We start from the raw sequence: 255544 nt of genomic DNA on the forward strand, positions 1-255544 counted from the left end.
ATGAAGCACCTGGCCAGATCCTCATGTGTTCAGCACATGGGTTATAAATATTCCATTTTGTATATTGGGGACCTCTGGCTTAGTTTTAGTTTGTTGAGGTCAGTAGGAATTGGATTTGTTCCTGAGTTTTCTATGCCTGGTCATGTCAGGTCTCAGATGCAAAGTATGGATGCTATGATAGTACAGTACCAGGTTAAGTTAAATAAGTCTGATTAATTATGTCAGTCCCTCTGTAATTCTATACTATACTTAAGGCACAGTCTTTGTCAATTATCTTATTTAAACAAGAGCTCTCAAGATCTCCCTCCTCTCATGTCCTTAACTATGTAAGTGTCTACAATCGGTTATTTCACCAGAGATTATCATTGGCCAGCAATGAATATACTTAAAGATAAAGACAAAAATGCAAGTATTATTAAGAAATAAATTCCTTGGCTTTACGTTAATATTTCTACTTTCCTCCTGTGTTTCTGCTCTACCTTGAATTTCATCTCAAGCTCACTGTTTTATTTTCCATAGGAATCAATCAAATTTATATACTATTGGTTTGTAAAAAAAATTAACAAGCAAATAATATAAAATGCTAGGTTCGTGAGATCCAAGTCTAGAACTGGCATTGGCCAGCAACACCATCCCACCCTTAATAGAATATGTTTCTGTGGAGATTCACACACCTCTAGTTGCCGGACTCACTATGGGTTTATATTAGCTCTGCCACCATCTAGATATTAGCACCATTTTTCAATAGCACCATTCTGCTGAACAGATAGGTAACTGAAAGGAGATATGGGACGCTGTGATCTAAAGCGAAGATGAAGTATATAGGTACATGAGTTTAAAATTACATTGCCCATCACATGAAGGCATGTGTTAGCTTCAACCCAATCAAGCCTTGTTCTGAGTCTTTTTCCTCTTGAGGCTTTTCTCCCCTTCCCCACCTATGCTCTCTATCTGGGTTCATTTTGTTTGAAATAAGTTTACTGGAAATTTGCTCTGAATTTGAGACCGCATTCTATTTGGGCAGTAGGGACATAGCAAATAAGTATGCTAAACTATTTCAGTGTTTTGGACTCTCTTGACATGCTGGTTTCCCCACGGTAACTTACTCCATAGCTTCATCATCATCATCATCATCATCATCAACATCATCATTTAGTGCTGGAGATCAAATTCAGCTCAGCATGGGCTCTACCACAGAAATACATCTCCAATAGCTGACGAGTATGCAGAGTAGATAATTCTCATCTCCCTCCCTCTCTCTGTCTCTCTCTGTCTCTCCCTCTCCTCTCTCTCTACCTCTGTCTCTATCTCTGTCTCTGTCTCTCCCTCTCCCTCTTTTTATTATTGTCAGTTGTGGGGCTTGAACTCAGGGCCTGGGCATTGTCCCTGAGCTTTTGGGCTCAAGACTAGAGCACTATCACTTTGAGCCACAGCACCATTTCTGGTTTTCTGGTGGTTAATTGGAGATAAGAGTCTTGTGGCCTTTCTTGCCTGAACTGGCTTTGAACTGCAATCTCAGATCTCAGCCTCCTCAGTAGCTAGGATTATAGGCATGAGCTATCGGTGCCTAGTGACTCATCTTACATTTTAGAGTTTTTATTTTTCTCTCTTTCTAGACTATACATTTACTCTAAATTCTTATATTTAATATAATTTGATTTTTAATTGGCTTAATCTATAGCCTCATTTTCCTCCCTAAGAGAGATGAAGGCAAGTGACAGCTGGGTTCTGGTGAAGTGGGTCTTTGTGTATAAACAGCCTACACCCAAGTTGAGAGTGAGACCTGAGGTCATGACTCAGGTGGGGACTGAGTGTGAGAGAGAATGATAAACATTTGCTCTTTTCGCCTGCCAGTGCCAGGGAAGTGGAAGAATAAAGGCCCACATTTCCTTTCTGTAGTAGGAAGAAATTGACTTCTATTCATTTGATTTTGAAGAATTTTCCAAGAAATTACTCTCAAATCAGAGGTGTGTGTGTGTGTGTGTGTGTGTGTGTGTGTGTGTGTGTGTGTGTGTGTGTGTGTGTAACTGATCTCAACCCCTTTGGATTGAAGCTGATATTTGCACCTTATTAATCTTACATTGATCCAGGACTCTGAGAAAGCCAGCTGTAGAAAACTGAAGGGATTAAAGGTGAGATTGAATCTGGTTGCTGGTGGCTCACACCCGTAATGCTAGCTACTCAGGAGGCTGAGATCTGAGAATCATGGTTTGAGGCCAGCCCAGGTAAGAAAGGCCAGGAGACTCTTATCTCCAATTAACCACTTAAACCCTGGAAGGGGGGCTGTGACTCAAAGTGGTAGAGTGCTAGCCTTGCACAAAAAAGCTCAGGGACAGATTACAGGCCTTGTGTTCAAGCCCCACAACTGACGGAAAAATAAAAATAAAAAAGGAAGATAGTTTAAGGGACATAGCCAGCTGTGTCATCCTACCCTCAATGAACAGGAGGTGAAGAACAGATGCATATTCCTAACTCATCTCCATATCTTAAACAGCACCTTATCTCAGGTCAATGGGGAGGATCTACTCAAAAGATGATTTGTTCCCTGGGTAAACGTGGCTGTGTTTCCTGCTTCTCCTGAGGTAGTCTCGAGAAAATCTGGTCTCTTGTTTTTAGCTTTAAGAGGGGAAAATACATCATTACACAGACTTGTCTAATCTGTCACCTTTCCCGATTGCTGATTCCAGCTAATGGAGAATACTCCTGGACACTTCACCTTCCTGTGAGGAGCAGCAAGGGTGGGAGTCCCGGACCTCCTGCTTGGGATGTTTTGTGGCTAGAGGGACACAGTGTATTTAACTCTGCTATAATCCAAAGCTAAACCTGAAAAAAGTAGAAAACCTCAGTGGAGCAGCCTCCGGGCTAACACATGTCACAATCAGCAGGCTATGGCAGTCTATGGTGGAGGGTGGCTTTCTTCCAGACTTAGGGAAGTTTGGGTTTTTTGAGCAGTTGCTGTTTTCTTGGCCGTTGCATGTGGATGCTGTGTGTCTGGGAACATGAGGAGCAGCACTGGTCCCTCACCGTGGGCACAGAACATTTCTTCATGGATTTGAGTGTCTGGCAGAAACTGGCCGACAACCTGTCCTTGGTACAATGTATATCTGTAGGAAGAGAAAAAGAGACATAAACCCAAAGAGTACTTTTTGTAGGTGAACCAATCACACTTATATTACTGTAAGACTATATAAATCTACAATGAAATAAGCCATAGCACTTCTGAATCACGATGGCCAATAGGCAATTATTCTATATGAGACACTGAAAAATATTTGTGTTAAGCTGACTTACCAGTCAAAATTCTTAATTGCTGTGTGCTCATGTAAGACATTCCCACTCTGCATAGCTGCATGGTGGGTGAAGAATATCGCCCCACTCTTTGATTTTGCGTTCATGTCTATGGCTTGCTTTGGACAAAAGGCTCTTAGTAGATACAATCCCTGCAGGTCCTTGGAAAGTGCTAGAGGATGTGCTAAGGTGATGATCTTCCATCACCATAAAGAACCTAGTTTCTGAAACCACGGGATAAAGGGAGGGGAACATGTGGAGCAGACCTAGACCCAACAGCTTGGAGCTAAGCCAGCCGAAAGCCATTCTAGAACAGCTGAGCTAAGTATTAGTGGACCTATACATTTTGAGTAAAGACTGCATGGTTACAGTTAAAGACTCCCAGTGTCGGGGTGTTTAGCTAGATTGTTTTGGCAATAGACAAATGCAGCCTGCTCCAGGCTTCCCTTCCCTTTGTCTTCATAGATTTATTAGCAGGTCAACACTCTTCCCCTGTTTCACAAATGAGAAAAGTATGATTTAGAGTAGCTAATAAATTGCATGATGTTATCTAGCTGGTGTGTGGCATGGCCAGTTTTGAACTTAGGCAGATTCTACTCTAGGTCTAATGCTTTTATCCATCACTCTATTCAGAGTGCCAAGCCATTGACCAATCATCCAGTTAACCCAAGCATTTCTCAGCACGGTGCAAAGGATACAGATACATAAATGATGGTGTCTACTGTCTAGACTATACCATGTAGCTGAATGCATGAGGCAGGAGCAAGCAATTCCCATCCTCAAAATATAACTCAATTACTTGAATTCAAATTCTCATTTTTCTTTAGCTCTAGGCAAAAATACCCCCATTTTCATGGCCTTCTCTTTAACATAGGTGAATCAGGGAGTTAACATAGATTGCTCAGAGGCCATTCACTCATGCTTTCTATAAATGCTGCTACAAATGCACCAGCCCATAGAGTACTTGCCTACAGGGAGTTCAGTTAGGTTTAAATCACAGATTTTTCCTCCTTTCAGAATGTGAAATTGTTTCAAACTTTGAGTGCCTCTTGGAGCTGTGGTTGCTTTCTTTTTGCTTTACAGAGAATATATTTTAATAGTCCCAGATAAACCCCTTTTTCACAAATCAGCTACTGTACTTTGCAAACAGAAGTCAGTAAAGTAGAAATTGACCCCAAACCTGTGATTTTTGCTTCTGTGCTCTTTTCACCGTTAGATTGGGAAGACAAAAAATGCTTTTATATCTCCTTAGAAGTCATCATTTTCTTGACTGTCCTGTTTTTTTGTTTTTGTTTTTGTGAAGAAATAAGTGTCATCTGTTATATTTCCATTTTGTGTGCAAGATTCAAGTGTACTTAGGAACTGGTAATGAAAAATGAGGCTAGAATGCCAAACCTAAGTGGTTCTCATGGATTCTTTTCTTTAGGATTCTTCTTTAAGTCCTTCATTTTAAACATCCATTTTTCTAAAATTCTGCAGGAAGTTTTCTCTCATGCTTTGTTTTCAGTAGGAATACGTTTTGGCCATCCTTCCTATCGAGAAATGTCCTTTTGAGCTTTTTGTCCCTAGTGTCCCTATCAGAGCAGCAGAAATTCTCCATGGGTCCTTGGCCATGCGTCATGTGAATAGGGTTCAGAACAAGGTTTCTTCCCCAAGCTTCTGGCTTAGGACCAGGGCCTGGCATGAAAACCTAGGTGTCACATATGGTCCTGTTTCTCACCAACGTTTCCCCAATCCCTTGTAAATGGTAGATGGAGAAAGTGTACACATAGAGTAGGTCTTTGGTCTACATTCTCCCTCCTGTGACAATAGGAGTTCTCAGGGGTTGCTGTAAGGAAAGGGGAAATCAGAGGAAACATGAAGGTTTCCCACTTCTCCACAGAGCTTCTTTGGGTGATGCTGACTTGCATAGATCTGTCTCAATATCTAAATCTGTCTTATTTTTGCACCACTTGCTGAAACATGGCACCATACTCTTTCTTGGACTGTAAAGGTTGGGAGAATATTTTCTGCTCAGCATTAAAAGTCGATCTGTTATTTGAGAGGTGTTTGTCATTGTAAGAAAAGCCTGTAGGAACTCCCTAAAGCCTTTAACCCTGTGTGAGTTGGACTATATCCTCTGAAATTTAAGTAATCCCACAGTTGGAATCCTAACCCTTGGTACCTTGAATATAAACTGATTTAGAAATACAGTTTTGGTAGATGTAATTATTATATAAATGGAGATTAAGTTATTTTGGAGTAGTGGACCCATAATCCTACATGACTGGTGCTGTCCCTAGAGGAAGAGGAGAAGAGACACATATACTTGCACATGTACAGTCAGCCAGGATATAGAAGAAAGATGGCTATATCATAATGATACATAGATTGGAATTAAATGGCTCTAAGCCAAGAAAAGCCAAGAATTGCTGGCAGGCACTATGAGACAAAGCATGGATCTGACGATCCTTACTCTTAGAATTCTAGACTACAAAACTATGATAGAATAGGTTTATGTTGTACTAAGCCACCCAGTTTATGGTACTTTGTTTGGGTAATTCTAGAAAAAATGAATCAATTAATGTGTTCCTTTGGCCATGACAATAATTCCATGACAATGACTCATTAAGCATTTCCCATGGACGAGGAAATGTGTTTGATATATACCATACCAATTGACCCTCAGATAACTCTGTTTTCATGTATATTTATTTTCTTCTTTTATAAAGCAGGGTTCCAGAGAAGCTTAGGAACTGGCCTGGCACCACATAGCCGGTATATAGTTGATGCTACTGGAATTGAATGTTGTCTAGGTGTCTTTAGAGCTTTAGAGCTTTGGTGTCAGGATGCTGATTCTCCTACACTGGTTATGAAGAAGAAGAAGGTCACACAAACAGGTCTTCCCTGCCCCAAATAGTTGCATTTGCTCAACACAGTGGCTCCACTTTTCAGAATAGATGAACATCTAAGGGACTAAAAGAGGCACAACCAAGTCTGTCTGTTGGCAGATCTCCATGAGATCATGAATACTGCTTTTCAAAGGTTCTCAGGGCCCTGGAAACCCGTTGGGTCTGGGCATCTTACACAGAAGCAAGCCTGAAAGGTGGTGGTGGCCTGTATTGATAGTTTGTGATCCAGGCCTATGTTTAGCAGCTCATTTAGACAATGATTACAAGTTCAGCATCATGCTGGTACTTAATTCTACCAGTTCTCCTTAGTATTGTAAAATAATGAAGGCTTGTAGTGCCCAGCCAGTGGATCCCAGCCCTGAAGTATGATTAGGGACAACTTGAGGAGCAGATCCCAATTTCCCCCTGACTGTTCAATTCAAACCATACTTGGAAATTTAAAGGGATGGCTATATACTTGTTTGTTTGTATACGCCTGGGTCTAGATTGAAAGCATATTTTGCTTATGAAAGAAAGTTAAAAAAAAGTTTCCATAAGACTTAGAGCTCCTTGAGACCAGAAATGGTATCTTACCCATAATATATTTAGCCCTTACCACTGACCTAAGATATATTAAGTTATTATAATTGTTGCTGCATTAATGTATGAATGCAGTTGTACATAAGTATTAGTAATTGTTTCTGCATTAATGCATGAATGCAATTGTACTTATGTACAACAATTCTTCAGTAGAAAATTTATAACAAGACTCTGATGGAAGCAGAGAATTCCATTGTGTATGTGGTATCATTTGTAAGGAAATGGAAAGACTCAGAAAAAATTATATTAAGCAAATTAAGTCAGACTAAGAGAAACACAGGTTGCATGGTTTCCCTCATTTGTGGAACTAGAAAATGCCTTTAAATCCATAAATAAAACATGCTGGATATTAAAAGGCAAAAAATATACTTTGACACATGGTATTATATAGTACTCTAGACATTCATATAGTGAGACTACAGGAGGATATTCTTAGGAGAGGATCACAAAGGCTCAATAGCTATGGGCATATAAAATGATGTTTATGGAAATGAATTTTAAGAAATGGAAGCAGGAGGTCTTATGTTATTTTGATTCTTAGTTTTTAATTTTCATTTTTTCTCTTTTGTCGCCGTTTTTTATTTCTGTACCTTTTGTCTTGTAGGTAAGTTAATCCAGGGTAACAGGGAGCACAGAAAGGGTTGGACAAAAAGTGAACAAATGCATTAGTGAAATTCACGAGACACTATGTTGCACTATATAACTTGTGTGTGAGGGGGGTAGAGAGGGAAAACCTGTGAGAAAATGAGGAGGAGGTGAGATTATTCAAAAAGAAACGTGCTCATTACCTGACTTATATAACTGTAACACCTCTGTATATCACCCATGCAATGACAATAAAATAAAAAAAATTTAAAAGCCTGGGTGCTGGTGGCTCACACCTGTAAAATCCTAGCTACTCAGGAGGCTGAGATCTGAGGATCACAGTTCATAGGCAACCTGGGCGGAAAAGTCAATCAGACCATTATATCTCCAATAAACTACTTAGAAAAAGTCAGAAATGGCCCTGTGGCTCAAGTGGTAGAGTGCTAGCCCTTGAGCACAAAGCAGCTCAGGGATAGCGCCCAGGCTCTGTGTTCAACTCCCAAGACTAGCAAAAAAAAAAAAATCCATAGACTCAAAATATTCCTTTGTATCAAAATTGAATCAAAGTTCTTATCCTCCCTATTTTTCTTGTCTTCCCACTCCCATTCCTAAATAAACAAACAAGACAAAGAAAAGGAATCAGGAATGATGTGTATATAGGAGTTTTGCTCTGCTTCTGCTTTTTACTCAAGACACTTGCAAAGGATTCTATAACATCTACTATGGAAATGGTAGTTATGATTTAGACTTTAGGTTATTAAATATTTGGCTGGTAACTAAAAGAAGGAAAATGATTATTAGGAAAGCAATGTGTCTTGAAGTCATACCGATCTTACATGATGGAAATAGGGGTATTTCTTGTGACGGCTAGCTGACAACAATGTTACCATTGGATGATTCATTTTCAAAGCATTTTTGAGGGTGCATGGTCAGGGTGAATAGTTGGCTTCCCAAATCAAAGAATTTCTTGCAGCTCTTTCATCTAGCTTTGTCTGAAGGCTTTGCCTTCAAGGGAAGCTAGTAATTAACTTTGTTGCCCTGATAATTGTCATAATGTAATTCATTGTTATTTATATCAATCACCTGCCAAATGTGAGTACTTATTCAGAGATTTCAAGATGAAAACTATCTTTGCTTTTACCCAATTTTGATTACTGAAGTTAATTGTCCAGCAATAGGACAATTATTGGAGACAATCTACATATAATTTAAAGTAAAAACCCTTAACACCTAAGCATGATCAACTAAAACCAGGTAGTTGCTTTGGTTATGTGAAAAACATAACATAGAAGGCATTCAATAGTCTTAAGTTTTTATAAATTTGGTGCCATAGAAGGTGATAAGATGAAATGAAAGACAAAGGTGTTAGGTTGGCTCCTTGGTCTACAACAAGTGCTATTCATATTTAGAGAACACCTGAATGACTAGGAGATTTTGTTTAAATGTCGATCCCAATGCAGTGGGTCTAGAGGGAGATCTGAGATCTGGCATTTTTAGCAAGCTCCCAGCAGATACCAATTCATCTGGTCCAGGGACTACACTTTGAGTAGCAAGAGTTTGGAAGACTAAACACTAACAGCACTTTTTTCTTTTTTTGTAGGTCATGGGGCCTGAACTCTGGGCCTGGGCACTGTCCCTCAGCTCTTCAGCTCAAGGCTAGTGCTCTACCACTTGAGCCACAGCGCTACTTCCGGCTTTTTCTGCTTATGTGATGCTGAGGAATCGAACCCAGGGCCTCATGCATGCAAGGCAAGTACTCTACCACTGAGTCATCTTCCCAGCCCCTAATAGCACTTTTGAGACAATGAAAGCAATCCTCAAGTACACAGGATGCTTAACAGAGTAGCTACACGTGGTACCACATTTAAAGTATTTTCACTCCCTGTACATTACAATCAAGATTTCCAAGACAGAACTCTTTCCTGGCTTCATAACTTGTATAGCAAACCAATCACGAATACTCTGCTGTGGACGATTCATATATCTCTCAACAAATAATGCCCTAGCTAGAATTCTCTCCCCAAAACAATCCTTAGATCTTTCTTTATATCATTTTCTCAGCTGTTCAAGTCAGAAATGGAGGCTGAGCTTTCTTCTCCTTATTTTTATGTAGTTTCTGAATCTACTATTAAGTCGATTCATTTGCCTAGTTGATGCCATATAATGCATATATTTTGCACAGGGTATAGTTGTCTGCTAACTGGTCTTTCTCTCTCATATCTGGTCTTCTTTGCTTATATATAATAGTTTTGTTAGGATATTTCCTCACACCTTATGTGGTTTTGGCCTATATAATCTTGGTGCTAATTGAATTCATGGTTGCTGGTCTTTGAGATAAGAGTCTGCCAGCAGTCCACTGGCTCTCTAATAAAGACTCCCAATTAGGTTTCTTAAGTGGTGGTTTCTCCTGTTTCTCACACCTGAGTTCCTTTACAACAACTGCAGCCAGAATGACTTTTTAATCTTCACTTTCTTAATTGGAATATTTCATTCTTCCTTTCCACTTTAACAAGTCCATCAGTATGCTTCCCATGGTTCGTTGTCCTCTAACTCCAGCTTGCTTCTTTTACCATATCATTTCCTAACTCTTCTTGTGTGTTTTGTGCTTGTACCTGTATTTATATGACAGACCATCCAGTCTTCTTCCTGGCTACTCTGGAAGATAAAAACTTCTCTTCCTGGAATCTTTTGCTGGACTTTTCTGCTCAGCTTTGACCTCCTCTGGAGCTTTAGGTTTAATACCTTTCATAATACTCTCATACACCTGCTCTGCCTTACTGCTTTCTCATACTGCCTGACACTAGTTCGTAGTTTTGTTTCTTGTTTCATAGTGTCTAGTATTCAGCAAGTGTCCAATAATTATATGTTGCATGAATTCATGATTTGAAAATAAACAACCCCTCGGAGAAAACTCAGGATTAACTTCAGGGGAAGTCGCTGTTGGATGTCTTTAGTGTACTGAAGTAAGTAAGCACACTTCTCACTACTTATCATTAGGAATCTTTTGAAAGATATTACCATTGCATGCTGCCAACGAACTATGTTTTCAGGAACAACATGATCCTCAGTTGCTGCCCCACAGTGTAATTACTAAACTAACTTCTCCATGAAGTATTCCTTACTTTATAAATGCTGTAAATAAACTACCAAAAAACATCTCATTCTTTCTGAAAAATTTTCCCCCAGGTGTTCAATTTGATTTAGAAACTCATTGTGGATTAATAGAGCCAAAGATACATTGGAATGGTTGGCCTATGGTTAAGCCAACTCATTTATGGACAAGAGAAGTGCAATCAATAGAGCAAATTACCCAAGGCAGGAAGATCACATAAATATTTTATGAAACATTTGTCCTTCTTTGTTTGATCCTGATACCTTTGCCCCAGAAGTTGCTTTTGTAAAATTCAGTTTAAAACAATAAATTTAGATTTATTGACCACCCTACATTTAGCTGTTTCCCAAGAAAAGCTGGAACATCTCTCAGATATCTCTAAAAACAATGGAATTAATTCTCCTCTGTGTGAGACGACATCAGTGCAAACATGTTCTGAGATAGGAAAGTGGTTGAAATAATTCCTTAAGGAATTAGTTAAACTTCAGCAAACAGACTTGTTCTCTAAGTCACGGGCTAGCCTTAGGAGCACTTAGATTTTCTCTTCAGCAAAAGGGACATGAACCTATACAGGTTCAGCTATACAGAATGGCTACCACTCTTCTCCCCAGCTAAACAAACGCATTCACCTACCAGCACTCTTTCTGCAGGCTTGCTGGTTGCATTTTTGGAATTCTGGAGGTCTGGGTTCATGATCACACAGGCACTGGTCTGACTCTTCAGTTGTATTGTCCTCTGAAGGGACACAATGGACGGTCCTCTTTTGAAATCCACCTCCACAAGAAGTGTTGCACTGTAAGAGGGAGATACACAGAATTGGAATTCTCCTCCAGAAACACAAAGGGTTGGAAGTCTTCCCCCAGGATCACCAGCAAAGATTTTCCATGTTTGACTAGGGTAGAGTTAGATAGAAGTCTAACTCTACCCTAGTCAAACATGGAAAATCTCAATTACCAAGAAATCTGTTTAATGAGCCATAGAATAAAGAGGCACCAATAACTTGGAAACGTGAGTATAGAGTCTTATATTTTAGGTTGTTAGATTGAATTCAATTTAGGCTAGTGTAGGATTCTTTGAGGAACACCCTTCTCCTTTTCTCATGTGAGAATGGCCTGTTTGCTTATGACATGGTTTCAATATTGGGATACCACCCATGCTTCCATACATGAGGGATCCAGAATGGGCCTCTGACTCTAGTTGTTCAGTTGGTACCTTCCTTGGGAATCTACAATTCAGACACTGCAAGAAATTCCATCTGAAGGTGAATCGTACAAACTTAAATATCATTGGTGGTTATAGTTCCTACCAAGCAGGAGAAGTAGAGAAAAAATCAGATTATAGAAGATGTGAGTGGAATGAAACAAGAGCTTAGAAAGGAATAGGAATGAAATGGTTAACAGCCTTGATTGTAACTAAAATTTCCAAGCTGGCCCTCATCTTCATATCCTGAATATAGGAATGAAGTACAATATATGGAGATTGAAAGGAAAACAGAAGAAAATTACATTTCCTGGGCCCTAGTACTCTCCAGTTTCCCTGGACTGGTATTTTTGTTTTTGTTTTTGTTTTTTTTTTTGGTTGTGGGGCTTGAACTCTGGGCCTGAGCACTGTCCCTCAGCTCTTCAGCTCGAGGTGAGCGCTCTACCACTTGAGCTACAGCACCACTTCCGGTTTTCTAGTGGTTTATTGGAGATAAGAGTTTCACGGACTTTCCTGCCGGGGCTGGCTTTGAACCAGGATCCTCAGATCTCAGCCTCCTGAGTAGCTAGGATTACAGGCGTGAGCCACCAGCACCTAGCTCATGGACTGGTTTTTATTTGGGGATCAGAAGTAAGTAAAAGGAAGAGAGCAATAAGAATGCTATTGAAGGACAGCTCACCATCTATATTCCCAATCCCATCCTTGGAAACCAGCATTGCAGTTTTTTCTCTTTAAATTTGATGGTACCCCATAGAGATGGAATCATATAGTATTTGTCCATTTTTGGCTGACATTTTGACTAGCATAATGAATTTGAGCTACATCCATATTGTAGAATGTGTTGAAATTTTCTTTGTAAGATGGTGTAATTTTCTATTAATGTCTCTTTTATGATAGTTTTGTCCATTCATCCACTGATGAATTTCCAGATTTCTGCTTCTAAGGGACTGGTGAGACAGTCTGGGCTTATTTCGGGTGTTTGTCCTTCTTGTCCTCTTGGGCATGAAGATTAGAAACAAAGTTAATTCCAAGGCAACACAAAAAATAAGAGAGAAATGAACTGCTTATGAGTTTATCAGCCAATAAAAGAACTTGAATTTAATTGAGAGATTAAACAGGAAAAGTAGTGGCTGATTTTTTTCTTATCTTTAAGTAGTTGTACAAAGTTGCCATTCAATACAGCAATGTAGGAGTAGAATGTATCTTGATTAATGTCACCCCATTCATCATTCTCCCCATCCCTCCTAACCCTCATTTTTCTTAGTTCTGTAGTATATGCATTGAATTATGACTTCATTCTCCCCGCTCCTCTCTAACTCACTCTCCTTGACTTCCTTCCAAATGTGAGTGCTTATTTCTTTGTGTTCATTTTGTTGGACTGTTAGTTAGCCTTTCTAAGGAATTACACTGAGTTCTCCCTTGAATCTACTGTATTTTAGCTAATACATTTATATATACTTGCATATCACCCCATGTATTTACTTATATATTCACAATCTAGTTATAACTTCCACATATTGGAGAAAACATGGAAATTTTATCTTTCTGGGCCTGACTTCACTTAACATTAAATTTTCATGTCCTTCCATTTCTTTGCAAATGATGCAGTATTATTCTTTCTAACAAATAAGTAAAATTCCATTATGTATTTATACCACGTTTTCTTGATCTATTTGTCCATTGAGGGGCATCTGGATTGATTCCATACCTTGGCTATGATGATTATTTCTGCAATGAACACGGTTATGCTGGTGGCTTTACTGTATCACAGTTTGTAATCTTTTGGATAAATGCCAAAGAGTGGAATTTCTGGATCATAGGATAGGTCTATGTTTAGATTTGAAGGAATCTCCATACTGTTTTCTAGAGCGGTTGAACAAATTTACATTCCCACCAATGGTGTATTAGGGTTCCTTTTTGCCAATACCCACACTAGTATCTGTATTGTTTGTATTCTTGATAATGGCAATTCTAAATGGGTTTTTTTTTTCTTTGCACTTTCTTCATGGCCAGAGATGTGGTATTTCTTCACATCAATCAGCTATTTTTATTTCTTCTGAGAATGCTCTATTTAGCTTGTTTACCCATTGATTGATTTTTTTTTGTTTTTAATCCTTGCACTGTTGTAAGACTGAAGGTTTAGAGGCTTAAGATTTACATGATATATATCTCATAAGTGCATCTATCTCATATATATACATCTCATATATACACATATATGTGTACATATATTGTATATATCATACACACATATGTATATACCTAGCACATCTAGAACTCACTATGTAACCCATGCTAATCTTGAATTTGTAATCTTCCTGTTTCTGGATCCTAAGAGCTTATATTGCAGACATACACAACAGTGCCAGGTATATGACATTTTATCAAATGTCTGGCAATCCTGGTGACCTCAGGCTCTTTCTTTTATAGCTTAGAATGAAGTGCCTGATATATATATATATATATATATATGATATATGTCATATAAATATAATATACTATGATATTTCTATATCAATCAATACAACCATTTATATCTCAGAGCTCATATGATAACTATATATCAGTTAATCTATTCATCTACTCCTTTGAAACCAACAAAAGCCTCGCAGAACTTATACCTCAAATAGGAGTATTCAGGGATCTAAATCTGATTGTGAACTAGCTAGGACTACTGACTTACAGAATTGCTGTCACTCTAAATTGAACCCTACAGTGGCTTTGATGTTTTGTTTGTAAAAACTACACCACGATAGATTTGGGAAGGATGGGAGAGAATGATGAAAGAAGTGACATTGATCAAGATGTATTGTGCTTTACAAATTGATGTGTTGAGTGATGACCCCTCCGTACCACTACTTTAAAGATAATGAAAATTAAAAATCCCACAAGGATTCTCTCCAGCTTAATCTGCCTTATTTGGAAACACTGATCCTCACAAAACATTTGCAGTGGGAGAAGCTGCAAAAGAAGCATCTGAAGACCACTCAATCACAGATCAAATGGAGACATATAAAGAAGAGAAATGATTTGATGTTTTATAAATGAATGCCAACATGTTCATTGAACAATTTTCTTTCACTTATCATTAATACATGGCAGATCATGTTTTATGCACACAGGAAATATTCTTAATTCAATCCTACAATAATCATGCATGAAATAAGGTTACTTTTCTGGTTCCTAATCCTTTTACTTTTTTTAACTTTTGCTATTTAGAAGTTTATCTAAGGTCTCTTTCCATTCTTTAGCATTCTTTTTCCTTAGCTTCTTGTTCTCACATAATGAATATAGTTACTTGTTTCTCTGAAGAGACTAGTTTCTTGGGAGGAATTCATCTACTTACTACATGATCTCCATCTCCTCTGGGTCCCTTTACAATTTATTTTATTTAGTTTTTGTGTGCTATTTTCATTTTTTGTTTGTTTTCTTGAGATGTAGTCTTACTATGTAACTCCAGCTCACCTTGAACTCACTATGTAACCCATGCTAATCTTGAATCTGTAATCTTCCTGTTTCACACTTTTGAAAGCTCATATTGCAGGGATTTACAACCATTCCAGGTATGTGAGGACTTTATCAAATACCTCTTTCTTTATAGTTTAGAATGAGGTACCTGGGATTTTATTGGAGACACTGGATGGCAGCTATTAAGACGTGTCTTCATTGAGGGAATTAGGACGAGATCTATTCTAAACCAGCCTACCTTTGTGGAGCTCTCTGAAGGAAGAAAACCATTACCCTGATGGTTAGAAGATGTTTTAAGCTTAATTATCCAAGAGATGAGCCTTTGTTCCATCAACTGTGCTTGATTTTTAGGGTCTCTTTCGATTAACCTCTTCACAGATTATACCTGCTGGCTGTTGTTGGAATACACCAGAGAATCTAAAGATCTACTGGTTCTCTAAAAAGTTCTATCAAAATGCCTACCCTTACTCACTCCTGCCCCCAGGAGTATGAGGGAAATCTGACTACTCTGGAGCATCCTGAGACAGGCAGCTTTTAGCTGTTAGCTAAAAGCTAGAAAGTTTTACCGATCTCTCTCTCTCTCTCTCTCTCTCTCTCTCTCTCTCTCTCTCTCTCTCTCTCTCTCTCTCTCTCCTCTTATCTTCTCTCATCTTTGTCATTTTCAGTTTTGTTCCTTCTCCCTGTTTAGGGAGTTCGGGAATAGAGGCAGAGAGGCAAATGTGTATGTATATGTATATTCTCAGTTTGATTTCCAAGTCTGGTTTGCTTGATGTTAGCCACATTCCATTCCCCTACCCTGCAATGTACACAATTATTAATATCTACCACATGGCTGTATAAAGAAAACGGCAACACGTGTCCACCTTCTGTGTTGCAGACAGCACTTCTAGCTTGTTTAGGGAATTGAAACTAAGCCTTCATTTGTAGATTTTAATCTTCCATGAGATTTTCTTCTCCCATGAAGGGCTCAGACTTGCAGCATTTTTATTTATTTATTATTTTGCCAGTCTGGATGCTGTCCCTTAGCTTCTTTTGCTCAAGGAGAGTGCTCAACTACTCGAATCACACGCGACTTCTGGCTTTCTTGAGTAGTTTGTTAGAGATAAGAATCTCACAGAGTTTCCTGCTGGGGCTGGCTTCAAACCAGGATCCTCAGATCTTAGCCTCTTGAGTAGCTAGGATTACAGGGGTGAGTCACTAATGTCCAGCTACCTACAGCATTTTTATGATTCTTCACATTATACAGAATTTTCTTGCCTAGTGTTCTTATTTGATTCTATTACTGATGAAATACATTACTGTTGGATGGGATTCCAAAGTATTTAATGAAGAGTCCAGGCAGTGGGATCCAAGGCCTGTCTGGAGTGATCAGCGCCTCCTCCTGCTAGGGTCTTGATGTGAAGAAGGCCCTTGCTTCCTTGGAGCTGTGAGCTACTCTTAGGTTAGTAACTACTTTTTTGTTATTGTTGTTGTTGTCGTGGGCACTGTTCCTGAGCTCTTCAGGTCAAGGCTAATGCTCTACCGTTTGAGCCACCACACCACTTCTGGCTTTTTTTTTTCTGTTTATGTGGTGCTGAGGAATCGAACCAGGGCCTCATACACGCAAGACAAGCACTCTACCACTGAGCCATTCTCAGCCTCTAGTAACTACTTTTTGAAGCTGATACATGGACTATAGCACTCAAACTTTGCTGGAAATGGTGAATATTAATTAGATGACTATTTAACAGGTACCTGAAGATAGACATAAAAAAGGGGCTGTGGTTAAGCAAGTCATTATCAATTAGCCTGATGAAATTTGATGAATGAAGTGTCCAAAATTAGGCCTGGTTCATCCTATTTGGGATGGAGGTGAACTTGAAGTATGGATTGCTGAAAAACTACAGAGTTAAGGTAAATTCAGGAAGTTCTGATTATTTCATTTAATGGGCAATTTCTCATACTGGGGCAGTCTTATATTAGAGGCCTGTAAGTTCACATGTGACCTTTAAAATATTGGCAGAAAACTGACCCTAAGTATTCTTTGTGTAATCAAGTAATCTTGGTTCTAATTTCTTGCTGATGAAACATACCCTGTACCAGTCAAGAAGAAAATGTGTTGCTGGATAGGGTACAATGTATGCATGTATGAAAATATTTCAGAGTATCTCCCATTCTATTAAGACATACTATTAAAAGTATTTTTAAATTCCTATATATCCTAAGAACACCAAAAACAAAATTTATATATACACGCATGCATTCACTTCACTTGATACCTTTCATTACTTTGTTTATAACAACAAAAATGTATGCTGTTCTCATATCCATGGAGCACACCGACAGGCAATTAGGTACTTAAAAGGAAACCCGAAGAAAATGCTGTAAGTTTTTGCTCAAAATAAACATACTCATACAGAATGGATTATTAGGTTAAAAAAGCATTCATTGTTAAGGGGTAGTGTATTAAATTCTTGTGGTTCCTGTTTCCTAGCTCCGAGTCCTATTATTTGTGCCAGCTAATGTGGCACCCAACTTCATAGAAGCACAATGCAGTGGTCAGACCCTCAGGCTACACCACATTCCTCGTACCTCCTGACTCTGGACTTTCTTGTTACCAGTTATACCCAAGATATGGTGCAGCCTGTTCAGGGCCCACTCATATGCACACAAATGTAGACATGCACAGAAGGATATGAATACTGCTCCTTCAAGGAGAGAGATTTTTTTTCAGCCATGAGGCTTGAACTCTGGGGCCTGGGCGCTGCCCCTGGCTCTTCAGCCCAAGGCTAGCACTCTACCACTTGAGCCACAGCACCACTTCTGGTTTTCTGGTGGTTTATTGGAGATAAGATCTCAAGATCTTTCCTCCCCAGGCTGGCTTTGAACTGTGATCCTCAGATCTCAGCCTCCTGAGTAGCTAGGATTACAGACATGAGCCACTGCACCCCACAAGGAGAGACTCTTTACACAAAAGGTGTTCAGGACAAGATAATGAGTACATTTCTTATCAAGCATTGTAGCCTCCTCCTTTGTTTACCCTTCCCATTCCATCCTCCCCTGCCCCCCCCCTCACTATCTTGCCCATGTAATTATAACCCCTCTGTACAGTATTTTCACAATAAAAAAAAAAGGTGTTCAGGAGCTAGTGGATGTCTGGTATCTCTTCCCATCCCTAGATAACTGCTAGAAAAGGTAGTAGTTCATATAGCTTATAGAAAACCTGCCTTTGGAAGCTAGCAATCAGTTCCCCTAACACCATAATTATGCTAAAATACCACTTGAAAGCTGACTCCTCTTCCTCTTTTTTTTAAGTTTTTCTGCTTCCCTAGCATTATCTTTTCTAATGAAGGGTTGAGTTTCTCCTGGAAAACTAAGACACAAATTAAAAGGATGGCTGAATCTAGCTTTCTAGCTTTTTGTTTTCAGTGCCACCAACGCAGCAGTGTCTCTTATGCAGTAAACAAACTTTGATCTTCATCATTTAGGCTGGCCATCTAACAAACTGCTGTGGATAGACAAGAAACCTAACATTCACTAAGTGCAAATAAGCCTAAAGTTTGAGGTTATTCCTCCTGGCTCTAGGAAAAACCCAAAAAGCCAAGAGGTAGGCTCCAAATGAACTCATCCTTAGAGTTTTGCCTATGGAGTATCGTATTTGATATGTTCTTATTTGAAAGCATTTGATCTTTTCTCTTCTGAACTTGAGGCAGTGAGCACTGACCTTCAGCAGCTATGAGGCAACTATCAGCAGGTCTAGAAGATCTGGGAGAAAGGATGAAAATAGAAGTACATGGAAGCACACTGGACATCAGTTGAGTATATGAACATTTGCAGTAAATGCATGCAACTTTTATAACTTAAAGCCATGGATGTGACTTTCTCTTCTAAAGCTAAAAAATAAACCAAGGTGTCTAGAGCCAATGCTTACCAAGTTCCAGTTCCCAGTGGCCCAGTGACAACAAAGGTGACTATTGCAGGGGACAGTGGACAGTGGCCTTTTGGTCCAGTCACAGAGGCTTCCTGGACAAGACACCTTCCTCTCCTGAATCCCACCTCCACAGGACCTGGAACACTGATACACAATGAGATTAGGAGGAAATCAGGTGATGCATGCCCAATGACACAGATGGAATTTTTTTGCAAAATAAATGTATTAGTATCAATGAGTTGGACAAAGGAGCTTCCTTCTTATATCTACAACATACACGACATACATATGATGGACCTTTTTTCTGAACTTCAAAAGGTTGTATGGGGGGGTTATAATGTAATATGTTCATCTAAGTGCTATCAATTTTGTTGTGTATTAGCAGAAAAATCAATATCTGTATTGGCACCTGAAGCATTTTTAGAGATTTCCTACAACGACAACACGAGTTGTTTACAGAATAAAAGTGAAACAAGAATTAAAGAGTGGGAGAGAGGCTGGCCATGGAAATCCCGAGGACAAAAGGAAGAGAAAAATCAAAAGTTGCCTAACAGCTCACTGTACAATAACATGTTCAAGGAAAGAATTCTGGCTAAAAACTCAATGAGTTGTTTTTATTTTCCAGAAGGGACTCATTTTACCTGCATTTTGCCTCCTGGAAGAAGCATCTAGAATCCCAAATGCAAAAATTTTGATGTATTTATAATGATTTAAAATATGATTTCACAATATGATTCTGTTAGATATCTATTAAAAATGTGTTTTGGCATGAAACCTATCTACTTTAGGAAGAGTGAACCTGTTGGAATTTCTCAGACTTTTGATGAAGAGGTTGCAAATGTCACAAAAGAAACGCAAGATGGAAAACTTTTTCTTCAGGGATCTATTGCCAAAGCATGTTAACATTTTTCTAACTAGAATAATTTGATAAGCTATATTATGTCATGTATGAGTAGAACTTAAATAATTCATGAAGAATTTTTTAAAGTGTGTGTATGTGTATGTGTGTGTGTGTGTGTGTGTGTGTGTGTGAGAGAGAGAGAGAGAGAGAGAGAGAATACTAGTCCTGGGGCTTGAACCGATGGCTTGGATGCTGGCCTTGAGCTTTTTAGCTCAAGGTTAGTACTCTACCACTTGAGCCACAATTCCTCTCCTGCCTTTTTGGTGATTACTTGGACTTTTGTGCCTGAGCTGGCTTCGAATCATAATCCTCTGATCTCAGTTTCCTGAGATTAAAGGCATGAGCCACTGGTGCTCAGCTTGAAAACTATTTTGGATTCTTGGACAATTCTTTGAAAATTTTTACTTATGGCATGGTTACAACAATAAGGACAATAAAATATCATGGATGTCTTGTTAATTCTATGCCTGTCACATCAGGCACTGAGGTCTGCTGGCACAATAGAAAACATGGAAATTCTATACAGTTAGTCTTGTTATAGTCAGTAAAAGAATGAAAATATTGCCCTCACAGTCTTCCAGCTTTGAGTAACAATGTGCATTTTCCCCCACTTATTCGATGTGTTTTATAACTGTGCACTTACATATGTACACACATATTTTGTAACACCTAGGAAATACGGTAAAGCACTGCTCAAAGTAGGGCAGGGGAAAGAAGGAAGAGGGACAATGGTGGCAGTTGCTTCAGAAAACACCAAGTAGGCTGGGTGCCTGTAGTTTACGCCTGTAATCCCAGCTACTCAGGAGGCGGAGATCTGAGAATCACAGTTCTCTTATCTCCAGTTAACCACCAGAAAGCCAGAAGTGGTGCTGTGGCTCAAAGTGGTAGAACACTAGCCTTGAGCAAAAAGAGCTTGGGGACAGAGACCAGGCTCTGAGTTCAAGCCCCATGACTGACCAATAAAAGAAAGAAAACACCAAGTAGTGGCCTAGAGACACCCCAGGAATCCAATGGGTGCTTGACCTAGTAAGTGGTTCAAGGAGACTCAGTTTTCCACAGCCTCTGACATAACTCTGTATCCTCTGTAGCCACCCCTTCCTGGCACATGGTAGGTGACCCTGGGGTACTATCAGTTCATCTTTCTCCTCACTTTGCTCTTTAAGCCCCATTGGGCTAAGATCTGTAGTGGAAAGGGCATAGACCTTGGAGTCTATTTGGTGTTTGAATTCATACTTCATCATTTATCTTCCAGTTGCGTAACCTCAAATAACTTTCTCAGCCTCTCTTAGTCTTAATTTCTTCTTCTATAATGGAATTGATAAGCCTACTATTCAGTTCATTAAATCAAATATTAGATTAAATCAAATATTAAATTAGATATTGTACATAAAGTGTCTACCTTTTGGGTACATTCAAATATGGTATAGTATTTTGTTTTCTCATATTTCTGTGACACATAGATATTGTTGAGATATTTTCTAGCCAGTGATGCATTTATCTATTGCAAAATGAAATCAGCATACTTTTCCAAAGAATAATAACCTTGTTTTCATGTGCCAAAATGAAATCAAGGCCAGCAAAGTGAGAGGCTTCACAAAAGAGAGACATACATACTTCTTTTTTACTTGGGCAAATGATGAACTGGACATTTAATTCAGAGATGAAACTAAAACTATACTGCGTGGAAAGGACCTGACTATTATCCCTGACCAACTATAGACTCCTCGGACAGGCAGATTCTCATCATTGTGGTCTTTGTTCAAACCTTTCCGTTGTTTTCATTCCCTCAGCAGGACCCCAATTACCCAGTATATCCACTATGAGACTAGTCTGTGTCAAAACATTTCCTTGTGAAAGTCAAAACCACACCATACAAACCATCATCTCAATGGAACTCTTGAAGCTCCTAATGTGTTTCACTTGAGCAGCTTCCTCCATATGTGACGAGGTCACTGAATGGAGGCAAATCACTGGCAGGATGCAGGTATGGTCATCCCTGACTTGTACACTTACAAGGCACCGCGCAATTCAGTCTGCCGTCTTGCCTGGTAAGGTTAGTCTATTCCCAGGGACTATACCTGACTCCAGGGCTCCACCTGCCACTCTTCACAGGGCTCCAGGTTGCAGCTCATACTCAGTGGGGGAGGAATGCCGGCCAGGAACTGGCAGTGGAACGGCCTCAGGTTCCGGTGGTCTCGGCTGTCCATGCACTGAATCTCTCGGATCTTGAAGCCTCCACTGCAGTTTCGAGAGCACTACATAGAGACCAAAAGCAAAGGGGTCATCTGAGTCCTTGTCACTGGACCTCCACACCCTTCCCCTCTTCACCGTGATGCCAGGCTCTCAGGAGTCAGGTCTCATGAACCTTGCTTTCTTCTCCATGCCAGAGAAAGGGAGTCAGTCACACAAGGAACCCTCCCAGTGGGTGTTTTTGGTGTCAGAAAATCTGTGTACGGAGGTGTGAGGAATTGAAGTTTCATTGCACCTGTGAGACTTGGATGAGTCACAGAAACTCTGAGCCTCAGGAAACACATCTGTAGGCTGGGATAATGCATAAATAATAAATGTTACCTCGCAAGCTGTTGCAGATGTTGGGGCAGAGTGGAAGAGAGCCTGCTGGCACAATCTGTCTCGGTGGTGGCCATTCCCACAGGGTATCTGTATTGATTCAGGCAAAGCAATGGCCTGGCTTCCTGGAATGGGGCATCTTGGATCCCCGTGGAGGGCGCTCTCTGACAAGCCACCTCTCTCTCTCCCTCAGAATCTGGCTAAAAATAGGAGTTCTCCATGCCTCTGAACACAACAGAGTTTACCATGTCTCTTAGGAAGGATTTACATTTGGGAAATAGTCTGAATAACTAATTGCTCAGTTGTTTGACTCATGGGGGTGAGCAAAGCCCATTCCTGTTCTCACCATCATCCCTCCTATACCTGCCTTCACCTAATTCTATTACTGAGAACGCTCTAGCTCATGCCTGTAAGAAGCCATCAAACAGGTCCTACCAATCCTCCTTTCTCCTCATCTCCAGCCTCGGTAGCACAAAACATCCTGCTTCACCTCAGGAAATTGCACAGCTAACCTACAGGCTGTGGATGTACTTTGGTTGAGAATGAACATTGGTGAGCCTACTCTACCTAAGAAAAGAAAGAAAATCAGGACTTTGCTTACAACTCTAGTGTCTTCAGATAGATCTCTCCAGCTTTTGCACTGGGAACTGTCATGTTGCTGTCCATGGGACACAAAGCAGAGACCAGAGGGACAGAGGGATGTGCTCATCAATCTTGATTCTGCTTGGGTCACTAATACATATGCATTAACATTCCTTTCTCTACTCCTGTGTTCCTTGCCATTGCCCTTTCTTTAAGTCTCAGCTTAAAGAAGATCTCCTTGAGTTTGCTATTCTCCTTTAGATGAAGTCTTCTTCCTTGAGTACTTTAAAATATTTTTTCAACTAGAAATGTAAAATATTTCATTTATTCTCTTCTTCTATCTTTCTAGTCTTTCTTTTGATCTCATCTCATTCTTTCTATTGGATTGTTTCTGCCATGAAGGCAGGACCACCCCTCCTCCCCCCCCAGCCCCCAGCCCTGTTCAGCATGATACCCAGAGCACCTAGCATATAGCCAGGTCCAGTGTAAGTGAGCCTTAATGGATCTGTTGAATAAAGAATTGGATTCTGACAAATGATCACAAACAAGACCATACTAAAGCTATCAGCACAACCATGTTTATCACAGCATTATTCACCATAGCTAAAATATGAAATCAACCCATATGCCCCTCAGTAGATAAATGGATCAAGAAAATGTGAAATTAGTATATATGTATATGTATATATATATATATATATATAATTCACATACACATATGAATTCTATGCCTCCATCAGAAAGAATGACACCGCTTTATTTATTTGGAAATGGAAAGACTTGGAAAAAATTATGTTAAGTGAAGTAAGCCAGACCCAAAGAAACATAGGTCCCATGGTTTCCCTTACTTGCAGTAACAAGTATATGTCTAGGATAATCTTACCAAACAAGCAGAAAAGGTCAAAAGCCATGTACATATGACCATATAAGATGATGCTAAGCGAAATGAACTCTAAGATAGGGACATAGAGATTTTTTCTTTGTTTTTAATGTACTATGTGATTTTTTTTTTTTTTGCTTCTTTTGCACATTCTTCCCCCATGGTATAAACCCTGCTTTCACTGTATTTGGATTCTGGTGCCCTGCATCTTGTATATACATTTTTCTAATTTGGAGAGGGGAAGGGAAACAACAAAATGCTGAAACAATGGTAATAATGAGATGTCCAAGACACTTTGTTGAAAACAAACTTTACAACTTCGGTAGTGGGGGGAGGGAGGTGGAAAGGTGGAAAGGAATGGGATAGCAGTGAAAAAAAACAAAGGAGGGGGTAATAAGGCTTGATAGGAAAGGTACTTTACCTAACTCATGTAATCACTGTGTACAGTATCTTTACAATTAAAAAAATTAGGTTCTGAGAAAATGTTTACTCGGAGGATTTCGAATAGGCAAAACAGATCTCTGGTTGCCACAGGATGAACAGTATCTTTCTTCACCTCCTCTCTTTGCATCTGTCTCACTGGGCCAGCAGGAAAGGGCATATGTTTTCCTGTGGCCTTCCTCCTCAAATGATTCCTTATGGCTGTGGTAGTCATAATTAACGGCTTGTGGCTGAGGAAAGAAAACACTTCAAGAACTTTCAGTAGATGTAGACTTCCAAATACTGCTCCCCTTCTTCTATTAACGAGGAGGCTGCTCCAAGTCACCTGACTTGAAATCTTAGTCTCTATGACGTGGAAAGGAATGTGTGATAAAGCAATAGAGAATATTCCAATGCTCCCATAAATCAAGTGTTTAGCTTCTCAGAAGTAATTGACACTTGCTGGGAAGCTCCCCCAAATACAAATTAAAATGTTCCTGTCTTGGAGAAACACAAAAAAAAACATAGCAGACAACATAAAATTAGCTGAAAAATAGGGGAAAGAATACTAGTAATATGTACACAAAGCAGCCATTTTACAAAATGAATTTCTAGAAAGCAGTGCACAAATCCAAACAAGATGGCTTTTTAGTAGGAAAAGGAAGTAAAAACACAGTAAGACAGAAGGTAAAATGGTGTTTTATTTTCTATTTGTAGTGACAATCTGCTGTTCCAAAACAATTTTTCAAATGATCGTTTTTCTGCTAGAACATGTCTCCATGGAACAGGAAATGAGCTTTCCAATGCTCTGCAGTTGTACCAAGGGAAGCCACGATGCTTTCTCTAGCCTATTTTCCAAAGGGCTTCAGAATCAGTGAGCAAGAGGGAAGTGTCAGCGAGTGAATCACTCTTAATGCTGTTTGGCTTTTGTGGGCTGAATGCCAATTGTCACATTCATTTCCTTTTTCCCTCAAAGGTCATTTGTATTCCTGTTTTCTTAACCTGGAGCCTGCAGACCAGAATTAGGACAGGAGCCAGGCCAATAGGGACAGAAAGATGGGCTTAAGGCCCTCTTGAAGTCAGATAGGTTTCCAGTTATAGTATGAGTTGTTGACCTGATGTGATTTGCAAACCAAATTATGTTGGAAAGAAAAACACCTTTAACTTACAGAGCCATTGACAGAAAGTTAGAAAATCCTAGCCATTTTCTCCCCCGATATTTTTGATTTAAAAACACCTTTAACTTACAGAGCCATTGACAGAAAGTTAGAAAATCCTAGCCATTTTCTCCCCCGATATTTTTGATTTATAGGCCATTCTATTACATTTTCTGCATTGGATTCATAGAGAGTGTTCAGGCAGGAATAATCGAGTTAATGAACAGAGTCAGAAGGCCAGCAGCTGACATTCAGCTATGACCTGGGCTCTAAATGGTTTCATGCCTGTGGATTCCTCTCTTCATTTCTCTAATGCCTCATTTCTCCATTGGTGTTAAAAGGAGGATAAAGTGATTAAATGAGACTAGCATTCTTAGGTATTATAGGTGTGCAAGACTGATGGCTTGTATCCTGTTGTGATTTCTTGTTTTCAGAGTTATGTGCCCGATGCTAAACCAGCATGCTGAAAACAATTACTGTCTCTTATGCTGAAGAACCTCAGAAGACCCTTAGAATCAAATGGTATATCCCAAACGCTCTAAGGAGAACAGCAGTGAAATTCAAATGTGCATTCATCCTCTCTTCCTACTTCCTTTCTTCCTGGTTACAGAGCACTGTGTTCCAAGTACTGTAACTCTACTGAAAGGGGTTTGCAGGTGGGGTATGGTTAGAGTCACATGAATAAGCAGAAGCAACAGAGATAATATATCATAAGCTGCTCATCATCTCATGAGCATAGAAAGGAGGGACTAGTCAGGTTCAGCTGGGCTGAATCTTGAGTAGATTCTGACTTACGGCAAAATGGCGTCGGGGGACATTTGAGGTGGAGGGAAGGGTATGCGCAGAGAGCCAGCACTGTGAAACAACACAGATCTGTCAAGGAACAGCAAGTTGGTCCAAATGTGAGACAGACAATGGAGAAAGAGGATGAACACACGTCACCACGGCGGGCACCATCAACGGGACGCCAGTGGTCTGGGTGTCATATTTCTTGTGGTCCTCGGTGTTGTGGGATCACTGAATTTGTTTTCCATTGCATCCATTTCATTGCTGTGTCTCTCATCATTTCTTTCTTCTTAAGCATCCCTTGACTTAACACACTCAGGAGTGTCATGGGAGTATAACGATTTAAACAATGAACAAATGGTATCAAGGGTAAAATAAATGCATGGGTTTTTCAGTGTATGACCCACCTCCTTGCTAATTCAATTTTGCCTCCTGTGTAACATGCAATTCTATGCTTTGATCTGTATACATTCGATTTTAATATAAACTGCTAGCGATGTGTTGTGTATGAAAGTTGGGGCCTGCCTGTATTAAGCAAGACAAAGGCTACCTTTTCCCTTTATTCCTTTGGAAAACTAAGACCTACCAATGCAGCACGACCACAGACAATCTGCAAATCCAATAGACAGGAAAGCAAAGACTAGGATAAGCCAGGTTAGTTAGCAAATGAGGATGCTGGATGTTAAAAGGAAAAACTATTGCTTCCTCTCATTTTTCAGCAAAGCTACAAATAATAAAACCAACAACTGTTAAGAGTAAAATTGCAAAGCTGTCTATGTGGGAAGACAGGCTGAAGAAAAGAGTGTAAAAATCTTTCTGAAGCAGTTTATCAAATCAGTAGTTTCAAGAACTTAAAAAACACAAAATGCTCAGGCAAGAAATATGTGAGGCTGCGGCAGATACAGTTTTCAAACTCATCATTTTCAGTTATTGTATTTCTCTCCTTTCTGTTTGCTTTTTTCTTGGGGGAAGCAGTATTGGGATTTGAATTCAGAGCTTCTCACTTATTAGGCAGGCACGCTGCCATTTGAGTCACAACTCCAACTTTTTTTTCCTCTTCCATCATAAAAACCTCTCCTTCCCAAATCCTATTGCTCTGAAATTGGCATGTGGAATATGACTGAAGTACACAGTTATTATGCAGTTATTGTATAGTGCTTCCTTTCTTCCTGAAAAGGTGTAATAAAAATGACAATGGCTGGTTGGTCTTAGAGTTGGGATTATGTATTGTGAGATTCCTGACTGTGTGTTAGAAACTGAAACACCCTAAGGTTTAGTTCCCACAGTGGCTATTATAAAATCCTGTATCAGGGTAATAATGAAGTCACTTGTCTAAAGCATCTTTACTAGGCAAATAGGTGCCCAGGAAGTGCTGGCATCCACAGGTAGATCAAGTCCTTCAAACTTCACAGACATTTTGAGTACCCTATCTGCTTAGTGCTAAAGAGTAAACTCCTCTGCCAAGTACCCCTTGGTAGGACTTAACTCTATTATGACTTGTTCACCAGCCTGTGGTCCAAAGACTGGGTTGCCAGAGGTTAGCCTAATAGCTAGCTCTAACTTTTGCTTAGAGATCAAAGGTTATCAAAAGCTTTGTTGGAACAGTCTTTTATCCTTTGTAAAGTTTTTTTTTTAAGTTAATGAATTTATTTATTTTTGCACACTGATGGATCTAGCAGGCCTCATATTAAAGGTTTGTTTCTTAGCCTGGCACTATTGGGAGGTGGTAGAATCTTAAAGGGTAGAGCCTAGGGGGAGGTCTTCCTGATATTGCAGGCATGTTTGCTCTGCCACGTACTTACCACCACGTAATGTGCTGCCACAGGCCCCAAACAAAGAGACTAAATGTATTATGGATGGAAACCTCTAAAACGGTGAGCCAAAACAAATCTTTCATTTACAAGTTAATTATCTCAGGTATTTATTCCAGTGATGGAAAGCTGATTAAAACGTTTCTTTGATCCTTACAACAACTCTGTAGAGTAATTAGAGGCAACATTTCTACTTCATTTCTGAGGTGAGAAGACTAATGCTCCTAAAAGGTTAGATGAGTGGGTGACTGTACATGCTAATTAACAGTAAGGCAAATCGCTATCTCACATGGGTCTGATACTTAAGTCTACCACTGCCTCTAGGATTTAATTCCTCAGAGCTACATTTTCTTTCTTTCTTTCTTTCTTTTTTGGGGTCCGGTAGTGGGGCCTGAACTCTGGGCCTGGGCGCTGTCTCTCAGCTCTTCAGCTCAAGGCTAGTGCTCTACCACTTGAGCCACAGCACCACTTCCGGCTTTTTTCTTTTTGCTTATGTGGTGCTGAGGAATCGAACCCAGGGCCTCATGCATGCAAGGCAAGCGCTCTACCACTGAGCCACCTTCCCAGCCCACAGAGCTACATTTTCTAAAGTCTACCTCTGGGACAAATCTAGGACAACAACCTTGATTTTGTTGCAGATGTCTTCATTCATGAAAGGGAAGAAGCAAGTCACAGTCTGAATGTGCAGTCCTGTTCTCCTGCCAGATACAAGGAGCTCTCATGCCAGTGAATCAGCCTTCATTAAGGAGAAGAGTAGTATGGAGTCTGTAATCTAGATATCACCTTGGAGGAGAATTTCCAGCGAGGAACCAGGACACTTCAGGTGTGGTGTCATGGGTTCAGGAAAGATTGCAGCATACCCTACCCTCCTAGAATTCAAGTGCTTCTGGCTTTGACTGGTGAAATAATGTAAAAGAGTCAAGATAAAATTAAAATTCTTAAGTCGGGCACCCTTGGCTTACTCTTACAATCCTAGCTATTCAGGAGGCTAAGATCAGAGGGCTGAGGTTCAAAACCAGCCTGAATTTCTCTCACATTTTCATTGTTCGCAGATATATTGATTATCCCCAAGTGGGGATTATCTCTAACTACCAGAAAACCAGAAATGGAACTGTGGCTCAAAGGGCTAGAGTGCTACCCTTGAGTGAAAATCCTACAACTGACAAAAAATTAAAACAAATTAAAATTCTTTAAATGTCTGGATAAACCTTTCAATGGTTAGATATATCTTTACAAGTTTTGATATCTATCCATTTTATATGTCCTCTTTTCTTTTTTGGGGGGTGGTCCAGTTGTAGGGCCTGAACTCTAGGCCTGGGCACTATCCCTCAGCTCTTCAGCTCAAGACATGTGCTCTACCACTTGAGCCATAGCACCAATTCCGGCTTTCCCTCCCCTGCTTATGTGGTGCTGAGGAATTGAACCCAGGGCCTCATGCATGCAAGGCAAGCACTCTACCACTGAGCCATCTTCCCAGCCTTAAATGTCCTCTTTGTCTAGTGTTATTGTTTTACACCAGTACTGGGTCTTGAACTCAGGGCCTGGGCATCATTCTGTGGCTCTTTTTTTTCTCCCTTCGGTCATGGGGGTTGAACTCTGGGCGCTGTCCTTGCACTCTTCAGCTCAAGGCAAATGCTCTACCTCTTGAGCCACAGCGCCACTTCTGGAGATAAGAGTCTCATGGACTTTCCTGCCCTGGCTGGCTTTGAACTGTGGTTCTCACATCTCAGCCTCCTGAGTAGCTAGGATTATAGGCGTGAGCCACCAGTGCCCAGCTCTTCCGTGGCTCTTTACTCAAAGTAGGCCTTTGTATCTTCTTGAGCCACAGTTTCACTCATAGCCCTTTTTTAAAAATGGCTAGCCAGAAATAACAATCTCATGGACTTTCATGCCAGGGGTCACTGCAAACTACACTTCTCAGATCTCAGCCTCTTGAGTGGCTAGGGATTACAGGTGTGATCCACAGGTGCCAGCTGCCCAGTGCTTGTTGATCAGAATCACCCGTCCATCCTCTGTCCCTCCTCTCCCCCAGTATCATGCCACATTGCACATTGCCTTTATCACATGTTAGATTGAGTATTATGTCTCCACTTGTTTCCCGTTTGCTTTTTCATTTATCCACTCCCTTCTCATATTAGAATTCTTACTTCTGCAAAAGGTATCTGAATAAAGGCAAAAATGTCAACTTAGTAGAATCTATAACTCTCTGAGGGCAAAACCAGAAGTCAATTTGCCCATTTTAGAGGTTTCTCTCCCAGTGAGCTTCGATGGAAGGAACAACCCCATTAAAGCTGAGAAAGAAGGCTTAAATCTTTCCTGATACATATTTTGGACTCCAGATACCCATATGAACGGGTAAGTAACATGGTAATAAGAAGGAGCTTCCTTTGCTCACCAAAATTTAAGATAAGGTCTAAATGAACATTCCTAGGAAAGATACCATAACAGTGAGAAAAAAATCAGCCATTGACTTTGATGATTAAAATAATATCCTTAATGTAAGATTTATTTATTGCCCTATAAAGGAGATGGAATGAAGCGATCAGACTTTAGGTGTAGTAGTCACTACCTTCTGGAAAAAAAAACTGATGATATGACAGAGATAAAGCTTAGGAAGCGGTTTGGGGAAAATCAATATATCTGAAAACAGTAAAAGGGAGAGAGAAACAGGGCTTTCTTTAGGAGACCTGGCTGTACATGAGTTCTCTAATTTCTTGCTGATGGTCTTATATCAAATAGAATTCCTCAGGCTGGAATTTTCAAAATTCCAAGCTACTTCATGTACATGTCCTTCTGTAAGCCACTCAGTTTCCAAGGAACTGATTAGTCCCAGCGAGGGGACAGTGTAACTTTAGGATTAGCACAGCATTTGGCAAAATCGGGGATTTAAAAAAACATCCCAAACACTCTTGAGATGTTTTTGGATAAGAAAGATAATTTGTAGCTAAAATTCAGGCCTTGCTGGATTCTGAGTTTGTTATGAGTTGGAAGAGAAAAAGAACCAGCATTCATTAATGGTGACAAAGAATGAGTGAACTTTTTCTGAAGGAGCAGTGTCACTTCCTTTTCTCCTGAAGATTAGAGCCTTACTTTGGGGAAGGGCCTAAGGCGTATCAGTGGTACTTTATGCTCTTGTCTGAAGGTATGTCTGCCAGAAGAATCAGAGATTTCTACACTGTGGTTCTATTTGTCTGGGGGGATGAACTCTTCACATTGACAGAATCTCAATCTTCCTCACACTTCTGCTCTTTGTTTTCTCTTTGCCTGTGGCTCAGCTGTCAGGAAAACTGGTTCTCTGACAAAGGGACAGAAACATACAGGGAACATTAGAGTTCCAGTGGATCCCCAAAGACTACATAGCTCTGCTGCAGGATGATAAGTAGATTGGGCCTGGTGAGTGTGCCCAAAGCACCAATTCATGACATCTTTTTTTACAAGAGACTATACAGGACGTGACAGTAAAGCGAGTAATCGTGGCCCAATTAAAAGGGCATTAAAAAGATCACCTCAATGTCACCTCAATACATACATTTTTTTTCTTGATAGTACAGAGGTTTGAACTCAGGCCTACTCACTTGTTAGACAGCTGCTCTACCTCTTGAGTTGCATTTTTGCATTGGTAGGTTTTGAAGTAGGGTCTCACTTTATGCTCTGCCAGCCTGAGCTGGGATCTTCTTACTTTGTTCCATTCTCTGGGGCTAAAAGGTACATGCCCTTGTACCAGCTTCTTCTGTAGTTGGGATAGCAGGCATGTGTCACTGAGCCCAGCCATTGAGTGAGGAGTCTCATGAACTTATTTTATGCCCAGGCTAGTCATGAATCATGATCCTCTGGGGGATCATTACCTTCCAAGTAGCTAGGATTATAGGCTCAACTACCATGCCGCATTGAAAAATGTACTTTTAATAACCAAATTATTCTTTATATCCCAGTTTTCTTTTCATTGTAAGTCTGGGAGATTAAACTGTGTATTTGTTTTGTGAAGAGCTGCTAAGCCATGATTTAATTATATATGTGACAATATATAATTATTTATTATTATGCTAACTTTAAATAACTTACAAATTGCATTGCATGCTGAACAAAGCAATCAATTATGCAGACTTAACTTTTTGTTCCAGTTTATCCAGAAGAGAAAGGGCAGGCGGGTGAAATGTAGGTGAGTTAATAAAAACTCTAAACTTCTGAGATTTTATGTAACTTGAGCGAGGCCTATGGTATCACCCATGATTTGTTTATCCATGGTTTTTTAAGAGGCAGTAGAAGGGAGAAGAGAAAATGCCATTAACAAGGAGCTACAAAAGACTCCTTCCTCTCTAGCCTGAGAGCTTACCTTGCTCCAGTTTCCTACTCTCCAGCCAGCACAGGGACGAAGGTGGCATCTCTTAGCCGGGTCGGGCTTCTGAATGGACTCACAGTCGGCATCCATCTGGGTGCTACACTCCACGTTCCTCCAGTAGGCCCCCAATCCACAGGTGGTGGAGCACTGCAGCAAGGAGGAGGAGGAAGAAGAAAGAGGTGGAGACAGACATGCTTGTCGGTGAACTCGGCCAGGACTTGGTGCTAGCTTCTAAGACTGTTCCAGAGATATTAGATGATACCGACACTACAGTTCCTACCAACACAACATCTGAATCTCTGAGTATTTAAATTTTTACCATTGCTAGCTTTAATAAAAGTGTAGTAGCTCAAGCCTGTAATCCTAGCTACTTGGGCATCATGGTCTTAGCCTGAGCAGATAAGACGTTTATGGACATTCATCTCAGTGGTTGAGCTTGGTGTGTACACCTGTTATCCCAACTACAGGGCAAGCACAATGGCTGGATGTAGCATCCAGCATCTCTCAGCCACAGTAGCATGGAGAACTGCAGAGCATAAAGTGAGAGCCTACCTTGAAAATAACCAATGCAAAAAGGGACTGGAGTATGGCTCAAGTGGTAGAGCATCTGCCTTGCAAGAGCAAAGCCTGGAGTTCAGTCCCAACAAACAAACACACACAGCAGAGTCAAGGATCTCTGGCTTACAAGCAGGGGGAAAACCCAATGCACACGTAAATATGTAAATAAACCATATTTACATTTACCTCCTGCCTAGGAGGTAGAGGGTGCACTGCCATGCCTCAAACCAATGCTCTTCAGAGTGGCGCAGCATCTGAGATCTCCATGCTTCTTTCCTCATCTCCATCTAATGCTGCAATGACACTCGCTAATTCCTTTCTCTAGCAAATTCTGGAATGCAGGCAGATATTTTTACAGTGTAAATAAAAACACTGAAGCTTAGAGAATTGGCTTGCCCTAAGAGTAAGATAAAGTTTCCTATAGCCACAATGTAGTTTGATGTCTGCCACAGCGGTGCGACTCTAGTTCCTAGAGGAAGAACCTGGGACCTTGTTCATTACAGACTCTGATCCAGGAGGTCTGCAGTGCTGCCAAGATTCTATACCATTGATGCTGAAGCTGCTAGCCCACATACCATACTTAGAGTTAGACAAATGTCACAACATGATGCTTTTCTCTACTTCATGCACCAGTGGTGAATTAATCAGTCACTTTTTCTTATATGTAAAGCTCATCTCTCTCAAGGTGTTTGCATTTATTTGTAATTCTTAAATATCCCATGTTTAGCTTGAACATAATATTTTCTGCTCTTGCTTTTGGACCCCTGAGTTTGCCACAAGACTAGCCCCAGGCTGCCTGATGAATGATTAGACCTCACAAGAAACAAAACCAGGAAACTCAGTGGACCAGACTTTGGGTGGTGATTATAGTCAGTCAATGATCTTTGGAAGTCATTATAGTCTACGTTTGGCTGACCTTCAACAGCTACCTAACAAGCCAATCTGATCTAAGTAGAATCTCTTGGTGCAAGGTACAATTGTTAATGTACAATTCAATTCTGCAGTTGGCTAATTTTGTGACCAGGCTGTGTGATTCTCTAACTCCTCTAGCTTGTAAAACTAGTAATAACCAAGACCTCCACTATTGGGTTGTTGTCAGGACTAATGAAAATCACTCATGCATACTGCCTTGGACATCCTCAGTGTTTTATAACTGTTTCCTATCAAACATAACACAGCCACCGAGTCAGGGACATAGTATCACTTTCCAGACCTGGGGGCCAACAGAGTCTAGGGGCCATGAACAAAGCCACATAGATAGTATACTACTAATTTCAAGTGCTTATGTAGAGCAAAAAGAAAATAGTTAACCTAACTAGGAGTTTTGAAAGTACTGCTAGGGATCAAATGCAAGGCCTTGCTCTGAGCTATATTCTCAGTCCCCAAGATAATTTTTAATTAGTCTAAATTCCCAGATCAGGGATGATCCTTCTAAATCTCAAGTGAAGGCTATAGTTTTTTGTGCACTATTTATGTTGCAAAATAGCGCACATTGTCTCTGGGGGGAGTCTGAATCTAGTTCTACTCACGAATAAATATTTCTGTATTTCTTCCTAAGAATTTCTACTTAGCTACCCAGTGATACTCAAAAGATTAAACTGAAAAGAGTAAACCCATGGAATAAAAGTGAAAATAGGGTTCTGTTGTTTAGAGTTTTGCTAATTTAAGTCTCAAACAAGGACTTGAGGATGAGGAAGAAAAGAAGACCCTGAAGATGTTATCCTATGAACAATTTTAGTGATTTTAATGACCATTCAATCAGGTCAAGAACAGGAGTCAGGTGCTCAGAACTGGAACTGATGTTGAAGATCATGTCAGCCTTGTGTGAAAGGCTGTGGAAAATCATGCTGTCACTTTTATTCACATGACACAGCCTACATTTAATTGACTGGCCAAGTGATCTAACTGAATGAGATAGTTCACTGAGGTGAATTTCTGTCAAAATAAGAACCATACCTGGCACATTGCATAGCATGAAACTTCTAGTGTTGTAAACATGGATCTTAACAAACACATCCTGCATGCCTCCTATGTGCCTAATACTCTTCTATAACTAAGTGACTCATAGTTACTTCTGGGATGGTAGAACAGTCTTATGAGTCAAGAGTTAACTTCATATTACAGACGGAAGGTGAGGACATACAGGTAGTAAGTGAGCCATGATTCAAATTTGGGAAGTCCAGTTCAAGTCTTAGATCTACAATTTAGTTTTTGTCAATTACCTAATTTTCAAAACTATACTAAAAGAACAATAGGGCCCCTATTGTTAATGGTCTTTTAATTTTATGGGACAAAAATTGGGAGCACAAAGTAAGAGAGATATCACATTAAACATTAAGGAATTTTAGGAATTACTTCTTGCCTTTATGAAAGAAGCTCAAAACTTGCTCTTGGAGAATGGGTACGATTGGAAAGGGCAGAGGAGGAGAAAAAGGAAATTCCAGGCAGAGGAAATAACTTGAATGAAAGCATTTGTTGGGATAGGCAGACATTAAGGATTTTAGCAATTTGAATTTGTTGAAGCATAAGATGGATGAAGAAAAGTAGAAGACAGTAAGGTTAGAAAACCATATTAGTGAGGTTAATGGTATTAGTAGACCTGATCTGGTATGTTAGTAAGGAAACTAAAAATTTGTGAGCAGGACTTTGGAAGAATTAGACAAATCTTTTTTTTTTTTTTTTTGTCCATCATGGGGCTTGAACTCTGGGCTTGGGCACTATCCCTCAGCTCTTCAGCTCAAGGAGAGCCTCTATAGCTTGTGCCACAGCACAACTTCCGATTTTCTAGTGATTTATTGGAGATAAGAGTCTCACAGACTTTCCTGCCAGGGCTGGCTTTGAACCATGATCCTCAGATATCAGTCTCCTGAGTAGCTAGGATTACAGACATGAGCCACCAGCACCCAGCTTAGAAAAATCTTTTGGAGGACAAAAATGATACTGTTGTCAGGCTTGCAAGAGTTAGTAGAAAAGACTGGAAAAGGGAGAGAATGAAGGCACACAGGCCAAACAGGAAACAAAAGTAGAAGTCCCAGGCAAGAGTTAGAACCACAGATCCTGCATTCTCAGCTATGGAACCACTGTCTTCTTGTACTGGACAATTCTCCCTTAAAAGAGAAGAGTATTACTTCAACATTGCAGGGCTTTTTAATCATTCTTGGCTCTCAGACAAGCAGCCCTCTCTCAGTCTTCCCTGCGGCCTCCATCATTGTAACAAACAAAAACAAGCCCACTGACTCTCCTACTACATCTACCATTAGAAACCATTAATCCTTACAGTAAGAGGAATAGAGTAGATAGAAGAATAGTGAAGTGGTACTGAGTTGAACTGGTAGGGATTTTTAGTAGGTAAGAGATAGATTGACATCAGTGGTGATGTTAGAGTTGGGGAACAGTGCTTAAGAAGTATGTGACCTTTCTGACTATGGAAAGAGGCTGTTCCAAAGAAATAGCTTCAGGAATGAGCAGCACAAAAATCAGAGACAAATGAGAAACTCAAAACTGATAGCTTCTACTCTGAGCCCTGACCGGTGATAATCTCATACAAAAAATAATGTAATCCTAAAACATACGTAGAGAGAGAAGACATCAAGGCCTCATTATGAACTGGACTCCCACTCAATGTGGAGCTCTAATTTCATAATACCCATGTGATTATAAATATTTCAATGTGTCAATTCCTCTTTTTGAGTCAAACTGCCTAGAACTAGCAGATATCAATGGCTCAGTTTTGATTAGCTGTGATGTATTGAATAAAACAGCTTATTTTTGTCAAAGTCAAATGACATTTGAGTCAAAATTAATTCTTGGGTCTTGATTTGCTATAATCTGAGTTCAAACAGTCATCATGGCTGATGTGCAATTTATTTTGCATATTTTACTTGGTTGTAACAATTTCTTATTGAAGCAACATGTCAGTTAATTAACATATATTAAATATCCACAGGGCAAAATCATGACATTTTTTTTTGCCTGTCCTGGGGCTTGAACTCAGGGTCTGGGCACTGTCCTGAGCTTCTTTTGCTCAAGGCTAGCACTCTGCCACTTGAGCCACAGCGCCACTTCCAGCTTTTTCTGTTTATGTGGTACTGAGGAATCGAACCCAGGGCTTCATGCATGCTAGGCAAGCATTTTACCACTAAGCCACATTCCCATCCTGACAACACACTTAAATACAATAATTTCACAAATTCTCTGGGATTTGAGGATGAATGAAAAGATAAGAGTATGGGAAAAAAACCTCAAACTCTGTGTGTGTGTGTGTGTGTGTGTGTGTGTGTGTGTGTGTGTGTGTGTGTGTGTGTGTGTGTGTGTGTGTGTGTGTGTGTGTGTGTGTGTGTGTGTGTGTGTGTGTATGTGAATCCTGGGGTTTGAACCCAGAACCTGGCTGCTGTATCTGAGAATTTTTGCTCAAGGCTAATGCTCTAGCACTTGATCACACATTTGGTTTTTGGTGGTTAACTGGAGATAAGAATGTCATGAACTTTGCTTGAACCATGATCCTCAGATCTTATCCTCCTGAGTAGCAAGGATTACAGGTGTGAGCAATTGGGGCCCAGCTCAGAGCCTGAACTCTGGGCCTGGGCACTGTCCCTCAGCTCTTCAGCTCAAGGCTAACACTCTATCACTTGAGCCACAGCGCCATTTCCAGCTTTTTTCTGCTTATGTGGTGCTGAGGAATCAAAGCCAGGGCCTCATGCATGCAAGGCAAGCATTCTACCACTGAGCCACATTCCCATTCCCCTCAGAGCTACTTTTTAATGAGACTTTTGTATTAACTTGTGGACCAAGAAGGACTTGTCTCTCCTTATTAGTAGTCCTAATGTAGGACACTATTTATTACTGAGATAGTCCCTTAAGGGACTCCCCCTTCTTTTTACCCAAATTCATATCTTCTTCCATTCAAAACTGAAATTGTACGCCCCAGTGTCACCAATGACCTGCTAATTGTCAAATTCAATAGGCCTACTCTTTTGTTCTTAGACCTTAACAGTACCACCTAGCTGGTACCAAGGGTCTAATAGTCTTAAGTATTGCTTTATTGCTAATTAGTTTTTCTGTCAGGATTCTTTCTGTGAGGAAGACTCTTGAAATGTTATGTTTTCCCTGGTCTCATCTCCCCATCCACTGACTTTTGCAGGTATTTTGGGGTAATCTCAGTCACTTTGAACACTCTAATATCCCCCATCAGCCATGACTACCAGATCTTATCTTGAGTTCTGTTCTCTCCCAAGAACTTCAGATCCAGACACACAACAATCCCCAAGTCATCAGTTGGATACCCCAGAGTCACCGGCAATTAAATCCAGTAAGCTTAAAGAAGCTTATTGTCCAAACTGCTTTGACTAAGAGAAGACAGTAGCCTGGTTATCTGATTTTTAAAGAGGGCAGATTTTTTTTTGGAAGGAAAGAGAAAATTTGAGAGTACTGTTTTGATATGTTTTAGATCATTCTAAAAATACCTAAACAGATGAATTTTATGTCAGAATAAATACACTGAATTCACTGTAGTGATGCCCTACGGACCATTTGCCATGTGAATCAAAAGTGTGAATCAGTGTTAGTGTAAAATACTTTCTTGTGAACTACATGATTTTCTCATGTGTCCATCCAGGGTCACCACAAAATTAGTGTTGTTTTATGTAATATGACCAAAGGAGCAATAAAATAAACCAACAGGACAGGGGAGGGCCATGTTTTCTGATGTGTAAAGCAAAGAATAATGAGCTCTGAAGTCTGTCTGCCTGAGATCATATCCCTGCCCATCCCTCACAGGATTTTGGCTACAAATTTAACCTTCCTCAGCTTCAGTTTCCACATCTGTAAAACAGAAAAAAGTATTATCAATATCCTTGGGCTGTGGTAAGGTTAAATGACCAAGGTCATGCTAATTAGCTTAAAATCATGCCTTTAATGCATCCTGTAAGCTTTATCACTATTATTGACAATGTATTCCCATTATTAGGAAAGAAATGTGATCAAAATGCTTGGATTATGAGGCCTAGTTCTTACTTCATCTTTCTTTCAATAAATTAGATTTCTGTGAACATGAAAATATATATATCCCTGAAGCAGGATTCTTATGAATGGAGATAATAAGATGCTGAATCATAAAAGTAATCCAAAGGCAAATACTGATAACATTTGATTCAAAATAAAGCTTTGAATTTAGATACTTATTTATGATATAACAGTTCCATGACCAAAGAGACTGATTAAATTCTACAAAAGAATCCTATAGTTGTAAATTGTCAATTTGTGCTAAAAGCCATGAGAAGATATAGCAGGTCAGAGTGGAAAGAGAAAGTTCATTATCCAGTTGCAATGGGGTCTTTAGGCAAGTCACTCAACAATTAAACATCTTAAGATTTCTAATTGTAAATTAATATAAATAATATAATATTCTCCAGGATTACCCCTCTTATAAGAAAGGACAGGTGACAGTAGGTTGAAAATTAGCATGCTCTATGTCTGGTTATAATTGCATTGTTTTCTTACATGACATACTAATATCTCCCCTCTCTTTACCAAAGGAAATATGATATGAAATGTCACAAATGCTGGATGATGATTATTTTGCCTCACATTCTCTTTATGGATATCACATTATTATTTTTTTTTGGCAGTCCTGGGTCTTGAACTCAGGGTCTGGGCACTGTCCCTAAACTTCTTTTGCTCAAGGCTAGCACTTGAACAACATGCCACTTCTGGCTTTTTCTGTGTATGTGGTACTGAGGAATCAAACCCAAAGGTCAATGCATGCTAAGTAAGCACTCTGCCACTAAGCCACGTTCCCAGCCCCAGGATCACATTATTTTTAACAAGTTCACACATTGTACATTCAAAATTCAAATAGGCGAGAAATGATTTTATTGCCTCAAAAGATTTCATTAATTCTAGAAATGGAAAAACAAGTATCTGGAGACCGAAAATAAAGGCCAATGATTTCCATCACATTTACTTTCTCCTTCTTCTAAATTCTAACTTTTACAATGAGTTTAAATGAATTTTCTTTGAGACAGAATCTTGCTACGAGGCTCTGGCTGGCTTAGAACTCAAGATCCTCTTGTCAGTTTCCTAAGTGCTGGAATTACAGTCATGTACCATCCTGCCCAACTTTAAGGTGAATTTTTAAATGTCTTGAGACTAGGAAAAAGAAATCAACTAGGTATAGCTCACCAATAAAAGGAGTTATAATCTATACTAGCCCTATCATCCTGTAGACAGAAAGCAGGCACCCAAAGATAAATTCTCTGAATTTCCCATGATCACATAGCTGACTGTCCTAGGTATCCTGACTTTCTCAGCTTCTTTCCATTGAACATCACATGCTCTCTTTCCTTTGATACACATAGCCTGAGCTGACTTCAAACTCACTATATAGCCTCAACTCTAGAACTTCCTGTCTCAATTTCCTGAGTACCAGAATTATAGACAGGACCCATCATTCCAGACTCAGATACTTTGTTTGTTTGTTTATTTTTTAATTATTTTGAACTCTGGGTCTCACACTTGCTAGATAGTCATTGTACCATTTGAGCCACTCTGCCAACCCTGTTGATTGTATTTTAAAATAGGATCTCATTTTATGCCCAAACGGATTGAACTGAGATCTTCCTATCTGTGGTTTTGGAATGAAATTTACACGTTGCTGTGCCCAGCAACTATTTGAGATGGAGTCTTGTGAATTCTTTTTTTTTTTTTTTTTTTTTTTGCCTGGGTTGGCTAGGAACTGAGATCCCCAAATCTCTACTTTCCCAATAGCTAGGATTAGAGGCTTGAGTCTCTGAGCTCAATCCTTAGACTATATTTTAATGCAAGTTCATTTTTAAAATTACACGGGAAGAGTACACCCTTAGGTATAGGACTGGGGTAAGAAACAGAACCTCTTACTTCACTCCAGTTTCCAACAATCCAGTATGCAGGTCTGTGGCCTTTGGAGAACTGCTTATAATCAGAAGCGTTCAGCAAAAACCCCTCCGCAATGAGACTGGATGCATCTTCCTCGGTCAGGACTGGTCTAGAACCTTGTGTAACAGGTCCAGCGCCTTGTGTAACACTCGTGTAGTTTGCTGACTTCTCTGAAGGTACTGTCTGGTGGTCTCCTTCAAGAGGGAATGGGCTGTGACTCGGCTTTTCAGTGACCAAACTCTCAGCTCTGAGGGTCCCATTTTTAAAGGTAATGGGTCTTGGGCTAGGTAGGAGTCCTTCCCTCTCAGTGCTGAAAGGACTCAAGAAATGATCCTCAAGATAAGGTGTTGGTGGAGGTCCAAGTGGTATCTCTGTACCTCTTTCTGCTGAATCATCCTTTTCAGGTTCTATGATCTTACTCCATGTTACCGAGTTACTGTCATCTTTGTTCTCATGCTGTTCACTACCCTCCCCTGAACCACTCTGAATCTCCATGTCTGGATCTCTGGTCAAGGTATTACAGAAAGTAGTTATCTGCCAGGTCACAGCATAGCTAGATGATGCCAAGTCAGAACCACTTGTTGCTGTGGATGTACTGTCTTCCTGGGAGGCAGCAGTGGTATCTGAATTGGAAACATTTCCTTCATTGGGCTGAGTGCCCAAAGACCAGGAAGTGAGAGCCGGCTGAGAAGTGCTTCCAGGGGAAATGAGATGGTGGGTGTCTAGCTCAGCTTGGGTTGAACTCTGTTGCCAGTTTTTTCCCTCCAGGTCTCCTTTGGAGGCTGTGGTGGAGCTAGTGCTGTTGATGGCTGGAGTGCTTAGGCTCACAGACTCAGTCACCATTGGTGTGGTCAGCACCGTGGGCCTGAGGGTAGGTGGAGGGATGGGCTTGGAGGGATCAGATGTTGGTAGATTTTTCTCATTGGAAATTGTGCCTTTGTTGGGTTTCAGAATTCTCCGGCTAGACGGACATTGCTGGAGGCCACATAGAGCTCGGCTGTTGGGTTTCCTTGTCCTGTCACAAGGTTCATCATGGTTCTTGGCACATGTGACACTGCGAATCCGCACTCCACCACCACAAGAAACAGAGCACTGGAAAAGAGAGACAGCTATTACTCACATGGGAAAAGAAGCTTTTTCATATTAATAAAATTCTAGATTGTGGCTTCTCTTACAATAGCAGATGATCAACATTCACTGGTCCTATTCCCAAGTGACAACTCAAAAAATCATTAATGAAGACCTAAGGTATGGCTGGAGTATGTATTTTCTAGTCACAGCTACCTTCTGTTCACATTCCATTTCCTTACCTAGGAGACAATGACTCTTTCAGATAGCTTGTGGGTGCTATTTTGTGGTGTCGGGACATGTTGTACTCAACAAGCCAGAGCACACTGGGCCCAAACATTTGATTGTTTTCCCCTCATAGTTATTCCAGAAGAAGCAGTGCTGCTTTGTATTCAATCCTATACTTCTTCCAGTGCATTTATCTCCTTAGGAGCTGTCAAGCCCTTCAGATGAGAAAAATGTAGTACATGACACCACACTTGGAACTTTCTCAATTGGTGGTTTTAGAATTCTCACAGCTACTTTTAGCTATGATTATCATATGCTCTCACCTTATAATTTTGAACCCTGTACCAGGCAAGCAGTTTGCCAATCTGTTTTTGTCCCCTTCCCAGTTATCACTCCTGAATTAAACTGTCTCTGGGGCAAGGAAGCCTGCTTAAAAATGGTTCTGCTGCTTAATTGGTCTCCTTCCCTCACCAGAGATACACAGCAGGAAAGAAGCAGGTGGGGCTTAACAGAGCCCTGGCACTGAGAGAATTTATTCGAAGACAAAGTTGGAGTTTCTCAGGGGGTTCGGGCTAACAGGCCAAGTAAAGAAATAGCTAATACTTTAAAACATTTGGTGTGTAGAGTCACGAATGACTACAGCTCCTACAGAAATCAGGTTTGTAAGTAAGTCAAAGCCCTTAGGCCCCACCAAAAACAAACTACCTAAGGTATGTTAGAGTCCTAATATCCCAACCACAGAATGAAGCCTTCCTTGAACACAGGAAATTACAGAGGTAATCAAGAGGAGGTCAGTATCATGTGTCTAAGCCAACGTGATTTGGGAATGTGGGCACAGAGACACATATACAGGGAAGATAACATGGCAAGATGAAGGGAGAACGTAGTGATCCATTTTCTATCCAAGGAATATCAAAGAATGCCAGGACATTACCAGAAAATAAGAACTAGTCATGAAATTATTTTCCTTCATAGCCTTTGGAAGGAAGAAAGTTAACCCTGCTGGGACTTTTATCTCAGGTTTCTAGCCTCTAAAACCGTGAGACAAGAATTTTTCTGTCTTGTAAGCCTGCTAGTTTGTAGTTCCTTGTTGGGATGGTCCTAGAACAGTAATGGAATATGCTAGACAATTAAAAAAAATCAGACATGATTAAAGAGCAACAATATGGCCTCCAAGTGGTTTTCTCTGAGTAGGTGTTTTAAACAAACAAAAGTGTTCATGTTTCCCCCTGGAAACCTGGCAGAGCACAGGCTGCTGATGTCAAGAAGGAACTGGAATGGTGACACTTATAGATAACTCATGCCAAAGCAGAGAGGATTAAAGGTCAGATCACCAGGGATCAATGTCTGGGAACCTTAACTGAACCTAAGGAATACCAGAGGGCAAGTGGCTCTTAGAAATATATCCTATCTCTCCCTATTACTTCTTCTTCCTCTATATAGGAATTCTTGTGGCTTAATGTGTGTCTTGTTTTGCTTCTCATTTAGCAATAAAAATGCCATTGGTTTTTGTGGCCCTGGTGGATCATGCCTATCATCCTAGCAAATCAGGAAACTAAGAGCTGAGGACTGCAGTTTGAAGCCAGCTCAGGCAGGAAAGAGACTCTTCTTTCCAGTTAACCACCAAAAAGCTGGAAGTAGAATTGGGACTCAAGTGATAGAGGGCTATTAGCTTTGAACGCAAAAGCTCAGGGACAATGCTTAGGCCCTGAGTTCAAACCCTAGGACCAACATAAAAAGCAACACAAAACCTCACAAAAAAACCCCAAACTCCCCCAAAGCAAAATAAAAAACTAAAACAAGAACAAAAATAATCCCCTCCTTTACAATCAACACTTGGTCTATTTTAGTGACCCTATATTTATTACAGCGTGGCCATGAAGTGGCCTCCTCAGAAGGCTCATGTATTAAAGATGTGGTCTCTAGCTCTGGCACCAGAGAGGGATCATAGTGGGTCTGACCTCACGGGGATTTAGCCTAATCCCTTGATGGCTTTGTTTGGAGGTGGTAGGAAGAGATAAGGCCTGTTGAAGAAAGTAGGCCTCTGGGGATGTGTCTTTGAAGGAGATATCTGGCCTTGCAGCTTCCCATTACTCTGTTTCCTGATTGCCATGAGGTGAGCAGCTTTCCTCCTCCACCATTCATTCCCTTCCTCCGTGATGCTTCTGCCTTTCCATGGACCAGAAAGTAATAGAGACAGATAACCTTGTACTGAGACCTCAAGCTTGAGCCAAACGAATCCTTACACCTTTAACCTAGCTCTTACAAATCCTTGTTATAGTGCTAAGAAACTGATTAATGTAACACTCCCATACCTTAAAAACTTAGCAACTTGGCTGATTGACTGCTTTGTTCTTTTGTTTGTATGTTTTTGTCAGCCATAGAAAGGATAGATTAAAAACAATATTTGTAGGAGTCTTTAATTCCCCTTTCCTACATAGAGATCAGGACCCCCCTTTCTCTCTCTTCACCATTTCTCCATACTTAATCCTGTTATAGTAAAATAAATGTTTGCCAAAATTTAAAAATAAAAGATCTTGTAGATCCTGAGGACATCTGGTTTTGGAGGGTTCACTTAATGTCCCATCAAATACATTCAAATGCATCTCTACTGTCAGTGAAATACAACATGTTGCTGTAAAAATAATTTGAAAGGCCCTTTTCTCTTTTCCTTTTGAAATTATGTGGTGAGATTAGTTTTTGAGAGGCTCTGAGATCTCAGCCATCATCATGCAGTCTGGAATTCCATCAAAGTGACAAACAATGATGGTAAATTATTTCCAAACATAATTCATTTCTTATGATTTCCAAGAACTGCTGTATTGCTATATTTCGAGACATCTGAAATGCAGTGTGGCACAGGGCTCAGTGTGGAAATTCTGCTGTGGGCATCAGATCTTGGCTCCATCACTTGATAGCTAGGTGACCTGGAACAACTTTCTAAACATCTCTGTGCTTCACTTTCTCTGCCTACAAAATGGAACTAAGACAGTAGTGAGAATTAAATGTATTAATATTCATAAAGGTGTTGAATATGCATACTGCATGTTTGATAAATACATGCATGAATATGTAATGGACTAATGCTTGATGATTTTATATGCTTTTTTGTTTGTTATGGAAGCAAGGACGATCCATTTGGTGAATTTTTGGATGCTGATTTAACTAAAAGCATTTCTCCAGGTAACATCTCCTGAATGAAGACATCAGCCTTCTGCTCAGCTCTGTCAACTGGAAGCGAGACAGTGGATTACTTGCAGTGGTATATTATTTGGAACCACAGACATACACCAGTTCTTGTCATATAGTGACAGCTCTTTGGATCCCTGCTTTCCAGTTCAGACAGGTTATTATGCTCTCTAAACATGTGAACATAAGTAAAAGAACTTCTCAACCAAATCTATAATTGCAGTCTTGTTAGAAACCATTAAGATCTTGCAGTTAGTAAATTCTACATGACAAAATTATTAGTTGTTTTGAATGCAGCCAACACCATTGTGGCAAACAGATTTAATGGGCCAATCACAGTGGCCCATTCAGCCTTATTTTGACAACACTGCAATTTGTAGCAATCTAGATTGGCAGTGGACTAAAATGCCAGGCCAACCACACCCCGTGGCTTTGCCTCCTAGAGGAAGCAGAGTAAATATTCTGTTTATCAGTTCTGTGTCCATAATACACCTGTCTCTATTGGTGGGTATATTTCTTTTATACTTTTTTTCTTCTTCTTCTTTCTTTTCTCATTTAATAGGAAGTTCTTGCTATCTAGTACCCATCCTTTCTATTTTTTGATTTTCATTTGATGTCTTACAAAGTATCTTGCACAGAAATAGAAAACTAAATAAGCCTGATAGTGATTATTAGCTTATGAACAGCGTTTTGGAAATGTTTTCCAAAAAGGTAGGTAGCTTTGCTGATATAAATGTTAGAATTGTTTTGATAATGTTTTCAGAACATTTCCATAATCTATACAAGAAAATTAATCTCATTTTTATAATAAAACATTATTTTTGAAATTCAACAGCCTAATCTCATTTGATTACATTACTCATTAATCAGTTATCAGATATTTTCCATTTTTCTTGAAGGTAAGTCCTTAGAGGAGTGCCAGCAATATCTTAGTCAATGATAATATTATAGAAAGCTTGTAGCTTCTCTGGGAAGCTCATCAATGAGCATTCTGTCTCAAAATTCCATCCTTTTGGTTTAAAAAATCATATACACACTCCTTAGATCAGTGTCTAAAATACCCACCAGGAGACAGAAGCCCTTGGAGACTGGAAAGGAGGAGGCTTACTTCCCCAATCATTGCTGGAGTACCAGGCTGACAGAATCAGGTTCCACAGTGACCCATGGAAAATTAAAGCTTAGGAGATTTTCACAACCTTCCAGCCTTCTGACTTCTAATTACACTCAGAGAATTAAAGCAAATTAATTTTGGAAAAATGCAATGCTTACTCAAATTTATGTGACTAATAATAGATGTCCTAAACACAACCTGAACAGATGGATAACTTGAGGGGGCTTTTCTAAGTGTTAAATATATTCCCCATTATCCTACCATTAGGCAGCATTCGCTTGGTTTTAGCTAACAACAAAGTACTGAAAAGTATTCAACAAGTGGCATTTGGAGTAAGTGGGGAGCTTTGATTTATTACCAATGGCTGAACAATGAGTTAGCAAAAACCTCAATATCAGTTCTCATGAGCCTGTACTGCTAGGGATCCACCAGCAGTGCATAGTTGACCACTGGAGTAGTAAGAGCAACTTGTAAGGATGGGAAACAGAAAATGGGGTAGTAGGAAATGCAGAAACAGGCCAGAGACCATAGATGGCATCCATTATACAATTTTACCTACGGTCACTTTGGATTGGTTAATGAGAAAGAATGGGTGGAGAGCTGATGAAGCACTAGTAATGTGAGCTTCCCCTTTAGCCTCTGAGCTTACCTCACTCCAGTTGCCCACTGTCCAGTCTGATGGACACAAGATATCTCTGTTACAGGAAATGAGGGCCTTGGGCTTCAGCAGGTGCTGGCAGTCTGTAGCTGGGAGAACTTGCTCATCAGAGCCCATGGTCTGGATGCACAGCACCGTTCGCTTCTTTTCTCCATAGGGGCCACACGTCGCTGAACAGGCTTCCCACTCCCCTGCCCACCACCTGTAGGCAGACAAGGAAGTGTGAGATCACCAAAGGAACACGTACATTCATACAAGCACTGGACAGAGAAAACAAGGGCAGATGTACTGGAATTACAGAGCTGGGAAATTCTTGGAAATGCCCTATCCTGCTAGAGGACCAGTTCTGCAGAATTGCAGATGTAGCTATGATGACTTGTTCAGTTGCTAAATAAGCATGTTTTTAAATGAAAAAAAAAACAAGATAAAATAAAACATATAGGTCTTCTCTTTTCAGTTGAGAAAACTAGGATTCTAGTTTTTGCTATGTAAAGTCAAACAATTTCAGTGCTGGGAATTGATCTCAGGACAAACATATACCAGGCAAACACTTTAGCCCTGAGGTGTACCCTCAGCCCTTTCTCAACTATTAAATGAGTGCAGCAATATCTACTATGTGAGTGTTGTAGGTGAATGAAATACCAGTTCATATAGAGTGTGTAATACAGAGCCTGGCATAGAAGAGCTCAATTACTTGTTATGATTCGTTGGTATTTTGACTATTGGTATTGACTATAAGGGTCCAATTATTCTTTAAGCTTTGTGATTTCTCCTGAATGTTTTTTTTCTATACAACAGGAAGGAAACACCAATTTTTATTTACTTGGTAGGTGATAAATTGGGCACCTTGTTTTTATCTTCATTCAAGTATTTCCTGAAGTCCATTCATTTATGTTTTCACTGGTCTCTTTGATAAGGAAAGAATAAGGAAAAGAGTAATTTAAGTAAGATAATTTCTTGTTAGCTATTATTAATATGTAATTCTCAACAAATGAAACTATTGGTTATAATAATGTTCTATATTCTCTGGGGACAAATTAGTGTGTGGCCTCATTCTTTATGAACAATTGGTTCAAGGGTTCCAGGATGCAGGTTAACAAGTTACATGAAATGCTACTTAAGACGGCAGTGGACCTTTCTGGAAGCTCTCTTCTTTCTCCCTCATCCATCCTAATGTGAATGTTTCCAGCTTTGAAGCTAGAACAATTGTCTTCCCTCTGAAGTTTTGTTCCACCACTATTCCTGTGAACGGCAGTTTCTTTATTCCTCCAAAGAATAATAAAAGACCTTCTTATTTTTTATGGAAAAACAGGACTTTATGCAAGTCTTTCATTTCTTAACATAGCCTTCTGACCTTGAGATAATATTGAATTCTGATAATTTTGAAGAAAACAAAACTTGGCACTATCATTCTTGTTTACTAAATACTGAGTATGACTAGGAATTGGCCTCATTTCTGTAATCCTAGCTACTCATGAGGATGAGATCTGAAGGTTGTGGTTCCAAGTCAGTCCAGGTAGAAAAGTCCACGAGACTTAATCTCCAAATAACCACCAATAAGCCAGAAGTAGAAATATGACTCAAGTGGTAGTGTGCCAACCTTGAATTGTAAAAGCTAAAGTATGACATCCAGACCCTGAGTTCAAGCCCCAGTACTGGTACAAAAAATATTGTATTTATTTGTATAGACGGTCTTTTGATTTTTGTTCTTTTAATTTTTGGAGCATTATCTTCTTTTCTCTTCTTCCCTTAATTCTCCTATTTTTAATCTCAAATTTACAATTATAGAAGAAAGTCTTTGCTAAATTCTATTAATTTCTTCAGCGAATACATAACTAAGATTACTTACTTATTCTTCGGTGTTTAATTTGGTGTTTCCTTGTATGACTAAAGAGGTAATGCTTGACAGTATTATGTGAAACCTAGTTAATGTCCACTATATTAATCTAATTACTCGGTCCTATCTTAACATTTTTATAGACGAGGTCAGATGCACTACTGAATATGTAAAATGTCTTTCTGGAATGACCTTTGTCTGATCTGTCTAAAAACCTAATATATCTAATTACTTGCTGCAGTGTTGTATCATAACAAAAGGATGGTGGAAACTTTCTTGGTATATTATCTTCACCAAGTTTCCTGTTCTTCCCACATTTGCCTTCATAGTTTCTGGGGGCAGAATGCCACGTTCTATTCAATCTAAAGCATAAGGTTCATTAGCAATTTAACTCTCAATACAACATGTCAGGAGCTGGAGCCTAATGGGACTTATTTAGTATACAAGAGCTCTCACCTCCTGAATGGGCTAATACTGCTGGAAGCAGGACTTGTGGGAAAAGCTTAGCTCTCTCTCATTCTCCTGCTGGGTGAAGACACAGCTTTATTCTCTCTTGCCCTTTTGACTTCCACCTTGTAAGGACATAGCAAGAAGACTGTGTCACCAGACCAAACACTAGTAACTTGATCTTGGATTTCTAACCTGTGAAACTCTGAAAAGTATTTTTTCTCTTCTTTATAAATTGCTTTTTCTATGGTAGTCTGATATAGCTGCATAAACTGGATTAAGAAAGCTGGCCCCTAATTTAAAGTGGAAACCTGCACCATTTGTTTTTCCTGCCAAGGTCTCTGAAACTCATGTCTCAGAGCCATCGTCAAGTTGTTCTCTGTTGTCTCTCTCATGTCCCTCTGCCATGATCCTCCCTCTTCTAGGAGATTAATAGAAGAACACTGTCTTCACATTTATAGGAGGTTTTATGTCTACAGAAGACATAGAATGTCAGAATGATGTTGAAAAGGGCAATACACTATGCAAAAATACTCTCCATCAATATATCAATTTTCTCGGTATAATTGACATAGAAATTAACAGTGACTTAACTTGGACTGTATATGTTTGGGCCACATGTTTCTCTAACCAGAATACCAACAGTACTAAGAGTCTCTGCTGTACCTGTACTAAAACTTCAGTCAAGCTCCTGAACTTTCTCCTTAATCTGTGTATTGCCTTGTAAAACCCAATTTTAACATAGAACTCTGCTATGCTCAGCCTGGATATCTGACCATCCTTAATGTCTGATTGGCTCTTAGCCTCCATCATACTCAGTGATATCTGATCACGTTGGCCTGTCTTCAACAGGAATCCTGTTAGGTCAGGTTAGCCCAAATCTTCTCTTTGATCTGATGTTTCCTTCTAGTAATTTCTCATCCAGTTCACATCCAGCTTGCCCCTTAGGAGAAAATTCCCACTTGCCTATGCTGTATGTGGAGCAGAGGCCAATCTCTTCCCATTGTAAACTTCAATGGTGGTAGTCCCTATATCTACCATGATAATCTCAAGTAACCTTTTTGTTATTGTGCTTTAACTGTTTAACAGCAATCATTAGACAATTTAGTGAAGTATTGTCTATATATTTCTCTAATCACTCAATATTAGTTTATTTCTTCTTAAAAGTCTAGATCTATGTCTTAAAAGGACTAGATCTATGTCACTGATTCTCACTGCACTAATATGAGAGGTTTTTTTTTTTAATAGCAACAAATGAAGGTAACCATGCAACCTATGTTTCTTTGGGTCTGGCTTATTTTGCTTAATATACCTTTTTCCAAATCTTTCCATTTCCTTATAAATAGTGCAATATCATTATTTCTGATGGAAGCATAGAATTCCATTGTACATATATACCACATTTTCTTGATCCATTCATTCACTGAGGGGCATGTGGATTGATTCCATATCTCAGCTATGCTAAACAATGTTGCAATGAACATGGATGTCCTGGTAGCTTTAGTGTGGCCTTGTTTTGTTCTATTGGATAAAGACCCAGAAATGGGATTGCTGCATAATTGCAAAGTTCTATATTTAGTCTTTTGAGGAACCTCCACACTTTTTCAGAATGGTTGAACAAATTTATATTCCCTTTTGGCCAAATCCCCATCAGCATCTATCAATGTTAGTTTTCTTGAAACGGCCATTCTAACTGGGGAATCACAGCGTTGTTTTGATTTGCATCTCTTTTATGCCCAGAGATACTCAACATCTTCTTCTTTTTCTGAGAAATCTCTCTTTAAATCTTTAACCCATTTATTAATTGGGTTGTTGTTTATAGAAATAAACTCCAAGTAATGGAAACAAGAGGTTTATGTTTTCCTTTTCTTTTTTTGTAGGGGGGAGTCCGATTGTGGAGCCTGAACTCTGGGCCTGGGCACTGTCCCTCAGCTCTTCAGCTCAAGGCTAGCACTCTACCACTTGAGCCACAGTGCCACTTCTGGCTTTTTTCTTTTTGCTTATGTGGAGCTGAGGAATCGAACTCAGGGCCTCATGAATGCAAGGTAAGCACTCTACCACTGAGCCACCTTCCCAGCCCCTATGTTTTCCTTTTCTTTCTTTTTTTCTCCTTTGTCATTGTTTTTGTTTTCTGTATCTTTATATGTAAATTTATCTGTTTGGAGTAGGGCAAAAGGGAGCACAAAAATGATGGGACAAAGAGTGAACAAAATGCAGCAGTGACACTCACTAGACACTGTGGAAAATGAACTATGCAACTTTTTGGAAGTGTCAGGAGGGATAAACTGGGAGAAAATGAGAGAAAAGGTAACTTTGTTTAAAAAGAAATGTGCTCTTTGCCTAACTTAGGTGATTGTAACCCCTCTGTACATCACCTTTACTGTAACAGTAAAAATAATAACAATAAAAACTAAAAATATAGGAGCTGGGAAGGTGGCTCAGTGGTAGAGTGCTTGCCTTGCATGCCTGAGGCCCTGGGTTCAATTCCTCAGCACCACATAAGCAAAAAGAAAAAAGCCGGAAGTGACACTGTGGCTCAAGTGGTAGAGAGCTAGCCTTGAGCTGAAGAGCTGAGGGACAGTGCCCAGGCCCAGAGTTCAGGCCCCACCACCAGACTTCCCCCCCAAAAAAAAAACCCTAAAAATATATTAATATTCTGAGTCCAATTGAAGACTCAGAATGTGTTGAGAAGAGGGCCAAAGTATCAGTACAAGGTGCCTGATGACTTTTATTGTGAAGTCAGTGTTTGTTTTTTGGTTCAAGATAAATAGTGCTCTTGGTTTCAAAGAAGCAGACTTGTCTGTCTTGAAATTTATCTTCACACAGTGGAGTTGAGCCAGGTGTGGTAGTGCATAACTGTAATCCTAGCCCTTGGGAAGCTCTGAGACAGGTGCCTTCCAGGCTGGCCTGAGTTATGGGGTCTCAAAACATTAAAGAAACTCAATGGCTTGAGCCTGATTTTATGGACTCTGCTGTTGGAATCTGCTTTATACATCATACATGAGTGTGCGCCTGTGTATCTATGAATAGTCATCCTGGGAAGTTCCCTCCCTTAGATGAATTTGGAGTAACAGGAGAATCTTTGAGCCTCTCTTTTATCTGTCGCTTCCACCAATTTTTGTGGCTGTGCTTGCTGGGGTATCTCTGGGTATAGCACCCCAGGTCTCTTCACTTTTCCTAACCTTCAATACTCAGTTAACTAAAAAATTGGAACTCTTTCTCAGAACAGTCATTTCTTTTTAAAAATCAATTTCTGTCATTTCTATCTTCCTTTCCACTAATCTTTGCCCTAATAGCAGTTACAGTCCAAATTCTAGCCATCAGTATAACATAAATTGGCCTCCTTCCTTGCTCTGTATGAACCATGTCTTTAGAGTTTAACTTCAGCATGGTCGCTATGAATCAACTTTCTTATTGTCTCCTACACATGTCATTATGTCTTTTCTCCCTTTCCATGGGCTTTTCACAAACTTGGCAATGCTAAACATTGCTTCTCACTAGTCCTCAGGGACTTCTGAGATTGTCTGAAGACATTTTTCATTGTCACCAGTGAAGAGAAAGTGCAGGCATCTATTGCTAGAAGTTAGAGAAGACGATGCTGTTAAAGTTCCTACAATATTCAGAGAGCCTCAACCTGCCTCCCCCCAAAGAATAATGCAGTCCAATGTAATAGTGCTGAGGTTAGAAAACCTTGAATGAAATCATCTGCCATTCTTCCATGTACTGGAAGAATGACACAGCTGCCAGAGTGGAATGAATTGCTATCAGATGTTTACTGAGTACTTTGGATATGGCCATGTACTCTCACATCTGTAGGCTCACAGAGCATTGCTTTGCTAAAAAACCAAAGTTCAGAGAGAAGTCAACAGGAAGAAGAAACTCAGATGACCTCTGTCTGGAGTCAAATGGATTTCAGTTCCAAAGAATTTCTTTGACATTGACGGGACACTTTCTCCTGGAACATGCTTTGGTCTTGAAAGCCTCTGGCTGTGTCACACATATTTGTTAGGTTGAGATAATCTTTTAAAAAGATTATTTTTTTATTAAATCTTTAAAAGTGTCTGTCTCGAATTCTCTTTTAGGAAAGAGTACAGAATGTCAAAATTGGATGTAAAAACAAGATGTGACTAAGGACAAATGATTGAAAAATTAAGATTAAACCTTGCCGAGGAAATCTTTTGGGAGGGGAAGTGAGAGTTATAAATGTAAAGTTTACAGATGTCATGGAAATAAAGTGATAGAAGAAAACGTTGGAACTTGAAATTCATATCCAAGAGAAACTGATTACTAGGATAAGCATAGAAAAATAAATAATGTGGATAGACCCATCTTCACTTATTACTTTATTCTTTATAAACAAATTAGGTTACTTTTTAAGAAATAAATTCCTTTGTTGATCTGCACACCTAATAATTTTGAAGTTAGAGTTTTATCCATTCATATATTTTCATTACTTTTTTGTATTTGTACATTTGTTTGTTTCAGACATCACTTTTCCATAGAGCCCAGATTGGCCTTGAACTATATTCCTGACTCCCAAATCCTGGGATTATAGGCATATACCACCATGCCAGTTTCTTTGTATTTTAGAATATCTTCTTTTTTAAAAAAAATTATTTGGTTTCTGAGACTGGGTCTCCTGTCTCAAGGCTGGCATTAAACTCATGATCATTTATCTCAGCGTACTGATTGCTGGGATTATAGGTGTGGGCCGCCACATTTGGCTCTCTAAGAGAGGCATCTTTTAAGTTTTAGGGGTCATCCTGAACATTGCTTATTCTGATCATTGTAGTAGCATGGTGTGGTGGAACAAGCCAAAGCCTCTTAGAAGACAGGTATGAGTTTAAATCCAGATTTGGAAATCTGTGGAAGCTTTAATGTCCCCATCTACACAATAATATAAAATATCTATCACTCAGGGAGATGGTAGTTTCTGGGGTTGCTACTAGGTTTAAATGGTATGATGGTATGGGACTTGGAATATAGTAAGTACTTTTGAACTGCTATTTTCCTCTCCAACCGTTTTCTCCAGAATATGCATCAACTTTCTCTGAATCTCATTTCCTTCTATACTTTGTGGGAGTAATATTTACCCCCATCTATTGACTACTTTATAAATATTTGTGCAAGCTGAATTGTGGTGATAAGTAAGGATTTCTGAAAACTAACTACTGTACCTGAATATCTCATGAATTCTACTTCAATTTTTATATTCTACATTAGAATGGCATTTCTAGAAATTTTGTATTTAGGTAACATTTTCAGGAGTCGAAAATCTCTGACTCAGTTTGACAGGCTTATCTCTTTGAACAAAGATGTACTGCTTAATAAAAAAAAAAAACTCCATATGTGACTTTCTTTTGTTTAGTCTTTCTTTTCTGAGATAGGGTATTGTTATGGAGTCTAGGCTAACATTGAACTTGAGAGTCTTTTACCTCAGACTCCCAAATTGGTGGAATTATAAACGTGTGGCCTATATGTGACTTCTTAATCACTGCTTTAAAAAAATGTTACTGCATAGTTGATATACAGAGGGGTTACAGGTACGTGAATCAGGTGATGAGTAATGAGTACAATGCTTTTTGAACCATGTCTCCCCTTCCATGGCTCTCTCCCAGTCTTCCCCTGCATTGGTACCCTTAAGATAGCCAGTTCATTTTCCACATAGTGTCTAGTGAGTGTCACTGTTGTATTTGTTCATCCTTGCTCCACCTTTTTATGTGCCCTGCCTTAGCCTACCAAATACAAAAACTAACAAACAAGCAAAGGGAAAGAAAAGAAAAACAGCAACAATTGCAACTAAAGAATGTCTCTTATTTCCTTTCCTTGGAGTTTATCTCATAGGATATTATTCTATGTGATCATCTATACATAGATATTGAGCCTTGTCCTCCATTCCTATGTATAGCCTCCTTTGACCTCTGTATGCTAATGACTAGAGTCCTATATAGTTTATCATGTCCTAGCATTATTTATTTCAGTTATTCAGTGTGTTTACTTGTAGATTTATAGATGCCAGAAATGAAGGAAAACATGCAACCTATGTTTCTTTGGTTCTGGCTTACTTTACTTAATATAATTTAGTCCAGATGAATTAAATAAGCAAACTAAGGATACAGGAAAGGTACTGTGTATATACAACAAAAGAAAAGAAATTTCAAAAAACGAGGTAGCTGGAATCAAATTATCCCCTCAATACAGATATCATTGATTTTCAACATAAATGTGTGTCTGTATGCGAAATATATACATATTATAGACATGTGCATAATGTGTGTATGAATGCTATATACATTTACATACACATACATAAACATACATGTAGGTTTTTCCATTTCCTTGGGTACCCAAATGAAACAAGGATATTTTATTTCTGGAATTCAGAAGTGCCACTGTTGGGATCACTAAACTCTCCCTCTGAAGGCAATGCTATTAGCTTGAGGTTTGAACTGAGTCAGTTCAGGCTTGATCTGCTAATTTTATTGATCTTTAATGGGGCCTTGGTCTTAATCCTGTACAGAAATAGCATCAAAGGGACTCAGACTTAGGAGTCAGATGCCAGCAAAAGGAAAAGTAGCTTATATCGTAGCAAAAACTGCTAGCACGTAATTTTTTAGATTTGTTGAATTATTTTTTGCTTGCTCTTAGTCCTTAAATATAATGTTCAAACTGTTCTGAGTGATTGGGGAAATTGTGTTTCCAACATAGCAGCAGAAGCTGGGGAATAAGATGAGCTGTCCTCTTCCCTGAAGTGTGACAATAGAGAAGGCAGAGGCCACTGCTGGAGAAGGATCATCCGCTCAGCAAGAAAAGCCAGCACAGGGCATCACATTTTCTCTGACGGGGATGCATAGTAACTATCTGGCTGCCAGACTCCTGTGTGTGCATCAGATATTACATGCTGTCAAGCTTTCATGGGAGGGGGCTGATCCACTGTCCCCTGGATCAACAAGCTGTGTCCGTGTGCACAGCTGAAAAAGCATGTGGATACATTCACCCTGTTCTAACTGCAGCATTTACAGCCTAAAGATGAAGAGAGGGGTTCTGTGGACAATGGCCAGGCGGCAGAACTCTGGACCAAACATTCGTGGCCCCAGCCCTGACAACAGCTTCATCTTTCCAGTGCACATGGGTACCATATTGCCTTTTGGATTGTAAGCTTATTAAGGGAGTGTAATGTTTGTACTATTCCCCAAATCCCTGTCATATACCCCAAGGAAACGATTTTGGAACATCTATGGTTTGGTGGAAGGACTGATTGCCTTTGTCCTTACTAGGTTTGAGAATACATTTGCATTGAACAGCCTTAGTGCCCTGTGGCTATCATGATAAATTACCACAAACTTGGTAGCTTACTGCAACAGAAATTTCATCTTTTACAGTTCTGGAAGCCAGATGTCCAAAGTCAGAGTTACTATGCTGAAATCTGGTGCCAGCAGGGCTGCACTCCTTGCAGGAGAAAATTCTCCCTTTGTTTCTTCATAGTGTGGTGACCATCAGCATTCTTTGGCTTGTAGCTACATCACTCCAATATTTAAGTATTTAAATATCTGCTCAACTCAGCCTATACCCTCTTGCTATCACCTTTTCCTTTGTATGTGCTTTTTTTCTCTGCTCTCCCCCTCCAACCCCAGGCCTGCTCCTCCTAAAGACACCTGTGATATTATTTAGAGCTTTCTTTGATCATTGGGAGACTGACTTCAAAAATGAAATGCTATGGTTTTAAGAGGATAGCCAGCCCAACAGAGGCGGAGTTTTGAAGAATGAGGTGGCACCAGGCATCAGTGCAGTGGCTGCTGTCTAACCACAGAGACTCATTAGCTCTGAAACAGCACGTGGAAGCCCAAGAACTCTGTAGAAGAGTAACTAGAGACTCTCTTTCCTGGCTTGTCTTCCCTGAGAAGGCCACATAACTAAAATTATATACAAAAGCAACTGCAATTCTAAGTTTCCTTTAATGCTTCTCAGAAAAAGAGGTATAGGAAGAGCTGTAGTAAGGTGAAGTAACTGTGGCAGTTCTGTCCTGCTTCAATGGGGGTGGAGTCCATTTGGACCTTACCCCCCATATGTGTGTGCATGCGCGCACGCACACACACACACACACACACACACACACACACACACACACACACACCTTCTTGCTCAGAAGAAACCATGGAATAAGATAGTCCAAATCTTTGAACTCAGATGAGAATAGCCTAGCCTTTAATGTTCTCATGAACATCACCCTGGGACATAGTCTTAGCATAGAAGCATACACACCATCTTTGTGAGAAGTACTCCTCTGTGAGAAGCAACTGTCCTCAAAGTTCAACACAGATTCTGATAACGTAGCTGCAGAACTTTCTTGTGGTTTTCTGGGTATTTACGCTAATAACAAAGCCCACTGTCCTCCATTATCACTGAGCTCTGGGCTCCTATTAAATTAAGGCATCAGGGTTGGTTCCAGATCTTAGCTATGGTAAATAATGCTGCAATAAACATAGTTGTGCTGCTAGCTTTAGTATGGTCTTGTTTGTGATCATTTGGGTAAATGGCCAAAAGTGGGATTGCTGAGTCATAGGGGACTCTATGTGGAGTCTTTTGATGAACCTCCATACTGCTTTCCAAAGTGGTTGCACAAGTTTACACTCCCACTAACAATGAAGTAAGGTTCCCTTCTGCCCACATCCCCTCCAGCATCTGTTGTTATTAGAGTTCTTGATTACAGCCATTCTAACTGGGGTGAGGTGGTATCTCAACATTGTTTTGATTTGCATTTCTTTTATGGCTAGAGAGGTTGAGCATTCCGAACTTTACAACTTTGGTGTGTGTGTGGTGGGGAGGACCGGGTAGAGGGAGAGGGGGAGTATGGGAAGGGATGGGAATGGGAAACAAAGAGGAGGCAACAATGCTTGATAAGAAATGTACTCATTATATTGCCCATTTAATTGTAACTCCTCTGTACTGTAGTCTCACAATATAAAAATAAAATAAAAAAATTAAGGTATCACTTTAGGCGGCATACATGCTGTTAGTGCTTACCTGGGTGGACAGTCTTTTTCATAGCACTTCTTCTGTCTCCCATTGGGCTGTGTTTCTGGGTCACAGAATGTAGCCTTCACCAAGCCATGACCCTTCTTCACACATTGGGCTGTCTGGCGGCGGATCCCTGCGGTCAGACAGAAAGATCCACATGCATTAAATCCTAAACCACATACTCATTATTAGGAAAGACCCCTGATCATGTCATGCAAACATTCTTATAACTTAAAGGACAGTTTAGTGAGTGAGTAGAGGAAGTAGACAACTTTATATTAGCTGGGGTTGGCAAACTCTGAATGGTTGTGTGGAAAAGCATTCAGAACAATGGTGCAAGGCTTGAGATGTAATGAGCAGCAGGAATGAATAACCCTATTGTCTTTGGAGACAAAATAAATAAAATGAGAGAAGCATAGAGCAAACAAAGTTTGTCCTAGAAACAGTTCTATGCAGTGTGCACATTGATATATAATCTAAATAGCATAGTCTGTTATTTATTACTATGTACAATAACCCAAATCTCACAACAGATGCAGAAATTTGATAGATGAAGCAACTCAAACACTGTTACGTTATATAGAGTGAAAAGGCGAAAGAACCAATGGCCATCATTTAAAATGGACATCATTTGAAAGAGAACATATAGGGCACTCAGAATGTTGCAGACTGCAAGATAAGGGAACAGAAAGGGCTGTCAAATGACTTGGATGTCAAATGTGAAGTGGTGGGTTGGAACGTGAAAGACTGAGATGGTTGGAGGAGCAGAGCCTTAGCAGTACAAAGGCTGACAGCCTGAACTGTAAATGCATTTGGACCTCCATGCAGTGCTGGACATCAAACCCAGGACCTGGCACATGCTAGGCAAATAGCTCTACCACTGAGTTTACGTGCTCAGCCCCCATTTCCAGATATTGAGAGGACTTGCTAGTGTAAATTATTTCACAACTGGAAAAGTCCCAAGAATCCCAGTAAGATGTCCCTCACTTTACTGCCAAGCACTCTGAGGAGCTTTTCTACATAGCTGCTAGGACCTTTCTGGAGCCATATCCTCCTATCTCCCATCACCTCCCACTGCCTCAGAACCATCTTGCTCAGTCCAATCTTCCCAGGGCAAGCCTTCCTCCTATCTAGACCAGCTAGAGCTGGTCTCTGGCTACTCTTAAAGATGCTGTGTGTAGGTGCTTGAGTTCATAGTTCCAGATGAGACCAGCTCAAGTGCTTATCCATGTGAAGAAACCCACCTCCAGATGGCTCCAGACCCCAGGCTTTTGATTCATTCCTATTGAAGTCACTCAGCCATCCTAGCTGAGGTGTTAAGCCTAGTGGACCGGCATCACGCCCCCTTAGTGACCCTCTCTGAATTTCTGACTCACAACATCTGTGAGCATGAAAAAGTGACAATTGTTTTACTGTTACTAAATTTGGCTAGTTTATCATTCATAGAGAAGGAATATCACTCAGTGAATGTTAGTTTTCTTCCTTTCCTTGTCCAAGACCTAGACCTGCCATTCACCTTGGCTTGCAATAGTTTACCCAGTACTGATTGCAGTTCTTTATTCCCTCCAAACCTATTCTGCCCTATTTTCCCTACTCTGTGTTCAAGCTTTGGCCGGACTCCTGTGAGTTGCTCTGGTTTCTGGATAGGTTTGGGAAGTGGAACACTACCTCTTTGTTTAATGTTTCTTCTCATTATTATTTCTATTATTATTATTATTAGATCTTGCAGATTTTTAGATTGTTATTATAAAAGTGATGCACTCCCCTTAATTCTTTAGGCTGAGAGCTGGTGGGCCTTGTTCTCTTGTTAGTGGACAGGACCTTTCTTGGTTTCCTAAACCCCACACATTCCTGTGAAATTAGCCAAAATAGTCAGTTTGGGTATGTACCTGTTTTGTTGGTGGGGCCCCCCTTTGAGTGATAATACTTCCTTTGAAGTTTTTTTTTAATCTCTCTTAGCTATTAATCTTCAGTGATATACTTACTGAAAGCCAGTTGTTTGAACAACAGAATTTTCCTTTAATGTAGGTTATTGGAACATCTCTAATAGGGGTTCCTTTTAAGAGCAGCTATGATTATGGAACACTGCAAAATGAAGACATATACAAGACTGAGCTAAAATGATGTGACTTTGATCTTTCACTGGAAGTTAAAAAAAGAACATTGATATTGATTTTTTTCTTTTGGCCTGCAATTTGTCTCCATTTTTGTGAAAACTGGACACACCCCCCAAAGAAATTCTAGTTAATTTAGGATGCGAGTCAATCAATATATTGTCCTAAAAACGAAGCTAACTTGCTCATCTGAAAAAGCTTACTTGAGAAATGCTACTTCTAAATCAGAAATCAGTCACAGAAACTATATGGGAATCAAATTCAAAATGCTACTTCTGTGTGTGTGCTTGTGTGTGTGTGTGTGTGTACACTTGGGCTTGAACACAGGGTCTTGGATTCTCACTTACATTCTGAAAGACTAGTTACTTCCATGAGGTTCTGAATACCTTTCTCTAAGTGCTGGTGAGAATATCATTTTGTGGCTGTAAGGATTTGATAAATCTTATTGAATATCAGCAGTGAAAGGCTGACCAATTTCCCTGACATAGAAAAATGCACAAATGCTCCAAACCTGGTCATCGTCAGTGGAAATTGCCCCTTAACAGTAGAAACAAGTAAAGCTCCTCATGTGAAAAAGCACACAAACAATGGCATAGATCATCATATTCCCAGTTCAATACTGAGATTATAAAGTAGGGGGCATCTTTTATATTGTTCATTTTGTTCATGAAAGATGGTTCTTATTTCAAAAGTTCAGTTAAGGAAGGCATATATACATAAAACAATGAAAACCTTAGCTTATTATAATTATTTATGGCAAAAGCACAGTGTTTGGATTGTATCTAAACGAGACAAAGACATTCAAGCCATCAATTAAATGACTATTTAATTGCATTATTTGAAGAGTTGTCTATGTAGGTTTTAAATACTAAGATCTCTTGTTTGCATACATCTAAGTGACAATTATATCTGTACAAGATAAATTTCACATTAACATATCCATTATAATTCCTCTAAAACTGGACATCACATTGATTTTAATAATGTAAAATGTCAACAGTTTTGTGAATCAATAACTTGCTACTAGCTACACATAAATACACAGAATTGCCATTCACTTCACAGGACAAACAATGGAGTGGGAGTTGTATAGCCATCATATTGTACGTGATATACCCTAAGTCTTGACACAATGCTCAATATGAAGCAGGCCTTTCCAAATCTGAAGCCTCTTTGTAATTAATTCATTCACTCACAGGGTATTAACTCCATACATGTTGTGCAATCAGGGTTGACTTCACATTTTTAAAGTGTGAAGAGAGAAAATTCAATGTACCTAGTCCACCATAACCTTTGTTTTCCTACTGATGTGATGTGACATCCTTCCCTTAAAATGCAGTTTCCTGTAAAACTCACAGTTCCACAATTCATTTTTTCCAGGCTCAGAAACACTTCTCTGAATTCACATTGAGTTTAGAGATGACAAGTATTGATCCAACAGGAGTTAATATAGTTTGATTTTATCATTAGTCACTGCTAAACACATACATCTCACAAGCTCACAAAAACTCAAAGCCAATAGTATATTTTCCCCAAATGCCAATGAAATGATTACATAAATTCATAAATTGATTGCTATGGTAGAGGTAACATAAGGTATTATATTAAAAATGCTTGAACAATGCTGTTGCTTTTGTTGAAAGGATACTCAATAATACTAAAGGAAAATGGTCCTGCCTCAGGACCATTGCTCATGTAGCATTCTGAAACTTTATCACAGTGAAGCAGGTCTCCATCCTTATTATGCTTCTCCTTGTGCAATCGCTGTGTACAAGTCAGGAAAGGCACACAATTAATGAAACCCAGAGGCCTGGAAGCTTCTCTTAACATTCCGGGATAATGGGAAAAACAGTCAGCATTCACAGAATATATTGAGCCAAGAAAATCGTCCTGAAATTCAACTGAGAAATTCCAAGAGCCATTAGATAACTAAACTAAGAACCTATGAATAAGAAAGGGCTAATCTCTGCTGGCTGCATAGGGTAAAAATAGGGTGGTATGTAGAAGACCAACAGAATTAGACCATTAGACTATCCAATGTGTAGCCTACAAAATTAAGAAGAGTGAGGGAAGGTGGGGGAAGAGGAAGCATGGGTGACAATGCTGAAAGGGATGACATTGTTGGTCAAGATATAGTGTATTCATAAACTGCTTTGTTCTGCAGCAACTCCTATGTGCAATTACTTAAATATAATGATAAAATCAATAAAACATTGAAAAAAAAGACTATTAGACCAGCCACCTTGCTAACAGTTCCCTGTTCAATAGTAAAGTACAGCTGAATATTGTGTATTGCTTTTAGCTTATTTTATGTTTTATGTGTACTGTAAACTATATAGCCTTCATTTTATGGCTTACATCATATGTCATACTCCTATTATCTTTTTGATACTCCTATTATCTTTAACATTAAAAGTATATTCTATTTTTTGCTACAGATAAATATCTGTTGGTCTTACCAGACCGTAAATTTTGACAAAGTCAAATGGCTTGGGACCAACATGCGAGCAATTTGAGAAAGTCAGGGAAGTACTTTATTCTGATTTTCCAAGAAGGGGATTCTATCCTATATGGTCATCCATCAAGGGTAGCATAGAATATGTTGGCCTATTTACATTCTCACAGTTGGTCAGGGCTAACTGTACCTATCTCACACATGCTTACACTCAGCTTTATGTAAACTCTGTATCTAGTAGTTTCAGAAAATACAACTGTTGCTTTGGGCTTTTTCCAATTAAGCAACCTATTTTAAATGTCAGCTTTAAAGAACAATCTGAACTATCCGCAGGAATATTTATGGTCATGGAGTTTTCAGTATTTGCTCCTTCCTATCAGAACATGACATTCTTGGAACAAAGGGATCATGACTAATCTCTGGAGAGAATTCAGCCAAATGGGGTAGAGGGAAAGCTGAATCCCAGGGCAGGGCAGGGAAGGGGAAAGTCTTCTCCCTTTTCCATTGGGTACTGTAAGACCAACAGGCCCTCAAATGCCAAACTGAGCAAAGGTCATGTTCAGAAGAAATGAGCTGTTTTTTTAAACAATGATGCCATTGCTAGGACTTTTCCAGGATACAGGAAATTTTGACTAGGATGCTGCAACACTAACGCTGCAAGAAGCAGCTTTTATATTACTGTGAAATAAATATCAGTACTTATTATACCTAAAATAACCAGCATTGGATATATCATCAACACCACAAAAGAAAAGTCTAGAACAGCTCCATACCTATACACAAATTAGGTACGTGCTAATGAAGAGGGGCTGTCCTAGTCATTGGTATGGTTGGAATAACTGAATATTCATAAAAGAATGATGAATGATCATAATATATTACACCACACACAACAGTAAATTTCAGTGGCCTAAACGTCCTATGTGAAACTAAAAATTTTATCACTTTTAGAAGAAAACACAAGTCCTACCTTTATACACTAGCCATAAGAATTTTTTGTCAACATTAAGACAAATATCAAAAACAAAAAACAAAAAGAATTTTTTTTTTTTTTTGGGTCCGGTCGTGGGGCCTGAACTCTGGGCCTGGGCGCTGTCCCTCAGCTTTTCAGCTCAAGGCTAGCGCTCTACCACTTGAGCCACAGCACCACTTCCGGCTTTTTTCTTTTTGCTTATATGGTGCTGAGGAATCGAACCCAGGGCCTCGAGCATGCAAGGCAAGCGCTCTACCACTGAGCCACCTTCCCAGCCCCAGCAAAAAGAAATTTTGATTTTAAAGTTCATTACATTAAAATTTAAGAGTTCTATTTATCATGGGTTCAGCTTAATAAAAAGAAGACAATGTAAACAAAGTTAAAGACAGTGCACAGGATTATGATTTTTTTGTTTAAAGTAACCTGAAGTTGTTTCTAATTTTCATAGTGTCTCTAGACCAAATAAGTCATCTCACAAAAGTATTTTACTGTTCCATTTATTAAACAGTTTGATCCTAAGTTAATAAGCACTCATGGCTTAACAACTTAGTAGCAAATCTGGAAAAAAGAAATAAAGACAGAAATTAAAGACAAGCTACTGTTTTAATTCCATTTTAAACTAACTTATTAGTGAAATATGTGTAGCTACTGGAAACCAAACTTACCAAACTTTCCAAGCTTTGGAATGAGATGAGAAGCTAATGTATTTCCCGTTCTGCACTGATTTTTCAGGTAGCATTTAATTTTTAAATAGTAACTGCCATTGAAAACTCAGTATCACAAAGTAGAATGTGATGGGCCTACTCTTGAAACTATGAAGTACACTGAGCCACTAGCCCATATCCCCAAGATGTTACCCTCCCGCTGCCCCCTCCAGATATTTAAAATATTCCACAGCATCCCCAGGAGTTCCTAGATTCATTTATACAATATGTACAGACTATTTGACCCAGCAATTCTATTGTAGGTAGACTGCTAAGGAAGCTTAATAATTGTGTTACTATGACACCATTATAAACAAAATTAAAATTCATTCAATTTTCAAAATTTCATGCAGAAATGTTTATAACTCAAAAAGGACAGAATGTATAGATAAATTGTGATATATTCATATAAGGTAATAGTATGCAATCCTTAAAATGAATGTATTAGTGCTACTTTCTTTTGTGTGCCAATCCTGTGGTTGAGCTCAGAGCCTACACACTATCCCTGAGCTTTTATTCTCAAAGCTAGTGTTCTAACACTTAAACCACAGCCTCACTCCACTCCTGTTTTTTTTTGAGGGTTTTTTTTGGAGGTTTTTTGGTGGTTAATTGGAGATATGCATCTCATGGACTTTCCTTCCCAAGTTGGCTTTGAACTGTGATCCTCAGAAATCAACCACCTGAGTAGCTATGATTACACATGTGAGCCACTGGCACCTGATATTAGAGCTACTTTTATCAGTGTAGGTTTGTCCTAAAAGCATAATATTGGGTAAACAAAGCAAGAATAATGCTTTATTATGATACAACTTATATAATGGCTGAATGCTTAAGTATTATAAAACGCCTGTGGCTATAGACATGTATGGTGCTGGGGATGTAGCTCAGTGATAGAGTGTTTGCCTAGCATGTGTGAGGCCCTGGGTTCGAGCCCCAGCACTGAAGAAAAGAAACAAACAGAATGGTTGAATTGGCATATTTTTGTACCATCATAATAGACATGGTGGTACATTCCTGTTATCCCAGCATGAGGCGGGGTGGGGTGGGAGAATTAGAAAACTATTCTAAGTAGGAGAAAACATGTACATCTATTAATTTTTTTAAAAGCACATTGAAAAAATAAGGAACCTATCAAAGTGCATGTGTAAAGGTACCAATTTTCTCTCTCTCTGTCTCTCTGTCTCTCTGTCTCTCTTTTGTCAGTTGTGGGGCTTGGGCACTGTCTCTGAGCTCTTCAGCTCAAAGCGAGTGCTCTACCACTTGAGTCACAGTACCACTTCCAGTGTTTTGGTGGTTAACTGGAGATAAGAGTCTCACAAACTTTCCTGAGCAAGCTGGCTTTGAAATGTGATCCTCAGGTCTCAGCCTCCTGAGTAGCTAGGATTACAGGCGGGAGCCACCAGCACCTGGCTCTTTCTCATTTTTTAAAAGTGTTTAGATAAAACTTACTTTTATAATAATGTAGGAAGTTTTCTATATTATGTGCTAAGCAATCTTCCATCTTTATATTTAGCAATGTGTGTCCTGAGTAAATATTAGCATGTATTCATCCTTTATGTTTGGAAGTATTAAAGTAGGCTTGCTGTCCTTTTCTCTGCCAGTGCAAGAGAACTCACTCCAACTCCAACAGGGTGAGGTTGAGGAGCTAATGCCAACCCTCCAATTATTCATTCCCATTCAGGACTAATAAGCAGAAAAACATTTACCCAGGCTGTAACAAAACCAAATGCATCATTCACATTGGTTAATGATGTTCAGTCTCTCTTTCGAGACCCAGCTACGAATATCTTTAGTACAGTGTTCTTGCATTTTACACATGATCACAGAGTTGATCCTATCTTCAAATAGAAAAGGTGAGGAAATGCTTCCTGGTTTCTGTGAGGAGTCCCTGCCTAGTTAGCATTGCTTAAGTATCTTCACTCCTGGATTGCACCTTCAACTTGACTTAACCCTAAATATGCACTTTGCTTCAAGATGAGAAAAAAGGGTGGGGTCATCAATGGAAAACACTATTTTAACTACATTCACAATGACTTCATTTTCCTCATAACTGCTTTTCAGGGAAGTTTTTACCTTTGCTTCTCTGGGAGCCCAGACCTTCTGGCAATGGACCAGGCTAAGGGGTGGGGAGGCTGTACATTCCTGGCTAGCATGGCTAGGAATCACAGGGCCAACTCTCCATTCAATGCCACTTACAACCAGAGTGTGTACACCTTTGACCTAGATAGATTTCTAGGAGTTTAGCATTGTCTTTTCCTAAGGTACAGACTCAAACTCAGTACCAGACATTTTCATTCATTGGCTGGTGCTCTACCCCCTGAAACGTGCCCAGTCACATTTTTGGGTTTTTTGTCAGTTGTGGGACTTGAACTCTAGGCCTGAGCACTGTCCCTGAGCTCTTCAGCTCAAAGCGAGCACTCTACCACTTGAGCCACAGTGCCACTTCCACTTTTGTGTTAGTTAATTGAAGACAAGAGTCCTACAGACATTCCTGCCTGGGCTGGCTTTGAACTGGGACCCTCAGATCTCAGCCCCTGAGTAGCTAGGATTGAGTAGTAGGCTTGAGCCACTGGCACCTAGCTCCCAGTCATGTTTTAAAATGGATATTTTAGTTGGAGGAATTCTACAAGCAAAACTTTGTTTTCTTTGCTGAATTGGGGGACAAAGGAAGCTAACGATATAAAAATGGTTTACCAAGGTCACTGGACTTTGTCCAGGACTCTCTCCTGAGGTGGAGAAGCTCATGCAAGGGAGAGGGAACCCCCAGAGGAGCGGCTGAGCGTCTGGCCTGTTCATCCTTCACTTTTCTTCTTTTGCTGAGCCACACATTCTAGTTCTCCACTCTCTGCTTAGTTTTGCAGACAGGAGATGAAACAGAATCAAGCCTGGTCAAAGGGAAGAACAGAGGCAGAAGCCTCCACATACAATTATTGTTAAAGTCCCTCATGTGAGTGAATGCCTTCAGCACCCACTAGGCCTGATCTCCACTTCACAGGCCTTGGGAAAGGTCATCCAGCACTGCACAGAGCCAGCCTGCATTAGCCAAATTTCTTCAAGCTCCTCCATCATCCCCAGACTCTTTGCTATGCAATGGTGCCCCAGTGACTAAGGCCAACCAATGAGATGCAAGCAGAAATGCCTTTCCCCTTAAGCCACACTCCCAGGCCATCTCTGTGAGACACCATACATCCGTAGGCACAGGGAGTAAACCACTCGCCCACTCTGCGCTGGTATGGTAACTACAGGTGGTTCTCACCTGTCCCACAGGTAACACTGCATTCTGTCCAGCGGCCGAACTGCCAGAAGTACATCAACTTCTCCACATCATTGTCGAGGCCATCTTTTCGGATTGTGTATTCATATTTGATGCCAGGGTTTGTTACCTGGAATAACAGCTAAGAAAGCAAGAGAGGGGTCATGTCCACATCTGTCATGGGTTTAGGTTAAACCATACTCATTGTGTCATAGGCATGATATCATACTTATCATCTAAAATGATTTGAGGAGCATTCATCAGAATAAATACCATTAGGTGCATCAGCATCTGTCTAAATTTATGCTTCTATCTCTCTCACTACTCAGGAGGTGTAAAATCTCAGGACTGTGGGTTGAAGCCAGCCAGGAGGAAAGTCTGTGAGAGGTTTTTAAAAAATTGATTTGGACCAGGCACTGGTGGCTCACACCTGTAATCCTCATTACTCAGGAGGCCAAGATCTGAGACTCATGGTTCAAAGCCAGTCCAATTAACTGCTCAAAAACTGTAAGTGGTGCTGTGGCTCACGTAGAGCACTAGCCTTGAGCACAAAGAAGTTCAGGGACAGAGCCCAGATCCCAAGTTCAAGCCACACACACACACACACACACACACACACACACACACACACACACACACACACACCACACCCCACCCCACACACATTATTTGTTCTTTGTGTGGTAATGAGGACTTGAATCCAGGGTTTAATGCATAGCTAGGCATGCATTCTACCATGAAACCACATTCCCAGCCTTACTAAGCCACATTCCCAGCCCTCCTATCTCTCCATATAGCTGCGGTGTTATTGCTTGGCTTATTTCCCATGTGAATTTCCATTCCTATAAATAGGGAGGTCAAGTTATATGAATATTTCTCTGAGGGGCTGGCAAAGAGTGTGTCCTTTCTAACAACTAGCAGGCAGGACATTCTGGTCCTTTCTGCACTACCTCTTTGAATACAGGTATGTGCACTTGTTTTACCATGGACAGAATGAGGATAAAGAAGACTTTTCTATTGGGGTGCTTGTGAGAGCTAAAGGAGTAAGTACATAAAGTGATTGGAATGTGACATGAGGTTCACAATCAACATTAACTTACTTCACGTTTGTTGTTGTCTTACGATAACCTTTCTCTAGTTCTCAAGCTGTTAGTTTCTTTCACACATAGTAGTTCTGATATAAAAATGGTCTTGAGTTGTAGCTAAAGGGTGCCATTCCTGGGATCTTCCATTATCTTCCTTCTCCTATAGGCCATCTACTTTCCAGTGTTTAAAATGGATTCGTTGCAAGTGTAGAGATGGTGGTTGGCTGCTTCCTCCTGTCTAACGATATTTATAGACCATAGCTGCTGCCTTTGTCCTGACCTCCCCTCCCCCACCAGCTTCCATGAGCACTCTGACCTCCGGCCCTGAAATAACCTTGCTCTGATTTTGAATGCAGGTGTATGTGACTCCTGCTACCTGTCTTTCCCAACTCATCTTATGTCTACCAAAATATAACTATTCCATCCTTTTCTGAAGTTCTATGCCTAATGTGAATGACAATGCCCTTGTGCCTTTGAAAAGCACATACTGTACCCTAAATCTTCCTTCCGAGGGGTTTTACAAAGGCAAATCCCCTTTGCTGAGGATAATTATGGAGGGGAGGCATGTTAGTTTATCTCCACTGCTGGGAAGCTACTGGAAAACATACCACACTGACAATTGGCTGAGTGAACTCTTTGTACACCTGAGGAATCATGACCGTGAAATAAATGAGTCTGGAAATGAAACTCAAACCTCCCAATGGGTGGTTTTGGAGGCTTTGGCATTTTGTTTCAGGAGTTTCAACTGTTTCTGGACAATTAATGGTAAACAAGAGCAATATCTCACTCCATTCCTATTCTTTGCTGAAAGAAGTTTTCATGATTCTTACTGAATATCTCTGAGAAAATGCCTTGAAGTGGAAATGAGGAAGATTCAAAGTAGGGTATTTTTCTCTCATGTCCTTTCTTTAGCCATTACCTGGATCCAAACTGACTCATTGGTGGGGCCGGGGGCCATCAGTTTCTCCAGGTCTCCTTTCCTGTCATACTGGAAGACCGTCCCTGCCAGCTTATAGTTCCCATTCCATTGGATGATAAATCCGCCATTGAGATAATGTTTTTCTGGGTCTTCACTTCTGATGGCCAGGAAGTTTCCAGCTGCCTTGATTTCCATTATCCTGATGTCTCTTGCTCCTTTGGGAATGAGCCCAATGTCGACGTAACCTAAGAACAGAAGAGACAAATGAAGAAAGGTCCTCTAGCTTCTCAGCTGAGCACAGTTTCTGAGCCATGACTGCATCTCATCCTTTAGATGTCCATGATGGTCACTGGGATTGGCAAATGCTCTTAATTAGGGGAAATCTAAAAAGAGATTTGGTTGAGGGCAGAGTTCTCAGGAACTTCCTAACTCAGTGTGTGAACAGTTTTGTGAGGAGAGGGGAAACAAAACCACATGAGACTCTGAAGTATGTGCGGTTGATCCAGAATTTTTGTTCCTGTGATTTTATGTTAACAGTTAGAAAGGTTAGAGCTCCCAGCTTGCTTCCTGATACCATTCTCCCTCCCTAATTTGCTGTTGCTATGGTTAGTTTTTCTAAGCATTGTACCGGATGCATATTTTTCCTCCTCCCCATCACCAATGGATTGAAAACGGATTCTTAGAGGGAATTCAATCCTGGCATACATTTATTAAGAAAATTCTGGGGAGAACCTTGGGTTGATTGCCACCTGGCTTGCTTGAATAGAGTCCATGATGAGAAACTCAATTCTGAGCACAGCCTTTGGATAGTTGGAAAAGTCTATTCATTTAAAAGGATGTTTTCTCCCTTTGTTTTCCCCCTTTGTGATTTGCTACAATATGAATTTGTAATTTGTTTTCCTCTGTTCTCATCTAGCCTTCTGGGGAAAAAAGCATGTGTGGATATCCATTTTACAGCAACGATCAGCTCTGGCTACAGTCATGGCCTTGCTTACGGCTTGTCACTGTCGGAGGCAAACTGGTGAAAATGAATTAACACTTAAGGCTTGTGTCTGTCAGGTTGTATGCGAGAAATTTTATGCTCTTATGGTATGAATACTTGTGAAAAACAAGGCTTCATAGATTGGACTTTGAGTGGCCTTCTGAAAGAAGCTCTGGGCAGAAGAATCAGACTTGAACTATGCTTTCAGTATTGCCAGGAACTAGTTCTGTAACTGTCATGGATTCATTGGGTTCCTTTGAATGTCATCTGCAAAGTATGGAGACTAGAATGATGTCTTTTGAGGGAGCATTGAAGCAATTTTGTCTCTTTTGGGCTCTGCTACTCAGAAGTTTTAATCTTTTCTTTTCCATTTTTAATTAACTAATTAATTTAGCAGTGCTAGGGATAGAACCCATGGCTTAATGCCTGCTAGGTAAGTGCTCTCTACCACTGAGGTACATATTGCAGCCCAATAAACAAGACTTAGCACGGTCCAAACCTATACAATTTGACACACATTGTGGCGTGGGGTTGTTTGTTTTGTTTTTATGTGGTGGTTTTTGAGACTGTCTCACTTGTAGTTAGGCTGACCTTGAAGGGTGATCATCTTGCCTCCATCTCCCATGGGCTGCTATTACAATGATAAGTTTTGTTGTTGTTTTCTTTCTCTTTGTCTCTCTTTTCTTTCTCCATGTCTTTATTCTTTTTCCTTCTTCCTTTTTCTTTTGAGACAGGGTCTTACTATGCTGCTTTTGTTGCTCAAGCTGGCCTCCAAGTACTGCACTACCTCCAAGACTACCTACCTCACTCAGTGTCTTGAAGAGATGGGATCATAGGAATGTGCACATGCCCAGATTCAATTGGACATATTTTAGTGAAATTCAATGTTTGTGAATTATGAATTAATTTAACTCTTGTTTTAGCATAAATGGTGCAAACCATAAAAGCTTAAAACACAAAGAACAACAATTGTCAGAATTAGCAGGAGAAACAGTTTAACAATAACAGCTGGAGATTTTACTATCTCCTCTTCTTCCTCCCACTCATCCCCTTCTTCATCCTTATTAATACCCTCCTCCTCCTCCTCCTCCTCTTTGAGATTGTTTTCTTGCCTCAAGAAGACGATCAAGGCTGGCCTCAAATTCTTGATCCTCCTGTCTCAACCTCCCAAGTGTTAGGATTATACATACCATATCTAGTTTAAAATTTTGCTCTCCACAAGCTAATCATTCTTTTATTCCTTTAATGTTTTTCACACAAAATATGGTCTTTATTTCCTACTGGAAATGCGTTCATTTTTTTCTTATAAGAAAGACACTTGTTAAGCTTTGGAATATGAAACGTCCTCACAGGCTCGTGTATGGGGGGACTTGGTTGTTTTGGAGAAGTAACTGGATCCTAACAGCTGGGACCTAATCAGTAGGTGGACCCCTTTAGTGACTCATACTATACAGCACTTTTGGTATGTGGTGAAAAGTATAAGTGGGCTGCTAGAAGTAAGTCCTTGGGGGTTTGCCCTGGAATCATGCCCCTTGTCCCTTGTCCCTCTTCTTTCCCTGAATTCTGGTGGTTAGGAGGTAAGTAACCTTTTCCAACTCATTCAATTTTCACAGAGAAACAATTGAGCAAAGACATAATCTTACACTGATTTCTTTCGGGTGTTTGCCATTGCTATGCAGAAGTCCTACTAACTCAAATCTCATCTCTCATCTCTAAAAGTTCCATTTTTCCTGTCACCAAGCAGTACAGATCCTGAAAGTCAAAATCAGGTTTTGCCAACAAGAATGACTTGCTCAGAAACTCCAACCAGTCCATAATCTCAGCTTCAGTCTTTAAACATGACAGCACCTATCCAGAGGTACCAAAGGTAAGTCTTTTTAGCATTCAACTAAATTTTATTTGGCTCTCATATGCTTTGGTCAAAACAGCTGCCACAAATATAGAACTCAGGAAAAATATCTATCTCACTCAATTAAAGAACACGCAATTTAAAAATACCTTTGAGGTATTGCTATCTGAAAACATTTTCTGACTTAGAAGGTTGCAAGCCTTATGGCAGGACTCATGCTGGGAAATAAAATGATATTAAATATTGTGCCTACCAACCTACTCTTTGCTTTGAAGAACAAGAAAATTGAGGAAAAAAAGGTTCACTTTTATGTTTACATGTGAGAGAGAAAATTACAAGTTGTAAATATTTATCATGGGTGGATTGAAAGAGAAGCGCATTAAATTTAAAATAGAACTTTTATTTCCTTTATGGGCAGAGGTGTTGAGTATTTATATGTATATTGGCCATTTATACTTCTACTTTTCAGAAGTCTCTATTTAGCCATTTATTAATTTTATTATTTTCTCTTATTTCTTCTTATTTGCCAATGTATTGAGTTATTGATTCTTTGGAAGTTATTAATCTTTTTCTTGAACTCCTTGTATATTCTAGATATTAAGCATTGCCCAACATAAAGCTGCTCTAAAGATTTTCTCCCATTCTTCAGAATGTCTTTTTAACTTACCTTTTTTTGTATGGTTTTTTATTGTTAAAATGCTGTACAGAGGGGTTACAGTTATATGAACAAGGTAATAAGTACATTTCATATTGAGCATTGTTGCCTCCTCCTTTGTTTAAACTTAACTTTTTATCTATGTCCTTTACTATTCAGAAACTTTTTAGATTGATGAACTCCCATTTGTCAACTCTCTTCCTTTTTTATTTTTGCCAGTCCTGAGTCTTGAGCTCTGGGCCAGGGCACTACCCCTGAGCTTTTGCTCAAGGCTAGCACTCTACCACTTTAGTGACAGTTCCACTTCCAGATTTTGGTAGTTAATTGGAGATAAGTCTCAGGGACCCTCCTGCCTGCATTGTCTTTGAACTACAATCCTTAGATCTCAGCCTCCTTAGTAGCTAGGATGATAGGTGTAAGCCACCAGTGCTCAGCTTTTCTCTCCTATTTGCTAAGCCCCAGAATTCTACTCAGGAAATTCCTTCTTATGCCAGTAAAAAGAAAAAAAGAGAAAATAACAAAAAACAAGCAAATAAAAATAAAACTTTCAGTAAGTATACATTCTGCCTCAAAATAGGGTATACATTGAAAAGAAGATTGGCAAGGATAGCTTCAAGGTATTAAGAGAATAAAGGATATAGTCATCCAGCCAAGTTAACTTCTTTTGCTTTTCTCCCAGAGTAAACATTCAACATGTGCCACTATTGAGAGGAGGAGGAGGAAAACAATCTTGATATCAAAGGAGGCATCTCTGGGGCCATGGAGGCTACATAGAGACAGAGGCCCATCACTTTCACAGTCCTGAGTGAATTTAACATCTTTGAGGATGAGGCAGAAGATTCATTTAATTTCTGAGACATTATCTTAAGAGATGCCATGGACTAATTGGGCTAATTCACACCATAAGCAAGTTAATTCACACCTTAACTAACTTCTTTTCCATTCACAGAGAAGACTTGACCCACTGGTATATTTTGCCTGTAGTCTATCACTTCCAAGAAAAATTTGCTCATCAAGAGGTTATGTATTAACTCTGGGCAATTTACCTGTAGTTTCCAGCTTGTCTTTTAATACAAATGCCAGCTATGAGCCAAAAAAAAAAAAAAAAACGCCCAGCAAGAACAAGAGGCCCTGGGTTCAAGCCTCAGTGCTCATATCTGGAAATAATTTGAAATGTTGAATTATTCTTTTCCATGTGGAATATTTTAGCTTCAAATGTTTCAAAGGAAAGCTGCAAGAGTGAGAATCTTGTATTTGCATGATGAGCAACCACAACCATCTTTCTAGAAACTGATAAAAAGGAAGGATTGGGAGAGAGAAGAGAGCTGGTGATGGTGAATTCTTGTCTCTAAATGCTTCTGGAACAAAATATTGGAGCCCTAAACCTCTGGAGCCTAACAGTGCTTCTCAGGAGCTTCTGTCTACCAAATAATTACACATTCCTGAACTCTCATTTCAGGCTAATGTGGGGAATCCCAAATTAAGATACCCTGAGCTCTCTTCACACCCCTAGGCCCCACCATCTATACTCATTCCTGATTTAAAGAAGCCTTATAAATGATCTTAACTGAAGACAAGTCTGCATTTGGAGCAAGGCCAGACTCTCTTCCCTGTTAGAATTCCAAATAGCCCAAATCTGCACAAGGGGTAATGATAAGAAAAAACTAAGAAAGCACGGGCAAAAGGGGGGCGTTAGGTCATAAAGCACTATTGGGTGGGATCCTATGGCATGGAGAAATAAATAAGGGAGCATTGAAGCAATTCTGTCTTTCTTCTTCTTTGTCCTGAAAGGTGCCTTCAGTCTTCCTGCCTTCAAGCGCAATGTTGGATGCTCTACTCCCCTTACGTACCTGCCCTTTATCTGCATCCTTTGAAACCAGCTTTTAGCCTCTTCTCTTTCCCACTCTTGATCTGTTGCAACCCCTTTTTCTTTAGCCAAAAAAGCTCTTGTGATGTCTCTATACAATGAGGAAGCCCTCATAGGGATCACACTGTATCATTTCAGATTCTACATTAATATGATACCTCTTGTAGTTGCTTAGTGATCAGCCTCTCTCCTGAAACTTCCATGGAACTGACTCATTCCTCATGAGAATTAAATTCCACTTTGAATTCTCTGAAAACAGGCTGTCTGTTTTTTTTAAACAACAACTAGGAATCAATTATTTTTCTGGCCCATCCTTTTAAGTCTCTTGCAACTTCAATTATTTGTTTATTACCAGATCCTTCTTTCTGTTTAAACATCTTCCTCACAGTCTGGCAGGCAGAACCATCTCCGAGGCACACCCCACAGCGGTCCTCTGTGGCATTGGAACCGATCTCATAGTCGCAGCCCACCACCTGTGTGGAAGACAGCATCTGGATGAATGACGTAGGGAGGAGTGGCCATGTCTACTTCAACCTGTGACTCCTTCCTTCTTTCACAAGCAAGGCCACTAGGATGAACATTTGTTCCCTGTCTTGTGGAGACCAGAAGAATAAACCAAAAGAATAAAATAAAAGAACAAAGCACTTGCCGGTGGTTAAGGAAACAGTCATCTCTCGATAGCCACAGGGAAATGGTTCCAGGTGAAATGAGATAATCAAATCCCTTACATGAAATGGTACAGCATTTGCAAATATCTACACACAATCTTCCTTACTTTAATTTTGTGTGTGTGAGCTAGTCCTGGGTCCTGGGTGCTGTCTCTGAGCTTCTGTGCTCAAGTTAGTGCTCTACTACTTGAGTCACTGCTCCACTTCTGACTTTTTTGATGGTTAATTGGAGATAAGTCTCAATATTTTCTGCTCAGGTTGGTCTGGCTTTGAACCATGATCCTCGGATCTCAGCTTCCTGAGTAGCTAGGCTTATAGGTGTGAGCCATGGGCACCTGACAACCTCCTTACTTTTAAATCCTTTCTAGATTGTTATAGTACCAAATATAATGGAAATGCCAAGAGTAGTTGCTATATTTTATAGTTGCAGGATTAATAACAAGAAAAACAAGTCTGTGTATGTCTGCTAGAGATAAATTTGTTATAATCCAGTATGGTTAAGTATATAAATAGGAAGCAGAAATGGAGAGGTGAATATACTTTGTGAGAAGGAAGAAAGACACAGTGAGTGAGGTCTTCACTTTTCCTTGGGTCAGTGGCGGAATTTCAAAAAACCTAATGACACAAATGCTTTTGAACTGGAGTTGGTGACACATCAACTCTCTTCACTTATACAACCCTCACACTCCCTTCTCTACTGAGAATTTCCAGGGATGATATGACTACTGTACCTGTGATTTGGTTATCTGGTGTCTGTACCTACCTCCCTGAAGTTACGCTTCTGAGTGTCTGTCTTAAGACAGTGGATAAGCCAGCAACCACTGGAGGAAACCTGTTTAATGGTGAGCTGATAAGGGTCCTAGCAAGGACCTACCATCAGACCCTTTAGAGTTTTCTATAATCCCATCTCCAGAGCACTTCACATGCAGCTACATCCCAGTCATCCTGACCTCCTTCTCTTCAACTATAGTGAAAACCTGGTATTGCTTCTCTGAACCCAAACTAAATTTGTTCCTATGCTATGGACCGAATCCATTCCCAGTGTTCTGTCTGTGGGGCCTCCTGAATCATCTTCCTCTGAACTTTCTCTTTTCTCTTGTCTGTCTGGATAATTACTTCCCATTCTTAAATCCCCAGCTTGAAAAAAAATTCAGTGTGTTGAAACATAGGACTTCCTGTAACAGATGCCAAAGAATCTTGACACTTAACATTGAAAGTTATGAAATGCATGTTAGCTTTAGTTAAATACTTCAGTGGCTTGCTTTCTAGTTCAAAAGACACCTGAAATCTACTGAAAGGAAAATGGATTTAACCTAATATTCCAGCCATCTAAGCAGAGAATCAATGCCTACTGACATAAAATTTCTTAATTCCACAGGCTTACCATCTCCAATTTTCCTCAGTTGGTGAAAAACTTGCTAAAATGACTTAATTATATAATCACAATGAAAACAGAAATGTCTTAAGATAAATGCTTGTAGTGGCTTGCAATAAAATGCCAAGCTTTCACACAAGTGATATGTTTATGTCAAGCTTGAACATCCTCTAATAAGCTGACCTTTTGAATCATATTTCCGCTGACCTTAATTCTTCCACTGATTTGGAGCAAGTCATGGAAACTTATTCTGAGACATATTAATTATAAGGAGTTCTTTAATTTTTATCAAGAGAGAAACAGATTACAAAGATGAAGGAAAATCCTGGACTATGAATCTCTGGAGTCTAGTCTTTTCTTCCTGAATGAGTGATCCTATTTCTACAGTAATATTAGCCCAGGTAATTGAGGGTCCAGGGTTGGAAGAGGTAGAGACACACAAGCTCCCAATGTGCTATTCAATTTAATTACATGGATTCTTTTGAGACCTCACCCATTTTACTGTATGCACTCCATCTTCTGTGCACAGCACAATAAAGACTGAATTTAATATTTTTAATAGAAAGTCTAGGAATAAAGCCACTAATACAACCATGTTTACTGTAGCACTAATCACCATAGTCAAAGTACTAAATCAAGCCAGATGTCCCTCAACAGATGAATGTGGTACATCTTTGGTACATATACACAATGGAGTTTTACTCATTCATTAGAAATATTAATACTGTATCTTTTGCAGAGAAATGGAAGGACTTGGAAAAAATTATGCTAAGTGAAGTCAGGCCCAGAAAGACAACTGTTGCATGTTTTCTCTTATATGTGGAAACTGGAGTTAGTTTATAAACATGTAAGTAAATACAGTGGGTGGTATGCAGTGCATACAAATGTAGTAAATGAAATATATTGGATTCAAAGGAGAACTAAAATAGTGTAATTCCTTAGGAAGGCAAAGCCAAAGTTCCACAAAATAAATGCCATAAAAGGGATATTTGAAAGGGATGGGGTGGAGTCAAGGAGAGAGGGTTACATGAATAAAGCAGTGGGGGAGGATGCAGTCAAGAATCCAATGCATATCTCACAAAATTTAGAAAAAGGAAGGGTTAGGTTGGGAGGGATGGGTGTGAGGGTGAAAGGATGACTTTGTGATCAGTAACTGGCTGAAGGCCTCCAGCCCATCTTCCTGGCCCCTTGCTAGCATTTCTAACCAAACTCTGATTCTCTGCTGCTGGACAGCCAATCTGGTCTCCATATCTGAAGAGACTGGATTGAACCTAGGATTCCCGGCTATTTGACCTTGTTTTGTAGTGATGGCGGGTGGTTTGTTTTCTTCCCCACAGAAAGTAAGGACTTACTTTTTATATCTGTAACCTTTGACTTTCTGCTAATACAGACACTCAAATAAATGAAGGAGATTAAAAAGGCTGAAAATAACTATAGTCAGGATCTTGGAAAGATAACGTAGATAAGCTATCCGATATATTTAATTGACATCATTGTTTGAGCTTTAAAACAGTGTATTATAGACAGAAAATGGGAAATTACAGCTTCTAAAATTTTTAAAAAATTTTTTATTTTTCTTACCTTTAAATAGCTGTATAACGGAATGTCAGTTCAACATGTTCACTGCATCTAGCTCAACAACATTCCTTCCAGAATTCTTCTGCTATTTATCCCAACCCCACCCAACCCACCAAGTTACATAGTTTTATTTTCATATATGTACTTTGAGTATTATGACTGTATTTGCTTACCATTCCTTTCTCCATTTGTTTGCCTCTCTCCTTTTAAGTTCCACCTGCCTCTCAAACAAAACTTGTTTTATCTTCCTGGTATTGAGTTAGTTTAAAAAAATAGTAAATTGTTCGTAGTAGTTCTACCATGGGAATCCATGTTTCTGTATGCCATACTTTAGTCAGCTTGATTTTGTATACATGCACGTGGCCCTGCATGTTTGTACTTTAGATCCAGCTCCCACATATGAGAGAAAACATGAACCCTTTGTTCCTCTGAGACTTATTTCACTTAACATGATTTTTCCAGGTCCATGGATCAAGAAAATGTGGTATATATGTACACACACACACACACACACACACACACACACACACAATGAACCTGGTCCTGAAAGGTCCTAACTGTCCCAGACAGAGGAAAGCCACTGCGAGAATCTTCTTTATTCTGTTATGCCCATTTAATTGATTTCAGTAGTGACAGCCAAAGCTCCTTACATTTTGTTCCAAACACTGCTCTTCATAGGCAAACTAAAAATGTCCTGTCTACACATGCAAACTAATTTCAGCCTAAAGAATAATGTTATCATCACATTAATTTCTAGATAACTACAGTTCTCAGCAGTAGTTACATATATTAATAACTTGAAATATTTCAAAATATCAGTGCTGCTGCTCTTGTTAAATCCCTGAAATAATTTATGCTGCATTTTCCTAATAATGCCCCTTTTCACTTAGCTCGTCAATTTGACTCTTCTCTATGCCTAAAACAATATCATCACCAACAAATCTATATGTGAAAACATTAGCAAGAAGAACAACACTCTTCAGGTCAAAACTCTGACTCTAATGAACTCTGAGATGTGTGGGCTCATCTCCCAGACCCCAGTGAATTCCAGGAAAGCAAAGCTGAGAGTGTCTAACTTCCTAAACTAACAAAAGCCAAGATTTTATAAAGTTATAGATGAAGGAAACATACCCAATACCTTACATATGCCATTAATACAGACATTTCTGCTGTTGCCACCTTCGAAGCAAGGGGTACCATCAATGACCGCGTCCAGCATTTTCTCTGAGAACCGGCCATCTATGGGTCGGCAGTAGAGCTCACAAGGGCGTGCTGAAGTGAGAAAAACACAAGTCCTTGTAAGTTAGCTTTTCAGTTCAGGTCCCCTACTCCATGATCTTTTTACATTCATGGCCCATCGGTGCTCTTTGACCTATATGGATATCTGGGTATCCAGGCTTTTGCCCTTCTGAGACCCATGCTAAAATAACTGACTTCTTCCTTCCCTCTTCCCTCCCTCCCACTCTCTTTCTCTTTCTCCTCCTTCTTTCCTTCCTTCCTTCGTTCCTTCCTCCTTCTCTCTCTTCTTCCCTCTTCCCTTCCTCCCTCTTCCCCCCTCCCTTCTTCCTTCCTTCTCTCTTTTCTTCCTGCCTTCTTTCCTTTCAGGTAAGAATTTTATAACTTAAATTTCAAAACTCTGTATGCCATTTGCTCTAAATGCGGACATCTTTTCATCTAACATCTAGTGTTAACCAAGAAAATAATACCAGTGATGCAGGATTTAGGCAAACCTGAGGCCTGCTCATTGTTAGAAGTAAAGTAAGTAAATGTCCAGTGTAAAAAGTGGAAGCCAGCCTGTGGCTTATTAGAGTAGTCCTTCCTATTACCTTGGGTCCTACATGGAGCTGTTTAAGGTTCAGTTTTCTACTCCCTTTATGAATAAACACAGAATGATAGACTGCATAGGAACTGTTAATAGACACGCATACATATGTATGTGGAATAGCCAGAAAGATTCAGAACTTTTAAAGCATAAATTACTGTACATGTTTTAATCGATTACACATGTATATAAGAATTCAAATGGCACTGGGCACCGGTGGCTCACACCTGTAATCCTAGCTACTCAGGAGGCTGAGATCTGAGGACCACGGTTCAAAGCCAGCCAGGGCAAGAAAGACCGTGAGACGCCTATTTCCAATAAACCACTAGAAAACCAGAAGTGGCACTGTGGCTCAAATGGTAGAGCACTTGCCTTGAGCTGAAGAGCTGAGGGACAGCGCCCAGGCCTAGAGTTCAAGCCCCATGACTGACACACACAAAAAAAGAATTCAAATAGCACTTTTCTTTTTAATGTTTTATTTTTCTTTAAGTGAAAAACTTCAGAATTACCCCTTTAGGCAAGTCTTTTTGGGGGTCTGTTTATTTAGGGTAGGGGTATTAGATTCTAGGTGCTGTGACCAGCTGAGGGTTCAGTGATACTAGCTAAAAGAAGAAAGGTAGCTGGGTGCTGGTGGTGCGTGCTTGGTATCCTAGCTATTCAGAAGCCTGAGATCTGAAGATCATAGTTTGAAGTCAGCCTGGGAAGAAAAATCCCCGACTATTATCTCCAGCTAAAAGCAAAAGCTAGAAGTGGAGATGTGGCTCAAGTAGTAGAGCACCACCTTTGACTGAAAAGCTAAGCACAAGTGTGAGGACTTGAGTTTAAGCCCCAGTACTGGCATTACAAAAAGAAAGGAAGAAAGAAAAAATGAAGGAAGGAAGAAAGGAAGGAAGGAAAGAAAGAAGGAAAGAAGGAAGGAAAGAAGGAGAAAGAAAAGCAAAAAAGAAGGAAGAAAAGAAAAAAAAGCAAAGCAAAATAAGCCAGACTCAGAAAGACAAAAAACACATATTTTCACTCATAAGCAGAATCTTGATTTTTTTAAAGACACAAAAGTAGCAAAGGGATAATTTGGGAAGTAGAAGGTGAACAGAAGGAAGGGGAAAGGGGGCAAGAGGGAGAATATGACAAAAGTACACTATATTCATATATGAAAATGCCATCATGAGCCGGGCACCGGTGGCTCACACCACCAGTGTGATGCTAGCTACTCAGGAGGCTGAGATCTGAGGTTCAAAGCCAGCCTGGGCAGGAAAGTCCGTGAGACTCTTATCTCCAATTGACAACTAGAAAACTGGAAGTGGAACTGTGGTTCAAGTGGTGGAGTACTCGCCTTGAGCTGAAGAGCTCAAGGATAGCATCCAGGCCCAGAGTTCAAGCATCACGACTACACACACACACACACACACACACACACACACACACACACACACACACACACACACACACACACTCACACACACGAGAAGAAAATGTCATCATAAAACCGATTGTAATAAACATATACTAATAATTTTTTAAGGCAAAAAACCACATTGACTTTTTGTAAGATACACTAGCTATGTTGCCTAGGAAGACAAAGTCAAAATGAGTTGAAGAGATAATCAGACAAAATGCCAGTGGAAAAGGACCAAAGACTGATGATAAAGCACAGCTTGGGTTAATTGTAAATCTCCTTTCACTGCAGTGTAATTAGCCTAATCACTGCCCAAATCTGAATAGATGTACTGAGAGAAAGCCACCTGGGAGCAATTCTGTTCTTCCAGGGATGAGAACATCCACATAGGTACTGAATCGAGAGAATCATTCATTAAGACTGATGTGAGCTTTGGAATTCAGATTTAGTATTTTGTATTTGGACACAGAAGCAAAAAAGGAAAGCATCTCTGGATAATTCTAGAACTTTCCTTAAAGAAAAGATCTTCATCAAAGCTGCTGTAAAGGTCTGAGACTGGGACTGGGCAAACCAAGAATGAAAAAAATGGAGGGAGATACTTGCTTTGAGGGTTATACAAGTGTCCTCATGGCCCATAGTCCTCCAGCCAATAGCAATACTGCACCGAATTCCAGAATGCTCAGGTTCTAGTGTTTGTCTTGCTTTTGATTTTTTGACAGATATAACAGATTTTTTGAAAGATATAACTATTCGGAGAGGCTTTTGGTAGTCTTGTTTATATAGTGAATTAAAAGGAATATGGTTTGGGGGCTGGAAGGGTGGCTCAGTGGTAGAGTGCTTGCCTCTCATGCATGAGGCCCTGGGTTCGTTTCCTCAGCACCACATAAAATAGAAAAGGCTGAAGTGGTGCTGTGGCTCGAGAGAGCTAGCCTTGAGCTGAAGAACTCAGGAACAGTACCTAGGCCCAGAGTTCAATCCCCACCACTGACAAAAGAAAAAAAAGAAAGAAAAGAATAAAGGCATATGGTTTGTTAAGAATAGTAGCTAGCATATTCTTCAAGCATTAGTTTCCAATGGTTGTTTTGCTCTATGATAGTTCGTTTGGACAATCACAACCCTACTATACATTTAATTCTTTTATTACTTGTTTCATAGATGAGAAAATTAAGCATGGGATATGAAGTCTCTCAGTATAAACTGCAGAGCTAATCCGTTAGAGTCTCATTTCAGAGCTCAGGCACTATATTTTAGTAAAAGACAGATATCTTTGATGAGATCTTTAAAGTGATCATTCTTTGTATTATTTGTTAATGCTTTTTTTAATAGATCATGGCATGACTATATCAAGCAAATTTGGTGTCAAACCAGATGGACCACATTTTAATTCAAAGCTTATTCTCTATGGGGCCTGAGTATAGGGAAAAGGCTAAATCTGGGATGAGTGACTTTTACAGTGGGCAGATTGAAAAGTTTTAGTTCAGACAGGTACAGTTGGTTCACACCTATAATCCTAGCTACGCTGGAGGTTGAGATCTGAGGATTGTGGTTAGAAGCCAGCACAGGGTGATAAATGAGATTCTTTTATTATTATTATTATTATTGTGAGAATACGGTACAGAGGAGTTACAATTACATGGGCATGATAACGAGTACATTTCTTATCAAGCATTGTTGCCTCCTCTTTGTTTCCCCTTCCCATCCCTTCCCATACTCCACCCCTCCCACCTACCCGGACCTCCCCTCCCCCTCTCCCACCTTCCACCAAAGTTGTAAAGTTCATTTTTCCACATAAAGACTTGTACATCTTATTGTTGCAATGGGTCCACCTGTATCCCTAGTTAAATGATTTGTTTTTTCCCTTCCCCTCCACAAATTATACCAACATCAAATACAGTGAAAGCATAGGTTATACCGTGGGGGAGGGACATACAAAGCATCAAAGAAATCATCTTATAAATACGTTAGAAACAATTGCATGAAAGGAAACAAAAAACAAAAAAACATTTGATAAGTGAGACTCTTATCTTCAATTAGCACCAAAAAAGCTGGAAGTGAAGCTGTGACTCAAGTGGTAGACTGGTAGCATTGAGCAAAAAGCTCAGGGACAGTGCCTAAGCCCCGCCTTTAAGCTCCAGGCCTGGCACACACAAAAAAGTTTTAGTTCATGAAAATCTAATAGTACCTTGGGAAAGTGACACAATCTTTCTATGACCCTATTTCTTTATCTAAGAAACAGGAATAGTAACAAAGGGCTGTGAGAATTAAGGCAGAGATCAATCATATGTCAAGCATCTTGCGCTGTGATGTATATACAGTTAGTGTTTAACAAATGACAGCTATTAATTTCACCTCAGTATGAACTTTAGGAATTCTAAAGGTCCCTGTATACTTGACATCTTATAAATCTATCACTCCAATCTTCTCAAATAGTTAAAAGACTAATCCTGGCTTAGTTCTCATTTCAGTCAAAACAACAACCACAAACATCCTGAAATAACTCTTTCCATCCAATTGATGACATTTCCATGCAAATTATGGCACAATACCATTACTAAACAACTCAGAACTAAACTGATACTTTGTTTTACTGCTTTCTAATGAACTGGTGTTTTGTCAGTTTAGCGTAAAGAATCCAGATCCTGCTCAGATAGCGGGTAGTTCCATAGCTTTCTTTTATCACTGCAAGATACTCCAATTATACAGTAACTACTGAGCTCTTCTCAGGCTTGCAGTTCTGAGACTCTGGATTTTACAGGTTCCTCAATCAGATTGCAATGTCCTCAAGGGTGATCAAGTCCTTTGCTGGTCAGTCAGTGACTATCAACAACAGAGTCTGGGAAAGAAGAGTCAAAATATACTCAGAAGCTCAATGCAACAGTAGTCAAACAAGGTATCAACTGAGATGTCCAACAACAGAAAAATGGATAAAGAAAATGTCCTCTTTTCCTCTTTTGTGTTTTTGGATCAGTGGACATAGCTCTGAGTGAGACAAGCCAAGCTCAAAAAGCAAATATATATTTTCTCATGTGTGAAAGGTAGACAGATCTAAAAGGGGTACATATTCATGGATATACATGTACATATGTATACAGGTACACATACATAATTACTTAGATGAATAAACGTGTCAATGTTTAAAAAAAGCTCAGTATAGGCAAAAAGAAGCATAGGACTGGGATTAGATGTATGGGATTCAAATTCCAATTTCAGTTGTTAAATCTTACCTAAGGCTTCCCAGACAGATGTCTTGAAAGGATAGCATGATTGTTACCATTAACCTCTCCCAGTGGTTCAGTGGTTACTAACTCAACATTACACCTAGAAAATAGATTTTATTTTTATTTTTATTTTTTGGGTCCGGTCGCGAGGCCTGAACTCTGGGCCTGGGCGCTGTCCCTCAGCTCTTCAGCTCAAGGCTAGCACTCTACCACTTGAGCCACAGTGCCACTTCCGGCTTTTTTTCTTTTTGCTTATGTGGTGCTGAGGAATCGAACCCAGGGCCTCATGCATGTAAGGCAAGCGCTCTACCACTGAGCCACCTTCCCAGCCCGAAAATAGATTTTTTTGTGTGTATCAATACTAGGATTTGAAGTCAAGGTCCGAGCTCTGCCCATTAGCTTTTTTTCTCAAGGCTAGCACTCTACTACTTCCTGCCTTTTGGTGGTTAACTGGAAATAAAAATCTCAATTAGACTTTCCTGTCTGGTTTTGAACCTCTATCCTCATCTCAGCTTCCTTAGTAGCAGATTAAAAAAAGGTGTGAGCCATTGACCCCTTGATTTAGAAAAAAACTTTTATCTCATCTTTGCCAATGAACCAATATGCCAGTAACACTGTTGAAAAGGACAAATTAGCTATGATGCATTTACATAATGGATGTGAAGCAGTAACTGATAGGAATCATATAAATCTCAATGTCATAATCTACTGCTCAGTGAATCAAGAAAGTTACTCGGTGCTTTGAGAGGACTCAGCAGAAGTCATTAGGTTGACCTGTGACACAGGGATCTTCAAAAAGAGGCAAGGGTGGCGATCAAGGTCTTAATTCTCAATAGTCATCTCCATAGATGGCAGATGCTGTGTCACAAATGTCAGCCTTACAGACTGTCACGTCCATACTTTTGAGTGCTTTCATTATCTCAGTTATTTAACTGCCCAGTGCATCCTTTGTCTGGGATATGTGATGATATTATCGCTGTAGCTTTCAAACCCATTTATAATTTAGTTAAATGAAAGCATTCAGACTAATTTACAAGTGAACTCTTACCCTTAAACTGTCTAAGTAATGTTTTCAGAGAATGTGTAGGAACAGGAAATAATTTTTGGAACCAAAGGTTGCATTTTTAATTCTACTAAAAGTGCTAGATCAGTATTTTTGGATAATGACCTTAAAGAGTAACCATTACAGGCAAAAATAATCCAACTTGCTCAGGATTAAGGTATTTAAGTCAAGGAAGTCTTTGGATGTATTTCGTGTATATTGGCCAAGGTGGTAGTTACACAGGTTAACAGGTAAGGCACTGTCAAAGTCACTGTGGCCAAATAGTCACATGGGAGCTGTAAGGAACCATCATAGAAGAAAAAGATGCTTACACCCCAGGTAAGCAGTAAGCTCAGATGGCAGCAAATGTAATTCCAGTCAGTGATGCACATAAATTTCTGCAAAGTGAGTGGAATTTATATCTATTTCTATTACTGTCATTTCTTTTGTACCTGTATCTATGCCGGACTATAAACAAAAATCAGTATATGACAAGTGTTCACAGATAAATGAAGGGCAAAGTTAAGTCAAGTCTTTTCTAGTCTAAGTCCAGCTACTTGTACCACCAGAATTCAGTATGCACAAATCAGATTCTACAAGTGAGGGGAGGGAAGCCCAAACTACACTTGTTATATCTGTGGAACAGTTATGCTGTCTTAGTTCTGGAAAGCTTGCTCACGGACCCAAACAGCATTAACAAAGTAAAGCATGTGGAGATCATGGTTATCAGTGGTATAAGTTGTCTCTTTCATCATCCTCCTTCACTAACTATTCTGAGAGACCATGTGAGTATTTACATGTCTTTTCCTGGCTCGGTTGTACCAAATGATGCTAAACATCGGAGGCCAAGGAGTGATTGTTACCCTTGACAACAGAGAGCCACCAGGGCACCTGGGAGACCCAAAGTGAGCAAAGCCCTGCAGAATCTTCTTTTCAAAATACTGATCTTTACACAAAAGATACCCACACACTGTTGTTTATCATGGCACTATTCAAAGAAGCCAACTTGTACCATCAGCCTAGGTACTCATCATAGATGAATGGATAAAGAAACTGCGTTTTGTATACCCAATGTGATATATTCTGCAATAAAAAACAAATTCGTATCATTTAGATACCAACAAGCACACTCAGAATAAGTCAAACTCAGAATGATGAGTATCACATTTTTACACCCAGAAGCTAGAATCTGTTTTTAAAGGACATGAAGAAGAGACTATTTAGGACAAGTGAGGAGAAGGCTCATGTGGGAGTAAAAGGGGTGGTTATGATCAACGTACATTCATGTATACATAAAAATGTCATGATGAGACCCACCAAAATGTATAAAAAGGGAAGTGAAAACATAAAAGACAGCTACTGACTATATCATTGACAGCCCTGAATGTGTGATTCTTCTTGGTTCTTATCACACTGGAATTTCAGGAACCTAAAAATTATGAAATTTTTTATTATCTTTTTTTTTTAATTTTATTTTATTTTATTTGAGAACATACTGTACAGAGGGGTTACAATTACATGGTCAGGATAATGCATACATTTCTTACCAAGCATTGCAGCCTCCTCCTTTGTTTACCCTTCACCTCCCTTCCCAGCGTCCCCCCTCCCCCCCACCCAATCATACCCCCCTCCCCCCCTCCGACATTGTAAAGCTGGTTTTGACATGACATTTTGTACTTCTCATTGTTGCAACAGGTCCACCTGAATCCTTAAACGACTTGTTTGTCCCCATCTCCTCCACATGTTATACTGACATCAAATATAGTGAAAGCAGGGGTTACACTGTGGGGGAGGGACATACAAAGCAACCAAGAAATAATCTTATAAATGCGTTAGAAACACATGCATGAAAGAAACAAAAACATTAAAATACATATTTGAGGGTTTGTTTTCCTAACATCACATTCTCTGACTTTTTCCGCTTGACTCATACCTATACTAGATATTGCAAATAAGGGAAACCATGGGACCTATGTTTCTTTGGGCCTGGCTTACTTCACTTAATATAATTTTTTCCAAGCCTTTCCATTTCCTAACAAATGGGACAATGTCATTCTTTCTGATGGAGGCATAGAATTCCATTGTGTATATATACCACATTTTCTTGATCCATTCATCTATTGAGGGGCATCTGGGTTGGTTCCATATCTTAGCTATGGTAAATAATGCTGAATAAACATAGTTGTGCTGGTAGCTGTAGTGTGGTCTTTTTTGTAAACATTAGGGTAAATGCCCAAAAGTGGGATTGCTGGGTCATAGGGGAGTTCTATGTGAAGTCTTTTGAGGAACCTCCATACTGCTTTCCAAAGTGGTTGAACAAGTTTACATTCCCACCAACAATGAAGTAAGGTTCCTTTCTGTCCACATCCCCTCCAGCATCTGTTGTTGTTAGAGTTCTTGATTTTTGCTGTTGTAACTGGAGTGAGGTGATATCTCAATGTTGTTTTGATTTGCATTTCTTTTATGGCTAGGGATGTTGAACATTTCTTCATGTGTCTATTGGCCATCCTTCTTTCTTCTTCAGAGAAGCTTCTCTTTAAGTCTTTCGCCCACTTACTTATTGGGCAGTTGTTTCTTTGAGGTTTTGTTGTTGGGTGGTTTAATTTTTTGAGTTCCAAGTATATTTTAGATATGAGACCCTTGTCCGTTGTATGGCTAGTAAAGATCTTCTCCCAGTCCGTGGGCTTTCTATTGATCTTGCTAGCTATGTCATTTGCCCTGCAGAAGCTCTGCAACCTTATACAATCCCATTTGTCCAACCTTTCTTTGATTTGTTGTGTTTCCGGGTCTCTATTCAGAAAATTTCGGCCTGAGCCAAGGAGACCCAGGGTTTCTCCTATTCCATCCTGTAATGTTTTCAGAGTGTCTGCTTTGAGTTCAAGGTCTTTGATCCATTTGGAGTTGATTCTGGTGCAGGGTGATATATAAGGATCTAGCTTTAGTTTTCTACATGTAGTTAACCAGTTTTGCCAGCACCATTTACTGAAGAGGCTGTCTGTCTTCCATTCTATTGTTTTAGCTCCCTTATCGAAGATTAGATGGCTATAGGTCTGTAGGTTCATTTCTGGGTTTTCAATTCTATTCCATTGGTCCTGAGGTCTGTTCTTATGCCAATACCAAGCTGTTTTGATTACTATGGCTTTATAGTAGAGTTTGAAATTTGGTATTGATATTCCTCCAGCCGTGTTCTTTCCGTTGAGGAGCGTTTTTGCTATTCGGGGTCTTTTATTGTTTCATATGAATTTTTGGGTTGCCTCTTCTATTTCCTTGAAGAATGAGGGTGGAATTTTGATAGGTATTGCGTTGAATTTGTAGATAGCCTTGGGAAGTATTGCCATCTTCACGATGTTAATCTTTCCAATCCAGGAGCATGGGAGGTTTTGCCATTTTTTAAGTTCTGTGTTGATTTCCTTTTTCAAGATTTTAAAGTTTTCATCATAGAGGTCCTTCACTTCTTTAGTTAAGTTAATTCCTAGGTATTTTATTTTTTGTGGGGCTATTACAAATGGAGTTGCTTTCCTAATTTCAGCCACACTTTTCTCATTGTTGGCATACAGAAAAGCCATTGATTTTGGGGGGTTAATTTTATAACCTGCTACTTTGCCAAAGTTTTGAATCAGCTTGAGTAATTTGGGAGTGGAGTCTATGGGATTCTTTAAATACAAGATCATGTCATCTGCAAAGAGGGAGAGTTTTATTTCTTCTTTCCCTATTTGGATCCCCTTTATGTCTGCATCTTGTCTTATTGCTGTAGCTAGGCATTCTAATACTAGATTGAAGAGAAGTGGAGAGAGTGGGCATCCTTGTCTTGTTCCTGAGTTAAGAGGAAATGGCTTTAGTTTTTCACCATTGAGTATAATGCTGGCTGTAGGTTTGTCATATACAGCCTTTATTGTATTGAGGAATGTTCCATGGATTCCTAATTTTTCCAAAACCTTCATCATAAAGGGGTGTTGGATCTTGTCGAATGCTTTTTCTGCATCTATTGAGATAACCATGTGGTTCTTATTCTTGCTCCTGTTGATGTGATGAATAAAATTAATTGATTTGCGTATATTGAACCAGCTTTGCATCCCTGAAATGAATCCTGTTTGATCGTGGTGTATGATTTTTTGGATGAATTGTTGAAGTCGATTGGCCAAAATTTTGTTGAGAAGTTTTGCATCAATGTTCATCAAAGAAATGGGTCTATAGTTCTCTTTCTTTGATGAGTCCCTGCCTGGTTTTGGGATGAGGGTTATGATGGCTTCATAGAATGTGTTCGGTAGTGAGCTTTCTCTTCCAATTTCATTGAAGAGTTGGAGGAGAATTGGTGTGAGCTCTGCTTTGAAGGCCTTGTAAAATTCCGCTGTAAAACCATCTGGTCCTGGACTTTTCTTAGTTGGGAGGTCTCTTATTGCTGTTTCTATTTCAATGCTTGATATGGGCCTGTTAAGATAGTTTAACTCATCTTGGTTTAGTTTTGGCATGTCAATATTTGCTAGGAAGAGGTCCATTTCTGTCAAGTTCTCAAACTTATTAGCATAAAGTTTTGAGAAGTATTCCCTTATAATGTTCTGAATCTTGGTTGTTTCCGTGGTGATGTTTCCATTCTCATTTCTGAGTTTATTAATTTGGGTGTGTTCTCTTCTTTTTCTGATAAGATTTGCTAAGGGTCTGTCAATTTTGTTAAGTTTTTCGAAGAACCAACTCTTTGTTTTGTTGATTCTTTCTATAGTTTTTTTGGATTCTAATTCATTTAATTCTGATTTAATTTTGATTATTTCTTTCCGTCTACTGGATTGGGGTTTATCTTGCTGCTCTTTTTCAAGGAGGTTTAGATGTGTCATTAAATTGTTAGTTTCAGATCTCTCCAATTTGTTGATGTAGGAGCTCAGAGCTATAAACTTGCCTCTGAGTACTGCCTTTGCTGTGTCCCAGAGGAGCTGGTATTTTGTGTGTTCATTTTTGTTGAATAGCATGAACATTTGAATTTCCTTTCTAATCTCTTCCATGACCCACTCATGATTCAGCAGTGTGTTGTTCAGCCTCCATGTGATACCGGACTTTCTTTGGTGGCTTTTGGTGTTGAGTTCTAATTTTATTCCCTTGTGGTCAGAGAGAATGCAAGGTATAACTTCAATGTTTCTGAATTTAGACAAGTTTGCTTTGTGGCCTAAAATGTGGTCTATTTTAGAAAACGTTCCATGTGCTGCTGAGAAAAACGTGTATTCCGATGCTGCTGGGTGAAATGTTCGGTAGGTGTCTGTTAAGTCTAGTTGATCTATGCAGCTGTTTAGATCTGCGGTTTCTCTGTTGAGTTTTTGCCGAGTTGATCTATCTAGTGGGGAGAGTGGTGTGTTAAAATTCCCAACAATTAATGTCTTTGGATCTATATGGGATTTGAGGGAAAGTAGTGTTTCTTTGATAAATTTGGGTGCTCCATTGTTTGGCGAATAGATATTTAGAATTGTAATATCCTCCTGAAGGAGAGATCCTTTAATTAGTATGTAGCGACCTTCTTTATCTCTTTTCACGAATTTTAATTTGAAGTCTATTTTATCTGATATTAGGATTGCAACTCCCGCCTGTTTATGCGGTCCGTTTGCTTGGTAGATTTTGTTCCAGCCTTTAACATTGAGAATGTGTTTGTTTTTACGGGCAAGATGTGACTCCTGCAGGCAGCAGATAGAAGGGTCTTGTTTTTTAATCCAACTAGACAGTCTATGTCGCTTAATTGGAGAGTTCAGTCCGTTAACATTAAGAGATAGGACTGAGAGGTATTTGGGAGTTCCTGCCATGTTATCTACCTTCTTGGGGGCTGCAAAAACTGGGTTCTTCCTATGGTTCTTGGATTCTCAGTTTGGGTGCAGTTTCTTGGCCTTTATTGCGGTCTTGTTGGTTTTCTATGTGTAGGACATCTTTAAGAATCTTTTGTAGGGCTGGTTTGGTGGAGATGTATTGTTTCAATTTTTCTTTGCTATGGAAGGTTTTTATTTGGCCTTCAGTTATGAAGGAGAGTTTAGCTGGGTACAGTATTCTTGGTTGATAGTTGTTTGTTTTTAGGGCATGGCATACATCATTCCAGGCTCTTCTTGCTTTGATTGTCTCTGCTGAGAAATCTGAGGTGATTCTAATTGGTTTCCCTTTATAAGTGATTACCCTTTTCTCTCTGACAGCTTTAAGGATCTTTTCCTTGTTCTGAGTTGATCCTGTGTGGATTATAATGTGGCGGTGGGATGTCCTATTCTGGTCTGGTCTATTTGGGGTTCTAAAGGCTTCTTGTATCTGGACAGGCCTATCTTTTTGCATGTTTGGGAAGTTCTCTGCTAGGATCCTGTTAAACAAATTTCCTAGACCATTAACTTCTGTTTCTAGGTGCTCCTCTACACCCATTATCCTTAGATTAGGCCTTCTGATGGTGTCTTCCAGGTGTTGGATAGATCTATCATATTTCTTGGACTTGTCTTGGATGGTTGTATGTTCTTTCTCTATAATATCTAGGCTGTCTTCAATCCCTGAGATTCGATCTTCTGCATGGTCTAACCTGCTGTCAAGACTCTCTACTTTGTTTTTTATCTCTTTTCCTTCTAGTTGGTCAGCTTTGATGGCTTCAAGTTCTTTGTTGAAGCTCTGTTTTAGGTCTTGTATGAATTTCTTTACTTCCTTAATTTGGTGTTCAGTGTTTGTCCTCAAATCGCTTAGTTGATTGGTTATGGTTTCTTTGGGCTCCCATTCCTTCTGTTGGGTTCCATTCAGCATTCCCTTTGTGGTCTCCCTGACTTCCTTCAGCTCTTTGTTAATGGATTCCATGAATGCCTTTAGTGATCTTTGTGTGTTCTCTACCTGGTCTCTCAATTCCTGTATTACTCTTTGATTAGCTTCCTCCCGTTCGTGGGATTCCTGCAGATCTCTTTGAGTGTTCTCAGCCTGCTCACGCCATTCCTCCCTTTCTGTTTGAGTATTCTCAAGTTGTTCATGCAAATCCTGTATCAGTTTTTGAATAGCTTCCTCACGCTTATGATATTCCTGTATAAACTTCTGGGATGCCTCCTCTCTCTCCCTATCACGCTCATACAGAGTCCTTTGCACGTTGTCAAACTTTTCATTTATCATGTTTGGCACCAGTGTTTGTAGAGCTGTTTGGGAACTCTCTTCTGGATTATTCATTATCTCTTCTAACCCCTGATTATCAAGATTGGGAATTGAGATACCCGAATTTGCCATTTTTCTTGTGTTTTTCCGGCTTACTCTGCCCATTTGAGATGAAGATAGCACCAGTTTTGTGCTAGAACACTATCTTAAGGCAACCATCAACCAAAGTTTGCATTTGTACAGTCAATAGTCTACAGATACAATCTAGTTCAACAGATACATCTATTCGACATCAAACAACTATATGTTAAAGGGCTTCGAACCGCAGAGAAGAATTTGGAAAACCAGAAATTATTGGGGTTAGGGAGAGATGTGGGTAAAAAATAGGAATAGATTGGTGTGGGGAGGCACAGGGAGAGTTAACTATGTCCTAATCACAATGCAGGAAATAGGTTGGGTAGGATGCAAGTAGAGAGAGAAAAAGAAGAAAGGGAAAGGGGAATGAAAAGAGACCAGAAAAAAAAAGAAACATAAAAATTAATGTTATTTTAGAGATTAATGGGCCATCTATTTATAGAGGAATATGAATATGTTGAGAGAAAGGGAGGGACATAGAGGAGATGTGAAAAACTTTAAAAAAATGCTCAAAATATTATATAGGTATAAAGAGGTAGTACTGCTATTAATGAATTTAAGTCTCAGAGGTTTTGAATTGAGTAATAAGTTTGTGGATTAAGTGTGTACACAATGGGGGATAGGGTCTACTGGTTAACTACGGGTTTATCTGAGGATGTGCAGGACAAGAGTTAAGTCATATAAAGAAGAACAAAGAGGAAAAGATGGAAAGGATAGGAGAGTGAGAAGAAAAGATCAGAAATTCAGTAGAGCAAGACAAAAAACAAAAAGATAATTAAGAATGAAAGAAAAAGAGAAAGAAGACAAGAAAAGAAAGGAAAACACACATTCACGTATTCCTAAAATAAAAATTATAAGAGGAGAAAGAAAAAAAAAAAGTTAATGGAAAACAATTATTTTTTCAGAAGAGGCAAAAATTAAAGATTAATAAAAGTTTTAGAAAAGCAAAAAAAAAATTTTTTATATATATAAGGTAACATAAGACGAAAAAAAAAAACAAAACAAAAAAAGAAAAAAGAAAAGAAGAAGAAGAAGAAAAAAAAAAAGTTCTTTGATTTTTTTTTTTTTTTTGGGAGGGGTGGGAAGAGTCCTGTATCTCCCTTTTGTCTGTAACCAGAGTCTGGTTGGAGTCTCTGGTCAGCTTGAGGTCCTGTGGCTTGATTGGTTTCTTAAGTCAGTTTGTTGGAACAGGCAGAAAAATGCTCTGCTTTACCCAAGATTTTGAGATCCCCCTCCCAGGTTAGTTTACTGGGAGGGTGATCTGCTTTGAGAATCACAAAAGAGGGGGATGCAGTGATGAGGCTAGGTTCTGAGTAGAGTTGAGGCCTTTCTACAAACAGTAGCTTTTCCCTAGGGCTATTTTGTGAAAAAAACTCACAGAGCCCAGCCTGGAGCCATTCTCAGGGTTTCTGTTTTTCAATTGATTGTGGTGGCTGCTAGAGGGAGGGGCAGCCTCTGGCTCTGGTTACCCGGTGAGGAGAGCCACTCCAATGGCTGGCGCCTGAGCTGGGTGACTTTTCCCTGGATGGAACTGAGTCTGTGAGGTCACTTCGCCATTAAGTTCTTGTGACCTGCTAAATGACTCGTTTTATTCCAAGGCCTGAGCTGGAGCTAGCCGCTCCTCCGAGCTTTGTCGGTATCCAAGATGGAGATCACCGGTGCTGGGGGGGGAGGGGTGGCCTTCCCTCCTCTGCTCCCAGAGAAGGAGTGAGGAAGTGGGGCTTCTACTCACGCTGAGTCTTGGATCCTGGGTCGTCTCTGGTCTGCAAAGTGCAGGATGAAGTTGTTGGCTCCTTGTCGGTTCTTGCTGGTGTTGAGTAGAATCCGCTCGTCCGCTGCGTCTGGCTCCTTCTTCCCGGACTGTGTCTCAGGTGTGCCCCCGCGGCGGCGGTGGTCGCTGCCGCGACCCTGCCCCCGCAGCAGCAGCTGCTGGCAGGCGCTCAGATGTGTCTGCTTGGCTTCCCCTCTCTTGACTAACTCTCTGTCCTGTGATGGCACACTTGGTGTGATTCTCTGGCTTGGGACTGTTCACTGGAACTCTGAAACTGTTTTCTATGCAAGAGCTTGTTCAGATTCCAGCTTCTCCTCCGCCATCTTCCCGGAACCGCTCTTTTTATTATCTTTTAAGAATTATTTTTCTTGCATTTCCTTCACTTAAGAAAATCTTTCTTGTTTCATTCCTCGCTGAGATAATAACAAATAGCACAGATGATTTTTTATGTCACTTCCCAACTAATGATCACTACTCTTCATGTTCAGGACAAAATATGTAACTGGTTCTGACAAGGGAATATTGCCTGAGGTGTTACTATCTTCTCTAAGTTATGTCCCATACCCTGACATGCATCCTTCAGATTGTATTGTTTATATCTTTCTAGCTTTCTTTCTTTTCTTTCTTCCTCTCTCTATCCTTCCTTCCTTTCCTTCCCTCCCTTCCTTCCTTCCTTCCTTCCTTTCTTTCTTTCTTTCCTTTCTCTTTTGTACTGGTCCTGGGCCTTGAACTCTGGGCCTGGGTTCTGTCTCTATGTTCCTTTTGCTCAAGGCTAGCACTCTACCACTTGAGCTATAGCACCACTTTTGGCTTTTCTGTGATTAATTTGATAAGAATCTCATGGACTTGCCTCCCCCGCCTGGCTTTGATACTCAGATCTCAACCTTCTGAGTAGCTAGGATTACACACATGAGCCACCGGCGCCTGGCTTATTCATTTCCTTTTTGAATGTTTTTATTATCTTTAAGAAGTGTTGGAAAGAGTTACCATTTGCTGAAGCGGTTTATGAATACAGTGTACCTTGATCAATGTCACTCCTTTCAACACTCTCACCCACCCCTCCCAACCCACCCTTCCCTCACTTACCTTAATTTTAGGCTACATAGTGAACTTTTTGCAATTTAACAGAGCCGTTTATGTATACAATGCATTTTGATTTGTGTTATTACTTCAACATCTTCACCCCTCCCCCCTTTTTAACCAAATCCTTCCCTTATAATTCTCAATTCTGTGGTATATACAATGCATTCTTGCCTATATTCTTCCCCCTTCCCCCTTTATACTTCTAATCTTCTACCTTGCTTCCATCTTCCCCTCTTGAAAGAACCTATTTTCTGGTACTTATTTTGTTGTGCTTTGATTTAGGCTTTTTAAAGAATTACAATATTTGCTCTCTTCATAGAGTCTATTGCATTTTAGTTAATTCATTTGTAATCCCTTGCTTACCACCCAGGGTGTTTACTTGTAGATTTATAGGCACATTTTAGACTCTTGAATTCTTTCTGTTGTCTTCTTTTACAGAAAGGCTACTCATACTTAAGAATCATCAGCTGCTTTCTTTGAGTCCAAACACACCATGACCATCTGCTCTGAATTTCTACTGAAATCAGCCAGTTCCATGTGTCCCTGAACTAGGCAGAAAGTATGAATTCTGACCAGCCAACCAGCTCATCTGTCAGGAAATGAGTCACCTTGTTTGGCCCACGTTGTCCTCAAGGAAGAACTGGACACATTTAGTCTTCAACATTTACTTATCACCTAGACCAAGTCAGCATTCTGTCTAAAATGTGTAAAATTCTTTCTGTGGACCTTTGAAAGGACAGCACAGATACACTGGCATAAACACACACACACACACACACACACACACACACACACACTCACACACACACACACAAATATGGCTCTAGATCAGAGATATCCTTTTTCAGCTCCTTACCTGAATTAAAAACAGGAAACCAACGATAGAATTCATTCTTGTAGGGAACAGTGTCAAATTCACTGCACTGCATCTGCCGAAATGTTGGTGAATCTGTGCGACAGGGGTGGACATTGCACAGGCGATAGCGTTTTCTTTCTCCAGTACAGTATTTCCCTCCAAACTTTGGTCTGCAAAGGAAACAGAGAGGGTGTTCTTTTAGTTTCCTGAAAAGCCAACACCTTGCCTAAGCCAGTGTTGGTGGCTCACGTCTATAATTATAGTTACTCAGAAAGGTGAGATCTGAGGATCAGGGTTCAAAGCCAGCCATAACACTATCTTTGATAAGCCAACAAAAGGCAGAAGTGGAGGTGTGGATCAAGTAGTGGAGTGCCAGCTTTGAGCAAGAAGCTGAGGGAGAGCAAGCCAAAGTACCAGCGTACGTGCGTGCGCACACACACACACACACACACACACACACACACACACACACACACACACACACAGAGGAAATCTGCCACATTTGGCCAAGCTTGTTTCTTACCAAACCATGTCTCTTACCATTTATGGTGAATGCCTATAATTCTTAAACTTGAGCAACTGAAGTAGAAGGATTATGAGTTCAAGGCCAGTTTTGCCTACATGATGAAATGCTGTTTCAACACACTCCCACAAATTAAAAAAAATCACCTTTTAAAGAAATTCTTCCAATTTCATACATTTTAGTTCTATGTATAGTTTCCTTTGTATGTGTGTGTATGCATGCATGTGTGTGTATATGCATGCATGTGTGTGTGTGTGTGTGTGAGAGAGAGAGAGAGAGAGAGAAATAGAGACAGAGACAGAGACAGAGAGAGAGAGAGACAGAGAGACAGAGAGAAAGAATTCTGGGGCTTGAATTTTTCTATAAAGGCTAGTGATCTACCACTTAAGCCACACCTCCGTTTCTGGCTTTTTGGGTTTTATTTTTTCCTGATTAAAGAGACAAGAGTCTCATAAACTTTTCTGCCCAGGGTGGTTTCAAACCCTGGTCCTCACCTGGTCTGAGTCTCCTAAGTAGCTAGGATTATGGTATGACCCACCAGTTCCTTGGTAGTTGCTTGTTTTTTGATAGCTTGTGCATCTTTTTCATCTTCAATCTTCCAGAAAATGATGAAAATAATTATATAATTTTCCTTCTCAAATCTATTCACTACTTGAGAAGTAATTTCTACAGGATCTCATATTTTACTGTGAAATTCGAAGGTTAAAAATCTTTTTGTTAAGACTTTTTAAAACCTAAGAAATTTTTTTCTAGACATTAAGAATAATTACCTTTAAAAACTGTGCTTAGATTTTTATTAAACTAGTGACCTAAGGGAAGAATACTATTTTTATAGAATTGTACGTTCATTATGATTGAAAAATGACTACCATCTAATCAACAAAATTGGATGCAATTAATCTCTTTCTGATAGAGTGGAGTTATCTAGAAGAATTGAACCATAGAATTCCCCTGAGACTTGCACATTTAAAAGAAATGTTCAGTGTTTCCCCAAAACAATAGAGTCAGCTTACTTATCTAAGTGTTATTAAGAATTCATTGCACAGCCCAAATGTACAATGTAAAACCCCAAAAGATGCACATTTTTTTTCACCCTCTGTGAACTTTCTGGTCCTTTTTTTTTCTTGAGAATACACACACACACACACACACACACACACACACACACACACACACACACACACAGAGGAAATTATATACATAGAACAGAACTGTGTGAAATTGGAAGGGTTTCTTTAAAGCTTTTTCTTAATTTCTCTCTGAAGGCTTGGAGTCACAGGTTGTGCTCCTCAACATGTCCCCTCATCACCTGGAGGAAGGGAAGGCAACGTTCAGGGCTGGGCTTACTCAGGGTTGTTGCAGAGCCGCTCTGCACTCTGGGCTCCGGCCCCACAGGTCCTGGAGCAGTGGGACCAGGCACTCCAGCGGCCCCAGCCTCCAGGGATGCTTTCTGGCTTCTTTCCCACCGTAATGCACTTGCCAGCCATACACCACTGCAAAGGGAAGAGGTGGGAGACACACGGGTCAGGTTCCCCCCGGCAAGCAGAGCCAAGAACCTGGGAAGTCTAAACCCATCCAAGCAGACTCCCTTCAGTCCCCTGTCAGATGCAGGATAATGGAGGACTCATACAAAGTTTTCCCTAAGAATTTTGAATTTCAGAATCAAGAGGGTTTCAGGAATGGGAGAAAACGTTATAGTGCCTAGTAACCGATTGCACAAGGGCTATCTAAACTTTGTGGCAGCATTTTTGCTAGAATATAGATCAACCCACCACTTTGCTCAAGAAAATGTTACTATGGAAATCAGAGCAACTGATTTACTCAGTAACATTGTTGTCTTGTTGATTTACTTTCTGATACAAAATCCTTATCTTGAGAACTATAAGAGCTCAGGACTGGCTCTGAGTTGTTCTTTATAGCTTCTATAGGAATATAATATTTGTAATGAGAACACTCATTCAAAAGTACACTTCATTTCCAAAAGCATTAGTAGTTAAGAAGTTCTCATATCAAAAAAAAATTTTTTTTCTCTTTCAGTTCTAGTTTTTCAAGTTATTTGAAAAAAATCTACTCTCTTTTTCTTCAAGAGACCTCTCTACAATGATTAGTTTAGGCGGGTTTATGCACAAACACAAAAACAAAAGAATATGCAAGTTGTTTGTTAGAAATGGCCACGTTTCCTGGAGAAATGGGACAAATTTTTGTCTGCTGGATTCATATTTTCTCATTATTTCAGGTCATTGTGTATGTTAATCATTTTCTATCATTTCAGGGATGGGGCAAATCACACTCTGGTTACATAAAGATGCCCATTAAACTCCTAAGCCCATGTCCTATCCAAATGGCATAGTTGATCAGCATGCATTACTCTACTTCAGGAAGTCTGGAGATAGCTAACATCCTGAATAAAGTGGGCAAAACTTCAAGAAATCGAGCCCTGTCCAATAGTGGAAAAGATTGTGAAGTGGCTCAAAGCTGACATTTTGGGAAAGAAATAGACATGGGCTTGTCATTTCCCAATCTTCACTATGTTGGGGAAATGTCAGGTAAGGGTTGATAACAGGCCTAGCAGAAGTTGTTCATCAGAAACCTAGCTGAGGTTCATTAGGAAGCAGTGGGGGAAGCAGCTCTGCTGGTGAGGTGTGCAAACTGGGCTCTGCCTCTCTCGCTGACTATGGGCTGATGAGGCAGAGTGGAATCAGAAACCTTCCCTGTGACTGATCTGACTCCACTCAGCTCAGTTCCTCCGCCTGCTCTCTTCTCCCCTCCCCTCCCCAAGCCAACTCCAGGCCCACACCCTCCCACCTTTCTCCTTCAGCCTGATAGGCCATCACCTTCTTCTCACCGCACCGTGTTCCGTCTGCAGTAGCATCCAGTTTGGATCGACAAAAGCCCTTCACTGAGCACCACAGTGTTTGGCAAACATTCTGGGGAAAAAATAGAGATTGTACATACATGCCCAAAGGCATGTGTGGTACAATACACATGCTCACTCACACACTCAGTAAAAGCTACTGTTATTGGTGAAGATCAGACACAGAACTCTCAGATCTACTTCATCATTGTTACCATTCATACACAAATGTCAATAGGTCATTGAGATCTTATGAATATGAGATAAAATCCATTTCTTAAGAGTTGAGAGTGTCATTTCCATGCACATGAGACAATAATCAGTACTCATTACCCTTGGTTATGTAACTGACAGGGCTGTCAAAGGCAAATGAAAACTTTGGCTGGAAGACAACCTGATTACAAACAGTGGGGGTAATTATAATGTGAGCCTGCTCGCTGAAAAAAACAGAATCTATTCCATCAGAAATCGGCAGATTCCGCTGGCTGCCGGTGGCTCATGCCGTGAGACTCTTATCTCCAATTCACCACCAAGGAAACTGAAAGTGGTACTGTGGCTCAAGTGGTAGAGTGCTAGTCTTGAGCACAAAAGCTTAGGGACAGTGCTCAAGTCCTGTCAAGTCCAACTAACCAAAAAGAATGTCAGATTATTTGCTTATTACTCAAACTCATCAGCTTGTTTTGGTTGCTAGAGACTGAGCTTTATATTCTGTTATTTCTATCCTTATTGGAACAGGAGAAGATCAACAGATTCTTAGATGTCACCTTTGATTACTTCCATCAGTTTTTAGTCTTTTTCTTTTTGTCTACTCATCTTCTCTCATTCTATTCTTGTATTGTAATAAGTAATATTGTAATATAACATTGAATATGTCATTTCCATTGTAAGATTTCAAATAATTTTTGAAAATTCTGTGTCTTAATGTTTGCCTTTCAATTCTTTCTTCGTGGAACCTGCAATTATTGGTGAGAGCCATCCTATCCAGTCCTTCAGTTCTCAACTTCATTTTATATCTCTAGCTCTCAATTTTTTCAAGTGGAGTTTGAAATCTTTTCCTCCTCCATTGCATACATACCTAAAGATTTTCCAGTGAGATGAATAACAAACTCTAGTTAATTGAATTTCTCTTCAGGATGTGTCAAGTGTGCTCTATCTATTCAAGTTACTGACTTTTAAAGTAAATCACTGTATTTTTCATTTCTAGAAGTTGTATTTGTTCTTCTTGTCTGTTTACGTATATGTTATAATGTTCTCTGCCTTTTTATATACAATTGTTCTAGCCTGTGTTTATTATTACCATCTAAAAGTCAACTATCAAAATGTCTTGAGAGACTATTGTCTCTCCTCATTTAGTCAAAAAAATGAACTTAGTCTTGACATGAACTCAATTGAATGGTAGCTTTATCTGTTGAAATTTTGTGCATCTGTGTATGAGTGTTAGGAGGTTTTACCTTTCTTCTCAGACATCCATGAAATTACCAAGCCAAACATTCTTAATACTATGACTTTTTTAAAATCCAAACTACACAGGGTAGAAGTTTGAACTCAACACAAACTCTTGAAAAATAAAGAATTTTCAGGTGAAAAACAATCTACCAGCATTCTACATTGAGGATAAATGTTATTCCTACTTTGGGATTTGGTGGTATTCTTTAGCCATATGGGAATTTAGGGAAGAGAACAATTGAAAGCATCAGCATGGTGCTATTTCAAACCTCCAGTTAGCAGCAAAGGATTGCAACAAGAGAACTCCCAGGCAGGTGAAGAACTGTGAATGATTCCACTTTAATCCTTCTTCCTACCATAACGTGTGCATTTATATCTTGATATAAAGCTCCCATTCCTATCTCTAGATCTCCAGATTTCCAAATATTTCTCTGTCCGTTCCTTCAAAATGTTAGCCACGGTAAGCCTCTTGCACAGACTCACCAAAAGCACCAAGATACCCAGCACTTACTTCTACTTCCTGGCAGAAGGTAGCATTGGGGCCATATTGGAGCTGGCATTGGTGATGAACATCATAGATCACTCCAGGAGCAATGACCTTGGACTTCAAGCCTTTCTTTTTTGGGATGTCATCGAGACAAAACCCCCAGCCTCGGCTGCAAACAAGGTCATAGAAATGAGAATGGTTGATTAGTTCCCTCAGATGCATTGCATTCAATAAAAACTTCCATTCCTCTGGTTTATTCTTTGTTCTTTAAGATGCCTCTATTTTTATAGGCCAGAGAAATTTCTGGGCCCAAAAGGGGAGTTAAAAAAAAATGTAAGCTGGGTGCTGGTAGCTCACACCTGTAATCCTAGCTACTCAGGAGGCTGAGGTGTGAGGATCATGGTTCAAAGCCAGCCCAGGCAGGAAAGTACATGAGACTCTTATATCCAATAAACCACCAGAAAACTGGAAGTGGCACTGTGGCTCAAGAGGTAGAGCTTTGAGCTGAAGAGCTGAGGGACAGTGCCCAGGCCCAGCGTTCAAGCCCCATGACCAAGAACAACAACAAAAAAATGCAAATCCCATTCTATGCCATAAGCTTCATTGCTGTGCAGGAGATATAAGCAGTGGGGAAATTAGAAAATTCACATGACCCTCAATAAGGTTTAAATGAATGTTTTTGAGTTAACCTAGGCTTTTCTCTTAGTCTCTGAGAACTTCATTTGCAGTCAGGGAAGGGCAGGGGAGTCACTTAGTGGTGGCTGGAGGGCAGAGCCTCCTAAATGTTATGGCCATAAAACAGAACGGGGATCCAACCCTCCTTGGACAGCACCCCCATACTGTGACCTGGAGAGACGAAATCAAATCTTTTCCAGACATTATCAGCCTCCCGATGTAAAGTGAACGTAACTCCTGATCTAGAAAGATCCAAATAAGCTGGGCACTTGGAATCCTAGCTACTCAGGAGGCTAAGATCTGAGGATAGCAGTTTGAAGCCAGCCTGGGTAAGTAAGTTCATGAGATTTAAGCACCAAAAAGCCAGAAGAATAGCAATGGCTCAAGTGGTAGAGTGCTAGCCTTAATCAATCAATCAATCAATCAATACATAAATAAATACATAAATAAATAAATAATTAATCTGAAGGTCAGCACCCAAACCCTGAATTCAAGCTCTAGTACCGTCACACACACAAACAACCCAAATGTGGTTGTCATGAAACACAGTGCCACCTACTCCAAAAATCGAGTGATGTAGTCCTTGCTGCATTTGGACCATGTCAGCGGGGTGGGGTCGTACTGGAGCTGGTGGGACATGATGTACGGGTGCCTTCCCACAGGTTCGCAGTCATTGTCTTTCCCATCATGTTGGATGCCAAAGCTGACAAGAAAACACAAAAATATCAAGCAGACAGGGATTAAACAGAGAGACAAATTGTGTCTACAGGTTACAATAACCCCCAGGGAATCTGTTTCATATAGAAAGAGCTGTTTACTGAGTGCAATTTTTTGAGTTGAATAGGCATAGCTAGTTTTGAACTCAAAAATGAAAGGAAATATTGGAAATATTCTTTTACCTCAAAGTTGCAACCATATGACTAATTCCAAAAACATCTAATGGCTGAGAACCGAGACCTCTCAATCTGGCTCTAAGCCATAAGAGCAAATCCTGGCTCATGACATCTGTTTTGTCTTTCTACAGTGTCCACAGCTTAAAGAACAAAACCTCCCTCTTCTCTTTCAAGCAGGAGAAGCAGAAGCTAAGGGAGACTTTGTCGAAGGCCTCAAGCTTTGAGAGGATGGATTTCTTCTTGCTACAAGTCTCTAAGAGCTGAATTGTTGGGAGACCTTAGAGTTCAGTGGCTGAGAGCGGCATTTTTGAGGATGATGGTATGGATTTGAATTCCAGTGACACACAGGCCATTGACTAGCAGGACTGCTTTCCTCTCCTAAAAGTGTCGAAGATGTCAAGGTACTTAGGATGAGGTCCGAATGCAAGAATATTTGAAAGCCGTTAAGTGAGAGGTGCCTACTATATCATCAGCAAGGGCTTCACAAATGACAGATCCTTTCAGTTGCTTCAAAATAATTTTCTAGGTTATTCTTCCTATTGGGATAAGGAATCTCTGAGTATCTAAAGTCAGACATCTTATTAGCAGCAAAAGTGCCTTCCTCCTTGTGTAACTCTGTGCCCTAGCAGTAGGAGGCTGGACTAAGCTAGCAACCCTTCAGACCCTGAAGAGTTTAACCTTCGGCCATGGCTAGGGGTTCCCTAGGAAAGAAGCTGACCCAGAATCCCTCCATGATGCCCTCCGAGGCTCCTGTAAGATCTCTCTTACAACATGGTAACATTGGCTCAGATGTTCAAATCTCAGCATAAGAAAGCATAACTTCTTGTTCTTCATGGTGAGTTCAATACCTCTGACTAGGAGCTTACATTTAACTTTAATGAAATCCGATCAGCATTAAGAACTCTTACAGAGAACAGTCGTGGAGGAGATTTAGAGAATTTCTTGTATTTTCTCCATTATAGTATTATCAACTTGCTTTCAAATTCTAATCATGTTGCACCATGAATGCAAAATTCACCAAAGTGTCAGAGAATTAATCTACAAGGCTCTATCTACCCACCCGCAAAGAAAATAATTCAGTGAAAGCCTCCTTCTGAGCAAGCTTGCCCTAGCTCTGCAAATCTACCCCTCCGGGTTCATGAAGGACTCCACAAAATCACTTCTTTAGTAGTTAGTCAAACCTTACTTTCAAAAAAAATTCTACATGAATAATAGTTTTCTTTTAGTGGTGGCTACTCCTACCCCCCCCCCCCCCGTGTCATATACTGAATGGTTTTTAAATCTACACTTAAAATATATCAGGTTGGTTTTGTTTCATGTCAAGTTTTTAATTCGCAAAAATTTTCCCTCTAGCTGTACTCTCTTTTAAAAAGATGCATATGAGCTTGGCACCAGTGGGTCATACATGTAATCCTAGCTATTCAGGAATTGAGACCCAGAGAAGCCAGTTGGCGAAGAAAAACCAACCAGGTTCAATCTTCAGTTAACCAGCACAAAGGCTGGACTGGGGTTGTGGTTCAAGTGATAGAGCACCAGCTGTGAGTGCAAAAGCCAAGACCTCAAGGATCTGAATTCAAGCTCTAGAACTGGCATAGGCACACATGCATGTGTGTGAGCACTCGTGCACACACGCATGCACACACACACAAGATGCATACACTAATGAGGTAGTTCACTGTAATAATTCCATAGATGTATACAGTAGCAATCTCATTTTATGAGACAGAAGCAGGGTTATTAAACCTATGTTCCTTTGATCTATGACCACTGACATAGGGTACAGTAGACACAGGGGAACATTTTGGCACTAAGGGTGAGGGATAAGGAAAGCATACGGGTCATAGGGATGGGAAACTTTCTTCCATTAAGTTTGGGAAGGAACCCAAAGAACAGTTGGGAGTTACTTCTCACCCACCATATATGATGAGGAATAATGCACAGGGTTGCTGGATTAACCTGCTTTACTTGATCTCCATTGGTTCGATCCTTTGAATGCCTTTGGCAAATTATACACTGAAATAGTGAGCTAAATAATTAAGCAGGTTTCAGTATCACTGAGCAGGTCTTTGAGAGGATTAAGTTAGGGATTTCTGTGTTGCTTGCATATTTCTGGCTACATCAACTCCAAGTATGGCATGTATGAAACAGAGAGAGAGACAGAGAGACAGAGACAGAGAGAGACACAGAAAGAGACACAGAGAGAAAAAGAGAGAGACAGACACACAGAAAGAGACAGAGACAGAGAGGCAGAGATAGAGAGACAGAGACAGAGAAGAGAGAGAGGCTAGGAATTCGCCACCATGTCATTCTTTACAACCTGTGTTCTTCAGCCTCTGTTTTTCCCTCCAGCTTTCAGACTCGCCTTGATTTTTTTAATATGTTTAGAAGTCTTCACTATATTAAGGAGGACTAAGAAAAATTATGTATTATTCTGTCTTCCCTGAGGCTAAATTTTTTTTTTTTGGTCAGTCGTGGGGCTTAAACTCTGGGCTTGGGCACTGTCCCTGCACTCTTCAGCTCAAGGCGAGCACACTACTGCTTGAGCCACAGCACCACTTCCAGTTTTCGAGTGGTTTATTGGAGATGAGTCTCATGGACTTTCCTGCCTGGGCTGGCTTTGAACCGCGATCCTCAGATCTCAGCCTTCTGAGTAGCTAGGATTACAGGCATGAGCCACCAGCGCCTGGCTCCTGAGGCTAAATTTTATAAGGGGTGCAGTTAAGGCTAGTAAGTACTAGCAGATGCCATGGGTACCTGCCAACATGCTTACACCAGATGACTTCCAAATGCTGATATCAGAATCTCTTTGCTGGTGGACTTTCTGTGAAACCAAGTTGGCTCTGCCTTTGCTTACCAATCTGGTTGAGAGAAGGAATAAATAACAGGCTCTGGCAACCGTCTATGACAAATGACTTAATGGTATTGTTACATAAAATAACTCAGGTCTTCTTCCTTGTGTGAGATAACTCAGAAACAAGTTTTGATCAGAGTTTGCCCATCAGATTAAGGTCCACTGGCAAACAGTGGAAGCTGAGGTAATAAACTGATTATTGCGTTCCTTTCCTTCAATGTCTCCTCTACCTTCCTTTCCTATTAATGTTCAATTTGTCTTCCCAATAAACTAACTGCTTTCAAATTCTTATCTTAGGGTCTGCTTCTAAAGCGACTAATAAAAATAGACATTCTAGTTTTGCCTGAAGTATTCTTTTACTTAATAACTCAGTTCTTTTACTTGAAAGGAAGTTTTAAACAAAGGGCTTAGAGCCTCACTTTTCCCCCCCTGCATAATACTAAACTGAATAGCACCCACAATACCAAAACACAGGACAGGGGATCCTTACTGTAGTTTCCTCGTCAAGATGCATCAGCTAGCTCTGAACTAGTGTTTGGTTTAATGTTCTCAATTAGAAATATCAAATGAAATCAGACTGTGTCAGCTCTGGTCTGTTGAACAATCGACCACGTGTGATAAATATATATTAAACGTATATAAAACTTGCTTTTTGCATGTCTAATTCTTTGTGTTGAAATAATGTTGCTACAAGGTTCTCAACTTTATTGAATGAATTTATGAATTAGTAAAGAAGCTCATGCTTGCCCCTTGGCTTTTAAACTTAGGTGGAATTTCTCCAAAAGGTGTTGTATCCATGCCCAGATGGTCACGAGAATGTCTTAAAATGGATACAATGTTGATTTTAGAGGACCTGCCTCACATATTCCTCTTTATATGACATATTGAACAGGAGGAAAGGCTTGGAATATTGCATTCAGTGATAAGAGTGAGTGCTTGGGGTCAATCTGTAGTACTGCAAACAAAATAAAACAAAAAGCTAGCCAGATACCAACCTCTCATGCCTGTAATCCTAGCTACTCAGGAGGCTGAAATCAGAAAGATCGAGCCTCCAGCCAGCCTGTGCAGAAAAGTCTTTGTGACTACATCTCCAAATAACCAGCTAAAAGCCAGGCTGGAGGTGTGGCTCAAGTGGTAGATGGCTGCCCTATCAAGCATGAGCTCCTGGGTTCTAACCATGGTACCATTAGAGAAAGAGATAGAGAAAGACAGATAGACAGAGACAGAGAGAAGAGAGAGAGAGAAAGAGAGAGAAACAAGAAGGAAAAGAAGGGAAAGTATCCTTTACTTAGCTTCAAATTTTTGACAACTAAGAGTATTAAAATATATCACATTTATCTCTATGGCTACTTTGGGGGGGAAGCTAATATATCACCATGTTTAAGAAATTATCTCCTTCAAGATATTCATTTCACAGATGGTTAAACTGTTTTGGCAAAATAAAGAAAATCATGTAGGGTCACAACATCTATAAATGGAAAAGCCAGAGGAAGAATTCACTTTCTCCAATTCCAAAGGCAAAACTCTGACTTTGTCTGCAGGGAAAATTGTTTGGAAAAGTTCATGTTCTATGGAAAAATTGGTAAGTGAGCTCAGGCTGAAGAGGCCATGCCTGGTCCAATCCCATCTCCATAGTTCTTCCCCATCCTGGCTGTACTCTAGCTGAACAATTAAATGATGCACCCATCCATGTCATTGTTTCTTCTTTATAGGGAGAAAACCACTTCAGGGATTCTGAGGGGAGCCTCACGAGCAAGGGGTACTGTTTCGCTGTTTATGGGGCTCCTGACTCTGACTTTACAATTAGTGGGATGCACTTGTTTGTTATTAGCAAATGCAGTGACACAGGAGCTTAACAAATAATCTAAGTTCTTCCCTCCAAGGTAACCCCTAATGCCTCATTATATCTTCTCTCCATCATTTTGAAACCTGCCTTCAAGTGACTCAGCTAATCAAATTCACACATTTTTGTGACAACTTGAATGTTCTAATAAGTAGTGTTTGTTTAGTAGTCTTTCCAAGTTTATAACAAATTTCAAATTCTCGTTTATTCAACATTCTCCTATAAAACATACAGGTCAAATGGGGCTAACAATAGTAGCCCTCCCTCCCTTCCTTTTATCCCTCCCTCTCTTTCCCTCCCTCTGTCCCTCCCTCTCACCTTCCTTCCATCCCTTCTTTGTTCCTTCCTTTCTTCTCTTCTCTTTTGTTCTCTTCTCTTCCCTTCCCTTCCCTTCCCTTCTCTTCCCCTTCCTTCCTTCCTTGAGCTTGAACTCAAGGCCTGGGCACTGTCTTTGAGCTTTTGTATCTCCAAGTTAGCATTCTACCACTTGAGCCACAGTTCTACTTCTGGGTTTCTGTGGTAGTTGATTGGAGATGAGAGTCATGACATTTCCTCCCCAGCCTACCTTTAAACTGCAGTCCTCAGATCTCAACCTCCTAAATAGCAAGGGTTCCAGGCATGAGCTACAGTTCCCAGCTATAATAGCTATTTCTTAAGACAAGACTAAGAGGACTTTTGAAAAAGCACAGTAGGACTCTAAAACGTTAGGTTTGCATCTTTTTAATATTGTTCATATGAGTATATGAGGAACTATTCAGTGAGTTCTAGAGGGTAAGCCTCCAACTGCATTCAGTCTGAATCTCCTGATTCTAAGTTTAAGGAGCTTTGTGTCCTATCTACTGATAATGATGCCGAACATGAAGAGTGGACCTCAGCCTCCTTGGCCCTTTACCTGTGTCCAAGCTCATGGGCAATGGTGAAAGCCAGAGGAAGGCCTGAGTCTTCATTGATGTTACAGCTCCGGTGAGGTTGGCACATTCCTGACAGATGAGACAGGCCCAGGGTCTCACAGGGCCGGTTGACGCCCGCACAGATGTCTTTTCTGAAAGCAGAGGACAGAGATGCTCAGGCACCCAAAGAAATACATACAAAATTACTAGAAAAATATCTAGGTACACATCTGTAAATTATAACTAATTTTTAAAAACCTCCACATGAATACAAGGAGCAACTTTGAATTCACTAAGCTTATTTTGATTTTATCTCTTAATTAATAAGTTTCACTCCTGGAGAAAATGCAAAAGTTCTCTTTGAGTTGCTTTTGCTGTTAATCTCAGGAGGCTGAATTACATAATTCAGCTCACAAAAGAAGATTTCAGTTTGAAAACTGAAGTTAATTTGAGCTTTTAAATGGCGAAGGGGCTTTCAAAGAGGAAACTATTTCTTTTTCCTAAGATCTGAATTCAAAACTCATCTGAAATGTTTTACTCAGTCATGAAAGATGCAATTGGCCATATTAACCTACAAAAGTTTAAATCAATTTCTATCCTGCCCTACTGTACAACAGTCCTGCACATGAGAGGGGGTACTTCTGTGTACTGACACACTCATGTACACACACACACAAACACACACACACTCACACACATACACACATACACACACAAACATGTCATCTAACCTCCATTTTGTTTTATAACAAAGAAATGCCTGGCCCTGGGGGGCAAGTAAAGGAAGACCCTTAGAATCTCAAAAAGCACTAGTAAGCTTTGAAATACAACACATACCCTGGTAGGGAGAATTTCAGCCACAGGCACAAGTGGCAAGAGAATGATTAATTAGTCATTTGATTATTTTTAGTACAAGAAGACCTCCTGGCCAAAAGCTCTTGACTAGCACAAATGCCAATGAATAGTCTAAGCTTTTAGTTATCTGCAAACCTTATCTTGTAGGGTTTTGGGAGTATCATTTCTAGCAACAAATAGTCTCCTGACTTTCATGTCCTTTGGGCCATGGAGAAGAAAGACTCCATTTTGATAATGTGTATGAATTTTAGTTTTCCAGGTGGCAATGGATGGGAATAAAGGTCAGGAGACAGAGCCCCACTCTCAGTACATGTACTGTAGGAATGGGTCTTGCTCTCACTGGTAGCAACTGCTACAGAGATTAGTGTTGGATGATTCAATTATACAACCCAGTCATTTACATGATTCCTGCAGGAGGAGAAATCAAATTCATTCCCACTTCTGGTATAAGAGTTGACCCTTATTATTTCATAAAGAAGGCCTACATGTTCAAGGAGCTGCTGGAGGAAAGTGAATGGGTATTCATCAAATCCACTGACTTTCTCAGTTTGGTATGGAAGTTGGGTCTCATTAAGAAATTCTTTATACAAACACTATACCAGTAATGATGATAGATTTTAAAAACTGCAAATGTGATCTCTACTTGTAGATATGCAGTGTATACTTTTGTGTGTTAGTGTGTACGGAGGGACAGCGACTTGATGGTACTGAGAGTATATCTTGATGTTTGTGGAGGGAGGAATATTGCTACTTCATTCAGAGGTGAGTCATGTGATGAACGATGGCCCAATGAGAACAGTACAGGAGTGAAGATGCAGGCTTTCCAAGTGGTGGAGCAAACAGGTTTTGTATCTATTTCTTAAAATTAGATGTTGTAAAATTTGGCGCTTTTTTGTTGCTTAGTAATTGTCAGAGAAGGTACATCAGTAAAAGGCTCAGCCTTCTTGAGCAGTCTTTTCAGAGGCTCATTGTTAGGGAGTAAAATCTGACTGGCCTAGCCTGTTGGAAAGATCCTATCCTTTATAATCATCCTGTCCTGTGATTCTCCCCATCGAGGAACCTTCTAGTTGTGTACTTTGTCCAACTTTTTACCTGACTTTAATAAACATAGTAAATTTGCTGGCTGCACTAGAGGTTTGCTAATGATTTATATGTTGCATGATATTTTTCCATTTCAATTTGACATGTCAAACCATTCTTCATTTCATGGCAATTGACAGTCCTAATAGTTTAGCTCCTTTGAAACTAAAACTTGCTTTGTAAAAGGAAAAATGGTATTTATGTCCAGTAAATGTTTTTTTAACTAAATAATTTATGGACTACCTACAAGGTGCCTAGTATTAAAGAGGGAAAAGGAAGGTGATGAAAGAATTTTTAGGAATATGCTTTGCAAATAAAAAGCTCCAGCTTCTAATAGGAAATGCTCTACCTCCAAGCTGTACTTGAGATATTATATTAGAGAAAATCATGCCTTGGGTTTCTGCACATGTGGAACATACATGGAGTGAGTTCAAAGTTAAATCGGCATTCTACTGAGTGAAGCTTTATCGAGGACTCCGTGAGTGTGGGTGTCAGAATAGTCCCTCAGTGAGAGCTCCCTCACTGTCTTCCCTCTCTGATCTGCCTGCTTTTAGTTTGTTCTGAAGCAGTGGTTTTTCAATGTGAATTAGGATATAGTCATGAGAGGGGCATAGTTTTGCTCCTTATCACATCCCAAGGGAATATTTACAGGCAGGGTGGTTTGTCATAACTTGGAGGAAGTTACTACCCATGGCTCATAAGTAAGGGGTAGAGATGCTAAATATGCTGGAATGCCCAGAAGAGCCCCCATAACAAACAATAGTTCTAGCCACCAATAGCAAAGCACTGAGGTTGGGAACTTTAGGGCGTGAAATCTTTCCTCTGTGTAAAAGGGCCATAGTCATCTGCTCTCCCTGTGAAGGACAGGCTGTCCTTGAACACTTGACCTCATCATCTGTCCTCTTGACAGGAGCCTCCCAGTACACAGGATGCTTATAAAGGATATTAACAAGCCTCTGTTCAAATGCTGCCTTGCCTGGTCAGAAGCTTCAACCACCAGAATCATTCTTTGGAGTAAAGAATTACTACTTGGTTAACTGAAAATACGTTCCAAGGGTAGTCTTTGGTGGGAATGTAAGCACAGGAGCTTGGGATGTCTGTGGCTGAAGGCCAGGGTCAAGAGGCCTCCTTACCATGCATCCTTAGATCTCTGGATGTCTCTGAGTCTGAATAGGGTAACTGATGAGAATTAAGCCCTTCTTTTGATTAAATGACAACAATCCCTTGTTATTATAGTAGGTGGTCAATAAGTATTTACTGGATCAATGAACATAGACTTCCAAGAGCCTAAGTTGATCAGAAAAGTTCACTGGCTTTTCACAGCTCTGGGTCTTAGAAAGTTTGATGGGTTCTATCAGTATCGAAGGGTTTATTTGTGATCAGAACAAAATCATATCTGAATGGGGGAGGTGTAAAAGAGGGACAGGGTATGTAGTATAATAACCAAAGTAATCTGCTTACTTTGTGGATGATTGTCCTTCATATCTTCGGCTTTAATCAAAGGTGAGTTAAACAGGTAAATTTCTATAGAGGTAATTGCACGCTATAAATGGGAGAACAAACTTTAAAAAATAAAAATAAAGTGTTGGACATCTCATCGGTTAATAGTTATAGGAGCCTGTAGTGAGGATATGCTAATAAACTTCTTAGTTGGTTATAAAGCAACATAGAGAAGCTAGTTTTAAAGATCTTCACTGTAATGGGAAAGAGGCTTGCATTTTGCCATTAGCTACTGTTTATTAGCTAGGAGAGCTTTGTCACATCAGCAGATGTACTAACCTACCCATCACTGGTATGATATTTTGGAGCTGACTAGACTACAGTGGCTGCCTTTACAGGTGCCCAAGAGCAGCAAAGGTTGCAAACATCCCCAGTGAGAACACTCAGCAAGTTGTTCAGTCACCAGCCCTTCGGACTTCCTGCCCCTGGCTCCCATGTGGCCTCTGAGGTACCTAGTGAGAAGGACAGCCACATCATGGTGGGCAGGGTTGAGGTCACTCTTGGGATTGATGCTCTTCTGCCACTTACAGAAGCTGGACAGTGTCTTCTCAGCATGGTGGACTATTTTTAGTCCTTGCTGCAGGAAACAAAAAGAGAAAGAGATTGGCATGGGTGAGTTCACTGTGGTCAGTCAAGGCTTGGGTCACATGCCACGTGGTGAGTACATTATGGTTTATCAGTTACTTCCACATACTTCTCCCTTGATTTTGTAAACAGCTTTGTGAAGTAGTTAGGAGAGCCATGATGAACACTTATCTATAGAAGAAAGTTCAAAGTAGTGATTGGAATTTGTACTTGGCAAGTGAAAAGTCACATATAGTACGCAGAGCTTAAGGTTTCTCACATCCCAAGATTTGCTCTCAAAAGAATATACTTACATGTCATTAATTATAGTTAGGTCTATACTGCTATTTCTCATGTTGAGTTTTTTGTGGTTATCCACTCTTATATAAGCACCTCAAGGCACTATTTTTCCCTATAACTACCTTTTCTGGTGGTAGATAGGTCAATATTCAACCTTACTAATGACTAAGGTGAAATAACCTAAAAACTTATCAAGTCTCTTTAGATATGCAAGAATACCTAGCATGCTTCTACATACCTATTCCTGCCTGTGAATTATAGCCCTGTTTAAACCAAAGACAGCATCTACTAAAGATAGATAAGATGAGAGTTCTTAGCTCTCAGCCATATTCTCCTGGAATCTGTCATTTGAACTGGATTGGCACTTGGCAACTGCTAAAAGGTCACAATTCTATCAATTAGAAGCAAGATAAGGAAGCTCAAAGGAACTCTTCAGAAATCCTTAAGATTTCCTTGAAAGACTTTTCTCTATTCAATGTCACGGTCTACTGCACTTGTCTTCAATAACTTATCGCCCCAGCATTTGTTTTACTGTGTTTAAGATACTAGGAAGCAAGGTCAACATGATAAATTCTCACTCCAGGCACCAAGAGGTAATGATGCTTGTGTTCTGAGAGATGTGGGCGATGGTTTTAAAAGGTCTTGGTATATTCTTTTAGCCTTTCATAGATGACAGGTTTGCTCTTCCTCCTTGCCCTCAAGTCAGGTTGAACTTGTAACTTTCTCAGTCTTTATACCAAGATGTTCAGTGACAAACAGCTTTATTCAATAGCAATACTAGCTCTCCTTTTATTTAATTAAGGAGCTAGAGACAGAAACTGAAAACAGTTCAAAATAAAAGGTATCCAGACCAAAACAATAATGAAATATATGTCTTAAGAAAAAGACTTGAAACAAGCCCAAGAACAGGAATTTACATTCATTGGATAATAGAAAAATGACAATCTATAGTCAATATTAGTGGATATAACCTTTAGAATAAAAGAAATTGGACATGGCTATGTGTTCAAAGAATCAAAACAGTTTACAGTTCTTATGGTTGTTTCTACAATTGATCTCCAAAAAGAGGAATAATCTTTATTCTTCCACTTTTTCTTTTGTTTTCTACCACAGTACTTTCTTTTATATGCTGCAAGAGCTACATTGCCTAGTTCTTGGCCTTGGCCTCATCACAAGCGATGGCAAGCTCTTACCTGAACCAGACCCAACTAGTGACACTTTCTACAGTAAATCATGTGCTAATTACTCATGTGAACCCTGGACATCATACTGGATATGCAATTATATTATGTGTGTTTAAAATGCAAATACCATGGCTTAAGAACACATTCATTTGGGCAGCATTCTGTATGTGCTTTTTTAAATTATAGGCTAGTTGAGCTTTAACTTCTACAAATATAACATTTATTCTACATTTTTGGAATTAAGCTGAAGGTCAAAATGTAATCATTAATACTGAAAGAAAATCAAAAGTCTTGCATTAAGAAATCTGCACTAGTATGGAGGTTCCTCAAAAGACTCCACATAGAGCTCCCCTATGACCCAGCAATCCCACTTTTGGGCATTTACCCAAATGATCACAAACAAGACCATACTAAAATTATCAACAAAACTATATTTAGTGCAGCATTAGCTAAGATATGGAGCCAACCCAGATGCCCCTCGGTAGGTGAATGGATCAAGAAAATGTGGTATATATACACAATGTAATTCTATGCCTCCATCAGAAAGAATGACATTGCCCCATTTGTTAGGAAATGGAAAGACTTGGAAAAAATTATATTAAGTGAAGCAAGCCAGGCCCAAAGAAACATAGGTCCCATGGTTTCCCTTATTTGCAATAACGAGTTTATGTCTGGGACAAGAAGAAAAGGTCAAAAGCTATGTACACATGACCAGATAAGATGATGTTAAGTAAAATGAACCCCAAGACAGGGACACAAGTGGTTTTTTTCTTTCTTGCTACTGTTTTTAACGTATTTATAATGTATCATGTGATTTTTTTGTTTCTTTGTATGTTCCTCCCCCACAGTACAACCCCTGTTTTCATTGTATTTGATGTTGGTGCCCTGCATCTTGTTTATATACTTCTCTAATTTGGAGTGTGAAAGGGAAAAAAAATGCTTAAATAGGAATACAGGTTGGCCCACTGTAACAATGAGATATACAAGGCACTATGTTGAAAAACGAACTTTACAATTTATGCGGGGGCAGAGGGAGGGGGTGGAAGGGTGAGGGGTGGAAGAGTGGGGACTGTAGTTGTGGAGGTGGGAGGGAAGGGATGGTAGCGGAAAAACAAAGGAGGAGGCAACAATGCTTGATAGGAAATGTACTCATTACCTTGCTCATGTAACTGTAACCCCTCTGTACAGTATTTTTACAAAAAAACACATTAAAAAAGAAATCTGCAGTGAAAGACTCAAATAACGATATTGAGTCATTATTTGCATTATTTTCAATCTTGGTTTGGGGCTGAACATTCATACTCTGCAGGATCGTGTCTGAAGACATTGCTCCAATTTAATACAAACATAGTACTACCACAGAGTGTACTGATTTGCCTATTTAGGTAGTGAATGAATGAATGAATGAATGAATAGGTAAGCAACTAGATAGTCATAGGCCAAAAACTAAGAGGGGAGAAAAATGCCCTTCAGTCTAAATCTCTACATGATGCAACTATAAACTAAAAATGATCCACACATTTAAATACAAAATGGAAAGGTATACAACTTCTAGGAAAAACAAAATCTGAGCCTCCAGACAGTTTTTTTTTTTTTTTGGTCCACACCTGGTACTTGGTACCTAATGCTTTTACTCACTGGCTAGTGCTCTGCCAACGGAGCCATACCTCCAACCCCATCCAGACAGTTCTTCTATCATTTGCAACTTCCCAGTTTATGTTGTGCTGCTTTCCCCCTTTCTTTCTTTAAAAGAATCCTTTTCCTAAGACACTTTTCTCTTCTCCCTCCATGTTATCTGTTCAACTTCCACTCCTGTAAAACTCAGGACACCTTCCATGTCCCCCTCTCCAATTGCTGTTAATTTATCCTGCACACACTTGGTTCATAGCACGTGCTTTACAAGATTCGTCTATCAAAATTGGGGCCTACTTTTCTTCTCAACATCCCTAGGACCAATCCTGGAGTTCTATTTCTCTCGTTTTTCAGACATCCCACATGTCCTGATACACACGTGCAAACTGAAGCCGTACATCACCCACCCATGGTGGAATGAAGAAAAGCTGGAGAATATATGGACTGACTGAGCCAGGAAAAAAGTGAAGATTGGATTTATGTAGGATTTTGTGTGAGTCAGTAAGAGGCAACATCTATGGAATACAGGAAAGACTAGCAGCAAGGTAAGAAGTTTGAGGATCAAATGGAAAAATCTGTAATAATAATCCATTCTGTAATAGGAACAGTGGGTGGTAGATTCCCCACAGGTTTCCTGTGTTTCTGTACATAACCTAAGCAAGGCTGCTGACAGCTTGCTTTTCTCAAGTATGTTACACAGCAAACAGTCTTGGTTTGCAGTTGCCTTCTTAGAGAAGGTGGATGATTCCTTTACAGTTCAGAACAAATGAAGTGATTGCTCCCTCCTGGGGCAAAAATCAGGTTAAGTTTGCTTACTTTAAAAAACTGAGGTTTGCTTATGTTAGGGCTTCTTTGCACTGTCTGCACAGCATCCATGTGGGCTGCCTCTGAAACTCACCTCATACACTGAGGTGAGCTCTCTGACTCTCATCCAAGAGTCTCATTTATTCTTTAAGCATAATATCCATCATCACATATTAGCCTGCAAACAGGCCCTATCTAGTTCTTAACAGAAATAAAGAGGAGAATAGGGAACAGGGGATCAAACAGTTAGGTTTGGGGTCTCTAATTATATGGGCCAGGTCTACATGGCTATGGAGATTTTCTAGCAGTAGGACTATTGAGGAAGGAGCAAGGAGAAAGAGAGAAGCTCAAAGGCAAAGAAGCTCAAAGTGTGCCAGTGGCGCATGTCTCTAATCCTAGCTATACAGGAAGCTGCGGTCTGGGGGATCACAGTTTGAGGTAAGCCTGTACAAAAATGTTTACTAGATTTCCTCTCCAAAATAACTAGAAAAAATAGGGCTGAAGATGTGTCCCAAGTGGTAGAGCACCAGCCTAACAACTTGGGAGACCTGAGCTCAAATCCCATTACCACCAGACAAAGAGACAGACAGACAGACAGACGATAGATAGATAGATAGATAGATAGATAGATAGATAGATAGATAGATAGATAGATAGATAGATAGATAGGTAAAGTAGCTAGATAGATAGAAAGAAAGGAACAGAGGAATTATTCTTTCTTCCTAACTCTCCATAATATCCCTAAGAACAATTCTGAAAAAATTTCAGGGATCTTCATTGATGAGAAATGTATATGTATCCGTATGTGTATAAGTTTTATGTTCACGTACAAGTGTATGTACATGTACATGCACACATATTTGCAGCCTAAAATCTACTGTCAAAACCTTTTTTGCTTTCTTTCCACTTTTTTCTAGGCTCCTCTTCCAGACAAAGCAAGCACAACCTGAACTGTGTTTCTAATCGTAGCATTGGGATACTTTGCACACATAGAACTGCCATCTGCACCATGTGACCTTTAACACAAGTTCAGTGACTACAGGGTACCTTTCCACCTTGTAGTAAATGTCACATTCTTCCAGGAGAAAGTGCTTTCAGAAGGAAGGAGCACAATTATTTTCCTTGTTCCCATAACCACTTGACTTCTAAGTCATACAAGATGTTAAATCCAAGGATATTTGGTCATTTAGCTTCTCAAATGCACTTGGTGAAGTGTATTCTTAGCCTTGGCAAGGGTTAAAACTATTAACTCTATGGCCTTAAGCATACAAGATACAAAAGGACTTCAAAGAGGTTATGCTGTCTCCTAAAAGATATGCAAAGACTGTGCTCAGCATTTCCATAAAACAGCTTGATCATTATTTCAGTTTGTCAAAATAAACTCCTCATCCAGTTTTTCCTTGTTTCTTTTGAAAGCAAAAATAGATATTGCACTTATTCATTTTTTTCTCACCCCATCTTCTCAACCTAATTCATTTCCCACTTCACTTTCCTATACATTTGAGTATATGACCTTATAGGACAGGAAGCTGACCTGAAAAAATTAGCTGCAGCTCATGGAAATAGACACAAATGCAAGAAAGGAAATGATTTTTAAGAACATGACTTTTGTTATAAATTGTTCCCTTTGTGTACTCTCCTTATAATATCTTGTATTGATTTCTCTGGGAATTCTGGGTAGCAGCCAGCCTTAGGCTATTGAAAGAAAGCTACCAGGAAAGCAGCAGAAAGCCTAAGGCACAAGCATGCTTTACTCTGGTAGTTTTTTTTTTTTGAAAGAATGTGTCTAAAACTTTTTTGCATTTATCCTTCAAAAACATTAATTAGATAGGTTCTTGCAGGCCTACATATCAGCAAGAAGGATGAGAATGGAAACCAAGCTCCTCAGTTTCTAAAATCAACTGGTTTTTAACTGCAGACTGAACCTAACACTAAGCCAATTAGTAGATCAGGAGGAAATTCTCCATGAGGTCAGCCATCTTCCTCTTGCTTCTGATCCATACTTCTGTTCCTTCAAGCCAGACTGATGCCCCCAGGCCCCAGTCCTGGACACTGTAACTACCTGGGGTAGGCTCAATTTCATCCGACTCACTTGTATCCCATCTTTATCTCTATCCTACCTCCCATTCCAATTCTAGTGCTCCAATCCAGGGCTTTATATATGCTAGACAAGTGCTCAATCATTGTGCCATACCCATACACTTTCTAGCTTCTTTTTAAAAGAGGCCTCTAAGAGATCTGTTTATCTTTTTCTTCAATAAATCTTTGCCATTTCTCTTCTCCCTCTATGTCTGTGGACTCATTCTTTGGGACCATATAGACAAAGGACCTGATCTAGTTGTTGTACTTTTCTGGTATCACTTTCAATGGCTTTAAAGTCTTTGAAAATTAGTAATATAGTAACAAGTTTGTGGGGCTGTTGTGGAAACTAAATAATGATGATGACAGCAATGATAACAATAAAAGCAATACTAACAAACAACATTAGCTGAGTGGTTTATAGAAACCAGAAACTATATCAATGTGTACTAACACATTTGATTCTCACAGCAACCCTATGGAGCAGATATTATTTCTCTCATTTCACAAAGTGGTGGAATAGAGGCATAGAGATATAACCAGCTCAGAAAGCTAGAAAATAGTGGAACAAACAAATCCTCGACTTGCCACAGTATTAGACTTATGAAAGTTGAAGGGAAGCCAGGCACTGCCCTAGTTGCTTAGGAGGCTGAGAGCTGAAGACCATGGTTCCAAGGTAGCCCAGGCAGGAAAGTTTGTGAGACTCTTATCTTCAGTTAACTACCTAAAATAGAGGGAAGTAGAGGTGTGGCTCAAGTGGTAGAGTGCTAGCCTTGAGCAAAAACACTCAGGGACAGTGCCCAGCCCAAGTTCAAGCCTAAGGACCATCTCTCTCCCTCACTCTCTCTCTCTCTCTCTCTCTCTCTCTCTCTCTCTCACACACACACACACACACACACACACACACACACTCACACACACACACACACACACACACACAAGTTCAAGGGAAGAGTCTAATTCCAATCAATGACTGAAAGAAAGGCCACTGAATAAATAGTACTGACGTGAAAGGGCCTTAGTGTCCTAGACCTTGAGCAGAATGAAACATTGGAAAGGTAGGATTTGGGCAGGTGAGAGAGAGGCAGGAGGAGAGCATAAACTGACTTATGTCTGAAGCCACTTTGATTTCCTGGTCCTTGGAGCCTCAGTATGTTTGGTTTATCCTTCCTAGTCACGGTTTTGTATAGTACTTTCCAACACTCTGAATGTCTGTTACCTTGTCTTTCAGAACGACTGCATGTACTCTAGTTAACCAATTTATCCTCAGATATAATGAAAATCTATAGTGTTCTTACATGGCAGTAACTAAGGCTGCATTTTATGTATGTAGTTTAATCTCAAAGCCTCTTGAGCCTATACACGCAAACAAAGTCCAAAGCAGTATTGGTGGCCAGATGAGATTAGAAAACAAAAGACAAGAGTTACAGAAAATCATTGGTGGAGACCTACCCCAGTAATCTGCCTAGGAATTCCCTACCACACATCCCTTTCCAGAGCCCCCAGGGGACCTCTCTAATGCCTTCCTCTCTCTAATGCCTTCCTCTCCATCTCATTTGTCTATTCGTATCATCCAGAGTTTTCCAGAGGAAAGCTTGTCCTGCCCACACAATCTCTCAAGAACCTTATCAGTTCTTCTGATATGCAATACCCGATCTACTCTCTGAAGAACCTGGCATCTACTGACAAAAGCAGAGAAATGAAAAAGAAATTGTCATGAGTATAAAGTATATATATATATATATATATATATATATATATATATATATATATATATCCGGTATAGGAAAGGTTTTGGAGAAGAAAGAGTCAGTAGGTGAGGAAGGCTATCCCATCCCAAGTAGAGACACCTACATGAGCACTGATTTTGTGTTAAATCTGGCACTTAGTATATGAAGGACAATGAACACATTGCTGATTTTGGACCACAGTGGGAGAAAGAGTAATCTTGTGATAGAAAGGAAATTATTAAACTGGAGACAAGAGAAATGGTAGCCAATCAAAAGCTGCCACTTCCACTCACATCAGTTTTGTTTTGCTGTTGCCGGTCTCTATATATGACATTTAAAAAATCTGAATTCTGAATAGAGAAGACCAGAGAGCAAGGAAAGACTGCCAAAGTTAATGGGAACAACATCATGAAAACAATGTCATCATGTCTCATGTAACATCATGAAAACCTCTCCTGACTCAAGAGAAATTTAAGTTTATTATAAAAGAAACAGAATGCTATTAAAGTTTTATTATTGTTTTCATAGTTGAGAAGCTTTCTATTTAAGGTGATCCACTATATCTATAGTTTAAATAATGATTCATAGACAGTGAATTTTGGAGGCAAAGCTGAAAAATAGGAAAAGCACTGGGAAGGTTGCTGCAATATGGTAAGACCTACACCAAGGAAATGACTGAAGAGACAATAAACAGTGGGCCAGGACCAATGCTGAATTTGAAAGATATGAGAAAAAAATCAAGAATGACTCCTATATTGACACAACTGGTTAAATTAATAGTAGATTAGTAGTACTTACAGAAATGAATACAATAAGAATGGAAGGAAAACTTGAGATGATACAAAAGGAAGTAATCAAGAATTCCACTTTGGATTTAAGGTTTCAAGACTGAGTGAATTCTATGATACATCCAACTCAGGCTACCAAGTAAGCATATGAACATGAGCTGGAAGCTCTAGGAAGAGACCTGAGATCTGGGCTTCAGGTATCAATTGGAAATCTCAGCACATATATAGTTGGGAAAAGTGAGAATAAGGTTACTTTATTTCCACTGGGAGACATTCTTAGTGACCTCTCTATGTAAGCCTTGTTTTGACAATGCCAGCTGCAATGAAAATCAGATGGTTTCAATGATGTATATTTTGGAAACATTCTCCAGTTCTCACTCATTATGGATAGACTCCCAAGAAAATAACACAGAAATAGTATCTTCCTTCACACTGGGATTCTAAACATCTATTTGGAGAGCTCTTTCATGTTTATCAAGAGCTCTCCTAAAAAATAAGAAATGTGAAATATTGACCCAAAGACTGGAGAAAAGGGAAAATTGTTCCTTACCTCCTCTTCTTCAAGGAGGATGAGCCGAACCACAACAATGTGAATCGCATTACCAATGCTTGGGTTATGAAACAATCCAGTGACCTGGAATCAAACACAGAAAATTATTAGCTTGACATGAATATACCATATATCTATGCCCAAGGAAAATAATGGGTTGTAACATACTTAAACATTGTTTTCTAGTGCACAAATTCTTCTGTGTGATCCAAAGAAGAGCGAATCTCAAGCCACATAAGATTTAAAGACTCATTCATGATGATTGACTGCAGTGTGAGCATTGATGCCTTTCTTTTCTTTGACCCTTTCTCTAGCTTCTCTTTGACCCTTTCCCTAGGGTCTTTCCTTTTCATGATTAGTTATTCAAGAAAGTACCTTTTCCCATCACAACAAGTTAAGCACCCTCTCTGGGATGGTAAAACATATCAACAACACCAAAAAGAACCTTGAAATTAGAGGTTTCACTTCTAGAAATTAGAGACTGAAATTCTAGAATCATATTCTATTCTTTTGTCTCCATGTACTTGTTGGTATACTAATATCAGCTGGTAATGCCTCACTTACTAAATACCTGATAAAAATAGCAAATGACAAATTACCAAATTTCCCCTGGATTTACATCTTTAAAGACAGACTAATTGGTCTTGCCACTGTTAGGCAGGGAACAGACTCACAGACTCATATAGGTGCGAATGTACATCTACGTTTCTATGTGTTAAAAAGACAAAACACTTACTTTCCTCCTCTTGCCCTACTTGTTTCCTGGTTTTGAACCAGGGCCTTACTATGAAGCCCAGGTTGGCCTTGAATTTGCAATTTTCCCAGGATCCGTAGTGCTGGGAATAGAAGTACAAGCCACCAACAGCTAATTTTAAATATATATATATATATATATACATGAGAGAATCTCCATGAGATTTCTTCACCAGCTGCCCTCCCCCATATAGTCTCCACATACCATGTTCATGATGGTTAGGATGTAGGACTCCACATTCTCACCCCCGTGATATTCAACCATCTTCGTGTCAGCCACAACCAGAGTCTCCACCCATCTTTCCTTGCTTATGGAGCGCCGAGAGAGGCTTTTGCTTGGCAAATGGCTCCTCTCCCACTTTTCTCGCTGTAGCTCCTGCTTCTTAGGGTTGGTGTCACTGTCTGAATATTAAATAGATGATAGTAGGGTACCTCTATATTCACATATTCTGTATTATCCACTTATTTTGTACATATGCAAAGGGGATAAGTTTAACGTATGTCTAATCATGTATGAGGGAAATGTTCTTAGACACGAGTGGAATAGAAAAGATCAAATTAAGTAAATATTAACAAAATAATTCAAATTTGAATCTTTCAGGGAGTTTTTTAAGTACTTATAATAAAATATAGATATAATATATATATCATTTAGTGTTTTCTTGTAGATTTATAGGCACATTGTAACCTATGGTTCTTTGGATTTGACTTACTTTACTCAGTATAATTTTTTTCCAAATCTTTCATTTCCTTATGAATGGTACAATATCATTCCTTCTGAGAGATGAGTAGAATTCTATTCTTTCTGAGAAACAAGTAGAATTCTATTCTTTCTGAGAGATAAGTAGAATCCTATTACACACACAGACACACACACACGTGCACACACACACACACATTACCACATTTTCTTGATCCAGAAATAACCCCAAAACATATAGTAAGTACCTAATATTTGATAGGGAGCCAAAACACAGGTTGGAAGAAAGACAGGCTCTTCAACAAATGGTACTGGCAAAATTGACTACACTTGTGCAGAAAACTGAAGCTAGATCCTCATATATCACCCTGAACCAGAACCGATTCTAAATGGATCAAAGACCTCAATGTAAGTCTGGATACTGTGAAAATATTACAGGAATGGGTAGGGGAAACACTAGACCTTCTAACCATGGTTAGAAATTTTCTAAGTAAAGCATCCAGAATCACAACAAACCAAAGAAAGACTGGACAAATGGGATCACATCAAACTGAAGAGCTTCTGCATGAGACTCTTATCTCCAATTAACCACCAGAAAATGGGAAACGACCAAAAAAGCTCAGGCACAGTGTTCAGGCCTTGAGTTCAAGCCCCATGACTAACAGCAACAAAAAAGCCTAGAATACTGTAAGGATCACATCCTAATTTGATAAAGGTCTATAGAAAAGCCAGATATAATAAGGTATTGCATCACCCATTGGAAAGGATATGCCTAACCAAGTAGAAGGCAAATTTGAAAAGTTTCAGTGGGCTCAGAAACATCTAAATAGTTGAGAAAAATGAACTGACCAGATGAGTAAGTACAGAAAGATGCCTGGTTTGATGGACAGACAGTGACCCAGTCTTGAAGACAGCTACCTCCACATCCTACCTCTCCCTAATTTACAGCCTCTAGTCTAGGCATGGACAGAACTTAAGAATCAAGTGGAAAACATCACATTCCCAGGCTAATCATTGGTGATGACCATTCACTATGAACTTGAATGCTTCCAGTGGGCTAGTGATGATCACCAACCCACAGGGTATCTTGTTCTGCTGTGAAATTCTCTCCTATCTGGAGCTGACACCTGCCTCTGTAACTTCTACTTGCTCATTGTGGTCTTGCTTCCTGAAGCATCTACATGGTACTCTCCTTGGCCTTGCGTCATGCACTCAATCGGGGCAACTAAAACCACATCTTCCTTTTCTCCAGTGCCCATTTTGTTATGGAGTTGGTTCCCACATTTCAATGCCTATGAAGTTAGCACACATTAATAATATTGAGAGAGAAATGCAGCAGCATCCTATGTCTAATCCCAAATTCTATCACTACCAGTTTTGATTAAAAATAAAAAAGTTTTACTCTGAGATAACTTGAACAAATAACCCAGGTTATGTAAGCACTGGAGAGAGGTCTTGTGGCTGTTTATAAAGGAGGAGATGGTTAAACTTTCCATTTGTGAGAAATCAATTTTCTATTTCTCTTCCCTTATTACTTTGCTTAGAGAAATGTGAATTCCCTACGACAATGCCAGAGGTTTAATCCACGATTTCTCCTTATGGACAGAATAGTACATGTTTATTTCCATTTTGTTTCTTTCTTAAAAATTTATCTCAAATGTTCATATCATTTGTCTTTATCCCTTGTGAATAATTGATATTCTTCTGTTTTTTCAGTATTTAATAATAAAATCTATGCAATAAAATAAAAGAGAAAAGAAGGAAGGGGGAGGCAAATTACTTGGTCAAATAGGTAGACAGGTAGAAATGAGGGATGGAATCAGATGAAAGTACATGTCTATTTTTGAGGGGGGGGTCTGGTTGTAGGGCCTGAACTCTGGGCCTGGGCACTGTCCCTCAGCTCTTCAGCTCAAGGCTAGCGCTCTACCACTTGAGCCACAGCGCCACTTCCGGCTTTTTTCTTTTTGCTTATGTGGTGCTGAGGAATCGAACTCAGGGCCTCAGGCATGCAAGGCAAGCGCTCTACCACTGAGCCACCTTCCCAGCCTGAGCACATGTCTCTTTTAAACCTTCAATAAAACTTATCTCAAGGACATGTGGCAGCTCCAGTCCTGTGCTAAGCACACAGACCTCACGCCTCATTTAATCATGCCAATGATTCCATGAGATAAAGCCTACTGCTACTACAATATGGATCAAGAAATGGGTCAAGGAGATCAGGTAATTTACACAAAGTCATATTGTGAATACCAGACCCCGATCTAGCTAAGTCTTCCTAACTCAGCAACCACAAGGACATGCACAAGAGAGATCATTGGTAACTACTCCCCTCCCCCTACACACACATAAATTCTACTCTCAGATGAATTGAGGCAAAAAAATAATTGGCATGCAGAACATACTTGTGAGTGATCAAAAAGTATATGGGGAAAAAAACCTAACTATCTGGCTTCAAATAATTCCCAAGAGAAGACATATGAGTTCTATCATCTATAGTTGAGAAGCTTAGCAGTATGGAAGGACTTGAACTGGGTCCCAGCGGAACTGTGGAAGCGAGGATGTATTTAACTGGGCTGACCTTGTTGAGTCTTATTGCCACCATTCCAGATTGAGAGAAAAATACGTCCACTAAGCAATTCTGGGAAATCTAAGATGCCAACCTAACACTTGATTAACAAGACTTCTAACTCTTCAGAGCAACTGGGGTGCTGTCAATCGGGGAAGTTTCCCTGGATGTTCCTGCCTCCTGACACAAGCTGTTTAAGGATCCCTCTTCTGAGCCAGTATGGATTCTGGAAACAGTGCTGTGGTTTCCTGCAGAACCTTCTAATTAAGCTCTAGGCAGCTAATGGGCCATGAGAATATGCCCTGTACTCTTGTTACCTGCTTGGCAAAGAGTGGCACCAATTAATGTGCAGGTGAGTGACTTGGAACTGACTTGTAGACCACAAGAAAGGAAGAACTGCAAAAGTTGTTTATTTTTTTCCCCATGTTATGACCTGTTTCAATTAGAGAATTCTCCACACTGAGGCTGTGAAGGGTTTGTTTCAAGGAGAGAAATCAAGCCAAATGGCGAGTTTAAGTAAGGACTATTTCCCTTACTGACCGAGGACTGACTTTCCTGTACCTGAACTAAGGGAATACAGACAGCTGCCCAGCAGTAGCTGAGATGCCCAGGCAATGTTTAGCACACCGACAAAGCAGTCCCAGAGATTCCTGGGAAAGAATGCATGCTTTCCCTTTCCCTTTTTCTTTCTTGTTTAAGACTCTGTTGAGTAGCCCAGCCTTCACCTCAGTTGACTTCTCAGATTCCATTGTCTTCCTCCACAGACAGGCAGAGATCACACCTGTATAAAGGTGCACTGAGACAGCTGGAATAGGACCAAGAATCATAGGAAAGTGAGCATGGTGGAAAATTCTGGAAATGAGAGTTCCTCCTATGTTCAGGTGTACTTTTCAGGATTCAGGTATGCCCCAGCCCGAGCAATGCTCGAGGCACACTCTCCTCCCATCCCTTTATTCTTTTTTTAATCTGGATTCTTTTCTGCCACCTACCAGATTTCCAGTAAAGAGGGAAGATTTCTACCCAAGCTGACAAGATGGATCATTAATTTGAAACCAACCACTAATTAGACTGACTACATGGTTTGAAGCCCAAATTTTGTTACCCTCCCGGAAGATGATTCCCTCATTACAATATTCCCTAGCCCAGACTTCACTACCTTCCAGACAAGTTGCCCCAAACAACCATTCAACAACACATGTCAACCCAAGCCACTTATAATAGAGTGCTAATCAAGGGCCCAGACTACTAAGTATTCTTTTAAAAAAATTTTTTATTGTTGTAAAAGTAATGTACAGAGGAGTTACAGTTACATAAGTCAAGTATTGAGTACATTTCTTTTTGAACAGTGTCACTTGTTTTCCTCTTCTACCTCCCTGCCCCACAAAGGTTGTTTAGTTCATTTCCAACATAATGTGTAGTGAATATCACTACTAAATTGGTTCGCCCTTTGTCCCATCATTTCTGCACTTCCCTTTCCCCTCCCCAACCAGATAAACTTATATATAAGACAAAGGGTACAGAAATAAAAACCAGCAGCAAAAGGAAAAAAAAAAAAAAACAGAAGAAAAATAGAGAACCACAAACAGCACAATTTTTTTTAAAAAACCCTTGTTTCCATTTCTGGGAGTTGATTTCAATAAATATAATTTATATAATCATATGCACATAGCTATTAAGCCCTTGTGATCCTCTCCTAGGAATATCTTCCTTTGGTCATACTGTGTGACTGTTTATAGTCCTGTTTAGTTAATCATGCCCAATTGTAAATTTTTGTCTTTTATTATCCATTAACGTTACTTGTAGATTTATAGGCACATTCTAATTATTACAAATGAGAGAACACATGCCACCTATGTTTCTTTGGGTCTGATTTACTTCACTTAATATAATTTTTCCACGTCTTTCCATTTCTGTATGAATGGAACATTTATCCAAAGCATAACCATTTCATTGCAGCATTGTTTCCCATAGCTAAGATATATGAATCAACCCAGACTCCCCTCAGTGGATGAATGGATCAAGAAAATGTGATATTCAAAATGGAATTCTATGCTTCCATCAGAAAGAGTGGTATTGCCTCATTCCTACATATTCTTTTGGAATCAATAAATTGTTATTTTATTCTTACAATAATGATATGAGGTAATATGATTGCCACTTATCAGAGAGATAATTTGTTCTAAATCTCAAAGCCTATAGGCAGCAGAACAAGCATTGTAGGTGAGAGGCAATGTAGGTGAACAAGCATTGTAGGTGACAGTTCTTCTTGGTAGCATGGAGATGAGGGTAGGTGGGTTCCTGCCATCAGCTGCTGGGAAACTGCAGTGTGAGAAGCCTAAAGAACTAGTATGTAAAGATCATCTGGGGAAGAAGCTAGAGCAGAAACCAGCTGAGACCCAGTACTCCAGGATCTCATCATTTCAAGCCATGCTTGAAGGACATCTGTCCCAAAGATAGCAAAATTAAGGAGAAAGTCAATAAGTACTATGTGACCCTTTGATGCTAGATGTTCTTTATTTGGGGGTGGGGGCAATGTCTGCTTCTTGTATAAATTCAATAAGCACCACTTAGGAAAGATGTCCTAGACCAGAGTTGTGGCTGGAAAGACAGGACCCAGATAAAAGAAGGAAGATATCTAGGGTTGGTGTGGGCTGTCGGAGCCACTGTTGTTCCTTTCCTGTCCCTACGGGTCTGCCCTGAACCACTTGTGAATGCTGGCCCTTTGCATTTATTAACGCAAACTCTTTGACCTTGGTCCCTTTCCTGCCTAATGAGAAATTCAAATTGCATTCTCATTTTTAAATGCATTTTTCTTATGAATCTATGTCTTCAAACTAAGAGTATGAAATAAAGCAACAGCAATGATGAGGCATGGAGGATGAATCCTAAAGGGGATTCTACAGATCACTGCCTTAAACTACAGACTGACCATCACACAGAGTCCTTCCATTCTAGTATTCTCTGAGTTGGGCAAGCACACCTTTCTATTGCCTAAGCAGCAGCAGCAGCAGTTTGCTGTTCCTACATATTTGCAACCAGACCACCTTCTGCTCAGGCAGAGCAGGGTGGCCTTCTCTAGCAGTTAGATGTTCATGTGCCTATCTATTTGCTTCAAAGGAGGAGCAGTGGTACTCAAGGTACTCGAGCTGGCTTAGAGTACATTTAAACCCCAAAGTATATCTAGGAAGCTCATTTTCCTTCCTAAGAAAGTTAGTTTCATTCACTGAGACCAAAAATATGTTTATGCTTGGACAATAGACTATCCATTTCTCAAAACTGGCCACGATGGAAGTAAATACAGCTGTCTAAAGATAAACAAATAAAACATCAGGACCTTAACTAGTAGGTGCCAAAAACAAGTACTCTCCAGGTTTGGGGTGTGCATAGAAAAGTATAAGTATCCAAAATAAGGTAAATAAAATGTGTTCCCGGAGAGCTGACTGATCCTTCCAGACACTGCCTCGACTTTATTCAGAGTATATCACACAAGAGTAAGGAATTGTTGGAGCTTGTGAAACTTGACTAAATAACATTAAGCCAAGGGTAAGTGAAAAGGACATTTCAAGATCCCTTCAGAATACCAATAATCAGAACGAGATGGGAATTTTTAGAACAATTAGATTCATTGTTATTTCATAAATTATCCATTGCATTTACAGCTGTTGTAATGAGAAGTAATTACAGTGATTTGAGATCTAACCCCACACATGTCCTTTCTCTTCCTTCGCTTCTGAAAAAAAAAATGTGCTGATACATTGCTCACAATGAAGAACAGATGTGGAGGAGGCAGGTGGGGGCAGAAGAAACACAAATAAGTTTCTCTAGATAATCAACCAAGTCCCAGCTTGCTCAAACATTGACTGAACTCTTGACACACTGCCCTTAGCTTGGTGACCAGGACTCTGGAGTAACTCAACTCATGCATGGCACCATGGGAAAGCTCCTCAGTTTTCCAGTCCTCTAAAGTGAACTTACATTGATCTAACTGTTTAAAATATTCTTTCACTTACCTTTCTGCCAGTTTGTAAAAGACCACTCATATTGTACTCCACCAAGTGGGGTTCTGAGAATGCTGTTCACAAAACTCACTTGACAGCAAACTGCGCTCTGTTTTCAGGACTCCTATTCATGCCTACCTAGTGTTCCAAGCATATGACTGTGGAAAGGCAGTTCAAAAGGAGTATCAGATCAGAAAGAAGTTAGATTTTAAAGGACTGCTAAAGATTCTTCAGATTTAAAACCTTCTCACCCCCTGAAAATCTGTATGGGAATAAAGGGGGAGGGGAATCTTATTTATTAGCCATGGAATATGAATCAGAATCTGGGGTTCTTGTTTCTTAGGATTTTCTTAGGATTCTCTCTTGTTTCGATGAAGGTTTCTAATGTGGGTAACATTTTCCATCATTTAATTAGCTCCATTGAAAGACTACGAGAAACCAAAGAGAAGTTATAGTTTGAATCTGAAATGCCTCTAAAAGGCTCATGTGTTAAAGAGTTAGTCCCCACTGTGGGGCTCAATTGGGAATTGCTGGAATCTTAAATTGAAGCATTAGAGCTTAATGGGAAGTCCTGAGCCATTAAAGACATACCCTTGATGGAGACTGTGGAATGCTGGTCTCTTCCTCATGCTTCCTGGTTCACAGAAGGTGACACAGGTCCTGCTACAGTGTTCTGCTTGGGATCAACCCAGTATGGACCTTGAACCAAAATAAATTGTTTCTTTTTTGTAAGTCATGGGGCTTGAACTTAGGGCCTAGTTGAAGTCCCTGATCTCTTTTTGCTCAAGGCTAGCTCTCTACCATTTTGAGACAGAGCTAAACTTCTGGTTTTCTGCTGGTTAATTGGAGATAAGAGTCTCATGAACTTTCCTGCCCAGGCTGGCTTTGAACCACAATCCTCAGATCTCAGCCTGCTGAGAAGCTAGGATTATAGGCATAAACCACTGGTACTTGGCAATTTTTCTTTCTTTCTTTCTTCTTTCTTCCTTCCTTTCTTTCTTTCTTTTTTTCTTTCTTTCTTTCTTTCTTTCTTTCTTTCTTTCTTTCTTTCTTTCTTTCCTTCTTCCTTCCTTCCTTCCTTCCTTCTTTCCTTTCTTTCTTGCTTTCTTTCTTTCCTTCCTTCCTCCCTTCCTTCTTTCTTCCTTTTCCTTCCTTTCTTCTTTCTTCCTTCCTTCTTTCTTCCTTCCTTCCTTCTTTCCTTCCTGCTTGCTTGCTTGTTTTTGTTTTTATTATTTCCTTTTATATTGATCAACCCAGGCATTTGTTACAGTAGTAGAAAGCTAACACTGGGCTCACTTCCATCCATGATGAGATGAGGATGGATGAATACGGGCTCATCTTAATATTTACTTAAGGCTGGTCCTTAGTTTCAGCATACCTTCCAAAAATGCCTGTGTTAGAATGGCATATTTCCCTCCTTACACATTCTGGCAGTAGAATACTGAGCTCTATAATATAGTGCTTCAGTAAGTACAATGAAAATTGGTTGAAAGCTTTTCCAAGCAAGAACCTGGAACTGGAAGTGTGGCTTAACTTGTAGAGCTTTAACCTTGAGTGAACTAATTGACCTGAAGCCAACTAGTTTTTGTTTGTTCTTTCTCTTCCATTTGTATCAAGTTCATCAGGCTTACCATATCAAATGCCTGAGCCAGTTTATGCTTCCCTTGCAGAAGTGGTAAATGTGCAGCCTAAGAGCTGAGTAAAGTCCATGGAACCATTTAGAGCATGTTTTGCTAGATGTGTGCTTTCCTGTTGTCTGTCTTCCCATGACCTATCTGTCTGTATTGATGGGTAATTTTTCTATGGTCCTTGAAAGATGCTACAATATTCAAATGGGCTATTGTACTTCTGTAGCCTCCGTATAGCCTGCCTCTCATCTCCAGCAATTATTCTTCCCCGCTTGCTTCTTGATTTTCCTCTGGGAATATGGGATTCTTAGAAAAAATACAAAGTTTCCTAGCTTTCTTTGCTGTTAGATTCTAACCTATGCTTCTAGGGCAAGTGCCACATGCAACTTTGAGGACTTAAAGGGAGAGAATGAGTCCTCCCTTTCCTTTCTTTCTTTCCTGGTTTGTACATGGAAGAGAATAGAACAAAATTCATGACAGATCACAAGAGGAGACTGAATAACTGACGATTGTGGAGATAAAAGAATGGACATTTTTATTTTCAAGTTTTACTTAAATGTAAGGAAAAGAAAGGCACATTTATTCAACTACAGTAGAATTTTGTCTGCTTTGTTACTCCTCAGCCCAAGCACCTAAAGTAGTTCTTTGTGCTCAATATGTATTTTTGGATAAATGCATCCCATGTGGGATTGTGGGAGCCCCTTCAGGCCAGAACACGTTCTAAACCCCTTCAGGTTTATGGGTGCTATCTCTTCTCAGATTCCTCAAGGAGTGGGCTATTTTCCTCTCTGAATGATGATAGTGTTTGACCCATCCTTTAGCTCAGTGTATTGATTGTCAATAAACAGTGATTCTCTTTTTAGTACCTAAACTGTGTGTTAGTACAGGATAACAGTAGATAATTGGCCAGTACTAAAATGTTCAGGAAGATCATATACTTGCTCCTGCCTCAGAGAAAATGACTCTATAGATCCTATGCTGGTCCCCTTAGGAGACCTTTGAAGTAAGGCATGGACAAGAGCGGAAGTAATATTACACTTGAGAACCTCGGTTCAAATCTACTCTTAAGTGAAACAAGCCAGTCCTGGGTGACAATCTCATCAAAGACATAGCATGTCTGTTAGGAAGAAATCTAAGTTTCAAGATTCAACCTCTTTGTGACTTCTACCACACTTCTGCCTTCATTCACATATAATCTCTTAATATCTCATTTCACCAACTTTATTACATATCATAAATCAGTTTTCGCTCTTCCCATATCCCCAGATATCCTCTGAAATGAAGCATCTTGTTGAGTCAATATTCCTTTTGCAAGAAAGCAATAATCAAGCTGAAAGCCAAAAGTAAAGACAGTTTTGAGGGTACTAAACAGAAATATTTATTAACTTGAAATAACCTGCCTGGTCTTTCATCAGACAGCAACAAAATGATTATACTGTGATACGATTTTATTTCTGAAGAAGGTGAGATTGCTTTACTTATATTACTGACATATGGAAATATATGTATATATACTATCCTTTCTTATACCACTCTTGATTCATATAAATAAACTTGTTATATGCTAATTATAAATGCATTATTTATTACATATACACTATTTATGTCCATCCAGGTTCCAAAATGCTGCTTTTCTCCTAGAATCTATGGCCCTTCCCCAACTCCAGAAGGTAAGTTATAATAAGTACATTTCAGCTGAGTACTGGTCACTCATGCTTGTTATTCTAGCTACTCAGGAGGCTGAGATCTAAGGATCATGGTTTGAAGCCAGCCTGGGCAAGAAAGGCTTATCTCCAATTAACCAGCAAAAAGTTGGAAATGGAGGTATGGCTTAAGTTGTAGAGCTTTAGCCTTGAATGAAGAAGCTAAAGCAAAATAACCTTGCCCAGAATTGAAGGCCCAGTGTACACACACACACACACACACACACACACACACACACACACAAACAGTAAATACATTTTCTTGTAATTTTCTTCTGTAAGATATTTTTTGTTTTGCTGGCTGGTTTTACTTAATTTATAGTCCACTTGTTGTGTTAGCTTTTTTTTTTGGGGGGGGGTCCAGTCATGGGGCCTGAACTCTGGGCCTGGGCACTGTCCCTCAGCTCTTCAGCTCAAGGCTAGCGCTCTACCGCTTGAGCCACAGCACCACTTCCAGCTTTTTTCTTTTTGCTTATGTGGTGCTGAGGAATCGAACCCAGAGCCTCATGTATGCAAGGCAAGCGCTCTACCACTGAGCCATCTTCCCAGCCCTTGTTGTGTTAACTTCACATCACAATTAAAAAACACGTAAGATAAACAACTTACAAGGGAGAAAGTTTATTTTGGTTCACAGATTCATGGCTCCATTGCTTTTAGGACTGTAGTAAAGCAGAAAGAACATCATGGTCTGAAGCATGTGGTGGAGCACATGGCCAGGAAAAAAGACAGAAAGAAGCCAGGGACAAAATCCATCCTTCAGAGACTCACCCCTAGTGACTGACCTCCTCCAACTGAGCCCCCTTCCTAGAGTTTCACCACATCCCAATCACCCATCAAGCTACAAATTCTCAGATGGATTGATCCATTGATGAGGTCAGAGACTGGTGATCCAATCACTTCCCAAAGGCCTCACCTTTGAACATGGCTGCCTTGAAGGCTATTGGAGGACATAAGAGCTATTGGAGGACAGTTTAGATCCCAACCATGATGCTTTCACTGAGAAAGATGCTTTTCTTTTTAACTTCCTATGAATATCTACTTTCAGATTTTCATTGTCTATAGTTCAGAGACTTTTCTTTAGTCTCCCACACATGACTTAAAAAGGACACCACCTGTTCAGCATTTGAAGGACTTCTGCTATCTCCATTCTTCATTTTCTTCTTTTGAGTTTTGTTGTTCTTGCTTCTGTGCTTCTTCTTTCTCCTCCTTTCCTCTCTTTTCCTGTCCTCCTCTCTCCTTTCCTTCCCTCAATTCCCCTCCTCCTCCTCTCTTGTCTTCTCTTTTCCTCTCCTTTCTTGTCTTCTCTCCTCTCTTCCCTTTTTCCTCCATCTCTCCCTTCTTTCTTTCCTTTCTTCCAGAATAGAGCCTAGAGGCTTTTAAATATGCAGTAAATACTTGGTCAGTGAACACATGGATTTGTTCATTAATATTTGTTTATAGGAGTGGAATAGTGTGCAAAGCAGTAAGTAGAACAGAGACAGTGCTATTCCATATTCTAATAAATGATAACTTTTATCATATTCATAAAAAATAACTTTTTGAACCCTACATCTGGGACAGAATAAAGGTGATCACTCCAGAGAACCTAGAAGAAAACACAAATTTGTGAGTACTGAGCTGGCCTTAAATAGCTGGCGATAAGCACAATGTTAATGTGGCAGGATATTGGATCCAGCACAGGCCTTGTGGGAAATTTCAAAGACATAATGCATCCCAATTACCAGGATGAGCTAGATTGGGATTCAATTCTGAAGAAGGTCCATGTGGGCCTGGGCAGGTCCCTGAGACTCCCTTCTTTTTCTCTAGCTCACTCTGAGTAGGAGTTCTTGCCAGAATGACAGATTCTACTTCAAAGACCCACATGACAAAGACCAGAACAGGAGACATTTTCAGGACAGTTTGAACAAGAGTGCTTTGTAGCCAGAGAAAGTTATTCATAGAGAAAAGTAGCAATACTATCTATGCAGGCCAGGACCTCAACCTAAGACATCTAGTCCCACAAACTGATAGTCATGGCTTGGCTCTGACAGGAGATCTCATTCCCACAAGCACTGACATAACCTTTTCCCAACAGTCTTTAAAGGCCCCTTCATTAATTCAAGGAACATGTCATTCAGCTCAAGGCTTACTGAGCCAAAGGTCAATGTGGCAAGTTATCTGTTTCTTCTTTCCAAACTCTACGCTTTTCTCAACACATTCATTCCCCCTGAAATTTCAGTCCCCACAAGTAGAACACCCCAAACAAATATGTCCACATGTCAAAATCAGGTGGTTCTGTTTCTAAATAAGGGACATTCTGAGTAAGGTTGTCTCCTGCCTTTAAACGTGAAGGGATCCAGTGATCAACCATGCATCTCTGCTGAAGTTCTGGAATTTCATGGAGCTCATTAAAGAAAATGGGAGGAGGGAGAGAACAAAATGATAATTCAGAATGTCACCTCCTTTTCATTCTATTGTAGTGTGTTGTTGTCATTTTGCAGGGTAAGGCAGAGTAAGGAAGGCTGTTAAAGACAGGGTTCTTCCTGATCAGCATTAAACAATCCTCACCTGACGAGGGGAGAAAAGAGGCATTTTTCTTTGAGTTTTGATCAGATGTGCTCTTTGTCTTTTCAATTGCACATAGGATTGAAGAAAACTAATTTCCTTAGTGGAAATGTTGGCTCAGTTCCTTCCTTTCGGGAAATCTGTGAGTCAGCAATTAGGAGGCTGTGCATCTTCAGCTGAGTATCTTGCACTCTAAACAAGTACTATGTGATAAAAACAGAATGATAGCCACAAATATATATATACATATATATACACATTGTATATACATATATATACACATGTGTACTATACACATATACGTATGTATATATGTATATACACACATATATACATACATACGTATATATGTATATATACACATATACGTATGTATGTATACACATATATACATATACACATATATACATATATATGTATATATACGTATATATGTATATATGTGTATATACCGTATATATACATATGTATATATGTATATGCACATATATAAATATATCTTCTAGCAACCAAGGGTGGAAAAATAAACAGATGAAATTAGTTTTGTTAATTTCTTTACTCAAGTATTCAAAAAATTATTCTTATAACATGCAATCAATGTGAATTATTTTTTTTTCTTTTTTTGGGGGGGCGTCTGGTGGTGGGGCCTGAACTCTAGGCCTGGGCGCTGTCCCTCAGCTCTTCAGCTCAAGGCTAGCACTCTACCAGTTGAGCCACAGATCCACTTCCAGCTTTTTTTTTCTTTTTGCTTATGTGGTGCTGAGGAATCAAACCCAGGGCCTCAGGCATGCAAGGCAAGCGCTCTACCACTGAGCCACCTTCCCAGCCCCTCAATGTGAATTATTAATGTGATGGCTTATGCTACTTTTCACAATACATTTTTGGAACCCAGTGTGTATTTCTTGGGTACAGCATATCCTGATTTGGATAAGGCATGTGTTAAGTCCTTCATCACTACATGTGTATGGTGACTGCCATCTTGGCCCTAATGATTTTCTGAACCTCACTGTTCTGTCACTCCCTCAGATATGTGCTCATTTAGACTAGAAGCTCAGTCTCTTCCTATATGCATCGTGGGTCTATAGTTCCTTAGTAGAAATGTTGGCTTTATTTTCCACTCACATGACTTCTTAGAAGAATGGATGCTTTTTTGGGGGGAGGGTGTCCGGTCGTGGGGCCTGAACTCTGGGCCTGGGCACTGTCCCTGAGCTCTTCAGCTCAAGGCTAGCACTCTACCACTTGAGCCACAGTGCCACTTCCGGCTTTTTTCTTTTTGCTTATGTGGTGCTGAGGAATCGAACCCAGGGCCTCAGGCATGCAAGGCAAGCACTCTACCACTGAGCCACCTTTCCAGCCCCAGGAATGGATGCTTTATCAGACTAATTCCTTTTCTTCTTCTCTTGATTTTACATTTATCTGTAAGTCTATTTTTCTGCCTTTGGTGAATCAAGATATGAATGAACAGCCAAATGAGACAGCAATTACATAGTTGCTTTGCTAAGGAGGCATTTTAGATAGTTAGGAAGAACAGGTTGAGATTTTTCTGTTAAAAGGATGGGCTTTAATAAGAGAATTAGAGAAGAAACTCAGAACAAAAAGTCTGCAATTAAATTACAAAGCTGTGGTGAAGAAGCCAAAAGCAAAAATGTTTTATGATATATTAAATAGTTTGTCTTCTAATTACAAAATCCATACTTTTCTAACTATAAATATAATACAGAGGATACAATGAAGTGGACAAAAGAAAATCTAGCCACAGTCCCATTTTCTTTAATGAGCTCTAAGAAATTCCAGAACTTAAACAGAGATGCCTGATTCTATATTGGATCCTTTAACCTTTAAATGTAGGAGAGGGCCTTACTCACAGATTACTTACTTTGGAAAGTAGGATCTGCCTGATTTTGACATGTGGACATATTTGTTTTGAATGCTCTCCTTTGGGGACTGAGAATTCATAGGGGAACAAAGGTGTTGATAAAAGCATAGAGTTTGGAAAGAAGAAACAGATGACTTACCAAGTTAGTGGGGGAAAAAAAGGGGGCAGAGAAATACAAATCATGCACTCCTGAGAGATTGATGTTTTTTAAAAAATGGATGCATGAATAAACAAAGTGTGGTATATACATATGCTATTGCACAAAAAATGTCCTGCACATTTATACGTTGCTAACTAAATCCCTAAAATGGTATTTGTGGATGGAGCTTTGGTAGGTGCTTAGGATTACATGAGGGATATAGGTGGGGTGGGAGAAAGAAACTACCATCATAACAACAGGGTTTGTGCTACAATCTCAGCCTGGGAAATTATAGATGTGAGCACTGATCATTTAAAACTGAAGGATAAAGTTAATCAAATAAATTAGCCTATTAAAAAAATCTGGCTTGGCTGTCACCTGTGAGGAAAATGTCTCCAGAATCTTCCAAACATCTGGCCACCAGCAAAAATTCTGGATTTTCTGATGAGGCAAGTCTACTCCTCTTTTCCAAAGCTTTGTTCTTTCTTATTATTTTGGGTGTTACTCTCTCCTTCCTCTTTTTTGTTTGTTGGTTTTGAGACAGGATGTCTTTAGGTAGGGGAGAGTAGCACCCCAAATAATGGGAAAATCCAGAATTTCCCTGTAGTCTGCATAAACCATTTCAAAGAAGATGGAAATTCCTTACAGTCACGAGTGCTAAAACATTGCTGTCATTTTCTTTTTACAGGGTCCCTGTGAGTGTCAACTTAAAGGAGAGTGACAACCACGGACAGCAATCTTTAAAGCACAAAAAATGACATGGACACGATAAAATAAACAGGACTCTAAACATTCACACAGAGAGACTAAAGGAGGGTATTTGTAGGAGACGGTCACAAAAGTTCAGTAGGTATGTGCATATGATCATATAAAATGATGTTCATCGAAGTGAACTCCAAGAGACGGAAACAAGAGGTTTTTGTTATTTTACTTTTTGTGTTTTCTTTTTTTCCAGTTGTCGCTGATTTTGACTTTTGTACCTTTTGTCTTATATGTAAGTTTATCTGTTTCGGGGAGAGAAAGGAGGAGCAGAGAAATAATGGACAAAGAGCGAACTAACGTAGCAGTGACATTCACTAGACATTATGTTGAAAATGAACAATACAACATTTGGGAGAGGGGGAAACCATCCTTGGTGGCATAAATAGCCCAATGTATTTCATTTTTAAGGCTGAATGATATTACTTTGTATGGACTCACTACAGTTTCTTGATCCATTCACTCACTGATGAACATTTAGGTTATTTTCATCTCTTGGCTCTAATAATCATACAAATACAAATGATCTCTTTGAGATCCAAATTTCCTTTGTCTCTATATCAAAATTCCATCCTTGACTAGCTTTATTTGGACGTGTTGAATGTGTTCTGCTCTTTCCCACTGTAGAGTGTATATGCTGTTTGTTCTGCCTGAAATGTGAATGTTTCCTTCCTCTCCCTCCCCACATCACCTAATTAACTCCAGCCTCTTCTCATTTGATTAAGTGTCTGCCAGATTTCTCTGTTATAAAGTTACTGTCACATTATAATTAATGAGCACTTTATAATTGAGATATACTTTGAGATTCTTATGAGAGGTATAAGATATTATAATAATGAGATACTTGGACATTATTTAATTGTCTTATTTCTCCTCAGACCTTCTTACCCACCGACACAGGGGACTGTGGCCTTCAGCAGCGACTGCTGCTAGTCAGGAACAGCCTACTTCTATCCTTTCAGCTACCTATATTACTAGAAATTCTGCTATAAGGAATAATTGTCTCTTCAGTACCATTAAAATTATTTGTTTATAACTATGTGGATTGTTATTCTATGAACTATAATCCAGTGAACTGGACTATGTTGTTTATTTTGTGATGCAAATTTCCAAGCTTTGGGTACATTCCACAGGACCAACATTTTGCACACTTGAGTGTCTGGCACCCTAAGACATGGAAGCTTACTTTGTGCACTCTGCTAGCCATGGAATCAGCTACTTCTACCATTAAACCTTGGAGAATGGCATTAGAAACCAAAATCTGACCAAGAGCTGGTGGCTCAAACCTATAATCCTAGCTACTCAGAAGGCTGAGCTCTGAGGATTATGGTCTAAGCCAGTCAGGGCAGGAAAGACCATGACATTCTTATCCTCAGTTAACCACCAAAAAACAAAGCAAAACAAAAAAAGTTCAAACCCAAGTACTAGCTCAAAAACTAAAAGAGAAACCAAGATCCTAGTACTTGATGTGTCCTTGCTACTTACTGGGTGTCTTTGCTTCTAGACCTTCTTAGCAGAGAGAGTAAGTATCTGCCTAAAGACAAATTAAGTCTTTTCCTTACACATTGACTATACTGTGTCAATGTTTTTTACTTATCATGTTGCTAAGTATTAAGTTATTTCTCATATTCTTTTTTGATCCCCTCATCCTGATTTGGTACTTATAAACATTTTTTTTTGTCGGTAGTGGGGCTTGAATTCTTGGCCTGGGTGCTGTCCCTTAGCTCTTCAGCTCAAGGCTGGCGCCCTACCACTTGAGCCATAGTGCCACTTGCAGCTTATTCTGTTTATGTGGTGCTGAGGAATCGAGCCCAGGGCCTCATGCATGCAAGGCAAGCACTCTACCACTGAGCCACCTTCCCAGCCTTTTACAAGCATTTTTAAAGGATAAAATATAACTGTAGTTTTAAAATTTAGAACTGTAAACAAAAGAAGCGAGACTATAGTATAACCAGAAATATGTGTATAGAATATGTATAGAACTTTAGAGCTGTAATTTATTCAATCTGCTGCGGAGACAATATATAAAAATAAGACAGGAAAAGCCTTAGAGTGAGCTGCCCAGACAAACCAAGATTCCTAGACACTAATCTCAGCTATTTGACACTCAGAAATTCCCTTACTATGTAAGGCTAACTCCATCTCTAAAATAGAGTTAAAGTTGTTTGTCTGCAGCTATGTCTTAGGGCTGTGACAGTAAGTAATGCATCTAACAAGCTTGACCACATCATGAAAAGTTTCATGTACATGTGTGAAACTAGGAACTGATATTAAGACTATGATCAAAGGTTTGTATTAAAAAACAAACACTTCTCAAGGCCGAACAGCCTGTTATAGCCTGTGTCTTTCACTCATGTCAATAGTCCATCTACTACTACAAGGAAAGTATGATAACCTGAATGTACAATTAACCTAAATACAGTTCCTGCTGCTACAGCAAGATGGCAGGGAGGCAAAGGACTTCAGTTGGACTCCAACACAAATTATTCTAGAGACTCAACACACCTGCCTTTTCTATTCTAAGCCTTCCTTTCAAACAAATATTTATTAAGTATCTACTCTGAGCTAACCACTGTACTTGAAGTGGCGAACACAGAGGTGAATAACAATGACCTGGTCCCTGGTCACATGGAGCTCGGTATCTAATGGTGAAAACTCATCACAGACAAGTGTGAAAAACCAATCGAAAGTTAAGGTTGTGCCATCTCTATGAAACACATAAACAGGTTGTGTGAATAAACAATACCAGGAAGTGGTGCTGTGGCTCAAGTGATAGAACACTCACTTTAAGCTGAAGAGCTCAGGGACAGCGCTCAGGCTCAGAGTTCAAGCCCCATGACCGACAAAAAACAAACAAACAAAAAAGCAATACTATAGGGGAAATTGTATCTTATAGGTTGACGAAGAAAAAGGATTGTCTTGAGGGAGTGACATTTAACTAAGACATAGATGGTGAGAAGCATAGGTGCACACAGAGATGCTCACACACAGAGTGGAGCATTGTTTTCCCTAGTAGTGCTGGGGACTGATCTCAGCGCCTGGCACTCTAGCAAGTGTTTCCAGTACATGAAGGACACCCCAATCCTTTTGCTTTTAGTTTGTTTTAGGTAAAGTGGTGTGATTTTGCTCAAGTTGACCTGGGAACTTGATCTTCCTATCTCTATCTCCTAAGTAGCTGGGACGTCAGGCATGTGCCACCAGGCTTGGCCTGCATGTGTGGAAATTCTAACGCAAGACAAAGCTTAATGGGGTGTACTAGAAACTACTGGAAAGATGAGTCAGCTCACAGTGAATGTGGGCAAGCAGCCTTGAAAGACCACCCTGAACAGATACACGAAGCCAGATAAAACACAGCCTTGAGAGAAGGAAGCAGAGAACAGTGCATTAGCAATGGCATGGCCATTTCTGTCTCCTCTTTTACACCGAAGATTCAGTAACAGTTTCCACTCTCATTTTCCGCCTTATACCCTATTCTGTCTTTACCAGCTTGAGACTCTGACAATGCATTTCACATCCATTCCACATCCTGGAGACTGACCAAACAGCACCCACTTCAATTGTCTCCAGAACATTGAACCTTTGCCCCTTTCCAGTCACACACCCACTCTCTTCATCCAAATGAATACAAAACTTTCCAAGGCATTTTGTTACTGATTTTCCCCCAGGGGTGACAACCTTTGGTAACCTGGTCTTGTTGCTAGATATCATCGAATTTTTAATAGCTGACTGTGTGTTTTTTTGCTTCCTATTCAATTATTATTGTGAAATACAGATGACATATTTTGGATTCACAAGTGGCTTAGGAAATTCTAAATTAAAGTGCTTGCCGAGTTGCAGCTGGAGGAGCTAGGTCTACAAACCCCAGGGTCTGTGCTATACAAACAGACTTTGCTGCCTTCCAAATCCATTCTGGGCTCCAAAGTCCACTCCCTGCTGTCATGCTCTTCAAGAATGAAACTGGGTCAACAAATACACAGGCCCTCTCCTCCTGCACAAGAAAATGGTACAACTGATGCCAAAAAGTAAATATGCTCACTGCATCCTTTACCCCCCTTCTGGTCTCCCCTCAGAAAACATCTACAGAATATTTATTATTTTTCACAGGCAGAGGTACAATCAGTACTTAAATACAGAGACATGAAGTTACTCTGAAAACAGTTTCAGAAGTAGGATCATGGTTTGAATTCCAGACTTGTTTTATTATGAATCTTTAAATATATTCTTAACCTTTTACACATGGGTTTATAATTGAAAAAGAGTGTGTTTCTACCTTTCTGAGGGTGCTATAGGTCACCAGTTGAAGCAAAGCAGAATGATGTTTAGGTGCAGGGTTTGAGCCAATTTGGTACTGTTTCTTAGTAACTCCTGAGTGACTTTCGATAATCTGAATTGGATTGATTGTTCTTCACCACCATTTCTTTATCTGTAAAATGGGGACAAACCAGAATTTATCTCAAGAAGTCTTAAAAGGATTCTGTGGTTTAAAGAAACAGTATGTGCAACAACTGACATTTTGTCAATCCTTCACCATCATTCTTATTGCTATTAACAATTGTTCCAAATGGCTGGGATATCTCACAAAGTCCCTGCCTGAGCCACCAAAGGAAGGCAAGAGGCTCCAACATATGTCTCAAATGTATACATTTCCCTTGTGAGCGTGAAAGTTTTCAAATGCTCTTAAGAGGTAGGGTTCACATAGGGAGTGTAAGAGTTGGCAGTGGGAAGAGTTATACAGAAAGGAGGAAAAGTGGGTTGCTAGCAGAAAGCTCCAAACTCTTGTCTACAGAAGATTCGCCTCTTGAAGAGATAGGAGATGTTCTCAGCACTACCTTCATCCATTCAATATTGCGTGGGTGTGAGTGAAGCAGTTATTGTAGGTTTGGGGAATGAAGGAATGAGAGAGAAGAGCTGGCAAAGGTGGACAAGGTAAACAATGGAGACAGGGCCAAGCCCAGAATCACCGAAGCAGGAGAGAAGCTCCAATTATTTTCAAAATAAAATGGCCACGATGAACTAGTTTCTCCCTTCAGACCTGAATCCTTTAAAAAAAATTTTTAATCTGTTCACTGGATGTAATCAATAATAAACAATATCCTACATTTAGTTAGAAATATTACTATTATCTTAACATTCGAATGATAAATTGACACTTTAAATCATGTCCAGAGAGATCAATGACCTTCTGCTGGGCTCCAGTGCTTTGTCTTACATGACAAACATCTGGCCAAGAACTTTCCAAGTGGCCTGTGAACCCCTGACAAGGTCATGGCCTGGACCTACCTACTGTCAGAATGTGGGGATTTGGCAAGACTTCACATAACTTGGTCTTAACTTTAAAATAAACCTGGGACTGGGTAGAGGTTACATCATGATTTTAAACAAATACCATTCAAATACCCCAGATTCCAAATGGGATGTGTAACCAAAGGCTCATAATCTGAAGGTTTAAACTCTGGAATTGGTGTTTCTGAGATTACAGAGACATTTCCCTACTAGTTCTCAGAGTTTGAGTCATCATGTGAAAGGGAACAAAGGCAACAATCAGCATTATCAAAGGGCCAATCAGGGAGCTATAGTTAATACTCTTAGTGCATATTGTTTTTACATAGAACTATCCAGGCAACAATAGCAGTGAGTGTTTTTAGCTCATTGCCAAGGTTTAGAAAAACAAGAACAGAGCACAGTAAATAGACCACCAACAAGCTAAGGTCCTCACCAAAAAATGTTAGCAGAAGCTTTTAAAAATATAGATGATCCTAGACCTAAGTAGTTTAGTATTTCAAATGTTGCAGAAGAAAAACCATGCAACTATTCTCTTTGCAGTCTCAGCAGAGTATCAAATAAATTACAGAAGATATTCCACATTTATTATGTATTAGACATATGTATGCACTTCGGACATGCATAAACTAGGGAAAATAAGCTATGGTGTTGAGTAGATTAGGTGTAATAAGGATATTTTCAAATTATAGTGGGTACATTGAGACATTATTAATTGTAGAGAATCTTTATAGATTTAAAGACATAACAACTTTTCTTGATAATTCTAAAAACTTTTCCTTTTTTCTCCTTTTGAGATGGGATCTTGGGTTCACTCAGGCTGGACTCAAATTCATATTTCTGCCAAAGTCTCCAGAGAGCTGAGATTACAGGCATGTAAAAGACTCCTAAAATAATTTTGATCTTCCAAACATAGGCTATCACAAAAGCCAATCTGGAAATGGCCTGTCTGGAAGTTTGATTTATATAGTCCTATTTCATGGAGGAATGAATGGACTTCCTGAATGTGGATATTATTGCATTACAAATTAGAAGATAGCAAGAAATAAAAATAATGGTGAGAAGATAACATAAATAAAAATTAGTGAGGCTATTAAAAATAGCTCACTCTATTTTGTCTACTCTATTGCACTGGTATATAGACCTATAAACTTGGCTTCAGTTTTGAGAAAGGAGAAGTATGAATAGTTACTCAAGTCAGACTGTCTCTAAGGTTAAAAACCTACTGAACACAGAAATAAAACTACTTTTAAGACAAAGGAACAAATGGTAAGAACTGGTAATTCTAGAATATTATCATGTAGAGTAAGAATCTTAGAACTCTAGTCTGTCAGTGACCTCTCTCCCAGAGAGCATCGTAGATTTGATTGGATATCTGGATATTTGTCCTCCAAGTAGAAAGTTTTAAAAAAAAGAACTTGAGTCTGAGATTATGAAGCTACAATCTTTTAGTTTCTTATAAAACTATATCTTTTGAAACTGAATCTAAAGGTTTGAACAATTAAAAAATTTGAGTCTTCTAGGAGTTGAAGGGTTTAAAAAAAATAAGCCTGGGCATGCTTTGAACCATGATCCTCAGATCTCCGTCTCTGAATAGCTAGGATTACAGGCGTGAGCCACTGGTGCCTGGCTAGGGAAGTGTTTTTGTTAACGAAAATAAAATATCTAATTGTGTTACCTAGTGAAAGGCCTCAAAGGCCAAAGTCCATATGAATACAGATAGGAGAAGTTTGAAGAAAGAACATTTTGTTCACCTTAGGTTATAAAATCTATAAATTTAAGAATCTGACAAAAAAAGAAATTAAATGTGTCAAGAAGTTGACATCTCTAGGTCACCATTCTTTTAACAAATACTTATGAATTTCTCACTGCCACATGTTACAATAATGCAAAGACAGAATGTAGGATTTTTTTTTCCATTACAAGTATAAACTAATCTTGGAAAATTCAGTCTGTTCTTAAGAAGAAGAAGCAAAAGTGATTGCTTGCCTTCTGTTCAGTTTGTCCAAACACTCTGTAATTTGCCCAGATAAACCAGACTTTTGTCTCTCACCAGAATAATGTCAGGGTTTTGTATGTCTTCAATTTCAAAAAAAGAAAACAAACAAAACCTAAGAGTCCAGCTAAAGTTCTTTATGACTATGTCACTTTTGACATAATTTTCTTTAACCTTTTTTGGTTATCATGTTGATAATGAGCTTCCCTTGTTATGGGTGCAGTCACCAGCTCATGAAAACAAGATGTCCTTCTTTTACGCAGACATGATAGTTCTAGTATTATTGGCCCTTAGAATATTAGAAAAAATTGTTTTTAGTGTTATTGTTTTTAGTATCAGTGTTTTCTACTATATATTCTTGGTATAAATATGATGGTGTTATAGTATATTAGTATTTATTGGCATGCCAGCTATTAGTTATTTTATTAATATAAATTTTCTGAGATTGCAAGCTGGGTATGCCAGTGGCTCATGTCTGCAATCCTAGCTACTCAGGTGGCTGAGATGTGAGGATCATGGTTCAAAGCCAGCCCAGGCAGGAAAGTCTGTGAAACTCATATCTCTAATTAACCACCAGAAAACTGGACATGGCACTGTGGCTCAGGTGGTAGAGCACTTGCCTTGAGCTGAAAAGCTGAGGGATAGTGCCCAGGCCCAGAGTTCAAATCCCATGACTAACCAAAAACAATATTTTTTCTGAGATTGTCCACATTATAATATTCTTTGGAAGACCCTGGAAATGTTGTTACTGTCTTCATTTGTCCATTAGGTTTTACTCCTCAGGAGAAATGATAATGAAATAATTATAGGGATTTATTATTATAATTCACCAGGAGAGGGTTTTACTTTCTCCCACTCAGATTTCTGGTCATCACATCTAGTTGAGATACTGTGGTTTCTGCTTTCTTTTTATGTTTTCCCAATATTTCTCCTAAAAGTATGAGGCCACAAGTTGGGTTCTTAGTGAGAAAGACAATCTCAGAGTTGCAGTGTCAATAACCCTATCAGGTATTCTTAATTATGGGTACAGAAAGGACTAAACTTCTACTTTCCTGTTAGGGTAGCAGCCAGGCTGTAACAGGCAGCTAGGTGAGCTCCTGTAGAAATATCTTAGAAAGTAGAAAGAAGTAGAAGTATCTTAGAAAGCAAACGGCTGACTCATGGTCCCAGTAGGCTAGGAAAGAGCTGCATAAGAATGAATAGAAACAGGAAAGAAATCCATTGTGCTTACTTCAAAAGACACTGTTCATAATACTTTCTAAAATGTAACATAGGCCTGTAAGAAATGGGCCTGTCATGAATCCCTTTTTCTTTAATTATTCTTTTAGTGAGTCATGTGACTGAAAATGGAAACAATTCATTTGTTTAATGGTAGCTGTGATCATTGCCCAGAATTCTTTTTTTTTTTTTTTAAATTTAATTTAATTTTATTTGTGAACATACTGTACAGAGGAGTTACAGTTACATGGGCAGGATAATGCGTACATTTCTTACCAAGCATTGCAGCCTCCTCCTTTGTTTATCCTTCACATCCCTTCCCAGCCTCCCCCTCCCCCCCAATCCCAATCCTTCTCCTTCCCCCCCCCCCCCCCCCCCCCCCCGTACCAACGTTGTAAAGCTCGTTTTGGACATGACAACTTGTACTTCTCATTGTTGCAACAGGTCCACCTGTATCCTTAAACAACTGGTTTTTCCCCATCTCCTCCACAAGTTATACTGACCTCAAATATAGTGAAAGCAGGGGTTATACTGTGGAGGAGGGACATACAAAGCAACAAAGAGATAATCTTATAAATGTGTTAGAAACACATGCATGAAAGAAAAAAAACATTAAAATACACATCTAAGGGTTCATTTTCCTGACATCACATTATCTGACCTTTTCCACTTGACTCATACATATACTAGATATTACAAATAAGGGAAACCATGGGACCTACGTTTCTTTGGGCCTGGCTTACTTCACTTAATATAATTTTTTCCAAGTTTTTCCATTTCCTAACAAATGGGGCAATGTCATTCTTTCTGATGGAGGCATAGAATTCCATTGTGTATATATACCACATTTTCTTGATCCATTCATCTACTGAGGGGCATCTGGGTTGGTTCCATATCTTAGCTATGGTAAATAATGCTGCAATAAACATAGTTGTGCTGGTAGCTTTAGTGTGGTCTTGTTTGTAAACATTAGGGTAAATGCCCAAAAGTGGGATTGCTGGGTCATAGGGGAGCTCTATGTGAAGTCTTTTGAGGAACCTCCATACTGCTTTCCAAAGTGGTTGAACAAGTTTACATTCCCACCAACAATGAAGTAAGGTTCCTTTCTGTCCACATCCCCTCCAGCATCTGTTGTTGTTAGAGTTCTTGATTTTTGCCGTTCTAACTGGAGTGAGGTGATATCTCAATGTTGTTCTGATTTGCATTTCTTTTATGGCTAGGGATGTTGAACATTTCTTCATGTGTCTATTGGCCATCCTTCTTTCTTCTTCAGAGAAGCTTCTCTTTAAGTCTTTCGCCCACTTACTTATTGGGCAGTTGTTTCTTTGAGGATTTGTTGTTGCATTGCCCAGAATTCTGAAGTAATGATTTTTTTCTGTGTGTCTTTACTTTGCACAGGAAGATAGTAGTTGGAATAGATTATCAAATGATATATCATTTTTATGGAGCAGTAACAGGACAAATCAATTTCTAAACTTATGCCATACCTAGAGTGCTTTTGTTGAGTAAAACCTCACTTCATCTAGTATGACAATGGCAGTATATACTCAAGGAAAAATAAAAAAGATGAGCATTATGGTGAAACTAATGTCTGAAAGCCATGTTGTGAAACTCAAAGCCATTCCATGGCTCACAGAGCTCTAGACTTACAGCCACTAAGGGAAATCACTTCCTAGCAGTCTCCAAACTGAAGCAATTTGGAGGGGCCTCAAGAAGACAAGAGTTCACATTGTAATTAAATCACTGTTCAGGTGTTCATGCCTCAGTGTCTACTGCATGTTGGGCAATATGCCCTCTCCCCAAAAAATTCCATGCCTGGTGGGCGTTAATGCTCAATGAAGAAATCAAAGTTTGGAGAGTGTAACAGTCCATTTGAGGTTTAATTCTTAAGGAGCAAGTAAGGGAGGTAGATGATTGAACAGATGAGCTACAGAACTATGCTAACTGTAAGCCACGGAGAAGAGAAAGACAGATGATATCAAGGAAATGCAGAGTGGACTTGTGAAGAGGAGGACTGAAGAAAACCAAGAGTGGTGTTTTCTGTGACAGGTTTTAGAAAAGATGGTGAGAGGGCTGGGAAGGTGGCTCCATGGTCGAGTGCTTGCCTTGCATGTATGAGGCCCTGGGTTCGATTCCTCAGTACTACATAAGCAGAAAAAGCCAGAAGTGGCGCTGTGGCTCAACTGGTAGAGCGCTAGCCTTGAGCTGATAGAGCTGAGGGCACAGAGTTCAGGCCCCATGGCCAACAAAAAGAAAGAAAAGACAGTGAGGACAGTGCTGAGTCCACAGTAATGCAGCCACGTGTGGGAGGCCTTCATTCAACTCCATGTATCAAATGCTTTGCTTTAACCTGGCAACTCTATTTCTAGAAACTTGGATTTAAAAACTGTAGTATAAATGATTATCTTGAACTTCAGACCAGCCTGCAATAAGATGGATAGGTGATTCAGCTTAACTATGAGTCCAACGTGAGGACAGCACTCTCAGCTTCTAAGAATCCTAAGGAAGCTTCCTGCAGAGTGTCATTTAAACACTCCACCTCCATGGCTAATCCTCCGCAACTCACAACCACTGGCCTGGCAGCTTTATTCGCTGGAGCCTCTGTTAAGTTAGATGCTTCAAGGCAGCATGAAAACTGCAAACTTACTACTTCTCTTCAAAGTAGTGATGGGAAACTAGACGCTATGTGCCCATGCCTATAATAAGGCAGCTGAGAGCCAAAGGGTTGTGGTTTCAAGCCAGCCCAGATGGGAAATTTCAGGAGACTCCATCTACAAAAGAACCAGGAAAAAGCCTTGCTAGAAGAACAGCATAACTGGGAGAGCGCCAGTTGAGCATGTAAGCAGAGCAAATGTGAGGTTCTGAGTTCAACCCCCAGTACTGCCAAAAAAAAAAAAAAGGTTGAGAAGGTAAGCCAGGCATAATGACTCAGCCTGTTATCCTAGCTATTGGGAGGTCAAGATTGGGGCATCTACAGTTGAGGGCAGTTCAGGCAAAAATAAATAAATAAAGTATGTGAGATGTGCATTAGTCATCTCTAGTGTAGCATGGAAACATAAGCAAGAGGATCACAGCCCACACTGCCCTGGAAGGATGGCTCAAGTGATAGAATGTCTGCTTGCCTAGGAAGCACAAGGTCTTAAACTCAAATCCCAGTGCCACCAAACAACAATGAAGAACTTGATTTTACATGTATACATATATCTATAATCAAGATATATATATATATATATATATATATATATATATATATATATATATGAAGTCTTTTATCCATAGCCTAATAAAAACGAAAATCTGCTAAAATTATTGCAAGATGAAAGTCAAGGAGGAATATTTGTGAAGGTAAACATGAAGATGTGGGATTCAAAGTACTCCTCTTTGCATACTTTAAGTATCTAAATGCTATTTACTCATTGTTTGTATGGTGACCTTAGCCATCTGTACTCACAACTTAAAATTCATTATCTTTATCACCCACATTTGCTAAACATTCCACAGGAAAATACACTGCTTATAAAAACATCGAAATATTCATGATGGAAATTATCCAGAGGCTTTTAAATTGTGAACAATTCTCATTCAATTGGACTATAGCATTAAGAAGAATTTATTGGCTAGAACAGAAGAGATTTCTGGCATGAATGTATTAAGATTTTTGAATAGGTTCTTAATAGCTTCCATTCCTGGCCACTACGAAAGAGAAAGGGGGGGGGGAGGGTGGAAGCAGAGAAAATTACCAAAGCATTGTTTTATTTTCCAAGCACATTAAGTGTTGTGTTTTTAAAAATACATGCTCAAAGTTTTTTCTAAGTTCATCCATAAATAGGTCATAGCATTTTAGCTCTTCAGTTACAACCACCAAAAATAAATGGATAGCAAGCAGGATTTGTTGACAGCCATAGGAAAACCAGAAACAAAAATTCCATCTGTTTATACCAGTATGGATTTGTTTCAAGGAAAAAGAATGAGATAAATCTGGTCAACACTGACACGAGAAGTGACAACATTAGCCCTGCTTTGAAAATATTAAGTCACCTATCTGCAGTGAGATTGCATGTTCCCTGTTAGGTACGAAGAAGGTATATGTAGTTTGCCATCCTGGTCCTAATATCAATGAGATAAAGTTGTAAGCAAAGCAAATGGAACCTTATATACTGCTGAACAGAGTACAAATTAGTGTTACTATTTTAGAAAACTGACAGGACCCATTAAAGTAGACTATATGACCCTGTGAGGAATGTATGTGTATACCCTAAAACACATGTGTGTGCTCACCAAAAGACAGGTAATCGACCATTGATAACAATATTGGTCATATAATCTAAGTGAAAACTATCTAATTCCCCTCAAGAGTAGAATGGAAAAATAAATTGTAGTGTACTCAATGTGATTCTATAGATCAATCTTGCTAATATAATGTGAGAGAAAAATGGTAGACTCAGAAGGGTGCATGTAGAATTATTCCACCTACACAAAGACCCAAAGGGCATGATGACTGTGTTTTGTTAGAAGCCCTGGTGGTGGTTAGCTGTGGGGAGGTGGAAATCTGAAGAAGGTTTCCGCAGGTGGAGGATGAGGTTCTGCTTCTGATCTGAGTGTTAGATGCATTATTGTGTTCAGTTTGTAAAAATTTACCAACTATGCACTTATGACACATTTTTAAAAAGTAAAATGAACAGAAAGTAAAAGAAAAAGAAAAAGAGAGAAGAACAACTCTATATCCAGTCAGTCATTAGCAAAGGAAATCAGCAAAGAGAAGTCAGGTTATAAAAGGGACTCTTGCCTTCTCCCTGTCCCAGACTTTTCAGTTTCCATGAAAAAAGCCCGTGCTCTCACAATAAGGGAGACGCCTTTCCCCAAAACGCAGCATTGCTATTTTCAAAATTCTAAGAGTTGGTATTTCAAAAGCACCAAGCCCAGTAGTGGCTTGGAGAACATTGCTGAGACAGAGACAGTCTTACTTCCAAGCTATTTCTGCCAATGACAGAGTGTTTTAATCCTGCATCCTGAGTTGGATGCATCTTGGCTCTCCTGGGCCTATTCCACAGCCTCTCCCTTCACCACCTGCCTCTCTTCCTTTATTTGTTTTTTAAAGAAAGGCCTTTCCTGAGAGTAAACTCTGGCAGCTTTGCCTGTCTTCTTACATAAACTAGATGGCCTTTTTTCAATGATCTGTGGAGCCTCCAAAGAGTGAATATCAAATGCTCTGATCTCTGCTCAGAGTGACCTGAGCTCTGATCAAAACAAGCCATAGGATCAATATGTGAAGGCTTTTCTTTTCATCCTCAAAGCAGTGTGACTAAATTTCTCTCCCTTCCTAGTTGTATAAAACCTTGCCTTGCAATATGTCCCTTTGGAAATGCAACGTGACTAACATTCATGACTACATGGAAATCAAACTTAGATAATACATTTTTTTTGGTGTTACCTAAAGAAATGTTACTATAACCAAAAGAGCCTCCAAGTGCGTGTAGATCCCTTTTAGTTCAGCCTCACTGTCCTCCAAATTGTTGCTTCCCTAACAAAATAGAAAGGAAACAAGAGCAGCAGTCTTAAATAGGAAGATCTGGGTGTAGCACTGGATGCATCCATTACAACCTGTGTAACACTGCCTCATTCTCTTCTCTCTGTCCTGGAATTCTCTCCTCTAGGGAATGCAGTCTAAGACGGTACAGCACAGAAAAGCCTACATCTTGGCAAAGGCAGAGCTAGTTGGTGCTCACCAAATGTTCCATGTGCTCCTACAATTTTGGCTTCCTTGTTATCAGATTGGATTAAAAGGCCTGGGCATGAGTGTCCAAGCTGAGGCAATCCAGAATCAGTGCGCTTCTTCTTTCCTTCTCTCTTTTTTTCTACCATTGGAGATCACGTTTTGGCAGGTAAGATGGAAGAGGGAGGAAAGATACCTGGCCCTTTCAGATATGATCTAAGAAAGAAAGAGAACTTTACTGGGCAAAGCCACTGGGATTTTGGTGATGATGTGTGTGACTGTGCCTACCATTCTTTTTCTGTATGCCTTGTGGCATGACATAGGTGGAGCTGGAATGAGAATTCTCCAGTTCTCTGGTTGTCTGCTATACGTCCATAGCATGGCTAAAGGCAAGTTGCATCACCATCCTAGACATCAGTGTTGATGCTTGCAATGAGCTAAAAACAATCCTTCTAATTCAGGAGTAGGGACTAAACTTGAGAGATAGAAGACTCAGAAAAATGTTTAGAATTGAGAATAAGGTTTCTGCTACAATAAATCAGGTTGTATCATGCTATCCTCCTAACAGATGCTGAACTTGGAATGTACCTTCTCACAATAAATCTCATCATCATTGAATTATTCCTAGTAGTTAGTTAGAAGGTATAAGTATAAAGTTACATTAATGAGCCAGGTGTAATGATTAGAGTGAATAATATTGCTGTTACTGGTCAAGGGCTTGGGTTTAGCATATGGTTGGCATGAGTTTGGTATATTATTTAGGTTTCCATATAGGTAAAAGCTAACCAGGAATATAAGTGTATAGGCCTGTATTAAGGCTATAGAAAATTGAATGTTCAATAGAATTAGAAACATAAATGTAATTAAGGTTGTGAGGCTGACTGATGTTGCAGCTAATGCATAGGCACTAAGTATATAAGCAGATGGCTAGATTTTTTAAGAGTATGAATTTTTAATTGATTTTTAACCATAAAGCCATTCTTTGCACAAAATCTATTCTATGTAGAGGGGCAAAATGGAAAAAGAGAAATAGGACAAAGTTCAGTTGATTGAGAGGCTGGTAAGAGGCTAGGGCCCCACATGGTGAAGGTCAACATAATGTCCTTGACCTCTCTCTATGAAATAATGTGGAAAACAAACATCTCTATGTCTGTCTCTATCTTAAACAATTTCTAGAACAAGTAAGAGGACACTAGCTGCATATTTTGGACACCCCTGTCACCAGAGGTCAACACTGAGAAACTGTTAATTTAGTGTGGCTGAAAGTTTACTGATCAAAATTCACTTCAAGACTTCTGTCATACTGAGCCCAGCAACTTAAAGCTTGTGGTAACATAAATGCTCTCCCAACCAAGCCATTTCCTTCTTTATAAGCCTGCCTTTAAATCACTCCTAAACCTCCCCAGACTTCCTCTGACTGCCCATTACTGACTCTGGCTGCCAAGTTCTCCTTCACTACAGCATAGCTCTGCTTAGCTTGAACAGTATGCATTCCCTGTGGTCTTAGAAGTCAATAACGGTCATCCAGAAATAGCTTCTGATAGGCTCTGTAGAAACATTGTTTTTTTTTTAACACTGAACTTTAAGACCGCACAAACTTTATCATTCTACTTTAAATTTGAATCCTGATTTCCTTCCAACATGTTCTCTGCCTTCCCTGGCTCTCTAGACAATTTTGCTGATTGCTTAAGGCCAAATATTTAGAAGAGACAGTCCTCCCTTCCTCCCTATTTCCAAACAATGCGATTTTACATTACATGGAAGCTTCTGCACTTCTATACCAAATTGCTGGCATCTCAGAGCTCAGAAACTCTGAAATACACAAAACGCCATGTACTGCAAGTTTGCCATTGCCAGGGGAGGGAAGTCGGAAGGATGGGGTGTGGGAGTGGGGGGGGGCGGTAATAAGAAGTTGGAAGGCTGAAAGAACCACAAGGAAGCATCTGGAAGGAGATCACATCAGGCAAAAAACAGAGTCAAGGAAGCGAGCCCACAACTGCATTTAGCTTTGCTAAGGGGTCATCACACAAGTCCAGAGCTGGAAAAGTTTACAGTCATCTTTACAATTAGGTTCCAGTTTATCTGAAGACTAACTCTTGTCAGAGTGGGCTCTCAGGACCAATAACATCAGCAACCCTTGGAAGGTTAGAGCCTATTGGACTCCATTCAAAATGCACTGAACCACAAACTGAAGTGGCAGTATTTGAAGAGATATTGAATGATTTGTGTTTTAACAAGTTCTCCAGAGGTTTCTGAATCATTCAAGCTCAAGAACCGCTGCTGCTCTGGCTAGTACATCCCCAAACACTTTGACTTTACAGCTGAGGAAACAAGCCAGGCCTAGAAAGATCAAGCCACTTATTCAGATCACACAGCTCTTTAGTGTCAGGGACAGGCTGAGAACATGGAGCCCCTGGATTCTGTTATATAGATCATCTTCCACTCTATGGCCTAGGCATTGGCTGATAACAGGTTCTAGTGAACTGTAGTCACTAGAAAGGATCTACAAGGCCTTGCAGACAGCAATCTGTTTGGAAGTGGATGTTTACTGAGGACTGGTCATGGAGCATCTTTTACTTGGTAAGCACCTTGATTTCACTCATATTGTCGATTTATTAGAGGAGGTCTGAAGCACCTACAGAAATTCAGAGTTTGACCTTCAAATCTTGTCAGCTGACTTACTACCAAACACCATCCACTTGCTTTTAGTACTATGCTGAAAATCATCCCTTACATGTAGTTAGTGCCCTTCACTTTACAAGGTGTTTTTCAAGCTCTCGCATTTCCCAGATTCAGAAATCTGCCTCTCAAGATATGGGATTTCCTTGGCTTAGAATTCTGCCACACACCCTGCTGGTTCCAGAAGATGGTCCTAATCTAGTCAAGTCTAAGCAATTCGGCTCATCATTCCCAGGAAGCCATTATGAAAGTTCCTCTCTCCTCTCTCCTCCCTAGTTTCTATACCAAATTGCTGATCCTAGAGGAAACAGAGCCAAGCAGGACAACAAGTGAGGGTTAGCCTGGATGCGGTTAATTGAGATGCTGCTGATCTGTGTTCAGTCAAAATCAGGTCTCCCAACCCCTAGTTCCAGCTTGGAATGATATGCATGTACACACATGTGCCTTCACTACTGTATGGGTTCTGTTCATTCAGGACAGTGATCCATCGTTCTGTATTTGGCCTCCCTTTTCCCTCTTCTTCTTGGATATATTTCATAGCTTTACATATACTTCTTTGGAGGAAGATGTTATAGTGCTGTTTTCTGAGTGTGTTTCTGTTTTAAAAAGAGCAAATCCAAAGTAAACCAAACTTTTGCTTTATAGATGGTTGTGAGAGCTTAATTTCTTGGAAACTTTCATTTTCTAGACTTTCTAAGTGATTCAATTATTACAGATATTCAGCTTTACTCTTGCCTTTTTAAATTCCTCTGCAAGCCTTGTGCTGGAGGCCTGTGTGCTGGGTTTTGAACTGGTAGCTTAGGTTTGTTTTTTCTTCTCCTCCTTCTCCTTCTCCTTCTCCTTCTCCTTCTCCTTCTCCTTCTCCTTCTTCTTCTTTTTGCTGAACCTAGTATGTTTCTTTCTTTTTGCTGGACCTAGGCACTATCTCTATGTTTCTTTTGCTCAAGGATAGCACACTTTAGCCACAGCACCAATTCTGGCTTTTTCTGGGTAGTTTATAGGAGATAAGAGTCTCACAGGAACTTTTCTGCCAGGGGTTGGATTCCAACCATAATCCCCAGATCTTCACCTCCTGAATAGCTAGGATTACAAGTGTGAGCCACCAGCTCCCAGTGTTTTCTTCATTCTTAACTGAAAAGTCCTTCTTTTGTTCTCCGCTGTTTGGTCCCACTGATTCTGTTCCTGGTTTTTATGGATTTGTGCAGCTATGTTGGTTCATGATTACTGGTCTGCTTCTCTGCCTGTGTTCTGACGAGACAGGGTTCAGCCTAAGTGAATGATGGCTGCTTTGCTCACACTCTATCCTCTGCCTCTCAACTATGGCTAATCTCTTATCCAGTATCTGCAGATGGAGCCATGGCACTAAGCTTACAGCTCCTGGTATACCTAAGGAAAAGAACAAGCCTATGGAACAAAGCCAGGTGGCCAGTCCTGGTGTGTCCGTGAAATCACCGGTGTGGGTTAAATACTCTTGGACATCCAGTTTCCTTCTCAGGGCAGCCCTGAAGCCAGCCCTGCACAGAACCAAGCCCAGTGTCTTTGTGTGCTTCCAGTTGCCTGGGGCAGCGGAAGTCATTTCAGTGGAGATGTTTACTGAAATAACACACACGTTTCAGCTGAAATCCACAGGCTCGAAGAGAAGCAGAAAGGGAAGTGGGGAAGAGCGGAGAAAAGCACTGAGTATGAGAAGAGCACTCAGAAGCCTGGGGAAGAACCAGTTCCTGCTGTACAGTGCCCTGTGTGACCGTCATCTCGGCCAGTCAGCCCTCACTCTGGTCTCTGACCGCTTGGCAGAGCTGTGGGCCTTATGTGGCCTCGTGGCTCTCACTTTTCTCAGTATGAGCTCTTCCAACACAAGCTTTTGTAAGATCAGCCTTCTTTGTCCAGCCGTTTGCCTGCACAAAGGCTACACTTGCCTTTGCCAATGCTATTTGTCCATTATGATACATTTCTCCTCACAAAAGGAAAGAGAGCCACACTGCAGGCAGGGTTCTGGCCTCACAGTTGTCACCAGGCTCGTCTATAAAAACCTATTGTCATATCCGGTGGAGAAAGTCCACCTCCTCCTGTGCGGAGCTCAGATTGTGTACTGGAGAGAGGACAGCCAGTTAGAACCTGGATTCGGTGTAACCTCTTGGTAATGACTAAATTTATATCCTAGGTCCTTGCAAGTTAACAGGTATCATATCTATTTATGCTATGCATACAGATCCACTTATACCTGATATACATGTATTTAGATATACATGTATACAGATACATTTGAGTACCAAAGACAGAATGTTAACAATTTTAGTTCTTTGTGATGAGTATGTATTAGTGTTTCATATTCTTGTAACTTGAATGAGGTTTCTAAATATCATATCATGCAGAATGTTAGAAAGGTAAACAGAGGCACAATAAAGTTTGTAGAGCTCATTTGCACAAACAATTCCAAAATGAAGCAGAAACAAATTAGAAATGTCCTTAATATGGTTTAGATTAATTTTCATTTATGTTTGCAATTTAAATAGAGTTAAAGATGATTATTTTTATAAGTTTTTTATTGTGAAAATACTGTACAGAGGGGTTACAGTTACATGAGCAAGGTAATGAGTACATTTTTTATCAAGCATTGATGCCTCCTCCTTTGTTTTTCCCCTATCATCCCTTCCTTCCAACTTCTACAACTACACTCCCCACTCCCATCCCCGCCACCTAAATTGTAAAGTTCATTGTTCAGCAGTATCTTGTACATCTCATTGTTACAATAGGTCTACCTATATCCCTATTTAAACATTTTGTTTTTTTCCTTCCCCTCCCAAAATTATACTGACATCAAATACAGTGAAAACAGGGGTTATACCACGTGGGAGGAACATACAAAGCAACAAAAAAAATCTCATGGTACCTTATAAATACATTAGAAACAATAGCAAGAAAGAAAAAACCACTTGTGTCCCTATCTTGGGGTTCATTTCGCTTAACATCATCTTATCTGGTCATATGTACATAGCAGTATTATGGGCTGAATTCACAGCTTGGAACTTACTAGACAGTCACTCTACTACAGAGACCACACTCAGCTGTTCCTTACAAACTCCTTCAGTGCCCACCCAGAAGTAGACAGGATCCACTTGATATGGAATCTTGCTGTGCGAAATGGGATTATATACTGTTTATGCCAAATGTTGCAAAAAGAGCCTATCTATGATACTGTTTACATATGAGTCTTAAACAAAACCACTAGATGGCACCAGTACACTATTAAAGTCCTCTAAGGGTGTGAAGGTGTGTGTGTGTGTGTGTGTGTGTGTGTGTGTGTGTGTGTGTGTGTGTGTGTGTCTGTGTGTGTGTCTGTGTGTGTGTCTGTGTCTGTGTGTCTGTGTGTCTGTGTCTGTGTCTATGTCTGTGTGTCTGTGTCTGTGTGTTCCACACTGTTATAATGTCATTAGCTCCACTGATGAATTTTAACAAATTCCCAAGTATGGCCACGAAAGACAGGGAATTCTATGGCTCTTAGGTTTGCTCTTTTAGAACAGCCTACTATTCTTCACCAGTGGAGAAGCACTAAGTTAGTAGAGAGAGCAAAGGATCATACATAGTCATACATTCATAGTTATAAGGATTTTCTTGCCTGCTTTCTCATCTGCAAATTGGGATATTATAAGTATAGTTCTAGATGCTATTGGGAGAATTAAGTGGTATTTGGAGAGATTTTAGTTCAGTGATATGCATACAATAAATGGCATTTTTCTCAATGGACTTCCAAATCCATTCTCCTCTGCTTGATATCTTTCTTTTGTTCTGTAACAGAATGGGTATTAAGAACCACAGCCATGTGTACAGCACAGGAGCATCTCCTGCTGCCTAGCCCTTCCCAATGTCTCAGAAAGGTATACCTCATAATGAGGCAAGATAGCCAGACAGAATAAAGAAGGTTATAGAAGATAGTGGGCAGAATACAGAGCTTGTGGTGATTCAGAACAACTCTATCACATTTGGCAGTGTGAGCATGGAAAAGTCCCTTAAGCACTCCCCCACCTCTCTCTCCCTCCCTCTCTCTCTCTCTCTCTCTCTCTTTCTCTCCTGTTTTCACATCTGTGAAGTAAATGTAACAGAAGTTTCTGTTCTTGTGGTAGCTGTATGTCTTAAATGATGGATGTTTCTAGGACACCTAATATCTGATGATATTTAGACACCGGTAACTAGCTCGTCTGTAAGGCTGAGGAGAATCGGTAATCTGCTTTGGATGGACTGGTTTCAGGCCATGAAAATAGCCATGTGGAACCCCTGGGGTCCTTATGTTCCAAACAAACCCTAACATAGCCTTCTTTTGTGCAAGTCCAAATGCCTTTGGAGTGGGCTGATTGAATCCTCCTGAGATTGCCATTTTGTAGCCTATCATTCTACCTGAGCAACAGATGTTTCAAGGAGACCTTGGATTGATCAGCCCTGGCACAGAGGCAGCACTTACTGAACATTTCCATCTTCTCCACTTCATACAGAAACTCTGAGCAAACACCCTGGTGCATTTCACAGATGGTACTGATGTTTACTGCTTGAGGTTACAGAAATGTTGATTCCTACCCATAATTCATGCCCAAAGCCACTGATATTAAAGCATAGACTACCAATAACACATACAGAGAGAGAGAGAGAGAGAGAGAGAGAGAGAGAATGCCTCCAACGGAATGCAGAACAAGGGATACAACCCCGAGCAGTAGGCCAGCTAAGGCAGGAGTAGAGAAGTCTGGCTTTCCTTCTTTTCTAACCTCATTCCATAGCAAGGGATGCATTCCCTCCTCTTCCTGTTAATATCAAAGGCTTAAACTCCTTATGTCTCTCAAAGGAAGTGGCCATCCCATTGCTGCTGGTGATTTGGAATAAAAGCCGTCTGCATCAGGGGGAGACACGGTTCTATGGTGCTCATCCTCAGGAATCACAGCCGCAGAAGAAAGAAGCATTAAAGCTCCTGTAGAAAAACAGCAGTGGGAGCCAGAAACTAGGCTCACCAAAAGAACTTTCAGCTTCTTTAGCTTTTAACCAACTGGAGACTTATTTATCACAGGCATTTGAATAACAATTATTATTTTTTTAATAGCAGCTTTATGCATTAGATTTATTGAACTAAAACATATGTGTTTTGAATTCCTTATAACAATCCACTCCTCATGGACTGATTTTTATGATCCCAGTTTCCCCGAGAGTGAGTCATGAATAAGGCAAATTGCTTTAGCTCAAGGGCAGCAGAGAGGCAGGAAGGCAGCCCCAAAAGATAAAAACCCCAGAGGCCTGAAAGCAAGGAAAATCAGTGCCAAAAGTGTGGGAGTGTGGTGGATGTACTTTAGAAGAATGGTCTTCTGGGATATCTAATCAGGGTTTGGGAAATAACCCAGAGGTTGGCTAAAGAAGGACCCCACAAGTATATTAAGTATATTAAGCCCTGACACCCATTTTCTAGACTAGCATTCATTCATTCATTTATTAAATAATACTGGGGTTTGAGCTCAGAGCCTCATGATTACTAGGCAGGCACTCTACCACCTGAGCCACAACCCCAGCCCTGTAGACTGCATTTCTGATTTCTATCAGGGATTGAGCCCTTGCTGCAAATGCTCATAATTCCTGCTAAACTATCATTCCCTGATAGGGTCTCTTGATTTGTGACTGAACTGACATTTACGAATTTTTTAAATTTTGATACATAATAATTGTACATATGTATGGGGTATGGTATAGTATTCCCACACAATTATACAATGGACAATAATCAAACCAAAGGAATTCTCACAACTATTATCTTGAACATTTACCACTTCTCTATGTTGGAAACATTCCAAATCTCTTGTAGCTATTTTGAAATATACAATAAATTGCTAATTAGAATCACCCTACCATACTACAGAATTTCTATCTTAATCCTCCCATGCATAGGTATTTTTGTAAGAGTTAATACTCTCTACTCTCTCCCTAAAATTTTTGAGACAATAATAAGTTTGAAATATTATGTTTTCTATATGTAGTCTTTTAATTCTCATGACAACTCCACTGCTAATGTACGACACTGAGAACTTAAGGAATTTTCACCAGCTCATCTTTTGCTAGGAAATAAATGAATGAACTAATGAATTTCATAACTAACAAAAAGTCTAGCTCATGGTTCTTAAGACTTTAGCATACAACAGAATTGCCCAGAGAGCTAATTAAAACTCAAATACTGGACACCACTTTCTGAGTTTCCTGAATCATTAAGACAGTAGAATTTGCATGTCTTGCAGGTCCCCCAGTGCTGCTGCTTCTGCTGCTCTAAGGTACCATACTTTGCGAACCACTAAGGGCCTAGAGCAGGAGTCTGTGGTTATTAACAGCAAATATTTTGTGCTATGTCTGACTGTCTGCAGATTGTGTGTAGAACTGGGGATATTCCACAGCTAATTACAGAACAACTTAAAACCATTAAAAATGAAATATCCATTCTTGGCTCTAAAGCTCTACAAAGCAAGTGGCAGGTGGAATTTAGTTGGTGAACTCTAGTCAGTCTGATGCTTCGTGTAGACTCGTGACCGATTCCTGATCTTAGTCCCAACTGGTGTCCTGCCCAACACCTGTTTCCTTGTTCCTCCTGACAATCTGGTTGTCTAACGGACTCATCAGGGGAGCTCACCTTAGCTTCATGCTACAGGAGAGTCAATGCATGTTCACTCCAGCCCATGAAATATCATGAAGATGGCCAGGATGCCACCATGGAAAATGAGGAATGCCAGTCTCATATCTCTTATGAAACGGGTTCCTCTGGTCTCAATAAATATTAAATATTTCCTGTTGATTGTCAAGGTTGGAAAATGACAATTTGCTTAATTTTCCCAGAATTGAGTAACATTAAAAGTATTGCTTTTTTTAGAATGAAGGGTTCTTGTGTCTTTTAAACATAGTTATGATAATAATCAATTAATGTATTTTTCTTTTAATGAATGACATTCTTTGTATTCTTTTAGATAACCCAACAGTGGAAGATCTGATAGTAGGGTTGGTTCGCCTTTATCAGGAGATCAGGTCATGTCCTACAGAGTGTCTGTGTTCTCAGGCTTCTAGTTTGCCAAGTGTCCACTTTTGTCTTGCTGATTATAAATAGGGAAAGGAAGCAAGAGCCCCTGCAGGTGACTGGTCTCTACATTTTCTCAGAATGTTTATAAAATGGGCAGTATGATCAGGCATTCTCATAATGATATGCAACCATCATCAGGTTTTCCAGCAACCATTCCAAGTTGTCCTTCTGCTCACATACTGTTAGAGTGGTGTAACAAACTCCCTGTCTAGTTCCAGTCCCAGAAAACATGACTCAGAACCAGCTCCTATGCAGAGATCTGCTGGGAAGCAGCGGGGTAACTGATACAGCCTTTCACTACATCCCCAGAGTTATCAGGCCTCTGATGGCCTCCAGCACGTTCTAAGCAGCTGCTGGCATCTTCCTCCCAGTTCTGTCTGTGTGAAACTTTTAACACCTATTTTTTCACTCTAAAAGCCTCCTATGTAATGTTCCATGGGATGGAAAAAAGTGAATGGCACAACTAGCTTCCACTGTCTGCCCCTCTATTTACTGAGGACAAAATGAAACCAAGGAAATGATCAATAGAAAACATGTATCAAACATGGAAGGCTAGTTATTCCACCTGTATGCTCTTTGCAGGAGTCAGAACCCAATAGCCCTGTTCTTGGTATCTCTGGCTAGTTCCAGACTTCCAGAGTCCAGAGGTATCCTGCTTACTCCACATTTGAAATGTTCCATGCTGATTAAGTGCTGAAAGGTGATCATTTGTTGGATCATTTTGTGTTTCTGTATGACCGTCTGACCAGCCATAGTGTACAGAGGAGGAAATGGAAGCAGGAAGTGCCAAAGGTGAGCCAGCTAGTGTGGATTCGAACCTGCCTGGTTACAATACTAATGCTCCACCCCAGGCTAGCGAATAGAATGTCACTCAAGGACAGAGTCCCAACAAGACCTCTTGAAGTAGGAAGAAAAAATCCCAGAAGATTCATTCCAGCGTGAGTGCTGGTGGAATGTATGTTTGGGAGAGGACCATCTGAGGTTCTGATAACAGCTTCTCCCTCTCAAAAGGCTATTGCCTTGCTCTCTCATGAATGTCTGAGCAGTCCGTTCCTCTAAGCCAAGATCATGAGTGGGAAGACTTCTCCATCTCCATGTGAACTGTCCTTTGACCTTTTGTTACTTAGGGTTGGAGAACAGAATATCTTAGCCAGACAGAGCAGTAAACACTTGTAATTCCTAGATACTCAGGAGGAGGACATAGCGGGGTCATGAGTTTGAGACCAGCCCAGCAAAAAGTGAGTGAGACCCTGTCTCAAAATAAGAAGCATGGTGAAAAGGGGTATGGTTCAAGTGGTAAGCATTTGCCTAGTATATGCAAGGCCCTGGGTTCAATTTCTAGTACTAAGAAAGAAAAAATACTATAGAGTAAATAAAAGAACAAAGAAAGAAGAAAAAGAAAGAGAAAGGAAGGAAGAAAGAGAGAGAGAGAAAGAGAGAAGATCATCTGTAACCAGCTGATTGCTGATAGCAGTTTTCAGTTGGAACTGTTCTGAAGATATGAAGCTAGGTAAATTTAAAGGGTCTTCAGTGCCTCCTACACAAGCCCTGGAGTCCTAAGAGCAAAAGAGCTAATAATAAAAGAGACTTTGCTTTCAGCTCTCCTGCCTTCTGTTGTCTGCCCTGTACTTGGGCAATGAATGGTTCTGAGTTGTAGGAATCATGTCAAAATTGGTCTTTATACCAGGCCTGGCTACCTTCTGAATACTAACATGAACGTCAAGGAAGCCTGCCATGCCATTTGTTTTTCACTTTGTAGAGCTGGTTAAGGAAGGGGGAAAGCCAGTTGATCCCACTGAGAAGAGGCTTTCAAGGGCAAGTTTTAGGGTGCCAGAGGAGTTCCAAACAGGGGCTGGTTTCCAGTTAAATTTCTCTGAAAGAATCGAGTGGTGAGAAGACAGTTTGGTAGACACTGACCTCTCTGACCATTTCTGTGTTAACTCAGAGCAGTGACTTGGGAGGGCAGCTAGGCAGGTTGGTTGGCATCATACTGCTCTCCATGTGACTGCTCCAGCAATAGAAAGAAACCTTTCTTTCTGAGGAGTTCAGACTCTCCCTTCCCATTAAGGTTAAACAATAAACTGCTAAAACCAAGAGAAGGCATCGGGACTTCAACATGGTGTGTTTCCAAAAAATAGAAAGCTTCCATATAACCCTGAGTTGGCACAGCTGAGCACCCCATCTTTGCCTCTTGTGTACTTCCCATGCACCAACTTCCTCCTGTGAATCTTCATGCATACCACACACACATACATTCACTATATATAACCCGCAAGTAAGCAGACACCCACTCTACACACAGATAAGCACACTTTCATAAACATCCATAGGTGAACACACATAAATGTTCACAGCATCCATAGGAACACGAATACCACGTCCATATGTACAAACACTGAAGTTAGCTAAAATATTGGGTCCTGAATTTAGAATAATAGCCCACTGTATCTGACAATGCTTAAACATATATGGAGTCTTTTTAACCAAGTACCAGCTTTTAAGAGAAGCTTACACTGTGTGTGTGTGTGTGTGTGTGTGTATGTGTGTGTGTTATTTTCTACATCTAACTCCAGGCTTTCTTGAATAACGAGGCTTCAAATCTGGCTACATTACACTGAAACACTCTTCTGGCAGATAGTGGGGTTCATGGTCCAGACTCGGGCTTTGGAACTGCCATGTCTTCCTGCTGATGCTCTGACCCACCCGTAGTGATGGGCCAGCTCCTCACCATTGTGACCCTGAAGTTCTGCTGCTTTAGCATTTGGTTCTGCCTGGCCTATACACCAGAGCAGAGGCTAGAGAGATGGCAAAATAAAGGGATCCATGAGTTCAAGTCTTTCAAATCAAGAGGTCTCACTTCATGATTTCTGCCTTCTCCCTGTTTCTTCATAAGGTCTTTTGTATACACACAATTGTCCAAATTTCTTCCTTTGAAGGCACAGCCATAATAGAGTAGGTGTTCCCTAATGACAGCATTTTAATTTTTTGACCTCTTTAATATGTCTGATTCCAAATAACATTCTAAGGTACCAGGAATTAGGACTTCAACATATTAAGTCTGAGAAGACATAATTCAGCTCATGAAAGTTATGATTGCTCAAATGCTAAAAATTCTGTAGCTGTAATTTCAGGGAAAATAACATTCTGAGAATCTATGCCTCTTTTGACATGGCTTTTCTGTGGTGTTCTCTCTCTCTCTCTCTCTCTCTCTCTCTCTCTCTCTCTCTCTCTCTCTCTCTCTCTCTCTTGCTGTCTCTCTCATTCCTCTTTCATTCTCTTTCTACTTATTTCTCTACCCTCCCCCTCCCTCTTTCCCTCTTTCTTTTTTTCTGGTGCTGGGGCTTGAACTCGGGGCCTGGGCACTATCCCTGAGCTTCTTTGTGCTCAAGGCTAGCACTCTACCAGTTGAGCCACAGTGCCACTTCTGGATTTTTCTGAGTGGTTTATTGGAGACATGAGTCTCATGGACTTTCCTGAACAGGCTGGCTTCAAACTGAGATGCTCAGATCTCAGCTTCCTGAGTAGCTAGGATTATAGACATGAGCCACTGGCACCTAGCACTCTCTCCTTCTTTTTTTGTTTATACTTTTTATTGTAAAGATATGGTACAGAGGGGTTACAGTTATATAACTCTCTCCCTCTTGATGTCATCAAGTTCCTCTGCTGAATGCTCCTAACATATTTGTGAATGTTTTTTTTTAATTGTGAAAATACTGTACAGAGGGGTTACAAATACATGGGCAAGATAATGAGTACATTTCTTATCAAGCATTGTAGCCTCCTCCTTTGTTTCCCCTTCCCATCCCTTCCCATTCGCGTCCCTCCCCCTCCCCACCCAATCCTCCCTACACACACACCAAAGTTGTAAAGTTTGTTTTAGTCATAACGACTTCCACATCTCATTGTTGCACAACTTCTACATCTCATTGTTGCAATGGGTCCACCTGTATCCCTATTTAAACGATTTGTTTTTTCCCTTCCCCTCCACAAATTATACCGACATCAAATACAGTGAAAGCAGGGGTTATACAATGGGGAGGGACATACAAAGCAACAAAGAAATAATCTTATAAATGTATTAGAAACAATCTCATGAAAAAAAAACATTTGAATACATATCTTAGGGTTCATTTCCCTAACATCACCTTATCTAACCTTTTCTGCTTGACTCATACATATACTAGATATTGCAAATAAGGGAAACCATGGGACTTATGTTTCTTTGGGCCTGGCTTACTTCACTTAATATAATTTTTCCAAGCCTTTCTATTTTCTAACAAATGGGGCAATGTCATTCTTTCTGATGGAGGCATAGAATTCCATTTTGTATATATACCACATTTTCTTGATCCAGTGAATTGATTTCCTTTATTTTCCCACTGGATGGCCAGCACACGACAGTAGCATCTACCAGGACATGTTTAAGTTGTATCCTTTGGTCTCTGGACAAATTAACATTTTTTGAAGGAAGGAAAGAAGGTCAATTAATGGCACATAAACAACTGTAAAAAAAAAAAAAACCCTTTAGAACCTTATAACCCTTTGACATATTGGCCCAGAAAGCACCTTAGGGATCCATTCCCTTGCCTTGGGAAGGGAAGATTTATAGCATAAAGTTCATCGATAATTTCCTCAAGAGTTTGATGTCAATCTACCAAGTAAACTTTCTTCCCCATCAAGAAACAATTCCATAGTTATTTATGAGGTTTCCAGCTGCTGCACCGAAATGGGACTGTGTGTGGGTGGAAATGTTTGTTTTCCCAAACACTGGCATTAATCAAGCTGTGGGACAAATACTTAGTTAACATCAAGCACCGCCAAGAGTGGATTTGTCTGGCCTCAGAGACTCAGTGACCTGAATGCATGATCTCTCTTCAACAATACCAGAACCCCCTCTATAGATGCAATATTTACCTATTCATCCAACAAATATTGATCAATGAAACGATTATGAAGCAGAAGACACTGAGCTTCATACTTTGAATAGAAAGATGTGCCCTAGTGCCACACACTAGACACAAGGATGCTCGCTAATGAGGTATGATTTATTTACTTATTTGCTAACTCCATTCACCAAGTACTTATTATGGCAAGGTCTGGGAATACTGCATAGAAAACAAGGGAGCATCTGCCTGTATGATGTTTGCTTCCAGTTGAGGGAAGATAGTAATAAGTAGATAAACATCAGCTAATGAAAAAAAATAAAGCAGGATATAGGTTTTACAAAGTGCTAGAGGATTTGGATGATTTTGAGCAAGGAACTGGATAGTGTGCAAGAGTTATCAATGTAGAGATCTGGAGAAAAACTAGTCCCTGCAGAGGGAACGGCCAGGGCAAAGTTCCGTGACAAACCCCTTGCTAAGGAAGCAGGGAAGGAGAGCTACCTTCAATGGCAGAACAAGTTGTTGAAAGGGACAGAGAGCCCATGGAGCTTGCTTGGGAAGATGCCAGGAATCTACTTAGACGAACAGGTGAGAATTTGCCTTGCCACTGCCCAGAGAAAACTATGGGTGCTGTGGCTGTAAAGACCAGCGGGATTGCTGTTGCCATCTCTGTCTGTGGCTCTGCCCTAATCTTGGTTCTTCTAGTCATCACGAATGCTCTATGGTGCCCAAGGATGCTCGCATCCTCATCCCACAGTCTTGCATGGTAAAGAAAAGAACTTCATTCACTTCTACATCCTGAGTATCTCAGGCTCAACAGAATGTAGACTCTGTTGAATAAATGAAAACATTCATTTCTTACCTCTCTATCTACCCATCCATCTATGCACTTATCCATCTATCGATCCATCCATTTACCCACTCACACACATCCATCTCTATAGACATTCTTTGCTCCTTACCAAAATAAAAATTGTAAGCAGGATTTTCTTGAGCTACAACCCCAGGTCATAAGTTCCAACCCTCATCCATCTTTGTTCTTGTTTCATGTTCCTCTTCCCTATGAGACGGTGGTATTTCTGGTTGCTGAGCCTGCACTAAGATCTGTCAAGACAATATAGGCTTTCTCATCCAATAAGCTTCTAAATTATAAATGAGTTCACTGATTCTAAGTTTAGCATTAGATGTATTTGTCATATTCGTTCAAACGCCCCTTCTCAACCCAGAATGCCTTTTTCTGTGCCCAATGCCCTTCTGAACTGTACCCATATGGAGTATGGTACCAGGCACTCTAACAAACAAGGTGCTCAGCACAAGACAGTGCACAACAGGGAAGATGGACAGTGCAGATCCATGTTTCCTAGGGAAACTGAATATGTATTGGCTTGGGTAGATAAGCACCTGAAGAGAGGAGGAGTAAGGCACAGATTGTCCAGGAAGATTATGATGGTAAGGACTTGTTCATGGCTAAGTAGGCCTTTGGCTGGATGAATGAACATCTCAGGGGCCACAGCAACTGGTCTGGTGCTGATGGTACTCTGAGCTCCTACAGTCTTGGTCTTGGATTTTAGTAAGCAAACAAAACCAACTGTTCTTTTTTCAAAATCTTCTTATGTATTCACGAATCAAGCATTTCCCCCTAATTCTCTCCAACAATCTTTTCAATCATCCCCTTAGTAAAAAGACGCATTCTAGGAATACTGTCATCAAGTGAGGGGCTGTGAAGTTTGCAGAGCCGTCTCTCTTGTCCCTGCTCCTTCCATTTCCCTATTTTGTATCCACTGCTGAACATCCCTGATTCACATCACAATTTACCTTCCCTAACTCTCATCTGTCTATTTTCTTACTCAGGTAGGTCTTTGGTCTCCAAATTTTAAGATCCAAAACAATATTGTTTCTTCATTAACTGTTTTACTTTTTGGCATTGCTTTTCTCTTTTGAGTTGAAGCATCTATACAATAATATTTAAGGGAATGCCTCAATTTCCAGTAATCCTTTACAGGTATTGCTTATTTCCCACACATTAAGCAGAATGTAAGGTTGCAAGGGAATAACATGGATCCATCTCTGAAAAAAATACCTTAACTGTGTAGGACAACAGTGAGGAAGAGGTCCGATCACGCTCAGGGCTCATTGGTGCGTGTCTGTATTCACAGCATAAGAGCAGGGAACACAGCTCAGCCAACACCAACCACAGCAGCTGAAAGTGTTTCTGAATTCATCTCTGATAATATGTTGACACATTTTTCAGTTTTTTCTCACACATCATTAATAGTGCAGTCAAGCATTTAAAGCTGCTCTTAATATGTAAGTGTGATGAGCACATTACATGCTACTGCATTACAACACTATTGATATTGAAAACCACTGCACCTTTTTGTCCCTTGCAGATTATAAGATTTTCTCCTATTTCACTTCATTTTTTTTCAAGATAGAATCTTGCTCAGACTGTCCTCCAATTTGGATCTTCCTGACTCAGTCAGCCGAGTGAATAATTATAGATATGCATCAATATGCGTGGTCATTTTTAAAACAAAACAAACTAACTAATTTACCACTTATGAGTACCTTGCTCATATCACCAACCAATGTGGCAGGAAGTAAGAGAGATGTTTTTTCCACTTCTGAGTAAGAATACAAAGAAGCCAGACACTAGCAATGGCTCATGCTATAATCTTAGCTACTCGGAAGGATGAGATCTGAGGATCACGGTTTGAAACCAGCAAAGACAAAAAAGTCAGAAAGACTCTTATCATCAATTAAGTAGTAAAAAGCTAGAACTGCTGGCATGGCTCAATTGGTAGAATGCCAGCCTTGAGGAAAAAAGACAAGCAAGAGCAGGAAGCCATGAATTCAAGCCCCAATATAAATACACACACACACACACATGCACACACACACACACACACACACACACACACACACACACACACACACACACACGAATACATGAGTAGAAGTAAATTTATACAAGGGTTATAATTTCCAGCAAAAGAACAGAGAAGGGCTAACAGACTTAAGAAGAAGATCTGTTTTAATGAACCAATCCAAAGAGCAAAGGTGTCAGCAGCCTGTGAGGATTTTAAAGTCATAGTACCTTTTAATCCACATGTTGGCTCCTCTGTTTCTGCAACTCTCTGCCTCTGCCTCCTGTACACGACATGTAGCTGGTACCCTTCCTCGGCCGGCGGATGCTTTCTAACAGGCTCAATGAAGAAGTCTCCATGTGGGAGGTGGAAAATGCCCGTCTGTAAGTTTATTCAATAAGAAAGTTTATATTAATCAACTCTATGCAATGAAAATGAGTTAATTAAAATGTTATACAGATTCTCTCTGGAAATCCTAAAGCCAGTGCTTTCAGAGTCTGCAAATAACTTTGATGAAATGGCTGTTATCAACTCAATACTGAGATCCTTGAAGGACAACCAATCATTCCAAGAAGGTGAGATATCATCACACTCAAATCTTAGATCCAAGTGGTGCAGAAGACAGATATGGGCCTCCACTTGGGAATATAATCACTCACTCTTCAATGGACGATGGGAATGAGAGATGGACAGCCACAAAAGGCTTCCTTCCATTTGTATTCCCCCACAAGGTAAGCCTTACCAGTGTGCACATGGAAATCACCTATGCTACTTTAATATTTCTCAATAGCTGGAGGAGACCCAGAAGAGTTGGCAACTAGTAAAAGGAGAGGAAGCAGGGGACCTGCAGCTGGCCCCAGGACCCTAAGTATGTCAAGAAGGCAAGAAGCCAGGAGAGTTGGGTTGGGGAAGTTTCCAGCTGAGCATTTCCAACACATCCATCGAGAGCTTCGTACATCTGGTACCCAGGTGGTCCTGGTTTATTGGTCTCTTTTTAGCTATCAGGAGCCAGGTCATGCTGGAAGAAATTGCCTCTGATTTGTTGCCAAAGATGTGCTAACTCCACAATTTGCTTGAAACAAGCTGCCCCAAATCTCACTTTCCTCTGTTACCAATTCTGGATTGGGATCAAAGGAAGCATTTTCCATGCCAGCCTTCCCTGTAATCTGCTCACTTCTCTTACTCCTTTAAAGCAATGAAACTGAGGAAAAACTTGGGATTCACCAAGGAATTTTATTCTGTTCAGAAGAGCCTAGGTAGAGCCTCCAGCTGGAGCACAAAGATAACAATTTTGCCTGTCGTCACCACTGTTGCTTTCTCTTCTTCCTGTCAGTATCTGCTCAGCTCAGTCAGCACATCACCAACTCTCTTTTGGAAATCAACTCACCTACACATTTTCACTAAGTTATAAACCTTTGAAAGCTTTCCAAGGCTATCTCCTTAAAATTGTTGTAAATAAGTTTTATTTTGTAGCAGCACACACATACAGAGTGATGTATAGATCCTAACTGTAGGATAGATCCGCACAGATCCTTCATAAAGGGAGTTCCACATGCATAGGAGGAGCCTTACTAGTAAAAAAAGAGATTCTCTGTCTCCTCCCCCACCTCACCCCTGTCAATAACATCTCCCTAGGGGAACTTCTCCTGACTTGGAATACCAAGAAATTCATTTCAAGCCTATGCTATTCCAAACCACAGCCTCAATTGGATATTGGCAGGATAAGGAAAGAATAACACAAAGACCCTCATGGCAGAATCAACTCCAAGAAAATCACCTGCCAACTCCAATTTTCTAATTCCAGCTCTCTCTCTCTCCACAGCTCCAAAAGTAACGATTTTGACTGTTAGGTTTATGGACATCACCAGTGAGCAGGCAGTGAGTGGGAATCCTCCTTCATCCTCCATGGAGACCCATTTCCCATTTCACACAAAGCAGGGCTGGCAGATGCCACATGGAGTTATGGAGAGCCAGTGGTAACTGATTCAGTGGACCCTGAGAAGAAGCGGGATTAATGCTCCTCCTCTCTGGTAGAGACTGAGACCTCCAGCCATGCTCTGGGGTTACTAAGGAAATCATGCCCTGGGAGGTCAATTTTCAGGGTACCTCTCAGGAAGAATCAAGCCTAGTTTCTGAACTAGTATTTCTGCAAGTGTGCTATGGCTGCATTCTGCAGTTGATTTAATTGCCAAGGCTCTAAGTCAATCATGGACAGCATCTCCTAGCCTCATCTTTTTGCTATGTTAAGGAGAATCTACAACACAGTTTGTTTTCCTACAGAGGAAAAAGCCAGACTTTGGAGACAGACCTGAGTTCAACTCTCAGCTCCAACATTAACAAGCAATATAGCTTTCCACAAGCCATTTGGTCTCTCTCTGAGCTCCAAGTCTTCATCTGTGAAAAGATGATGAGAACATATTTCCCCCGCAGTGGACTTACACTAGAAAGTGAATGAATGAATATATAAAATTCACTCTACACTGATGCTGGTACCAGTGAATGTTTTTCTGGACTTTCTCACTTGATGGCTTATTTCCTGTGATGAACTCAATCATTTTCTCCTTTTGCAGTGTGGTTAGCACACAAATAGTCTTGGGGTCTAGAAGAAAATCTGCTCATTTAAGGACTTTTTTATTAACTGTTTTTTTTTTACTTGATCATATTTGGAACTTATTTTAAGTACTTATTCTGTTACAATTTCCTAAATGTCCTCTCTAACTGTTGGCTTTCAGAAGAAAGACAACACCATGGCTAGAAGGGCAGCTTTTCAGGCTATTAAAAAGAGGACATTTAGAAAGTGAAGATGCAATCACAAAGAGAAGAACACATTTGGATCAGAGTTCTCTACTTTGGGTGGAGAGACGACCGGAAACACAGGTGCCTAAGAGTTTTGTCAAGACTCAGTGAATCTGGCGAGCATCCAGGCTTGTGACACAGGTAACCTATGCATCATGCTTTGCAAATGCTGTACCATTCCATCACGTGATGCTGGATTATTTTCTCTCCCTTCCTCCCAATTGGCCTAACATGAAAGATGTCAGGAATTACTGGTAATCGCCCAATTAAGCCTTTAGTTTACCTCAGTCACAAGAATTGTCAACTTTGACCATTGTTGATTATAGGTTCTAAAGAACATCCCTCTGAATTTGAGTGCTACAGAAAATGTCCATAGCATCTTGAAGGATCAAGACAATTAAAAAGTACCATCTCAAAAGTTTATAAACATTCCACTAAGTAGAAACCCTAGTTGGAGAACTATTTTGGACTTGGAGTTTAAAATACAGTGAAATCATCTTCTTTCAAAGAGAAAATGGGAAAAAAATAGGAAAGGGAAAGAAAACAGCAACAATCTCGTGACAGAAAGGCTGAAGGACACTCCCAAACTATACCCTGAAATTAAGGAGGGACTTTCATTACATCTCAATCGGCATTCCTAGGTGAGCCAACAGAGTTGGAGAGCATTGGTTAAGAGACACTGTAGCACCCAAAGCACTCTGCAGAACTTCTCTCTGACAATGCCCTCAGGAACAGGTGTGAGAGCCCTGTGCCTAGACAGAAGCATCACCTTACCATTGGTTTTTAGTCTTGATATAAGGTCATTTTTGCTTTCCTTTTCTTCTCCCAATAATCTATTGGAAGTTTTCTCCTGTTCAGCATTTCTGTCTTCACTCATGTTTACCATATCTCACCAAATAATGAGGAACCCAATAAAAAGAAAGGGGAATAAATTGCTAGCACACCCAGGGAATATGTTATTAGAGAGACAATGGGAAAAAGCTGGCCTGGAGAAGTAAAAGCACGTTCCCCATAGGTAGCAGAGAGCCATTATGGTGGATTTAGCTTTGTTTCCATGATGCCTTGTCTCACAAAGTCAGAGATCTGCAAGGAGCAAATTATTATTGTTTTCCTTGTAGGAAGATAGTCCTAACCACCAGAAGAAAAGATAAGAGACAAGTTGAGTCAGTACCTTCTTAAAGAAGATGGTAAGATCATCCACTTGAGGGCGGCAGGAAAGGCATTTGGGACATAGTTCTGTGGCCTGGAAAAAGGAGCCAACCTTGCATGGAGCTAGGTGGAAGCATCAGCTGATTGTGAGCGACTGAGAAGCAAGGCAAGAGGAAGGAGAGAAAAGCAGTTTTGCTCGAGTAAGAGGCAGTCAGGAGCAGGAATACTAATGTTCGCAAAGCAAGCCTGGGGCCGCAGGTTGGATTTAGTCCTGCTCTCAAACCTACATAGCAAAGTGACCATGTCAATGAGTTAGAGATGGAGAGATGGACCTGCTTGTCAGTGTTTAGTGACAACAGAGTGCTTTTATAAGAGAAAAGCAGGAGAATCAGAGCGAGTCATAGGAGACAGAATGACAGAAGAGTTTGCAGTGATATAGGAAGGGACCATGAGCCAAGGGATACAGGTAACCTCTAGAAAATCAACGAAAGAGGAAAACAGATTTCCCCCACACCCCTGAAACCTCCAGAAGGAATGTTACCCTGGATTTTCTTCTTCAGCCTCTAGAGCTATAAGAGAATACCTTTTTTGTTGTTTTGGTTGTTGGTCTTGGGGCTTTAACTTGGAGCCTGGACACTGTCCCTGAACTCTATTGTTCAAAGTTAGTACTCTACCACTTTGAGCCACAGCACCAGTTCTGGTTTTCTGATGGCTAATTGGAGATAAGAGTCTCACAGACTCTCCTGCCTGGGCTGGCTTTGAACCACAATCCTCAGATCTCAGCCTCCTCAGTAGCTAGGTTTACAGGTGTGAGCCATCAGTGCTCGGCAAGAAAATAGTTTTATAGTTATAGTTTTGTATTATATTGAGCCACAAAGCTTGTACTAATTTGTTCCTAACACATCCAGGAGTGGACATGGGAATGAGTCACCAAAATGAACTCAAAGGAAGAACAGCCAAGAAGGTTACAGGACCATGTGACAGGGTGTTAGCTGTGACTTCACAAAAAACATACACAACCCCAGTGCACAACATTTTAATAAACAGTACTCCCACTTTCTTCTGCATGAAAGGCATTCTTTTATTCTATTTTATTTTAAATTTGCCTCCACTAAATTAATGGATTGCAATTTACAGATGCAAAAACACTGATATGGTCAGAGAACCTGGGTCTTAGGGGTAAATCTAGCTCTGAACTCTTCTCTTGCTCCCAGCTGCCTTCCTGTGTCGTGGGGGTCAGACATGGGGATGTACACTTGTCACGGTTGTCAAGAACAAATGGCACATCACCAGGAAACATTCATTGCAATTCCTGGCATAGATATTATTCAGAAACAGTGCCAAGAAATTGCTATGGCAAAAATTTGGTCTAATACAAAGGACTTGCCTCTTGGTGGGGAAGTGTAGCATTTCTGAAAAGCTCATCTCTAAAACCAGAAGGGTTATTTTTAATATAATTGTTAGATGCAGGGCAATAATAACACCATAAAACTTTTCGAGACTTTGGGGTTACTGCAATCACTATTTCAAAACAAATCCCAAACCATAAGTAAAAGAAAATACTATTTTGACTAGCCAGAATACTCATTTTCTATTGTATTTCCAGACATGCCACACAATTATATTTGCATGTGTGTGTGTATAAATACACAGTTATTGCACAAAACATAACCATGCTCAGTTATAGGGCCTATAATTTAATTTTATTTAGAGTGTTTTTCGTTTCCATGCCTTTTCTTTTAGAGCATAGTATAGGCTTTAGCTATACTTTGGTGTAAATGTTCCTTGAAGTAAAATAGAATCCTACTTATTACTGTGTTCATAAACACAGTTCAATACACTGATAGCTAATGGTGATGAGGGCTGACATCTGTAATCCTAGCTAGTAAGAGATTGAGTTCATAAGACTCTACTCCAAAATAAACAGCAAAAACAGGGCTGGAGGTTTGGCTTAAGGTTTAAGAACACCAACCGAACAAGCAAGCTAAAAACCCACAAGTCCTTGAGTTCAAATATCAACGATGACATAACAATGACAATTAAAAAAAAAACTGAATGGCATGATAAAACAAATCTTTACAGCTTATTTCCTAAAATACACATTGGTAAAAAGAGACAACTAGACATAAGACAACACCTGTGTGTGACAGGCAGAATGCTATCAAAGATGCCTGCACCAAGAACCACTGTAAGTGGAAGATGCAGGCAGAACAGACATACTTTGAGAGAGGACAGACTTGAAAGGGGTGGTTCTGTGCTGCTTGTGTTGAAGGCTAAATGGGTCTGTGAATGGAAGGCAAGTGGCCTGTAGTCCAGGAAATGGATTTTCCCCAGAGTCTCCAGAAGGAATGGACCACTGAAACTCATTTTGAACCACAGATTTATAGAACTGTAACATAATACAGCTGGATTGTTTCAACCACATGGTTTGTGACAACTTGTTAGGTTCAACAATAAGAAATGAAAGCAATATATATTAAGAGTAAAAGGAGGGGAGATGATAACCAGAATTTGGGGTAAGTTCTTTTTATTTGTTTCCTAGAGAGGGAGGGGTAATTTTGAAATAAGAGGCTCACAATATTGCCCAGACTGGTCTCAAACATATAATCTACTTATTGCTGGGTGTCCAGCTTTTAATGAAATATTACCTATAACTAGACAGACACTAATACCCAGATTTGGGATTAATGGAAAGGTGAACCTTCTTTCCTGGAAATGTTAGATACTTGGTCCAGACTAACACATTTCAAAGAACTTAAAACCATTTAACTTTATCCCAACCCAAAGAATTTGGCCAACATCAACACAATAACTACTCAGAAGGAATGCCAAGTTTGTTACGGTTGAAATACAGTTCCTTTTCTACTAGAAAGAAAAATTAGAACACAGGAAGCCCTGAGATATTAATCAATTTGGATACTTGGGAAGAAAGTGAGGGGTAAGAACACTAGACAGAAAGGAAGGGGTCAAGCTACTCGGAGACACAGAGTCATGCCATGAGGACTTCTCCAAGTCACCAGACCACATGGCTCTTAGCTTTTATAGCTGAATGAAAATTACAGACTCTGCTTTGCTTTCCTCTCATGAATAGAGTGAAAAGTTAATAAAACTGTATGTTATTTCAGCTTCAGAGTCCCATAATGTATTTTTATGCAAATCGTAACAGTACTGAGTTTTCTTTCATGGAATCTCATGCCTGAGGAATCCGACAAAGTCTCATCTGCTATCACCATGCACTCATGGTTTTAAACATGTCTTTAATTCCAAAGGCTCTGAAGTGACCTTCTCAGAACCTTCTAGGGCATTAAAGAGGAAATGGCCTCTTATGCTAAGTCTTCATTACTTGCAGTTTGGAACTGAGTATAGGAAAACTTGGAGTCCACGGGGAGCAAGAGGTCCCATTTGGATACATTACAGCCTTTCGGGAGCCAACTGGGAAATTTTGTTTATTCATTGTAATTTGCACACCACTAGCAAGTATGGAGGAACGCTCAAATGCCTGTGACCCAGCTGCTCCAAGGCCATATCAGGAAGTCTACATGATCCCAGGTCTCATAATTACATGCCCACAGTTTTCTGTGGTGGTTTTATGACAACATAAAGATTTTCTTAAAACATGTTTAGTAAAGCTGCTTGAAGTTAGGAAAATTTGAAGGGCTATGTAGAGTCATCTTTACATTTGGCCAGCAGAAGATGATTGAAATGGTATCATCTCTAGTTTCCTTTCCTCAAATTTAGCCCTTACTACCTACTCTTGGACACACGCATGCCTGAAGTGATCTAGAAAGTTCTGCCTTGACCATATAACCAAAAAATGCATATATCCCTTACTTCCTTTATTTTTTATTCAAAGCACCTAATATGTTCCATATGTAAGCATATATTTGCCAGTTTAATTTTGGCTAATGTCAATCTCTGCACAGTAATTCCAGCTCTGTAGTAGAAGGGTTTTGGTTGCTTTATTTTAATTTTTTAAATCACTTGTGCTCTTTGCAAAAGCAGGATTGAACCCAGGGCCTTGAGATTACGAGGCAACCATCTATCACTGAGCGATTCCCCAAGGCAGGCATTTTTCTCTATTTGGTTCAATATTATTAACATCTACATGGTTTAGAAAGCTACCCAATATATGCTGCTAGGTCATATTCAATGACAGATGTTGACTAAACAATGCAGAAAAGTCAAAGAAGTTCCATGTCCAATTAAATAATAAAATAACTGGGCTAGAGACATGGCTCAAGTGGTTGAGTGCTAATTGTGGACAAGCAAGCAAGTAAGCTAGTAATTAGCAAGCTAGAGGCCCTGTACCAGTACTCATTTGTGTATGTGTGTGTGTGTGTGAGAGAGAGAGAGAGAGAGAAAGAGAGATAGAGAGAGAGAGAGATGGGGAAGGAGAGAGAGAGATCTGAGTCTTGAAGAAGGAACAGTACCACAGTATTTTAAAGTTTTAAAATAAAATCTTTTGGATAGCTGAAAAGACATGAAATTGAAGTCACTCAGCATTCCTGGACATTGTGCTCGTTTTCATTCCACCTCTGGTACCTATTCTTCCTTGTTCTTTTAAGCACAGCATTTTGCTGTTGGCTTTTTTATTAATTCAATGACATCTCAAAATTCAAGCCTTGTCTCTCCAAATGGAGCAGCGTACGAGGACTCTTTGGTTCCGTCTACTTGATACTGAGAAAGGCTGTGAAGAGTACATTAGCCAGGCAATTAAAATACTGAATTCACATCTAAGTTAATTTAACACCAATGGCAGATTTTAGGAGTGCTCATATGCATGAGAACCATACTATTTTAATTTTAAGCATGATTACACAGAATGTTATAAAAATCATCCAAAACTTTGAAACAATAACTTAAGAGAATAAAATCATTATATGAATCATTCTGGCTTCACTCCAGAACAATATCTCACAGGCGCACTGACAGTTTATCTAAGTTAATTTACTACTTTACTTCAATGGCAGTCCAGACTCTGAAGTTATAATGAAGTTGTACAAGACTGAGAAGTTGAGTTATTTCTATCAAGTAGAAATTTAAAGAATTAACCAACCCAGATGCCCCTCAGTAGATGAATGGATCAAGAAAATGTGGTATATATACACAATGGAATTCTATGCCTCCATCAGAAAGAATGACATTGCCCCATTTGTTAGGAAATGGAAAAACTTGGAAAAAATTATTTTAAGTGAAGTAAGCCAGGCCCAAAGAAACATAGGTCCCATGGTTTCCCTTATTTGCAATATCTAGTATATATATGAGTCAAGCGGAAAAGGTCAGATAATGTGATGTTAGGAAAATGAACCCTTAGATATGTATTCTAATGTTTTTTTTCTTCCATGCATTTGTTTCTAATGCATTTATAAGATTATCTCTTTGTTGTTTTGTATGTCCCTCCCCCAGGGTATAACCCCTGCTTTCACTATATTTGATGTCAGTATAACTTGTGGAGGAGATGGGGAAAAACAAGTCGTTTAAGGATACAGGTGGACCTGGTGCAACAATGAGAAGTACAATGTCAATCTCTGCACAGTAATTCCAGCTCTGTAGTAGAAGGGTTTGGGGGGGGGAGGATTGGGTGGGAGGGTGGGGAGGGAGGCTGGGAAGGGATGTGAAGGGTAAACAAAGGAGGAGGCTGCAATGCTTGATAAGAAATGTACGCATTATCCTGCCCATGTAATTGTAACCCCTCTGTACAGTATGTTCACAAAAAAAATAAATTAAAAAAAAAGAAATTTAAAGAATTACTTAAATATAATCCTAAAGTTAATTTTTCTTGCTTTGTGCATTAACCTGGGTTTTTTTTGTTTTTAATTTTGGCAAGGTGCTCCTAGCTTTCCTTTTTATTTTAACTATAGTTTCTGCCCTGCCTGAACCAGCTGTTTCATTCTTTAATGCTTTCACTAAACTTTTCCAAGTTCTCACTATATTTATGTGTATAAGAATCCTATTTCCAACTTTTTGAAAATGATCCTCTGATAATGAAAAGAGAAGAGAGGACTGTTGTAAAAAGTTCAGATTCTTAGCCTCTAATTCAAATGTCCCATCTATAATAGCGCATTACTCACAGCACGTGTTTCCTGGAATTAAATGAATAGCACAGCCACAGGCACAAGTTTAGGGAAGGCATTTAGTCCATGAGATTTGTGTTCTTAGGTAAGAAGGGTAATCTCAATTCAGATGTGTGTGTGTGTGTGTGTGTGTGTGTGTGTGTGTGCGCGCGCGCGCGCGTGCATACACACACACACACACACACACACACACACACACACAGGTCTTCCTATAAGCATCTATACATATAAATTACTACCTATTTTTTCTCCTAAAATTATTGAACTGAGAAAAATTCCAGGATGTCATCTAAACTAATGCTTGATTTATCTTATGTACATGAGCATTGCATAGAGGTTTCACTAAATGTTCTGGTTCAGAGCCTCTGGGTGGGGCCTAGGAGTCTGTATTTCTAGCAAGCTCTAAGGGGCTGGATAGACCAGCGATCAAGCAACATGATTCTCATATTTAATGGGCCAATCAAGGAAGCTTCAAAATAGCCTAGCATATACAGAACCATGGGTTCAAACAGTGCTAGAAAAATTAAAAGGCAAAACAGATAATCCTTGTGATCAGAGAATTTTAAGAAACACAGGCCAGGGACTGATCATAGAGGCCCATTATCTTGGTCTAGTAGGTAGGTTAGAGGACAGTAGCTTGAAGCCAGCCAGGAGAAGAAGGAGGAGGGTCAGGGGAGGTGAATTAGAAGGAGGAGGAAGAGGAGGAGGAGGAGGGGAGGGGGAGGGGGAGGGGGAGGGGGAGGGGAGGAGGAGGAGGAGGAGGAGGAGGAAGAAGTTCTGCAATACTAAGGAACTATCAGCATTATGGCAGGGCAAGATGGGATAGCTATCTGGAAAGAACAATTTTGGGGGCCTCATTTAATCATATGTCTCTGGTCTATCTCCCATGCCACATACTAGCTTTAGTTAACCATTCTTGATCAAATTAAAGGAATAGTCAAAGATCAATAAAGATAGAGGGTAATGTTTTTAACTCCAGCCACCTGTTAGAATAACCTGAAGAACCTCAGCATCCTGATCCTTGTTCTACATTCTCAGGCAATACTGGTTACAGAAGTCCCCTGGATAGAAAAGGAGGTGATATTTTTTCCCCTCAATACCTCACAGAGGCAGAGGAAATGGGATAGAAATGGGGTTATTTCCTCCTGGATCTTCTACTTGAATATTTAGTGAGCAAGGGAGTGTTCTGGGTGCTAGACTATTGAAAACAACCATATCCCAGATCCTGTCATCAACAAGTTACTCACACAGGAGCCAAAAGGCAAATTGTCATCAGGTCCAGTCCTGACAATTGCATTGGTTATATCTGGTCCCTGAGCAAACGGGCGCCTCCAAGCCTGCATGGATCACCAGATAGTGGTAAAGGCCATAGCCATTCCTCCACAGTGCAAACTGTTCTGGAATGCAGTCTCCATCCATGGATAATTCCTTCCAAACAGCCATGAGGGTTTCCTGTCACTTCACACATCTTGAAATAATATAACTTTCTAACAGAAACAAACAACTGTAGGAAAGATCTGAGATTTCCTCCCCTTCCATCCAACAGGTAAGAATATATCAAAAGTAAGACACTTGATTAAATTTGATAAGGACTCACTAACGTGGTATGAAAAAGAAGAAAGAAGAAAGGGATGGAAAGAAGAGTAGGTGGCAAAGGTAGGAAGGGGAAAGGGGAGGAAGGAAGAACAGGAAGAGAAGTTGGACTACTTAGGTATACAAAGCAGAGGTACACACAAGAGAAGCAAGTATCATTTTCCGTTCAGAATTCCTTATGTACAGATGCAGAAGCTGAATTTCCTTTACATCTCTTGACTCTTCTATTGTTTCCCCAGTGCTCAGAAGTACTTGGAGGTCTGCGAAATTCCCTCTCTGAAAGAGTGAAGTCACAGCTTGCCAAAATGTGATACAGGACCCAGAAATCACACACACACACACACACACACACACACACACACACACACACACACACACAATCAGGATCATGGAGGTTCTGAACATCACAGATGCTTTTCCTTAGTGAGTAATGCTCAGGACAGGGAGAATTTCAAGAAGTCTAATAGGTTGGGCCCATTGTGAAATTTCCTTATAGGACAGAAAAGTCACTTGTACTCAGCCACAGGACAACTTGACAGCTTTGTGCCTGGGACCCAGAACCTCAGGGTCCCAGAGAACCAGCTGTTGTTGCTTTGTGGGTATCTGTGAAGCGAGGAGTGAGGGGGGGGTGCAGGGAAAGTCAGTGCGACTCCAGCAGTGCTGCTCACATACTTGGGGTGCCCTCTCCCACCCCTCTCCTTCTTCTTAGGCCAAGCAGGCCAATCAAGGACAAAATGGGAATGCACTGACCTCCCTTGCTCTACTTAATTAATCAAATGCTCTTGGGAGCTGTGTTTTGTCAGGGAAGGCTCTGTGGCTCCCCTGGTGTCTCTGGGAAGGGAAATGGCAATTAATAGCCTTGCCTGGCAATGAGGAAAGCTGCTGGTGACTCAGGAGAGCATATCAGCTCCACTCCCAGCAGGTCTAGAGAACGATGACCATCCTAGTAACAGTGTTGTGATAGTAACCTAGAGGCAACACTCCGGACAGCCCACTGTTGCCACTTCAGGGCTTTCTATGGCTCACTTGTCTTACTTGTCAAATGACTTGGCATGCCAACAATGACCAGTGCAGGAGAAAGTACATTCCTCCACAGTACATTCCGTCCCTTTATGGGCAGCCAAAGACTTTTTAAGCAAATCACAGACATAGGGTCATTTTTGCCCCAATATTATACTATGAGTCTTTGAAATTATGGACGTTTTGAAATAGAACCATAATGTCACTGCCACACCTCACAAGGCTATAAATGTCTGGGTGTTTTACAATAGATAGCAATTTTCTAAAAATGCATGCAAACAAAAGAGAAACCAATCAAGAATGATCATCTTTATAGTTCATTTCTTCAAAGTACATGAAGACAAGATGCACACATGACATTGGGGTAGTTTTTCCCCTTTTATGTATATTTTCTTATAAACCCGTTCCATCCCCTTTCTCTCCTGATATTAGCTTATTACAGTAACCAGTCAATTGTCCTGTAGATCCCATGATTTCTTTTAATCTTGTTCTCATGAAAACTACTAAAGTGATCTAGAGGCTTAATTAATGTGTGTATATGTGTATGTAAGAGAGAGAGACTAGATTCACATATGTGCACATATATATGCATGTGTGTATTTATATAATCAAACTTCCAGTTCACACATATACATATACACATATATCAACATATTGACATTAGCTACTTATTTGTGAAAAGGCAGAATATTTCTTGGTTGGTCCTGTGTCCCTCCTGTAAGATCAGCCTCTTGATGAAAGCTATTAGATCCAGAGCTCAGATCATTCCAGCAGATTGAGAACAAGGACTCTGGCCTGAACTCAGCCCTGAGTTCTTATCTCAGTGAGGTCACAGTTTTTCAGTGGCACAGCTGGCCCCTAATTCTACCTCTTACCCAGAATTAGGTTTCTGACAGCTGTTAGGCTAAAACAACCCACAAGAATGACCATGATTAAAATAAAAACCTATCCAAGGAAAAAAATCTGAATACAGATACATTAAGCTATAACCCTAACTCTCACAGTAATATGTTCTACTATCCTGGGCAAGTTACTACATTTTTCAGAATTTTCTATTTCAAACTAAGGAAGTTGTTCTCAGCTGCTTCCAGCTCTAAATTTCTATAAAATATTTTTATTAATTCTTTATACATACATCCTTACTAAGTCTAGACTATTCCAAAATAAAAATTTAAAACACTGCCTCCCCCACACCATCTCTCTCTCACACACATACACACAAACACACGCACACACAATCCAAACCCAAGAACTGCTAAATGAGAAAATAACCACAAGGAATGTTTTTTCAAAGCCAACTCGATTTTTATCTCCTGGGAATTAGAAATTTGCACTTTTGTACAATGACTGTACCCTGTGCAGCTGAGCTGCTTAAACAGAAAATTGCCACAAACACTGCTGCTTTTGTGGTGGTTATTTCTTAATCATAACTGCTCAGTCTTCTGCCTTTTTTTCTTTTTAGTACTAGGGATTCAAGTCAGGATTTTGAACACATTAGGTAAGCCCTTTATCACCTTAAGGCTACATTCCTAGCTTTATGGTTCTGAGATGCCTCAGTTAGCTTCCAAAATTCCTAGTGAAGTCTGTCTTCCTTCCTTTTTATTTCCTTCCTTCTTTCTTTCTTCCATTCTCTTTCTTTCCTTTTTCCTTTCTGCCTTCCTTCTTCCTTCCTTCCTCTCTTCCTCTCTTTTCTTCCTTCCTTCCTTCCTTTCTGCTTAGTATAACAATGCTAATTTCTGTCCTGTGTTATTAAATAAACCTTCCCCAATATATTGTCCACTCTCTCAGGCCCAGCGTGGATCCTGGGGCTTCTTAAAGACTGGGGATACACTGCTCATAGTGATGTTACTAATTATCTGTGTACTTCACTCACAACCTCTTTGCATTTCCACCTTTAACTCCTCATTTTCCTCCATGCTTCATTAATCGACTAGGTTGAGAACACAGAGATCCTGCAGAACAGACCAAATCCCTTCATACATGCCACATGACACATACATGTCATATAATCCTTTGAATGTACATGTCATATAACTGGCTCTTTCACTGAATGTCTACTCTCCCAAATTCTCATCCTCTGAAAGCACTTTGCCCTTGACTTGGTGAGGATACATCTTCAGGGTCCACCTGACAGGTCCACCTGATGTGATCTTTCCTTGCATTGGCAGGTTTATGATACATCTTTCTATTTCTCAGGAAGCCTGGTTCAAGCACCAGGCATGGGGAGTGTTCAGTAAGCACATGTGGATTCAGTGCTCTGCCCCTGCAGCTCCCCTGACCCGAAGTGGAGACATTAACCCCTGGGGAGCAGTCTGCACTTGAGGGCCGGCTGTTTCTGGTACTCCCTTATACAGTCCATTGTCACCTCGGGGCTGCCTGGGTAAAAACTTGAAAAGATGCTTTTTCTTCTACTACACAGCTCTCCACTGGAACAACGTTGTCAGTGATAGGAGCTGGACCGCAACTCCCACTCAACCCTTGCCTGAGACTTTTGTGTAGGCATGGTACCCAGACGAACCCGAAAGTCAACGTCTCAGGAAAGCTCTCCAAGATTGAGCCTGCGTTCTTTGTTTGCTCTTTCCTACAGCCTTCCCTAAATACTGTATACAACAGAGGATGCTGGGCATTGGTACCAGACTTAGTACCCATACATCTGCCCTCAGACTGTGCTCACTGTGCTCTGGGGGGCAACATTCAAATGACTCAGGCCTTCAGTCTCCTCTTCCAGCCCAGACACCACTGGAGTAAGCCGCTTCCTCTAAACAAGTCTATATGGGTGGGCACCAGACAGAGCTCGGCTCTGTAAGAGCTCTAGGCACTTCTCTGTTGACTTTGAGGTGAGAGAAGGTATAGCATCTTCTTGACATCCAGTAAGGCTTACCCCAGTACTGTGGAGAAATGGAGGTTTTATGGAGCGAACCTTTGAACAAAAGAGAGTGAAATGAACAAATACATTGTTCCTGCCTTTCTCTGTATAGGCTGCCCTGCGTTGTTGTGTTATTTCTTAGAAGTACCATCAGTCACACCTCATGTTGGGTACGCTCTCCTTCCACCCCTGGCTTGCCCCTTTTCCCCTCACTCTCTTGTGCCCTGGGCTTTGTGCTCCTAAGAACAGAGTGGCATATAGGTTGTGGCCCCAGAGTCTACGTCCACTGGGTATTTTCTGGCGTTCTAGCTTCCCCAACAATTAAAATTTTCTTATCAGAAAAAATGTTGATCTTGTTTTCTATTTGTCTAGAATACGTGAAGTAGCCTTATACTTTGTCAACAAGCCTTCACAAAATATTGTTGACTTGTGTAAGGCAGACTACAATTACAGAATAGAAATCGCTTTTTGGCCTTTTGGCTAAGATCAAGTGCAGAATAGAAGCTAAGTACCATAGAAAGGCTGTCCTCACTCAGTCTCTTCCCTGGAATGTCCTCTTTGGGACCAAGCAGATGAGGCTAGCCAGGGGCTGCCCCTAGGAAAGGCCAGCAGAGGAGCATTCAAGGCAAGAGTTTGCACCAGGAGCATGCATGATTCCCAGAGAAGCAGGAAATCAGATATCTGTGCATGTAGCTCAAGGTGCAATATGCCCTCAGGTGGCACACTGCCTCCTTGGCTCCTTACAAGAAAATGCAGACAGTGTGGGCAATTTGGAAATTTCTTAATTGCCTAGAATCTCTCTGTAAAAGAAAGGAAAGATCTCTCTATCTTTCTCTCTCTTGATCTCTTTCTCTCACACACACATACACACATACTCTCACTCTCTCTCCATGTCTACCTCTGTCTCCTCCTTTTCCTCCTCCTCCCCTCTTCTCTCTTTTCTTTTCCCCTTCCTCATCCTTCTTCCTCTTTCTCTCTTCCTCCTTCTTTCTGTCCCTTCCCTCCCCTCTCCTCTTCTCTCTCATTCTCCAGATTTTCTCAAGATTTAAGTAATGTAATTACAAAGAAGACCTCACAAATCTTCTGAGTGGGCTTAATCAAAACTAGCATACCCCCTCACCCAATTTCCACCACACTACTTGCATCTCAATCATTCATTGACCTGAAAACTCAGATACTATGCCTCTCTGGTTGGCAAGATCAACTTACTCCATCCCTGTACTCTTCTCTCTTGTGTCCCCTTCTGCCTTGCCCCACTCCAGATTATGCTCAGCAATAGAATATAACCAGATCATTTCACCCATCTCTTCTATCTGCCCTCCCCTGGTTTCCCTGTTCCCTCCAAGTCCAGCTAATCTCAACAATAGCTAGAAGACCCTAGGGTAATCTCCTCCCTACTTTACAGCTGCCACCCCTGCTGCTCAGAGCCCTACTCACTGAACTCCAGTGTCACCAATTCTTTGCTGTGCTGTCAACACCAGACCCATATCTGCTCCATACTTTCACACACTGTCCATCTGTTAGAATTATCATTTCTGAAGATACCTTCATGGCTGCCTCTCTCAGTCTATAGATTTGAACTCAAATGCCATCCTGTCATTGAGAGCTCCACGGGCTACCATGTCTATCATTGCTCTCATCCCCTGTTGTGTGGCTTTCCTTCATAGCAATATTCAGCGAAGTATATATTTAATCAATTGATTGTTCCCATTTCATTTTAGCTATCTTCTTCAATTTGGAAGCTATAGGAATATGTCATGTTAGCTCACTACTATCTGAGAGCATTACCTTTCACTTAGTAGGTACTCAATCTCTGCCAGACAATGAATCCCTCTTTTCCTCTATCATGTCTAGCCAATATATCTCTATTGTGACTCTGTATCCCCATGCACACAAAATGAGAATCTGCTACCTACAAAGCAAAATTTTAAATGTGTCTGTTTGTTGTAATTAGGAACTAAGGTCATATAAACTTGTGTATCTTTTTAAATCTTGAAGAATTTTGTGATCATCCAGGGACAGATGTTTAAGTTTCTTAAAATCTGGATGTCCTGAAAATTTGTATAAATGGATACCTATCTAATTACATTTTTTAATGGAACATAGGATTTTCAAACTAGGGGAGTATTGTGGGTTATTTTTTCCAAACTTCTTTTCCCTTACTTATTTAATGCATTTCACCATGAAATTCAATATGCTATCCACATGCTCAGTTTAACATCCACAAGTCAATTTATTATTTTATTTTCATGAGGAGGGTCTTAGGCATTATTCTACTTATAAATATGACCCTTGGCTATGTAAACTTTAAGGTCTGGCAATTATTGGGGAGATGTTACCATGAATAGTTGTACTTCATAAACTTGGCCTCTATACTAATCTAGAAGTAGTATACAAAATTAGCTCATTAAACCATCAGAAAGAGAAGACATGAAAACTAATTAATCAACTATCATCAAACATAATTATTTCGTAGTCGGGAATGTTAATTTGGGACAAAACTAACCACATTGGAAGAGAAAACTAGAGAGAGCTGAAAGAAGGTTAGCACCAGAAGAGAATATGAGCAGGGAAGAATACTTGAAGACCCAGAAAAGGAATGGCAGGGAATAAACATCTATGCCTGATTAGAGCAGAGGGATTCTTATAAGGAGTGGAAAATTAATGTGAAAGACAAAGTGGAGACTGATATGTATGTAATCAGTCCTGGTTGTCTTAACTACTTATATAGCTAGCAGAAAGGTGAACCAGATGAACTTTCAATCAAGCTCAATGATCATCTAGCTGAGTATATAATGCTCTCTCCTCCTACTTCTCTCTGACCATACCTGTGCTTGAGGAGAAGCAATTATAGTTTATGAAACATGAGAATAGAATAGTGTGCAGCAGATAAACAAGCATCAGAAGGAGAACCTGAGACTCTAGAAAAGATACATAGGTATTTTTTCAGAATAGCCAAAATGAATACCTGGCAGAGGGTTAAGAGGAAAAGAGACTAGACTATCTCTTTGAGAAATCCCATAAGAGAGTAGAGAGCTGACAGTGCTCAAGGAAGCCAGCGGGTGTTGACCTGGTGAGGGGAAAGCCAGCTGCAGCCTAGCACAGAGGCTGCTGGTTTCTTTGATTCCAGCCCAGTCAGTGTGCATTCATCCTCATCCTGCTCTGCGTGCTGAGAGCCCAAGAGCCAAACCAGAAAGCTGGAAAGAATCTCACGGTGGCACATCAGTTCTATGCAGGATAAGCCCCTCTTACAGGAGACAGTTGTCATCTCTGAGCCAAGCAAAGGAGGAACTGAGGCAAAGCCGTTGCATGAAGGAGCAACAAAGAACAGAAAACTAGAATACATTCTGAGATTAGAGGGATGGATAACTACAATTGTTGGGATTTCTCCCAAGACAGGAGGATCTTCTAGGGGCCCACAAAACTTGGCCAACTGAACCCTGAAACTAAAGAAAATACAAGTATGATACTGATTTTGATAACCTCAGTAGGGGATATGTCATCCATTTGTTCATTCATTTGGATTTGCATATTTCCATTTACACAGTATAGTTAGTTGATCAATGAGAAAATAAAGCAGTAAGTTCAAGGTATCTTACTAAGATTACAGGCTCACAGACAGGAGAAGGCCAGAGGTACTAAGAAAGCAGGCAATATATCCCTTCCAAAGACTATAGTCTAGTGAAACAAATGAGACAAAGCATATGGAAAACAAAAACCAGAACTGGAAAATATGAGCTGATGGGAACAGTAAGGAAATGAATCAGAGATGTGGGTTTTCCAAACAACTCAATAGTAAGCAAACTCTGACCATGACCCACCGGATTTTCTCACAGAACCTGAGTTTGGATCTTTCCCCTCAGCCTTTGACTATTTGTTCTTGCTATAATTCTCACAGTTTGGAAGTTTTCCCTAGAACTAAACAACCTGAGTGGTTTTGCACTCATCTGCTTGTGGGCTGTCACCAGCTTTCTCACAGTCAACTCGGAAGAATGTTGTTAAGCATTAGCTTCTACTAACTTGCTAAATATTGTAGAAGATACAAACTAAGTAGCCGTCTCAATTGTTTCCCATGAGAAGTAGTCATCTGCTATTGTCCTGCTCATGAGAACTGTTTAATAAATAGAGTCCTAATCCTATAGCCTATAAACAGGCATCACGAAAAAAGTTTTATATATGAGAAAGACAAGATCTTGAGACAGGAAGATTATCAGGTGGGCACCAAATATAATCACATACATACTTATGAGAAGGATGTGCAAGGAGATTTTACAACACAGATGAAGATAAGGCATAGTAACCATGGAGACAGGCACTGGAGTGATGTAGTCACAAGCCATGCAACACCAAGAACCACTAAAAGCAGAAAAGGAAGAGAATGAATTCTTCCCCAGGGCCTATAAAGAGAACAGGGTCTTGCTGCCTTGATTTCAGTCCAGTAAAATGAACTCAGACTTCTAGAACTGAGAAAATACATTTTTCATCAGCCATAGAAAAGTAATATAGATGGGAAGCTAGATTAGTAGACATGAAATTAGGAGACATTAGTAGACATATAAATGCTACAAATCATCAGAGCAGACCATTTAACTCAGAGAGATTCTTTACATCATTTCCGGGTAGTTGCACCTTAGATAAACAATCACAAAATAGCATCTCATGGCATTGTAGGATACATATGATATGATATATATTATACACTATAATCTGATTGGAAACACACACAGGTAGACAAATTCCTCAATCTGCACCTTCCTCCAAAAGACTGTGTATGTCTCAGGTAGGTCTGTTTTTTCTCTGTTTTCTCTATAGTCTCCTTACTCAAAAGATATAAGCCTCCAACCCAAATCTTTCGTTCTAGGAGCATTTACTGAGCACCTACTATGTATCAGAAATCATGGTGAAAAAACAACGGTGAGTGATACATGATGCTTGACCTGAAGGAATAGGGCAGGGGTACTCATGCAACCTCAGATAGCTAAGTGGCAAAAAAAATGCCACTGAGAGGTTAAAGGTCACCCATGTGATGGAATTAGGAAGTGGGGAATCTGAGAGATGTTTCCGCAGAGAGGATGGAGCCCTGAAGAATGAGATTAGTGCCACAAAATAGAGATCTCACAGGGAACTGCCTTGCTCTTTCTGCCATTTGAGGACACAGCAAGAAGGCACCAGTATATGACACCGCAAGTGTGTCTTTCAGTCACTGCTTCTGCCAGTGCTTGAACCTCAGATTTCTCAGCCTCCAGATCTGTGGGAAGTAAATGTCTGTTGTTTATCGGCCATTTATTGGGTATTTTGTCACAGCAGACCAAAAGACCTGAGATATTTTCCCAGACTAACCAAAGAGTTTTCTCTGAAAAGGGCTAAATTGGAAAGTTTGTTTCTCTGTTGATTTCAAGCCCAAACTATTACCTAAACTGGGCAAAGTATGAAATTGGATCCTGATCAAAAGCAGGTAGCATTTGTCAAACAGGAAGATGCTACCCACGGTGTCACGGTGGAGGTGGCATTTATCGCTACAGATGCAGCTCTTCATGGGAGCACCGCCCACTGATACCATGGTGACAATAACAAGGAAACCACTGCTCCGAGGACAATCTGGCTTCCTATTCTCTGCACATTTCCCTTCCCTCCTCTTAAATGTCTTCACTGGGTTCTGCTTAAGAGCTATCTTCACTGAGTCCTGCCTGGTGGTGTGTAGAATGAATATCTAGCCTCCTCCTCTTAAGAAGTCACATCTCAGAATCTGACCTCCCTAGAAGCCTCTTGGGCATCCTGTCAAGCTACAGATGACAGAATAAAACCCTGTGACCTTTCTTCTATAGGAGGTAAAATATAATTCCTGTTAGTAGGCAGTTTTGATACCGTAACAGGTCTACCCAATCAGATCTTAGACTTATTGGGGACAAGGTTCAGTTTATTTTTTTCATGTAATAAATGCTTATTGAAGGACTGTATTGCAAACATGGAACTAGCTACTAGAAATCCAAAGACCAGTAAAAAAAGAAAAAGCAACATCTTTTCTCAGAAGGATTCTTCAACAAGTCAGCAGGTGACTCTGGTATTATGAGATAAAGATGATGTTCAAGGTACAGTGAACTAGGGAAGGGATAGGCAGTTACTCTAGAAGGTTAGGAAGAGCTCATAAATGATAAGTGAATAGATTTTGGGAGGTGGAGGCAATGATGTTGTTTCTTGAGAATCTCCTCAAGTTCCCCCATAAAAACAAACTAAGATAACCAAATAAGAGCCACCAAACTACTAGCACAAACCCCAGAAGAAGAGTACTAGAGATAAACAACTGTCAGCATCAGAAATATTATTGGGAACAAGACATAAACCTCAATAATGGCGTGCTTTACATTCAGAGACAATTAAGTATACCCTATGCACATTTCCAGCAATTAATGATATAATCAAAGAAAAGGGTTACATACCCTGACAGTTACATATCCTAAATTAATGGATTGACTTGAGCAATTCTGGTGAATCTATGCCTCAGGATGCCGTCAACTAAGAAATACTCATAATTTGCATATTCTTCCATTACAGCCCATGGTATAAAGGTCTCTACAGTCTGTGGGAGTTGGGGTACAGAATCAGAAGAAAAGAAGCCTAGTAAGATCATGAACTGGAGTTCACCTTTATCAAACGTCTTTATCTCCCCAAGCCTTAATTTTCTTATTAAAAAAATGGAGACAATCACAATAGGTATCTCTTAGGTCTATTGTAAGGACTGGAAGAGCATGAGGGTGAGTGGAAGTCATCATAAACTAAATACTATCACAAAGTGTTCATTATTTCTATTAATAGCCAATGGTGGATGGGGTTATTTGATAATATTATCCCTATTTCTGCCCATCCCAACTCCATGTGGAGAGCACAGCTCCCTTCCCCTTGGCTTGTGGCTCGTCTGTGTGAGTTCTTTTGGTGAAAAGGATGTAGCAGACCTGCTGGAAACAGTCTACTGGCATAGTGACATTTACCTCCTGCAATTCTGCCATGGTCAAGGGAATCGTTCCCCATCCCCACCCCCTCCACCCTGCTGTGGCGCAGAAGGAGCATACATGGAGCAGAACCTGGGTCTATACCATCAGAGGAGGAAGCCCAGCTCATTCAGCTCAAGCAGAGCCAGTCATCCAACTCCCAGCTGACCTGTGTGAGTAGATGTACACAAGTCTGCAGATGTGCAGACTTATGAGCAAGAGTAAATGAATGCTGTTTTGCCACTGAGTTTTAGTGTGGCATATTCCTCAGCACAAGCTGACTGCTGTATAACCCCTCCCATCCCCGCCCCTCACTTGAGAGGATCTGGGAAATGGACAGCACTCCTAACTATAATTTTGGTAAAATATTTGCAAAATAATTCATAAGTGAAGAAAGAAAGCAATGACAGAGAACTACCCTATGTTCCAGTGACACCACTGCTGGGCATTTATCCAAAAGATTACAAGACAGGATACAGTGGAAAGAAAGAAGGAAGGAAAGAAGGAAGGAAGGAAGGAAGGAAGGAAGGAAGGAAGGAAGGAAGGAAGGAAGGAAGGAAGGAAGGAAGGAAGGAAGGAAGGAAGGAAGGAAGGAAGGAAGGTAGGAAGGAAGGAAGGAAGGAAGGAAGGAAGGAAGGAAGGAAGGAAGGAAGGAAGGAGGGAAGGAAGGAAAGAGGGAAGGAAGGAGGGAAGGAGGGCACTTGCATATCCATATTTGCTGTTCCACTATTTACCATAGGCAAGGTATGGAAATGACCTAAATGCCCTTCAATAGATCAAGAAAATGTCTCACTCACTCACACACACACACACACACACACACACACACACACACACAGCTGAAATCTTACTCATACATCAAGAAGAATGATATGTCATTTCCAGGGAAATGAGTGGGCCTGGAAAAATATATGTTAAGTGAAGTAAATCAGGATCAGAAAAACAAAAGACCACTGTGTCCTTATCTTGGGGTTCATTAACATCATCTTATCTGATCTTTTCTGCTTTTCTCAGACATATACTAGTTATTGCAATTAAGGGAAACCATGAGACCTATGTGATGATGTTAAGCAAAATGAACCCAAGGTAAGGATACAAGTGTTTTTTTTTCCTTTCTTGCTATAGTTTCTAATGTATTTATAAGATACCATGTTATTTTTTCTTGCTTTGTATGTCCCTCCCCCATGCTATAACCCCTGTTTTCGCTGTATTTGATGTTGGTATAATTTGAGGAGGGAAAAGGAAAAAACAAATTGTTTAAATGAGGATAAAGGTGGACCCATTGTAACAATGAGATGTACAAGACGCTATGTCAAAAAACCAACTTTACAATTTTGGGGGGGGGGGTTGGGGGAGGAGTGTAGTTGTGGAGATGGGAGGGAAGGGAAAGTAGGGGAAAAACAAAAAAACCAAGTAGGAAGCAACAATGCTTGATAAGAAATGTACTCAGGGCTGGGAAGGTGGCTCAGTGGTAGAGCGCTTGCCTTGCATGCCTGAGGCCCTGGGTTCGATTCCTCAGCACCACATAAGAAAAAAGAAAAAAGCCAGAAGTGGTGCTGTGGCTCAAGTGGTAGAGCGCTAGCCTTGAGCTGAAGAGCTGAGGGACAGCACCCAGGCCGAGTTCAAGCCCCACGACCAGACCCCCCCCAAAAAAAAGAAAGAAAGAAATGTACTCATTACCTTGCTCATGTAATTGTAACCACTCTGTACAGTATTTTCACAGTAAAAAACTTATTTAAAAAATACAGTTATCATGAATGATCAAAAAAAAAAGAAAGAAATATATTCATTACCTTACTCATTTAACTGTAGCCCCTCTGTACAGCATCTTACAATAAAATAAAGTTTTTTTTTAAAAAAAAAGAAAAACAAAAGACATGTATTTCCTCTCATATTCAGAAATTAAGTTTAAATTATAAATATATATGTAACCAGGCGCTGGTGGCTCATGCTTATAATCCTAGCTACTTAGGTGGCTGAGATCTGAGGATCACGATTCAAAGCCAGCCAGGGTAGGAAAGTCCATGAGACTCTCATCGCCAATAAACCACCAGAAAACTGGAAGTGGCACTGTGCTCAAGGGGTAGAGCACTAGCCTTGAACTGAAGAGCTGAGGGACAGCACCCAGGCCCAGAGTTCAAGCCCCATGACCGACAAAAATAAATAAACAAACATATATGTAAACACATGCAAGGTCATATGCATATAGGCATATATACATAGACATATTATCTAAAGTATGGTATATTCTAATAGTGTGACTCCTCTGAGTAACTAATGTATAGTTTAACAAAATGAATACCAGAAAGGTGGAATCCGTGGAGAGGAGGTGAGTTCCAAGAAAGGTAGGCAGGGCAAATGAACTGACAGAAGAAGGGACAAATGCTGTCATAATATCCAATGTACATATATGAAAAAAAAACTAGGTTAATTGAGGGGTTTGGATGGGGTTGGAAGAGACTGGGGAAAGTGATCAAGATGCATTGTACTCACAAACTGACCTGTTGAATTGAATCACCTTTATACAAGTACTTAAAGACAATAAGTTAAGTCAAGAAAACAATCAGAACAAAATAAAAAATAAACAAGAAGGAAATGACAAAATGGAGGAATTGCCTGAAGCAGTGGTGGGTAATTTAAAATTACCAACCTGCTCATCAAGCCTACTCCCTCATTCCTGTCAGTACTTCTTAGCCTAAGAGGAGGAGAGAAGGGACAGATAATTGTTCTCTAATTTCTAAGAAAGCCAAAATCAAAGTTCAGAAAAATAAAACACCAGGAAGCAGGTACTCAAAAAGGGTAGTGTGGGGTCAAGAAGAATGAGTAGACAAATAAAGAGGTGAAGAAAGGGAAAATTCAGACAAGAGTCAAGGATATCCTACAAAATAAAGAAGAGTAAGGGAATGGAGGAGTCACAGGAAGAACAGGGCAGGGGGGTGAGTATAGTCGAGCCCAACACAGAAACAGCATTTGACTTGTCAATATAGTCGTGGCAGCAGATACTATGAAGTCTGTAATAGGCTATAAGCTATTCAGGCTAGTTAGTAGTTGTAGGTATGTAACTGTTAGTTTGGTAAGTATGTCACAGTTTCTGTTTAAGTTCTAAAATTAGACAAGCTAATGATATGCTTGATGCAGAATCCTGAGGGGTTCACCCAGAATTATAACAAAAAAGCTACACTGGAGGAAGGGTTCCCACAAATTCTTCTATGTGGGTCAACATGAATGACTCACAGCTTGCCAATTAGCATAATGGATTAAAAACTACGGCAGAAAGCAGGGTCTTGTTAATTATTATAATGAACATTAAAAATAGGACTTCACGGAAGGAATCAGAGTTCAAGATACATAAGCAACTAAGATAGAGAAGCAACAGTCTCCACTTCATGAAGGAGGCAGAATACGAAAGGCAGAGAGCTCTATGGAGCATGTGAGAATAATCCTCATTTGGATCCATGTCCAACAATGGCTTGGATTAGAAGGATAATTGACTGCACAGCATCTTGCCTTGTAATGTGGTTAAATCTGCATCAAATGAGCAATTTCATGCAAAGCAGAGTCAGAGCTCCTTTGAGAACAGAAAGAAGGATTTCATCAAGCTTCCTAAATAGAGCTATGCACCATTTGGGTGTGTCTGCTTTTCTAATGAATGTTTGTCTCATGTCTGTATGGGTGACAGAAATTTTTGTGTATGCTAAAAAATGAAGAAAAAAGCCTTCTCATAAAATCACTTTGTAATAAACATTAAAGTGCACTTCAAAATGAAATTGAGTATAATAATGTTTAATTACAACCTGCTGCAGTCTAAGTGGCAAGTAATGTACATGTTGAAAATTAAAGTTTTTTTATAATTTCAAAAATAACATGGTAATTATGAAAAGAATTCGGGTTGTGGAGTCACATAAGTCTTAGTTCTTCTATCTGCTACTTCTAGGTCTGTTGTGAATTCAAGTTTGCTCATCATAAGAGAGGTCATACATACTTTAAAAAGGTGTTGAATTTAATGGGATGGTGTGGAATTCCATCAAAATAAAAACAATCAGTGTGTGAATTCACTGAAGTGTAACACACTCTCTGGAAGGTGCAAATAGTATAATTCTTCAAAAAGACTAAGTCAAAGCCCAACAAAATAAATACTAAGAAATAGGTACTTGCAAGAGGAGAGGGAGTGGTCAAAAAGAGAGGGATGAAGAATGAAGGGGGAAGAGTTCATTGGATATACCTCAGAATTGAGAAATACAAGGGAAGGGGTGGGTTGGGAGGGGTGGGTGAGAATGTGGAAAGGGGTGACATTGATCAAGATGTACTGTATTCAAAAACTGCTTCGACAAATAGCAATCCTCTGGGCAACTACTTAAATATAATAATATATAATAAATATAATTCAAATAAATGATTCAATATATTATATAATTCAATAAAATTTTAAAAGATCACTGTGTGTTTTCATGGTCAGTTCCTTGTCTCTCACCTGTATTCAGAAGTCACCAGTGAATCTAGAGATTCATTCAGTACATACACAAAGATGGATAGACTCAACTGAAGTACTCAGGGGTGGGAACAGCATACATAAGGAGTACTAGCTGGCTCAGTTTTCTCTTAGATTGATCCATAGAAATGGAATGGTGGTGGCTAATTGCAACAGTAAGTAGTTGAAGCATGTGGTATCCTTTCAGGGAATTTTTTTTTAAAGCCTAGCAAATTACATGCAACTGGTTATTGAAATCCAAGTCTAGTCTGTGGATAAAGCTGATGTTGAAGCCCTTACTCTAAGATTCCTGCTAAGAACACATTGCAAGCTCATTTGCAAATGCAGAGGAAGTTTCATCTAACCATTTTTTTAAACTTTGTTCTTAATTCTAGAAGTTAGATTCTAGATCCTCAACATGTTGCTGGTAGCCAAAGCACGTGGGGAAGAAAATTTTCATAGCTCTTTTATAAAAATGAACATGGCTTTATTTCAAGACAGAGTCTCACTATGACATGTAGCCCAGGCTGGCCTTGAACTCATAATCCCCCTGCTCTGACCCCCCAAATGCTGAAATTACATTACTATTCCAAACCTTTAAAAACAACAACAACAAAGATTACTCTTACATTACAGATGTCTAAGGTATCCTATTTATCTGAATTCTACCTTTGTAGAAAAAGCACCATCCAAGTCATTTCGGACAAGTCCTATTTCCAAATGGACTCACTGTTGCCAGAGATAATGGGAGTTGACCCCAGGGGCTATGTAACTGGGGCAGGGTAGTCTGGTGGCTAGACTCTCCTCAGTCACAGCTTTGAACTTCGGCTGTACTATTGAAAGTAGTAAGTAGGTAGCTCAATTTCCCTGAGCCCCAGTTCTCAATATCAAACAACAACAACAACAAAACAAAAACTGATCCAAGTCGTGGGTAGCATTTCTTTCACCACAAGCATTCTGTCATAATTAACTGATTAGAAATTGCTTCATGCTTCTTTTTGCCTACTTTATCTGAATAACCATGGCTCCCTGATGGCTCTCTTTGGATCCTTTATTATTATTTTTATGGTAAGGATGACATACAGAGGGGTTACAGTTACCTAAATCAGGTAACGAGTACATTTCTTTTTGAGCAGTGTCATCTCTTCTCTCATTTTCTTCTCTTTGTATTCTATACAACCTTCTATTTGCCTTGTCCTGCCATCTGCGTAATGATGTCTCATTTGATAGAAGTAGTGATTCTCCAATTATGAGGTGGTTCCTGATTCCCAGCTCATCATTTCTGCATTAGATTTAAGTCCAAAGCATCAGGAATTAAGCCAACTGATGATAGTATGATAATAATCATTAAATCAGTAACATATGATCAGATTTTTATTTAATGCTTGCTGTGCACCCGTCTCTGTGATAAGAACATACACCTGTCTTCTCATTTCATCCTCACAGGTATTCAGTGATGTAGATTCTATCATTAACTCCAGGTGATAGATGACAAAAGGATTACAGTGTGGGAAAGAGAGTAACACAGGCCTGAAGACAGGGAATATGGAATCTTGGAGGAGAATAAAGCCAAGCAAAAGTTCAAAGTGATTGAGAAAAATAGGACTAGAGGGAAAGGAACTTTTTAAGTTGAGTGAAGGAATGCAACCTTAATTATGCGACAGAGTAAAGCTATTAATAGGCTCTTAATCATGATCCTATAGTCATGAGCCTAAACATGAGAACATGAGTGACTAAATATTTTAAAAATATCCTGGAGGTGATAAAAAGTGAAATTGCAGTGAAAAACAGCTTGCTGTAACAACTGGACAGGGAGCAATTAGCATCTGCAGTCCTTGTGAACTTCATGATAAGGACAGTTGATGGGAATGTGTCCCCTTCTTAGCATAATTATGAACTCCCTGAGGGCAAGAACTATGGCTTGTACTCTTAGCGGAGGGATTCTCTAACTGTAATGAGCAATACAACACTTGGAGATCTTGTGAAACTGCAGACTGTGAATCAGTGGACCTCACTGATTCCCGGTGATCCTGGCATTGGTCCTTGAACCCTACTTTGAAAAAAAGGTTTAGCAGATTCTGAGTTCCGGATTGGCAGCCACTTCCTCCCAGCCCTCTGTTAGCTTACTGCCTTCTAACCTTCATTCTTGCAAATGAGAATTTCTAGAGCAGTCTAATATTTGTTTAATCTCTCATTGCTTTTACCTTTCAATGTTTTCTCTTTGTCTTTTTTTTTTAAGGCAAGCAAGAAGAAACTCGTTTATTAACACAGAGCAGCCCTTTTTAAAGCAAAAAAGAAGTGGGTGGCATGGCAGGGGAGGAAGAGGAACCAATCACTGTCAAGGTCACACCCTATCATGCACCTAAGCTTCCACGGGCTAGTTACATACACTGAACGTAAAGCAAGTTGTTCTCTTTGTCTTTAGTGCTCTAATTTTGGTATGCTGTTCCTAGGTTTGTGTTTACCTGGCCTATTTGCAATGTGAGGATTGAGTTCTGGAAATTATCAGTCCTGGCTTCCTCCAAGGTAGCTTTATGATTCTTTTTTTTTTTTTGGGTCCGGTCGTGGTGCCTCAACTCAGGGCCTGGTCGCTGTCCCTCAGCTCTTCAGCTCAAGGCTAGGGCTCTACCACTTGAGCCATAGCGCCACTTCCGGCTTTTTTTTTTCTTTTTTTTTTTTTTTTTTGCTTATGTGGTGCTGAGGAATCAAACCCAGGCCCCCATGCATGCAAGGCAAGCGCTCTACCACTGAGCCACCTTCCCAGCCCAGCTTTATGATTCTTAATTACAGCAGGAGCGACACAAAACAATCAGTAGACATAAGTAAGCAAAGTGATATCTTAAGAGGTAGCAGCTGCTACAAGAATAAGAAAAGAGTGGGCTGGGAGGGTGGCTCAGTGGTAGAGCGCTTGCCTTGCATGCATGAGGCCCTGGGTTCGATTCCTCAGCACCACATAAGCAAAAAGAAAAAAGCCGGAAGTGGCTCTGTGGCTCAAGTAGTAGAGCACTAGCCTTGAGCTGAAGAGCTGAGGGACAGCGCCCAGGCCCAGAGTTCAGGCCCACAACTGGACCCAAAAAAAAAAAAAAGAATAAGAAAAGTTTGCCATACCTGGAGAATAAAGGTACATTTCAAATATGATGGTCAGGGTGGAGCTTTTTGGCATTGGAGTGAAGACATGGAAAATGCTGGGAATAAAGCATAGGGCAGGAAAACCCATAACAAACCAGATAAGTGGGAATTAGGGCAGGAGAAATGGGAAGAACAGAGAGAGCCTGGCAATGAGAGACTACATTAGGAGTGAGAGATTGTGAGTAGCAAAGGCAGGTAATTCCTAGATGGAAGGGAAATGAACAAGACCAAAGAGATAAATTTGCATTACACACCAGCACCCATTGGTTTCAGCCACTAGCATCTTGTCATCTGTGGCCTCCACAGATGAAAAGGTCCTAGCTGGCCTGGCACACAGGACAGAGAAGTTGTTATACGAACTTGAGATCTGCAGAGCAAGCTCAATGCTGGAGAAACAAAGGAAATACTTTTATGCATTTGATTTTAAAAAAAGGGTTTGGAGAAGTGAATCTGTGGGAGTATGCCTTCTTTGCTTAAATTTTTAGTAGAAGATATATATTGTCTTTCACATTTCCTTATTTTAACGTTGATGGTTGACTGTTGTAGGGAGAATATACTGCAGGTTACACTGAATGACAATTGTCCCAAGCATCCAATTTTTAATATCACACTGTTTCACTGCCATCCTTTTATTGATTACTACATTCTAGCTCTTTGTTTAGATTGCTGAATTGTCAACTTTCTGTGTCTCCAAAAGTTTGTATGCTGAAGTCATAGGTGAAGATCTCCTGTCTTTGACATGGATGGGAGAGGCAAGAGGGACAAAAAAAGGGAGGAGAGAGACTAGAGAAAGTAGCAGCTCCCAGAATCCAGGAACTAAAAGCCACTGGGAAAGGAAAATGGATCTTAGCCATTCCCTAGATGTCATTGTGTGCTTGTGATTTTCTCGTAGCAATTTTGCTTCCTTTTTGTTAATGAACGGATGGCTGACATTTACATAGGCCTCTCTGACAGCGATTAATGGTGATGCTGGAAAAGTCACTGTATTTCCCTGAGTCTCCATTATATGATTTGTAAATAGAGACCAGGTTATACGATCTCAAATATTCTTTCAAACTCTAACACTGCTTAGATGTTTTGAAGTTTTCTATGAAAAACAAAACAACAACAATAACAACAACAAAAGACTCTGAATAGTCAGAATTATTTGTGAGTAGTCAAGGTAAATGTTACATTAACATTTACTCTGGAGCAGAACCTTCATCATCTTGAAAACCAAAGCAAAAGATTTTATTAAACATAAATCAGATTGCTAATGATAGTTGAGATTTTTTTTATCTTGTTTGGAATACACTGATGATGTCACATCATTTGTTCATCTGTGAGAATACTTTACATACAATCTGTCTTTAACCTATTAAAGAAAGACTACACAAAATTCTAAAAAATATTCATTAGATTATGAGTAATATTTGCATAAGATCTTTAAGCAAAATGGTTAATTAGTAGGGGACAGAATAAACAGATGCATTAATAGAACTGAAGCCAGTTTCAGCTGAAAGAGGCAATTCGAGGTTGGGTTTCCTTTATTTGTAAACTATAGTTTTTATTACTGAAAGTATAAAGTAAATTTGGAAAATTAGATCATGACAAATAATGTCACTTTCATAATACTGATGATCACTGATGGCAATTTTACAACCTGCCCATATTTACATGAATCTTGACTTATATCAGGTGTTGCATTTCACATTTTACAGCATTATGAAGTCCTTTCTCTGTCATCACATAATCTTGAGTTCTAAGCTTGGCTTCATCATTTCTCATTGTATAAAATTACTCCAATTGTTAAGAATTTCCCTATTATCAGACATTGAGTTTGTTCCCAGTTTAAGTCTTTTATTACTGTAATCAGAGCTTCTGTAAACATGCTAGTATATGAATTTTAGAGGTAGCAGGAGGAATGGCGTTGCTATGTCTTAGCTCAGACATGCATCTGTATTTTGATCTGTATTAACAAAATGGCCCTCTAAACAAATGTCATTAGGTGCAACCCGTATTCTCCCTACAACACTCACACTCAACATTAAAATAAGGAAATGTGAAAGACAATAAATAGCTTCTACTTCAAATTTTGAACAAAGAAGGCATCACTCCCCCACAGCTTCACGTCTCCAAGCCCTATTTTTTTTTAATCAAATACATAAAGGTGTTTCCTTCCTTTCTCTAGAACTGAGCTTGCTCTGCACATCTCAAGTTCACATCTCCAATCCCTTATTGAAGAGTTTTTAATATCACAGTGTATCTCTGCCATCCTTTTATTGATTACTAAATTCTAGCTCTTCATTTAGATTACAGAATTGTCTATTTGCTGAAATTATCTATGCTTTGTTTAGACTAAGATTGTAAAATTTACCGAGTTGGATTGAAATTTAAGAGTTCTTGTGGGGCTGGGAAGGTGGCCCAGTGGTAGAGCGCTTGCCTTGCATGCCTGAGGTCCTGGGTTCAATTCCTCAGCACCACATAAGCAGAAAAAAAAAGCCAGAAGTGGCGCTGTGGCTCAAGTGGTAGAGTGCTAGCCTTGAGCTGAAGAGCTGAGGGACAACGCCCAGGCCCAGAGTTCAGCCCCACAACCGGGCCCCCCCCCCCAAAAGAAAAAGAGTTCTTGAGTCATATTCTGTTTGGTAACTTACAAATATTCTCTATAATACTGTTTATAAAAATGACTTATCTTTTTCCTTTAGACATAGTCTCTTCTTGACTCTTTGAGTCTGCACTGACTATTGTAGAACATTCTGTTTCCCAGAACTACAGAGATTGCATTTATTTCTTCCATGCTGTGCCCTGCACCTTGACTTCTCTAATTTTAATGTCTGAAAAATGAAAAGTTATATTACTTTCCAATGTAATTTCTAATCCTAAGTAGTTATAAATTCACTTCTGAAAGCTCTGTAAATGACAAAGTTTATTCTAGGGATGACTAACTGCTTAGTGGACGAGCCAGAACATAAAATCTCTGCTCTGGGAGGCAGATTTGAGACATAGTTGGTCATGTGACCTCATTCATCTTTTGCCTGGCCTCCTTTGAAAAATGAAGGAATTGTATTTTATTCTCTAGAAGACTTCTTTTGTTTCTACGGCATTCTCCAAAAGTTCTAAATTTTCAATGAAAAGGGCATTTCTCAATATCAAATCTGGTGCAATAAAATTAAAAGGAATCTTCAAGTCCTTGGACATAAGCATATTTCCTTGATGTGCAAATCAAAAAACACTAGAATCATTGCAGTTGCAAATTTAGTTGGTACATAAAAAGTCTCTTTCTATTAAAAACTTTAAATAAATGAAAGGAAGCATGGCTTGTAAATAAGAATTAAGAACAATCATTGCACAACTATTATACATAATGCAAAAATTAAAATACCTTCCATCAGATTGTCCTATCTTGCCCTTAATTATATTCAATTAAAAGCTTTTCTCCCAAGGTGGCATGTTCAATTGACTTTAGGGCTAACCTAGTAACAGAAATTAGTGACTCACGCTGGCTTTTATTCTTTCAAAATTGTCAATGCTGTATATTTAGAGCAGGAATATTCTTCACTTTCACAAAAAATGATGTTGTCTCCCATTTTTATGATACGTTTAATACCATGAGTCAATCTTTCATTTGTCGCTCTTTTTGTACATATGTATCCATGAGACAAACAAAATCCTTCAACAATTAGAAAGCAAAGGGACAGATAACAATGATGATTGGTTTCCACCATGAGTTCTTAATGCCAGGGAAAAGCGAGCAAGTGGTGAGGGCTTCAGGGAGCTGGACGGGCATCAGTTCTGTAGGGAGGAGGACACACCACTCTTTGACTCTGGCTTCCCTAGCACGAAAGCTTATTGCTGTGAATTTTTGTTGTTTTTTTTTTTTTTTAAGAAATAGTTGACAGTTTTAGATGGAAACATCTGATACTTTATTAGTTTACTCTCCATATCATGTAAGTCAAATTAAAAATGTATTATATGTAATTATGAGTCAGTTTGGAAGAATTCTGAGATTCCTTCAGTGAGAAGAATGGGAAGGAATCATTGGATTGAGGCAGGGTTGAACAGTAAAATTGAAAAGAGGGAGGGTGAATTGGGACAGAGAAGAAAAAGCATAAAGAAGGAAAACCAATGGATTGCTGATTAATTTAACTATAGTTATCAGCACATAATGTACTCATATTTCAAATATGACCTTGCCCATCTTGAACACTTACAATTCTTATCCATTATACTCCAATAAAACTAGACAAAATAATAATAGTTGGAATTTATTGAAGTTCCCAAAGCACATCATATTTTTTCCACAGTTACACATATATTTAATAAAATATGACAGTTATTAACACTTGCAAAATTGTTAAAGCAGTATTTAGAATTTCAGACCAACTTTAGAGAACTCTAAAATTAAATGAGGAAATGCTACAATGCAGCCACTTATTTTTTCATTGTAGCACACCATATTTTTAAGTCAGTTCTTTTCTCTGAGGGAAGTCTCTTCTTTCTACAATGGCACATAATAAGAGGCATCAAGAAGTATTGATAACTATATTACAGATATTGGGCAAGGGTTTCATATGATTCATTTCATTGAACCTTACATCATACAGCTTAAGTTGGACCCAGTACACAAACGGAAGACTTCTAAGTTAAACTGCCACAAAACTGCTTGAGTAAAAAGGAGCAGAGTAGGATGGCTTGAGGGTGTGTGGTAGCTGCTATGGAAAACCTTGGTCCTCAATCACCCTTGGAGAAAGAGAAGAAAGTGTCCATTCTGCAGCAAAGACCATTTGGTTGGGTCATTCTAAAAAAGAAACAAGTGTTCCTAACTTTGCATTTTTACCAGCTACAATAAAGCAATTCAGTCAATAGAAAAATAAATAGAAACACATATAACCCTGACCAAAAACAAACAAACAAAAAACCCAAATTCTTCCCCTCGAAATCACCCAGTCCAGAGCAAAGATAATGTGGGAAGGATGAAACCCTACTGCTCAATGGAGAAGAGCTCCTCAGCATGGCTTCCCGGGGCCCACAGGCTACCAGTTCTGGAGTACTACCAAGGAGGAAAAGCTCTGCAGTGGTATTTGTGGCTGAGACCATCTACAAGTTTAGTAATTCTATTTCCTCTTTCTGGACACAAAAGACAACTTCATTCATGACATCCTATAGTTAGGACGGTACTTCTCAACATGACTCCTAAAACCTCCCAGGAGTTCTCAGCTCACCGCTTGGTAACTTTTAAGCTCAGTAGGAAGTAAAAGACTGAAACATGGCAAAACTCCATAAGGAAGAAGCAGGAATTCCTGTTACTACTGGGAAGGAATCACAAAAAGATACTGATCCACACAGGGCCAATACAGATGACCAAAGTACTTATTATGATTAATCATTAAGAATTGTTAACTACATGTTGTTAGTAGGAACATCCTATAAAGTTCCCAGAAAAACTAGCTTTCTTCTATGTCTCACCAAAGTTCCAGTTGGCAAACCTTGCTCTCTTCAAATGAACGAAGTGCTTATGATTCAGGAAGTCCCCGAAATGACCCCACAAAACTTGTTGAAACCCCCTTCTTGTGTGAAGAATGAAGATACATGCTGAACTTTCAGATAAATTCTTCTGGCCATATGCAAAAAGACAAGTGTTTGAAAGTAGCCGGTAAGAAACCAAGAATCTAGTCATACTCCTGGGTGTGCTGATGACTTAAACTTTCCAGCAGCATACATCATTTCATTGGCGTTTTACCCAGTGGTCAAATTTGGATGACTATCCAGCCATGGATAGTCAGTACAAGAAATGTCCCAGAAGCCCCTGCCTAAAATAAATGTTGTGTGCTCAAGATTTGTAGTTTGGATGCCACACAGACCCAAAAGAATTTTCTTTTAGTCCGATGAGGCTCTAAACTAGTTATATAAAACTATTTGATTGAGCTGTATTGCTATAAAATATGCAATCAGAATTGGTTTTATTTTTGCAAAGAAGGGCCAGATAATTTGCAATAAATAATTCAATCATGTGTTGGGCTTGGCCGATGGAGGAAGAAGCAGTATTTGATGATTTGTCAGGGGAGGAAAAGTTGAACCACACTTCGAGGTAGAACAAGTTCTTTCCCATGGGAGCCTTTGCTTGGCTCTCCCATGGAGATCTTGCCAGCTGCATTTTTGTCATGAAGGTTCTCAATTACATAATCAGAAAAGTGTAACTTCACATTAGAGTCAGGCTTAGTATATGGATTGTGGCTACCCCAGCTCGCCTACATAAATGAGATTTAAAAAACACATTGGGACAATCTCTGCCTTGCCATAGTTGAATGGGCTGAACTTATCATTTGACCCAATTGTCTGAAGTGCACTTAGGAGGTGTAAAAAACAAAGCAACACTAAACTAAAGTTCTCTAAAAAACAAGGAAGATGAAAACGCATGATATTCTCACCTCTGTATTCCTAGGTGATTTGTTGGTGATAAGAGCTAGGGACATTTCCAAAGGAAGCCGAAAACAAAAAATAAATTGGTTTTCCACTTCTCCTCTTTGAAAAATTTAAATTCAATATATACCTTTTGATGAGATCTATAATGATGTGCTCAGAAAATAAAAGAACTTTTCTTCCTCAATCATGAAACTTAACCCTATTTTTTTTAAGTGGACGTTTATTTGGGAGAAGCAAAGTAATTATAGGTTACAAACAAACCTACATTTTAAGCCTAATGGATCATATAGAGATAATAGTACTACAAAATCTGCAGTGTTTAGACAAAACATTAGATACATGGGTCTGAGAAACAGGGAAAGCTAATGAATAACTCAATACATATAATACATTACAACATATACCTTATGTATATATGTCCCAATACATTGTGCACATATATATGCATACATATATAAACATGTGTGTATATGTGTGTGTTTGGATGTATATTTATAAGTATATATGTAGACTTTTAAGTCTACTTGTTAGAAAATATGTCAAAAAATTCCTGATGAAAACATGCACCATTCACTAGACACCATATTGAAAATGATATACCTTGTGGGTAGAGACAGGAAGGAAAAACTGGGACAGACTGAGGGAAAGGGTGACATTTTCCAAAAAGAAATGTACTTATCACTTGACTTATGTAACTGTAACCCTTCTGCACATCACCTTATAACAACAATAAAAAGGCATAAAAAGAAAACCTGTACTATTATACATTATTTAATAACTATGTAACAAATAACCAACCAAATTAATAATATTCTAAACTAAGAACAATTTGTAGTTTAAAGACAATAATAGTAGCAAATAAAAAGGAATACCTAAATACCACCCTGATGATAAATGATTAAAATGTTTCTGTCTAAACACTGCAGGATTTCCTCTATCCTTGGGTTTGAATGATAGGTGAGAGGCTTCAATTATGTTGTTAGGCATTATAGAACAACTAGGCTTCTTAGCAAAATACCAAATTAAAGTCTGTAATAAACCCCAGTAATGAACTAATTATGGTTTGAGGATAATAAAAAGTTCATGATCCTTAATAACTCACATTACTGGTTGCTATTAAATGACTCGCAATCATCTGTAAAATAATGTCTATGTGTCATTTGCTTCCTTTTTTTTGAGTCAGTCGTGGGGCCTGAACTCTGGGCCTGGGTGCTGGCTGGACATCCTGATGGTCAAGCCTCAGGCAAAGTACAAACAGGGGAAATATAATGGAAAGTCTTCCATTCATCATTAATGTATATTAATTGTATGAAATAATGAATTTCATTATGACATCTCCATACAAGTATATACTATGATTGGATCATATTTACCTCCTTAATTGTGAAAAGCTGTTCTTCAAGCCAGTGGTGAGTTGCATCAATCCCATCATGAGAGAATGCACCTGCCATTCTTGGCAGGCTGTGGGGAACAGATGAGGCAGTCTGACAAAGTCAAGTCAACCATAAGAACATGATGTTTCTGTGTATGTTGGAACATTTTGACTTAAACTAGATAAGCCTAAAATGCTTCCTCTGTCATCAAAAAATTGCCTGTTGTTGATTATGCTCATGCCAAGATCCTGTTTATGGTGTATACCATGGTATATTGACTCCCAGACTAAGACAAGACTTCAAAGGAAGATGAGATCTTAGTAAGCTACGAATTTTTTCACAAACACACTAATAAACAAGTGGATGTGAATCCCTTTCCCAGAGCTCAAGGACCCTGAAAGGGAAGATATCTGTTCTCTAGTTCAGTATGGTAGACAGACATCCAAGATGGCTCCCAGAATTCCCATCGTTGATGTAGGCACATCTCCTGAGTAATTCAATGAAACACTAATCTAGGTGATGTCCTGAAGGGTTTGTTTAATCTAATTAATGTCTCATATCATAGATCTTAAAATATGGTGATAACTAGGATGGTCATAACATAATCCTAAGAGTCATTTTGAAACCAGAGTTGTCTATGTGCCATGAGGAAAAGCTCTGCAATCAGAAACATGAAAGATTCTAATACTTCAATACTGGCCTAAAGCTGGGGAGGGTTAACAAGAAACCCAGGTAGCTTCAGGGTGTTGATGCTGTCTCTGGCTTATTACATCAAGAAAACAGTTGAACTCAGACCTATAACCTCAAAGAACTGAGCTTAGAAACGTAATTCTCCTTAGAGAGAAGACTCAGTCTGTCTGACATCTTGGTTTTAGACTGAGTTATTCTGAACAAAGGAAAACAGACACACATTATATCAGTTTTCTAACCTACATAACTATGATACAATACATGAGTATTGTGCCAAAGTTGCTAAGGTGATAACTTACTACATGGGAATAGAAAATTTTACCTGGGTCAATTTTCTTTTAAACTCCATGTCTAATCTTATTCCCTTTTAGCCATATTGCTCAACTATGCTCAGCATGTGTTCTTAAGTGTGTATATGTCTCTAGGAAATAAATATATATGTGTGTGTATACAGTGTTGTGTATGTGGTTTAATTTATATCCATAATACTGTGCCATAAATTCTATGCTATTTATTTGCTTTCTGGTTTTAAATGCAAATATATCTTGATAACAGCCTCTTATTTTCAGTAAATATATCTAGGGAGATCCCTCTACTTACACTATTGTAGTCACTGCATTTTAATTTCTGCAAATTTCTAACTTGGCCTCCATTACTTATACTAAAATCAGCCCCACAATAATATTCCTCCTGGGTATATAGACAGCAGCATACTCACCATCATTTTCTTCCATCCCTAGGACCCCCTCTCCAAAGAGGGGGTACACCCTCTGGCTGCACAAGAGTTCCTGTTTTCTAGGTCTGTCCTTGCATTCTATCTCAGCCAATAGCTGGTCTAGGGTGATAAGTACCTGTGATCTCAGCTATATGGAAGGTTTAAATAGAATGATCATGATTAACTGTCAAAACCAGAGTAATGTTTGCCTAACAACCACAAGGCCATAAGTTCAATTTGTAGTAGAATTTTTTTTTCAAAAAAGAAAGGAAATGGGGAAGAAAAAGGGGAAGAGTAATAAAAGGAGAAGAAATAGGTCATAGCAGTATTATCCTATAATTTCTTTAATTGACTGCATATTTTTACCTTTCACATTTTTATCCATATTTAAGGATAAATATGCCTAGGGTTTATATAAGAATGAGAACCTTGGTTCTATTTTTTCCCACATTATGAGACAGTTTCTTAATGCCATCTGCTCAACAGACCACTCTGGGTTCTGGTAAGATTAAAAATATGTGGGTAGGACATGGTGACCCCACCATTCTTTAGCAGAGGGCATGGAGTTCTTTTCCACTCAGGGCATCGAAGTGGACAGACATGTGGACATACTCCAGGGGCCCTGGATGCAACCACAGTGGCATTAAGCTCACTGCTCTGATGTTTCACTCCGGGTTAAGGTCTTTTTCATCACAATCTTCATGAGGCTAATGAGATAAACAGCCCAGACTTAGGCAATCGCAGTCCAGTGATGGGAGAAGATCCACTAAACCAGCTTCACTCATGAGCTGTGCGTCCACACCAGCGCTGCTCAAGTACAACATGAGGAAAGTTCTCAGGCTTGCTGCAGGACATGGTGTCAGAGATGGCACATCTTCATGTGCCTGGTTAGCCAGGCTTACACTACATATGAGGTTTCATTCCATACTTTAAACTCACTACTCTTTTACAAGGGTTTGAGGGAAGTTTGCTAATCTCTTGTCATATAGCAGAGATCTTCCCTCTCCATGTTTTCAAAGTAGGCACATCAGCCTGCTATGACTTCTCCCTTCAACTTATAATGAAGCCTGAATAATTTCCCAGGAACTGCATACAAGGAGGATCTGGTCATTGGCCTTTGGATTGCCCCTGGGTTTTTTTAAACCCCTCTTAATAATTATTTCCTCTAGAGACACAATGTGATGTGGCCTCTTTGTTCGCTTGAATTCATTCCCATGCAGCTAAGATTTAGATTCCATGAAACCAAACAGCCACAAACCATAAGTACGAAGCCTCCTTCGAAAATGGATGTTTAGAGTCCTACCCAATGTCAACCAGCTTTCCTTGATTCTCCAAGAATTCACCCATTCTTGTTCTGAGGAGTCATTTTAACACTACCGATGGAAAACTGAGGCCCTTCTAGGAAGGGCAAACAGCTGAGAGATTCCTTGAAATTGTGCTTTTCTTCCCATAACCATCAAGGCAACTCCGCGTAGAAAAGATGTCAGAGTTGCTGGGCATAAGTTAAATTCAGGGCAAAGAGGAAGCAGCCATTTCCACTTATTCTAAAGGAATGGAACTTTGATAGATTAGGAAAAAAAAGGGTAGAACAACACTGGGGAGAGGCTGTGGACAATGAAAGAATGCCAAAATGGCCCACTGAGGGCACCCAGCATCTAGAGTGCAACAGGATCTCCTGGGAGGGAAGACAAAATACAGAGGATGAATAGTAGAAATAGGCTAGCCCAAGGGGAATGCAAATTTAACCCACCTCATAATTTAACATAAAGCACAAACAGATAAATACATATTAGTCAAAGTGAGAAATGGGGGAAAGGGTCCGTCTACCGAAAGCAGGTAGTTGATATGGAGCACAAAAATGATTAGGGCTCAGGGAGTCCTAACAGCTTGAAAACTCTTCCCCTTTTTTCAGCTTCTGCAAAAAGAAGCCCAATCGACAATTACAGCCAATTGATGATTTGATGTTTCTTGTTCTTTATTTAATTGCATTTTCAAAAGGGTTTCTATCATGGCTATGCGCCAAGCAGATGATCCCTCATGCACAAGCGCGCGCGCGCGCGCGCACACACACACACACACACACACACACACACACTCAATATGGCACATCTAGAAGCAGAGAAATGGTGAATGAGATAGTAATAGAAGAAAATAGTAGAGAATATTTACTATGTTCCAGGTATTCTTCTAAACATTGTAGCATGTGGCATATATTAATTCATTGAATACACATCCTATAAAACAGCTACTATTTATATCTCCATGTTAAAGTTGAGGTCACTGAGGCATATGAAGATAGAAGACCTTATCCAAGATCCCAAAATGGAAAAATGTCAGAACTAGGATTGTGATCCAAAGTACCATAGCTCTAGAATACATCATTAGAGCACTCCAATACACGGCCTTAGGAGACAGTTTACTTGCACAGCAAAATAGTTCCCTGAGGTCAGGCTTTTCCATAAAAGGTTCTTCACTAATTAACTCAAACCTCAAGTCTTTTGTGGGATGTAAGCAGGAGGCACATCTTTTTTTCCAATGGAAGAGACTTGTTTCCATCTCTGGTTGGCTCACCTCCTAGGCGATTCTCAGTCTTCAAAGCTTTTTCTAAACAATGCTCTCAAATGAAAAGTTTCCCTCAATCCACATTTACTGGGCTGCTCCATTACTGACAAAATGACAGGTGAAATTAAGCTGACTTCTTAATTATCTCCTTTCAATTCTGGGTATTTTTTTGTGTGTGTGATTATTATCGCTACTTCCCTCACAGCAAACCAAATACATTGCCATGGCAAATAATCAGCCCCAAGATGAAAATTCCAAGTAGAAGTGAGAGTTATGACTCCCTGTTTTATCGTAAAGGCTGCTGCAGAGCTAAAGTGAACAGGTCCCACAAAGACCTCCTGACACCCAGGGAAAGACTGCCACGAAAACCAAACAAGAAGAGTTATTATTAAGAAACAGAGAATTCACAGAAATCTTCAAGGTCATGGTACCACAAATAATTCTTCCCATTCTGAATAGGCATATTTTCTACAAGTTTCAGGTTCATATTGTAGGTGATTACAAAGACTATCATTCCTGATAGTTACTAAAACCATCTAGTTAGTTCAAATGCAAGAGTGAATCTATAACTCACTTTCCAAAGGCAAAATCTGGACTGGGGAGGAGATGTTTAGGTTAATAACTATAGTAATTACATAGGAATGGGGAATTTTACTACTCTAAGTTGTGCCTTGACCCATTCCGTGAGCTCCGTTAGAGTCTAGGAACTTAACCCTGTCATTATCTCCACTATAAGACTAAACACCACTCCCTGACTATTTCATTTACAAGAAGAATAAGCTTACAAGTCAATAAACATTTTGTGAGGCAAAAAAGACCTTTAAGTGCATGTAACATACATGTATTTAAAGTTAGCATATGAAAATCAGAAATAAACAACATGGTTGGAATTTTCTCAAACACAACAGAATTTCCTCTTGTTACAGATTTAAATTAATTTTCATTCAACTGTTGGGTGGACAAATGTGTCATCCACTAAATCCCTGACATACACATCATTTGTTCAATTTCTACCACCTGGTACGACACATGCTCAGTAAAAGAATTTTCACCAGGATTGGTGAGGTAGTAGCATTTCCTTTGGTGAAGTTTGCTTTAGGGACAATGGCTATTGCTTATTTTGCAATAATGGTAATACAAATGAGCTGGACTTCCCTTTTCAATACCAAAAATCTTATTTCTACTTATTTAAATATAAGATTTATTCCTTCTAACTCATATATATATGTATATACACACACATATATACGTATATATATATATATATATATATTCCAGACAACCATGAGAGGCAGAAACTAGACTAGAAAAAATTGGCTGACATCAGAAAATATAGCAGACAATTTTGTTATTTCTGTCTTTTTAATCTTAATTTTTAATTTTTAAATAATATAATACCTTTTACTAGCATAGATGCCAGGAATACCCTGGTTCCTCTATAACTGATCTTCCAGGAGTACAGATGAGAAAGTCACCATGAAAGAAAAGCAAAGGATGTGAGTCATTACCCCTGTTATTTCATGAAGACACATGGTACTCAGCACGAGATCACAAAGATGAATAACAAGAGTGTCAGTGTGACAGAAGAGGGATAGAAATAAAATTTGTTTCCAAGTTCCAGAAGTTCCAAATATAGCTCAGAAGTTACTGTGCAAATTGGCTTACCTAGACGTAAGCTCATAACTCCAAGTTCAGACAAGCATTTTTGATCTATGGTTGGAGAATCACAAGGCCAAGGACATAAAAGTCAGCATTATCATACTACAGATTTTCAACAGCTACTTCTTCAGAGGAGCTCAGGGTTTCATCTATATTATCTCTCTTTACTTCAGAAACCAAAGAATGATTCATTCTCATTGTTCAAAGTTACTAGCCCAAGGTTTTTATGTTTCTAAAAATCTCTCCCCAAAACACTACTTAAAACATCTCAAATTGTTATTGAGAGAAAAATGAGGGAGGAGTTAACAATGTTCAACAAGAAATGTACTCATTACTTACGTAACTGTAACCCCTCTGTACATCACCTTTTCAACAACATAAAATTGAATTTTAAAAGACCCAAATATATAAATTGCATTTGACTATAGCTGTTTAGAAATCAAGTAACTTACCATGGGAAGTCAATGCCTGATCTTCAAATCTGGTTATATTCTGAAGTACGGGGAATAAGATGTCAACATTAACTTTTTGAAGGGACACAATGTAGCCCAATACCAGTATGTCAGATGATTTTTGAACGAATATTTTAGTGGTAGGAGGTAAAAGAAATTTTCTTCAATATTCTTATGAATGTTTCAAATATTCTACAATAAGATGTGTCATTTTTATATCTAGAAAAAATAACAAAAGTTATTTTTAAAACAAGAGGGTTTTTTTTTTTTAATTCTTGAGAAACACCAAGGCTGTTCCTTAAAGTCATGTATTTACAAATGAATTAATCATCGGATTTATGGGTCCTCACTCAGGAGCTCCTGGCCATTTGTAAATTCTTGGCCTGGACTCTAGAAGACCAGAGCCCTGGCTCTCAGTGGAGAGGTCAGAGGAGCCTGGTCCATGTACTAAAGTAAAAGGGTGTGGCCACCACACACACACACACACACACACACACACACACACACACACACACATACACATACACATTTCCTGGACAGATCTGAATTTAGGACAGATGTCACTGGTTTCCTGAAGGATGAAGACACTATGTTCCAACTGTGTCTATGCTCATGCCGTTGCTGACCCAAAATGCTTGTTTTAAAAGTTGGCTGAAAAAATACATGTTTAGATCATAAGTCAAAGGCCTGAGGCTTTAGTGATGGTGCTGGAGGACTGAACTGATTCTAGCTTACTCAGTATCCTTAGAGACATGGAGTCTCAGCCCTTTATGAGGAGTGAGAGGAGCATGAAAAAAAAAAAGAATAAACCCCATCCCCAATACCGGCTACTGCCATACATTAGAGTATAAACATCAGTACTCTACATAACTCAGGAATGGAGCTATACATTTTCAAATACTCTCTCCTTGATCCCCAGGGCAATCCATAAAGTTAATTCTGTATTTTACAAACAAAGGAACAGAATCAGAGAAGTTGCTTGTCCAAAGTTTCATAACTGCTAAGTAATCCAGCCAAGAGTGGAGTCCAATCCCATCTTCAGAGCCCCATTTCATAAGCACCAGGACTAAGCTCTACAAAGGCAAGAAGGTTGGGTCTATCCTACCATATACCTAAGTTCAGTCCACAGTATTGGTTAAATATCAATAAAATAAGACCACACAATAAAATAAGCCCCAAATTCACTTCATTTGCTGAGATCCCGCAGTGCCAGGTTAAAAACTTCTTAAATATTATCCCCAATCTTTTCAGAATCAATAGAAATGCCTTACTCCTTTCAGGTTGTGATAGATTCTAGATCTCAGTCCTCCTTACCTAGTTCTTTCTTCTCAGTGTGATATTCTATACCTAACATTTTATCTTCATTGTCCTCTAATACTATCCCCTTTCTGACTTCATGATAAGTCTGTTCACCCTGCCACCCAGGTAAAGGGAACTACTAACATTGCACCACACAATGTTAGATCCGATATGAGACCGAAGAAAACTTTCATCCCATTTCCTTAACCATGTCTCAGCAATGCTTTCTTCAACTCCAGGCAAAGCCATTGCTATTTTGCTTTGTCAAGACATCTAGGTAAAATGGCCCAATAGCTGACCAGAAATGTTCATCTGTTACTCACACACAAAAAAGATGTGATTTTATGCAAAAAGAGTATGTTTTCCTTAGACCTTTTTCCATTACTTCTCCATCTCTGTTACTCTGTTCTTCCTTTCTACCTTTTAATTGTTTTAGTAGTGTTTTACTTAAGAATATATTTCAAATTATTTAGCTAAATGTGTAGCAAGATAGAATTTTCATTGGCAATGCTTCTGCTATAAGCAAACTTACAAGATTGGAGCTGTCTACCAAAGAAGTTTAATAAAAGTATAAGTTCCTGTAATATAAAAGCTTTTCTGAGCAAAAGAAATTTAAGCTGGAATTGACCCTAGTGCAACTTTTAAACAAACCTTTTCATGCTGAAATTAAAGCAGAGTTTATTTAATATCCACGATCCTGCATAAAGAACTATTGAAGAAAACTCCAGGGCAGCTAGAAAAACACAGGGAAAGTAGAGACAGGCACCGTGCCAGGTACTGGGACCACCTCTCCATCTGAGTCGGCTAATGGTGCAGAGGCCCTGCAGGTAACCCACATAAGGACAGCAGACCCTGGGACACCAGAACAGTGGGCAGCCCACCAAGAGCCGCATAACATCAGGGAATAAGTACAAAGGCAGGGAGCCAAGAGCGAGCCAGCTACAAAAAAGCAGAGCCAGACTTCATGAATACCAAGAGCTGGAAATCTGTAAAAGGCCAACACAGCATCACAGACTGTGTGAAATGGAAAGATCCCTGGTGATCACCCTGACCAACATAGTGCCCTTCCTCCCTCCAATGCCTCCTATCATGGAGAGCTCAGTGTTAAGCTGTTAAGCAGAACAGGGAAATGGAGGCATCTCTGTGGGGTAAGCAATCTTGCTTGGGACAAGCAAGGTTGAGGTGAGAAGAGAGTGAGGTGAACCAGACCAGAGTGTCAGAGCCTGAACAGAGTAATCCATGCATTGGGCAGTAGCACAGCGCAGGGTAACTGGAAACCTATGCAGGGAATAAAAAGCTGTGTAACCAGGACCTCATAGCATGGCATGGTGCCGACCAGGGTGTGACAGGCATCCACAGAAGATGTGCAGGGTCAGCCAGCAAAAGCCCAACTGGGTGGAAAGAACACTCATAGAAAGAGGAGAAAGAGGCAAAGATGGCAATGGGTTGATTGTAAACAAAGGGATGGATCATAAGCTGAGAAGAGAGCCTGGATATCATATCAGAGAAGGTATTTTCACAAATACGGAAAGGAAGGAACCTAGAAGGAATCCTGAGGTGCTGGACTGGTATTTAAGGTAACAATATGAGTCCATAATCTCCCATGCATGTAAGTAGATATATTAGTAACTATATGTCTTACTACTTGTATTCGACAGCATCTTCTCTGAGGCCTGTGAACACTACATTGGCTAATATTTTTTTTTTAAAAAACAGAGTTTCAAGAACTGGATCGAATCTAGCTTTGTGATACATGGAATGAACAAATAGAATTACTCTATCACCAAGGGCAGATGAAAGTAGTAGCATTGTTAAATGAGGACATACCAAGTCATCTAGAACCTTGGATACATGAAGACAAAGGTGTTACAAGAAAATAAACCATTTCTAATGAATATGGAAAAAATGAAGCAAAGAAATGCATGAGCATTTAGTGATTCCAGATTTCCAGCCACTGTTGAGTGGCTGAGGGCAGCCTGAATCCAGAAGCTGAAATAGTACTCATCTCTCACAGGAAGACAGCATTGCCTAGCTCTGTCCACTGACAAGGCTAGAGCCACAATGTCTAATAGCAATGAGGGCAGGAAGGGCCTAGGTCTTTGCCTTCAAATATCACATAGTATTTGAAGGTTCCCTGGAAAAATGACTACTTAAACACCAAGCTTTCTTTTTTAATTTTTTATTAATTTTTATTGTAAATCTGATGTACAGAGGGGTTACAGTTACATAGCTCATGTAATGAGTACATTTCTTTTTAAACAGTATCACCTCTTCCTTTGTTTTCCCCCAGTTTTCCCTCCAGACTCCCCTCACCCAGAAGTTGTATAGTTCATTTTCAACATAGTGTGCAGTAAGCTTCACTGCTGTATTTGTTCCCCCTTTGTCCCACCATTTCTGTGCTCCCTGTTACACTTCCCGAACTATACACAAACATCATTTTATATGATCATATGCACATAGCTATTGTGCCTTTGTGATCCTCTCCTAAGAATATACTCCTTTATACCAGGCTTTCTCAATGACTCTCATCTCTCTTTTTCCCTTCATTCTCAAACTAAACAAACATTGAAACGTCATCACAGTCCCAAAGCTAATGACAAAATTGAGTTTTGAAGCTGACTATTTTTTTATATCTTTCTATACACATTTAACTCCAGCGATGAACACCCATCTTCTAGTAAGATGGCCTTGCTTGCTGCTCCAGGTCTCATGTTTCCCTCCATCCTCTTAAGAACAATTATTAGAACCAAAAATTTAATAGTTCCTAAAGTGTATCATGTGAAGTCTTTATAAGCAAAGCTAATTAATTTGACAAGGGCTGAGAAAGTTGCATTTTGTATTCCTGTGTGTCTTCTAAAAATAGATCCTCTAATGTAGAATATGCAGCTGGACCCTAATAAATAGTTTATGAATCCAGAAGCTTTGGTCTGTGTAAGGAGCTGTTTGTTCACTGAAGTTTAAAAAGGCTTTTGAGTACAACCATAGCACAGAGAGTTCTACAAAAGATAAAACGGAATTTCACCCTAGTTAATTCATTTGAAGATTAAAGGACATGTGCCTATTCTCCAAGCTTCTTCCTACTGCTATACTAGAGTGACAACAGTGGCTTCTCTTGGATACCAAGACCTACTGCTTTCTACTGCCCCCCCCATACATCTGATGTCCCTACAGGCAATACATCAGCTAACAGCTGTCTCTCTTATCAAGTTCCAGAAAGGAGAAAGAAAAAACTTTGTGGAGGGCTCTGTTGACTGCAGATCTCCCATACTGGCCTCTGAGATGACTAATAATGAAGCCATCATCTAACACCAAGGACTCTGAGAGAAGAGAAACCTGATCTGGGATCATCCCTAAGGGTAGTGTCTCATAGATTTACAGAACTGTTTCATAAACCATACATCTATATGTGTCTTACTACTTGTATCCAGACAGCATCTTCTCTGAGACCTATGAACACTACATTGGCTAATATCTTTTTAAAAACAGAGTTTCAAGAACTGGATCAAATTTAGCTTTGTGATACATGGAATGAACAAATAGAATTACTCTATCGCCAAGGGCAGATGAAAGTAGTAGCATTGATAAATGAGAACATACCAAGTCATCTAGAACCTTGGATACATGAAGACAAAGGTGTTACAAGGAAATAAACCATTTCTAATGAACATGGAAAAAATGAAGCAAAGAAATACATGAGCATTTAGTGATTCCAGACTTCCAACCACTGTTGAGTGGCTGAGGGCAGCCTGAATCCAGAAGCTGAAATAATACTCATCTCTCACAGGAAGACAGCATGAAGGTTCACGATAGATAGATGGTAAGAGGGATAGATACAGTGAGGTGAGAGAGGAGAAGGATTTCAGAATCTTCTACAAATATGAAATGTTGGAGAACAGAATGTTGTCAATATAGGACTTGAACTCTGGGCCTGTGCACTGTCCCTTTGCTTTTTCTGCTCAAGGCTGGCACTCTATCACTCTGATTACCACTCTAATTCTAGATTTTCAGTAGTAGAGTCTCATGGACTTTTCTGCCCAGGCTGGCTTTGTATCTCAATGCTTAGATCTCTGCATGCCAAATATTTATGTTTTCCAAGTTCCTCCCTAGAATCACTGTCTCTGTCTCTAAGTGTAAAATCCAAACCCTTAAGTCTTGTTTCCAAATCCTTGAAAGAACAGAAGTATAACTAGATTTGGAAACTTTGACCCTAATTATAATCCAAAAGTTTAAGTGACTTTTCTGAGACCACTGATGCTAACTGACATCTATTCTTAAAGTCAAAACAAAAGCTAGTACCAATCAGGCCCTTGAGGTCCTAAAAATTAAGGCAAAACTCCATGGTAATAAACACAGCTTGGCACTGGCACAAAAATAGACCTGAGATCCAATGAAATAAAATAGCAAGTCCAGAAATGAACCCACAGACTTATAGTCATGTAATATTTGATAAGGGAGCCAAAAAAAAACAGTATGGAAGAAAGAGTCTCTTCAACAAATAGTGCTGGCAAAATTGGCTGCACAAGTGCAGAAAACTGAAGCTAGGTCCTTACATATCACTCTGCACCGGAATCAATTCCAAATGGATCAAAGACCTCAATGTAAGACCAGATACCTTGAAAATATTACAGGAAGGAATAATGGAAACACTGGGATCCTTGACATGGGTCAAAATTTTCTAATATCTAGTCTTTTTAAAAAGACTAGATAAATGGGATTGCATCAAACTGAAGAGTTTCTGCATGGCAAAGGATATAACTAGCAAGGTAAATAGAAAGCCCACAAAATGGGAAATCTTTACTAGCTAGGCATCAGACAAGGGCTTCATATCTAAAATATACTTAGAGCTCAAAAACTAAATCCCCCCCTCAAAAAAACCCCTCAAAGAAACACCAGCAAAATTAATAAATGGACTAAAGACTTACAGAGAGACTTCTTAGAAGAAATAAAAATGTCCAATAGACACATGAAGAGATGTTTGACATCTCTGGCCATAAAAGAAATGCAAATCAAAACAACATTGAGATTCCACCTCTTCCCAGCTGCAATGGCCATTATAAAGAAAATTAACAATAACAGATGCTGGTGGGAATGTGGCCACATTGTTGATAGGAATGTAAACTTCTTCAACTACTCTGGAAAGTAGTATGGAGGTTCCTCAAAATAGTAAACATTGAGCTTCTTATGACCCAGAAATCCCACTCCTGGACATTTATCCAATTGACCACAAACCAGGTAACAATAAAGCCACCAGCACAGTCATGTTCATTGAAGAATTGTTTACTGTAGCTATGATATGAAATCAACCCAGATGCCCCTCAGAGAATGAATGGATCAAGAAAATGTGGTATGTGTCCACGATGGAATTCTATGCTTTATTAGAAAGAAGAATATCACTCTATTCATAAGAAAATGTAAAGAAGGAAAAATTATATTAAACAAAGTAAGCCAGACCCAAATAAACAAAGGTTGCATGGTTTCTTTCTTTGCAACCATTAGAATGTGCCTCTAAATCTACAAGTAAACCCAATGGATAGTAAAAGATAAAAAAATTATACTTGGACATAATTAATTAAATGCGACTCTAAACATTCACGTGGTGAGACCAAGGAGAGGATATTCTTAGGAGAGGATCACAAGGGCTCAATAGCTATGTGTATATGATCATATAAAATGATGCTTATGGAAATGAATGCCAAGAAAGGGAAACAAGAATTTTTTTCTTTTTGTGGTTTTTTTCTTCTGTTTTTCCCCTTTTGTTGCTGTGTTTGATCTCTGTACCTTTTGTCTTGTATGTAAGTTTATCTGATTTGGGGAAGGGAAGGGCAAGCACAGAGATGGTGGGATAAAAATGAACTAATTAGTGATATTCACTAGATACTATGTTGAAAATGAACTATACAATATGTAGGCAAAGGAGTTGGAGAGGAAAAAATAATGAGGGAAGAGGTAATGCTTTTTAAAAAGAAAGTACTCATTATATAACTGTATATGACTATATAACTATATATAACTGTATATGACTTATATAACTGTAACTGCTCTGTATCTCACCTTTACAATAAATTTTTTTTTAAACTCAAGGAAGAAGTCATATTTAAGATCATACTAAAATATCAGTACTTCTTTGTTTCCTTTCTCGAATATCTGAATCTTCAGTAAAGTCTAATGTTGTGTTTTCAAATAGACATTCAAATTCATATTCAGAACTATCACTCTCTTGTTCAATGTATTTTATTCTACCTTCAATGTTTGCTTTTTAAATAAATGGTTGCAGTATGTGCCCAGATATCAGAGCCAGAAATCAGTATTCTTTCCCTTATATAACTCATTCTTCAAGGCCATGGTTCAACAACCCTACTTTTTAACATCCTGTTCCAAACTAAACTCACCTTCCATCTGGACCAGGCCAAAGCTTCCCAGTTGGATTCTCCAGATTCTATTTGCCCTCCAACTTATAAACAGAAGAAATTTTAACACACAAATGGGTAATATCTGCCTTGCATTGAGCCTTTCCATTACTGTTAGAATAAAACCCAGAATCATGTAAGGGGCTCACAATAGCCTGCGTTGCCTAACTCTTGCCTGCCCTACCAGTTTCTTTTTTGACCACTCTTCTTCTTGACCTCTACTCGTCCGTAAAAAGGCTCACAGAAAAGTTCAGAGCTCAAGCCCCCATATTGATATAAATAACTAATACTTTTCCAAGAAAAGATCACTTGGTTCTTTCCCTTCCACCTCCAATTCAACATGATGAGAGCCCAAAGATGACCCTGATGAATAGAAATGGTAGACAAAGGACTAAAAGACAAAGGGCTAAAACCAGCTTACTCGTATTTATCAGTCTGTAACACAAAGTGTTCATAGTGAAGAATGGAATTTCCACCAGCCAGAGGCCTGGTTCCAAAATCTCATGACTGAGTAAGCATGGTCTGACCAGGCGACCTCAAAGGTCAGGGGTCAGGGAGAATTCCTCTGCTGGAAGCAGAGTTAAGGGATAAACAAAGAATTTATTTCCTTGCCTCTGGTAAAGAACAACAAAGCCTGACACACAGGCAACTGGCAACTCAAATAAGTGGTTTCTACAAATGAGCCATGATGTCCAGGATCAGGAAGCAAGACAAGAAGCCTCTGGGGACAAATTTTCTTTCCCACACAGCCCTGCCAGTGCATCTCATTCCTCAGCTACATCAGTAGGCTTTGGTGGAGTTCAGGAACAAAAGGGCAGAAACCGTTACATTCTTCATGCATATGGAAAAGGAACCCTCAGGACTTCCCATCTAGGCCAAGAATTAAACTTTTCTTGAGGAACTGATACAACATGAAGCACATTCCTCCTCCAAAAAGGCACCAACACATTGAACAGATGTGTGTGTGTGTGTGTGTGTGTGTGTGTGTGTATGTGTGTGTTTGTATCAGTACTGAGGCTTGAACTCAAGGCCTGGTCACTTCACTGTCCCTTAGCTTTTCCACCCAAGGCTGGTATCCTTCCACTTAAGACATGCCTCCATTTCTGACATTTTTCCATAAGGAGTGGGTAATTCTTGCTGTACTTTGGACTGTGACACGCCTTGTAGCACTAAGGATAGGCCTCAGCCAGGTTCTACATTAATGTCTCCTTCTGAAAGTCAGCATGATGGTGAAAGCCGCAGTGTTTGGGAAGTTGTGAACCAAAGAAGGCCATGTAGCAGGTGCAACCACCTGCTTTTAGGAGCCACCATGGAACCCAGCCAAGGTGGTGTGCAGAGGCCAGACGGCATTGAGATGGTCAGAAGGTGGGTGCTCAGCCATTGTTCAAGTACTTGAGGAAATGTAATCTCACTCTGAAGTGACAGGCTGGAAGACAGGTCTACAGGAACCCTGAGCAGCACGACCATCAGTATTTGCCAGCATTCATAAATGCTAATATAAACGCCAGTGTTTAATGAATTTTTAATCACAGAAAATAGTCAAACATGTGAGCAAGATAAGGTGAAGGAAGCATGCAAGAAGAAATCAATAATGAGATAAAATAGAAGGGCCACTGTGATCAGATATAGGAGAAGTCCGCTTTAGTGTCAGTGGTGAGGAAAGGCCTTAAGCTGGGGTCTCAAGACAAGAAGAGAATCTATGTGGCAATCTAAGGGTAGAGGATTCTAGGCAGAGGGAACAGCATTTTCAAAGGCTGTGGAGCTACAGGGTGCTGGAGACAGAGAACATGTCAGTTAGATTAGACTACCCAGCACCCAGCACCTGAGGCAACGTGGCAGCAAGGGTCCAGGGAAATGGTCAGACCAGACGTGCTCTCAGAGCCAGGACGGAAGCTTCAGATTTCACTCCACTTTGAAGTGTAAGTAGTAAAAGACGTTTAAAGACAAAAATGTCACTGTTCTATAAATGTGTTTAGAAAGCTAGTCTGGCCACCATATGGAAAATAGTTTGCACAGAATCAGTAGAAGAGACATGGGAAACACTGAGGTCAATTCAGGGTCGAGATGGAGAGGATGGTGACTAAAACAGCAGAGTGTCCCAGCTTCTGTGTCTGTGATGAATCTTTGGTATGGAGGGTTGTTCTATACATTGTACGAAGTGTTGTAGCCACACTCCGGTACTCTACTCATAGAACAGCAAAAGTAGTTTTATCTGGCCTAGCTGTGACAAAATGTCTCCACACATTGCCAGCTATTCCTTGGAGAATAAAACTACCCCCATGAGAATAAATGGGCCAGGGTGTTAGCTCTACTGGTGACAGGAATGATAAATTCTAAACATCGTTTGAAGACAGAGCTGACAGGAATGACTGATAAAAAGAGATGCATTGTGTGAGAAACATGAGGAGTCCAGGATAAAATAGCACCCTAGATTATGAGCTGGGCAGCTGGAAGAACAGAGTTGCCATATATAGAGGTGGGCAGAGGGAAGGAGGAAGCTACTTGTCCTTGTGAACATGTACAAGGGAAAGTAGATTGTTAGAGTTTCAAGGAGATATCAGAATTAAATATGTGAACATAGAGGTTATTTACAGACACACAGAAATTGATGTTAGAGATATATGATAAATATGATGCTGTTTAGATAAACAGAGAACTTGATAAACAGACTAATACCAGATAGATTAGGTACGTGGAGATGATTTAACAAATTGTGACACCAGAGGACAGAACAGATGAAAGGCTAAGATGCTTCAGTGGCTAAGGAAAGGAGCAAAGGACACTGAATGAGAACTGCCATTGTGGCAAGCTGTATGATTATTTAGTGTCACTTAAGCGAGGAAAAAATGTATTTTAATTAGGAAATTTCATTCTGTCAAATGATGCCAAGGTATCATCAGGTTGGATGAAAACAAAGGAGGACCCACTAGCAGCACAAAGTTTACTAAGGACTTTTTGTTGTTGCTGTTGTCAGGTGCTGGGCTTGAACTCCAGGCCGGGTGCTCAAGATTACTGCTCTATCACTTTAAGCCACAGTTCCACTTCCAGTTTTCTGGTAGTGAATTGGAGATAAAAAGACTTTACTGCTCAGACTTTGAACTGCCGCAATCCTCAAATCTCAGTCAGTTTCAATGAAGTGACCCAACAACTTGGATAAAGAGATCTGACTTCTCTTACTAGGCCAAAAAGAGAACTGCCAAGCTGGGAAAAGGTGGCTTATGACTATAATCCTAGCTACTCAGGAGACTGCAATCTGAGGGTCGAAATACAAAGCTAGCCTGGGAAGGAAAAATCCTTGAGTCTCTTATCTGCAAATAAGCACTAAAAAGCTGGGAGTGGGAGTGACAAATTAAGGGACAGCACCCAAACCTTGAGTTCAAGCCTCACTACCAGCACAAAAGAAGGAGAGGAGAGGAAAAGAGAGGCGAGGAGAGAAAGAGAAAGAGAGAGAGAGAGGGAGGGAGAGAGAGAGAGAGAACTTAAGTACTTATTAACCACTTCAAAGCTAGTATCAAGAAAACCCATGTGAAGTAAGCAGAGATGGCTAATACGACTAGCCACATTTTTCACAGAGGAATGCTTGGAAAGGGCTGAGAGAGCTAAGGAAGTCATTACAAAGATGATTCTTGCTACAACATTCCAAACAAGTTGCAGATTTTAATGCCTGTGAGATATGGATCAAATGCACAGGACACTGAGACACTTAAGTTCTTCAGACTGAACTCATAGATGACATTAATGAAGCATAGGAACTAGTTCACATACAAGAGAAACTTATCCAAACACACCCCAAATTAATGCTCCAGATCTCCCCCCTGTGAATAAAATAGAATCATTCCAATAGGCCCACCACTACCACCCCCCCTTCCACAGTGGGGAAGCACAGAAGAAATTACTGTCTTCTCAGATTAATTTAGAATCCAAAAATTCTCCAAAATGAAAGATTTTGGAAATAAATGAGTGAATAAACTAAGGGAATACATTTACAACACAGTACCATTAATCTTTTCCCAGATACAGTCTGACCCAGGGAAGATGAAAAGCAACAATAATAACATAAAAATCAAAAAACACAACAACAATAACAACAATGCAAGGCAACTGTTCTACTCTGCTTGACAGCTCTATTCTCTACTCCCATTAACGACCCTATAGGTGGAGAAAGCTTGGTGACCAAAAGAAATGAGCAACTCCATAGCAAATACACATTAGTCTAATGCACGGCAGGACGTCTTAGGAGAAATGCCATCAGAGTAGGATTTGGGAGCTTCTTCCTGGCATTGGTCTGTGAAATGATTGTTTGAATGACATGACACTAAAAGCAAAAGCAGCAGTGCACAAGTCCACCAAGCGGAAAAGCCTCTGCATGACCACAGAACCATCGAGAAAAGGAGGAGACAACACAGGAAATGAGAGAAAATACAAATCGTATATTCAGTAAGAGGCTAACATTCCAAATACATAGGACTTCCTACAACTCGATAGGAAAAATTTTAAATGGGCTAAGACTTGGTGCGCATTTTTTCTAAAGAAGACCTACAAATGGCCACCAAATAACCAGCTACATGTAAAGGTGTGTGCTTTCACTGAGACCAAATGCAAACCAAAACCATAAGCAAGTTTTTGTTTTCTTTTCCTTTTGTTTTGTTTGTTCATTTATTTGTTCATTGGGAGGGTAAGGGGACACATAGAAATGGAGAGACAAAGGGTGAACAAATGCAGCAATGCTACTCGCTAGACGCTATACTGAAAATGAACTATACAACTTGTGGGGAGAGGGCAGGAAGGAAAAAACTGGGAGAGGGAGGGGGAAAGTGGCATTGTTCAAAAAATGTACTTATTACCTGACTTATGTAACTGTAACCCCTGTGTACATCACCTTTACAATAACAATAAATAAAATTTAAAAGAGCCATTAGCAGATCTTTTAGCACAGCCAATATCCAAAAGATAAAGATAATGAGTGATGAAGAGGAGAAGAGAACCCTTGTATACTGATGGTGGTTATATAAATTGGCATGCCCATTATGGAAAACAACAGGGTATTCCTCAGAAACTACAAGTAGAATTACTATATGATTCATCAATTCTATTTCTGAGGTACATATCCACAGGATTTTAAATATTTATAGTCAATATAGATAGATGTCCATAGATGAGTAGAAAGCATGAGAGACTTACAGAGTCATTTTTGGTGTCCAAAGAAAATAGATGGCAGACTCCCCCAACATACACACACACACACACACACACACACACACACACACACACACACACACACACACACACACACACACACACACACACAGAGATACTATAATCCACAGATGCCCAAATCCTTTATATAAAATGGTATAGTATTTGCATATAACTCATGTACATTCCCTCCATGTACTTTAAATCATCTGTAGGTAAAACATACATAAAACTAATATTCTAAAACTCCAGAGCACTGATGAAAGAAATAATAAAGAGCTAAATAAATTGAGATGTAAACACTGTTTACAGACTGGAAAAGTCAACATAGCTAGATGACAGTTCCCCCATGTACATTAATAGGTTTAATAGAATTACCATAAAAATATAAACAAGTTTTTTTTTCTTTGTAAATGATAGTCTCAATTTTTCTTTTCTTTTCTTTTTTTTTTTTGGTCAGTTGTGGGGCCTGAAGTCTGGGCCTGGGCGCTGTCCCTCAGCAATTCAGCTCAAGGCTAGCACTCTACCACTTGAGCCAGAGCACCACTTCTGGCTTTTTCTGCTTATGTGGTGCTGAGGAATCGAACCCAGGGCCTCATGCATGCAAGGCAAGCATTCTACCATTGAGTTACCTTCCCAACCTTGATAGTCTCAATTTCTATTGAAATGGGGCCCTTGTCTGTTATACAGCTAGTGAAGATCTTCTTCCAGTCTTTCTATTTATCTTGTTCCCTATGTCCTTTGTCATGCAGAAACTCTGCAGTTTAATGCAACCTCATTTATCCAGCCTTTCTTTGATTTGTTGTGCTTCTGGATCTTAATTTAGGAAGTTTCAACCTGTGTCAAGGAGCCCAGTGTACCCCCTATCCCTTTCTGTAATATTTCCAGGGTGTCTGCTCTTACCTCAAGGTCTTTGATCATTTGGAGTTGAGTCTGGTGCAGGGTGATATACAAGTATCTAACTTCAGTTTTCTACATGTATAGCCAATTCTGCCAGCAGCATTTGTTGACGAGGCTGTCTTTCTTCCATCTGATCATTTTGGCTCCCTTATCAAAGATGAGGTGGCCCTAGGTCTGTGGGATCATTTCTGGGTCTTCAATTCTATTCCACTGGTCTTCAGGCCTGTTCATGTGCCAGTACCAAGCTGTTTTTTTATAACTAGAGCTTTATAATAGAGTTTCAAGTTTGGTATTCCTATTCCTCCAGCACCGTTTTTCCTGCTAAGGATTGTTTTGGCTATTTGGAAATTCAAATCACTCAAATACATTTGAAAGAAATGAGAGAAATCAGTCTACTAGATTATTGCCACTGCAATAAAGACTTACTTTATTGGTAAAACAGAACCTAAAACTCAGAAATATATCCAAGTGAATTTTGCAAAAAAATTAAAAGACATTTAATGAAAAAAGATGGCCTTTAAACAAATAGTTCTGGAGCATTTTAGATATCCATAGGTAATTTTTTAGATGGGGGTTGATAAATAGAGGAAGGGAAGGGGGATAGGAAGAAGGTTAAAGAAGGAAAAGAAAAAAGAACCACCAAAGTCTCACATTTCATACAAAAGTTAACTAAAAAAGGGATTATAACTAAATATGGGAAAATCATGGGGCTGGAGATAAATGAGCACGGGTTAGAAAGGACATGAGGGAATTCTTGTGATGTAAGTATTTGACATTTTGACCGTGTCAATGTTGAAATCCTGGCTGTGATATTGTATAGTGATTTTGCAAGATATGACCATTGAAGGAAACTAGGTAAAAGATACTGAAATCTTCCTGTGGTAGTGCTTGCGACTACCCTGAAAATTTAAAGTTTTACAAAAAGAAAATGTCTCATTCAAATGTTTAGTCTACATAGAGTGGAAACAATAAATTTCAAGGTGACAAAAGAGAAAGGAAACCTTAAGGCAAGAATGGAGTGGAAGCTGACGCTGGATGTCCTAGGAGAGAGCCAGAATCACTTCAGATGAGGAATCAAGATTTAGTTCCCCAACAAGGGCTTGAATAAAGGCCAGGGTTTATGATTGAAACAAAGATGGTATTCACATGTTCATTTTAATAGAGGCATAACTCAGAAATGCTTTGAACAATAACTAAACAATGCCTTTACTATAGATAGGATGTGTGTGTGTGTTTGTGTGTGTGTGTGTGTGTGTGTGTGTGTGTGTGTCTGTTTACTCACCCAGGTACAGGCCCAAAAAGTGAAAATAGAAAGCATTGGTAGAAGTAGAGTATCCCATAAAACTCACAAACTCAATTCTGTGTCTGGCATGAGTGTAGAGTTTAACAACATACCTTTATTTTACACTCTCTTCCCATGCAGAGAAATAAACTGAAACACCACTCATTTGGAATCAATCCTTTAGAGCCCTTGCTAGCAAAAAAACTCAAAATTACCTCCACCAGGACTTTCACCCTTGCTGAAGCCAAACTCAGAGTATAACTGGTTAAAGAACAGTTCCTCCATCAAACAACTTAGCATGGACCAAATCCACTAAACTGCTCAAGAGAAAGAAGTCCCATCATTTCAAAGCTATGAAAGTTCTTTTGGAAGAAGAATGCTGAAGATGATAGAGATGATGGCTGAGAGATGTTAAGCAGGGACATAGGCTCATTCAGTCTCAGCTCATCCAGAGCTGTATGAGAGAATGTATAAGGTTATCCCACAGCTTCCAATAAATGACTTTTCTAGGGTCTTCAGCTTGAAACCATCTATGTCTAGTCCAGGGAAGACTAAAGGAGCTCCAAATTACAAACACCTCTAAGAGAATATGGCCTCCAATATCACACTGAAATGACAAATCGAAAGCAAAGATTATACCAGCCCTGAATCTCAGGAATGATGATAGCAGATGCTCTGGTTATCATGTAAGTGTTCCCTACATAAGAAACGTTTACAAGCAACGCATGGTGGCTCACTCCTATAATCCTAGCTACTCAGGAAGCTGAGATCTGAAGATCATGGTTCAAAGCCAGCCCAGACAGGAATGGCCATGAGCCTCTTATCTCCAATAAATCACTCAGAAAACTAGAAGTGGCACTGTGATTCAAGTGGTTGAGCACTAGTCTTGAGCTGAGGAGCTCAGGGACAGTGCCCAGGCCCAGAGTTCAAGCCCCACAACCGAAAAAAAAGAAAATAAATATTTTCAGTTGCTAACTCTACCCCTGGAAGGCTTACAGCCTTCCTGTTATTCTATGAATCTTGGCATGGGGTTGTTTCAGGATAAAAAAGGAACAAATATACTGGAGGTCAGACCTCATATATGTGGTCAAGCAAAGACAGACACAAGTCTACCCATTATTCATTTGACTAAGACCATGCTAGGTGAGCACTGACAAAATTTTAGCATATTAGTGAATGAGCTTAGAACCAATCAAGTGACATGCTAACAGAAAGAAGATCATTTGGCTTTTGGTGCCTTTTTTTTAAACAGCCATCTTTTGATTGTCATATTGTATATGAAAGGCTCCAACATAATTCCAATCAAGTGTTTCTGACAAGATGATTCTGAATTCGTACTAAAAAAAATTTCCATCTTTTTGGCAACCACTCTATCTGAAGTTGAATCTGCAAATGTCCACATGATGGCATTCACTTCCTTCCACCTGGAATCTAAAAAGATCCAGGTATTCTATTCCCACACCTGGAATAATTCTTAACCATGTGCAAATTCCCTTACAAAGCCCCAGATGAATGTAGGAAGCCATTTAACGCAGATGTTCTTCCCTCTCAATGGTGGCTAGAGTAACAGAAGCTCATGCCCCTAATGAACACCTGCTCAGTGTAGACAGTGCTCACTGCACATCAGGATTCACATCATTCCCTGTGCCTGTCCTTTCTTTGGGATCACAGGTGCTTTCTCCTGCTCCCCTGGTCTCAAAAGGTAGGTGGAAATGTTACTTCCAGGTAGTCTTTTGGAAATGAGAGCACTTAGATTAGAGAGAGAAGATGAAATGTGAAGCCAGAACGAACCAAGAGGATGAAAACCCAGGCAGAGCAGAGAGATGTGTCCCCAGTTCAACCCACATGCCAGAGGCCAGAGAAGAGAGAAAGAAGGCCCCATGGTTAATTCTGTGGGCTTTGTGATCTAATTAGGGGAACTATGCTATATTTGGAAATCCAGGTGTCTAGGCAAAGACAAAACTTTACAACTGTTGTATGAAGAAACTCATCCCTGGGTCCTTCAGAAAGTTGAACAAAATTTTACAATGCTGTGTCCTTGTTTTCCCACAGTATTGAAGCAAAGCCAAATTATGCATCTCCAAGAAAAACAGGGCCCTAAGTTATGAAGGGTAGACGTTTTCAGCAAAGTGCCTGTGGTGACAGGGGTACCGGGGACAGGTGCTTCATGAATGGGAGAATGCCAACATCATTAGCAATTTGGCTTGGCTAACTTCACATTCCACCACAGACACTTTCCCAACACCGAGCCACATCCCTCAGCCTCAAACTAAACTTATTTTTAAAGTACAGGTCAATCAGATGTAGCATATCATAGCAGAAACATCTGGACTCAAGTTACCTTGCACAGTATAGTTATTCAGGTTTTCTCTTTTTATTTCCCAAAATTTTCAAATGCTAAAAATGAGTACAGGGAGTGGGACAGTGTATATAATCCACATCATAAACCATATAACCCAGTACCTGGCATATGAGAAACTAAAGGAAGAATAATAGTAGTGAATATTCCCTGAGTAACATAATTCACCAAACACCCATACTCATGCATCCAGACTCTTAATGGGAACCTCTTAGCAGATGGTCTACAGGCTGAGATGTAAGCCTGGAGAGACTTTAAAGGCAGAGGAGAGATGCCTGCTCCAGCACTCACCAGTCCGTGGCAGGCACTGAGAGTTGCTGTTCCAACTGTGACGCCCTGTTGAAGAACTGTACCCCTCAGATGGCAGGGAGGCCCTGAAGCAGCCACCATCTTAGCATGGGACAGGTTCCCATATCTCTTCTCCACGATGTAACTATTGGAAAGGAATCTCCGATTGACTGTCAAGTTAAACATCAGGTCCTTCTCCTCGTGTGCAATTTTATAGTATACTCGGTCCTGGGAGCCATCCACGTCTCTCTTGCTCCTGCTGGTGGAGATGGGATGGTTCAAGCCATAGGATAGAAACTCCCCATAGGCATCCACACGGGCAGGTCCCACCATGTAGTACTCCGGCAGGGCCTTGATAAAATGCTCTGGGAGGGAAAAAGAAGACAGAAAACTGAGACCCCAAGGCTGCATAGCATAGCAAAGCCAATTGCACTGGCAAGTTCGATTCTAGCTTGCTGATTGCAAAGCCTACTGTTTATCTGAAGCTTAGAGAGCCTTTCCCTGGTGCAAATACAGTCGGCATGAAGTCCACCAAACAATTCAGGTTTACACACGATGTGCAGTGGTCAGAGCAAATGCTTAAGTAGAACTCTGGATATCAGATGACTTTATCAGACAGCTTAAGATGAGCAGTAGAAATTCATGAGAAACACTGCTAGGAAAGGAGCAAGATCTCAGGCCGAACAGGGACAATGCACATCCAGAGTTTACTGATACAATTTACAGAGCCTCACAGTTCATGACAAGGTGCTTTACATGCCTTGGGAACTTCCTGCTAAATCAGCTTAGAGGAAAATATTGAAGGCACAGTGAACCCTCCTAGACACCTTGAGAGATCTCGCACAGGGACAGCCTCAGTGCTCACTGGTGACAGGAAGAGCATGCAAAGGAACTTGGGGACTTAACGGTTATAAAATATACTAAGGAAGTAAAATGGTGAGGAAACGTATTGGGATCTCAGCATTGGCTCCAAATATGAAATTTTTCATTTAGAAATGCAAGACAGGGACACTTGTTCTTTCCACACACAAGAATAAATATACTTTCTGACTCATCCAAAATTAACGCCCCCCCACCACCACCCCCTTATTTCAGTGTTTTCAAATAACAAAGAATCTAACTAGCAGAGAGTTAGTCATCCACTCCAGATTATAGACTAAAGCAAACCATCAACCACTTCATAAACTAACCTTTTACTTCAGAAGAAAGGAAGGAAGGAAGGAAGGAAGGAAGGAAGGAAGGAAGGAAGGAAGGGAGGGAGGGAGGGAGGAAGGGAGGGAGGGAGGGAGGGAGGGAGGGAGGGAGGGAGGGAGGGAGGGAGGGAGGGAGGGAGGAAAACAATCTGTTTGCCACCTCCCAGCAGTGTCTTTGTACTTCCTAATTTGAAGTAGTTTGCTCCTATTACTTTCCTAACTAAAATGTCTTTTGCATTCTACCAAAACCCCATTTAGGTTTTAAAGCTCAAACTCAAAAAAATCAAGTATAGTGGCATGCAACTGTAATCCTAGCCACTCCAGTGTGTGAGGCAGAAGGATGCAAAGTTTAAGTCCAGGATGATTTAAAACATCACAAGCAAACATAATAACAAGAAAAATGGAAAGGAATGGGGGTAGGACAAGAGAGGGAGGAGAGAACAGAATAGTATCTAACTCACATCTCTTCCTCTTTGTCCTTACATATCCAAGGTGGTTTCTATTGTCTTTTGTTTATCCTTGAATCTTTTGAAGCTAGACCCTTAACATTATAATGTCTCAATTCATATGTGTTAATGTGTTACTAGTGGGTGGTTAAGAAGGGGAAGAACCCAGATTCTGGACATCTGGGACCAAGACTGGAACACACACACACACACACACACACACACACACACACAAATAAAGGCGAGAGAAAGTGGAAAGGAGAAAGGAAGAGACAGACAGAGAGACAGAGAGACTAAGAAAGTACATTATTAAGGGAAATGGCCTTCTGGAGCTAGGAGGCTCAAGCACAAACACATGGTTGAAAATTTCCATTTTCTAGGATTTGGAGAATATGGGAAGAGTTTATGGTAATGATAGTGGGCTGATCTGAGGGAAATGACTTGGTAGATTTTTGGAAAGGATCTGAGCATGTACATAGTTGCCGTCCCATGGTTCTAATGTATATGAATGAGATGAATGCATCAGTATGAGACTGTAAGCAGGAATTTGTTGTGAAAATGTCAGGATCAGGACTCAGGGGTTCTGCGGTGCAGGTGCTTTAGTTCAGTGAGGAACTATTCTGCAGGTTGTCTACCTCTAGGGAGCATTAGTAACTACACACTGATCGCTAATTACCTCCAGAGAGGGGTGGCTTATGCACTGTACTAGGACGGCAGATAGGACTTGTGAGAATTGTTTGCTAGGATGTGACTAGGAGAGAGGGTTGGTTTTACATTCTTTCCCTATAGCTAACCTGCCTCGGTTGTGTCAGTACATATGTTTGTAGTTGGTTCATTAAAAGAAGTAGACAGGAGGATACAATTACAAAGCAGCTTTATTTTCCTCCCAGTACACTGCCTTCAGACATAATATATGGGACCCTTCTTCCAAGCATTGGATAAAATATGGGGAAGTAGCCAGAGTTTCCATTCTCAGGTACTAATAAACAGTATCCATTTTAGATGTTTTAAGTCCAGACCTGTTTCTTCCCACTGCAACAGCTAACCATAGAACATGAGGATACATTTTAAAAGCCCAATGAAGAATAAGAAAAAGCAAGTTTATGGGGGAATATTTATTATGAATGGAAAGCACCTAAAACACATACAATAGAAAGTCTTTCAGCAGATATGTAAACAAAAACTACACATGGGAAATATTAAAGTGGCTTAAGGAGCCAAGTGCAACCTTGAGCAAAAAAAGCTCCAGAGCTCAGGTTCAGAGTTCAAGCCCCAATATCAGGACCTGAAAACAGAGGCCACAAGTTTTATTACTGAAACTCTGAGTGAAGAAACTTCCTGAGAAATATTGTGGACACCAAGTATATTCTCAAGCCCATTCTCAAAATAGGAGACACCAAGTATATTCATATATTCTACCTTCTGCTTATGAGGAAAAAGCAAGGCAGAAGAGAATCTTTCTGCATTTTCAGAAAGTTTCAATTGAGTCTGCTTCACTGTGGAGCATATCATGAATGTGTGCGTCATACTTCCACGATGGCAGTGTTTATTTCTGTTCTCTCTGATTTTAGTATCTATACTGTTAAAGTGATTTTGATTTATACTTCCTCTTTCTATTTATTCCTGTGTTGAAGTGAAAGACTAATTGCATCTCTAAGACTCCTTACTAAAACGGGCAATAACATTCCTGCAACAGATAACTTGTTTTCATAATGTATTCCACAGGTTGTGGTAACTGTGCAACAGTATTTCTATTACAGAAAGTAACATGTTGACAAATTGTGGAGAATTGTGTAGACTCCTTCAAGATTGTGAAATATGCCACAAGAGGGTGAATTGGCCTATCAACCTTGGTACTCAACACTCAACCCAGAAGACCTTATTACAAACAAAATTGATTTTGTTATTTTTTTAACTTTACAAGGATGCAACATAGGCTAAGGAGTACAGATTACTTTGAATTTAGTTCTTTACCAAGCTAGTAATATTTGTATAATTCTCTTATTAGAAGTGGTAGCAGCAGGGCTACATGATGACAAAGGGAAACAGCCTATACACTATGGTGAATTGTATTGCTAAGCTATAATGTAATAAATGCAGTATTGACTTAACAATATTTCTGATTTATGAACCACATCATATGTCAAGCATCATCTGTACAGAAATTTTTAAAACCTAAAGAAATATAATTGGCTGCAGAACATAGTATGTTGTACACAACCCAAGTATTTCCTGTTGTTCTGATATTTGTGAATCAAGTAACCTTGGAGAAGTTATAGCACATTTTCACATCTCAACTAGCCATGTGGGAAAAATATTGAGCAGAAACTAATCAAATCTGTCTGCCTACAGTGCTAGATAAGATTAGATTTGTCTAGAACTAAAGTCTTGACTCTAGCTAAGTATAGTGGCTATAGAGATCAAGAGGATCTTAGTTTGAGGCCAGCTAAGACAAAAAGTTAGGGAGACTGCATTAAAAATCAACAAGCCAGGCATGGTGGCATAGGACTGTGATCCCAGTCAGGCCAGAGACCATTGGTGGGAGGATCATGATCTAAAGCCAGCTCCAAGGAAAAATGCTAGACCCTTCCTGAAAAATACCTAGAAGCAAAAAAGGGCTGAGTATGTGACACAAGTGGTAGAGTGCTTGTCTAGCAAGCAGGTGCGTAAGCCTGAGTTCAAATCCTGGCATCACTAAGAGAGATTAGCTAGTATGTGGCTCTGTTTCCAACAATGAGATGCTGTGAAACTCCCTTCAATCTCACGGTGAGGTAGCATTTAGTAAGAATTCAAGGAATACATATTGACTGACAGACTAGCCATCTTCTCCCGTTCCTCATCTGTAAAAATAAGGATGAGTGAGATGATTTTTTAAGTGGTTTGCAAATTTAAGTGTTCAGAATTCGGATGCAATTCAAAAATATTATCAAAGTGGAAATGAAAGGTCATTTACAAGCAACATTCAGGCCAACCACCTATTCCCAGGATTGTTTGTTTGTTTGTTTGCTGGAGTTCCCAGGATTTTTTTAAAAAAGAATTTCCTTATTTCCTTTTCTCATTAGCTTTTCTGTCTCTGTCTGTGTGTGTGTGTCTCTCTATCTTCTTACTTTAAAGTGAGAGTCAGTCTAAAAATCTCTACTTGGAACAGAGTGAACTACTTGCAAATTCATTAATGATTAAATTGGTCCAGAAAAACCTTAAAACCTGAAATTATTTTCATTACTTTTGAACCTAAATATATACACAATACTAATATGCTTGGGGTATGACAGCTATTTTTCAACCTGCAATTATCTCAGCAGGTAACTAACAGTCAAGGTGACTAGGGGAAGAAGCACATCTCACTTTGCAGAGAGGAAGGAACAGAGCCCAGCAGTATTTGTTCCCCACCAGGCTGAATTCCCTTACAAAGGCGTGGAACAAGCCTAACTGAAATGCAACCCAAGAATGTGTGTCTTTGAACTAAATCATCTCTGAGTGCCCTGGGAGTTGCTTGCAGGCTGTGTGTGTGTGTGTGTGTGTGTGTGTGTGTGTGTATACGTGCACGCTGGAGCACATGCGCACTGTCCCCAGAAGAAAGATTTTTCACAAAGGGACTGTTTTTGAAAGAACAACAGCACTGCTATTTTAAACTTGGGGGTGGGAAATGGTATCTGGAAGGTTTACACAAGCCAGTGCTGGCTGATTGACATCTAACCCCAGTGTTTGCAGGCTGTGGCTTCCAAGTAAAGTCCGGGGAGGGAGGGACTTGTATCTATCTGATAGTTCTCAAAGTCACAGCACTGGAGTTGTCCAGTAGTATTTAAACTTTGCAATGTGGGCAGAAAACTCTGAATAGCAATCACCTAAACATGAACAAGCTGGTGAGGTTTGTGGCCCAGTGTGGCCTTGGGAATTAAAGAGATTTCAGAAAGCTGTGGAGGACACTTTCAGAGATCTAAACACAGTCAGCAAGCAGAAGACCTGCTGGACTCTAACTCAACTCTCTATGTGTACATATGTATGTGTGTGAGAGAAACAGAGAGACAGACAGAGAGATCTATTAGAGACTAGCAATAGATTGCTACCTGACAATGTCTCAAGAGCATGGTCTCAAGAGTCCCATATAAAACTTGGCTGCACCATTGCTACAAGCTCTCCAAGCATCAGTCCCTGCCCACCCCATCTGTAAAGCAAGGATGGTAGCAATGGTAACTGCACCCAGAGGGAGGTTGCAAGTGTGGGAGTGGGCTGACCCAAGCCACTAGTGCTATTCTGGTTGTTCCAACCCCCACCCCCCACACACACCATGCACCCTCCATAATCCACACACATACACACTATGCACTCCACACACATCATGCACTTCACACACACCATGTACCCCACACACCATGCACACACATACACCATGCATGCTGCGGTATACACACCATGTACCACACACACACATACACACCATGTACCACACACACACACCGTGTACCCCACACACACACACACACACCATGTACCACACACACACACACACACCATGTACCACACACACACCATGTACCACACACACACATACCATGTACCACACACACACACACACCATGTACCACACACACACACACACACACACACACACACACCATTTACTGCACACCAAACAGGAAAGTTTTTGGTTGTTCACCTTAAATAATAATAATTAATAGACTTCTCACCAGAAAACTTTTTGTGCTTTCACAATACTCAGAAAGAAAAAGAGCCAACTGTAACTAGCTATGCAGGACAGAGAACAAGAGAAAGAGGTAAGTGTCCCACAAAAGGACTGTTGTTTTAAAACACACACACACACACCCCTAAATCTTTCCAGGAAACCCAAACACAGCCAAGTGTGCTCAGCAGGGGGCAGGGGGCGCAGGGAACCACATTTCCTCTTTCCCTGAACAGTTTTAAACTAACTGGAGAAGCTACAATGATTGCCTGTGGTCAGCTGGAACTTTTATAATAAAAATAATTTTCCATGTCAGAATCTGAAGAAGAAAAAAAGAGGCTGAAACAAAAACAAGCAAAGGAAGAGAGAGACAGAGACAGAGAGAGAGAGACAGACAGAGAGACAGAGAGACAGAGAGAGGGAGAGAAAGAGGGAGAGAGGGAGAGAGAGAGAGAGAGGGAGGGGGGAGAGGGGGCGGGGGGGGGGGGGGCTGCTCGTTGCTGAGTCTCTCAAAGACTGCAGATTTCACTGCGTGGAAGGAGCAGGCGCTCGCCTTTCTATGCCCATCCGGGCATCCTCACTCACCTCAAGCTTAGTACTAAGTGAGCCCCAGCCTCGATTTCCCTCCCAGCAGCCAAATGCTTCGCGGGGCTTCCCTTCCGCCAAGTGGGGGAAGGAAAAAGGAGCAATCAAGTCCCTCAGGTCTTTGCACCACTGTTTTAAAAGAAAATAATAATAACAATCACCATCATCATCATCATCATAAGCCACTAACCTTGCCTGGGGTCCGGGAAGCGAACGGGGGGGCCTGGGTGCGGCTGAGGCTGTCTTCCACGGCAGAGCGCCCCCCAATGCAGGAGCTGAGCCACCACAGCGAGCGCCGCCAGCCGGCTCCTCCGCGCACATGGCATGGTGCGGCTGTGCGAGAGACCAAAACTCCAAAAAGTTTCAGCTCTCGGCTCCCGAAATCAAGTCCCCGCCTGCGGGCGCGCGCGAGCGCATGGTCCGGCGCGGGCAGGGAGCGGAGCGCCCACCCAGCGGCCGCGATCTCTCCTGGCTTTTTTGTTTTTGTGAAGAGGAAAGGGGCTAGGTCACTGTTCCCCCGCCTCCCCGCTCCTGAAAGGGGAATGAATCAGCTGTGAGTGTCTGCTTTCAGCCGGGTGTGGAATGGGTCAGAGTGGGAGGCGCGGCCCACCCCCAGCTCCCCACCCCTCCGCCTTGGCGGCCAGCTGGCGCATCTTCCTCCCTCCTCCCCGTGCTCCTCCGAGCCCTACCCGGGGCCCCTAGCCAGGAGGGAGACCCGGGTGGGCCACCCTGAGCCGCCCCAGGACACGCTGCCCCCAGGCCCTCGGCTCAGGACCCTCCCTTTATTGGCGCCACAGGTTAAATACAGTGATGGGCGCGGAGGGGACCCCACTCCCTGTGGGGCGCTCCCCTCCCTGCGCTCCTCTTGTGAGTTCCAGGACTGGCTTTAACTTTGCTCTCTTAGGACTCCTCGCTCAGTCACGTGGGGCTCCCTGCGATCCTCTTTTCAGGACAAGCTAACATGTGCCACTTAAAAACCAACAGGCAATTTTTCTCTTTGCCAAGTCACACAAAGGGGGAAATGGTCCAAGCTAATCTGCCAGCTTGACCCTGGACAAGAGCCTTCCTGGGCACAAAGAGGGGACTTGGAGCAGATGCTTCACAGGCCTTGCGAGTCTACAGGTCAATGCCTGCTTTTCCACTCTCAGGAATCACATCCACTCCCGAAGAAGAAGCCAGCTGTCAGTCCAAGAAGGTTTCAAGGTGTGTCTTCAGTTCACCTGCGCCGGCTGCTCACCACGCGAGCTGGGGCAGTGCATTGAAGACGTCTAAACTTCATCCTAAGTGAGGGAATGCCACAAACCACTGGGTCCTTGCCAGGCATCCTGAGAATTCACTGGGATTAATCGGGCCAAAATTCTTCACCTCCAGGCTGAAACAGGCATCCTTACTCCATTCAGAAGGAATTTGGCTCCAATGCGGAGGTCTCCCTGGCTGACAACCAACTCTCATGCCTTCAGCAAGATATTCGGGGTACCAGCTCACCCAACCTTACATAGGTTTACAAGGCAGTCAAACCAACCTCAGGGATCCAAACATGAGGCATTCCTTGCCAACTTAGGATGCATGGTCTGAAGAAAAGGTATTTTTTTTTTTGAGGTGTGTATGTTAGTTTTGTTGCTGGTACAAATTATAACCAACTTACTATCCTAGGGTGGAGAGTTCTGAAACATGTCTCATTAGGCTGAAATTGAGGGCTAGCACAGCCATTATTTGGGAGAATCTGTTTTCTTGCCTTTTCTACCTTCTAGAAGCTGCCTGGGTTGGCCTGTGGCTCTCTTTCTCCATCTTCAAAACCAGGAATGATGGATTGAATCTTTCTCACATAATACTGACTTTATTCTCCACCTCACCTCTAATATTTCCACTTACAATGACCCTGGAGTTACATCAGGACCCTACCCTTGTCAGATAGGATTGACTCTTTGCACTACTTAGCAACTCTAATTCCAGGTTCATCCTTAAATCTTTTTTGCCAGGTAGCGGAAGATGTTAGGTTATGTCATAATGGGCAAATCTAGGACCTACTCTGGGCCTTTGTTCCTGTCCTGTAAACATCCTAAGTCAAAAGAGATTCAGATATGGCTGTCATATCAATATACAACATCATTTCAGCACTACTTTGGGTTTGAATTCTTTGTGGTGGCATTTTCCCACTTTTGCTTTTTGTCTTTTTTCCTCTTCACCTCCCCCTTTCCTTTCTTGCTCCCCCCCTTCATCTTGTTTCTTCTTGCTGTTTTAATAATTATCATCATCTTGTAATGTCTTCACTTGTAATGTAAAGTCATCTTGTAAAGTCTTCACTCACTTAAGTACAGTGGATAAGAAGGGTGACATACAGTTGGCATCCTCAGAATGTCTTGGCTAGTGGCTTAGCTCATTATAGCAAAGTATTTTCCATGTAAATATATAAATTGTGACAAAAGATCTAAGGCACCCGTCACAAAGAGCTCCCTCTGTTCATACTTTCCTAATAGTCTAAATTATGGCTGAAGTTCAAGGAAAGTTAGTCCCGTACAGACTTCAAATCTGCCATTCACTGCTTAGACAAAAGACACTGACAAAATCACCATAAAATTTGTAACTCAGCCCTAGGCATCACAAATGAATATGCCACCCAAAACAAGACTTCCTGTTTAGTAGTTCTGCTTAAATACCACAATCACTATCTTCTTAAAAAACATCAACATACAGGGGCTGGGAAGTTGGCTCAGTGGTAGAGTGCTTGCCTTGCATGCATGAGGCTCTGGTTTGATTCCTCAGCACCGAAAAAGCAGAAAAAGCTGGAGTGGTACTGTGGCTCAAGTGGTAGAGCACTAGCCTTGAGCTGAAGAACTCAGGGATAGTGCCCAGGCCTAGAGTTCAGTCCCCCATGACTGGCAAAAAAAAGCCTCCCAAAAAAAAACCCCAAATCAACAAACAAACATGGTACCATGGTATCATACCCTAAAGTTTCCAAAGGTTTGGCATGGTAGTACTTACCTGTAAGCTCAGATACTTAAGAGGTGATGATAGGAGGCAGAATTCTAGGCGAGATCCTACCTGAAAAACAGACTAAATGCAAAAATTATAGGGGTTGCTGGAGTGGTAGACAACTTGGCAAGTGCTCTGAGTTCAATCTGCAATCACACACACACACACACACACACACACACACATTCTCTAAGCTGATTTTCTAAGCCTGTTCAGGGAATAGAGTGGGCAAAGTTTCTCCTGTGTGATTTTGGCAGTACTGGGGTTTGAAGTCAGGATCTCATACTTACTGGGAAGTGATTTTTCAAAGATAGCTAGATCTTATCTAACCCCCAAAGTCAAAAAACATAAACTACAAAGAAGAAAAAACCTGTTTAATTATTGTTGTCACATATTCTATCTTCTTTAAACCTCTCTATAGCTCTGGAATAAGATGACAATAGAAATTTGTGACCCTAAGAAGTATCCAATTCTTTTCCTCTTCCAACCAATTCTACCAAATGGGTGATGTTATGACCAGCAGCACCCACCCCGTACACCCTCAAACCCCAGAAAGTTTGCTTTCCTGGCTTAACTGGAGGACCCTGAATTCTATTCCTTCTGTAAAGTTTCCAGACTTTGCATTTTTAAAGACGCCATATTGGACTATTCTTCTGATGCTGTAATTAATCGATTTAATTAAAGAAACAATGCCATTTGGAAAGCCCTGACTGAAAAGACTGCCAAGCCCTGATGAATGAAATGTGCTATTGACCGAGGAAGAATAGCAGGTTCTCAGACAGAAAGAGTAACTTGAGATCAAAATGCTGTTGTCAGTTGAGACTGATATCAAATGCCTCCATGTGGCCGTCTCTGAGGACAAGCACTCCGCTGGCAGCTGTTGACCTTATCATCCGCAGACTGCTCCTGTGTTGATCCTAACCTGGAGAGCACCCTCCCCTTTCTTTCGCTCTGCTATTGTCCCAGAGAAGAAATAAGGATGGATTGTAGTAGAGAGTCAGAGTGTTACTGCCTAGCAAAAGGAAGATCCCTCACATTTTAGTTTAGTAGTTTTATTTTATTCTGTGTCAGTCCTGAGGCTTCCCCTAGGGCCTGGATGCTGTCCCTGAGCGTAGTGCTCAAGATGGCACTATACCGCATGAGCTACAGCTCCACTTGTGGGATTTTTTTGGTAGTTAATTGGAGATAAGAGCTTCACAGACTTTCCTGCCCAGGCTCTCTTTCAACCATGATCCTCAGATCTTGGCTTCCTAAGTAGCTAGGATTTCAGGCATGAGCTACTGCCACCTGGATTCATTTTAAAAAAAAAATTTTTTTTTTTGACTGCCTTCTGTGTCTAAGAATCCAGACTGCAACAAGCAATCAAATAAAATCTCTTCCCTTCGGCTTACTACATATAGTCTACTTTGGGGTCATGAGAGGCAGAAGAATACAGAATAAGCAAATAAATGAATATATAATGTATAAGTACACTATGGAGTATCCATCCATGAAGAACAAATCATATCATCTTAAGGAAATCATCATATTTAGCAAAATAAGCCAAACTAAGGAAGACAAGCAGCACGTTTTCTCTCATATGTGGGATCTTATAAATAAATCTTTATAAAAGACATGAAAGGGAGATAGAGGCTCAGGGAATAGGAAAGACACCAATGGAGGGAAAATGGGGATTAAGGTGTGGAGTGGGGGCATAAATTCATTCAAATAACCATATATCCATGCACATATGCATGAGAATACCACAACACCACCAATTATTTAATACAATTAATATACCCAGAAAAGATAGATAGATACACCTATATATCTATAGCTCCAAGTTTTATTCCCTTATGAATAGACTAGCCTCGGTCAATTAATTCTCCTTATCACTAGGGATATCTATTGAACATTAGAAAGACAATGGAAGGAACAATCATATCAGGTAGAGGCACGCACACTGCTCTGGGAGGTCAGAGATTTCTTTTTCCTGAAGCCAATAAACCAAGGGCCCTAAATGCTGAAATGATTGCATTTCAGTAGACAGGACATCATTCATATAACAAAAAATAAACTTTGAAGTTAACACTGGATTAAGATGAACAATGTCTTCAAGGTTCTTGAAACGTTTCAACACAGCTTGCTCACACTGCTCACACTTTGCTCACAGAGAAAAGTATGGGTTATCTTCTCAGTCACGAGGCCAGAATTTGAGGCATTTGATTCCTCAGAGCACAAAAAGCCAGACTTTTTGCTCTTGGCACCTTTTCATGCAACTCGGAGACAGCTGGGGAGGTCTAGAAGCTTCTGCTAACACCTTTATCCATCTCAGGGGCCATGTGCTTCAAATGGAACCTGTCAGGGTGGCTTTAGTAGCAGCCAGGAGCACCTTTGTGACTTTACAGCTTTTCTGCTTTTCTGCCTGCTGCAGATAACACTCCAACTCCAACTACTAGTTGTTTGTTTTGCTGTCACACTAAATCCACACTGGGTCTCCTGAGAGGCCTCCAAGATCAAAAGAGTTGTATTGATCCAGCCATTATTGCCAGAGCAAAGCTGTGGCTGTGATCAGATTAATGTGGTCTGGTTCTTCTTTAAAGGAGAGAGGACGATCTGTCTATGGATAAACTAGACAGATGGAGGTTTTGAAACCCAGTGTGAGCAAACCAGATACACAAGCTATATCTATTGAATTCACAGATTAGTATGCAAGGCTGAGAGATGTCTGTGAAAGACTCAGAGTAAGAGCGAATCAGAATCAAATAGTAAATTAGAAATCTGGCAACTGAGCTGCATTTCATGCAGTGAGATTTCAGCTGATAGATGCTTCTGGCTGGCTTTTCATTTGATTACAAACTACAGGTATGTGATTATATTTTATTCATTTGTGCACCTCCCTCAAAGATAAATCTAGTTAATATTTGATCAAAGCGTGAGTATACAACTACTACTAAAACCAGTCTTCCAATTTCTTAAATCAAATGCATAACTACCATCTGACCTAACCATTGTCATTTTTTGCAACAGAAATGAAAGCACTTGTGCATCCACATGAACCTTTAAACACCTTTGCCTATAGCTGTTCCATTTGTAATAGCCAAAGACTGGCAATAATCCAAATTTGTCAACACCGAGGTAGATAGCCAACCTGAGTTATGTACTCATCCTGTAGAACAATTGTCAGTAATAAAAAGAGCAAACTACACTTGGCAACATAGATAAGTCTCAAAAACAATTTAAATGAAAGAGCAGAGTGGTTCTTGCTTTCCCTTTCTCCACATACAAAGATACATAATATTTGATTATTTATTTTAAAAATATATGCAGTCAAAATATTCAATGCACATATATGAAAACTGAGGGGACTACGGAAGTTGGGGGAGATGAGGAAGAATGATGTCAACTGACATGTTGAATTGAAACCTGTTTGGAAAATTACTTAAGGATAATATTTTAAAAAGCTAGGAGCTGTACACTGGTGATTCATGCCTGTGATCCTAACTACTCAGGAGGCTAAGATCTGAGCACTGCAGTTCAAAGCCAGCCTGCCAGGAAAGTCTGTGAGACTTTTTATCTCTAATAAACTACTCAAGAAAAGCTAGAAGTTGTGTTGTGGTTCAAATGGTAGAGCACTATCTTGAGCAAAAGAAGCTCAGGGACAGTACCAAGCCCTGAGTCCAAGCCTCAGTACTGACCAACAGACCAACCTAGACACACACACACATACACACACACACACACACACCCCTAGGAGAAGCAGGCTGATCTATTGTGGCAAAAGACAAATCAGAATTAATCTGAAAAAGCAAACGATTACAAAGATCAGAGAAAACTTTGTGGAGTATGGTGAAATCAAACAAGTTATGTCTATTTTATCTGTTTTAAACATGTCTTTTTGGAATTTAGAAAATAGTCCATATTTATAAATGACAGCATTGGGCTGACTGATGTGTGTGTACTCTTTGGTTTTAGTTTGACTGAATCATCAGCCATAGCCTGCTGACCAAACATCAACCTAGCACCAGACCAGGCTTTTCCCTCTCTTCTCTGGACCACATGAGCTCTGGAGTGTAACTGGTTAGGGGGTCACCAAAGCTCCCCCATCTTAATGTCTCTCCAACTAAGTCAGGATAGCCTTAAGCTAAGTTTAATTTGATTTCACTAAACAATTATTTTTCCCCTCAGAATGTTGTGAAGTAATGCAGTTCTATTTTAATACCTTCTGCTGAAACAAATCCCTATCAACATTATTTTTTTCTTCCAGTACTGGGGCTTGAACTTAGGGCCTGGGCACTGTCTCTTAGCCTTTTTCTCAAGGCTGGCTTGAGCCACAGCATGAGCTACTACTACTAGAGCCACGGCTCCATTTCTGGCTTTTTGGTGGTTAGAGAGTTAGAATCAAGTTGGAAAATAAACCAAAGATGTTGTATTGAAGTCAAAGGAATTAGGTTTAGTGTGACAACTCCCTAGCAGTGACAGTCTCAATAAAACCTTCAACTCTTTAGGTCTCCTCCTTCAGCCACCAGTGCTCAAGCTCGAGACCCCCTGCATCCTGTGGCTCTTGGTTCAGCTGTGATGTGCTGGAGTACACTTCTATTCTGTCCTCACTCATGATGTCCCATGGCCTACATGGCTTTTAAACACAGAGCTGCCCAGCAAAACATTTCAAGATCCCATATCCTGCTACTGTGAAGGAAAAAGCTCCTTCCTTCTTCCTTCCTTTCTCTATTTCTTCCCTTCCTTCCTCCCTTCCTCCCTTCTTTCCTTCTTCCTTCCTTCCTTCCGTCCTTTCTGTCTTTCTTTCTTTTTTTCTTTCTTTCTTTTCTTTCTTTCCCTTTGTCACAACCTGATCTCAGTGTCAGTATTACCAAAAAATAGATTGTCAGTGTAACACAATGCACATAAATGAATCCTCTTGAAATAATATACCCCCAAGTCTAAAATTGGATCAGCCCATCAATGTAAGTAGAACCACTTATTACCTGCCTATCCCTGAAAACAAATAAAAGGCAAATGAAAGAGCTAAAATTATTGTCCATGGATTGAGCACCAATAATTACATTTCAGACAAATTAGTCATACACAAGACTAAATAAAATACAAGCCACAGACGTTATTAGACTGTATTCCCATTTACACTGAGTTCAACAAAGGACTTGGGCAGGGTGCCTGGGACTCATGCTCATAATCCTAGTTCTTGAGGAGGCTGAGATCTAGAGCGTGGTGGTTCGAGGCCAATCTGAGCAGAAAGCCCACTAGACTCTGTCTCCCAGAAGCCAGCAAAATCAGAGCAGGAGGCGTAGTTCAGGTGGTAGAATACCAACTGAGCAAGAGAGCAAGCATGCAAGGTGAGCAAGTTCAAGACCCTGAGTTCACCTCCAATACCATGGGGGAGGGGAGATTAGGGGGAGAGAGAAAGGGAAGGAGAGAGACAGAGAAAGTTTAGGTCAGGGTGCATAATATGTCTTTCGACTCAGCCCAGTGCCTAGCTAAAAGCAAGTCAGATAATTTAAATCAACCCCCTATAATATTCTTCACACAGTATGAATGCTTGTGATTTGGAGAATATCAAGTAGATATGTTCTTGGCTGGAACTAGGGGAGACATGAAGACAAGGAAGTGTCTCTATGAGTGTGGGCATGGGTGGGGCGGGGGATGGGCATTGACGTGAACATACCAGAAAACTTAAGAGCAGAGGATGTCCATGCTTGTCCTGGACTTCCTGCTTTACCAACAGCTCTTGAAATAAGCAAAACAAAACAACCACAAAATGGAAATAACATTTGATAAATCATTCTTTTGTTAAAAGTGAAAACTGAGCATTCAAGTAAGGCTACAAAAACCAAGATAAAGGAGCCCATAGAACCAGGTTGTAGGTTAGTTGGAGGAACAGGACAGGACTCCTCTTCAGGTAAGGACTGGTCAATGGAGGTGGTTTAACTTGGTTTAATTTTTAATAAAGCCCTGGCGTCCTCTAGTGGCGAGTTAGATCATTCCCCTGTCTATAGTCAAGTATGTTCATTCCAAAGGACATGTGCTTTTGAATCAACTTTCCTTTCCTTTATGTTTTGAAAACCATGCTTCTTTCTTAGATTTTTACTAAATCTCCTCTGCTTTAAATCCACATCTTCTTATTCCCTGTAAGTTAATGAAGTAGCTCTGTATTACCCCGGAAGTAAGGACAATTACTGTATGTCTAATATACTTGGACTTCAGTTTAATTCCCACAGTTAAGAAAGTGTTGCAGAATTTTTAAGTCCTTTCTTAAAATGTAATTTGAGTCATTTAAATGCCAGTTGGTCTGGTATTTAAATAAACCACCATTTGAGAAGCAAAAGGTTTTTTTCCCCACATTCCCTTAGTTCATTAGCATTTCCTTCCATTGATTTGAATAAGACCTGATAAATAAAAACGATTTTAATAGAAGAATTGTGGGGGTAGTACTCCTGAATCAGCCCCTTTGTCCTCTAGCCCCCCCCCTAAAAAAACTGGGGTTTTAGGGGTTTAATTCTTCTAGGAGCTTTGGGTGGAGGAGTAGATAGGTGTTTTTAATGCACGCAAAGTTAGCAACCAATTATACACTGATTAGCTGCACTTCACAGAATATCCCAAAGGAAGGAAACATTCCAACCCTGCGTTCCAATGCGTGAAGACCCTTTGACAACCCTCCTACATCAACTACGTGGTAAAGAGCAGGGCTTGAGTTTGGGTGTTGAGTAATAGGATCCAGTACCCTATTTAGACATGAAAAGAAGCCATTTCTGTTCTTTTGAAAGGGAGTAGGGGCAAGCGATGGAGGAGTGTTAGAACAATTATTCATCAAAAAGGATCATTTCAACGATAAAGTGAGTGCCGAAAGATTTTTCTTTTTAAAAAAACCCTCAAATTGTGACATTTAATAGTAAGGAAGAAAGTATACAAATCAAAGCAGATCTTGCAACGTAAAAAATAAAAGGCTGTGATCGTTTCCTTCGGAAACTTTGAAGAGGAAAGAGGAGGCTGTAGGTGGTCTCCGCCTGCGTCCACGCCCTCCATCCACCAACCCCCCCGCATCCCCGCCACCCCGCCTCCCCAGGGGCAGGCGCGGCGGGGTTCAGCACCTCGGAAAGCACCCCCTCTCCTTGAGCAGGGATTACGCATGCTCCGGTGGGGCCCCTGTCGCAAATAAAACTCGGATACAACGCCTCAGATCACTCACCGCAAGCTGACAACAGCAGAGACACCGAAATTGCTACAGACCTCCAAGCAGTGGAGTGGGAAAGATGGAACTTCACCATCTCCCATAAAAGAGCGAAACCTCGCTCAGGCAGCAGCAGCGGCTGCAGAAGCCCACGGGGGGTATTGGGGAGAGAAGGAGGGGCACCCAGAATCTCGCTCCTGAGGCGCCAGGTGCGTTAGGCGCCAGTACCTACGCGACAAGGACAGCGGGAGACGGGCGCGCAGGGAGGCGGTGAGTCTCCACCCTGGAGTGCAGACCTTGAACTTGACCTGAGAATCCTTGGACCGCCAGCCGCTGCTGTCAACCCCTGGGCTCTGTACCTCCCCCTGGGGAGCAGACAAAGCTCCGCTCTGGGGACCAAAGTAAGCGCTCCGTGCGCGGGACACCCCGCACCCAGATTTCTAAGCATTGGCTTCCAAGGCTCCCTGGAAAGCTCGTCCCGTGCGCTCTTCTGGGGACCTAACTAAGGTGGGACCTGCTCCCTTTGTTCGATGATCTAGGGGGTCCTGGGGTACACAGGGGGGCTGCTGCAACCACCCCAAGCCACCATGAGGAAGACAACTGGAGGCGACGAGTTTGCAGAACTCTCGAGGCTCCTCCCAGACCTTCTGGAGTCGGCTAACGCCAGCGGCAACGCGTCGCTCCAGCTTCGGGACCTGTGGTGGGAGCTGGGGTTGGAGTTGCCCGACGGCGCCGCCCCTGGGCATGCCCCGGGCGGCGGCGGCGGCGGGACCGAGAGCGCGGACTCCGAGGCCCGCGTGCGGATCCTCATCAGCGCCGTGTATTGGGTGGTTTGCGCCCTGGGACTGACGGGCAACCTGCTAGTGCTCTATCTCATGAAGACCAAACAGGGCTGGCGCCAGTCCTCCATCAACCTCTTCGTCACCAACCTGGCGCTGACCGACTTTCAGTTCGTGCTCACTCTGCCCTTCTGGGCGGTGGAAAACGCGTTGGACTTCAAGTGGCCCTTCGGCAAGGCCATGTGCAAGATCGTGTCCGTGGTGACGTCCGTGAACATGTACGCCAGCGTCTTCTTCCTCACGGCCATGAGTGTGGCCCGCTACCATTCGGTGGCCTCGGCTCTCAAGAGTCACCGGACCCGAGGGCGCGTCCGTGGCCATTGCTGGAGTCAGCACTGGGAGGACACGTGCTGCTTCTCAGCCAAGGCACTGTGTGTGTTGATCTGGACCTTGGCCCTGCTGGCCTCCCTGCCCAATGCCATCTTCTCCACCACCATCAGGGTGATGGACGAGGAGCTGTGCCTGCTGCGCTTCCCCGACCAATCGCTGGGCCGAGACAGGCAGTTCTGGCTGGGTTTGTACCACTCGCAGAAGGTGCTGCTAGGCTTCGTGCTGCCCATGGGCATCATCAGCCTGTGCTACCTGCTGCTGGTGCGCTTCATCTCTGACCGCCGCGTGGTGGGGGTGGAAGGAGGGCCCCCCGCGGCGGGAGGAGGTCTGACCTCAGCCAGCGCTCGGAGACGCGCCAAGGTCACCAAGTCAGTGACCATCGTGGTCCTCTCTTTCTTCCTGTGTTGGCTGCCCAATCAGGCCCTGACCACCTGGAGCATCCTCATCAAGTTCAACGCGGTGCCCTTCAGCCAGGAGTACTTCTTGTGCCAGGTCTACGCGTTCCCCGTGAGCGTGTGTCTAGCACACTCCAACAGCTGCCTCAACCCCATCCTCTACTGCCTAGTGCGCCGCGAGTTCCGAAAGGCGCTCAAGAGCCTGCTGTGGCGGTTCGCCTCGCCTTCCCTCACCAGCATGCGCCCCTTCACCGCCACCACCAAGCCAGAGCCCGAGGACCAGCACGGGCTGCAGGCCTTGGCGCCCTTGCAGGCTGCCGCGGAGCCAGACGCGCTCTACTACCCACCCGGCGTGGTGGTCTACAGCGGAGGGCGCTACGACCTGCTACCCAGTAGCTCAGCCTACTGATTGGGGTTAAGGCTCAGGGGGAGGAGAACAGGGCAGTCTTCACTGGGCGAGGGCAAGAGGAGAACTAACAGCAGGAGGCCCCTGGATCCAAAAGTAAGTAGGTAGAGGACAGAGAGAAGCAGAAAGCCATCAGGAAATTGGGGCTGAAGGGGCGGGGCTCAGCCAAATGATGTGCCCTTGAGCATTGGCTTCCAGCAACTTTTCTGCAGCTTTTTTTTAATGTAGCCTCAAGCTACATCCAGCCAGAAAAGCTCACTCCAAACCCTGTCTTTTGACTTTGGACCACAAGACCAAGACTATTAAGGAGGTCTGACTTTACTGAGAGCCTGCAGTTTGGGGGGAAAAAAGGAAAAAAGAAACTTGCCTTTTAGAATCGGGACTAAGGAATGATCGCTGTCCGTCTGGCCCCAGGAGAACTGAGGAGGGAGAAATTACCTGGGTGACACTGTGGTATGGCTTATCTCCTTGAACAGGGCCGAAGCGGAAACAAGCGAAATCTGTTCAAGCCCTGCATAATCTCTGAGCTCAAATGTCACCAGGGATAGGAGCAGCATCACCTTGGAGGAGAACAGCTGGTATGAGATGCTGCTAGAAAAACCTCCTCAGGCTATTGACCTTAAAGGAAACTGAGCAGGTTGGCAACTGAGCAGGAAGTGCAGGCGGAAGCATCCTGGGTGGCTAAGTAGTCCAGGAGACATTGACCCTAGCTCTGGTTTGCTGCTGCTGGTGACCTGGGTCCAAGAACATCATGACAAGCTCTCCTGAGACTGAGGGTAGCTCTGTAGCCCCTGGATCAGGGAGCAGAGGGAGAGCTTAGTGAGGTTTTCCACAGGCTTAGGGGAGAAAGAAATGTTGAAGAAATGGGCAGGGGCTTCCTGCAGACCAAATTTCTAGAAGCCTACATTTGTCCTTTCAAGAGGAGTTTAGGATGGAAAAGAATGCAAACCTCAAGTCAAATGCCTAGAAGGAAAAATAGTCCAGAGGGGTTGTTCTGAGAAGATCAGCAGAATTTTAGATGTGGGGGTTCTTTATTGGGTAAGAGAAGGTAAGAAATAATAATTCCCATAGACTACCTTAATCAACTTTGGTTTCTTTTAGAGTTTCATATTGAATGTGCATGATTAATTTGGCCCTAATTTCCAGAGACTGTTTCTGAAGACTAATTCACATCTCTCATGACAGCTCTGTGCTTGTAGCAGTTAAGTTATTATGATTCTCACAAGGTTCTTTCTTCAGGCTGTTCTGAGAATGGAGATCAAACATTGATCTGCCCATTTATCTGCCAGTATCCAGAGAGGGGCTACTGTTTTCTTTGTCATTTGGTTTTGAGGTCAAGAATCTGGAAATGAAAGCACCTTTTGGTATGGTTATTTTAATACAATAAATAATCATCAGAAACCTGTGTACATTTAAGTGATCTAGAACTACAGAACTGCTGCATTTTTCTGATAATAAATGAGATTTAAGGCTCAAAATGTGGGGTCTATAGGTCTGCCATTCCATGTCCCAGTTCTGGTAACATAACACAAGGCAATTATTCAACATTCATAAACCTTTTAGCAAAAATCAAAGCTGTCAGATTTCAATCCTGACAAATATTAAGAAGCCAATTCTTTTAGAAAACAGTTTCGAATTAGTCATATCTGCCTTTCTTTTGTCTTTGAAATGAAAACTTATTGATACTGAGTATCAATCAGGCTAACAAAGATTGAAATATAAGGCTCTTATATTTCAAAGTAAATGGAAAGTCAATACAAGAAAACAAACAACAGTGCATTCATTTGCAAGCCTATAATAGACTCTTATTGAGAGATTCCTGTTAAAGTAACTTGCTATTTCAATTTTGGCAAACAAAAATTTTGTGGGTAGCTTAGGATTTTTAGGGCTGTGTGTTGAAGTGTGCATTTCTGTTACTCTGGGCACTAGAAAAATAGAAGAGAAGGAACTAGAAATAATATCTTCATGAAAAAAATTTTTGTATCAAGGAGTTACTTTGTCTAAATCCAACTAACAGTTGCTGAGAATGTGACAGGAGGGGTGATATACCTAGATTTCTTTCTACAACAAAGACACAAGGATCAAGAGAAAGTGTCCAGATCACTTGAAACCAGCAATTAATTTTGAGTGAATATTTTGGGCCACATTCTGTTCTGGATACTAAAATCATGTTGGTGAGCCACAGTACTAATTTCTGCATTTAGAAGGACAGACAGCCATAAATACAAGCAAGATAAGACAGTGAACAATGAGCTGGATATCATAAGAGGGCTAAAAATGCTATGGAATTAAACAGAAGAAAAGATCAGTTCTTCTTAGCAACCAGAGACTTTGGGGCCATGAAAATATTTAAGAGGGGCCTGGCAATATAGCTACGATTTAGGCAGGTTTAATGTAGGGATAGAGTGAGGAGACTGATGTAACTTGTAAAACTAAAGAACTGTGATGGGACTGGGAAGGTGGCTCAGTGGTAGAGTGCTTGCCTTGCATGCCTGAGGCCCTGGGTTCGATTCCTCAGCACCACATAAGCAAAAAGAAAAAAGCCGGAAGTGGCGCTGTGGCTTAAGTGGTAGAGCGCTAGCCTTGAGCTGAAGAGCTAAGGGATAGAGCCCAGGCCCAGAGTTCAAGCCCCACGACCGGACCCAAAAAAAAAAAAAAAAAAGAACTGTGATGACTGAAGGCCATCACTACTATGGCTTCGTCTCCTACAGGATTTCTGTTGAAAATTTTGATTTATTTATTTGGGAACAGACTGTTTTTTTGTTTTTGTTTTTGCTTTTTTTTGCCAGATAGGACATAACATTGGTAGCCTGAAAACAAATGCTTGAGTCCCTATACACAGTTAAAAAGTTCTTTAGATTGGATTCAGTTTACTCATTCAAGCCATTATGGAAATGAGTTCAATTAGCAAAATATTTGCATGCTGGATTTAACTTTGTGTGTATGGGGGGGGGGCGAGTAAGGGAGAGAGAGGGAGAAAAAGAGGAAGGGAGGGATAGGAGAAAGAAAGACAGATACAGATATAGAAATCAAGCCTGTTAAAGCTCTCTTCTTAGCCCAGTAATCTACCCAATGTTCCAAAGATGTAAACTTTATCTAACAGCTGCACTTACCATAAAAACACAGCAGTGACAATACCATATATCTCGCACCATCTAAGTATCAGCTCCCTTACAGGAAGCAGCAGAGCCAGAGCTCCAGGTTCAAAGCCCCAGCTCTGCCACTAATGAGTTCTGTGGCATCAGATATTTTATCTAATGCATCCTTGCCTCAGTTACCTCATCTACAAAATTGAGATAAGTCACAACATTCATGTCCAGGATGGCAGTACAGTTACAACTCTATCTCAAAGCATTCCCTGTTATTTATTATGTCATCATAAGTCTCTGATGCTGTCATTGTTATCCAAAGGTAAGCAAATGTATATTACAGAGTAACAAAACCATGATTCAAAAACCAGCAGTGTCCAAAGCTTGTGGTGTTCCTACGAAATTATACTTCTCTCCAGGCCACTAAAGCCTTCCCACATGGGAGGCACTTGGATGAGTCTGGCTAGGGAACAACTCCTTAGCTGGAGGA

At 40.2% G+C, this 255544-nt stretch overlaps 2 protein-coding genes across 2 annotated transcripts; one reads left to right on the forward strand and one right to left on the reverse strand.

Annotated features, from left to right (window-relative positions):
- Positions 1-2462: 2462 nt before the first annotated feature.
- Positions 2463-240186, reverse strand: Adamts12 (ADAM metallopeptidase with thrombospondin type 1 motif 12). Its single transcript, XM_042690638.1, has 24 exons — positions 240051-240186; positions 232959-233320; positions 171521-171671; positions 123860-124056; positions 122902-122985; positions 113723-113847; positions 109838-109987; positions 103918-104061; positions 102708-102852; positions 100731-100823; positions 99244-99389; positions 97374-97543; positions 80118-80251; positions 75711-75831; positions 70006-70250; positions 68005-68143; positions 58509-58635; positions 47192-47402; positions 40929-42038; positions 32472-32624; positions 22013-22189; positions 19034-19177; positions 11089-11248; positions 2463-3104 (listed from the first exon to the last, which is right to left on the reverse strand). The coding sequence occupies exons 1-24, from the start codon at positions 240184-240186 to the stop codon at positions 2926-2928; spliced, it is 4803 nt and encodes a 1600-aa protein (XP_042546572.1). The 3' UTR covers positions 2463-2925.
- A 7970-nt stretch (positions 240187-248156) lies between these two features.
- Rxfp3 (relaxin family peptide receptor 3) lies at positions 248157-251968 on the forward strand. The gene is made up of 4 exons (XM_042690527.1): positions 248157-248163; positions 248625-248726; positions 250005-250204; positions 250535-251968. Exons 1-4 carry the CDS (start codon positions 248157-248159, stop codon positions 251966-251968), a joined length of 1743 nt encoding a protein of 580 aa, XP_042546461.1.
- Positions 251969-255544: the final 3576 nt, after the last annotated feature.

The sequence above is a fragment of the Dipodomys spectabilis genome, unplaced genomic scaffold, assembly GCF_019054845.1.
Source record: "Dipodomys spectabilis isolate Male_0828 unplaced genomic scaffold, ASM1905484v1 ptg000138l, whole genome shotgun sequence".
NCBI classification, from domain to species: Eukaryota; Metazoa; Chordata; class Mammalia; order Rodentia; family Heteromyidae; genus Dipodomys; species Dipodomys spectabilis.

Coding starts and splice junctions, on each gene's coding strand:
- Adamts12 (XM_042690638.1), bottom strand. CDS start 240,186: ATGCCATGTGCGCGGAGGAGCCGGCTGGCGGCGCTCGCTGTGGTGGCT. Junction 233,321..240,050: donor CTTCCCGGACCCCAGGCAAG/GTTAGTGGCTTA, acceptor TTTCCCTCCCAG/AGCATTTTATCAAGGCCCTG. Junction 104,062..109,837: donor GCCCATGAGCTTGGACACAG/GTAAAGGGCCAA, acceptor TTTTCTTGTCAG/CTTTGGCATCCAACATGATG.
- Rxfp3 (XM_042690527.1), top strand. Junction 248,727..250,004: donor AGGACAGGACTCCTCTTCAG/GTAAGGACTGGT, acceptor ACAACGCCTCAG/ATCACTCACCGCAAGCTGAC. Junction 250,205..250,534: donor TCTCGCTCCTGAGGCGCCAG/GTGCGTTAGGCG, acceptor TCGATGATCTAG/GGGGTCCTGGGGTACACAGG.